We start from the raw sequence: 255344 nt of genomic DNA on the forward strand, positions 1-255344 counted from the left end.
TTGCCTTATAAAACTTTGCCCATACATGTTTTGTTTTTGTCCATTGCTGTTCTTCCATTTCATAACTTTGTGTTATTGGAGTGATAATCCTGATTTGATATCCAAAGGGGATGTTTGGAGTAGAACATGGAGGCCATTTACTGTACTGTACCCATCAAGGCCTCTGTATTTTAGATATACTGTATTTCACTGTATAGATATTATTTTAAAATTGTATGTATAAATGTAAAAAAAAAAAAAAAATCTATTTATCTCTCTCACCTGATAGTTTTCTGGAAAGCTAACAAAGTTGTGAACAGATGGTGGTGAAAGATTATTGTACATAAGATTTTTTTTAAATGTAATGGTAAAGACTAGTGAATTCAAGATCTTAACACTGATCTTGCACGTGTCTATTTTTGATTATCTAATTATGCACATTCCTCATGTTCAAGGAGCATATTAATTGTGAGGAATCATTTTTGAGGAATCCAAGTTCACTAGGGGTTAGCAGAAAGGAACCAGCTAATAGTGCCAGATGTTTTCCCTGGTCAAGTCACATCAAGTTCGAAGGACCTTGAAAACCACGCCACCATGAATAAGGTTGTCAGGGATTTGTACAGTCAGCCATAACTCCTGGGCCCAACCAGAGATTGGTTTGATGTTATGAGCTTGGGGAGAACGATGAAACCATTATAATGACTGTTTTGTGGCATAGTAAAGCAAGCTCTTATTTTTTGTATGAACCACTGATCAATTTGATTAGATGGAGTGTACTTTTCAGTGAGTGTCCAAAGCTGAGTGATTGAAGAATGTGAGCGAGAGACTTTGGCAATGCAACATTTTGCATATGAAAAGGACTTTCAGGGCCCCAATTTGCAAAAGTAGGACTGTCATATTTAATGTAATTATACATTGGCCACTATCATAGTGGTCAGGTTTGAAAATGTAATCATATTCTACTTTAAATCACTGGAACCTGTTTTTATTTTCCCCTGTAAACTTCAATTGCACACCTGAGCCAATCATATTGTTGGAATCAAGAAGGTAGTATTTTATTGAAACCAGAGAACAACATCCACCTGTTTAGGTTTTATTATGTTCCTCTCCTCTCCACACACAATGTTTAGCACTCGGGGAGGGAAGTTTATAATTTACTGTAACCTTTAGAAGTTTTCACGTTATTATTATATTGTATGCTCCTTCCTGTCTGTAAGGTTCTAGTGATCCTCAAAATAACATGTTTTCTCCTTGCAGTGGTGTAGGAGTCCATGATGAACTATTCATTATTATTGTCTAACATGTTTATGCGTAAATAGTTTGTTGTTTTGTTATTTTCAATCCCCCTCCATCTTAAATGTGTGAATGGGGTTTGTCTATATGTAACATTCAGTCATGTTCAACACTACAGCTTAAAGGTTTGCATTCAAGTTTGTTGTAATATATGAATAAGAACATTATGGGAAGGTTCTGGACCGGAGATGTGTGTGAGTTAAATAATTGCCCCCCTTATGCTATTCAATCACAATGTTTAGAGCGATGAGAAGCTTACCATATGATTTAACCCTATCCATTCAGAAAAACTATAACAGTGACAAGTTATAGCGCCATATCCTACATTTTAATTAAAGTTCCAAGTTCACCATGGAATGTATTTCTGCATGACACAGAGACCAAGCACACATCAGCATCAGATTCAAGCACAAAAGGGATAGTTTTTTTTTTTTGGGGGGGCAGGGCATTTCAGGGAACAATAGTTGGCTACTCTGACAACCGAGTGAATAATTCTCCCCATGTTGTGTATGTTTGTCCCAGGACTTGCTTGTCATTACTACTAACTGCAATTAATCTACCACTGGGAGTTCAATAAGGGCTTTCTCTTCTCTCTGCTCTCTCCAAAATACTTTTTGACACTATGCAATCAATGGCCGTGCAGTTTAACCCCAATGTTTACACAGCCAGGGGGAAATTCATGTTGCTTATACATTTTGTAATAAATTTACACAAAGAGGACTTCAATTTGACTTGTGGTATTGTACATATAGCACTGCACATATCTCTTTATCTGAGTTGTTCAATCAATATTTTGTGTATGCACTCTTGGTATGCTGTGTATATAAATTATTTGGTTAATAATCATCTCAATTTAAAGGCGGGGCTGATCTTCCTGATTTAGCCTCGGTTTCAATTCTCATCATTAGGAAATGTGACTGAGAACAAGATTTGGGTTTTGGAGGCTTGCTTTGATGTGGGTGTCTCTTGTGTATGTTCAAACGTGGGAGGCGTTTTTTGCTTTCACTCTGCCAAAACATTACACAGTTAGTCAGTCACTCTCCCTTCTAGATACAGTGCCTTGCGAAAGTATTCGGCCCCCTTGAACTTTGCGACCTTTTGCCACATTTCAGGCTTCAAACATAAAGATATAAAACTGTATTTTTTTGTGAAGAATCAACAACAAGTGGGACACAATCATGAAGTGGAACGACATTTATTGGATATTTCAAACTTTTTTAACAACTCAAAAACTGAAAAATTGGGCGTGCAAAATTATTCAGCCCCCTTAAGTTAATACTTTGTAGCGCCACCTTTTGCTGCGATTACAGCTGTAAGTCGCTTGGGGTATGTCTCTATCAGTTTTGCACATTGAGAGACTGAATTTTTTTTCCCATTCCTCCTTGCAAAACAGCTCGAGCTCAGTGAGGTTGGATGGAGAACATTTGTGAACAGCAGTTTTCAGTTCTTTCCACAGATTCTCGATTGGATTCAGGTCTGGACTTTGACTTGGCCATTCTAACACCTGGATATGTTTATTTTTGAACCATTCCATTGTAGATTTTGCTTTATGTTTTGGATCATTGTCTTGTTGGAAGACAAATCTCTGTCCCAGTCTCAGGTCTTTTGCAGACTCCATCAGGTTTTCTTCCAGAATGGTCCTGTATTTGGCTCCATCCATCTTCCCATCAATTTTAACCATCTTCCCTGTCCCTGCTGAAGAAAAGCAGGCCCAAACCATGATGCTGCCACCACCATGTTTGACAGTGGGGATGGTGTGTTCAGGGTGATGAGCTGTGTTGCTTTTACGCCAAACATAACGTTTTGCATTGTTGCCAAAAAGTTCAATTTTGGTTTCATCTGACCAGAGCACCTTCTTCCACATGTTTGGTGTGTCTCCCAGGTGGCTTGTGGCAAACTTTAAACAACACTTTTTATGGATATCTTTAAGAAATGGCTTTCTTCTTGCCACTCTTCCATAAAGGCCAGATTTGTGCAATATACGACTGATTGTTGTCCTATGGACAGAGTCTCCCACCTCAGCTGTAGATCTCTGCAGTTCATCCAGAGTGATCATGGGCCTCTTGGCTGCATCTCTGATCAGTCTTCTCCTTGTATGAGCTGAAAGTTTAGAGGGACGGCCAGGTCTTGGTAGATTTGCAGTGGTCTGATACTCCTTCCATTTCAATATTATCGCTTGCACAGTGCTCCTTGGGATGTTTAAAGCTTGGGAAATCTTTTTGTATCCAAATCCGGCTTTAAACTTCTTCACAACAGTATCTCGGACCTGCCTGGTGTGTTCCTTGTTCTTCATGATGCGCTCTGCGCTTTTAACGGACCTCTGAGACTATCACAGTGCAGGTGCATTTATACGGAGACTTGATTACACACAGGTGGATTGTATTTATCATCATTAGTCATTTAGGTCAACATTGGATCATTCAGAGATCCTCACCTAACTTCTGGAGAGAGTTTGCTGCACTGAAATTAAAGGGGCTGAATAATTTTGCACGCCCAATTTTTCAGTTTTTGATTTGTTAAAAAAGTTTGAAATATCCAATAAATGTCGTTCCACTTCATGATTGTGTCCCACTTGTTGTTGATTCTACACAAAAAAATACAGTTTTATATCTTTATGTTTGAAGCCTGAAATGTGGCAAAAGGTCGCAAAGTTCAAGGGGGCCGAATACTTTCGCAAGGCACTGTAACTTGACAGTCTAACCAGGTATTGTGTCTGGAAGTAGCATAGACTAGCCAGAAGCTAGCCAACTTCTTTCTCCAATTAGCTTAAATGGGCTGGTGTGCTACCTTGGCAAAGTTGGTTTCACTTAGGATAGCCTATTTGTGGGGCTAGTTATGGACTGTCAATAAATGTCCAAAATGTAAATAGGACAATTTCACGTTGCACACCTTTTAGTTGTCTCATTAAATGCTTCAATATTTATATATTAAAGACATGCTCCGGTACTTTGGCAACCAGTAAGTATTTTTTAAACCTCCAGCTTTGGGCTGGATGTGTCAATGTGTAGTTCATACATGCATAATCTATGAGCAGAAATACTGTTTTACCTCAATTAGCCACACAGTCTCGAATGAGCTTCAGCCCCTTGTCATTTGTGAGTGCGAGAGATTATATAGATATATATATATTAGGTACAGTTATAGTTATGGTACCCTTCATTCTGTGACATACCATTTTTTCCAAATTAGATCGCAAATCTCTGTTTTGGATGAGACTGACTTTATGACCAAAATTATCCTATTTACACTTTATAGTCAATTTTGACAATAGAATAAATGTTCCTAACTCATTTTGATGCCACATATGCCATTTTAAAAAGGAGTAGTTGCTTATTACATTCAGTTGCTCTTTAAAAACAGGTCATATCCATAGTCAGTCATAGTGATTTAATTGTGTTCTGAATTAATTTAGCTCATTAATTTTTTAAAATAAAGACTTGATTATATTATACTACCCTAACCCCATTATTTTCACTCATTTCATTTAGTAAATTGGTTACAATTGCTGTTTTATACTGAAATTGAAAAAATGAATTAAAGACTGATTTTACAGCAAATCATTATTTTCAGTTTTTTTTTTCGAGCTCCTTGAGTTCAAAGACATTACTCATGTGTATGGGTGGGTAACTGGATTTGTTAAAGGTGCTGTCTGTCACATTTTATTGATCTTTTCAACTATTGAAATATACCCCTTTGTTTTTGAAGAATACAACTAAGAAATACTGTACCTAAAATAGCTTAGTGTGTCCACTGAAGGTGGCCATTTACTACAGATGTAATTAAGTGCTATTTACAAAACTGCATGTGGAATTTGTTTACAGATGCAGCGACATTGTATCTATTTTATGTCATCATAGTTTTACTATACACACTTTTTCACCAATCACAGTTCTCAAAGGAAGCAATTACGTCATATGTCCTTCCTGGGGCTGCGCGCATCTCCGCCTCCTTCCTTTAAAAACAAATACACCGTTTTTATTTTTTTATGGTTGTGCGCCGCCCTTTTATTTACCATATTAGCAATTAGCTAGCTAACAACTATTTGTTTTCCCGTGATTTATACGCGCTTTTGTGATAATCAACGCCATCGCTGAGGTCCACGAAGGATTGTAAAGGTAATACCACTTTTCAATGATTTGACCGTCTGCATATTTGTTCCGCTCTGAACTGCACAATGCCATTTTATGGTGTGCTTTGCTAATATAATGGCGCCTGTCGGCTCCCTCTCCTCGTCGAAGGGTAAGTTGCTAATCATGGTTCCCCTTATCGCTGACGTCCGTTGACGCGGGTACTTGCGTGCCAGTGACTGTGTATTACAAAAATTCGCTCATTCATTGAAACAAAAGCACATACTAGCCACGCTAGCTAACGTTAGCTAGCTACAAGGCAAATGTTAAGAATAGCTGGCTTGTCCACCAATGTTTAATTAGCCAGCTAGCTAGTGTTAGCTGGCTTGTCCACCAATGTTTAGTTAGCCAGCTAGCTAGTGTTAGCTGGCTGACGTTATACTGCCTGATTTGACCAATTAACGTTAGTTAGCAATAGATAAATTATTAACGTTTGATAACTATCAAAAGTTACTAGGGGTGTGTTCGTAAATTCAATCTTGAGTGCCAGAGTGCACTCGTAAATTCAGAGCGTTGTTAAGATGGTCCGTTTGTAAATTCAAAAGCGTTTCGCTCTTGGAGCTTTCAGAGTGCACACTGGACGCTCTGGCCGACGAGTAGGGCTGTTCCGAGCGTTCTGACCTCACAACGGTAACCACTCTAACGTTGTTAGTTACTTCCAGACACGCATCTCACTCGCCCAAGCAGAGCTGACTAGGCTGTTTTCATGTTATCCAGAGCGTTGATGACTAATTGTTGATGGCAACAATTTAATTACTTTTTTTTGCGGACGTTTACTGACACACCCGCCATCTTCAAGGGGTGTTGAGCGTTCGTAAATTCATCAGCTATTTTGCGCTCTGGCACACTCAGACGAGTGTTCTGAAATCGCAGTAGATGGCCAGAGTGAAATTACGAACGCACCCGAATTTACCTAGCTAGTTAGCTTGTATTCAAATGAGAGGATCCTATGTTAGCTAAACGCTCACCATGCTTAATAACTAGCTAGAGAACTCCGCTAGCAAACAATGCTTACATATTGTGAACTGGTTTATTGTGCGGGCTAGCTAGCTAACGACATTGGAATTTGCCTGTTGACCACCAGCTAACGCTATGTTGAGCAAGAAAGACAACGCACTTGGCTAACAAACTTATAGCTAGCTACCACAGGTTAGTGCTGTCCGCCTTGCAACTAGCTAGCTACTGGTACCTAATACCTTAATTTTTATTGATTTATTTTACTAGGCAAGTCAGCTAAGAACAAATTCTTATGTTCAATGACTGCCTAGGAACAGAATAACTGCCTTATTCACGGGCAGAACGACATTTTTTTTTACCTTGGCAGTTTAGAGATTCGATTTTGCAACCTTTCGGCTACTAGTCCAACGCTCTAACCACTAGGCTACCTGAGACCATATCCTTGGTGAGACACTCATTAGCTACACATAACCTGGTGGAGGTGCATAGTAATTCTAGCTATGATGAATAACTAGCCAGTCAATCGTTTAAAAAAAAGTTTTTTAGTTGTGAGGGATAGGTGACTGTACTCTTTCCATGTAGATTCTCAGCCTGTCCAGTCCTTGTCCACCATATCCCTCTATTTACAAAATAGACTTGCCAGAGAAGGCTCTGTCCAGTGCCCATACGCACCAGTGTCCCATCGGGAAAGTTTACCAGTGGTCTTTAAATGTTTCTGTATATCTGCCTCCGCAGTGACAATGGAAGAGGTGCAGAACAGCAATGGCGCTGAGACACAGACTGTCACCATCCCCACCACCATCACAGCCTCCCAGATCTCCCAGATAGCCCAACAGGTAACAGACAGGCTGATACCAAGAGGTTAATAATGGAAGTAGAGATTAGGAATGGGAATGATATCACCGACGGCAATGTACTATGCAGGTGAGAACTTTGAGGGCCATGTAGCGTTACTGTCACAGAGAACAAGATGGGTTCATTCTGTGAATAATATCAGCATGGTAATGAAGAGGCATAGTTACCAAGGTGTCTGCGGGTCCTTTAAGTGTTAAATTAATTTATCTGGTCTATATTGAGCCGCTGCTTAAATACTCACTATGCAGAAAACACTGCCATTTCCTGGTAAATATGTAAAAAGTTAAATATTGCAGCTTTAATTGTTTCCACCACTCAACAAAAATATAAACAATTGGGTCATTCTTAGAACTGACATTTTACCAAAAATGTACTGAAAATGAATGGAATTTTTCCTGATTTCCTCATGGATCACTGAGATTAGGATCTGTACTTATCTATTTCATTTTTTTTTTTCAGATAATTTTTCCCACAATTCTTATTAATGCAACAGTTTTCAAAGTAACAAATACATCCTTTGCAAAAAAAAAAAAATGTTTTAACCTTGCTGGAGTTAAACAACACTGAAAATAAAAATATTTCCATCTAAATTATACTATTTTAAATCAGACTTGTTCCAAATTTGAGCTTTTTAGCCGTTTCGGTAATAAGAAGGCCAAGTGGGGTGAAATGGGTTACTTGAGAATAAGAAACTCATTCTGTAGCATATAATTCATTAAATTAACTTTTCTCATCTAAGGACTACTCTAGATGATGGCTCATTTGTGAATAAAAGTTATACTATTTTAAAACTGATAGGTTTGCATTGGGGTTTTGTAACTCAATTTGCTACAGACATGGTTTCACGAGAATCGCATGAGAACTCGAGGCGCACTTTCAAGTTGTTAGAGAGCTATCAACATGTGCGCCTCTGTGTGTGCACATCATGTGCGAGTTGGGCTGTTGCCAGAGGAAAGAAAGGAGAGAGCAAGGTAGCCTATACAATTTGATATACAACAGTATCTAAAGCTGGGACAATAAACTGGCATTGCCATCCTCTTACCAAAGCAATTTTGCTTGCTTAACCCTCCTGCTGTGTTCCAGTTGAATTGGACTGATTTTACAGGTTTTCTCTCTGAAAAATGTAGTTCATTTAATCTGATTGTCATAAGGTTCCATGACTTTGTCCACACAGGGCATCTGAACACACAAAATACATTTCTGAAGATTTTCATAACATTTTGGGTGTCTTATTTAACTAACTTTTGTACACCTGTGGTGTTCCAAGGTTAAAAATGACCGGTCATTAAAAATGAAGGGGCGAGACTACAATTAGTGTATAAAATTGAGTTCAGGCACATGTCCATTCATCAGATGGACACACTTCCTCTCCCAGACCCCCACATGCATGCATGTGTGTTTGAGCATACACACCTCACTCCCCTTCTTGGCTTCCATGGCAACCCCCACAGGAACCTTTCTCCAATAGAATCTTTCCCTCAATGCCAACAGGTGTGGTTCCATTCTCACAAACAATCGCAACATGGTTTCAATACTACATAGAACTTTTTTTGCAGCTCTGGTATATAAACATTTTTTGAGGCCTTGCTCACAATTCATTCTTTGGCAGCACGTATCATATCTTTGATCATGACACCGGTGAGGAGAGAGTCCTTGTTAAACTTTGACACAAAGAGATATGTGATAAATTGCACTGTTTCATCTGAGTATTTGTTATAATCAAAATAATCCATACATTTAGTTTTTTTTTTTACTCAAACGAGTTGTATGAGCTCAGGTCAATGAGGCCTACAGGCCATAAATAGTTGTAATGTTCACAAGAACTTAAGTTGATTAAAAAGATCTAATGCAACATTATTTGATAATTTATGGGTTTATAATCAGTTATAATGGGGTGGTCATTTTGGAACGGGAACACAGAAGAAATGAACACAACAGGAGGGTTACGTGATTCGGATTTTGATTTTGGGGGGTTGGAGAGTTCTAAAACCATTGTTTGGTGAACAGTAATGTGAGAGTCAGGCGGCATTGGCGGAGAGTCAGGTGGAGAATGACGTGTTGAAAAGGGCGAGGAACGAGATGGAGTCACAATCCATGCCAGGCACACCTGTGAGCTCTGGAACTCCACCTCCGGCAGGCAGTCAACATACGTGGTGGGTTCGTCAGGTCGTCGGTTCACCCTGACATTTCCATTCCTCTTCTGACAACAGCACTTGACCAACTGCTCCACAGGCACAGCAAGGGCCGCCCGGACCCATTGTGCTGTTCAGCTATTCCAAGGATGTGTAACCGAAGAGATACCACGAGTGGGCACAGAATAGAAACTGGGATGGCTACCGAGGCAAATGTGGCTTACCAGTGAACCTCCGGGTGTTCATCATTAATACTGTGTCTCAGAAGTTTCTGTTTTTGACTGATGCATCCCGAAAAAGCATTAAAGACTGAGAAAGTCTGGACATGGCCTGCTCTCCCTTATGTAAGGAGTTAGGCACTTTCCCATGTTTACTACAGTATGTACTGTAGGCTATGTTTACTTGTCAGACTGCACAGTAGCCCAAAACAAATGCCGGTGGCTTATCTTCAAAATGCTTTATTATACAAATGTAAAAGCATATACTGTACAGTACTATTTCTTCATCAGCATCTTTATGCTTTTGTTAATAAATACTGTTTCAAAATGCTAATGTTTGATTTAGTTATGGATCCATAACGAATTACTATGAGAATAAATATCACTGAATTAGACATTTTGGAACAAAGTTGTCGAATGAAGGTAAACAAATTGTTGCTTACTGGAAAATACTCTTTCCTACAGTGCCATTATGGCTATTAGCAGGGCTATATTTTGGCCTTTATAAATAGTATTTTGGCCTGTTCAGATTACAATTGCTCACTGTCATTTTTTGGAAAACCAAAATAATCTCAAAAATATATCTTTTTTATATATACAGTGGGACAAAGTATTTAGTCAGCCACCAATTGTGCAAGTTCTCCCACTTAAAGATGAGAGGCCTGTAATTTTCATCATAGGTACACTTCAACTATGACAGACAAAATGAGAAAAAAATCCAGAAAATCACATTGTAGGATTTTTAATTAATTAATTTGCAAATTATGGTGGAAAATAAACTTTTGTTATTGACAATACTTATCTCAATATTTTGTTATATACCCTTTGTTGGCAATGACAGAGGTCAAATGTTTTCTGTAAGTCTTCACAAGGTTTTCACACACTGTTGCTGGTATTTTGGCCCTTTCCTCGATGCAGATCTCCTCTAGAGCAGTGGTGTTTTGGGGCTGTTGCTAGGCAACACGGACTTTCAACTCCCTCCAAAGATTTTCTATGGGGTTGAGATCTGGAGACTGGCTAGGCCACCAGGACCTTAATGCTTCTTACGAAGCCACTCCTTCGTTGCCCGGGCGGTGAGATTGGGATCATTGTCATGCTGAAAGACCCAGCCACGTTTCATCTTCAATGCCCTTGCTGATGGAAGGAGGTTTTCACTCAATCTCACGATACATGGCCCCTTCATTCTTTCCTTTACACAGATCAGTCGTCCTGGTCACTTTGCAGAAAAACAGCCCCAAAGCATGATGTTTCCACCCCCATGCTTCACAGTAGGTATGGTGTTCTTTGGATGCAACTCAGCATTCTTTGTCCTCCAAACACGACGAGTTTAGTTTTTACCAAAAAGTTTTATATTTTGGTTTCATCTGACCATATGACCTTCTCCCAATCCTCTTCTGGATCATCCAAATGCTCTCTAGCAAACTTCGGATGGGCTTGGACATGTACTGGCTTAAGCAGGGGGACACGTCTGGCACTGCAGGATTTGAGTCCCTGGCGGCGTAGTGTGTTACTGATGGTGGGCTTTGTTACTTTGGTCCCAGCTCTCTGCAGGTCATTCACTAGGTTCCCCCGTGTGGTTCTGGGATTTTTGCTCACCGTTCTTGTGATCATTTTGACCCCACAGGGTGAGATATTGCATGGAGCCCCAGATCGAGGGAGATTATCAGTGGTCTTGTATGTCTTCCATTTCCTAATAATTGCTCCCACAGTTGATTTCTTCAAACCAAGCTGCTTACCTATTGCAGATTCAGTCTTCCCAGCCTGGTGCAGGTCTACAATTTTGTTTCTGGTGTCCTTTGACAGCTCTTTGGTCTTGGCCAAATACTTATTTTCCACCATAATTTGCAAATAAATTCATTAAAAATCCTACAATGTGATTTTCTGGATTTTTCTTCTCATTTTGTCTGTCATAGTTGAAGTGTACGCATGATAAATTACAGGCCTCATCTTTTTAAGTGGGAGAACTTGCACAATTGGTGGCTGACTAAATACTTTTTTGCCCCACTGTATGCCTTCCCACTGTGGTTATCTATTTCAGCACCGTTTCGCACTGCTTTGACGCATGACAAGCATGGAGAAATTAAAATGTTCCATTTTTATTCTTAAGATATATGATGACTGAATATAAGCAAGTGATGTCTGCTAAATAATCAAGTTAGGTTTCTCCAGGAATAAGTCATACTAAATAACAAACTGGCTTTATTTACAAATTAATGAGTCTCACCCCATGTTCAAGAATTGCCTTGTTCTCGCTCAATCTAGGTTAAATGAAAACAAAATCTCCCAAAATATTGTTACTTTATAAACAAAGCTATTTATTAGTTAATTTAGAATTATATAAAAGCCCCTTAGGATCTGTGAGAATATCTAACGGAAAATTCCCCATCCTCTAAATGTAATTATTGGCGGAGAGTCACGTCATTGGAAAAAAAAATATTTTTAATATACTGTAGGCCTACCATAGGTGTAATGTGCTATTAAAAGTGGTGTAGGTCTTTATTTATTTAGAGCATATTGAAGTTCGGAGCAATAGGATTTTAAGCAAACGCCTACACCTATTTTGGCACCGCTTCACGCCGCTAGGAGACCAGCATGGGGACTGGTCTTGATAAATCAATGAGCTTTTTATTTTCATCTCTGTTTGGGTATTGGTTAGGCTAGAATTAGAAAATGAGGGTGCAGAAATGTTTTGCTCTTAGTGTAACCTATTTAACTAGGCAAGTCAGTTAAGAACAAATTCTTACTTACAAGGACAGCCTACTCCTTCCTCCCCGTCGGGGAATTGAACCCCCATCTCCCGCGTGCCCTGCCCGCACGACACAGGGATTCTTTAGCTAAATAGCCCAGTACTGTACTGCCGACCATCACGCTGTACAGCGCCATATTTTCCATTTCATCCTAATGGAAACCCAGAGGGTTTTTCTTGGAATAGAAACACGATAATATTAACTAAGCAAGTACTAGTCAAAAGTTTGGACATACCTACTCATTCCAGGATTTTTCTTTATTTTTACTATTTTCTACATTGTAGAATAATAGTGAAAACCACACATGGAATCAGTTAAGAACAAATTCTTATTTACAAGGACAGCCTACTCCTTCCTCCCCATCAGGGAATAGTACAGACATGGCCTGCTTTCCCTTATGTAAGGAATTTGGCACTTTCCCATTTTTATTACAGTGTATATTGTAGGCTGTTTTACTTGTCAGACTGCACAAAAAACACCTGCATTTGCTTTAGGCTATTGTGCAGTCTGACAAGTAAACATTGCCTACAATAATAACTAAATCAACATATGCATTTTTGAAAGAGTATTTTTAGCATTATTTTATTAACGGAAGCATAAAGATGCTGATGAAGAAATACAGTACAGTATAAAAATTATCCAAATTTAAAAGCATATACTGTATTTCTTCATCAGCATCTTTATGCTTTCGTTAATAAAATAATATTTCAAAATGCAGATGATGATTTAGTTATCGATCCATAACGATTTACTATGGGAATAAATATCCCTGATTTACAGACATTGGAACAAGTTGTCTAATGAAGGCAAAAAATTGAGAATCCTCTTATGCTGTAGCCTACTCCTGATCGTCAAGTTGTACAGTGCCATATGTTCCATTCCATCTTAACGGAAACCCTGAGGCTTTTTTTTCTCCCGGAATAGAAACACAATAATATTAATTGAGCCACATTTCTTAATTAATCCCATATACTATGTTATTACAAAAAATGTAATGCCAATATGGAAGACTATCAAATGCTTCTCAAAGTGCTAGTTTGACCACCAGAGGGCATCTATCAGAAAAATGGCTGACAATTATATAACGTGCCACAGAATGCTGCAACAGCCCACAAGGCGTGCTGCAGTATGATGCAACTTTTAGAGGAGGAACCACTGTACAAAACATTGTTGCTCTGTTTCCTGCCTTAACGTGACCTCTGGATACATATAGAATCGCAATACATATTGTATCGGCAGCTAAGTATCGTGAGGACCCTGGCAATTCCCAGACACCGCTCTTTTAGTGTTCGTTGTTGCTGCATCAGACTCTAAAGGTAGTCTCAGCGAAAGCAGAATGGCTTCGCTCTCACATAGTCACACAGGGTATGTGCACTGGTGCGCTTTACGATACTACAACAACAGAGGGGAAGGGGAGCCTCGCACTTCAAAGCTCTTAGTAGTTGTGGAAATTTACCTGCTACTGCTGCTTGCATCTGTCACCTGGCTGAGTAACTTTAATAGGACAGCAAACCGAATCCAAAGGATGGGACAGTACAGGATTGAATATTCACTCCTGTGTCATCGTCTAATCTGACTGTGTTTGCAGATGTCTCTGGGGGGCTCTCCTGTGACTGTGGTCCAGCTACCTGGGGGTCAGTTCCAGGTGCAGGGGGTGATCCAGTCGGCCCAGTCGTCTGTCATCCAGTCCCCACAGTTGCAGACTGTTCAGGTAAGAGGTGCTCCTCAACAACTAGGCCCGAGCCCGTATTCACAAAGCATCTCAGAGTAGGAGTGCTGCTGATTTAGGATCAGTTTTACCATAAAGATCATAATGAATAAGATTACGTACACAAGTATTTTGCTACATCCACAAGATCTGCTAAATATGTGTATTTGACCAATAAAATTTGATTTTAATCCTAGATCAGCAACCCTACTCTGGGATGCTTTATGAATACTGCCTCTGGACTACAGTGCCTCTGGAGGACATGGAGGTGTCCCCTGTTCTTCTAGCATACTTTAATCGTTGTTAGCCTTTAGCTTATGTTATCTTGCCAAATGGTATTACTGGGGTAAATGTGTGATTTGATTGGGCAGATATCTCTATTATGTACACTCTAGAACCACCACATTCTAATTTTAAGTCAGGGTCCTGGACAGTGATTCTGATTCCCATGTAAAATAGCTTTGAGTGACTAAAACATCACCCATAGTATTTTTTTCCTGATAAAAATGCTAAAATTGAGAACTGCGTCTTATGTTAAGACCAAAAAACTACCAGTAAGTCTGAAAAGACCGACAGAGTGGAGAGGGAGATAGTAGGCTGAGTGGCGGGGGACCTCACCTTGACTGACGGTTGGTGTACCTGTGGATGTATTTCAAGGCCTTCCTTCAAACTCAGTGCCTCTGCTTGACATCATGAGAAAATCAAAAGAAATCAGCCAGTACCTCAGAAAACAAGTGTAGACCTCCACAAGTCTGGTTCATCCTTGAGAGCAATTTCCAAACGCCTGAAGGTACCACGTTCATCTGTAACAACAATAATATGCAAGTATAAACACCTTGGGACCAGCTGTCATACCGCTCAGGAAGGAGACTCGTTCGGTCTGCTAGAGATGAATGTACTTTGGTGCGAAAAATGAAAATCAATCCCAGAAGAACAGCAAAGGACAATGTGAAGATGCTGGAGGAAACCGGTACAAAAGTATCTATATCCACAGTAAAACGAGTCCTATATCGACATAACCTGACAGGCCGCTCAGCGAGGAAGAAGCCACTGCTCCAAAACCGCCATAAAAAAGCCAGACTACAGTTTGCAACTGCACATGGGGACAAAACTCATACTTTTTGGAGAAATGTCCTCTGGTCTGATGAAACAAAAATAGAACATTTTGGTCATAATGACCATCGTTATGTTTGGAGGAAAAATGGGGAGGCTTGCAAGCAGAAGAACACCATCCCAACCATGAAGCACGGGGGTGGCAGCATCATGTTGTGGGGGTGCTTTGCTGCAGGAGGGACTGGTACACTTCGCAAAATAGATGGCATCATAACGAAGGGAAATTGTGGATATATTGAAGCAATGTCTTAAGACATCAGTCAGGAAGTTAAAGATTGGTTGCAAATGGGTCTCCCGAATGGACAATATCCCCAAGCATACTTCCAAAGTAGTGGCAAAACGGCTTAAGGACAACAAAGTCAAGGTATTTGAGTGGCCATCACAAAGCCCTGACCTCAATCCTATAGACAATGTTTTGGCACAACTGAAAAGGTGTGTGCCAGTAAGGAGGCCTACAAACCTGAGTCCGTTACACCAGCTCTGTCAGGAGGAATGGGCCAAAATTCACGCAACTTATTGTGGTAATCTTGTGGAAGGCTACCCAAAACATTTGACCCAAGTTAAACAATTTAAAGGCAACGCTAACAAGTACATGTAAACTTCTGATCCACTGGGAATGTGATGAAAGAAAGAAATAAAAGCTGAAATAAATCACTCTACTATTATTCTGACATTTCACATTCTTAAAATAAAGTGGTGACCCTAACTGACCTACAACAGGGAATTTTTACTAAAATGTCAGGAATTGTGTGAAACTGAGCTTATTTTTTTTATATATTTTAAATTTTATTTTAAATTTAACCCCATTTTCGTGGTATCCAATTGTTGTAGTAGCTACTATCTTGTCTCATCGCTACAACTCCCGTACGGGCTCGGGAGAGACGAAGTTTGAAAGTCATGTGTCTTCCGATACACCACCCAACCAGCCGTACTGCTTCTTAACACAGCGCACATCCAACCCGGAAGCCAGCCACACCAATGTGTCGGAGGGTACACCGTGCACCTGGCAACCTTGGTTTGCGTGCACTGCGCCCGGCCCGCCACAGGAGTTGCTGGTGCGCGATGAGACAAGGACATCCCTACCGACCAAGCCCTCCCTAACCCGGACGACGCTAGGCCAATTGTGCGTCGCCCCACGGACCTCCCGGTCGCGGCCGGTTACAGGGACTCTGAACCCAGGGACTCTGATGGCACAGCTGGCGCTGCAGTACAGCGCCCTTATCCACTGCGCCACCCGGGAGGCCCCGAAACTGAGTTTAAATGTGTTTGGCTAAGGTGTATATAAAGTTCAGACTTCAGGTGTGTGTGTGTGTACAGTCGTGGCCAAATATTAATTTTCACAATCTGCTGCCTCAGTTTTTATGATGGCAATTTTCATATACTCCAGAATGTTATGAAGAGTGATCAGATGAATTGCAAAGTCCCTCTTTGCCATGCAAATGAACTGAATCCTAAAAAAAAACATTTCCACTGCATTTCAGCCCTGCCACAAAAGGACCATTTGACATCATGTCAGTGATTCTCTCGTTTAGGTATGAGTGTTGATGGAGACGAGGCCGGAGATAACTCTGTCATGAGTTTGAATAACAGACTGGAAGCTTCAAAAAGGAGGCGTTGTGGAATCATTGTTCTTCCTCTGTCAACTATGGTTACCTGCAAGGAAACGCGTGTTGTTATTTACTCCTGAGGTGCTGACTTGCTGCACCCTCGACAACTACTGTGATTATTCGATTTGACTGGTCATTTATGAACATTTGAACATGTTGTGTTATAATCTCTACCCGGCACAGCCCTCATAGCCTGGTTCCTCTCTAGGTTTCTTCCTAGGTTTTGGCCTTTCTGGGGAGTTTTTCCTAGCCACTGCTTCTACACCTGCATTGCTTGCTGTTTGGGGTTTTAGGCTAGGTTTCTGTACAGCACTTTGAGATATCAGCTGATGTACGAAGGGCTATATACATAAATTTGATTTATTTGTTGCCTAGACTTCACTGCAAATGACACTCAAGTCTTGGGAAAAAACAATACACTAATATTGCAGTTTGCCATGACAGCCTTTATAATAGAATGCTTGTGACCACACACAGCCTATATCTAAGTATTGCACTTGTGAAAAAAAAACATCTTAAAGTAGAAATAGAATGAGACGTGCTTTATATTTTTACTATATTATAGTGGCCACTATAGGAGATGATAAAAGACAGTACTGTGCAGCCGTCTTCATCAACCTGGCCAAGGCTTTCAACTCTGTCAATCACTGTATTCTTATCGCCAGACTCAACAGCCTTGGTTTCTCTGACTGCCTCGCCTGGTTCACTAACTACTTCTCAGAGTTCAGTGTGTCAAATCGGAGGACCTGTTGTCCAGACCTCTGGCAGTCTCTATGGGGGTGCTACAGGGTTCAATTCTCGAGCCGACTCTTTTCTCAGTATATATTGATGTCGCTCTTGCTGCGGGTCATTCTTTGCTCCACCTCTACGCAGACGACACCATTCTGTATACATCTGGCCCTTCTTTGGACACTGTGTTAACAAACCTCCAAACGTGCTTTGATGCCAGACGACACTCCTTCTGTGGCTTCCAACTGCTCTTAAATGCTAGTAAAATGAAATGCATGCTCTTCAACCGATCGCTGCCCGCCCGACTAGCATCATTACTCTGGATGGTTCCGACTTAGAATATGTGGACAACTATAAATCAAATCAAATCAAATTGTATTTGTCACATACACATGGTTAGCAGATGTTAATGCGAGTGTAGCGAAATGCTTGTGCTTCTAGTTCCGACAATGCAGTATTAACGAACAAGTAATCTAACTAACAATTCCAAAAAAACTACTGTCTTATACACTAAGGGGATAAAGAATATGTACATAAGGATATATGAATGAGTGATGGTACAGAGCAGCATAGGCAAGATACAGTAGATGATATCGAGTACAGTGTAAACAAAGTGGCATAGTTAAAGTGGCTAGTGATACATGTATTACATAAGGATGCAGTCGATGATATAGAGTACAGTATATACGTATGCATATGAGATGAATAATGTAGGGTAAGTAACATTATATAAGGTAGCATTGTTTAAAGTGGCTAGTGATATATTTGCATCATTTCCCATGATTAAAGTGGCTGGAGTAGAGTCAGTGTCATTGACAGTGTGTTGGCAGTAGCCACTCAATGTTAGTGGTGGCTGTTTAACAGTCTGATAGCCTTGAGATAGAAGCTGTTTTTCAGTCTCTCGGTCCCAGCTTTGATGCACCTGTACTGACCTCGCCTTCTGGATGACAGCGGGGTGAACAGGCAGTGGCTCGGGTGGTTGATGTCCTTGATGATCTTTATGGCCTTCCTGTAGCATCGGGTGGTGTAGGTGTCCTGGAGGGCAGGTAGTTTGCCCCCGGTGATGCGTTGTGCAGACCTCACTACACTCTGGAGAGCCTTACGGTTGAGGGCGGTGCAGTTGCCATACCAGGCGGTGATACAGCCCGCCAGGATGCTCTCGATTGTGCATCTGTAGAAGTTTGTGAGTGCTTTTGGTGACAAGCCGAATTTCTTCAGCCTCCTGAGGTTGAAGAGGCGCTGCTGCGCCTTCCTCACGATGCTGTCTGTGTGAGTGGACCAGTTCAGTTTGTCTGTGATGTGTATGCCGAGGAACTTAACTTGCTACCCTCTCCACTACTGTTCCATCGATGTGGATGGGGGGGTGTTCCCTCTGCTGTTTCCTGAAGTCCACAATCATCTCCTTAGTTTTGTTGACGTTGAGTGTGAGGTTATTTTTCTGACACCACACTCCGAGGGCCCTCACCTCCTCCCTGTAGGCCGTCTCGTCGTTGTTGGTAATCAAGCCTACCACTGTTGTGTCGTCCGCAAACTTGATGATTGAGTTGGAGGCGTGCATGGCCATGAACAGGGAGTACAGGAGAGGGCTCAGAACGCACCCTTGTGGGGCCCCAGTGTTGAGGATCAGCGGGGAGGAGATGTTGTTGCCTACCCTCACCACCTAGGTGTATGGCTAGACTGTAAACTCTCCTTCCAGACTCACATTAAGCATCTCCAATCCAAAGTTATATCTAGAATCGGCTTCCTATTTCGCAACAAAGACACCTTCACTCATGCTGCCAAACTTACCCTCGTTGTAAAACTGACTATCCTACCAATCCTTGACGTTGGTGATGTAATTTTCAAATTAGCCTCCAATACTCTACTCAGACTGCATCCAATTTGCTATCACAGTGCCATCCGTTTTGTCACCAAAGTCCCATATACTACCCACCACTGCGACCTGTATGCTCTCGTTGGCTGGCCATACCCACTGGCTCCAGGTCACCTATAAGTCTTTGCTTGGTATAGCGCGGCCTTATCTCAGCTCACGGGTCACCATAGCAATACCCGCCCGTAGCATGCAGGTATATTTCACTGGTCATCCCTAAAGCCAACACCTTTGGCTGCCTTTCCTTCCAGTTCTCTGCAGCCAATGACTGGAACGAATTGCAAAAATCACTGAAGTTGGAGACTTATATCTCACTAACTTTAAGCGTCAGCTGTCAGAGCAGCTTACCAATCGCTGCAGCTGTACACAGCCCATCTGTAAATAGCCCATCCAACCAACTACTTACCTCATCCTCGTTTTTCTGCTCACAAGTATTTCTACTTGCACATCCTCATCTGCACATATCACTCCAGTGTAAATTGTAATTACTTTACCACTTGGCCTATTTATTACCTTACCCCCTTCATTTGCACACACTGTATGCAGATTTGTTTTGTGTTATTGACTGTACGTTACGGCTCATGAAGTACGCTTCATCACCTTCTCTGTGGTCAGGCTTCTCGCCTATCTCTTCCAACAGGTCCCAGATGTGCTCAATTGGATTGAGATCTGGGCTCTTCGCTGGCCATGGCAGAACACTGACATTCCTATCTTGCAGGAAAACACGCACAGAACGAGCGGTATGGCTGGTGGCATTGTCATGCTGGAGGGTCATGTCAGGATTAGCCTGCAGGAAGGGTATCACATGAAGGAGGAGGATGTCTTCCCTGTAACGCACAGCATTGAGATTGCCTGCAATGACAACAAGCTCAGTCTGATGCTGTGACACACCGCCCCAGACCATGATGGACCCTCCACCTACAAATCGATCCCGCTCCAGAGTGCAGGCCTCGTGTAACGCTCATTCCTTCGACGATAAACGCAAATCCGACCATCACCCCTGGTGAGACATAACCGCGACTCGTCAGTGAAGAGCTCTTTTTTTTTTCAGTCGTGCCTGGTCCAGCGACGGTGGGTATGTGCCCATAGGCGGCGTTGTTGCCCCTTGACATCTGGTGAGGACCTGCCTCGCAACAGGCCTATAAGCCAATAAGTCCAGCCTCTCTCAGCCTATTGAGGACAGTCTGAGCACTGATGGAGAGATTGCGAGTTCCTGGTGTAAAAGAATGGCAACTTGTTGTTGCAATCATGTACTGATCCTGTGCAGGTGTTACACGTGGTCTGCCACTGTGAGGACGATCAGTTGTCTGTCCTGTCTCCCTGTAGCACTGTCTTAGGCGTCTCTCAGTACAGACATTGGTATTTATTGCCCTGGCCACATCTGAAGTCCTCATGCCTCCTTGCAGCGTGCCAAGGCACGTCCACGCAGATGAGCAGGGACCCTGGGCATCTTTCCTTTGGTGTTTTTCAGAGTCAGTAGAAAGGCCTCTTAGTGTCCTAATTTTCATAATTGTGACCTTAATTGCCTGCCGTCTATAAGCTGTTAGTGTCTTTAATGACCGTTCCGCAGGTGCATGTTCATTAATTGTTGATGGTTCATTGACCAAGCATGAGAAAGTAATCCCTTTACAAGTTATTTAGATGTTTTTTTTTTTTGGGGGTCCTGAAAACGTTTTTTGTTGTTGAGTTTAATTTTTTTTTAAATATTCTATCCTTGTCTGTCGGTCTGTTAAAGTTTGGGGTCACTTAAAAATGTCCTTGTTTTTGCAAGAGAAGACTTTTTTTGCTCATCTTTAAAATAACATCAAATTGATCAAAACACAGTGTAGACATTGTTAATGTTGATAATGATTATTGTAGCCTGAAACGTCAGAATTGTAATGGAATATCTACATATGCGACAGAGGCCCATTATCATCAACCATCAGTCCTATGTTCCAATGTCACGTTGTTAGCTAATCCAAGTTTATCATTTTAAGAGGCTAATTGATCATTAGAAAACCCTTTTGCAATTATGTTAGCACAGTTAAACTGTTCTGATTAAAGAAGCAATAAAACAGGCCTACTTTAGACTAGTTAATTTTATTTGCTGACACATTGCAGTCAAATTTTGGCACCAGTAGATTAGCTTTCTAGTTTGGTAAACCACACCTTCTACGATGTTGGTTACAAGGCGGTACGTATTTAAATTAGGTAAGAGAATAAGATGTTACCATTGGTGTATTTAAATTAGATTTTGATATCACAATCCCCCTAAATAATCCCGCCTTCTGAATTCAAGTGTTTGACATGGGGAAGTTGACCAATAACTTTATGATCAAACTTTATCAATGTACCAGCAACACTCATTTTTCATGATCGGATTTCATCAAAATATCACAAATAATGATTTGACTGTGCAGAACCTTCTAAGTAAACATGGTGTATGAGTAACTCATCATGTACCTGCGTCTCTTCTCCTCCACAGGGCCAGGGCTCAGACAGTGACGATTCCCAGGACTCCTCAGACAGTGGAGCCTCTGCCCAGAAAACCAGAGAGATACTGGCCAGACGGCCTTCCTACAGGTACCTGCCACCGCGCTGTTGTATCAAACACCATCTTAACCTGTCCATGTAGTGGTGGAAAGAAGTGTGTGCAGACTGCAGAGGTCTATGCTGGTGATGGACTGGGATATTGGTGGCACTCAAGTCACCTTTTCACCTAGTTTAACACCTGATTTGTGACCCCACCACCTCTTTTTGGTGTTATGTTCCAACATTTTTAATATTAGGTAAAAGTACAGACTCAGAGCTTCAAAATGGTATATCATACAGTGCATTCAGAAAGAATTCAGACCCTTTTACTTTTCCACATTTTGTTACCTTGCAGCCTTATTCTAAAATAGATTGAATAAATATTTATCATCCTCAATCTACACACAATACGCAATGACAAAGCGAAAAAAGTTTTTTGGAAATTTTAGCAAATTTATTTAAAAAATCTAAACAGTAATCGGTGGAGAAGAGCCTTGGTCAGCTCCAGAGTTCCTATGTGGCGATGGGAGAATAGTGGTGGCAGCATCATGCTGTGGGGATGTTTTTCAGGGGCAGGGACTGGAAGACTATTCCGGATCATAGCAAAGATGAACGGAGAAAAGTACAGAGATCCTTGATGTAAACCTGCTCCAGAGCGCTCAGGACCTCAAACTGGGGAGAAGGTTCACTTTCCAACAGGACAATGACCCTAAGCACACAGCCAAGACAACGCAGGAGTGGCTTCGGGACAAGTCTCTGAATGTCCTTGAGTGGCCCAGCCAGAGCCCGGACTTGAACTTGGTCTAACATCTTTGGAGAGAACCTGAAAATAGCATATTTCTGTCCTGTGCTTTGGAGCAGGACATGTAATGCCCATAGCCTTTTCAGTGCAAAAGTCCTGATTTTCTAAAAAGAATACATGCATGGGGGATGGTTGCACATCTCTGGGAGGAAGGACATCAACGTTGCACAGCAGCTGAAACCTGGTCCCAGCTGAGTGAAAGCGCCTTGGCTGCAACAACACCAGGCTCCAGACAATTGAAGCTGTAATGGAAGAAAGCAGACAAAAATAGACATTGCACGCTAGCAATAACATTCCTTGACCCGAAGTTCAAGCAATAAGCTCAAAGTACAAAGACAAAATACCTGAAATGTTGGTTGTTCACCCTCGTTCATCTCCTTGTACTGGGGGCGGAGAGCAGGTTTATGCTGAAAGACAAATCCAGAAAAACAGGTTAATACACAAATTCATTCATCTCCTATATCTTTACCTGTTGACTGCTATACAGCTGTACTAAAATGCCCTGTACACAACCTGCTTCCAGCCATACAATTGCAATGCAGACACTACACGATAACTAAATGGATTTAGGAAACGTTTTAGATTATTACCAGCTAGTTGAACATGCAAAAAAACAACCGAGTTCTATAATCCAGTGTAGATGGCTAACTATTTAGCCATAATTTCATTGTGACTAGCTAGCCAACTTAGCATGTCCCTATCACTTAACATGGAGTTTGATTAGCATTCGCACCACAGTGGCTAATTTCAGTAGCTAGCTAGGTAAACATGACAAACTGAACAACATGACAAAGATTATCAATATGTCATGCATGGCTTAGCACATCAGCAATCAACATTAAGAGCAGAATGCAACTGGCCAGCTCAGCTAGCTAGCTGGCTGTAACTTTACCTGTATGCAATTGGCTAGCTAGGTAGCCAACAACAAAAACAACTTTTTTGATACAGTTGAGACAACATATGTACAGTGCATTGGAAAAGTATACAGCCCCCTTGACCTTTTTCCATATTTTTTTACGCTACAGCCTTATTCTGAAATTGCTGAGGAATTTTTATTTAATCAATCTACACACAATACTCCATAACGACAAAGTGAAAAAACTATTTGTCATTTTTGTAAATGTATCCCCCCCCTGAAATTATTTACATAAGTATTCAGACCCTTTGTTTTGAGACTTGAAATGCATCCTGTTTCCATTGATCATCCTTGAGATTTTTCTACAACTTGATTGGAGTCCACCTGTGGTAAATCCAATTGATTGGACATGATATGGAAAGGCACACACCTGTCTATACAAGGTCCCATAGTTGACCGTGCATGTCAGAGCAAAAACCAAGCCATGCGGTAGAAGGAGTTGTCTGTCGTCCTCCCAAGACAGACAGGATTTTGTCGAGGCACAAACTGAGCAATCGGGGGAGAAGGACATTGTTCAGGGAGTTGACTGAGAACCCAATGTTCACTCTGTCAGAGTTCCTCTTTGGAGATGGTTGTCCGTCTGGAAGGTTCTCCCATCTCTGCAGCACTCAACCAATCAGGCCTTTTATGGTAGCATGGCCAGGCGGAAGCCACTCCTCAGTAAAATGCTCATGACAGCCCGCCAGATTCTCTGGTCTGATTGAAGTCTTTGGCCTGAATCCCAAGCGTCATGTCTGGAGGAAACCTGGCACCATCCCCTGTGGTGGCAGCATCATACTTTAGGGATATTTGTCAGAGGCAGGGACTGGGAGACTTTTTTTTCTAAAACTGTTTGTTTTCAGCTTTGTCATTATGGGGTGTTGTGTGTAGATGGAGGGGGGGGACTAATCGATTTTAGAATAAAATTGTAATGTAACAATGTGGAAGAGGTCAAGGGGTCTGACTACTGTAGCTATGATGATTCATGGCTGTCTTTCCAAATTTAAAGCTGCTAGCAGCAATGTCGGGGTTAAAGCTGTTGGCCCACTTTGCCACCATCAGGACCAATTTTAAAACATTTCCCTAGGATGAGCTACTGCTGTACTCCTACAATGATATATTTTAATGTTTACTAGTGTTCGGGAGTTATTTACTCTGAAAAATAAGAACCTAACACTAGAGAAGCTTTAACCAAGTTTAATTTAATCAAATGTATTTATATAGCCCTTCTTACATCAGCTGATATATCAAAGTGCTGTACAGAAACCCAGCCTAAAACCCCAAACAACAGGCAATGCAGGTGTAGAAGCACTGGGGCTAGGAAAAACTCCCTAGAGAGGAACCAGGCTATGAGGGGTGGCCCGTCCTCTTCTGGCTGTGCCGGGTGGAGATTATAACAGAACATGGCCAAGATGTTAAAATGTTCATAAATGACCAGCATGGTCAAATAATAGTAATCACAGTGAACAGGTCAGGTTTCCATAGCCGTAGGCAGAACAGTTGAAACTGGAGCAGCAGCACGGCCAGGTGGACTGGGGACAACGAGGGGTCATCATGCCAGGTAGTCCTGAGGCATGGTCCTAGGGCTCAGGTCCTCTGAGAAATAAAGAGAATTAGAGAGCATACTTAAATTCACACAGGACACCGGATAAGACAGGAGAAATACTCCAGATATAACAGACTGACCCTAGCCCCCCGACACAAACTACTGCAGCATAAATACTGGAGGCTGAGACAGGAGGGATCAGGAGACCCTGTGGCCCCATCCGACGATACCCCCGGACAGGGCAAAACAGGCAGGATATAACCCCACCCACTTTGCCAAAGCACAGCCCCCACACCACTAGAGGGATATCTTCAACCACCAATTTACCATCCTGAGGCAAGGCCGAGTATAGCCCACAAAGATCTGCGCCACGGCACAACCCAAGGGGGGGCGCCAACCCGGACAGGAAGACCACGTCAGTGACTCAACCCGCATAAGGACGGCATGGAAGAGCACCAGTAAGCCAGTGACTCAGCCCCTGTAATAGGGTTAGAGGGAGAGAATCCCAGTGGAGAGAGGGGAACCGGCCAGGCAGAGACAGCAAGGGCAGTTCGTTGCTCCAGTGACTTTCCGTTCACCTTCAAACTCCTGGGCCAGACTACACTCAATCATAGGACCCACTGAAGAGATGTCTTCAATAAAGACTTAAAGGTTGAGACCGAGTCTGTGTCTCTCACATGGGTAGGCAGACCATTCCATAAAAATGGAGCTCTATAGGAGAAAGCCCTGTCGCCAGCTGTTTGCTTATAAATTCTAGGGACAATTAGGAGGCCTGCGTCTTGTGACCGTAGCGGGTAGCGTACGTGTAGGTATGTACGGCAGGACGAAATCGGAAGGATAGGTAGGAGCAAGCCCATGTAATGCTTTGTAGGTTAGCAGTAAAACCTTAATCAGCCCTTGCCTTAACAGGAAGCCAGTGTAGGGAGGCTAGCACTGGAGTAATATGATAAAAATTGGTTCTAGTCGGGATTCTAGCAGTCGTATTTAGCACTAACTGAAGTTTATTTAGTGCTTTATCCGGGTCGCCGGAAAGTAGAGCATTGCCGTAGTCTAACCTATAAGTAACAAAAGCATGGATTAATTTTTCTGCATAATTTTTAATCATTCCCAAAGGTTCTGTACAGCTGTAATCAGACAGCAAAACATTTCGTTCTTGACAGTTATATACATCCTACTTAAGACACTCCTCCTCCTTACAGTTTATGGCTCCACAGGAAACTAATAAAGAGGGTAACATGATGACAAATATTTTACTGCCTTAAAATAATCTGTCCTCACCTCCTGACCTCACACATTCCTTCATCTAATCCACAGATGTCCATTGTTTTTCTTCAGAGAACCATTAACTTCTGACAACCCAGTCTCTTTCATTTCCTATCTCAATGATCAAAGTTTAGCCGATTCCAACACTAGTGAGCCACTTCTCCATTAATTTTCCAGTCTCATTACTTTGGTTCTGTAGCATTGTGTTTTAGTGTAAGGATTTCGGTAATGGATTATTGTATGAGTAATCTCCCGCTTCTTCACGGTGGTCTGTAGGAAGATCCTCAATGAGCTGTCTGCTGAGGAGGTGGCGTCACGGAATGAAGGAGAGGATGAAAACCCTGCTTCCTCTGGCATGACCACAGTGACAATGCCCAACACCCAGACAATCTACCAGACTAGTAGTGGCCAATACAGTAAGGGTTGCCCTACTACATAGCACTACAACCACACACCATCCTACCAGTGCATAATAATGTCACCATAAATAGATTATACAGGTAGATAGTTAGAATTGGAGGCACTTGTTGAGTAAGGGATCATCAATAATGGGATTCTACAGTTTTGTGAAAATATATCGTACCGCCGGGGACAGGGAGTGCAAACTGGCTCCTGATGTGTGGTACTGTAAGCATGCACAAATCCCTCAACTTTTCACAGGCTTTCAACTCAGGCAGCCATGGGCATGAACAGAAAAGTGAACCTTCACACAGTTGCAGTTTCTTTTATAAAAATGTAACAGATTTTTTTTTTTCTCTCTCTCATATCGGTGCCCGTCATACCTAGTAGTTACCATTGTCCCTAACTTCCTGTGTGTTTGTCTGTAGTTACCATCGCCCCTAATGGTGCCATCCAGCTGGCCAGCCCTGGGTCAGAGGGTCTCCAGGGGTTACAGACTCTCACCATGACCAACTCAGGCCAACAACAGGGCACCACCATCCTACAGTACGCTCAGACGCCCGATGGACAGCAGATACTTGTGCCCAGCAACCAGGTGGTCGTACAGAGTGAGTATGGCTTCATGACTCACGGTAAGCGTTGAGACAATACCACAAGGAGAAGTACCCAGTAGTGCCTGCTAAACCCCCCAATAATTGTCTTGTCACTAAAGCTTCTCTTAAGGTGTGTAAAATATCCCAGCTTGTGGTCCACATTGTAATGTGTTGAGATTTTGAAGAGGAGATGCTCTCATCTACTGTTTTAATTGGCCTCATCCCCCTCAGATGCAGGAGGAGAGATGCAGACGTACCAGATCCGCACGGCACCCACAGCGCAACAGACCGTGGTCATGACTTCCCCTGTAGGAATATCTGAACAAAAGAGTGGCGACCCCACCATGAAGAGAGAGATACGCCTCGCCAAGAACAGGTGTGTGTGTGTGTATAAGGATGTGTTGCACAGTTGGTCCCTTTGTCTGTTTGTGTGTGAACCAACGTCTCTGGTTGAAAAAGGCCTATGTGGCATCGATATTTGTCAAACATTTATTCCAGAACGAAAATGTACTAGTGTAAGTAGAATCATTTGTCATAAAGTCAGTATATTCCAAAAGTGTTTTGTGAGATTTTTGTAACTGAAGATATCAACTTACATGATGGTTGGGTTTTGATTTCAAACCTCCCCACACAGGACTGCTGCCTGGCACCGTAATCACGGCTGGCAGTAATCAAATCATCTGGATCACAGCTGCCTGGTGTGCTGTATTGCACACTATCCAATCGCTCACCAGACTCAATCTACTACCCTGCCACTTATTTACAGACAGCCAAAGTAACCATTAGCGCACAGCGCCTCAGACTTGATTAGATAGCATTTGAGACAATGTCTTATATTGCTATGTTGAAAGAATGATAGTTCTTTTATAAAAGGCTTTTTTCCCCCAACTAAAACTTCCGATTGGTGTGGTGGTCTAAGACACTTCATCTCAATGCAGGAGGCGTCACTGTAGTACCTGGTTCGAATCCAGGCTGCATCACAGCCGGCCGTGATTGGGAGTCCCGTAGGGCGGTGCAAAATTGGCCCAGCATCGTAAATAAGAATTTGTTCTTAACTGACCTAGTTAAATAAATAAAAAGTTTTTTTTAAATCACATTTGTGAGCTAATGTTAGCCTCAGAAATTCAACTTTTATCAAAAATGGCAACATCTAGAAAGCAGGATACTCGAAGCATGGAATTCCCTGACCAATCACGTACATGTTGCCATGCTGCGTCATGTGGTTGCTAAGCCATGTGGTGTGGTGGCCTGCTTGGAATGGTGACCGACTAGGAACAATCAACATTACTGCAAGGATATGATCTAGTCAACATAAAACACCCACATCGAACCACACCACTAAGACTGAAATCTTGTTTTTCTTTAATGCGCAACAGAAAAACACATGGAGAATCAATGAGTTCAGTCGCTCTTTAAATGTAATCTAAAGCCGTTTTCTGTGTTTCTCCCTGACAGGGAAGCTGCCCGTGAGTGTCGCAGGAAAAAGAAGCAATACGTCAAATGTCTGGAGAATCGTGTGGCGGTGCTGGAGAACCAAAACAAGACTCTCATTGAGGAACTCAAGACGTTAAAGGACCTGTACTGTGTCAAAACAGGATAACCAGGAGGAAGAGAAGCCAGCGAACAGGACATTTAACGGCAGTGAGCGGCTCAGCTCTGCCACATGGACAACGCGGGGTTAACCGGGAACACATTTCATTTCAGACCTGAAATCCTCCTCCTCAGTTTGTGTTTTATACTCTGTTTTAACATGTCGTGAGTGGTGGCCATGGGAACTGTCCCATTTTTAAAAGACAATGAAAGGGTGTGAAAGAGGTTGATTGTTTTTCATTGTCTTTTTATTGCGCTAACAAACGGATTACTAACGCTTAAATTTGTATTTGTGTATATTTTGTAAGCACACGGAAGGCGTGAATTGTGAGCTTTATCATTGACATTCAATTTCCAATTGTGTCCCCCTTTTCCAGAATCGGCTCCTTATTTTCCTTGTGTAGCAGTAGGTTCAATTTGCTGTTTAACATCTATCAATTTGCGGCTGTATTGATTGTATGATGACGACTATGATGTGATTTCATGTACTTTTTTATGTGAACCAGCTATTTCCACCCCCACCCCCATTCTTTCCCCCATGAGGAAATGTTACAAGTACCATTCCTTATCCTTGTCAAGAGGGATGTAAGGGGTATTAGATAAGATAACATTGTGTAAGGCGGACTTTGCTGTTACTAAGACAATCTATCAGGGAGAACACACAATGGCAGGGTAATATTTATTTTCTATTTCTGGAGAGGGGGAATGAGCGAATCAAACAAAAAGAGGGAAAGCAATGTCACTCATTCTGTAAGTAAATTGAAATAAATATTTTTCCAGTCTTTACATACATTGCTTACTGGGGATTTTTCTGTTTATATATTACTCATTTGGGCTGTCCAGTGGTGGAAAAAAATACCCAGTTGTCATACTTCAGTAAAATTAAAGATGCCTTTTTTGATAGAAAATGACTCAAGTAAAATACTACTTAAGTATATGTAAAACCAAATACTTTTGCTAAATTATACTTATGTATAAATCATTTCAAATTCCTTATTAAGCAAATCGGAAGGCACAATTTTTTATGGATAGGCACGGGCACACCCCAACACTCAAATCATTTACAAACCAAGCATTTGTGTTTAGTGAGTCCACCAGATCAGAGGCAGTAGGGATGATAAGGGATGTTCTCTTGATAGGTATGTGAATTGGACCATTTTCCTGTCGTGCTAAGCATTAAAAATGTAAATAGTATTTTTGGGTGTCAGGGAAAATGTATGGAGTAAAATTAAAAAGGACATTTTCTTAAGGAATGTAGTAAAGTACAGATACCCTAAAAAACAACTTAAGTGCTTTACACCACTGGTCCAGTCTTCCCATTTAGTGACAAGTATGAGGTTTTCATTGGTATATGATGACCTCTAATGGTCATTGATGCAGTTTCCCACCTAGCAATGTTTGTAGATCAAGAGCATGGGGGCCATTGTCTAGGCCAGGTTCTGAAAGCAGTTGTCACTACTTTCCAAGGTAAACATTTTTAAAACACCTTTTGGAAATAAGGTGTTTTGTATGGATTGGTATACAATGCATTGAGATGTATTTCAGTTTAGCCCCATATTACACTGCAGTAATTTTATAGTTAGCCTATAGCAATGCTGCTAGCCAATGGACATGGTTATTTTGTACTATGAAGTACAAGGCAGTCTAGCTAGCTAATTTTGTAACATGCTTGTGCTTGGTTTGACATTTCAGATGGCAACAAAATCTAGTGTAGTTTATTTCTAGAGGAGAGACAGTCAATGCATGTATAGGGGGAAATGTAGCCAACTGAACTCAACACCACATTTTACGACAAATAGTACATTTCCAATAGTAAATCGAGGAGTTGCGTTTAGTTGGCTAGGGAACACTTTTTACATAATGCAGGTTTCTCAGATCAAATAGCCTAACCTATATGGTGCCCAAAAACCAAAAATGCACTGTCATGTTAACATATCCTAAAAACAGGACAGGTAAAAGTCAAATGGACAATCACAACTTGTCCAGGAGTTTCACCCCATTGGCATGATCAGTGCTTTGAAGTTTGTATCCCTCAATTTGACAAGCTGATCATAGCGAAAAAGGAAATACTTCTGCATTTCCTGCTTAAATAGCCAAATTGATTAGCCACAGGAATCAGGAAAAGTAAAGCCAATGCAATGCCCTGTTTTACAATGGTTGAGCACTCAAAACATTTACATTTCAGGCCATTTCTTCTCCCTAAAAAAACCCATGGTATCCTTTTGAGATGCATACCTGGGGACTGGGAGGGAGCGCACTCAGCGCAGCCTCGGAAGCGCACATAGTGCCTTCGGGAAAGTATTCAGACCCCCTGACTTTTTTCACATTTTGTTTCAGCCTTATTCTAAAATGATTTCAATTTTTAAAAATCCTCAGCAGTCTTCACACACTACCCCGTAATGACAAAGTGAAAAAACATGTTTTTAGAAGTTTTTGCAAATGTATTAAATAAGTATTCAGACCCTTTGCTATGAGACTTAGGTGCATCCTCTTTCCATTGATCATCCTTCAGTTGTTTCTTTAACTTGATTGGAGTCCACCTGTGGTAAATTCAATTAATTGGACATGATTTGGAAAGGAACTATGTAAGGTCCCACAGTTGACGGTGCATGTCAGAGCAAAAACCAACCCATGATGTCGAAGGAATTATCCGTTGAGCTCCGAGACAGGATTGTGTCGAGGCATAGATCTGGGGAAGGGTACCAAAAAATTACTGCAGCATTTAAGGTCCCCAAGAACACAGTGGCCTCGATCATTCTTAAATTGAAAAAGTTGGGAACCACGACTCTTCCTAGAGCTGGCCGCCCGGCAAAACAGAGCAATCGGGGGAGAAGGGCCTTGGTCAGGGAGGTGACTAAGAACCTGATGGTCCCTCTAACAGAGCTCTAGAGTTCCTCTTAAGATAGGAGAACCATCCAGAAGGACAACCATCTCTGCAGCACTCCACCAATCAGGCCTTTATGGTAGAGTTGCCAGATGGAAGCCACTCCTCAGTAAAAGGCACATGACAGTCTGAGTGTTTAGCAGGCTATGAGAAACAAGATTGAACTCTGGCCTGAATGCCAAGCGTCATGTCTGGAGGAAACCTGGCACCATCCCTACGGTGAAGCATGGCGGTGGCAGCATCATGCTGTGGGGATGTTTTCACCGGCAGGGACTGTGAGACTAATCAGTTTTGAGGGAAAGATGAACGGAGCAAAGTACAGAGAGACCCTTGATGAAAACCTGCTCCAGAGTGCTCAGGACATCTGACTGGGGTAAAGGTTCACCTTCCAACAGGACAACGACCCTAAGCCAAGACAACGCAGGAGTTGCTTCTGGACAAGTCTCTGAATGTCCTTGAGTGGTCCAACCAGAGCCCTGACTTGAACCTCATCAAACATCTCTGGAGAGACCTGAAAGTAGCTCTGCAGCAACACTCCCCATCCAATCTGACAGAGCTTGAGTGGATCTGCAGAGAAGAATGGGAGAAACTCCCCAAATACATGTGCGCCAAGCTTGTAGTGCCATACCCAAGAAGACTCAAGGCTGTTATCGCTGCCAAAGGTGCTTCAAGAAAGTACTGAGTAAAGGGTCTGAATACTTATGTAAATGTAATATTACTTTTTAAATTTTTTATAAATTTGCAAACATTTCTAAAATCTTGTTTTTGCTTGTCGTTATGGGGTATTGTGTGTAGATTGATGAGGATGAAAAAAACGATTTAATCAATTTTAGAATAAGGCTGTAACGTAACAAAATGTGGAAAAAGTCAATGGGCCTGAATACTTAACAAAAGCACTGTACACCCTCCAAGAGATGAACACAGCATTAAAAACCCTGGAACTAACCATCTAATTTACTAGTCGCTTGGACCTGGTCTGACACCTTGTATTCAAGTGTATGGTGTAGATCACCAAATGTTAGATGTACATAATATACAGTATAATTACATAACATCTTGCCTATTGGGGTCAAAGGAATTTAGATCATTGTTTTTTATTTTGAATGAATGTCAAAAAAATAATAATTAAAACCTGTTTTAGTTTTGTCATTATGGGATAGTGTGTAGATTGAGGGGGGAAAAAAATCAATTTTAATCCATTTTAGAATGAGGTTGTATGGTAACAAAATTTGGAAAAAGTCAAGGGGTCTGAATACTTTCCGAATGCACTGTAGTTTGACTATATGAAACAGTGACTGATTACTTTTTTCTGTTCTTTAAAACCTCTTATGGAACCGCCCATTTTTTCAATTTTCGGCTAAAATTACGTACCCAAATGTAACTACCTGTAGTTCAGGACCTCAAGCAAGGATATGCATATTCTTGATACCACTTGAAAGGAAACACTTAAGTTTGTGGAAATGTTAAATTCTTGTAAGAGAATGTAACACATTCGATCTCATAAAAGATAATACCAAGAAAAAAACATTTACTATCATCTTTGAAATGCAAGAGAAAGGCCATAATGTATAAGGCACTGCATCACACACCAGCAGAACCTGTTGGACCAGCACCAGAGACAGACACCAGACAGTTGTGGCATCATTTGTAAGTTCTCTTATTAGCTGCAGAGCATGTGTAAAACTCAAATGGAACTGTTTTGAACAAAGACAACACTGGAAGGCAAAGTCATTGTGGCCAGCCTCAATGGAGGTCTATTACATTTTAGTAATTAGTAAACATTCTTATCCAGAGTGACTTACAGGCACGATTAGGGATAAGTGCCTTGCTCAAGATCAAGTCAACAGATGGTCCTTATGACAGGAAATTTGACTGTGATTCTTTTGTAAACATTGTACCTTTTGATTAATGTTGTATTTCCTGTTTATCCCTCTTCTTTCAGCCCAATATCTGAGACAGACACAACTTACAACTTTATTACTGGAACAGTTCCCTTGCCTCAAGGATTGTGCTTCTAGTTCCGACAATGCAGTAATATCTAACAAGTAACCTAACAAATTCACAACTACCTTATACACACAAATGTAAAGGGATGAATAAGAATATGTACAGGGGGTACCGGTACCGAGTCAATGTGCGGGGGAACAGGTTAGTCGAGGTCATTTAATCATGTAGGTAGGGGTAAAGTGACTATGCATAGATAATAAACAGCAAGTAGTAGAAGTGTAAAAATAAATGGGGGTGGGGTGTCAGTGTAAATAGTCCGGGTGGCTATTTGATTAATTGTTCAGCAGTCTTATGGCTTGGGGGTAGAAGCTGTTAAGGAGCCTTTTGGTCCTAGATTGGTGCTCCGGTACCGCTTGCTGTGCGGTAGCAGAGAGTTGATGACTTTGCTGACTTGAGTATTTGACCACTTTTTGGGCTTTCCTCTGACACTGCCTAGTATATAGGTCCTGGATGGCAGGAAGCTTGGCCCCAGTGATGTACTGGGCCGTACACACTACCCTCTGTAGCGCCTTACGGTCAGATGCCGAGCAGTTGCCATACCAGGGCGTGATGCAACCGGTCAGGATGCTCTCGATGGTGCAGCTGTAAAACCTTTTGAGGATCTGAGGACCCATGCCAAATAATTTAAAAGTTTCCAGAGGGGCAAAAGGTGCCCTCTTCACGACTGTCTTGGTGTGTTTGGACCATGATAGTTAGTTGGTGATGTGGACACCAAGGAACTTGAAACACTTGACCCACTCCACTACAGCCCCGTTGATGTTAATGGGGGCCTGTTTGGCCCGCCTTTTCCTGTAGTCCACGATCAGCTCCTTTTTCTTGCTCACATTGAGGGAGAGGTTGTTGTCCTGGCACTACACTGCCAGGTCTCTGGCCTCCTCCCTATAGGTGGTCTCATCGTTATTGGTAATCAGGCCTACCACTGTTGTGCCGTCAGCAAACTTAATGATGGTGTTGGAGTCGTGATTGAGATTTTGTCATCTGTGGATCTGTTGGGGCAGTATGCGAATTGGAGTGGATCTAGGGTATCCGGGATGATGCTGTTGATGTGAGCCATAACCAGCCTTTCAAAAGCACTTCATGGCTACCGATGTGAGTTTACACAGAAAAAAAAAGAAAAGTTGATCAGATAACGAAATACTAGGTAGCCTACAGTGGTATAGAAGTCCTGGATGGCAGGAAGCTTGGCCCCGGTGATGTACTGGGGCCAAGTCTGGGTAGCAATTTGATTAAATGTTCAGGAGTCTTATGGCTTGGGGGTAGAAGCTGTTTAGAAGCCTCTTGGACCTAGACTTGGAGCTCTGGTACCACTTGCCGTGCGATAGCGAAGAGAAAAGTCTATGACTAGGGTGGCTGGAGTCTGACAATTTTAGGGCCTTCCTCTGATGCCGCCTGGTATAGAGGTCTTGGATGGCAGGAAGCTTGGCCCCGGTGACGTACTGGGCCGTACACACAACCCTCTGTAATGCCTTGCGGTCGGAGGACGAGCAGTTGCCATACCAGGCAGTGATGCAACCCGTCTGGATGCTCTCGATGGTGCAGCTGTAAAACCTTTTGAGTATCTGAGGACCCATGCCAAATCTTTTCAGTCTTCTGAGGGAGAATAGGTTTTGTCGTGCCCTCTTCACGACTGTCTTGTTGTGTTTGGACCATGATAGTTCAATGGTGATGTGGACACCAAGGAACTTGAATCTCTACAACCTGCTCCACTACAGCCCTGTCGATGAGAATGGGGGCGTGCTCGGTCCTCCTTTTCCTATAGTCCACAATCATCTCCTTTGTCTTGATCATGTTGAGGGAATGGTTGCTGTCCTGGCACCACAAGGCCAGGTCTCTCCCTATATGCTGTCTTGTCTTTGTCGGTGATACTACTACTGTTTTGTCATCGGCAAACTTAATGATGATGTTGGAGTTGCAGTCATGAGTGAACAGGGAATACAGGAGGGGACTGAGCACGCACCAGAGGGGCCCCCGTGTTGAGGATCAGCGTGGCGGATGTGTTGTTACCTACCCTTAACACCTGGGGGCGGCCCATCAGGAAGTCCAGGATCCAGTTGCAGAGGGAGGTGTTTAGTCCCAGGGTCCTTAGCTTAGTGATGAGCTTTCAGGGCACTATGGTGTTGAACGCTGAGCTGTAGTCAATGAATAGCATTCTCACATTGGTGTTCCTTTTGTCCTGTTGGGAAAGGGCAGTGTGGAATGCAATAGAGATTGCATCATCTGTTGGGGCGGTATGCAAATTGGAGTGGGTCTAGGGTTTCTGGGATAATGGTGTTTGTTGTGACCTGCTTTTCAAAGCACTTCATGGCTACAGACGTGAGTGCTATGGGTCGGTAGTCATTTTAGGCAGGTTACCTTAGTGTTCTTGGGCACAGGGACTATGGTGGTCTGCTTGAAACTATAGTTTTTTTGTGTCTACTTTTTCCTATTGGAAATAAAAATTAATCTTATTAGATCTTATAGGATTCTCGCAGTCACCTCTATAGGATTGTGAGAATCTTATAGGATTATATTGGAAAAAAACTAAAATCCTATAGGATTTTGACTAGGGACTGACTTTTTACTTTTTAAGTCACTTGTCCAAAAATAAAAGGTCTGTAAACATCAAAAAGGTACTAAAAGTTGTGTTGTATGATGCAAGGAATCATTTCACAAAATAACCATTATTATGGTATTGACAATGTAAGGCCTCTATTCTCTGATCCGTTGTAACCTTGAACAAGGCATTTAACCCCCCACAAAGTAAAATACTGCATTAATAGGCCAATGTATAAAACACATGTGGTCCGTCAACCCTCCATCTGGAGAGCTACTGGGTGTGTAGGCTTTTTATATAAACATGCTCAAACACATCAGATCCAGCTTATCAAGGTCCTGTTGAGCAGCTGATATTTACTACAATGTGCTGTTTGAGCAGGACTGGAGAAAAAAGCCTTCACACTCCTGGACTCTCCAGGGGGAGAGTTGGCCACTCTGCAACATTACAATTACCACCAAATACTTATGTCTTTATAACATAATTCCATCATTGAATGAACCCGGGATCAAATGGCTAAGGTGGGCAAGGTAACTAAGACATTTATCTCTTTGTAAGGTTAAAATATTCTGTGTTTAGGGGAGATCTTGACAGCATACATTTTTTCTCTCTCACTTTGTCAGAATTACATGGCTAGTATTGAATAGAGGAGAATCCTAGCCAATTTTGAGCCCTTGAGAGACAGTTTTTACAACCGTAGTATGCAGCATTGGTTTCATCAACTACGCACCCATATCAACTGTGTGTTGGCCATTTGCAGTTATACAACAGTGCCATTTGAAAGTTATTTTAGGACGTGGGACATGGCAATGACATTAATGCATGCTAATAGCAATGTTTAACTAGCAAGATAATCAGCCAGACTATACAATATATTTTGAACTGGCAATCTAGTTAGTCTGTTGTAGGCTGTACCATTATTTTACCTGCTGCGTAAATGTCTCTCTCTCTTCCCCTCTGGCAATGGCCCACTGGAACACACGCAGGTGATGTATACACCATGACCTTTCCAGGATTTTCTTTGCTGACCCAAAATTTGTAGCAACACTGTACTTGACACCCAGCATCCTAAGTAATAACACAGTTATAACATGCCATACATTGCCATTCTCATCAACGGGGCTGTAGCGGAGCAGGTCGAGAGCTTCAAGTTCCTTTTTGTCCACATCACCAAAACTAACATGGTCCAAGCACACCAAGACAGTCGTGAAGAGGGCACGACAAAACCTATTCCCCCCTCCGGAGACTAAAAGATTTGGCATGGGTCCTCAGATCCTCAAAAGGTTATACAGCTGCAAAATCGAGAGTATCCTGACCGGTTTCATCACTGGCTGGTATGGCAACTGCTCGGCCTCCTACCGCAAGGCACTACAGAGGGTAGTGCGTAAGGCCCAGTACATCACCGGGGCCAAGCTTCCTGCCATCCAGGACCTCTTTACCAGGCGGTGTCAGAGGAAAGCCCTAAAAATTGGCAAAGACTATGGCAAGCGGTACCGGAGCGCCAAGTCTAGGTCCAAGAGGCTCCTAAATAGCTTCTACCCCCAAGCCATAAGACTCCTGAACAGCTAATCAAATGGCTACCCAGACTATTTGTATTGCCCCCCCCAGAACGCTGCTGCTACTTTTGGTTATTATCTATGCATAGTCACTTTAATACCTCTACCTACATATTAACTCAATTACCTCGACACCGGTGCCCCTACACACTGACATTGACACTGTACCGGTACCCCCTTTATATAGCCCCGCAATTGTTATTTACTGCTACTCTTCAATTATTTGTTATTCTTATCTCTTACTTTTTATTATATTTTTTTAGGTATTTTATTAAAACTGCATTGTCGGTTAAGGGCTTGTAAGCAAGCATTTCACTGTAAGGTCTACCTGTTGTATTCGGCGCATGTGACAAATAAAATCTGATTTGATGACAGCTGACATAACAGGTCATAACACTGTCATGACACATATTTACACCTGTTGTGACATATTTTGCATTATTTTGTCACTGGTTATGACCCCTACATAAGAATGTAAAAACCCACAAATCCTACCATTGTAGTTATTTTATGGCTGGTTATGACACGTACAGAAGTGTCAAAACCCACAAAACCTACCACACAAGGCACAACATTCCATTGCACCATAGCCTACGTGTCAACTGTATGTTTATGTTGTATAGGTATTTTTTAAACTGACCATATTCAATTATCACCATTGTAATTGCACACACATTGATGTCAGACATGCACCTACCCCAATGCTCTGTTGCGGATGACTGGGTTGAATGCAGGAGCAGATTTCAGGAGCAGGACAGGACACCCTCTTTTTGACTGATATAATGGCATGTACATGATAGGCCCATCTGGCTTATATGATTATGATGGTCATAATGCTTCTTCACAGTGTCAAAGTGTATTTTCTTAGTCCAAGTAAAGTGACACAGGATGGTCATAATGCTTCATGACAGTGTTATAAAGTTATTTAAAATATGATGGAAAAAAACATGACTGTAAATAATTAATTACAACAAAGGATTTAAGAAACAAACTTTCAAAACGAAAGAAAACTTCTTGGCAAGGATATATATATATTTTTTATAAATGTGGGTTGACACTCTTATTTAGGTGTCATAACCAGCCATAAAATTACTCAATATATATTACAACAGGTGTAAATATATGGGTCATGACAGTGTAATGACAGGTTATGCTAGCTATTATGACATGACAACGTTATGATGTTGTAACATGTTATGACACAGGGTGTCAAGTAAAGTGTTACCAAAATCACCACAAACGATAATTATCAACAAATTTGCAAACGCATCTCACGACTGCATGATTGAAAGACCACTTGTGCCTGTCAATGCAGTCTCCAGAGATTGGGAAGACAGTGAGCAACACATCCGGAGGACACTTTAATCCAATTATGTTCAGGATAGCCTAATTGTTTTATATTGTCCATTCGGATGACTAAAATCTATAGTCTGCTTGTCCTGAGCAAGCAGACAAGCGTTAATGTTGTGGCCCAGCTCAAACATTTTGCCTGTACTTAATTCTATTGTATATATTTCATCTTAAAGAACTCCCTAGTCCTTGTCGATGACAAGGATACCCATAATATGATGCAGCCACCATCATGCTTGAAAATATTAAGTGAAGCTTTGTATTTAGGACAAAGTCATTTTACTTTGCCAAATTTTCTACAGTTTTACTTTAGTGCCTTATTCCAAACAGGATGCATGTTTTGGAATATTTTTATTCTGTATTCAATCTGTTATTTAGGTTAGTATTGTGGAGTAACTACAATGTTGTTGATCCATCCTCAGTCTTCCATCGCAGCCATAAAACTCGTAACTGTTGGCCTCATGGTGAAATCCCTGAGTGGTTTCCTTCCTCTCTGGCAACGGAGTTAGGAAAAAACGCTGTATCTTTGTAGTGACTGGGCGTATTAATACACCATCAGAAGTGTAATTGATGGGCCTCCTGAGTGGCGTGGTGGTCTAAAGCACTACGCTTTAGACCACTACGAGTCCAGGCTCTGTCACAGCCGGCTGCGACCGGGAGACCCATGGGGTGGCGTGCAATCGGCCCAGCGTCGTCCGGGTTCGGGGAGAGTTTGGCTGGTAGGGATGTCCTTGTCCCACTACGCTCTAGTGACTCCTGTGGCATGCTGGGTGCATGCATGCTGACACGGTGTACAGTGTTTTCCTGACACAATGGTGTGGCTAGCTTCCAGGTTAAGTGGGCAGTGCGGCTTGGTTTGGTTGTGTTTCAGCTCTTGACCTTTTCCTATCCCAAGTCCGTAATCGAGATGCAGTGATGAGATACTAATTACCAATTGGGAGAAATGACAAATTAAATTAAACTGTGTTATTCATAACTCCACCACGCTCAAAGGGATATTCAGTGTCTGCTTTTATATTCTACTTATTGACTCAAGACATTTCAGCTTTTCATTTTTAATGAATGTGAACAAATTTCAAAAAACAATTCCACTTTGACATTATGGGGAATTATGTGTAGGCCAGTGGCACAAAATCTCAAGTTAATCCATTTTAAATTCAGACTCTAACACAACAAAATGTGGAAAAAGTCAAGGGGCGTGAATACTTTATGAAAGCACTGTAATGCCAGCAGGAATTGAGGAAATGCCAAACTAAACTATGGGAGAATTGCATACTCCTCACATCCTTTCTCCCTCTCCTCAAAACCTGTTGGAGGAGAAGGTTTGAGTGGCGGGACATCTAGCTTTCTCATCCAATGGATTTTGAGAAGGTAGAGAGGACTTGAGTATCCAATTGAGATTCTCCCTATGGAACATGTCTCAGACCCAGAGTTTATCTGATCAGGTGGTGGCCTATTGGTTAGTTTATATATCCACTAGATGACAGCGGTCCTCTTCTCCTAGCATTCTGAGCCTCCACTCTCCCTAAAGAAAAAACAGCTTGTTGCCCCATTTGGTTACACAGAGGTGATCTCTTCAGATTAATACACACTCCCTGTATATGCCATTTTAAGTACTTTTTTTGAATAACTCTTTTTAAGAAAAGTGCACAAAACCAAAATAACACTTAGTGGTACGCTGCTGGCTTTCCTCTGAAGCTAAGCAGGGTTGGACTGGTCATTCCCTGGATGGGAGACCAGTTGCTGCTGGAAGTGGTGTTGGAGGGCCAGTAGTAGGCACTCTATCCTCTGGTCAATAAAAATTTCCAGGGCAGCGATTACGGACATTGCCCTGTGTAGGGTGTGGTCTTTTGGATGGGACGTTAAACAGGTGTCCTGACTCCCATGGCACTTATTGTAAGAGCAGTGATGTTAACCCCAGTGTCCTGGCTAAATTCCCAATCTGACTGTCATGGCCATCTAATCATACCTAGCTTCCAATTGGCTCATTCATCCCCAATAGCTATTCCCCAAGTTAAATAATAACGTGTTCTGAGTCAACTTACCTGGTAAAATATGGGTTATAAAATTACACTGAATACATAAGTGTCAACAATTATTTTTAAACAGTTGCTGGGATAGGCCTAAGACCAGAGATTTCTATCAAACTTTACTGTAAAGAAAAGAGAAACCCGCACTCTTGCTTATGACGTATTATATTAAAGCCTGCATAGGAACAAGTGATACAAGCAAGAGCACTGTGCGGGTTTATTTTTTCTTTAAACCGTCATCACATTATTCCCCACACACTTGCAACGAGATAACTCAGATGTGCAAGTGCTTTTTTGATTTCTTTTTCGGTCAAACTTTACTTGACAGCATAGCCTATAATATGTGGTTTGATCATGAAGTTGAGTGGTGCCTCGATGTGCCTCAGTTTGAGCTCGGAGAACCCAGCAGTCTCCAGATGTTTCCATGTCGCCCTGACTACTTCACATCCATCCCCAAAGTAGTACCATATCGGCTGGAGGACGTGCTGGAAGAAGTATGTCCAAGAGGATGGGTCTGCCACTACATGCTCTAAAAAGTACAGAGCACCACCCTGTTGGACATTCACAACAACAAACGTTACCAGTAGTTACAAAGCATTTTGTTCCAACCTTCAGTCCATACCACTGTTAGTAGAAAAATGCATTGTCAGTATGTAGATAGTAACTGACTATTTAGTTGAAACTTATAAACATGACGGTCTTCTAAAACTAGCCGCAGCAGGGCATTTATGTTTAGTGATTCAAGTGCCTGCACAGTGGTGTATTCGTTGCCCATTAGCTTGTGTTCCTGATGATTCAATCAAACTAAATTTAATTAGTTAGTGTAGCTATATTGCCTACGTTTGGTGCCTGCTATAGCTTGTTGCAACTTCCTAGCTATAGTCTAATATTCATCATAACGTAAAAACTACCTAGACATACTGGTTGTGTTTCAAAACAACATTTACGATGTTAGATTGCCAGTTGAGTTACAAGTTGCCATTTGATTAATTGTTTTGCAAGTTACCAATTGATTTTCTGAGTAACGCTAATTGCCATCATAATCTGTAGGAAAGTAGTTGTAATCATTTAGACTACAGAATCTACACCGTAAGCCCTAACAATAGTGACCTCAGTTATACACAGAGTACAAAACATTTGGAACACCTTCCTAATGTTAGCAGTTGATGTTATTCTTTAATAACACAGACCCCCAAAGCAAATCATGGGGAGGAAAATAGGTTTATTCAAAGAGAATAAATCATAGATGTTATGCTGAGAGGTAGATGGTCGTTCCTTCCCTGTCCTCAGTGATTCTCTCCCGTGAGTCTCTCCTGAACAAAGGGACAGGATGTAGTTCTATAACCCAGCCCTAGCCTGTGGTTGACCAATTAGAATTCCTTGCAATAAAACTGGGCCAATGGCCAAATAACAAGTATCCTATTTCAGACTCAATACATAGACAAATTCCTCCCATATGTCTCTGCATTAATCCCTATTACTGAAAAAAAAAAACTTTCCCTTGATCGTTAGAACTGTATTAGAACTCTGGTCCTCTGCATTATGTATTATCTTAAAATATTCTTACATTAGCATTGAGTTGCACACCCTTTTCCCCTCAGAACAGCCTCAATTCGTCAGACCATGGACTCTACAACGTGTCCAAAGCATTGCACACAGATGCTGGCCCATGTGGACTCCAATGCTTTCCACAGTTGTGCCAAGTCGGCTGGATATCCTTTGGGTGGTGGACCATTCTTGAGAAACAAGGGAAACTGTTGAGCATGAAAAACCCAGCATCGTTGCAGTTCTTGACACACTCAAACCAGTGCACCTGGCACCTATTACCATACCCCGTTCAAAGGCACAAATCGTTTGTCTGGCCCATTCCCCCTCTTAAAGGCACATATACACAATCCATGTTTTAAATTGTCTCAATGCTTAAAAGTCCTTTGGACCTGTCTCCACCCCTTCATCTACGCTGATCGAAGTGGATTTAACAAATGACATCAATAAGGGATCATAGCTTTCATCTGGATTCACCTGGTCAGTCTGTCATGGAAAGAGCAGGTGTTCCTAATGTTTTGTACACCCAGTGTATAATCTGTTGACAAAATGCCAGCAGCGCGTTACTGACATTTCTCTGAAAAACATAATTTAACTATGCTGAAGGGTTATACCATGGTTAATATTTTCTATTTGAGAGTGGATGCATTGTTTCCTTTCCAAATTGATAAGCGCTCAAATGATTACACTCTAAATATGAAAATCAACTTACAGGCCTCAATATGCGATGCGCCTCCTGCAATGTTCGCGGTATGTTGTTGACAGAACACAGCACCAGCGTACAGACGACAACGTCCACAGAGTCATCTTTCACTGCCCCCATGTCCTCTCCGGAAGCGACCACAAATCTTTCAAATGTTAGGTGATCATTGACAGCCAGACTTTTTTGTAGATACTTCTCGAAGTGAGGATTGGGGTCGGTGCAAACCACCTTGCAACCAGACGGGTAGAATTCAAAGTTAGCCCCGCTTCCGCAACCGATCTCCAAAATGCGAAGCGGGCCATTGCCTTTGGTGAACTCTGAGAGATTGCTGAAAAGATCCTTCTTTTTGTCGTTCATTTTCTTGTTGTAGGTGAAAGATATCTTGTAAATTAGAAATGGAAAGAAACGCTTGTAGAAGCCATATATGCCAACCACTTCCATTAATTGTAGTGGCAACGTTACTACCTTGAAAATAAACGTAAAGAAATTCATAAAACAAGTCATTTTGCGTATGTTGAGCTGCAGAAGTTTATACAGTCGAAAGAATGTTTCGTTTCAAGCTCTTCGTCTTCTTCTGTGTATTTTTTATGACTGCTGGCATCCAACTTTAAAGTGCATTACCGCCACCAACTGGACTGGATTGTGGACCAGAGACATGGAGGCACAGCTATGTAATGTGGAAGGGAATATAGTCATTAAACTGTCATTCTTGTTTTATTTTTTCATGAATGTGTATGTTTGATGTTATGTTTGGCCTATGCCATGCCTCTCACCATATCCCAGTGAATTTTCGTGTACGTAAAGTAAATATCTGTGAAAATCAGACAATAGAAATAACTAATTTAGTGGAGAGCCTCATTCTGGTCCAAGTATGATAATTAGGGTCCTCACGGAATCCAGACATTAAAAAATATTAAAACATGTATTACCTTAGTAAGGAATCAACTAATGTATTGAAAATGTATTAATTTGCCCCAATGTATCATAAGACATGAACAAAATGTATCAGTGATACAACGAGACTTCCCCTGCCTCCTGGTAGATAGATGGAAAGGCTTTCCTAAAAACATACTCAATTACATGTTCACTACAAAGAAGCTTACACTTTCCTGGCAGAATGATTTCATTGTTGCATGTTGCGTTTATATTTTTGTTCAGTATATTTCAGTGCCAGAAATATGGGAGGGAAAGGGAGTGATTGTTATTAGATTTGAGGAGTAATGGGGTTGAAGAGCCAAGATTAACTGAACTGCTGGGGAATTTTTCAGGGAATATAGGTTTTAATGATGTATTATGTTTACTTAGGGAGACGAGAATATTGGGTAGGATTTAGACCTTACACATCTCCTTAATGTTCAAGGTCCTGAATGAGTGAATCTACTGTGTCCCTAATGTCTTCCTTATTTGTTCATAAGGGTCAGTGCATGTGGCACAAATTCATTTTTGTACCTGACCAGTTTGCACAGGGGGAGTCTGTAGCGCTTCCTGGATGGCAGAAGCACAAACTCTGAGTTGAGCACATGGGAGGGGGGCTCTGATATTTTGTTTGCCGTCCTCAGCATGTTTGTGTGGTAGCTGTCCAGAAAGGTTTTTATGGTCAGCTTGACAATATTTTTTTGGGCAGTTTTCAGCAGGCTTGACACCCTGGTTTTTGCCTGTACTGTGTGTTGTACCAAGCAGTGATGCAGTACTACTATACACTCTGGATAGTGGAGCAAAAGAACATGTTCAGTATTTCCAAGGTTGCCCCGAAAGACTTCAGTCTGCAGAGAAAGTGCATGCACTGTTGCACCTTAGCACACACATAGCACATAGTCCTCTTTGACACTCCATCTCAGGGCATGGTCAACATGTACTCCCAGATATATATATGAGAGTAGACCTGCTGGATGTGTTCACTGTGAATGACTACCTGGTTTCGGTCAGCCACTGACCTGGGCTCAAAGATGTGTTTTTGTGACATTCCGGACAAAATAGTTTGTCACATCACTGCACAAGGCTGTTTACACTGTCTAGGTACAGTGGGAGGTCGCTGTTGTCCTCCATTAGGGCCAGCAGGACAGTGTCATCGGAGTACTTAATCATAAAATGCTTGGTGTTTTGACTTGTGCAATTGGTGTACAGAATGAAAAGGACGAGTGAGCTCACACAACCTTGTGGGGCTCCCCAGTTGGTGACCACAGGAGGGGAGAGAGTGTTGTTTACCTTGAGTTCTGTTACTGAGAAATGAGTGTTACCAGTAAATGAGGTGTGGGTTAATGTCCAGTTCTTTCATTTTGGCTAGTAAAAGGTGTGTTTGTATGGTGTTAAAAGCAGAGGAAAAATCTATAAAGAGTGCTTTGGCATATGTTTTTGGTTGGTCTAGGTGTTTCAGAATCAGGTGTGTGAGGGTGGTCATTGCATCCTCTGTACTGCGCCCGTTTCTATATACTAGCTGGTAAGGGTCTAGTTTCCTATCTGCAGAGAGTTTTAGGTTCAGAGCCACTATTCTCTTCAAAGATTTGTAGTAAGATTTTGTGGTAGTCATTGTGCTCCTTGGGGCATGGCTTTTTCGGGATGGGGATGAAGTGAAACGTTTCCAGGCCTGTGGTATTGTGTGTGAGTCGATGGATAACTGGAAGATGGATTGCCAGACTGGGTCAAGCTCCTCAGCAAAGGTCTTGAGGAGGACTAGGCTCACATTATCTGGCCCAGAGGCCTTTTTTGGGTTCAGTTGTTTAAAAACCTTTGTGACCTGCTCTGTGGTAACAATGATTTCCTCTGCGTGAGAGGCAGGGACAGTCTGTAGGACAGCAAAGCAGTCATTTGTGTGATTATGGGTGTCAAATATTTTGTAGAACAGGTTCAGTTTCTTCACAAATGTGGGCTCGTCATCTATGTGGAGGAGTTTACAGGGTGCTGACATGCCGGCCATGCTCTTTATGGTTTGCCAGGCTAGCCCATTGTTCCTGCAGTGATGATTCACCAACTTCATCAAATGTTTTCATAATTTATCTGCAGATAAGCGCTAAAAAGCCTGGGCCTACCAATAGGTAACCAAATGAACGGCTCTCTCACTGATGTGATTCGGTAGGTTACACTGACTGACGAGACGAGAGTCACTCACTGTCTGGCCCCGACATGCTAGGAAAGGAAACCTAGGAAATCCTTTAGGTTACTTGTCCCAATGCGATACCATAGGACATACAGTATAACCAAGTTGCATTATTTATGAATGGCAAAGGGATATAGGAGATCGACTTTATTCAGTCAGTTCAAGTCCGACACCTTTTATAAATGAATGTGTCAGAAAAAAATTATTAAGACATGCCGTGGATTTTGACTCATCGTTACAACTTATTGGACGTGAAAATTCATGTGCATTATGCTCTCTCCCTCTGTGTATTTTTTTTGGACTGCAACTGGAGATCTGTATATAATGACAATATGCTCATGTCTCCGCCCTAAAACGGGAGTCATTGTCCGGGAAGGCAGGCATCAAGCTTAGTTCCAAAATAAGCCCATAGAAATGCATTGGGCTGTGAAACCTCTTGCTTCGCTTCTTCCTCTCTTCTGCATTGTCCTGTCATCGTTCGCTTTGTGACTGACAGGCGCCTATCCTACCAATAGATTGTTAGAAGATGCATATCATTCATTCTAGTGGGAGAAGGCTTGCTGGACTGGCGAACTGAAGCTTTTAAATGAAAAGTAGCCTGGTTAATATGAAGTGGAAAATGTAGCTGGCTGAAAATGAGTCTGTAACCGGTTGATTAGCCAACAGCTGGCGCTTAATGAAAACATTGGTGGTAGCGAGCTGGAGAACATATTAATTGTAGCTTCCCACATTAGCTATAGCAAATACTAATTCAACAAAACTATGGCCTACAACCAGGTGCGGTGCTAGGGTCTCAGCACAGAGGGGGTGGATTGGTCTTGAGGGGCCCTTATGACCAAATCATTTTTTAAAGTATAGCTTATATGGCCAATCATAAATGCAAATTAGGCATTATCACATATAGAGCCATGCAATCCGATTTCCAATAAAACACACAGAGAGATACGGTGTTTCACTTTGCCAGACACAAAAAAAAGAAAACAGGTTGCCAGTCGGCCGCTAATAGCAAAACAATGTTTTAGCACCAATGACGTGTCGCTCTACAAAGCGTAGCGGCCAGGAGAGCTCCACAGGTAGTCGGCACCATGGTCAGCAGCACCCAAGCGAAGATTCATCAAAACCATTAATCAAAATCATTAATCTAAGGCATGAAGCGGTTGTTTAGTAGACAAAAAGGCCTACATTCAAAGATAAAGTAGATACGTAAGTCTACAACTCAAAAACAGATACAGTGTAAGCAACACATGGCAGGCAGTGTCTCTCTCTCTCTCGCGCTCTCTCTCACACACACACACACACACACACACACACTCACACACACACACACACACACACACACACACACACACACACACACACACACACACACACACACACACACACACACACACACACACACACACACACACACACTGCCTATAAGTGCAGAGAGGTGATGAGCAAGAGGGCCTGAAATAACATTTTGACTGCTTTTATCTTAACCAAAGACCAATAAAAAAGGATGTTTCACTCACCAGATTTTTCACTCTTCTCAGCCAATCTTGCCATTTTGTAGATTGATTTAGCCTAGTAGTCAATTTGTTAATTCCATCATCATGCAGTCCTTTAAAACAAAATAATAATCCCAACAAGTGAACGAACTATGTACAAATCAAGGTCCCATTTTAAAACGTCATCTTCCCCTCCTTCATGTTGCCAAACCACTTTGTAAATGTCTATGTCTTGCCATAGCCACAGGACGTGCTGCAGCACCCCCTGAAAAATCAGAATTATTTTGTATATTTTTTATCGCATCACCCCAACCCGCAGACATCTTCTCGTGGCTATTTTTCTTGCTCAAAACAAAGCAAAGTGAGATTGGATAGTCTGGCCTCATTCATGCATGCACACAAATAGCTCTTGATGAGCTTCATGCGACTAGAACTTCGCTCTGACTGCAGATGGGAATGGTCTTGTAGATTCTATGGAGAATGGTCAGATTCGGTGCATGTCATTGGCAATGAGGAATGGTAGGTCTGCGTCAGTGTTGAGATCCATGGTTAACTCGGAATACAGAGCATTCGGAAAGTATTCAGACCCCTTGACTTTTTCAACATTTTGTTACGTATGTTAGAGCCTTATTCTAAAATGGATTAAATTTTTAAAAATCCTCATCAATCTGCAGACAATACCCCATACTGACAAAGCGAAAAGAGAAATACCTTATTTACTTAAGTATCCACCAATGCAGACCCTTCACTATGAGACTCGAAACTGAGCTCAGGTGCATCCTGTTTCCATTGGTCATCCTTGAGATGTTTCTACAACTTGATTGGAGTCCACCTGTGGTAAATTCAATTAATTGGACATGATTTGGAAATGCACACACCTGCCTATATAAGGTCCCACAGTTGACAGTGCATGTCAGAGAAGAGAAAAAACCAAGCCATGAGGTTGAAGGAATTGTCCATAGAGCTCTGAGACAGGATTGTGTTGAGGCACAGATCTGGGGAAGGGTACCAACAAATGTCTGCAGCATTTAAGGTCCCCAGAAACACAGTGGCCTTCATCATTCGTTTGGATCCATCAAGACTCTTCCTAGAGCTGGCCTCCCAGCCAAATTGAGCAATTTCACCTTGTGAAGACTTACAGAAAACGTTTGACCTCTGTCATTGCCAACAAAGGGTATATAACAAAGTATTGAGATAAACTTTTGTTATTGACCAAATACTTATTTTCCACCATAATTTGCAAATTAATTAATTAAAAATCCTACAATGTAATTTTCTGGATTTTTTTTTCTTATTTTGTCTGTCATAGTTGAAGTGTACCTATGATGAAAATTACAGGCCTCTCTCATCTTTTTAAGTGGGAGAACTTGCACAATTGGTGGCTGACTAAATACTTTTTTGCCCCACTGTATCCCAACCAGAAGCCATGGATTGCAGGCAACATCCACATCAAGCTAAAGGCTGGAGCTGTCTCTTTCAAGGTGCGGGACACTAATCCGGACACTTATAAGAAATCCCGATGTAACCTCAGACGAACCATCAAACAAGCAAAGCATCAATGCAGGATTAAGATTGAATTCTACTACACCAGCTCTGACGCTCATCGAATGTGGCAGGGCTTGAAAACTATTACGGACTACAAAGGGAAACCCAGCCTTGAGCTGCCCAGTGACGCGCGCCTACCAGATGAGGTAAATGTCTTTTATGCTCCCTTCGAGGCAAGTAACACTGAAGCATGCATGAGAGCACCAGCTGTTCTGGACGACTGTGTGATAACGCTCTTGGTAGCTGATGTGAGACCTTAAAGCAGGTCAACATTCACAAAGCCGCGGGGCCAAACGGATTACCAGCACGGCTACTCAAAGCATGCACGGACCAACTGGCAAGTGTCTTCACTGACATTTTTCTCCCTGACCGAGTCTGTAATACCTACATGTTTCAAGCAGTCCACCATAGTCCCTGTGCACAAGGAAGTGAAGGTAACCTGCCTAAATGATTACCGCCCAGTAGCACTAACGTAGGTAGCCATGAAGTTCTTTGAAAGGCTGGTCATGGCTCACATCAACAGCATCCTCCCGGATACCCTAGACCCACTCCAATTTGGATACCACCCCAACAGATTCACAGATGACACAATTTCAATCGCACCCCACACTGCCCTTTCCCACCTGGACAAAAGATACACCTATGTGAGAATGCTGTTCATTGACTACAGCTCAGCTCTCAACACCATAGCGCCCACAAAGCTCATCCCTAAGCTAAGGACCCTGGGACTAAACACCTCCCTCATCAACTGCATCCTGTACTTCCTGATGGGCCGCCCCCAGGTGGTAAGTGTAGGCAACAACACATCTGCTGATCCTCAACACTGGGGCCCCTCGGGTGTGTGCTTAGTCCCCTCCTGTATTCCTTGTTCACACACAACTGCGTGACCAAACACGACTCCAACACCATCATTAAGTTTACTGACGATACAACAGTGGTAAGCCTGATCACCAATGATGATGAGACGAGGGAGGAGGTCAGAGACCTGGCCGTGTGGTGCCCGGACAACAACTTCTCCCTCAATGTGAGCAAGACAAAGGAGCTGATAGTGGACCACAGGAAAAGGCAGGCCAAACAGGCCCCCATTAACATTGACAGAGCTGTAGTGGAGCAGGTCGAGAGTTTCAAGCTCCTTGGTGTCCACATCATCAATTAACTATCATGGTCCAAACACACTAAGACAGTCGTGAAGAGGGCACGACAACATATTTTCCCTCTCAGGAGACTGAAAAGATTTGGCATGGGTCCCTAGATCCTCAAAAAGTTCTACAGTTGCACCATCGAGAGCATCCTGACCGGTTGCATTACTGCTTGGTATGGTAACTGCTCATATAACTGTAAGGCGCTACAGAGGTTAGTGAGTACGGCCCAGTACATCAATGGGGCCAAGCTTCCTGCCATCCAGGACCTATATACTAGGCAGTGTCAGAGGAAACTGCTTTTACACTGCTGTTATTCACTGTTTATTATCTATGCATAGTCACTTCACCCCTACCTACATGTACAAATCACCTCAACTAACCTGTACCCCCTGTATGTAGCCTCGATATTGTTATTTTATTGTGTTACTTTTTATAATTTTGACTTTAGTTTATTTGGTAAATATTTTCTTAACTCTTTCTTGAACTAATGCACTGTTGGTTAAGGGCTTGTAAGTAAGCCTTTCAAGGTAATGTTGTATTGGCGTATGTGACAAATAAAGTTTGATTTGATATATCTGATCTCAGCAATGCAGGTGTCAATTAGATCCAGTTAGACAGTTAGTTAGAAAGGATGTACAGTTGAAGTCTGAAGTTAAGATACACTTCGGTTGGAGTCATTAAAACTACTTTTTCAACCACTCCACAAATTTCTTGTTAACAAACTATAGTTTTGGCAAGTCTGTTAGGACATCTACTTTGTGCATGACACAATACATTTTTCCAACAATTGTTTACTGACAGATTATTTCACGTATAACACACTGTTTCACAATTCCGGTGATTCAGAAGTTTACATACACCAAGTTGACTGTGCCATTAAACAGCTTGGAAATTTCCAGAAAATGATGTCATGGCTTTAGAAGCTTCTGATAGGCTAATTGACATCATTTGAGTCAATTGGAGGTCTACCTGTGGATGTATTTCAAGGCCTACCTTCAAACTCAGTACCTCTTTGCTTGACATCATGGGAAAATCAAAATAAATCAGCGAATACCTCCGAAAAAAAATGGTAGACCTCCACAAGTCTGGTTCATCCTTGGGAGAAATTTCTAAACACTTGAAGGTACCACGTTCATCTGTACAAACAATAGTACGCAAGTATAAACACCATGGGACCATGCAGCCGTCATAACGCTCAGGAAGGAGACGCGTTCTGTCTCCTAGAGATTAACATACTTTGGTGCGAAAAGTGCAAATCAATCCTGGAACAACAGCGAAGGACCTTGTGAAGATGCTGGAGGAAACAGGTACAAAAGTATCTATATCCACAGTACAACGAGTCCTATATCGACATAACCTGAAAGACCGCTCAGCAAGGAAGAAGCAACTGCTCCAATACCGCCATAAAAAAGCCAGACTACGGTTTCCAACTGCACATGGGGACAAAGATTGTATTTTTTGGAGAAATGTCCTCTGGTCTGATGAAACAAAAATAGAACCTTTTGGTCATAATGACCATTTTTATGTTTGGAGGAAAAAGGGGGAGGCTTGCAAGCAGAAGAACACCATCCCAACCTAAAAGCATGGGGGTGGCAGCATCATTGCTGCAGGAGGGACTGGTGTACTTCACAAAATAGCTGGCATCATGAGGCAGGAAAATTATGTGGATATATTGAAGCAACATCTCAAGACATCAGTCAGGAAGTTAAAGCTTGGTTGTAAATCGGTCTTCCAAAAGGACAATGACCCCAAACCTACTTCCGAAGTTGTGGCAAAATGGTTTAAGGTCAGCAAAGTCAAGGTATTGGAATGGCCATCACAAAGCCCTGACCTCAATCCTATAGAACATTTGTGGGCAGAACTGAAAAAGCGTGTGCGAGCAAGTAGGCCTACGAACCTGACTCAGTTACACCAACTCTGTCAGGAGGAATGGGCCAAAATTCATCCAACTTGTTGTGGGAAGCTTGTGGAAGGCTACCCAAAACGTTTGACCCAAAGAATTTAAACAATTTAAAGGCAATGCTACCAAATACTAATTGAGTGTATGTAAACTTCTGACCCACTAGGAATGTGATGAAAGAAATAAAAGCTGAATAAATCATTCTCTCTACTATTATTCTGACATTTCACATTCTTAAGATAATGTGGTGATCCTAACTGACCTAAGACAGGGAGTTTTTAATAGGAATAAATGTCATGAATTGTGAAAAACCTAGTTTAAACTTCCGACGTCAACTGTACGTCTTCTTTAGTAAACTGTTTCAAAACACCAACATACATTTAAACCCAAATGTTTTAAAACATTTGGTGCTTTATTCAGCACTGCTGGAAGAGGGGTGAGAGCGGCTCTGCAAGGTGGTTTGCTGCTTGTGTCGCCGTCAGCAGAAACATCCTCGGCTATAACTAGCCTTACTTTGGCTATGCAATTGTCCCCCTCCACCTCCTCCCAGTTGCTGGTGGTCCACCTCCTCCTATTGTGTTTTTCCCCCCCCATGACCACTGTCACGCCTGCTCCCGCTCTCCCTTTCTGGCGCTCGAGGGCATCAGGCTGCCCTTCATTATGCACACCCGTCACCATCATTATGTGCAGCAGCGCTCATTGGACTCACCAGGACTCCTTCCCTTTGTTGATTGCCCCGTCTATAACTGTCTGCTCCCCTGTTTGTTCCCTGTGTCTGCATTAATGTTGTTATGTGTTCGTGTCCAGATGCTGTCCTGTCCTATTCCATATCTGTTACCATTAAATGTTCACTCCCTGTACCTGCTTCTCGTCTCTACCAGCGTCAATCCTTACAACCACTGGTAGGGCTGTGGCAGTCATGGAATTTTGTCAGCCGGTTGTTGTCAAGCAAATAACCGCCGGCTCACAGTAATTGACCGTTAATGAACAAAAACACGGAAATTGCCATGAAACTGAAGATCTCGTACGACACTGTGTACTACTCCCTTCACAGAACAGCGCAAACTGGCTCTAACCAGAATAAAAAGAGGAGTGGGAGGCCCCGGTGCACAACTGAGCAAGAGGACGTACATTAGAGTGTCTAGTTTGAGAAACAGATGCCTCACAAGTTCTCAACTGGCAGCTTCATTAAATAGTACCTGCAAAACACCAGTCTCAACGTCAACAGTGAAGAGGCGACTCCGGGATGCTGGCCTTCTAGAGTTGCAAAGAAAAAGCCATATTTCAGACTGGCCAATAAAAATAAAAGATTAAGATGGGCAAAAGAACACAAACACTGGACAGAGGAACTCTGTCTAGGCAGAGTTACCTCTTCACAGTTGACGTTGAGTGTTTTGCTCGTACTATTTAATGAAGCTGCCAGTTGAGGACTTGTTGAGGGCAATTTAGGAAGGGGGATAAATGGGCGGCTTGGAGAACCTATCCACCACCGTAAGGATGGTGGTGGTGCCATCTGATGGAGGGAGACCCGTGACGAAGTCCAAGGATATATGGGACCAGGAGTGGTTGAAGGAGGCTAGACGGAGCTTGCCATGGAGTCTTATTTTGTGCACACATAGTGCAGGCAATAACGAACACGGAGAAGTCAAGAACCATGGTGGGCCACCAAAAACGTTGTCGGACAAAAGCCAAGGTCCGACGGGAGCCAGGATGACAGGAGAGCATCGAGAAATGTGCCCATTCCAGGACCGGAGTACGGGCAGAATCCTGAACAAACATCCTGGTTAGCCGGATCAGACTCTATTCCCCAGAAGATAGCAGGCTCTAGACAGGAAGTAGGGAGGATGGTCTCGTGGTCCGATGGTGTAGTGGCGGGGCTGTACAGACATGAGAGTGCGTCAGGCTTTACATTCTTGGACCCCGGGCGGTAGGATATAGTGAAATGAAAACCAGTGAATAACAGGGCCCATCACGCCCGCCTGGAGTTGAGGTGCTTGGCAGTGCGAAGATATTCCAGGTTCCTATGGTCTGTCCACATCAAGAATAGGTGTTCCGCCCCTTCTAACCAGTGCCTCCACTACTCCAACGCCATCTTAACTGTGAGTAATTCTCAATTTCCCGTGTCGTAGTTCCTCTCAGCGGGATTAAGGCGATGGGAAGGTGCAGGGAGGCAGCTTCATGTTCTGGGCAGAATGCTGGGAAAGGACTTTCCCCACTCTGATGTCCGAGGCGTTGACCTCCACCACAAACTGACGGTATAGGATGGCAGGCAGGATTGGGGTCAGGACAGGCAGAAAGGTCCGAGCTGGGAAGACTAGAAAAAGCTCAAACTAGAGCACAGGAACATGCTGGTAGGACATGACGGGACAAGACGAACTGGCAAACGACAAACAGAAAACACAGGTGTAAATACACAGGGGATAATGGGGACGAATTGGAAATACCTGTTGGGTGGTGGAGACAAGCACAAGACAGGTGAAACAGATCAGGGTGTGACACTAATGATTAAAAAAGTCTGATAAAAAACATGAGCTCTGCTTTGTTTTTTGTACAGGCTGTACACAGCTGTTCATCAGTCTCTCATTCACCATTTGACAAGCACTTGACAATGCCTCGAATTTCCTGGCAGCAAATATATAATTCACAAGTGATAGGCTAGTATTGTCACTCATAAGAGTATTCTTGATTTAATCGTGTCTTTCTATACACTAAATAACTTATGTGTGAAATTTGTTTTTATTTAGAATGGACCATTATCATGCACCTGTCTCGAAACAGGGGCAGGGGAAAAAATACTCGTCATCTACAGTATGCACTTAAATAGCGAATGGAGGACACTATTGCAGTGGTTCATTTTTATTTCATCCTGTTTTAAAGAGAAGCAATGCACTTAACATTAGGAAAGTTGACAAATAAATATAGTAGGCCTAGCCAATAGAAAGCTGATGGGATCATCCTCTTTTTAATAGAGGCCATCACTCTGTTTTCTTACGCAATTGCTCAGCCCATAGAAATGTTGCTCATCATGAGCTCAGGAAGTGTTTGATTCAATTTTGGATACATTTGTATTGATGTCAGAGTGATTAGAGGGACAATAGAGTGCTGAGTACCAGGCAGTTAGCAAATTTTGTAGGCTATTAATGACCATCAGTAGCATCAGAGGTTGGAGAAGCCTAATTACCGGGACTAAACGGTCATGTGAAATTTGACTGCCATCATGACTCGTGACCACCAGTGTGGTAGTAATATGATCACCGTAACAGCCGTGGTTACGGGCGGGAAGCCATGCTTCCATCAACACCGGCCTCATTAGCCACTGTCAGGCTAAAGCAGTGGTTGCAAGCATGACGGATGCAATTACATTTTTCTTATTCTCTCGCTCTTTGCGTTTTAGCGCACCTGACTTGTACTTTTTATCCATTTGTCGCCTGAATGTAACTTAGCTAGCTAGATATGACCTGATGAAGTTAAACTCATGCAACAGACAGGGTTGTCAATCAAATATGACAGGCCTGGGTAAATTTGTTTTCATAATTTAAGAAGACAATAACTAATGTTGTTTTGGTATTGTATGAAGTAGGTATAAGATACCAAAAGTAGTTTTAAATGAGCAAATGACTAAATAAATAATAATTTGGAAGACCCTGGTCCCCCCCCCCCAACCAGCAGCCAACCAACAGCTGTGCCTTAATAAGTCCCAGGCCAGGGGGCACCTCAATGGGGTATAGCGACAGACACAGCTATATATTGCTTTATAAAATAAGTGTAACGGCAGATCTCCTCTTCGTCTGAAGAGGAGTAAGGATCGGACCAAGATGCAGTGTGGTAAGTGTTCATGACGATATTTTAATAAAGACAAATGAACACTCGAACAAAAGCAATAAACGATAACGTGAAATCTACAAACCGAAACAGTACCGTGTGGCGAACAAACACACACACGGAAACAAACAGTGAAACCCTGGCTACCTAAGTATGATTCTCAATCAGAGACAACTAACGACATCTGCCTCTGATTGAGAACCATACTAGGCCGAAACAGAAAACAAACATAGAAAAACAAACATAGACACGTCCTGACCATACTAAATAAAGACAAAACAAAGGAAATAAAGGTCAGAACATGACAGTATCCCCCCCAAAGGTGCGGACTCCGGCCGCAAAACCTGAACCTATAGGGGAGGGTCTGGGTGGGCGTCTGTCCGCGGTGGCGGTTCTGGCACGGGAAGTGGACCCCACTTCACCACAGTTTTTGTCCGCCTCATTGTCTGCCTCCGTGGCCTCTTAAACACAGCAACCCTCGCCGCCGACCTCGGACTGGGGACCCTAGAAATGGGTCCCGAATGGACGGGAGATTCCAGGCAGCGCCAGACGGACGGGAGACTCCGGCAGCGCCGGACAGGCGGGATACTCCGGCAGCTCCGGAGTGAAGGGCAATTCTGGCATCGCTTGGCTGACTTATGGCTCCGGCAGCTCCTGGCTGACTGACGGCTCTGGCGGCTCCTGGCTGGCTGGCGGCTCCTGGCTGGCTGGCGGCTCAGGACAGACGGGAGACTCTGGCGGCTCAGGACAGACGGGAGACTCTGGCGGCTCAGGACAGACGGGAGACTCTGGCGGCTCAGGACAGACGGGAGACTCTGGCGGCTCAGGACAGACGGGAGACTCTGGCGGCTCAGGACAGACGGGAGACTGGCGGCTCAGGACAGACGGGAGACTCTGGCGGCTCAGGACAGACGGGAGACTCTAGCAGCGCTGGAGAGGAGGAAGGTTTTGGCAGCGCTGGACAGGAGGGAGCACCTGTAGGCAGAAGACGGAGAGACAGCATGGTGCGGGGGGCTGCCACCGGAAGGCTGGTGCGTGGAGGTGGCACTGGATAGACAGGACCGTGCAGGCGCACTGGAGCTCTTGAGCACCGAGCCGGCCCAACCTTACCTGGTTGAATGCTCCCGGTAGCCGGGCTGTGCTGGCGAACCGGGGACACCATGCGTAAGGCTGGTGCCATGTACGCCGGCCCAAGGAGACGCACTGGAGACCAGATGCGTAGAGCCGGCTACATGGCACCTGGCTCGATGCCCACTCTAGCCTGGCCGATACGAGGAGCTGGAATGTACCGCACCGGGCTATACACACGCACTGGGGAAACTGTGCGCTCCACTGCATAAGACGATGCCTGCCCGGTCCCTCTCTCTCTCCGGTAAGCACGGGAAGTCGGTCTCCTATCTGGCTTCGCCACACTCCCTGTGTGCCACCCCCAAGAAATTTTTGGGGCTGCCTCTCGGGCTTCCAGCCGCTCTGCCCTGCTAGCTCCTCAGAATGCCGCCTCTCTGCTTTCGCTGCCTCCAGCTCTGATTTGGGGCGGCGATATTCCCCTGGCTGTTCCCAGGGTCCTTTACCGTCCAAAATCTCTTCCCAAGTCCATTTCTCCAAGTACCGCTGCCTCTCCTGCTGCTGCTGTTGCTGCCTGTTACCACGCTGCTTGGTCCTTGGTTGGTGGGTGTTTCTGTAACCCCCCCCAAATGACACCTGCCTCTGATTGAGAACCATACTAGGCCGAAACAGAAACCAAACATAGAAAAACAAACATAGACTGCCCACCCCAACTCACGCTCTGACCATACTAAATAAAGACAAAACAAAGGAAATAAAGGTCAGAACGTGACAATAAGCAACACCAGCTCAAGCAAATTCCAGGATTTTATGAAATCATGTAATGTATCATATTATATATACATTTGGCATGTGTTATAGTGTTAAATGATGGTTTGAGCCTTTCAGTGAGATGGACAAAAGTTTCAATGTTACATATTGCATATTGAGTTAAATGTTACAATGTTGCCATTTTTCTCTGTCTCACAATGGTACCAATACTAGCCTCATCTCAGATCTGTTTGTGCTCTTGCAAACTCCATTGCTCATTGTCAAGCCAAATCTGTTTGGCATGATAGCACAAACAGACTGGCACTCAGACTATGTTATCAATAGATAATCTGAGTAACACTGTTGCCATGATTTGTGGGAAAGTAGATTTAATCATCAAGACCACACAGGAAGTCCTAACATTAGTGGGGACTACCATTTATATAATCCTAACTGTTGTCAAAAGGGAATAATTCCTGACAGACCTAGGCTTGTTTTTTTACATTTATCTGATCAACTTATTGTTATTATACTTTTTACTATGTTGACAGCTGATGGATGTTAGCCTATTGCTTTCATTCCCATGCATAAGCTCTCAATTGTATACTGTAAAGAGAATCAATTAGCAGGCCTCACTATGTGATACGCCTCCTGCAATGTTCGCAGTCTGTCATGGACAGAACACAGAACCAGCATGCAGATGACATTGCCCACTGAGTCAACATTTACTTCGCCCATGTCCTCGCCCGACGTGTCCAGAAAGCTTTCGAACGTTAAGTGGTCATTGACAGCCAGGCTCTTTTGCAGATAGCCTACTTCTCGAAGTGAAGATTGGGGTCAGTGCAAATCACCTTGCAACCAGATGGGTAGAACTCAAAGTAGGCCCCGCTTCCGCAGCCAATCTCGTAAATGTTTCATGAACATTTTATCCTTTCCTCCGCTCCTGGCTGCATGTGATGCCATAGAAATAGAATGAATAGAATGGGAGTCCCCATTCAAGTCAATGATGGCATAATGGGTGGACTGGCTCTCATTGCGAGTATACCCATAGGAGCAAAGCAGGAAGCAAAAGCAGGAAGCAAAAACAGGAAGTATACCCATCAATATGTGCTGTGATTTGTTGATTCAACTCAACTGACATTACAAAAAATATGCAATGCATTTGTTACGTTATAGCCTTATTATAAAATTGATTAAATTGTTTTTTCCCCTCATCAATCTACACACAATACCCCATAATGACAAAGCAAAAACAGTTTTCTCAGATTTTTTGCAAATGTATTTCAAATAAAAAACTGAAATCACATTTACATAAGTATTCAGACTCTTTACTCAGTACTTTACTCAGAAGCACCTTTGGCAGCGATTAAAGCCTTGAGTCTTCTTGGAAATTATGCTACAAGCTTGGCACACCTGTATATTGGGAGTTTCTCCCATTCGTCTCTGCAGATCCTCTCAAGCTCTGTTAGGTTGGATGGGGATGGTCGCTGCACAGCTATTTTCAGGTCTCTCCAGAGATGTTTGATTGGGTTCAAATCTGGGCTCTGGCTGAGACCCTCAAGGATATTCAGAGACTTGTCCCGAAGCCACTCCTGCATTGTCTTTGCTGTGTGCTTGCTTTTCATCAAGGATCTCACTGTACTTTGCTCCGTTTATCTTTCCCTCGATTCTGACTAGTCTCCCAGTCCCTGCCGTTGTAAAACATCCCCATAGCATGATGCTGCAACCACCATGCTTCACCGTAGGGATGGTGCCAGGTTTCCTCCAGATGGGATACTTTGCATTCAGGCCAAAGAGTTCTATCTTGGTTTCATCAGACCAGAAGCATCTTGTTGATCTACCTCGATTGCTCAGTTTGGCTGGGTGGTCAGCTCTAGGAAGAGTCTTGGCGGTTCCAAACTTCTTCCACTTAAGAATGATGGAGGCACTATTTTCTTGGGGACCTTCAATGCTGCATACATTTTTTGGTACCCTTCCCCAGATCTGTGCCTCGACACAATCCTGTCTCGGAGCTCTACGGACAATTCTTTCAACCTCATGGGCGTTTTTTTCTCTGACATGCACTGTCAACTGGGGGACCTTAATATAGATAGGTATGTGACTTCCCAAATCACGTCCAATCAATTTAATTCACCACAGATGGACTCCAATCAAGTTGGAGAAACATCTCAAGGAGGATAAATCGAAGCAGAATGCACCTGAGCTCAATTTGAGTCTCATAGCAAAGTGTCTGAATACTTATGTAATCAAGGTATTTCAGTTTTTGTTGTAAAAATGTGTAAAAAGTTCTAAAAACCTGTTTTCACTGTCATTATGGGGTATTTTGTGTAGATTTATGAGGGGAAAATTGGAAAAAAGTAAAGCGGTCTGATTACTTTCCGAATATACTGCGGAAATCCCATGACAGAGTGTCTATAGCCTAATACTTTATAAAGCTCACATAATTGCTGTCACAAACACCACAGAGTTGTCACTGACTAGTTGGATATTCAATTCCCAGTGAGCAAAACATTTCTGTACTTACAGACTTCATAGAAATTCATTTTTATCAGGGTTTTCCTTTGGTGGACCATATTTTTTGTGACTGTTATCAATAAAACTCATGAATGCAACTGTTTATGTCAAATTGTTCTACGTGTAGCCCTGGTTGTCCCGAATAAAAAAATGCTAAAACACATCATTGTGAGGTTAAATGTAAGGGCTGGACATGCAGATATATGAAAGTCAGATAAATAAAAATACGATTTTTGCTGGGATATCAGGACTTATAAGGTTAATTCCCTCTCAAGTTTCCTTCTAATCAAGAGGAAGGGCATGCTTATGACTCACCTAAGGGACTCACTGAAGTATAATTCATGCTTAATGGTGGCTTCTTAGAAACCATGCACATTCAAATCGAGTATATATTTATTCCTGGGAGATGCAGGTAATGTAACAGTTTTGTCATCCACTAAAACAAACCCACAAATCGTCAATTTTAACTTTTGGATAACGAATTATACGATAGTCTTCTTAACTATTAGTTCAATAACTTTGTTTCATTTTGTTTTGCGATCTTACGGTCCCTGGGCCGTTTTCAAACCAAAGGCATTTACCGACACTCCCTAACAATTTGCTGAGAGTCATCAATTATGCAGGGTACCCGCACGCACTGGGAAGGGAGTTAGCAGCGACAATATGGCGACAGCCGCAGTTTCTCCCGAATCTTTTGGACATCTGCAGTTCAGTGCCGGCTGTCTGGATTTCTGTTAATGCGGGAAAAGTAAGTAAATATCCTGTTGTCTTGTCAGGCTGGGTTTTGGTGGAGGATGGACCATGCATGCTACTTCCCTGTCTACAACTGCACCCCAATGCCGCAGAGCGGTCCCTCTCAGCATCTTTTATCCTCGCGTTTGTGTATAGGGCTCCTTGTCAAAGCTTGGGCAAATATGCATGGAAAACCAAAATTACATGTATGGATTACTTTCTTTAGCTGAAAAAGATGCGCTTATACTGCGGAAAGGGGTGGCTAGTGATAAAGCAGGTAAATTGGGGTGTTGGCCTGCCTCTGAACGGAATGAGATTTCAATGTGTCAAAATATACATGGAGCCCTAAAAAGTACCGGTATGCGCTTTGAGTCAATGTATATTCTCGACACCCTAATCCTTTGTAAAATAATTTAACTGTAATTGTGATAGTTTTACCCCTCTTGCACAGCACCCCACCCTCACTCGATTACCCCTCCCCTTGCAGTACTCATTTTCAGGTTCTATTACGTGAGATAGGTAGGCTATGCCTCAGTTTTGGCAGTTGAAGAGGGACCGCGGTACCCCTCCCATCTTTACAGTCCCATCCCCAAATAGAGGTGGAAATAAATGTCCAAGATGGTGTTATAACCCTTACGTGTTCATCTTAGGAACCTTATCGCACCTAGGCAGCCTTCTCGGGTGTGGTACTAAAATACAGCCGTCAATGGTTATGGGGAGCATAACAAAACACCTTATCAAAATAATAGCAATGTATACAATTTACCTCGGGTAGAGATTGTTTTGGAGCAACACAGTTAAATGAATAACAGCCTAGAATTTCTACCATCACTGCATGTTTTCAAGTGGTATTGTGGCTCTGTCATAGAAGCCTACCCAGAAGCATCCTCTTTACTGCAGTATTTTAGTAAAGGCTTTGGCCCACACGCCAGGACAAGGCACGCGCGTGTGTGTAAACAGTGCATGGACTACAATACAAAGTAAGACTGATAGACCATACAGTTGAAACGTTATTACCAGTTTATAACAAATAGGCCAAAAAAGTGCGCATTTTACCTTGCTTAACGGTTTTACATGTAATATGTGGTTTATCAAGTAATAGCTTGTAATGACAACTTTTTGAGGAGGAAATCCACTCATCATTTAATCGATTGTAGTCCTGACATGGGAAACATGAATCGTTTTCTGAATGACTTCCATTGTTGGCTGGAGTTTAGGGTACCCTGTTCATTCATAGATGTGTGCTACAACACTGAAAGCACACCATGACTATATTGTGTTTATATTTGTGTATATAGCCTATTCCAATCCACAGTGCTTTCATTCAGTAGCCTATCCAGTCGATGTTATATTAGGAACTATCAATTAGCTTTTTTATTGAATTATGTGTGCCACTAGCATTTGGTGATGCTACAGAGGCACACTAGGCCCTCACTGGGATATCGCATGCTGCTGCTAACCTCGACCGGCCGTGTAGACTCCTCTATCCAGTTGCGTTTCTCTCCCCAATCGATCTTCACTCCTCTGCTCTTCCTCTTCAGTTCAGTCTCCACGATGTCCAGTGTTTTCAGTTTCATAGTCCTTAACTCCCCTCTCAATAACGGAATGCAACAGTTGCGATAAATAGTTCAGTTACAGGCGTCAAACACTTCAAACGCTTCAAACACACCACCAGAGTCATTGCATTTTGGTACACCAGAATTACATTAATTTCCAATGAAACGCTGCGTTGGCCTTGCAGTATTGCGTTGCAGAGGCAGTTGCAGTGCGTTCGGTGTGGTGCATACGTTGGATATATCGAACAAATGCGCCAAACTGTATGCTTAGACGGCTTGACAGAAATGGTAGCAGAAGGTGAATGTTGAACTTTTGTTGTATACATATCCAGATGATGCTGCGTACTATTTTGCGCAAGAACGCTGTCTGTGTGTTCGAAGCGGGCGTTTGGATGTATTATCTTGGCATAGAGGACACATGCGTAGAGGACTCCAGCGAGCGCTTCGTTTGAGGCTGCATCAGTGGTGCTGAAAGGAACAGCGACAGGCAGTGGGATCGAAGGAGACCGTGCTGCGGCTTCCAGAAGCCACTGGAGTTTCGGTTCGGTTTCATGCGATTAACAATCCTCACAATGGACTAATCATTCGTCTGTCTGTAGAAAATGTGAACGGATGTTACAATTATGCTATTGATAAATACGCATGCTTATTGGGTTTGAATGTCCGGGATGAAATTAGCAACAGCATGCACTCGCAGCGAATGAATGGACACGTGAGTAGCCTTAATTTTTTGAATGAAATATTTTGCATCACAGGGTGATTCTTCTTGAAATGTGGTTGGCTATTACAATGACATGGTTTACCTGCAGCCCGAATGAGAACATAATGAATAGTCTTGATTTACTTGATACATCCCCTGTAGAAAAGCCGGTGGGACAGCTCCTCTATGCCATCATTAGTAGGCCTAAATGAGGTCCCTGTATGTCCTGTGTTGCATTGGTGTTTGTTATTCACCTTGAAAGTAGATCAATTCATGTAGCATTTGTGGAAGGAGACTCGGAGGTTGCGTTGGGTTACTTAAAACGCCGAGTTAATTTCCTAGTGGTACAATCTCTGAGGTCAGTGGTTTAGGTTAGAAAGATTTTCATGGTTTTGACTTGTTTCTTTATGAAAGCGATTAGCTGCCCAAACTCAATTGGAAATGCAAATGGTCAAATGTTAAATCAATATCATGTTAGCAATTTCCTAAATGTTTATAATTTGAATGATTTTTTTTTATTGCTATATCATTTTCATGATTGAGTATGCATGATGCCTGCCAATTTGAAAAATACATCGCAAAGTATGTTTAATATTTCATTTCCATGGTAGGCCTACTATCCAGTACAACACTGACACATTTAAAAACGAAATGTGAAGGCTTAAATTACAAATAATTACTCTTTTTTTAAATTTCATGTCCTTGTGACAGCATGCATTGTGACAAAATAAAATCGTCAACTGCAATTGACAATTATTTTTTATACGCTGTGTATTTTTAGACTGTCAATTATAATGATCAATCAAATTCAATCAATCAATTGCAATGCTTCCTTTTGCTATTTAGTTTCCTCATTGCTCATTTGCATTTTCATTTTTGATGTTAGACCTGTCATTCAAACACTGTGGGCGGGATTTTGGTAAAGTGAGGGGAAAAAGGTTGTCTGAGCTTGCTAGCTATGTCCAGACAGTAATGCCGGTGCTCTTAATTTCGTAAAAGTATTTCTGGATCAGAGAGGAAGAGGCAAAGCAGTGCTATAAACTGAATGACTCAGATTATATTTGTTATGCTGGCTAGGACAGCTGGTGAGCAAGGAGTTCTCGGGAGGGGACACGGGGAGACAGACCGGGCATGGTGCTTGCTGCAAGCTACTAGTAGTTACTAGCAATGATGGCTAGTATATGTAGTTAGCGATGTAGGTTCGATACATTATCTAGCTAGCTGGCTATGGTGAGAGGCAAGTCAACACATTTTAAGAGATGACTAGATGGACTTAACCTACTAAAATCATTCTGGTTCAACAAATAAAATACACATATTTTGACACTGACTATGTGTGAGAGAGCAAGCAGCGAAGGACCCCTTTGGCCATTAGTCTTTAAATGAGTCATTGGTGGGACAGTATTTAGAGAAACTGGTTGTCATGTCATGGCACCATCAGGATATTCCCACAAGAGATCTGAAGCCCACCTGCCTGCTCTGCCCCTTCAGTACTGTGACACCATATTTTCTTGAGCGGTACAGCTGTTCCTTGACTCAATACTGTTAACGCTGTAAACCAAAGTAAGAGATTAGCTTTGCACAAGCCTTTGCTTTTGCAAGCCACAATGGCTCATAGGAGCAGGAGCCTATCTCTTGTTTCTGTAGTGTGAGGCAGCTTGATGTACAAGTACACGCCCTGGATAGGACGCTCATCTATCTCTGGGCCTTACTCCCAATCTATCTTGAGTGCCAAGCAGAGACGCATCGGGTCCCATTTTTACAGTCTGGTATGACTTGACCAGCGATCGAACTGTCCAACCTTCAAATCTCAGGGAGGACGCTAACTGAGTTGGTTATGAGCACTGAGTTGGTTATGCAAGCCATAGGTATAACTATATTGCATATTAAGTTGTTCCATGTCGACTGGAAAATGAGAGGCATGCACAATTATCAATCACAGATTATTTTATTTAGGGTATACCTTACCCTTTGCGGCCTGTGATAGAGACATTGGCCTACAGGTAACAGTTATTCTTGTTCTTAGAATCACTTGTTACTATCTACACAAAGTGTTCAACTACTGTAGGTTTCCTTGATAATGGTTTCCAACATATGATTGGCAGAACCTCATAATAGAGCAATAATATTTCTGTATTGTTAGTATTTTTGCAGAACATCTTATTGAACATGTGACTAATGGTAAGTGGCAATGCAATTTTGACTTCAAGCAGTTTAGCGACAATGTTTGCCCTCCTCTTCCACATCAGCACAGTTGTAAATATTAGTAGTATCTTTGGGGTAGAGGTCGACCGAATAATCGGAATGGCTGATTAATTATGTCCGATTTCAAGTTTTCATAACAATCGGGAATCTGCATTTTTGGATGCTGATTATGGCCGATTACATTGAACTCCACGAGGAGACTGCGTGGCAGGCTGACCTCCTGTTACGAGAGTGTAGCAAGGAGCCAAGGTAAGTTGCTAGCTAGCATTAAACCTATCTTATAAAAAACAATCAATCTTAACATAATCACTAGTTAACTACACATGGCTGATGATATTACTATGTATATTATTATTATTATCTAGCTTGTCCTGCGTTGCATATAATCAATGTGGTGCCTGTTAATTTATCATCGAATCACAGCCTACTTCGCCAAACAGGTGATGATTTAACAAGCGCATTCGCGAAAAAAGCACTGTCGTTGCACCAATGTGTATCTAACCATAAACCGCAATGCCTTTCTTAAAATCAATATAGAACTACATTTAAAAGAAACCTGCATATTTAGTTAATATTGTCTGATAACTAATTTATTTTAACTATGGAAATTGTATCACTTCTCTTGCGTTTCGTGCAAGCAGTCAGGGTATATGCAGCAGTTTGGACCGCCTGGCTCGTTGCGAACTGTGTGAAGACCATTTCTTCCTAACAAAGACCATAATTAATTTGCCAGAATTGTACATAATTATGACATAACATTGAAGGTTGTTCAATGTAAGAGCAATATTTAGACTTAGGGTTGCCGCCCATTCGATAAAATACGGAACGGTTCCGAATTTCACTGAAAGAATAAACGTTCTGTTTTCGAAATGATAGTTTCTGGATTTGACCATATTAAGTTAAAAAATATATATATTTTATTTTTATCTATTATTTTACCAGGTAAATTGACTGAAAACACATTCTCATTTGCAGCAACGACCTGGGGAATAGTTACAGGGGAGAGGAGGGGGATGAATGAGCCAATTGTAAACTGGGGATTATTAGGTGACCGTGATGGTTTGAGGGCCAGATTTGGGAATTTAGCCAGGACACCGGGGTTAATACCCCTACTCTTACGATAAGTGCCATGGGATCTTTAATGACCTCAGAGAGTCAGGACACCCGTTTAACGTCCCATCCGAAAGACGGCACCCTACACAGGGCAGTGTCCCCAATCACTGCCCTGGAGCAGTGGAAAGAGTGCCTCCTACTGCCCCTCCAACACCACTTCCAGCAGCATCTGGTCTCCCATCCAGGAACTGACCAGGACGTATTTGTGTGTCTTTTTTATATTCTAATTAAGTCTATGATTTGATAGAGCAGTCTGACTGAGTGGTGGTAGGCAGCAGCAGGCTCGTAAGCATTCATTCAAACAGCACTTTCCTGCGTTTGCCAGCAGCTCTTCGCTGTGCTTCAAGCAATGTGCTGTTTATGACTTCAAGCCTATCAACTCCCGAGATTAGGCTGGCAATACTAAAGTGCTTATAAGAACATCCAATAGTCAAAGGTATATGAAATACAAATGGTATAGAGAGCCTATAATTCCCATAATAACTGCAACCTAAAACTTCTTAACTGGGAATATTGAAGACCCCTGTTAAAAGGAACCATCAGCTTTCATATGTTCTCATGTTCTGAGCAAGGAACTTATAAACGTTAGCTTTTTTACATGGCACATATTGCACTTTTACTTTCTTCTCCAACACTGTGTTTTTGCATTATTGAAACCAAATTGAACATGTTTCATTATTTATTTGCGACTAAATAGATTTTATTTACGTATTATATTAAGTTAAAATAAAAGTGTTCATTCAGTATTGTTGTAATTGTCTTCATTACAAATATATATTAAAAAATCGGCCGATTAATCGGTAGCACCTTTTTTTTTGGTCCTCCAGTAGTCGGTATCGGCATTGAAAAATCATAATCGGTCGACCTCTACTTTGGGGATGATATTCCTTCTCCGTTTCTATCAGCTATGGAGACAGGTCATCAGTCAGAACCCACTGTGAAAAAGGAGCACAAATTATGCAAAAAGGTTAGAATGGATGGAAAACCTAAAACAGATGATCAATTCACAACTCATGATAGGGGGCGGGGGGTATCTTTCAGCCATTTTGGTTCCTCTCCAGCCGATGCTTTCTATTGGAAAGCATCCTTACCTGTGGGCAGCTTGCTGGAGGGGGCAGCTTGCTGGAGGGGGCATTCATCAAAAATGTCACATACAAGAATTCAGTGGGGGAGGATCATGGGACTACAATATGAATAAAAATATATTTTTATTCTACTGTGGATACCATATTGTAGAGGAGTAGTTCCCAAACTGTGGATGCAGGAATGCCCACATGCAGGAACACCCGAATTGCATCCTTCTTGATGTAACAAATTTGATTGATCATTCAAATCAAATGTTGAATTTTGACTGTCTTAAACCACAGAGTATGGAAATGCATTGTCAATTGAGAATTATTTTTATTTTTGCGCCTCCAATCCTACCAACACTATTTTTTTTGGATGGAGAGGAGGAGTGAGAGGCAACAATGATAATAAAACATCTAGCTGAACGTGAAGCAAAGACAATGACCCAAACGAGTGGGCCTATATTGATTATGGTGAATAACTTCAAACCTATATGTTGGATGCTTCACTTCATTCTTCCACCTAACATACCTGAGCCATATAGGCAAGCTGGAAAATAATTATTGCATGGTTCGAAAGTTCAGGACAAAGCATATTTTTATTGATTGAGTGTGAAAGCACACAATCATCAACTTTTTCCTTTGTGCCAGGATTCATGAATTAGTCATGAAATGGAGCCTAACCACTATAACATGCACTGCAATGTTAATGATGATGATTATTGAAAATGTATCTATATCAGATAAGACAATATAAATGAAACAACAGACTAACAGTTAAATGCTTACTCCCAATACAATAAAAAAAATGAATAATAGTAGAAAAAAACAAGGAATAAATACACAATGAGAAATGATAGCTTGGTTATATACAAGGGATAAAAATAATAACATCATACAGGTGCGCTGTAATATATTGGCACACTTCATTCACTGTTTCTTCTCTAATAAGTTCAAATTTAAAACAAGGTTTGGTGTTCACACGTGTATTTGTTTGAATTACAACCGCACAGGACCGAGAACATTTTTTCTAAAATTGAGACCGAAACAGAAGAAGGTTCTGAAGGTCCCATGTATGGATTAAGATGCCATAGTTCCTACTACTTCGGAGTCAGAATGTGGTTACAAATGGAATATCTTATTAAGATACGTTATGTAAGGTTTTTCAGAGAGAGATAGAGAGAGAGACTCCTAAAGATCAAACATTAGTCAGATAATCCAGACAGACACTGAACAGAGTTCCCTCCATCCAGAAGCAGCACAGGTCACCTGGGACAAGGGAAGAGCCCATGCAGCAGACAGACATACAGACAGACACAAAGGGCTGAAGGGGGCCATTCATTTTTCTCCCTGTAGGGTCATCAACAGGCCAACCAGGCCACATCAGAGCCACCATGAATGAATGAATGAAGTAGATTGGAGACACAGCTCTCTGTTATACCGTCAATGGCAGCCCTGATTTATGTAGCATTTGTTTGTATGAGGAGAGGGAGGAGAGAGAGAAGGAGAGAGAGAGAGAGATGGCTCTGGTTCCAAATGGTTGCACATCCATTAGTCTGGATGCCTTGCTTTGTTGGCTCCATCTCTGACAGAGATATAAAATTCCACCCTGTCTCAGGCTTAGGGAGAAACACAGACAGACAGACAAGACTCAACCCAGCAATGAGTCTTGTTAATAAGCACCATAATAAAATATAAAGTAGACATTTAATTTGTCTCGTTGTTAGTTCTACCATCTCATTTGAACTAAAAGAGACCTGAGTTTTGTTCCATTTGATTCTACCCAAGGTGATATTTTAAATGAGATCATTATTACTTTTTCCATTTTGAAACTTGATAGTAGGACAGGCTGTTTACCCAAATGCTGAACTGCTGTCTTTTTTACTTAAATCATGACCAAAGTTCTTAGTGAAAATGGATGTTCTCAACTTGAATTTCATTAGAGATATGGAGTTGTCAGCATTTATACCTTATATCCTGTCTCTATTTCCCCTCTCTCCCTCTCTCTCTCTCTCTCTCTCTCTCTCTCTCTCTCTCTCTCTTGCTCTTTCTCTCTCTCTCCCGCTCTCTCTCCCTCTCTCTCTCCCCCCCCCCTCTCTCTCTCTCTCTCTCTCTCTCTCTCTCTCTCTCTCTCTCTCTCTCTCTCTCTCTCTCTCTCTCAGAGCCGGATGTCCTGAATGAAATTTAAATAAAGCGGAAATATCTGTAGGATGAAAACATGGCCGCGCCCGGTCTCGCACCCCCAGGACCTGACAGCTTCAAGCAGTTCACCCCCGAGTCGCTCCGTAATATCGAGGAGCGCCAATTCCAGGAGAAGATCAAGAAGAAGCCCAAGCCCAAGTCGGACAGCAGTCACCGCGAGGAAGAAGAGGAAGAACCCATGCCCAACGGTGATCTGGAGGCTGGGAAGTCCCTTCCCTTCATCTATGGGGACATCCCTAATGGGCTGGTGGCGGTACCACTGGAGGACTTGGACCCCTATTATATGAATGAGAAAGTGAGTTCCTCACCATTCAATCCCACACAGGGCTGGGCACTCCCTTCTAGTGAGGAAATGTTAGGGGTTAGAGGGAAATTGGTACTGGTGTGAGATCTGTTTAGAAAAATAATTTGAAGAAGGAACAAATGGATTGTACTATACTCACGTCTTTATAGCTTGCCTTTTAAATGTATTCTGCTTATAACTGTGTTTGTTTTAAGTCCTGATGTGTGGCCCCTATATTATGCTTTTATCCAAGTTTATGAATAAGATTTTATGCTTATGGGGTAAGCACATTTAGAATCAAACTGTTTTTAGGAGACCTGATTCAGAAAGTAAGAAGCCCACTCTTATTAGACAAAAGGGAGGTTTGTGCATTGTTGTACCAGCCATGAAGATAGGGATATGGCACAGAGTGAACAGCAAAGGTGACCTTGTGGTATGGTATTGCTCTTTTAATAGTTTGACCACTGGGAGAGTTGATTAGAACCAGTCAATGCTTATGAAGTGTCACATAGAGCTCATAGGTTCGTTATGAATGCGCTGGCTATCACAGTCACCAGGAAGATGCTGGTACTGTAGATCCTGTAACTCTGCAGTGAAGGTCTGGAGTTCTGGACCGCAGTTCTCTTTGGTAATGCTTCTGTAGTCTTATGGGTTGATTGATGCTCTGTATTGGTGCACTTACTGTGCATATGCTGGTGTATGCTGGCAGCAGAGATGGGACTAGCAGCCCTCTGAAAATGTATTATTAGTGCTCCTGCTAATTGAATTTGTTAGTGACAGTCTGCATGCATGTGTGTCTGGGTTTCTGTTTTCTTGGAATGTGTGTGTGTGTGTTTGTGTGCATTTTTTAGGTTTAGTGTATGTGTTTTCCTCTTCACATTTTCCTACATACAATTAGTGCATCTTTATAGTCTTCTTCCATGTGATCCCTTTTCCCTGCCTCACTGTACCACTTTGAAGGGGTTAGCTGCTGTTTTGGTCCCTTTCTACTTGTTTATCTTTTGCATGACTTCCCTAAGGTGGTTAGAGCGTTGGGCCAGTAACCAAAAGGTTTGAATCCCCGAGCGACAAGGTAAAAATCTGACTTTCTGCCTCTGAGCAAGGCAGTTAACCCACTGTTCCCCGGGCGCCGAAGACGTGGATGTCATTTATGGCAGCCCCCTGCACCTCTCTGATTCAGAGGGGTTGGGTTAAATGCGGAAGACACATTTCAGTTGAATGCATTGTTGTACAACTGACTAGGTATCCCCCTTTCCCTAAGGTCCCTGCTAAATGTGTGAAACCTTTTGGTATTTAAGAGGTGGCAAAATGACCAGGAGTGAAGCATAGCATTTGTGTGTTATGTCCAGCTTTGTTCAGACTGTAAAGGGAGGAGGATGTCATAGACTGACTAACCCATTACAAGAAGGAGCTCTAAAGCTAAACAAGCTATACTTACTGTACTATGTATCTACACTACAGTATCTGTGATGTTGGAGTGATATGCCCAATTGTTCCTGACCAGGCGTTTATCTCATGCATTCGTTCTTTGAGGAGCGTACATGCTCCTTCATGCAACTCCTTCTTAAGGCATATTGTGATAACTTCCACAGTTATATCATACACTATATATTTTTTTTGGAATATATTTTATTTTTTATTTATTTTTTATTTCAACTTTATTCATCCAGGTCGGCCCGTTGAGAACAAGTTCTCATTTACAATTGTGACCTGGCCAAGATATAGCAAAGCAGTGCGACACAAACAACAACACAGAGTTACACATGGAATAAACAAATGTACAGTCAATAACACAATAGAAAGAAAATCTATATACAGTGTGTGCAGATGAGGTAAGATTAGGTAGGTAAGGCAATAAATAGGCCGTAGTGGCGAAGATTACAATATTGCAATTAAACACTGGAGTGATAGATATGCAGAAGATGAATGTGCAAGTAGAGATACTGGGGTGCAAAGGAGCAAAAAAATTATAATAACAATATGGGGGTGAGGTAGTTGGATGGGCTATTAACAGATGGCTATGTACAGGTGCAGTGATCTGTGAACTGCTCTGACAGCTGATGCTTAAAGTTAGAGAGGGAAATATGAGTCTCCAGCTTCAGTGATTTTTGGAATTCGTTCCAGTCATTGGCAGCAGAGAACTGGAAGGAAAGGTGGCCAAAAGAGGAATAGGCTTTAGGGGTGACCAGTGAAATATACCTGCTGGAGCGCGTGTTACGGGTGGGTGCTGCTATGGTGACCAGCGAGCTGAGATAAGGTGAGGCTTTACCTAGCAAAGACTTATAGATGACCGAGAGCCAGTGGGTTTGGTGGCGAATATGAAGCGAGGGCCAGCCAACGAGAGCATACAGGTCGCAGTGGTGGGTAGTATATGAGGCTTTGGTGACAAAACGGATGGCACTATGATAGACTGCATCCAATTTTCTGAGTAGAGTGTTAGAGGCCTTTTTATAAATGACATCGCCGAAGTCAATGATCGGTAGGATAGTCAGTTTATCGAGGGTATGTTTGGCAGCATGAGTGAAGGATGCTTTGTTGCGAAATAGGAAGCCGATTCTAGATTTAATTTTGGATTGGAGATGCTTAATATGAGTCTGGAAGGAGAGTTTACAGTCTAACCAGACACCTAGGTATTTATAATTGTCCACATATTCTAAGTCAGAACCGTCCAGAGTAGTGATGCTGGATGGGCAAGTGTGGGCAGCGACCGGATGAAGAGCATGCATTTAGTTTTACTTGCAATTAAGAGCAGTTGGAGGCCACGGAAGGAGAGTTGTATGGCATTGAAACCCATCTGGAGGTTAGTTAACACAGTGTCCAAAGAAGGGCCAGAGGTATACAGAATGGTGTCGTCTGCGTAGAGGTGGATCAGTGAATCACCAGCAGCAAGAGCGACATCATTGATGTATATAGAGAAAAGAGTCGGCCCGAGAATTAAACCCTGTGGCACACCCATAGAGACTGCCAGAGGTCCGGACAACAGGCCCTCCGATTTGACACACTGAACTCTGTCTGAGAAGTAGTTGGTGAACCAGGCGAGGCAGTCATTTGAGAAACCAACCATATATATACACTACTGTTCAAATGTTGGGGTCACTTGTTTTTGAAAGAAAAGCACATTTTCTGTCCATTTAAAATAACATCAAATTTATCAGAAATACAGTGTAGACACTGTTATTGTTGTAAATGACTATTGTAGCTGGAAACGGCTGATTTGTTATGGAATATCTACATAGGTGTACAGAGGCCCATTGTCAGCAAAGATCACTCCTGTGTTCCAATGGCACGTTGTGTTAGCTAATCCAAGTTTATCATTTTAAAAGGCTAATTGATCATTAGAAAACCCTTTTGCAATTATGTTAGCACAGCTGAAAACGTACTGATTAAAGAAGCAATAATACAGGCCTTTAGACTAATGTGTATCTGGAGCATCAACATATGTGGGTTTGATTACAGGCTCAAAATGGCCAGAAACAAATAACTTTCTTCTGAAACTCGTCAGTCTATTCTTGTTCTAAGAAATTAAGGCTATTCCATGCGAGAAATTGCCAAGAAACTGAAGATCTTGTATAACGCTCCCTTCACAGAACAGTGCAAACGGGCTGTAAATCAGAATAGAAGGAAGAGTGGGAGGCCTCGGTGCTCAACTGAGCAAGATGACAAGTACATTAGCGTGTCTAGTTTGAGAAACAGACACCTCACAAGTCCTCAACTGGCAGCTTTATGAAATAGTACCAGCAAAACACTCAACGTCAACAGTGAAGAGGCGACTCCGGGATGCTGGCCTTCTAGGCAGAGTTCCTCTGTCCAGTGTCTGTGTTCTTTTGCCCATCTTAATCTTTTATTTTTATTGGCCAGTCTGAGATATGGCTTTTTCTTTGCAACTCTGCCTAGAAGGCCAGCTTCCCGGAGTCGCCTCTTCACTGTTGCCGTTGAGACTGGTGTTTTGCGGGTACTATTTAATGAAGCTGCCAGTTGAGGACTGTCTCAAACTAAACACTCTAATGTATTTGTCACCTTGCTCAGTTGTGCACCAGGGCCTCCCACTCCTCTTTCTATTCTGGTTAGGGCCAGTTTGCGCTGTACTGTGAAGGGAGTAGATGCACCAGATACTCAACTAGTCTAAAGGTCAGTTTTATTGCTTCTTTAAATCAGAATAACAGTTTTCTGCTGTGAAAACATAAACTGCCTCACAGTGTATCACGATTTAGGGCAGCCACCACATATGCCCCACTTGGTATGCATACACATCACATATTATCTCCCGTTTAGCATAAGTCAAATGGTTGCATCCCCTACCAGCCCAGGACACCAGTTCAGTTCCCCTTTCAGTTTAGGCTCTGCCCCCTCTCCCCTCAGCTTCCACCCTCAGTGTAGTCCTAGCCTGGGTCTGTCCTTATAGGGCAGGAGAAGAGAGGAGGGGGTGGCTGCACCTCGAGGGGCTGGGTGTTCTAGCCTGTAAGAGAATCTGGGGCCCGCAGGGCTATAGAGACCCATTCAGCACGATCGTCCCAGGGACACAGCCAGTCACACAAGGTGTGTGTGGGTGCTCTGCCTCCTTCCGAGTGTGTACCCATTTTGTTTTAGTATGTGTGCCTCCTGTGATCTAAAAATCCATGGACTTCTACAGTGGCAGCCATAGGAGGGGTGATGGTGTGGTACAATAACCCCTCCTCCTTCCTCCCCTCCTCCTTACCCCTTTGCCCTGGCCTATCGGTTATGCTTAGTGCTCTCCTTCTCCTGCCTCTGCTCCCTTCCGCCATTGATCTCCTCTCCTCCCTGTCCTTGAGGAGGGACAGAGGTAGACTCGTACAACGGGTGGTGGTCAGGGCTCCCTCATGCACATCTCTCTCATGTCTGGAGTTGCGTCTCTGTCCTCCCTCCCTAGATCCCTGTGTGTGTGTGCTTGTGTAAGAGTGAATGAGTGTGTGTGTGTATGCATGTATGCTGTGACACCTCTCCCTCACTCTGCCCTGCCAAGGTCAGTTACCTTTATCTCGCATACCGTAGGTCGTGCTGTGTGTGTGTGGTTTTTTTCACACTATGAAAAATTCACACACTATGCTATTTTCAAATTAAACACAATACCTTACTCTTCTTAAAGCTACACACACAGGACAATGGGCACCCCCCCTCCTCAGCCATCCAGAGCATTTTACTACCTACCTTCCTCCCCTTTCTCATCCACACCTATGCCTTTTATGACACCTATGGGAGCCCTGGCATACATATTCATGTGTCGCCTCAATACCTCCTCCTCAATCTCTCTACCTCTCCTCTCTAGGTTTTTCATCCTCTGCTCTACTTGACCGCCAATTCCCCCCTCCCCTCCTTCTCTTCCCACTTCAAGCTTACGTGTGACCATGTGGTGTGTGTGTCAGTGTGTGTCTGTGTGTGTGTGTTGCTGTCAACTGCAGTGAAATCTAATCACAGCACTTAAGCACCAAGTTAAGGGGGAGGGGGAGGGGAAGAGAGAGAGGGGAGGGTGGACTGGTGAGGGGAAGTGCAGTTGCTGCTGTTCCTGTTCTCCCCTAACTGTGATGGGGGAGAGGATAGGAATGGAGAGGAAAGGAAGAGGATAGTGAGAAAGAGGAGTGGAGGAGAAAAGTGGAGGAAAGAGGAGAGGACTGAATAGGCATCTGAAATGTCTGGAGTGATTAGGAAGGCTAAAAGCTTCAGGAGTTACACAGGTTGTGTATATGTGTGTAAGTGTGTGTAAGTGTGTGTAAGTGTGTGCTTGCGTGCAAGCGTTTGTGCGCGCGTGTGAGAGAGTGTGACATTGTGTGTGTGTGAGTGTGTGTGTGTGTTGGAGATGGGGTTCAATTTAAGTTGTACAAGTGCTTGTGTATGGGAGGAGCCTCAGTGAACTCTGTGTGTATGTGTCAGACAAACATCCAGGGCCTGAGGGTATACTACAAAGCAGAAGCAAGGAGTTAGCCAGCTAACTTGCCTAAATAACCTGAAATAACTTTACATTTATTCGAAATATATTCTTTAAACTTGCCATGGTCTAATTCACTCAACAACCAGCAGCACATATCGAAGTTTAGCTTTCCTACTGAATCAGAAAATGAATAGTTATTGTTGTTTATCAAAGTTAACTGGCTAACTCATTGATCTTGCTTTGTAGTATACTCCTCTAGAGGCTACACTCTTAGAAAAAAGGTGCTATCTGGAACCTAAAAAGGTTCTTTGGCTGTCCCCATAGGAGAATACTTTGAAGAACCCTTTTTGGTTCCAGGTAAAAACCACAGAGTGTTCTACATGGAACCCAAAAGGGTTCTTCTACCTGGAACCAAAAATGGTTATCCAATGGGGACAGCCAAGAACCCCTTTTTCTAAGAGTGTACATAGAAATGTTAAACTAGGCAATACTGCATTATTGGATGTTCCATACAGCAAACATAGCCTATTTAGCATCTGCGGTAAATTTAGCCTGGTTGTCAGATCTGTTTGTGCTTCAGACAACTATGCCTCTCCTCTGTTGGTTGTTATTTGACGTCATTACGAAGACAAGCTCACTAAGCTGAAACAGGTCTGGTGTAGCGTTGACCCTTGCTAACCATTCTATCTCTATGGTGTAACCAGTGTCTCTCCTGCTAGTCATTCTATCTCTATGGTGTGTATAGCATTGAACCTTGCTTATCATTCAATCTCTATGGTGTTACCAGCATCTCTCCCAAAAAGACTCTGGCTGAGTAGCAGACTGACTGATCATTTCCACTGGCTGCTGCTGATCACACAGAGACAGGGAATAGCCAGAATATGGCCTTTATACACTAGTATCATTAACCATAGCTAGATCCCATGTTGGTGACTTCACCCGCTTCCTATCACGCCATGACTTGTATTTTAAAGAGGCACATTTGGGAGTGGGAAGTTATTACATTATGATCCCCTCTTTCTCTCTCTCTCTCTCTCTCTCGTACTCTCTCTGGGGTGTAGTAAATTAGAGCGAGGGCTAGGCTTTAGTGCTCTGTCTGAGTCCTTAGTGTCTGATGACACAGCATTCTTCTGTACTGGTCTGAGGAGGAGAGGGGGAGGGAGTGAGGCAGGAAGGGAGGGAGGGGGGAGCACATCACACTGCACGGGAATGTTGCTCAATGGAGTTGGACTGGCTATGTAGTTACATATGTGTACCGGGTAGGGAGGGAGTGTGTGAGGGAGGGGAAGGGGTGTGGTTGGATAATGATGTGTTAGCATAAATGCTGGTTGTATAAATACCAGCCGGTAGGTTAAGTATAGGGTACACTTTACAGACAGTAATCTGTGACCGTCAACTCTGTATGTGTTAATGCACACGTCTATTAGCCAGGGTTTGCGATGGCTTGTCTCACTGAATGTTTCTGTTTTTGAAGGTCATTGAAGTCTTGGACTATGATTTCATTGCTGAGTTCAGGTGTTTAAAGAACAGTCTATGTTAACCCCTCCAGCTGTGGTACTATGTTGTAGCCTATAGAGATGCTCCCCCCTCCCTCGGTGATCTACTTTTTATTGTTTCCTCTGCATAACCCTGTCATCTCTTTCTCTCTTTCTCTGCTGCATGCCCTCAGTGCCTGCCTCCCTCCCCATCCCCATACATCTCTCCCTCCTCCCTCCCTCTACCCCCCCCCTCTTTCTCTTTCTCTTTCTCTTTCTCTCTTTCTCTCTTTCTCTCTTTCTCTTTCTCTCTCTCTCTTTCTCTTTCTCTTTCTCTTTCTCTCTCTCTCTCTTTCTCTTTCTCTCTCTCTCTCTCTCTCTCTCTCTCTCTCTCTCTCTCATGCTCCACATCTCTGCTTTGGCTCTCTCCCCTATGCAGCCCTCAGTGTTTTCTTCTGCATTCCTCCCTCTGCTCCTCCACCCCTCCTTCCCCCTCTCTTTCTCTTCTCTCTCTTCTCTCTTTCTCTGCTTTCTCTTTCTCTTTCTTTCTCTCTCTCTTTCTCTCTCTCTCTCTCTCTCTCTCTCTCTCTCTCTCTCTCTCTCTCTCTCTCTCTCTCTGCTCCACTGCATGCTTCTCCCCCTCCCTCCTTCCTCTTTCTCTCTTTGGTTGTCTCTGCAGCTGCATTCTGCCTCCTATTCCTGCATATGTGCCTTTCTCCTCAAAAGTTCTATTGTGGATGATGAAGCTTGCAGTAGCTTTGTTGCAAGTCAGTCATGAAATGTTCCGTTTACATTGTGTGTGTGTGTATACATGTATGTTTGTGTGTGTATTTGTACATGTATGTTTGTGTATGTGTGTACAAGTATATAAATCTTTGTGTTTACTGTGTATAGGACCCGTGCCACTCTGTGTGATTGTATGTGTTTATGCATGTGAAGCGGGCTTTAGATTGTCCCACAGACCATGCCTTTGAGAGTCCAGCACACTCATGCACTATACGGTCGATAAGTACAGGACTATTTCAATATGTCAAAGAATCGGAGGCTAGCTAGCAATATATGTAAATTGATTGCAGTATGTACGCCATAGTGGTTGACCTTATTTGAAACACAGGCCTAGCCTATCGGGATTAAACCATTGTATGGTGTATGCATGTCTAATGTGTGCATGTATGTGTGTGTGTGTGTGTGTGTGTGTGTGTTTTGTTTGTGTGTACGTGGAGAACAGATATCACTTTGATAACTGTTTGGGCGCAGCCACCCTCAGAGCTGGGTGGACAACAACCGGATGCATCTGGTTTTCAGGGGAAATGGAAAGAGAGCCTGTGACGCGACCTCTGCTTTTGGACGTTAACACCCCCTCTTAACTCCTCCTCCACATTTACTGGATTGATTGAACAATGCAGAAGAAAACCTCCCTGTACCAGGACTTCATGGATGATGTGGAGCCAGAAAAGTTAGTGTAGGCACGTAACACGAGTTACGGTGCGGATGATTATATGCTGGTCACGCTTCTGCTGTGACATCTCTTCTCACTCCCCGTGCGCACACACACACACACACACACACACACACACAACAAAATGATGAATGGAATGTTTGGTCAGTGTATAAAACTTTGTATTCTTATTTTAAATGTATGTAGTTCTGTCCTTGAGTTGATACCTAAGTATGTACTGCTATGTGTGTTTGTGTGTGACTGGTGGAATGTGGTGTAGAATGAAGGTGGAAATATAAGACAAGTTGCTGAGTTGGAAATCATTAAGTTGAAATGTTAGAGGGAGGAAACTCCACATGATTCAAGGTTTCTAAGTTGAAGTCTGTTAAAAGGATAGTTCACCCAAATGACAAAATGACACGTTGGTTTCCTTACCCTGTAGCAGTCTATGGACAAGGTATGACAGCAATCCATGCTTTAGTTTTAGTTTTCCTGACACTGTTTCCACATGCTAACGTTTTAGCCATAGGAAACAGTCAGCATTTTTCACGCAATTGTTCGAAATCACCTTGCTTACAGGGTAAGGAAACCAATATGTATTTTGTAATTTGTGTGAACTACTCCTTTAACTCTGATCACTGTGGCTGAGGTGAAAATGATTTATGCATATTCATGAATGTTGCATTTTACCTAATGAAACCGATAGTGGGTGGTAACGGTAAAAAGTATATACTTTATCTCAGGATACCCATTACGGGTGGTAACTATAGAAACAAGGTAGCTTTGTTCACATGAGGGGAATTTAGTGAAACAAGGTTGCTTTATTCACATCAGGGGAATTTAGTGAAACAAGGTTGCTTTATTCACATCAGGGGAATTTAGTGAAACAAGGTTGCTTTATTCACATCAGGGGAATTTAGTGAAACAAGGTTGCTTTATTCACATCAGGGGAATTTAGTGAAACAAGGTTGCTTTATTCACATCAGGGGAATTTAGTGAAACAACGTTGCTTTATTCACATCAGGGGAATTTTGCGAAAAATGTCAGCCTATTTGTAATGTTATTGCATTTCTGTTTCCATGTGTTGCACTTTCATTCAGTAGCGTCTATGAATGACATGATTATGAAGGCATAAATGTATAGAAGCCTGTAATTCTTATTTTAAACGTAGTTCTGTCCTTGTGATGTACTTGTCTATTAATGTTATGAATTATGTCAAGTTTTGTGTGGACCCCAGAAAGAGTAGCTTCTGTTTTGGCAGTAGCTAATGGGGATGTTAATAAAATATGAAATAAAAAAACACACACGTGCACACACACACACACAGACACAGACACAGACACAGACACACACACACACACACACAGACACACACACACACACACACACACACACACACACACACACACACACACACACACACACACACACACACACACACACACACACACAGTCCTGTACAGCTAACCTTGTGGGGACACACAATTCAGTCTCATTCAAAATCAGATTTTCCCTAAACCCTAACCTTAACCCTAAAACATAACCCTAACCTTAAAACTAACCATAGCTCCTAACCCTAAAACTAACCCTGGCTCCTAACCGTAACCCTTAACCTAATTCTAACACTAATTCTAACCTTAACCCTAAATCCCCTAGAAATAGCATTTGACTTTGTGGGGACTAACAAAATGTCCCCAGTTTCTCTCAGAGTTAACCCCACCACAATCACCCCAGCCCCACTTGGCCGGGGCTTGTTTATGGGTTGGGAGTGGTTGTTGAGAGGCTGGAGTCAGCAGATCCGGGCCTGATCGATGGCAGCATTTGCAGTTCTCTTCCAGTAAGAGCTTTAAGCTGGGAGAGGAAGACAGACATTTGGCCACAGACTGGAGAGAGGGAAGAGCTTTTCCTCCTGTCGTCCACCAGCTAGCCAGGCAGCCTTTCTATAGAGGTTACTGTACAGGTGAAACCTAGCCAGGAAAGAAGGAACACACACAGACACTGGGATCTCTTACCATCACTGCCAGTCAGGGGCTCTCAGTTACTCTAACTGGAAGTGGTACAGTAGTTGGGCCAGATGGTGCAAAGAGGTTGGGTACTTATTTAACTGGACAACAAGTGTTGAAACATAACATTTTCTGGATAAAGGGTTGTTATAAGGCTATTTAGACCTGGGCATTGAATCCCGTTATATATTTTTCACGCGTTCTGTAATACTTGTGAAATATGTCTTTACATGAGTTAAAGAGGCTTGTGTATGTGCTAGGTGTCACGGGCGTCATAAAGGACGAAACAAGGCGCAGCGGGAGTTGAGTTCCACATCTTTTATTTAAGTGAAACTTCAAAAAACCAATGACCACGAAAGCCGTGGTGCTGAATACACTTACACAAAACAATATCCCACAAAGCAGGTGGGAGAAAGGGCTTCCTATATATGATCCCCAATTAGAGGCAACGATTACCAGCTGCCTCTAATTGGGAACCATACAAATCACCAACATAGAAAACCATTGACTAGAACACCCCCCTAGTCATGCTCTGACCTAAACACCATAGAGAACCAAGGGCTCTCTATGGTCAGGGGTGACACTAGGCCTTTAGTTGAAGATACTATTAAGATCATGGTTGACTTAAGGTTAGAAGTCTCTGTCTTACTGTTCTATAATGAGAGAAGATGTTGTGGTTCTCTTTGCTGTTCACCCTGTGCCCTAATGTGTCCATAAAGCACAAGGTTAGACTCAGGACATCTTAGGATAGACCCTGTTTATACCTCAGTATCATATTACACACTGAGTGTTAAAACAGTTAAGGACACCTGCTCTTTCCATGACATAGACTGACCAGGTGAATCCAGGTGAAAGCTATGATCCCTTATGGATGTCACTTGTAAAATCCACTTCAATCAGTGTAGATGAAGGGGGGGGGGGCAGGTTAAAGAAGGATTTTAAAATCTTGAGACATGTATTGTGTATGTGTGCTACTCAGAGGGTGAATGGACAAGACAAAAGATTGAAGCGCCTTTGAACGTGGAATGGTAGGCGCACCGGTTTGTGTCAAGAACTGAAACCCAGTTCTTGAAATGAGGCTGTTCTGAGGGCAAAAGGGGGGAGGGCACAAGTCAATATTAGAAAGGTGGTCTTACTGTTTGGTATACTCAGTGTATATTCTCTGTTTATATCTCATATCTCGATATCAGGTGTACCCTCTTGTTGATTGCTTTTGGGAGGAAATGCACAGAGCAGTCCTAATGGTGCCAGGTTAAAGTGGGTGTAAACTTTTAAAGTCGTAATACAAAATAATTATTCTTGCAGTGAAAGGACATGGCAAACTGAAGTAGCAAGTTCCATAAAATAGGTGGAGCCACTCTGTGTGCCCTAAGATTCAGAGAGGAGCTCAGGAATCAGATCAGCCAATGAACAGTCAGCTTGGTATACCATAGTCATGACTTTCCATTTCTGTTGTCTCAGCATGGGGCCCACAGTGACAGTCTTTTATACATGTCCTGTATGTGTCATGACTTGTATTGCTCTTGTTAATGCAACTCTCTCTCTCTCTCTCCACAGACGTTTATAGTCCTAAACAAAGGGAAAACAATCTTCCGCTTCCACGCCACGGACTCCTTGTACGTCATCAGCCCTTTTAGTCTCTTTAGGCGAATAGCAATTAAGATTTTGATACACTCATATCCTTTCAAGTGGTGCATTGTCTTGCTTTGAGATTATGAGTTTGTTGTTTATCATGCATAAATTACAAAGCACATATACTTATTCTATGTATTGTGCACAATCTTAAGGTTGAAGGAGCTTGTGATTGTGATGTTTTCTTTTGATTGTTTGAAGAAACAGAAAAGAAGTGATACAGGTCAAATCATCCTTGTGCGTTGATCTAGATCTTGTGTCCCACATCATTCTGGAACATCTTCCTTCCTTTGTCCTTTCATCGATGGAATATATGTCATTGTAATGTCTCACAGTATATTCAGCCATGTTGCTACAGTATGTTGATGGGTGGTGGGTTGTATATGGTCAATCTTTTCTTAACTCTCTTCCCTCTCACGGTATTCAGTATGATCATCATGAGCACCATTTTGACCAACTGTGTTTTCATGACGTTTAGTGATCCTCCAGAATGGAACAAGATAGTAGAGTAAGTATGGATTTTATAACTCCCTATGTACATTCATAAACTGTTTGTAAAACATTTATAAGCTAGTATGCATTTATTCACATATCTCGCCCTTTCACTGTCTCTCGCCTTATTATGCTCTAGGTATACCTTCACAGGTATCTACACCTTCGAATCGCTTACCAAGATTGTGGCGCGAGGCTTTTGTATAGACGGGTTCACTTTTCTACGAGATCCATGGAACTGGCTGGACTTCATGGTGATCTCTATGGCGTAAGTAGTCCACTTCTTCCCCGTATCCCTCTCTCTACACCTCCACCTCTCTCTAAAGTTCCATCTCTCTCTGCACCTTCGTCTCTCTCTACACCTCCATCTCTCTCGATACCTCCAACTCTACCAGAGTGACAAGGTTGGGCCAGGCAGGACATTCCATATCAGGGAATATTTCAAAACATGCAAAATAATCCAAGATGTAGAAGCGTCTCCAAGTACTAATTCAACATAATATAATTCATTCAACTGAGTCAATCAATCAATTGAACATACAGTATATGTAAGTACAGGTATATTTGTAATGTTGCGTTTTATGTGAGTGGCACATAAACATACGTTTGGGTTTGTTCAAAGAGAAGCCACTTAAACGTTGTGGCTCACTAATTCAATTCTAGAGAGTGACATAGCTCATTGAAATGATGTAGAGCTTATACAGATGTGTAAAATGTATGATGTATGATTACTCCATCGTTTCTCTCTTTATAAACAACATGTTGCATAAAGCCACACACAGAACTCAAAGTGAGAATAGAAAATGTTGGTGGGAAAATATCCTACCGAAGAACATGATTTCAATGAACAGGGATAGCAGTCTCTGAGAATTTGGTAAAAGGGAGATTTTGATGATTGAAAGTTATGCAAATATTGAAATTGTTAGAGTTTGGCAATGCATGATTGCCCTGCCGCAACAATACATTTTCTCTGATTTACATGTGTAATATTGTGAAACATTTTGGGCCATATTTGATTTAATATTCTCCCATCTCTTATGTCTTCTCCATCTTATTGTGAGTCTCTCCAATATCAGACTTTCCTGCATGTTAACATCTGAGTATTGTGTTGTTACTAGTATTAGTTATTGTAAGGGTCAAATAGGGATATGGAGGTAGAGAGTATTGTATGTATGTATTGCTTTATTTCATTTTACCCCCTATCTTCCTTTCTTTTGCTTTATTTCATTTTACCCCCTATCTTCCTTTCTTTTGCTTTATTTCATTTTACCCCCTATCTTCCTTTCTTTTGCTTTATTTCATTTTACCCCCTATCTTCCTTTCTTTTGCTTTATTTCATTTTTGTATTTTTTTTATTTTAAGGTTGGGGTCAATTCTGTTTCAATTCAGTCAATTCAGGAAGTAAACTGTACTTCCAATTCCATTTTTTCTCAGTTCTTTTCAACAAGAAAAAAAAAATGCAATTGCAATTTCAGTTTACTTATTGAATTGACTGAATTGAAATGGCATTGACCCCAACTCTGCCTTCTGTCTCTCATTCTGTAATGGCTGTTGAGTAACTGTGATCTGAACCACTCTGCAGGTGTATAACACAGTTTGTAAACCTAGGCAATTTGTCAGCTCTGCGTACGTTCAGGGTTGTGAAAACAATTTCTGTTATCCCAGGTAAGACTATGCATGTGTGTGTGTGCGGGCAGGGGAGTCACGATGGGTCAGTGTTATAGTGCCTTCAGAAATGATTCACACCCCTTGACTTTTTGTACATTTTGTTGTATTACAGCCTAAATATAAAATGGATTAAATTGAGATTTGTGTCACTGGCCTACACACAATACCCCATAATGTCAAAGTGCAATTATGTTTTTAGAATTTTTTTACAAATGAATTACAAATGAAAGCTGAAATGTCATGAGTCAATAATATTCAACCACTTTGTTGTGGCAAGCCTAAATAAGTTCAGGAGTAAGAATTTGCTCAACAAGTCACATAATAATTTGCATGGAATCACTCTGTGTGCAATAATAGTGTTAAACATGATTTTTGAATGACTACCTCATCTCTGCACATACAATTATCTGTAAGGTCCCTCAGTCGAACAGTACATTTCAAACACAGATTCAACCATAAAGACCAGGCAGGTTTTCCAATGCCTCACAAAGAAGAAGACCTATTGGTAGATGGGTAAAAAAAAAAGTAGACATTGAATATTCCTTTGAGTATGGTGAAGTTATTAATTACACTTATGGATGGTGTATCAATACACACAGTCACTACAAAGATACAGGTGTCCTTCCTAACTCAATTGCCGGAGAGGAAGGAAACTGCTCAGGGATTTCACCATGAGGCCAATGCTGACTTTAAAACAGTTACAGAGTAGCTGTGATAGGATAAACTGAGGATGGATCAATAACATTGTAGTTACTCCACAGTACAACCCCTGTTTGCAATAAGGCACTAAAGTAAAACGGCAAAAAAAATTATGAACCTAAAAGAAAATCCAACACATCACTGAGTACCACTCTTCATATTTTCAAGAATGGTGGTGGCTGCATCATGTTATGTGTATGCTTGTCATTGACAAGGATTAGGGATTTTTTAGTGGGGATAAAAATAAACAGAATAGAGCTAAGCACACACACAATCCTAGAGGGAAACCTTGTTCAGTGTGCTTTCCAACAGACACGGGACGACAAATTCACCTTTCAGCAGGACAATAACCTAAGGCACAAGGCTAAATATGCACTGGGGTAGCTTAAAAAGACAACATTGAATGTTCCTGAGTGGCCTAGTTACAGTTTTGACTTAAATTGGCTTGAAAATGTATGGCAAGACTCGGAAATGGCTGTCTGGCAATGATCAATAACAACTTGACAGAGCTTGAAGAATTTTAAAAAGAATAATGTGGAAATATTTTACAATCCAGGTGTGCAAAGCTCATAGGCCCATATTCTGACCTGAGTTAAGTGCCGCAAATTGAATGTAATTCCCTTTTTATGCGCTTTTCTCTCTATGCATATTCTGACCTTGAATTTAAGCACGAGAATAGTATGCTATTCACCCATTATTAGTTTTAGGTGGAGCTTGAATAAATGAAGGTGTGGCGGAGGTGTGTTTAAAGGGGTTCACCTAGGGGTCATGATAGGGGCTGTACCAAATGTTTGATGTATTATAATAATTGATTATGCTTATGTTGTATTAATAGAAGGGGAGGGGTTATAAGTCCCCTCCCTCCTTACATTTATAGGGTCCTTGACTACAGATTAACAATATATATACATTATGAGGTTTAATATTGTTCTACAGTACTTTTCTAGGCTCTCTGCCTCTTACGAAGAAACTGTCTGAGAAATGTGTGACAGAACTCTGCAGGGGAGTGTAAGAGATAAGAGATTAGTCAGACATTCCACTATAAATCAACTTGGACATTTACTGCTAAGCTTTTAGATAGCTATATAAACAAGAGTTTTAGTGTTGAGTAAGCATGGTTTTGGTCTCAGGAGGAGAAGATCATGACTTAGGCAGTGACATCACTAGGGCTGGACTTCGGGTTTAATAAAATAAATTGAGACCTTTTATATTTTGCAGAACTTACTCGGAAACATGCGTTATGTTCCTGTTGTCAACTTCTGTCTGCAATTGCATTTAATAAAGGATTTTTAATGATTTAATTAAAGATATTGTCATAATGCTAATTTCACCAATGGGCCAATGATTGACAAGGAACAAGGAAACGAACCCCAACAGTGTCTACAGATAAACTGTATTCTGACTTTGAATTACTTCCCTAATAATTCCAACACCTTTACGTGTGAGAACCATGAACAAGGTCTAGCGAACCTACCATTTGTTGTTGATATCAATACCACCATTCTCCATGCATAATAATTGACAACTTGATAGGATTTATTGATAAGAGCTAGGTAAATTAGTGTTCAGTTTGGAGAAGGGGATTATAAATACACATAGCAATTGTTTCAGATGATTTTTCTTTATGATCCGTGAAGATGAGTGTGAAACCAACCATATGAAAATCACATCAACATGACATGTATTGAGGCCCCTTTTTCATAGTGATGGATTGATTATCACAACTTTCAGGATGAATAAAACCACTATATGTTTTAGTTATCAACATAAAACTGTGGTCCATAAAGGATCTCCCCCCAAAAAAACGATATAAAAGTATTTTTATATCTACCAGTTGGTGCTGAAACGGAGACAAATATGTATAGATGGATTTCATTCATTGGTCCCTATATTCTGAACCCGTTCTCACTATGTATTCTATGTAGTCTGTCGACCAAATTTGAATTAAAGGTGAACCGTATTTAAAGGGATGGCTTAAGATAAAAGTACTGAAAACCCCATTGAATGAAAACTCCAAAGAAAATCTGTTGGCCAGCAAGTGGGAGGGTTTTCAATGGTTGAATGAAATGTATTCAGAGCTCGGAAGGTAGCCACACCTGCAGAGCGCATTATGCTATTGAATAAGGCAAGTCTAAATACCAAATACTGATAAGTGCGTAGGAAAGGCGTGCGTAGGAAAGGCATAAATTGTTTGGTCGGGATCGGCCCTTTAGAGACTTACCCAGAAAGACTCACAGTTGTAAACACTGCCAAAGAGGATTCTATAACATGTATTGACTCAGGGGTGTGAATACTTATGTAAATTATATTTTTGCATCTCATTTTCAATAAATTTGCTAGAGATGCCTAAAAACATGTTTTCACTGTCATTATGGGGTATAAAAACAATATTCAGTCCATTTGTTATTCAGGCTGTAACACAACAAAATGTGAAATAAGTTAAGGGGTATGAATACTTTCTGAAGGCACTGTAGGTGTGGTTTTGTTTCCGTTTCCTTTCGTTTCCTCTTCCACATTCGCTCCTCTCTCCTGGAGGGATAGGTTCTTCTCTCTCGCGCGCTGTGGTGTCCACTCCTCCTGCCGGTCATCTTCTGGTGGGGTGCTGGTGTCAGGCACTTGCGCGTCCGCGCTTTTGATCTGTGGGTTTGTGTGTGTGTTACCGTTTGTTTTTTGTGTCATGGTGTTTTGTTCTGTGTGTGATCCTACCCCGTTACAGATATGTAACAGAATTTGTGGACCTGGGGAATGTCTCGGCGCTGAGAACGTTCAGGGTTCTCCGAGCATTGAAAACTATTTCAGTCATTCCAGGTGAGACTCCCATTTACATACTAAGGCTGAGCTTATTTTGATTTCTCATGAATTGGATTCGCATCATTTCTTATTACTTTAGACTCTTAAAGAGGATGCATCAGAAATGATACCTGTTTTGTTTACTTTTTATTTTTCAAACAATCAAAAATGGTAGCAATACATTTTTGATAGGCTTAGCAGTCTACTTGCGGTCTTGTGGTGTTAAGTGGAAAAGGTGGCCCTGATATAACATACTGAAAGACAAACAGCCTAAAATAAGTGGGTGGGATACACATCAAATTTCGTATAATTATTTTAATAGTAGTCTCCCTCAAAGTGACATTAACAGCCTCATACAGTATATTGACACCAGATAGTATGGGTAGGAGCCCGACTTTCCCCCCAGGTAAAACTTCAGGGCCTAGTTGATAACCCTCCCTTGGTTAGGGAAAACTCAGAGTCTTAGTATGAGGTACAGTAGAAATTATATTGTTCACATTTAAAAAAAACTAAAGAATAGTTATTATTATTGCCATCTTAACCTCAAAGTCAAAGTGATAGACAAGGGTTTCACACTCACACATTGTATTTGTAAGCATTTCTTATTTAGACCATGCATGAGTATCTCTTCAGACTTCAGAGAGGTTCGATTCACTGTCCAACAGAGAGTGATAATGTGTTCATAGCCACCAACTGAATGAATATACAGAATCATTCAAAAGTTTGGAGACACCTACTCATTCAAGGGTTTTTCTTTATTTGTACTATTTTCTACATTGTATAATAATAGTGAAGACATCAAAACTATGAAATAAGACATATGAAAACATGTAGTAACCAAAAAAGATGATTGTGTTTCTTCAAGAGTGTGCAAGCTGTCATCAAATTAAAGGGTGGCTACTTTGAAGAATTTCAAATCTAAAATATATTTGAAACACTTTTTAGGTTACTACATGATTCCATATGTGTCAATTCATAGTTTTGATGTCTTCACTATTATTCTACAATGTAGAAGATAGTAAAAATAAAGAAAAACCCTTGAATGAGTAGGTGTGTCCAAACTTTTGAATGATACTGTATATTCATTCATTTGGTGGCTATGAACACATTATCACTCTCTGTTGGACAGGTACTGTCCACAGGGAACTTTTGACTGGTACTTTTAACTGGTACTGCAGGTGAATACATACTTTTAGGACATTTGATTAGTTTGGGTTCAAATTTCTACCTTAGTTGTTGTCACAATCTTAAACACTGATGTATCTATGCCACAGACTTAAAACACATCACGTTTCTGCATGAAAACAATTGTCCCCTGACAATAACGGAGCACTCTGAAGAACATTTCCTTTCTTAAGACTGCCAAGCCTAGTTTGACAACACATTATACGCTGCATGAAGCTTTTCAAGATACCTGCTTTTTTTATCTTACAACTGGCTTTTAAAGGAGCTTCTTTACTTTGAATTCCATTCAGATATGACTATAGCAGTGAATCCTGAATGTGGACTTCTCGTTTCTGTTTATCCTGAGAAAATAAGGCATAAACACAACAGAGAAATGAATTAAAGGACATAAACACAGTGATATGCAAATACATTGGAGATCCAACTGAAGGCGCTTTCTCTGGGGGAGTTGAGATATTGGCCCAGGGGCAGTTTATACATTGCACCATTGGAAGTGTTGGATTGTAAATCAGTTCGGTTTTATGTAACACATACCACACTGACTCATTATTTGTTCCCAGTATCTGTTAGCCTTTTGAGATTTTGTAGTAACTTCAACTGCAGAACACTCTAATGGTGCAAAAGTGTTGTTGAACAAGTGTCTGGGGCAGGAAGTGAATGTGAATTTGTGCATAAAATACATCTAGTCCAGTAAGTAGTGTTGGCTCAGTCTCCAGTGTAGGCCTCTGATCTAAAGGGGCCCCAGCCTAAAAGGCTCACCCAGTGGAGATCACACCACACAGCACCAGTGGGACATGATGGGGGTGCCTAGGATGGGAACCATTCTAACCATGGGAACCAAGCTAAGTCACCATTCCGGTTGCCAGACAGACAGGTGATGATGACATGGAGTCAATTCCTTTAGCCTTGGCGTTTAAATGACCTGCATGCAACCTGTCATTTCTTCTTGTCCCCCCTAACCCTTGTCCCCCTAACCCTTGCCTCCCTCACCTGTCCTCTCTTCTCTTCTCACTTCTTCCTCCTCTGACTGAGCCCAGTCCTACGCTCTCTCTTCGTTGTGCTGTGCTGCTGTGTTTGGTCAATCTGGTGGATATTTTGTAGTTGTTTCCATATATTTTATATGAGAGTGGCCCTACTGTTTCCAAGGATGTTCTACACTGCCTGTGAAACCCGGACTTGAACAGAAAAATAACATAAGGGCATCTAAATGACATAAAACATTTATTCACATAATGTTATAAATTACCATAAACAATTCATAAATTGGTATCCCTCCACAACTACATCACCCATTAGGTTTTAGAATCATTTTGATGTAGCCTGCCTCAGTGTAATTTTGTTGATTTAGAACATTTGAGGAGTATTCTGATCGTCACTGAAGTGTGTCAGTCTTATGGAAATCTCATGTAGGGGCAGTCTCAATGTTGTTGTGTTTCTATGTTGTGGTGTTTAAGGTGCCTGAATATCTGACCATCTTCTGGCTGTTTTGTATGTGTCTTTAATTATTGTGCTATTGTTTGACGTAGTTATCAAGGATCCTATTCTCGCTATAATTTAGTTAAATACGACTTAACAGTAACTAACAATATGGAACACAATCACCATTGAGGTATCAAAGTATTTGACTTGAATACATCTTTCTTCATGGGAAATAGAGGAAAATATATCAACCATAAGCATTATTATTATTATTATTACACATACGCCTGCAGTTTAGAATACTTCTGTTATACCTGTCCAAATTTAGATGTTGGTAATTCAAAACACAGGAATAGTTTTGGTTTGATGTTAACTTGAACAAATGCACTTTTATGAGATGGACTACTGTACTACCACTGTATTACTACTATATAAACTCTATACAAATCATTCATAGCTAAGCTTGTACTTTCCAGCAATGCCCATTTCTCTTTGTTTGTGTGTATGTATGTGTGCTTGTGTGTTTTATATGTATGTGTGTACACAAACACATACATACGTGTGTGTGTGTGTGTGCACGTATGTGTGTGTGTATGAATGCATATGTCCGGTTCCTCCCTCCAGGACTCAAGACCATCGTCGGTGCTCTAGTTCAATCGGTGAAGAAATTGTCAGACGTTATGATCCTCACGGTCTTCTGTCTCAGTGTCTTCGCCTTGATTGGACTACAGCTCTTCATGGGCAACCTGCGGCAGAAATGTGTCATCTGGCCAATCAACTCCACTGAGAACTTCCTGGCCAATGGCAGTAAGGGCTTCGACTGGAACGAATACATCATGAGCGAGAGTGAGTCCGACACATGGCCAAAAGATGTGTGACACTGAGACAGAAGACCGTTTCGACTTATAACATTTGAGCTGAGTTTGAGTTAGGGGTACCAGGTAGGCCGCGCCTACCAGAGAATCTGATCAAATGTCTCTTTTAGTTAATTGGTCGATCGCATCTGTTTGTCTGTCATAGTCTAAAATAAACACTGTAATGGAAAACTTAAGGTTACTTTCGTAACCCCGGTTCTCTGATAATAGAGTGAGGTATCTCACAATGAAAGATGTCTCCTAAGGTGGATCACTATGGAGGCTCAGATCACACAACATCTGTTGGACCTGCCTTCTGGTCATTTTCAAGTATATATTTCGCCCTCACACACTTGCAAACAGGGAAGCGCGGTGAGATGCCTCACTCTACTATCAGACAACCCGGGGTTACAACAGTAACCTCAAAGGGAGACTTTGGGATTTTGTCAATGAAGCCCTTTATCTACTTCCCCAGTCAGATGAACAAGATGATACCATTTTTATGTCTCTGCATGTAGTTTGAAGGAAGTTTCTAACTAGCGTTAGCACAATTGCTAATTAGTGTTAGTCTATGACTTCCAGTCATTGCGTTAACACTAGTTTGCATTGGCTTACGAAAATACCTCTATCTTCCTTCATACTGGACACAGAGACATAAAAAAGATATACGCAAGATTATCTGACGCTGGGGTAGTAGATCAAGGGTTTCATTGCCAAAATCTTGAAGTATCCCTTTACGTTCTCTTTGAAATATTAGTTTTGGTAGCTCACAATGGGATATAGCCCACTACCGTATCACAGATATGCTCTCCGAAGCCAAAACAGTCCCGACAGTATCACCCCTCAGAGGCTCCGACACTGAGGAACGTAAGTGCCAGGAAGGCGCAGTGACCTCCAGTCAGTAAAACCTCATAAAGGTATTCACCTATTCAATATTGTTTGAAACATTAGTTTTGGACTGATGCCCAACTGAGCATTCTACTCAATGCATCGTCAACGAGCGCTGATGAAGATTTCAGCAAAAGTGCATTCAAAGGGAGGCAAAAAATTAGTAGGAAAACCTTTTATCTTGCTAACATTAGCATTGCTAGCTATTTATGATTAACTTTGCTAGCTAATGACAACATTGCCATCTGTCTAAAGTACATTTGATGACATGATAATGCTGGCAAAGTTGTTTCCTACTAAATATTTGACTACTTTAGTAATGTCATCGTATTTCCAGGCCCTATAGTGTAATTTAGACTAAACAGTCATTAGCCTCCGGTCCAGAATGACCGGGCTCATCATAACTTTAGGGCACCACTATTGCACTGCCGGTAGAGCGCAGTTTGAGAACGGTTTGAGAACGTCCATGGGCCCTTAGGCTAATATGACAGCCTCCATTATCCAATGGAATAGCCGTTGACGAGAGAGGGGCTACCCGTGTGGAGAGGTGCCCAGGAGACAAAGAGCTGGTTGCTCCTCCGTAAAGCCCTCATCATGTCAATGTACAGTAGGTGCGTACATCGCGTAATGGACATAAACAATTGAGACGCTCTTCTTCTGTGGAAGAAAAATAAAAAAGCTCCAAAGTGAGGCTATTACACGCATTGCTGACTTTAGGCACAAAGGTGGGGTTAGGCTGTAAGGTAACCTTGGATAACCCTGTGGCAAATTGCAGGCACGAGTGGTGGACTGACAGTGCTAACAGCTCACTCACTCACTTTGTGGACATAAAGGCTATGGTAAAGTGGTTTGAAAGAGAGAGCTCAATGCATTCCAGTAGCTCAAATGGCTGCTCTGAAGTAGCCTCAAGCACATGACCCAAAATGGGACTAAAGGATTTGGCACTGGGCGTAAGCGTCGTGTACCCTTCATAAAACGACATATCACATGCCACTTCATTATACAGTGAGCGTGTGGAAAGGGCCCTGGCACTCTGTATGGTCTAAAAATGTGCTCTTAGTGGCAGGCCTTGCATGGGCCAACATGTCCAGATGGGGATGGAAAATCTCTCTGTTCTCTTGGGTCAGTAGACCTCTGCTTAACGGGAGCTGCTAGGGCTGGTCGTAAAAGAGTAGCATTAACTCCGCTAACCAGCACTTCCTTGGCTATCGCTTCTGGTGAGCCAGTTGATAGACGCCAGTGCAGTCATTCCATCCGTCCTGAAAAGGATGTGACAACGCTGCAGAAAAGGCAGAGAATGTTTCCTAATGATATGAGAAACATCGCACATGGAGTCCGAGGTATTCATATGAGCATGCCGGAACCCTGGAGGTCAATCCGGTACCGTTCAGTTCTCCTGGACTTCCCCCCACCCTATGGGTGGTGAATATCTCCCCATTACTCTCCCTATATGCACCGGCGTAGTGTCTGGGGCGAGAGGTGACGGGTCTACTCCAATGACGGAGAGCCCTTTGACTCAGATTAAAGGGACGATGGGACATAATCATGGGCTATTTTGTCTCATACTGAAAAGTCCCTCATCCTTAGTGACCCAACTGGAATGCTGAGAGAGTGGGGGCCATCCACCCTACACTGTAATGGAAAACTGTAATTTATATGTTAATTTGGGGTATTATCAACATTAAAAGAATGTGAAACGTTTTACTGCAGCATACTGTAAATTTTGGTGCATTGTGGGAAAATGTTGTGGGTGGTGGGAAAGAATTGCTGTATTTCAAATGGTACTGTGATTCCACCCCACAGAATACAGTAATGCACTGAATTTTTGGACCGCTAGTGGGTGCATGGTATTGTTGTATCTGTCTCATTAACATATTTTGAGGAGTGCCTTGTAAGAGGCTATATTGCGTGGTTAGAATGCTCCATGTATAGGGGACAGATTGAAGTGGCAACAAGTCTTAAACCTGTACAGGTTGAGCATTTTGCTATGTTCTTTTGGTCTGTTTTGCTCTGTAGTTGCTGCCAGTTTGGAAGCCTTTGTTCAGGCCTCTATAAGTGCAAGTGATATAAAACACCAAATATTCATTGATAGGGGAGAGCGGTGTAAGTTGAGCAAAAGTTTTAGTTGTGCCACCCCTTGTTTCTAGGAAACCATACACAGAATGAATCATTTGGACAAATATTTAGGAAGAGTCTGTGGAGGAAGAAACCACATAGAAAAAGTGGTAAGCAAGTTAGGTCCAAAAAACGTATTTGAACAAAGTTAAAATAATTGATTGTGTTATAGGTTTCATGATGCTTGAATCTAAAGCAAAGTAGATTGTTTTAGATTGTTTCATACATCAGTTGGGTTCTCTTTAAGCTACAATATAAGGTCCTAAACCTAGTATGAAAGTGCATCCTTGTAGCTGTGTAGGCTAATGTAGTCAAAATGTTTGCCTTGGGGCCAGTTGAGCCAATGGCCACTATACCATACAAATTATGATTATATTTGGTCTGTTTTATGCATACTATGCATAGTATTTTTGCAATATGGCATGCATATGAACTCAACATTTGTATTGTTACAGAGCAGACATCGTCATGCCCTGTGTATATAGAAATGTAAAATAAGCAGGGGTCTAGCCCCCTTTGAGGTTCTTCAGAGAGCAGCCAACGACGTGAGAGAAGGGATAAAGTCCATTTGAGCAGCACTAAGGGATGAATAAATAGACTGGATGACACTGAAGAGGTACATTGAAAAAAAAGAACATGTATCTGTGTGAAAGAGAGGCTATGAGAGAGTAGCAGAGGAACACGAGGTCTTATCTGATGACATGGAGTCTGAGCTTCCTAAATATATCAAGAATTTCGCAGACCAGTTTCATGGGCTTAGTAGCCTCAAATGCAGAGAACGTTTCTACGAATTGGCACATCGAAACAACGTCCATGTCCCAGACAACTGGTCAAGAAATGGAAGGGTAAGTGATATTGAACTGAGAGATCTATATCTGAATGTAGGCATACATTTAAGATAAACAATATACCAAAACCCATTCCACAAATCAAACTTTGACCTACCAGCACTATGACCCACTGTCACAGGACTCCATCACCCACGTACCCCAAGGCGGCTCAACTTACCCTGTCCTTTTACGCGACTTACCCCATATCCGGGGTAAGTTGTGCCAAGAGACCACTTTTTTGTACAAGCTATGTTTTCAAAACTGTTATGTTTACATGAATTCTGATTATTTCCAGGGATACACAACATCCTGAAATATATGTAGATATCTTTGTTAGAAAGAAAATATATTTCCCTTGACATAGTGACTCTGAATGTAAGAAATGGCTCAGCTTACCCCACTCTCCCCTATGCTGTAATATGTAAACGCATTATCTAGCAGCCAACCTGCTTGCACCAATTCCGTGTAATTACAGTAAAATACTGTGAAATACAAACCCCTCCCCTCAATGAATTTCATTCATACACTCATTATGATTATGGTAGCATTGACTTTTTCACAGTATTATACAGTCAATTCTACGGTATTGTACTGTGTGTCATTACATAGTGCTTGCTTACATACTGTATTTCGATTACAGTAGCTGTACTGCAATATGAAATACAGAAATGTACTTGCCACTGAGCTGCCTGTAAGTTACTGTCAAATTCACTCCCTCACCTTTACAGTGTAGTAAGCCCCCTGTGGAAGAGCAAGGCACTGGCGAAATGATGTCACTCATCTGTCTCAAAAGGACAAAGGATAAATCTGACCACCCAGATATTCTATTCAGGAGCATTTGAACAGCTACAGTGCCTTTAAAAAATATTCATACCCCTTAACATATTCTACATTTTGTTGTATTACAGCCAGAATTCAAATGGATTCAAAGTGAAAACATGTTTGAAGACATTTTTGCAAATTTATTGAAAATGAAATACAGAAATATCTCATTTATATAAGTACTCACACCCTTGAGTCAATACATGTTAGAAACAACTTTGGCAGTGATTACAGCTGTGAGTCTTTCTGGGTAAGTCTCTAAGAGCTTTGCACACCTGGATTGTACAATATTAGCCCATTATTATTTTAAAAACTCTTCAAGCTCTGTCAAATTGGTTGTTGATCATTGCCGGACAACCATTTTCAAGTCTTGCCATAGAATTTCAAGCAGATTTAAGTCAAAACTGTAATTCGGCGATGCAGGAACATTCACTGTATTCTTGGTAAGCAACTCCAGTGTAGATTTGGCCTTGGGTTTTAGGTTATTGTCCTGCTGAAAGGCGAATTCCTCTCCCAGTGTCTGGGCAAAAGAAGACTGAACTGGGTTTTCCTCTAGGATTTTGCCTATGCTTAACTCCATTCCATTTATTTTTTATCCTAAAAAATTCCCCAGTGCTTAACGATTACAATCATACCATAACATGATGCAGCCACCAATATGTTTTAAATTTGGAGCGTGGTACTCAGTAATGTGTTATATTGGATTTTCCCCAAACATAACACTTTGTACTCAGGGCAAAAAGTGAATTGGTTGCCACATTTTTTGTGTCTTGTTGCAAACAGGATGCATGTTATTCTGTACAGGATTCCTTCTTTTCACTCTGTCAATTAGGTTAGTATTGTGAAGTAAATACAGTGTTGTTGATCCATCCTCAGTTTTCTGCTATCATAGCCATTAAGCTCTGTAACTGTTTTAAAGTCACCATTGACCTGGCTTCCTTCCCTTCCGGCAACTTAGGAAGAACGCTTGTATCTTTGTATTGACTCGGTGTATTGATACACAATCCAAAGTGTGTATCCAAAGTGAAATTAATAACGTCACCATGCTCAAAGGGCTATTCAATGTCAGCTTTATTTTTTATTTTTACCGATCTACTACTAGGTGTCCTTCTTTGTGAGGCATTGGATAACCTCCCTGGTCTTTTTGGTTAAATCTGTGTTTCAAATTCACTGCTCGACTGAGGGACCTTACAGATTATTGTATGTGTGGGGTACAGAGATGAGGTAGTCATTCAAAATGCAGCTCATTATGTGACTAGTTAAGCACATTTTTACTCCTGAACTTATTTAGGCTTGCCATAACAAAAGGGCTGAACACTTATTGACTCAAGATATTTCAGCTTTTAATTTTTGATTAATTTATAAACATTTCTAAAAACATATTCCCACTTTGACATTATGAGGTATTTTGTGTAGGCCAGTGCCAAAACATCTCAACTGTATATATCTGGTCTGTCCGCTATCCAAGGAAAAGGGGTTGGTTGCTAGAGCTGCTGTGTTCCACAACACTTGTTCCTGCAATGGGAGGCAGAACAGGTTACTGTCCAAGTACTTGAGCCAAATCCAAGGTTAAATAGAGACTTCCCTACCCCATTGTAGTGAACCATTACAAAGGACTCATTAAAAAGTCAGTGATGGAATGAAAACTTCTCATAAACTCCTTAAATGCACATTGATTTGAAATAACCTCAAACAACTTAGATCTTTGGGTTTTCTTGTATTCACCTAAATTAAATCAGGAAAAAATATAATTTCACGACACAAATTGCATCACCTGAAACACTTTTTTTATCCACTCAAATTATAATATTGGTTCATTTATTAAAGTCGAGTACCTTGGGCATAAAAAATACTCTGGCCAGGTAAGTAATTCAAGTAAACCTACACTGCTGAAAATGGCAAGCCCCTTCCGGTTATACCGGGTGTTCCAGTTCAAACTGGAAATGCTATTTAATAGCAATCAATATATACAGTGCCTTGCGAAAGTATTCGGCCCCCTTGAACTTTGCGACCTTTTGCCACATTTCAGGCTTCAAACATAAAGATATAAAACTGTATTTTTTTGTGAAGAATCAACAACAAGTGGGAAACAATCATGAAGTGGAACAACATTTATTGGATATTTCAAATCAAAAACTGAAAAATTGGGCGTGCAAAATTATTCAGCCCCCTTAAGTTAATACTTTGTAGCACCACCTTTTTCTGCGATTACAGCTGTAAGTCGCTTGGGGTATGTCTATCAGTTTTGCACATTGAGAGACTGAAATTTTTTCCCATTCCTCCTTGCAAAACAGCTCGAGCTCAGTGAGGTTGGATGGAGAGCATTTGTGAACAGCAGTTTTCAGTTCTTTCCACAGATTCTCGATTGGATTCAGGTCTGGACTTTGACTTGGCCATTTTAACACCTGGATATGTTTCTTTTTGAACCATTCCATTGTAGATTTTGCTTTATGTTTTGGATCATTGTCTTGTTGGAAGACAAATCTCCGTCCCAGTCTCAGGTCTTTTGCAGACTCCATCAGGTTTTCTTCCAGAATGGTCCTGTATTTGGCTCCATCCATCTTCCCATCAATTTTAACCATCTTCCCTGTCCCTGCTGAAGAAAAGCAGGCCCAAACCATGATGCTGCCACCACCATGTTTGACAGTGGGGATGGTGTGGTCAGGGTGATGAGCTGTGTTGCTTTTACGCCAAACATAACGTTATGCATTGTTGCCAAAAAGTTCAATTTTGGTTTCATCTGACCAGAGCACCTTCTTCCACATGTTTGGTGTGTCTCCCAGGTGGCTTGTGGCAAACTTTAAACAACACTTTTTATGGATATCTTTAAGAAATGGCTTTCTTCTTGCCACTCTTCCATAAAGGCCAGATTTGTGCAATATACGACTGATTGTTGTCCTATGGACAGAGTCTCCCACCTCAGCTGTAGATCTCTGCAGTTCATCCAGAGTGATCATGGGTCTCTTGGCTGCATCTCTGATCAGTCTTCTCCTTGTATGAGCTGAAAGTTTAGAGGGACGGCCAGGTCTTGGTAGATTTGCAGTGGTCTGATACTCCTTCCATTTCAATATTATCGCTTGCACAGTGCTCCTTGGGATGTTTAAAGCTTGGGAAATCTTTTTGTATCCAAATCCGGCTTTAAACTTCTTCACAACAGTATCTCGGACCTGCCTGGTGTGTTCCTTGTTCTTCATGATGCTCTCTGCGCTTTTAACGGACCTCTGAGACTATCACAGTGCAGGTGCATTTATACGGAGACTTGATTACACACAGGTGGATTGTATTTATCATCATTAGTCATTTAGGTCAACATTGGATCATTCAGAGATCCTCACTGAACTTCTGGAGAGAGTTTGCTGCACTGAAAGTAAAGGGGCTGAATAATTTTGCACGCCCAATTTTTCAGTTTTTGATTTGTTAAAAAAGTTTGAAATATCAAATAAATGTCGTTCCACTTCATGATTGTGTCCCACTTGTTGTTGATTCTTCACAAAAAAATACAGTTTTATATCTTTATGTTTGAAGCCTGAAATGTGGCAAAAGGTCGCAAAGTTCAAGGGGGCCGAATACTTTCGCAAGGCACTGTATATTGTTTTACACGCTTTCAGACTACTACTGTAAATTAGTAAATATACACAGGAATCGAACAGTTATGAAGTAAAAACAGCCACAACCATTTCAAATTCCCCAGAATTTGGAAAAGATGGTGCCGGAGTGTAGAGCTGCCGTCTTATCGGCTCTTATCCAACCATTTATTTGGATTTATTTTGTTGTTGCTTTGTTCGTAACTTGTTTTGTACATAATGTTGCTGCTACCATCTCTTATGGCCGAAAAGAGCTTCTGGACGTCAGACCTGGGATTACTCACCTCAAATTGGACGAGGAGTTCTTCTTCAATGAGTCGGACGCAAGGGATAAACTACGTACACCCGACCAGGCCCAGATCCCTGTGATTTGCTGGAAAAGGAAACGTAGGTTTCGCGGAAACAGATCAGGATGCCTTGTGAGGATCAGGTGACGAGTGGCTAATCTGCCCTTGCCTTCCGTCCTGCTAGCTAACATTCAATCGCTGGAAAATAAATGGGACGAACTAAAAGCAGGTATATACTACCAACGGGACATTAAAAACTGTAATATCTTATGTTTCACCGAGTTGTGGCTGAACGACGACATTAAGAACATACAGCTGGCGGGTTATACACTCTATCGGCAGGACATAACAGCAACCTCTGATAAGACACAGGACGGGGGTCTATACATTTTTGTAAACAATAGCTGGTGCACGATATCTAAGGAAGTCTCTGGGTTTTGCTAGCCTGAGGTAGAGTATCTCATGATAAGCCGTTGACCACACAACTACCGAGAGAGTTTTCATCTGTGTTTTTTCTGGCACTAAAACTGTACTCAATGAGCTGTATTCCGGCATAAGCAAACAGGAAAACGCTCATCCAGTTGCGGCGCTCCTAGTGGCCGGGGACCTTAATGCAGGGAAACTTAAATCAGTTTTACCTAATTTCTATCAGCATGTTAAATATGCAACCAGAGGAAGAAAACAATTCTAGACCACCTTTACTCCACACACAGAGACACGTACAAAGCTCTCCCTCACCCTCCATTTGTAAAATCTGACCATAACTCTATCCTCCTGATTCCTGCCTACAGGCAAAAATTAAAGCAGGAAGCACCAGGTTGAAATGAATTATGCCTACTTTAATTTGCCTACTTTCAGTACCATGAGTTGTCCATTTCTGATTGATTGTGTCGCCAATGCTGCTTCAAGTTTCAGCACCACAATGTAAGTTACTCGAATCTAGCTCATTGTGAGGTCATTAACTCTGATAAATACATCATGAGCAAGGAACAAATTGTTTTTATTCAAATCAATTATAGTAGTAGCAAGCTATTAAAGTTAGCCTCCGGTCCACCTTCTCATCTTCGCGCTCTCCTTCTCAAACTGAACAGAACATAAGCTATTCCGGGCCCAAGACATTGCATTTTTCAGACTAAGCCTAATCAAAAATGATTTTCTGAAGAATTCTTTGACTCTCCTCCTGAACTGCCACTGTAGGCCTACACCGCACCGGGTTGGTAGGGCAGCACAAAAGGTTTTGATCAGCAAGAGCAGAGCAGGCCGGGGCTCAGTTTTAGAATAGCCACTGCAGTGTGTAATGCAGCCTAGTTTTATTCACACCATCCCAGCACCTATCTTAGAAATATAACTTTGCTCAGTGCTTCTCCGAGCATGCACTTCATAGCCTATAGGCTATGGATCATTTGATAAAGACCACACTAAATATCCTATAAGCACACTTGATATTGCGCGCCCAGTAGAGAATCAAAGATGAGGGCTGGCATCGGGCACATATCAATATACAGGTATAGCCTAATAAGCAACTAATATTAAAACACTGAGAAATATTGAAATTTCATAAATTCCAAATTCCACGACCCTTCCCTGGAATAGATATAAAAAAATATATACTAAACCCTCCCCTTGACTGAAATGGAAAAAGAATGACCCTTCCCCATTTCCCTCCAGGTACCCATTCTGTAAATGTCGATTCATCCCTAACTTCATAATATTTTCGGCCAAGTCAGCCAACAATGCTTCATAGGCCTACATTTAAACTAGGCTACATCAACTACATATTGTGGCGACTTTCAGAGAACTTTAAGTTGATTTAATTGCAGCAAATGCAACAAGAAATGTATTTCTTCGTTTTTTTTGCTCGTAGTCTTTTATATGCTTTTAAATAGCATTTACGGTCGGGGAACAGGAATACTCGAGGGGTTGCAATTTTCTTTGAAAGGAACATTTGAGATTTTCTGGAAAATATTCAACCCGAATGTTTTGGCTACTTAATGGGAAATTAAAGGGGCAAGGCAGCATAGGGAGGAGACGGACTGCGATGTTCAAAATTAATTTGGGATCGTCATACCATGACTAGACCAAAAGACATGTACAGTTCCTTCATAAAATATTCACACCCCTTGACATTTTTTCTTCACATTTTCTTGTGTTACATCCTGAATTTATAATGGATTAAATTGAGATTATGTTTTTAGAATTTTTTTGAAATGAATTACAAATTAAAAGCTGAAATTTCTTGAGTCAATAAGTATTCAATCCATTTGTTATGTAAATATGTTCAGGAGTAAAGATGTGCTTAACAAGTCACATAATAAGTTGCATGGACTCACTCTGTGTTCAATAATAGTGTTTAACATGATTTTTGAATGACTACCTGTCAGGGGTGTGTATGGGAGGCGAAGTCAGGTGCAGGAGAGCGGAGTGTAATAAACAGGCGCACTTTAATTCCGGTCCAAAAATGACAGCAAATAAGAACAATAATGTATCAAAAAACACGGAACATAGCAAAAGTAAAGTGCCTGACAAAATCCACATAACAATAAACAATTACACACAAAGACATGGTGGGGAACAGAGGACTAAATACATGCAGTAATTATAGAATGAAAACCAGGTGTGTAATGGAACAAGACAAAACAAATGGATATATGAGAAATGGAGCGGCGATGGCTAGAAAGCCGGTGACGTCGATCGCCGAACGCCGCCCGAACAAGGAGAGGAGCCGACTTCGGCGGAAGTCGTGACAATATCTCATCTCTGTACCCCACACATACAATTATCTGTAAGGTCCCTCAGTCGAGCAGTGCATTTCAAACACAGATTCAACCACAAAGAATAGGGAGGTTTTCCAATGCCTCACAAAGAAGGGCATCGAGTGGTTAATGGGTAAAAAAGCAGACATTGAATATCCCTTTGACCATGGTGTATCAATACACACAGTCACTACAAAAATACAGGTGTCCTTCCTAACTCAGTTGCCAGAGAGGATGAAAACCACTCAGGAATTTCACAATGAGGTCAATGGTGTCTTTAAAATGGTTAATGGCTGTGATAGGAGAAAACTGAGGATGGCTCAACAATATTGTAGTTACTCCACAATACTAACCTAAATGAAAGAGTGAAAAGAAGGAAGACTGTACAGACTAAAAATATTCCAAAACATGCATCCTGTTCGCAATAAGGAACTAAAGTAAAACTGCTAAAAATGTGGCAAAGAAATACATTTTTTTTTGTCTTGAATACAAAGTGTTATGTTAGGGGCAAATCCAACACAACACATATGTTAGGGGCTGCATCATGTTATGGGTATGCTTGTCATTGGCAAGGACTAGGGAGTTTTTTTTAGGATAAAAATAAATGAAAATGAGCTAAGCACAGGCAAAATCCTAGAGGAAGACCTGGTTCAGTCTGCTTTCTAGCAGACACTGGGAGACTAATTCACCTTTCGGCAGAAGAATAACCCAAAACAAGGCCAAATATACACTGGAGTTGCTTGAAAGACAACATTGAATGTTCCTGAGTGGCCTAGTTACAGTTTTGGAATAAATCAGTTTGAAAATCTAAATCAAGTCTAATAAAATGTTATTTGTCACATGCGCTGAATACAACAGGATGAATACACCTTACTGTGAAATGCTTCCTTACAAGACTTTAACCAATAATGCAGTTTTAAGAAAATATTTACAAAATAAACTAAAGTAAAATAAATATACTTATGTAAATGAGATATTTCTGTATTTTATTTTCAATAAATTTGCTAACATTTCTTAAAACATGTTTTCACTTTGTCATTATGGGGTATTTTGTGTAGATTGGTGACAAAAAAACATTATTTCATCAATTTTGAATTCAGGCTGTAACAACAAAATGTTGAATAAGACAAGGGATATGAATACTTTCTGAAGGCCCTATGTGTCTACGACTAGACAGAAAGACATTTGTTTGTACAGTGGGGCAAAAATGTATTTAGTCAGCCACCAATTGTGCAAGTTCTCCCACTTAAAAAGATGAGAGGCCTGTAATTTTCATCATAGGTACACTTCAACTATGACAGACAAAATGAGAAGAAAAAAATCCAGAAAATCACATTGTAGGATTTTTAATGAATTTATTTGCAAATTATGGTGGAAAATAAGTATTTGGTCAATAACACAAGTTTATCTCAATACTTTGTTATATACACTTTGTTGGCAATGACAGAGGTCAAAACTTTTCTGTAAGTCTTCACAAGGTTTTCACACAATGTTGCTGGTATTTTGGCCCATTCCTCCATGCAGTGATGTTTTGGGGCTGTTGCTGGGCAACACAGACGTTCAACTCCCTCCAAAGATTTTCTATGGGGTTGAGATCTAGAGACTGGCTAGGCCACTCCAGGACCTTGAAATGCTTCTTACGAAGCCACTCCTTCGTTGCCCGGGCGGTGTGTTTGGGATCATTGTCATGCTGAAAGACCCAGCCACGTTTCATCTTCAATGCCCTTGCTGATGGAAGGAGGTTTTCACTCAAAATCTCACGATACATGGCCCCATTCATTCTTTCCTTTACACGGATCAGTCGTCCTGGTCCCTTTGCAGAAAAACAGCCCCAAAGCATGATGTTTCCACCCCCATGCTTCACAGTAGGTATGGTGTTCTTTGGATGCAACTCAGCATTCTTTGTCCTCCAAACACGATGAGTTGAGTTTTTACCAAAAAGTTATATTTTGGTTTAATCTGACCATATGACATTCTCCCAATCTTCTTCTGGATCATCCAAATGCTCTCTAGCAAACTTCAGACGGGCCTGAACATGTACTGGCTTAAGCAGGGGGACACGTCTGGCACTGCAGTATTTGAGTCCCTGGCGGCGTAGTGTGTTACTGATGGTAGGCTTTGTTACTTTGGTCCCAGCTCTCTGCAGGTCATTCACTAGGTCCCCCCGTGTGGTTCTGGGATTTTTGCTCACCGTTCTTGTGATCATTTTGACCCCACGGGGTGAGATCTTGCGTGGAGCCCCAGATCGAGGGAGATTATCAGTGGTCTTGTATGTCTTCCATTTCCTAATAATTGCTCCCACAGTTGATTTCTTCAAACCAAGCTGCTTACCTATTGCAGATTCAGTCTTCCCAGCCTGGTGCAGGTCTACAATTTTGTTTCTGGTGTCCTTTGACAGCTCTTTGGTCTTGGCCATAGTGGAATTTGGAGTGTGACTGTTTGAGGTTGTGGACAGGTGTCTTTTATACTGATAACAAGTTCAAACAGGTGCCATTAATACAGATAACGAGTGGAGGAGGAGCCTCTTAAAGAAGTTACAGGTTTGTGAGAGCCAGAAATCTTGCTTGTTTGTAGGTGACCAAATACTTATTTTCCACCATAATTTGCAAATAAATTCATTAAAAATCCTACAATGTGATTTTCTGGATTTGTTTTCTGTCATAGTTGAAGTGTACCTATTACAGGCCTTTCTCATATTTTTAAGTGGGAGTACTTGCACAATTGGTGGCTGACTAAATACTTTTTTTGCCCCACTGTACATGTCTGGGTTAGATAAAAGAACATGCAGAATGCAGTATAAATGAATGATGGTGAGTCCACTGCACATCGTAAATAAACACAGTCCCACATTCCACATCACCATAAGAGCCTGAAACAGTCTAAATGTATGAGTCAGATGAAGATAAAGATGTCCTTAACTTTTTCAGGGAATTTCTATTTCATTCCTGGGCAGCTGGATGCTCTACTGTGTGGAAACAGCTCGGACTCAGGGTGAGTCTCATGATCTATTACTGCAAAATAAAACTTCCAGTAGATTGGAATAGCCACCATAAAAGGGAACAACAGAAAATAATCCTAACATAACTAAGACTTTCACGCAAATCATGCGTCGATGTCAATGGGAGATTTACTTCATGACTCCATGAAAATCATGACTCCCCTTCTCCCTCCCTTCCTCCCAGGCGGTGCCCCGAGGGCTACACGTGTATGAAGGCCGGGAGAAACCCAAACTACGGGTACACCAGCTTTGACAGCTTCGGCTGGGCCTTCCTCACTCTCTTCCGCCTCATGACCCAAGACTTCTGGGAGAACCTCTACATGCTGGTAAGGCCAAGGTCGTCATAGACAGGGAAAATTAATACTGTAATAATTCCTGCTTGTAATGGCGGAAGCAGTGTAATTCAATGTGGGCGGCTTATATGAGCAGCCGGAGAGCATTGAAACCAAAGCGATAGATTGAGACGGCTCTATGTTGTTGTTTTGAACTGAGAATTGACTGTCAGTTCTGCAGCACTGTTGTTTAACCTTTTACTGCAGTGGGCTAAATCATGGTCACACAGAGTGTTACTTGGTAGTCTTAAACAAATACACTTTGAAACAAATGTATACACCTCACACACACATGGTTATGGGCTTAAACAAATCTGTACCATGTTAGAGATAGAGTTGAAATGTATTCAATTATGAGTTTTGCATCCCAATAGTAAAATAACCTGTTTAATATAAACACCAGATTTTAGTTAGTAAAAAAAAAAAAAAAAAATATTCCACCCACTAGGTCATTTGACTGCAGAAAAGGGCTACTGGCTAATTGGTTCATTAAGGCTGGCATTTCTGCCCTGTCTACAACATGCAAAGAAACTAAATCATCATGCTTGACAGTGGATCAGCAAATAGCCTCTTGGCATTTTCTCTCTCTTGGTTTATTTGCCATCAAACTGTGAGTCACTGACTGCTTCTTGTCAAGGACTGGTCTGTCTGTTGATGAGAGGCTGCATGGATTCTACAGTATCTGAGTTTAACCTGATTTCTGGTCTTTGGTCATAATCTATGTCCCAGCTGCAGATGAGAAAGATTCTGTTTTAAGTTTGACTGGAAGAGTTTGAGAGAACTCAACATGTTGTTGAGTATTGCCTAACGTAAGTGTGTGTTAAAATAAAGAGGGCTCTATTTTCGGCTGGCATTAAGTCAGAGCAATTGTTAAATGCACGCTCGTTGGCAATTTCAACATGTTAAGCTGGCGCTGTGCTATTTACCAACCCTTGCACCAAGATTGGTAATTTACCTGTCTTATATAAGCACGCTTGTGCTGAGGTGGGAGGGGTGGCAATATCTGAGGTGTGTCCTTAAAAACGTGCGCCAAAGTGCCAATTTCAGGCAGAACTGGTGGAGATATATAAGTCCAATTAAATGCTGGTCTTAGCAATGGATTGTGACAGTTTAAGTGCATATATAAACCTTGTATTTAGGGACATAATAGACAGATGTTTTTTCCCATTTCCTTTTATTAAAAACCAGGCATAGCCTCCACTCCTCTCAATGAAGATTTTTTTTTTTTTGTCCTGCCCAAAGCATTCTCCGAGTAGTAAAGACTATCGATAAAGGGTTTGACTTCTGAGACCGCCTTCTCAATCACCAAAGCTTTATTAAAATATTAAGTTTGGGAGCATTAAAACAGTGAGCAGACAAAGGCACACCTGGAAGCACCTGTCAAGACTCCTGCATTATTTTCCTACTCTAGCAAACTGGCTCAAATTAAGATCCTACATCTTTCTGTATAACCCTCTTTATACTTCAATTGGTACATTTTTAAGCTAGGACCCCGGTCCACAGGCGGGATGCAGGGGCACTCCAGTACAGGAGGTGGATGCCATCCGCCGATATACCCCACAGAAGAAGAAGAGGCGGTGGCAACAACTGTAGCTAGCTAACTAGGACACTGGTAGACAGTGTCCTAAGCCCCCGCCTATCGGGCACTGCTTTCCCGCAGTTCTGTTAATGGCGTCGAAGGAAGGTGTTCAGAAGACAGGAGCGAAGGACACTGGGTACTAGCTAGCACTCTCTTACACATCAGGCGGGGGCAACACTGGTAGCTAGCTAGCTGTTTTTCATCCCGAAAAACTCAAAATACTTTTATTTCCCTATATTTGAATCACATAGACAATCAGGGGAAATCCAAAATATCAGAAGTGTCACACAAGCAGGAAGATGGCGTGCTCAAGGGGGGGGATGTTCATGCAGGAACCAATGGGTTACTCGAGGGGTTGCCTGTAGATGCAGGAATACACACAGGCAGGAACTCCATAAATTGTGGGCCACGATCACACACTGCTGCATGCTTCGAGGGGGTGCGTTATCAATTGGGACAACTTGTGTGCTATCAGGCCAAAGGAAAAGACAAGGAATTATGGTTGGTTGGGATTACAGAAAGGTTGCCCCTCGTAAATGGATGTATAGCCTACATTTCACGAGTGCAAACAAAGTTGTATTGTGGCGCAGGGGCCAGGTTATGGGTGGACTCTCATAATCTTTTCTACAAATGTACTCCAAAATTCAGCCATAAATACATAATTGAATACATCAGCCTACTCCATTTAGGAAATAAAAGTTGTGACCAATGTTTCAAATCGGGTTGACAATTATCTTCTAACTTTAGATTTGTGTCCCTCCATTTAGTATGATATGTTACGTTGTGTTTTGTATGATATATATTCATTTGTGAATGTCTATCATCCATTTTTTATGATGTTACTTCCTTCGATTCGCATGATATGTTATGAATTTCAATATGTACAGTATGTTACGAAATAGTTAGTACACGTTCACTATGAAGGGAATGAGCGTGCAACTCACATGTACTATACATTTTAGGTGTTGAATGTAAAGATTGCGTGGCTTCGCTTACTCCGCCAGGAGAAGATTACAGATGGTGTATTATGCATGTATGAGCCATTCCCAGAGAAACCTATTGGTGTGGATGTCAAAGCACCAACAGAGCTAAGAGTGCCAAAGATAGTACAGATACCATGTATTGACAGAGAAACACAGGGAAGTACCTCAGCTCTGGAAGAAAAATACTGCCACTTCAAACAATTAATGGGTAATGTTTATTCATTATGACCATTGTTATACAGTATATGTTGCTTCTCTTTGTTTTCCCTCTTTCTTTTCCCCTTTCCTTCCTCCCCCCTCTCCCTCCCTCCCAGACACTGCGAGCGGCAGGGAAAACCTACATGATTTTCTTTGTGTTGGTGATCTTCGTTGGATCCTTCTACCTGGTTAATCTGATTCTGGCTGTGGTGGCCATGGCCTATGAGGAGCAAAACCAGGCGACTATAGAGGAGGCCGAGCAGAAAGAGGCAGAGTTCAAAGCCATGCTGGAGCAGATCAAGAACCAGCAAGAGGATGCACAGGTTTGTCCCTCCCTGGTGTTAGACTGGGTGAGGAGCCATCTGTCTGTCTGTCTCTCTGTCTGTCTGATTGCTGGGTCTATCTGTCTGTACACAATACTCCCTTCACTTCTCCCCTCTCCTACCTGTTCTGTCTTGCCATCCTTCAGGATGCCCAGGTTAGTCCCAGACTGGGTGTGGGTGTTGTCTGTCTGTCTGTCTGTCTGTCAGTGTCTGTCTGTCTTCTGGGATTCTTATCAGATTCGTAATTTAGTTTAATCCACAAAATTATAGCTAAGGTTACTAACGCCAGCTAGCGCTAGTCAGCTGTACTTGCACCAAAATCAGGTATTTCTCTTCCAAAAAGCGTGTCCATCTGATAATGTATTGGTGAGCCAACCTGTTTTTAGGACTTTAATAACCATGACTTATCAAAACTAGTTTTCTCACGGCTTTGTCTTGTCCTGCAGTAGACATAGGCTATAGCCTAGTGAGTAGCTCATTCTCCATGCTCCATGCTAAAACATTTATTTAGCAAATATTCAAATCAGAAAAAGTGATTTGAACCACAGTAAACAAATCAGCCCTAGTCAGTCTGTCCGTCCGTCTGTCCGTCCGTCCGTCCGTCTGTCCGTCTGTCCGTCCGTCCGTCCGTCCGTCCGTCCGTCCGTCCGTCCGTCTGTCTGTCTGTCTGTCTGTCTGTCTGTCTGTCTGTCTGTCTGTCTGTCTCCCTTCACTTTTCCTCTCTCTTACCTGTCCCCCACCTCCCCACCCTTCAGGCTGCTGCCATGGCGACCTCGGCGGGCATGGTGTCGGAGGCCGACGGGGTGGAGGGGGGCGATGCAACGGAGGGTGGAGGTCACCTATCCCGTAGCTCCTCTGATGCATCCAAGCTCAGCTCCAAGAGCGCCAAGGATCGACGCAATCGCAAGAAGAAGTCTCGTCAGAAAGAGGAGGAGAAGAAAGAGAAGGGGGAGAAAGGCGAGAAGGTCGACCACGAGAAGCACGTTAAGTCCGAGTCGGACGATGGCAGCAGGAGGAGCATCTTCCGTTTCCCAGGCAACCGGCTGGGACGCAAGTCGTCCATCATGAACCAGGTAAAAACTAGCACCAGACAATAAAGATAAACTATTTTCTTAAGTTAAGTCATTTTCAGAGACTTTCATGAGTAATGAGACATACAGTGCCTATCATAAGTTTTCACTACCCTTGGATTTCTTCACATTTTACTGTGTTCCAAATTGGGATTAAAATTGATTTAATTGTCCTTTTTGTGTCAACGATCTACACAAAATCACAATAATGTGAAAGTGGAAAAACATTTCTATATATTTTTATTTTTATTTATGTAAAATAAAACACTTTTATATCTTAATAAGATAAATATTCACCCCTTGAGTCAATATTAGAAGCTATTTTGACAGCGATTACAGCTGTGAGTCTTGTTATTTTAACATTTCTTCAAACTCTGTAAAGTTAATTGTTGCTAGACAGCCATTTTCAAGTCTTGCCATAGATTTTCAAGCAGATTTAAGTCAAAACTGTAACTACACCACTCAGGAACATTCACTATCCTCTTGGTAAGCAACTCAGAAGGACTTTTTTGAGAGAAACATTCCACATATGGCACAGAGGTAGATTTATGGAGCATGAAAAGATTTAGATATGGAAACACCACAGATTTGGCCCCCGGGGGCTGTGACAGACATCTCACAAAATGGCCATTGTCAGTAATACAACGTTATCGTTATGAATTTTTTCTTACATTTTTTATAAACACACCAAATGTTGCACGAAGGTAGATTTAGGTGCCCTAAAAATATTTTTATATGGAGCAACCACAGATTTGGCCCTTGGGGGCCGTGGCAGCCATCTTACTATATAGCCGCAGACTACCACTATTTTACAAACCTTTAATCTACAAAATGTCGTGGCATATACTTCTTTGACTTTTAAAGTCACGGCTTATATTTCTTAGCCTGGTTCTCCTGAAAACCAAAAAGTTTAACAGTTACACACAGTATAATACAATGAGTACAGAGAGAAACACTGCAGCCATGTAGGCCACATTTGTAGGAAAAAGTAAACACTTCTGGGACTGCTTCTAGTGGAGGTGAGTTAGAATGCTCTATTGATGAGGTAGCTCTACCTGCGACATAAAACCAGCCTCGGCCCAAGACGGAATATTATTTTGGTCTAATCGGTTGGGTTCCATGAGCATTTAAACAAATGGTTACTGAAGCTACTTCCCAATGCCCATATCAGGATGAAATACAAACTACAGCTGTACCTGTGAAAAATATCCCAGCCATTGAGTTTGAGTAGTTCACAATTGCTGTGGACAATTCTCTCAAGCTGTGCTTCAGTGAGACAAGAACTGTACATGACACAGAGAATCTTTTACTTTCACCACATTTTGGTGGTCACTGTTGATTTGAGGAAGCATCAGGTAAAGGTGTACTTACTTCCGCTAAGGGACCTCCAAAATCATAATTAAAGATAATTTTTATTAGGTCAGTGGATGCAATCATCGAAACAGACCAAATATTTTATACTTACTATTTGCTACTAAGCAAAGGGATCTCATAGCTTTGGACCTGACTTGACACCCTGTATTCAAGTATAGCAACCAATGGTGTATATCAACCAACAGCTGTGTGTTACAAAAATGTGTTACAAAAACTATAATGCAGTATAACATAAAGCCTATTTGGGGTGAAAGGTCTGTGTTGGCTCCATATCTTAGTCTTTGTAGGGTCCATAAATCTATCTCTGGGCCAAACTTGGAGCCTTTCTCGTAAAATAGTTCTAAGTTGTAAAATATTGGTACTGCTAGGCAGTCATTTTCAAAGATGGCTGCCACAGCCCCCTGGGGCCAAATCTGTGGTGGCTCCATATCTAAATATTTTTTGTGATATATAAATCTAACTCTGCCAAATCTGATACGTTTATCTAAAAAAAGGACTTCAGAACTGTAACATTGTAATACAGACAATGGCCATTTTGTAAGATGTCTGTGGTGGCTCCAATTCTAAATCTACCTTTAATCTACAGTGCCTTTGTGTCAAATGTGCTTTGTATATCTGGAAATAGTTCTTCTGACCTTCAAAATAGTGTTACAGTCGGCAGCCATGGGTCCATAAATCTAGCTCTGTGACAAATGTGGTGCCTTTACCACAAAGCATTCCTTTTGAATTGTAAAATAGCATTAATGTTGGTGGCCATTTTCACAAATGGCTGCCAATCGCCCCAGGGGCCAAATCTGTGGTCGCGCCATATCTAAATCTTTTCAAGGAAGGTACAGCGCATTCGGAAAGTATTCAGACCCTGTGACTTTTTCCACATTTTGTTACATTACAGCCTTATTCTAAAATGTATTAAATTAATTGTTTTCCTCATCAATCTACACACTATACCCCATGATGATAAAGCAAAAAAGTTTTTATTTTTATTTTTTTCAAATGTATAAAACAACAAACGGAAATACCTTATTTACATAAGTATTCAGACTATTTGCTATGAGACTCGAAATTGAGCTGGTTGGAAACAGGTGCATCCTGTTTCCAGAAGTGGCTTCGGGACAAGTCTCTGAATGTCCTTGAGTGGCCCTGCCAGAGCCCGGACTTGAACCCGATCGAACATCTCTGGAGTGACCTGAAAATAGCTGTGCAGCAACGCTCCCCATCCAACCTGACAGAGCTTGAGACGATCTGCAGAGAAGAATGGGAGAAACAAGCCCGGCACTCTGCTACAAACCTGGCACTACAAATACAGTAGTGTCAGGCTTGTAGCATCATACCCAAGAAGACTCAAGGCTGTAATCGCTGTAAAGGTGCTTCAACAAAGTACTGAGTAGTGGGTCTGCATACTATGGGGTATTGTGTGTAGATTGATAAGAAAAAAATGTGTAATCCATTTTAGAATAAGGCTGTGACGTAACAAAATGTGGAAAAAGTCAAGGGGTCTGAATACTTTCCGAATGCACTGTACATACGTCTGTATCAAATTTGATGCTTTTATCACAAAGTGAATGATTAAGTCAAATTTCTCAGCTTAGCCACCCGACTACAATGATGTCATACCAATGCAAGGTTTCGTGTTAATGTAACAGACAGAATTACTTAAGGCCTCACACCTCTCCCTCGCTGCCATTTTTTATTTTCTCCTTTCTTCTTTCTCTCCTTCCTGGTGATAGTCAGTGACGTCGCATTGTGCTGACACATCTTCTGTTCAACACTAGTGCAAAGGAGAGCAGTTTTAGTGTAGCAGCAGTGACTGTACATTACACTAGTCTTGGTCTGTTTGGTGTGAGGGAAGGGAAGGCCAGAGAGAGGCTTGCTTTCACAGGACCCCTCTACATTATTTATAATGCCTTTTCATTGATCATTCACGGCCCTGCTGATAGCAGTAATCTAGCTGTGTTTTTTCATTACTCTGAGAAGCCCAGTCAGAACTGTTTACTAAGCAAAATGGACCTTTGCATAATATTTGTGTGCCTGATTTCTAAAGTGACCATCTTCTAGTCTTTAGTTGCTGTGTCTTTCCATATTTGAATTAACCATTATCTCTTTTCTGTCTCTGTAGCTAGGTTTCCATCCAATTGGCGACAGATTTGCGAATATTCTAAAATCTGCATAAAGACAGATACACTTCTTCCCACCAGTGGTGTGTTTCCACTACACAAAATGTCCTTCTTCGCTTAAGTTTTCATGTACCGAATAAAAATCTAAGGTTCGATATGTTTCCATCGCATTTTCAACTCTACCGACAGTTTTGTAACAAAAACAAATGTTAAATAACATATGTGCCTACTCTGTTCTTGGCATGTGCGCTCTAGCCAACAGCTCACAGATACAGTCAAATCAAATCAAACTTTATTTGTGACATGCGCGAATACAAGTGTAGACCTTACCGTGAAATGCATACTTACACACAGCGCAGTTCAGAAAAATGATAAAAATAACACAATAAAATAACAATAATGAGGCTCTGTACAGGGGTACAGGGGGTACCGCTACCGAGTCAGCGTGCGGGGTACAGTCGAGGTAATTTGTACATGCACATCATAAATGATTTTCATCTGTAGCCTAATAAACTGCAAGGTTTCCCGAGTCGTAGTGAGAGGACTACACACCATGTCATCGCGTAAATCCAAGTTTACTTCGATATGATGGTTGTTATATCAATATTTGTGCATAAAGGGGTTTCCATCGTAATTGCGCGCATAATACATTTTACAGACACAAAAAGATCCCGCCATGTCGAACAAATAAATGATCTGTTGGCATTTATGAAATTGTACCCCCTGTATATAACCTTGTTATTTTTCATTATTTAACTAGGCACTTAAGAACAAATTCTTACTTACAATGACAACCTACCCCAGCCAAACAACACTGGCCCAATTGTGTACCGCCCTATGGTAATCCCAATCATGGCTGGTTGTGATACAGACTGGAATTGAACCTGGGTCTGTAGTGAAGCTTCCAGCTTTGAGATGCAGTGCTTTAGACCACTGCGCCAGTCAGGAGCCACATTTAATCTTCATTTTACTTTCTTTTTTTCATTCTTTCTCTCGCTCCCTCTCTTACCATCTCACACCAACCCCCCGCTCTCTCTTTCGTGCTTTGTTTCGCTATCTGTCTCTTCTTCTTTCTCATCCCCTCACCTCTCTCTCCCTTTACTTCTCACTCTGTCTCACCCATTCTTGTTCGCCCCCACCTATCTATCTATATTTCCCTCTGTTTCTCTTCTCTCTCTCCATCCCCATTCTCCCTCTCCCTCCTCCAGTCTCTCCTCTCCATCCCGGGCTCGCCCTTCATGTCGCGCCACAACAGCCGCAGCAGCATCTTCAGCTTCAACAAGGGCCGCCCACCCAAGGACGTGGGCTCGGAGAACGAGTTTGCCGACGACGAGCACAGCACGGTGGAGGAGAGTGAGGACCGCCGGGGCTCCCTGTTCATCCCCTACCGCCGCAGCAGCTACAGCGGCTACAGCCAGGGCTCGTCGCGCCTCATCAACCCACTAGCGCCCCACATTGGAGGGAAGAGGAACAGCACGGTGGACTGCAATGGCGTAGTGTCACTCATCGCTCACCAGCCCGGCGGGAGCCTTCTGCCTGAGGTGAAAATAGATAAGGCAGCCACTGACGACAGTGTAAGGAAGTCCATAAACACTTTATAGGCATGATGGAGGTTGCTCCTGCCCTGGTCTCTCCAGCTTCTTTCTCCTCTTTTACCTTTTCCTCGCCTTTCATTTCGGTCCGGTTTCCTCTCTCTCTCTCTCTCTCTCTCTCTCTCTCTCTCTCTCTCTCTCTCTCTCTTCCACTCTCTTTCTCTCTCTCTCTCTCTCTCTCTCTCTCTCCACTCTCTTTCTTTCTCTCTCTCTCTCTTTCTTCCTCTGCCCTCCTCTCTCTGTCTCTCTCTGTCTGTCTCTCTCTCTCTCTTTCTTCCTCTGCCCTCCTCTCTCTCTCTGTCTCTCTCTGTCTGTCTCTCTCTCTCTCTTCCTCTCCCCTCCTCTCTCTCTCTGTCTCACTCTCTCTTTCCCTTCTCTGTCCTCCCTTCTCATGAATTGCTCAGCACTCACATCCTTATTACACCACTCCAATGTTTAGTCTTTATTTCTCCCTGCCCCCCTCGCTTCAGCTGCTCTGAGTGGCTTCCACCAATGAAAAACAACAGATTCCTGGCCGCCATTATACCATAGTAATCTGTCTATTAGCATATAAATCTGTTTAAAATCATCCTGAATAGAAGTCTCTCTAAGAACCTATCCGACAAACAGATAGCTCTCCCTAGGATGTCGTGCCCCATCCACAACAAGCATTGCTAGAAACTCTCCCTCTTAATCTGGCCTCTTCCCAAGGATTTGCAAATTCAAGACCAGTTTATTCTGTCCGTCTTTCAGCACAATTTATCCACCTCTCTTTTGTCCACCGCCCCAAGCTACTGGAGGTGCATTAAAACATAACCTTTTTCCAATAACAGCATTCTTCCTCATCCTAGTTCCACTAAAACAAAGGTGCTAGTTAGTACCAAAAAAGGGTTCTTTATTTTGTCCCTGTTTATAAAAATGTGTATGGTTCTTCATTACCCTGATAGAACTAGAAGGTTCTTCATTACACTGTTAAATATTTCCCGTCTACTGGTTGCAGTGAAAATAAGGTAACTGTACAAACAGTTAATGTATTTGTAGAGCTGGATTAAGGTATTATTGCTGTAAGGGACAGTATGCTTTTGTTTTCAGATTACTTTGGAGTAAACCTGACTTGGACTTTGAACTCACAAGCTCTTAGTTGCCAGCAACCTGACTTTCCTGCTATGCCACTGTGTCTGCAGGTACTATAGAGATTGTTAAAAGATTAGAACCAATAGATATTCTGTCATTTGTCCCTATGGGGGAAATGGGACAATGCGCTCTCCCAGAAGCTTGGCTGGTGCATAAAACCCACAGATTCAGACACACAGAAGGTGTGATGGTCCACACTCAAAAAAAGATGTAGCGTTTTCATAGCATACGCAGACATTTCGGCCTTGCAGCCTTCTAGATGGGGACGTTCAAGCGGCACACAGTCGACTACAAGGAGCAGAACGTCTACACCTGTCTGTCCTAGAATTTTGAAAATAATTCCAGAATTTGTAGGGAACAACCAATTATAATTTTTAATAACCTTTATTTAACTAGGCAAGTCAGTTAAGAACAAATTCTTATTTTCAATGATGGCCTAGGAACAGTGGGTTAACTGCCTGTTCAGGGGCAGAACGACAGATTTTTACCTTGTCAGCTCAGGGATTTGAACTTGCAACCTTCTGGTTACTAGTCCAACGCTCTAACCACTAGGCTACCCTACCTAGTGAGCAGCAGTTGCTGAGCAGTTGCTTCTAATCTGGGTTGCCATTCATCTGATGTGGCTTCTCTGGTCTGCCAGAATTATAGGGTATGGGAGTGGGCACAAAGGGCAATTGAGGGCATCAGGTGTGAACCATTCATGAATCAAATCAAATCAAATGTGATTTGTCACATACACATGGTTAGCAGATGTTAATGCGAGTGTAGCGAAATGCTTGTGCTTCTAGCTCCGACAATGCAGTAATAACCAACCAGTAATCTAACCTAACAATTCCACAACTACTACCTTATACACACACGTGTAAAGGGATAAAGATTATGTACATAAAGATATATGAATGAGTGATGGTACAGAACAGCATAGGCAAGATGCAGGAGATGGTATCGAGTACAGTATATACATATGAGATGAGTAATGTAGGATATGTAATCAAAGTGGCATAGTTTAAAGTGGCTAGTGATACATTTTTTACATCAATTTCCATCAATTTCCATTATTAAAGTGGCTGGAGTTGAGTCAGTATGTTGGCAGCAGCCACTCAATGTTAGTGGTGGCTGTTTAACAGTCTGATGGCCTTGAGATAGAAGCTGTTTTTCAGTCTCTCGGTCCCTGCTTTGATGCACCTGTACTGACCTCGCCTTCTGGATGATAGCGGGGTGAACAGGCAGTGGCTCGGGTGGTTGTTGTCCTTGATGATCTTTATGGCCTTCCTGTGACATCGGGTGGTGTAGGTGTCCTGGAGGGCAGGTAGTTTGACCCAGTGAAGCGTTGTGCAGACCTCACTACTCTCTGGAGAGCCTTACGGTTGTGGGCGGAGCAGTTGCCATACCAGGCGGTGAAACAGCCCGACAAGATGCTCTGAGTGCTTTTGGTGACAAGCCGAATTTCTTCAGCCTCCTGAGGTTGAAGAGGCACTGCTGCGCCTTCTTCACGACGCTGTCTGTGTGGGTGGACCAATTCAGTTTGTCCGTGATGTGTATGCCGAGGAACTTAAAACTTACTACCCTCTCCACTACTGTCCCGTCGATGTGGATAGGGGGGTGCTCCCTCTGCTGTTTCCTGAAGTCCACAATCATCTCCTTTGTTTTGTTGACGTTGAGTGTGAGGTTATTTTCCTGACACCACACTCCGAGGGCCCTCGCTTCCTCCCTGTATGCCGTCTCGTTGTTGTTGGTAATCAAGCCTACCACTGTGGTGTTGTCCGCAAACTTGATGATTGAGTTGGAGGCGTGCATGGCCACGCAGTCGTGGGCAAACAGGGAGCACAGGAGAGGGCTCAGAACGCACCCTTGTGGGGCCCCAGTGTTGAGGATCAGCGGGGTGGAGATGTTGTTACCTACCCTCACCACCTGGGGGCGGCCCGTCAGGAAGTCCAGTACCCAGTTGCACAGGGCGGGGTCGAGACCCAGGGTCTCGAACTTGATGACGAGTTTGGAGGGTACTATGGTGTTAAATGCTGAGCTGTAGTCGATGAACAGCATTCTCACATAGGTATTCCTCTTGTCCAGATGGGTTAGGGCAGTGTGCAGAGTGGTTGCGATTGCGTCGTCTGTGGACTTATTGGGGCGGTAAGCAAATTGGAGTGGGTCTAGGGTGTCAGGTAGGGTGGAGGTGATATGGTCCTTGACTAGTCTCTCAAAGCACTTCATGATGACGGAAGTGAGTGCTACGGGGCGGTAGTCGTTTAGCTCAGTTACCTTAGCTTTCTTGGGAACAGGAACAATCAAATCAAATCAAATTTTATTTGTCACATACACATGGTTAGCAGATGTTAATGCGAGTGTAGCGAAATGCTTGTGCGAAACAATGGTGGCCCTCTTGAAGCATGTGGGAACAGCAGACTGGGATAAGGATTGATTGAGTATGTCCGTAAACACACCAGCCAGCTGGTCTGCGCATGCTCTGAGGACGTGGCTGGGGATGCCGTCTGGGCCTGCAGCCTTGCGAGGGTTAACACGTTTAAATGTTTTACTCATGTCGGCTGCAGTGAAGGAGAGTCCGCACGTTTTGGTAGCGGGCCTTGTCAGTGGCACTGTATTGTCCTCAAAGCGAGCAAAAAGTTATTTAGTCTGTCTGGGAGCAAGACATCCTGGTCCGTGACGGGGCTGGTTTTCTTTATGTAATCCGTGATTGACTGTAGACCCTGCCACATACCTCTTGTGTCTGAGCCGTTGAATTGCGACTCTACTTTGTCTCTATACTGACGCTTAGCTTGTTTGATTGCCTTGCGGAGGGAATAGCTACACTGTTTGTCAATTGCCTTAGGTGTCTGCTCACTTGGATGAATCATATCAATTCATGAGATAGCTTACCACAAAGGACATCAGGCACAGCCGTTCATAAATATGTGGGGCTAACTTATAAACGATATGCAAAATCTGATATGGGCGGTGTTCTTGTATAACAGTCTATATTTGGCATATAGCAATCTAGTTATTCTTTTAAACTATGTGGAGATCACAGGAGATTGGTGATACCTTAATTGGGGAGGACTGGCTCGTGGTAATGGATGGAGCTGAATGAATGGAATCAAACATGGTTTCCATGTACTTGATGTCATTCCATTTGTTCCATTCCAGCCATTACTATGAGCTTTTCTCCCTTCAGCAGCCTCCAGTGGTAGATGTACAGAATTTAATTTAAATATCCACATGTCTTCCCATTGGAGGAATTTGTTGTCATAATCACCTCTGCATGGTGGATACACTCTTTTGATCCCGACACAACGCAATTCATTAATCAAATGACTTTGTGTCTGACAACTGGCAAGGTGATATCTTGACGTCTGATAGTGGATTTATGTGCCACAAGGCGTACTTTCCAAGCATGGGAAGTTTTTCGAATATCAATCTTATTGCAAGAACACTGTAACATACAAATAACTTATTTAGTAGGGCAAGTTATTCATTACTTTATCTCATCATTCCTAGAAGTCTTATGGCATACCAAGTTAGAACCTTTCCTTATGGTGCTACATGAGATACATGATCCTTTTATGAATGCCTCTTTTCTCTCTCTGACCACATCTGATTTGACCAATATCATTGATAGATTTCTTGATTGTTTATAGGTGAATAAAGGTGGATTCTGGAGGGCAGAATTTAAAGAGGAGTCTGATGATAGTAAATGCCAGTGTTTATTTTACAGAAAAGTGTTTCTTCTGTTTTTATTTGAATGTATTAAGTAACTGGATTCTGTTTAAGCTTTTAACTCATTTTTTTTGTTGCTTTATCAAGCCAGGTGTCGGGTATCCTCTCAAGCGGAAACGCTCAATGAGAGAATTGGATTGTCTACCATATTTTTCCTCTGTTTCACAGATGAGAGGCAGTTTAGGAAGTTGACTGACTGGTAAACCTCTTTTTAGGGGGATAACTATCCGTTGTCTGTATAGTATTTTAATCTGTAGGTTTTCTGTAAACTGTAATACTTAGCGATTGGCCCTTCTTTGTATCAAGTACATCCAAGAAATATATAGAGTTAATGTTCTTTTCCATAGTGAAGGAAATTGATTGTACTCTGGAGTTAATGACCGGTGAGTTAATGTTCTTTTCCATAGTGAAGGAAATTGATTGTACTCTGGAGTTAATGACCGGTGAGTTAATGTTCTTTTCCATAGTGAAGGAAATTGATTGTACTCTAGAGTTAATGTTCTTTTCCATAGTGAAGGAAATTGATTGTACTCTAGAGTTAATGTTCTTTTCCATAGTGAAGGAAATTGATTGTACTCTAGAGTTAATGTTCTTTTCCATAGTGAAGGAAATTGATTGTACTCTAGAGTTAATGTTCTTTTCCATAGTGAAGGAAATTGATTGTACTCTCTTTTCCATAGTGAAGGAAATGGATTCTACTCTAGAGTTAATGTTCTTTTCCATAGTGAAGGAAATTGATTGTACTCTAGAGTTAATGTTCTTTTCCATAGTGAAGGAAATTGATTGTACTCTAGAGTTAATGTTCTTTTCCATAGTGAAGGAAATTGATTGTACTCTAGAGTTAATGTTCTTTTCCATAGTGAAGGAAATTGATTGTACTCTAGAGTTAATGTTCTTTTCCATAGTGAAGGAAATTGATTGTACTCTAGAGTTAATGACCGGTGAGTTAATGTAGTTAAGACATTTATTTAATTATAAAGCAATCGTCTATATAGCGGGTCCAATATTTAACATGATCTTTGTAAGGAATATTTTCATAAATAAAAATAACATTTGAATTTCCCCATGAAGAGATTTGCTAATGGTTTTTCCATTGCTGTTCCAAAGGTCTTTAGGTAGTAATACATGTCAAGTAGAAAATAGTTTTTAGTAAGCACTAGTTGTGCAAGCCCAATGATATAATTTGTAGGCACATCACTTAAGCGGTTGGAGAGGAAGAATTTGACGGCCTCCATACCTCCATCATTCGGAATATATATGTGTATAGCGATGAGACAACAAGAGTGACTAGTCAATTTCCTTCACTAATAACTGGTATACTGGTCATTTCATTAGAAAGTCAGTGGTGTCTTTTAAATGGGATTACAAATGTTTGACTAGTGGATAAATGTGGAAGCCCACATAACGAGACACCATTTCAGTTAGGGAGCCAATACTTGAAACGATAGGTCTTATTCGAGGAGCTGTGGTTGATTTGTGAACCTTAAATAAGCCATAAAGGATCAATACTGTAGGTTTTGGGACAGAAAGATTTCAATTTAAATTCCTGTTCTGTCAACAATTTATTTTGTAGTCCTTTATCAAGGAAATCAATTTCTTGTAAAAAAATTGTACCATCCAACAAGCTTTTCATGTTTTCTATATACATACATGTTGGTATTAGAAATCACAATTCCACTTCCCTTATCTGATCTCTGTATATTAATCAAGTTATCATTAATTAAGTAATCTAGAGCATTTTTTTGACTCCTGGAATGGTTGTCTTTATGTTGTAAATATCGACATTCACTTTGTTTCTTTAGTTGGATGTCAATGTAATTTTCTACCAATCTACAAAATGTGCTAACTGATGGGTTATTTAGAAATGTAATGAAAGTACTTTTAGGTCTGAAGCTGGAGTAATTAGGGAGAGCTTCAGTTCTAGGGCTAAAGAAACCTTTCAATTTGATATGGCATTAAAACTTAAATAGTTCAATTGTAACATGAATAGGATTTGTGACTGTATACAGTACAATCCTTTGTTTAAAACATCAAATTTGTTCACTAGAAAACTGTAGTTAAAAACTACATTCTCTCATGGAGCATTGTTGCTTTGGGCATCTTCGTTTGCCTCATTCCAATGTCCTCTCGTACCTCTCCTTGTGCAACTTTGTCTTTGGCATGTGTGCGTTTGGAACATTGCAGGGGCAAGGGGACCAAAAAGGTATTTCTGGATCTGGAGGATGAAGAAGACATCGCTGAGGTAGAGGATTCACCGGATTCTGATGCGCTGGCCTGTTGGGACGGGTGGGACGATGTCTGCGAGTGCTTGGGTTTCTCGGACAGCCAGGTGTAGACGTTCTGCTCCTTGTGGTTGACTATGTGGCGCCAGTTGGGTCACAAACAACCCAGAGCAGAAGACTAGAAGCATGGCTTAGTAGGGCCGTGGTGTTCAGATAGCTATTTTTGGACACCCGTGAGAGTAAATGTAATTCTGGGGAATCTTTGTAAATGTAATTCTGGGGAATCTTTTCAACAGAACAGATGAACCGGAATTAAATTTGCTCTCACGGGTGAGTTGGACCGCAGAGAAAAGCAGCCAACAAGTGCTCAGTATATTTGGGAACTCATTCAAGACTGTTGGAAAAGCATTTCAGGTGAAGCTTTTTGAGAGAATGCCAAGAGTTTGCAAAGCTGTCATCAAAGCAAAGGGTGGCTACTTTGAAGAATCTAAAATATATTTTGATTTGTTTAACACTTTTTTGTTTACTACATGATTCCATATGTGTTATTTCATAGTTTTAATGTCTTCCCTATTATTTTACAATATAGAACAGTAAAAATAAAGAAAAACAGATGAGTAGGTGTGTCCAAGCTTTTGTCTGGAACTGTAGATACAGCATAAATTACTGCTGAATATGAAACCATTCTGCCAAAACAGTAAATAGACCAGTAGCTTATGTAAAATATTTGACAGTATGGGTAGGCTACAGTATTGCTGAGCGATAGGAGCACGACATCATTGCCTATTTCATCCCAGAGCCTATACCAAGGCAGGACATAGAAACCTAATAATATATTGATTAAATAAATATTGAACAACAATTCATCTTTTGCATGCTGTGGCCTAATGCAAATTGGCCTAGTTCCCGCAAATAAAGTGTGTTATTGTCACCATAAAAGGTGAATGGAGGGTGTTTTCCATGCTGAGTTTTTATGCTAATTTTACATCAGATCTCATTTATAATGGCAAATGTGCATATGTACGGAATGCACCAAGTTTATAAATCTCTATTTTTGCTCAGACTTTACAGAAATGGCACACACAGAAATGTTATGTGAAATGTATGCAACGGTTATAAATGAGGCCCCAAGAAGTTATTGTTTATTTTTCAACAATTTTCTGTCAGCTTGCTGCAAGTAATTATTGTAAAATTCAGGGTAACTTACTGTGGCTGATCTCTGTCATGTTCACTGACTAGATATGGTGATACGATATGGTAGGAAGGTCAGTGCTGCCAACCAAGGATCCCAAGGGTGCTCGCTACAAATAATGCTTTAGTAATTATCAACTAATGTTAAGCTATATTGTAATCAACAAAGTTCAGTGAAAGTACATTAAGTTACTGGCAGCTAGTTGCAAGTAAGTTACTTGCAGTTACTGCACTGTAAAACAATCCTGTTTTTTACGGTAACTTACTGGCAGCCAGATACCTTAAAGTTACTGTGAAAAAAGTTTACAATAATGTACATTTAAACCAAAGTTTCTTTGGATTTAAAAAAAATACAGTAACATACAGTTAACTGGCTGCCTTTCTAACAACATGTTTTTAGCGTGTGGCTATTGGCCACTTTCAGGCATCTAACTGCCATTAACTTACTCTGAAATGCACAGTAACCTCTTATCAGTGCATCTCTTTATGGTCACATGCTCTTACAACAATTGCAGAACTGACAGTGTTAACGAGGTGCTCAACCTTTGACGACTTAACCATCAACCACTTAAACTGGCACAACACTTCCACTGAAGGTTGGCACAAATACCTCAAATTCAGTAATTTGTTGTTTACCATGAATTCACTACAACAAGTACCTGTACTTTACCATCAAATTACAGGAACTTTTTAACAGTGTACCAATTCATGGCATAAAGGAAATCATGGTGGAGGGGGAAATAACAGGATAGTTCTTCACAGCCTTCACAGCAGTTAAGAACACTTCCTGAGCAGTAAAAACCCTAGATGAAAAATGCTTACACATATCACCCTCACCCCTTGACAAAGAATCTCTAAATATTTTTTTTCTGTGTAGCATGGTAGTTTGAAATCCCCTTACTTCTCTCCAAGCCAAGCGTTTTACCTACTCTCCAAACGTAGCATGGTACAGTGGCTGTCTTGACTTCTCTTTTCTTATTAGCTATATGCCTGCTCTTGCATGGAGGTTTGGGAAGGGGATACAACTGTTATACGTTTTGGGTGGGACAGAACGGTTTGCTTAGAGTGGGATACTGTTGTAAGGAATGGGGCTTAGTGGTATTTTTAGTGTCTGGTGTATGGCATAGGGTTTTCGTGTCTGGTGTGTGGGATAGGATTGGGTGTTGGTCTCTATCTCTCTCTCTGGTTTAAGCATACCGTGTGTCAGACACAAAGGCTAGGGTTAGTGATTAGAATGGTTTCAAGATGTAGTGTTTGTGTAAGGCTTCTGATGGGTGTTTGTGTGTGTGTCCTCTCCCTGAGCGCAGACCACAGAGGTGGAGGGGAAGAAGAAACACTCAGGCTCCCTGATGGTCTCTGTGGACCAGCTCAGCCGCAACAAGGACCGGACCAACAGTGTGATGAGCGTGGCGACACATACACACTCACATACTCTGCTGGAGGGTACGGAACTCATACACACTCACACACACTGGTGGAGGGTACAGTTACCTCTACACACACTCTCACACACACACCCACTGGTGGAGGTTACAGAACTCACACTCACTCACACACACTGGTGGATGGTACGGCTGCCTCTGTCCTCACATCCAACCTCTCACCTTTCAACCCCTTCCCATTTAGCCCTGCCTTTTTGCAATATACTGACCTGACCACCAGACAACCAGCCTTATAGCAACGGGTCTATTTTTGTGACTCTTTTCCTCCCTCTCCCTCCCTCCCTCCCTCCCTCCCCTCCCTCCCTCCCTCTCCCTCCCTCCCTCCCTCCCTCCCTCCCTCCACTCTCTCCCTCTCTCCCTCCCTCTCTCTCTCTCTCCCTCCCTTCCCTCCCTCCCTCCCTCTCTCTCTTTCACTCTCTCACTCTCACTCTCCCTCTTTTTTCCTGTCTCCCACTCCCACTCCTACTCTCTCTTTTCCTCTTATTCACACTACCATTTTCGCTCTCTTTCCCTTTGTCTCCCTCTCATTCTCTTGGTTTACCCCTTTCTCCCTTGCCCCCTCTGTTCCCCCCCTCCCTTTCCCCATACAGAGCTAGAAGATTCTCAAAGGGCATGTCCATCATGGTGGTATAAGTTTGCCAACCTCTTCTGTGTGTGGGACTGCTTTCCCTTCTGGCTGAAGATCAAGTATGTGCTCAACCTGATCGTCATGGACCCTTTTGTAGATCTGGCCGTCACCATCTGTATCGTCCTCAACACCCTCTTCATGGCCATGGAGCACTACCCCATGACTCCTCGCTTTGATGAGACGCTGTCAGTGGGCAATCTGGTGAGAAACAGTCAAGTGTAGGGTACCACAGGACTGTGTCAACGTGATTGTCATGTTTCTCACATCCAATTATTTATCTCATACTTGGCTCTCTACCTCTGCTTCACATCTCTCTCTCTCTCTCTCCTCTCTCTCTCTCTCTCTCTCTCTCTCTCTCTCTCTCTCTGTCTCTTTCTTACTCTCACTGTCTCTACCTGCTCTGTCCATGCTGTGAGGAAGGAAGTGTGGTACAGATCCCTTAGAGCACTTCTTTGCTGGTTTAATCAGGCCCTTTCTTACACACACGCACGCATTCATACACGCATTACACTCTGCCCTTTTGAAGGGAATTCATAAAAAACTCTGCTCTATTTTAAAGCAACCTTTTCTCACCACAGCAGCTATCTCAGTTTCTCTCCCCCAAATTGGGCTCTCTCTTTCTTGCCCCATTTTCTTCTCTGTCTCTCTCTTCCTACTGATTTAGCAGTTTTAACATGGCAGGACAGGAGTATGTCCAGGGGGTGGCAGGATTGGTTGGTTAGGGGATACATTAAAGTTTAATGTAACATGATTGATCGCTACCTTGTTAAGTGGAGCATACTGCTTGGTAAGGTATGAGGCTGGTGTGTGAGTGTGAGGAGAGGTTAGAGGGTATATGTCGTGTCCACTTGCTCTCATATATCTCAGTTCAGTAGCAGAGTCCCTGGCCTGTCCGTGTGAGGTCAGAGGAATTGGCGTGGTGTAAGGGGTGAGATAGGAAATGAGGTCACAGAGATTGGCGTGGTGTCAGCAGCTATATGGGAAATTAGGTTACAGATGTTGGCATGGTTTCAGTGGTGGTGCAGGATGAATCATTGAGTGCTCTCTGCAGTGATGATTGGGCACATTATCAAGTATTGGGCACATGATCCGGTATTGGGCATAGGCCCACCAACATGCCATCATACAAACCTCCCTGTGTGTGTGCATGTGTGCGTGTGTGTGGCACTGCTCTATGACCTTGTCCTGCCAGGACAACCTTCACCAGCACTGAGACTCCAATCTATTTTTAATCAGCACTACATCAAACAAAATGCCATGCAAGCAAGATCCATTTCACATTTCACTCTCAAATTTCTGTATTTAAGAAGAATTTCTACAAATCATAAGTACTCCGTGATTTTAACTTCCATGTTCTGCATCACAGCATAGAACACACAGATCAGAACTCTCAGGTACAAATCTTGAGCAGACATTTTCTGGTTTCTATCAGAGATCAGAATGATATGTTATAATATACTACACACTTGATTCTATATTCAGATGTAGTATCTTAATTTGATCACTCTGTTGTCGCAGAGACTTTTCCTGCGCTGCAGGAATTTCAAATAAGTCTTGAGATTTACATAAATTCACTGAAAACATGCAGTTCTCTTCCTTTCACTAGATCTCACACCTAAACTATAGCCTACTGTAGCCTATCAAAACGAATTTCCCATTAGAAATGATCAAAACTGGTCAAATCAAGATCTGACATCTGTAGTGCCAAACAAGAGTTCTTTGACTTGTAACCATAGCGGAACCATTTTTTTGGTGCTATATAGAACACAATTTTGAAGGTTCTATAAAGAACCATGATCATAAGGTTCTAAATAGAACCTGTATGGTTCTATAAAGACAACACATTACTTTGCAGCAAACCTGCTTCCACCAATCCCACAATGTAAATAAAAAAAGTTGATTCAACATACAATTGTAATGCAACCAGCTGCAATAGGATTGTGAGTTTCCTCAACATTTGGGCATATAGTTGAACCAACATACAAGAAATTATGTGTAATTAGGGGTTCACAGTGAAGCTCTGAAAGCTATTGCTATTTTCTGAATGATTATTTCGTTTTTAATTTGTTGACATGGTCCAAAAAAAAACTCAAGCATAGATTGGTAACTTTTTTCCTAATTTGGCACACAGAAACTAGAGGCCATGAGTAACTTGGTCAAAAAGAATGGCACCGATTGGCCAAAAGGTGGAGCTGTTATAAGCAGTCTCACTTCCATCACCCTGTTTGACCTAGAGACTTGAATGCCTCATGCTTAACAAATTTGCCTCAAGGACCCACAAGGTCCATCAAGATAGATTTATCGCTATCTTGGACAGTTTGGAAAACCTTTGAAAAACGTATTCTCAAGAACCAGAAGTCCAAATAACATGCAATTGGGTATGTAGGCCCATGTTACATCTTTTAACATAGTTTGAGAAAAAGGATTGGTTAAGAGATGGCTTAGGTATTGATAAATCAGGAAATCTGATTTTAAGTATCCATTTAAATCCAATCGGAATCCACTTCACAATGGTCTATCAACTAGAAACAATACCGTAATGAACTATGTTAAATTTGGCATTGATTTCTTAAAGAATAAGGAAAATAATTATAAAAAATCTTCTTCTCTTGAACTAAAAGTCAGATTCACTCCAAATTTGGTCTTTGGATTCATCACAGTAGTCCCTTACTATCCAGTAGATGCATATGAAAACTTATGCTAATATATATGCTCAAATATGCTACAAATACTTACAAAATCTTCTCAACCATAGGACCAAATGATAACAAATGAATGTAGGCCCATGGTACATCTTAACTTCTTAGTTTGAGGGATAGGTCAAAAGCTAAGGGATTGGTCAAAAGATGGGTTATTGACAAATAAAAAAATCAGATTTTACGTGTCAATTTAAAGCACTGTAAATACACTCCACGCCTCTACCCACATTCTATTGGTGAACGTGCAATCACTGGAGAATAAACTGGATGAGCTCCGTTCAAGACTATCCTATCAAGGTTATCTGAAGAACTTTAATATCCAATGTTTCTCCGAGAAGTGGCTGAACAAGGATATGGAAATATAAATCTAGCTGTTTTTTCTATACATCGGCAGGACAGAATGGCAGCATCGGGTAAACTGAAGTGGCGTGGTGTGTGTCTCTTTGTTAACAACTGGTGCGCAATCTCTAATTTTAAGGAAGTCTTGAGGTTCTGCTCACCTGAGTTAGAATACCTCATGATAAGCTGTCGAACATACTATTTACTGCTGCTGGCACTAAGACTGCACTCAACATAGGGCCATAAACAAACAAGAAAATGCTCACCCAGAGGTGGCGCTCCTAGTGGCCCGTGATTTTAATCAAAGAAAAAATGTAATCTGTCGTACCTCATTTTTTACCAGCATGTCACTTGTTCAACTACAGGTGGAAAAAACTTTAGATTACCTTTAATCCACAAACAGAAACACACACAAAACTCTCCCTCGCCCTCCATTTAGCAAATCTGACCATAACGCTATCCTCGTTATTCCTGCATACAAGCAAAAACTCAAACAGGAAGCACCAGTGACGTGCTCAACAGTGATGAGCTCAATACAGAAGTGGTCCGATGAAGCGGATGCTAAGCTACAGGATTGTTTCGCTAGCACAGACCGGAATATGTTCCGGGATTCATCCTATGGCATTGAGGAGTTTACCGGCTTCATTAATAAGTACATTGACAACGTCGTCCCCACAGTTACCGTACATGCATATCCCAACCAGAAGCCATGGATTACAGGCAACATCCACACTGAGCTAAAGGCTAGAGTTGACTTTCAAGGAGCGGGACTCTAATCCGGATGCTTATAAGAAATCCCGCTATGCCCTCCGACAAACCATCAAACAGGCAAAGCGTCAATACAGAAGTAAGATCCAATCTTACTACACCGGTTCTGACGCTGGTCGGATGTGGCAGGGCTTGCAAACTATCTCTATACCAGGCGGTGTCAGAGGAAGGCCCTAAAAATTGTCAAAGACTCCAGCCACCCAAGTCATAGACTGTTCTCTCTGCTCCCGCACGGCAGGCGGTACCAGAGCGCTGAGTTTCAGACGAAAAGGCTCCTGAACAGCTTCTACCCCAAAGCTATTAGACTGCTGAACAGTTAATCAAATGGCTACCCGGACTATTTTCATTGACCCCCTTTCATTTGCACTGACTCTCTAGCACTGGTTCTATGCACACTTACTGGACTGTATCCAACTGATCTTGTGTCCCTTCTGTCATCTAGTGATGTACAGTTCGCAAATGATTCATCTTATTTTTACTAACTCAAGAGTCATGATTCGTTTTTTGGAGTGACTAGTTTGTTTTAGTCGTTTGTTTGACCTGCTGGGCTCAATGCAATGAGTCCTAAAGCAGAATTGATACATGCTCCTCCGACTCAGCGGCTCCAGAGACTTGTATGTTTAAATACATGTTCAGAACTGATAATTGATTACATGGTTTAAGAATGACTGCAATTAATTGATTATTAAATGTTATGATGCACACAGCTTTGTAAAACCAAAACATACACAGCGTCTGCTCAACGAACTCGAGAACAAAATGATTGGGGTGCTGCAGTTCGCAAATGATATTGTGCTTATCACCCTCATGGCAGGCAAGCAATGCATTCCATCAAGAGTCGATCACAATCTAGTCAGCAGCCACAACTAGACCTTGTTTCAAATGTATCAAGAACTAATCTTATTTGTATGCAGAGCAATCAAAAAAATGTAGCCTACGTCGTTCAAAAAGCACACTTTTGCAAGTCTCATTCCCAAATGACAGCTCCAATAAGCCCCCTATGGTGAATGAAATGTGAACAAGTTTTCAGTTCATCGTTCGCCGGTATGGGTCCTACGTGCTCTAGGCATTACTGACTCAAATGAACGAAATTAGTCAAATTATTTGTTCTTTTGACTGAACGAATCGAAAAGATCAGAGTCAGTAAAAAGAGACAAACTTGACATCACGACTGTCATCCAGTGAACCCTGTGCATTGATTCTCACAGCTATATTTCCTATGCTACCCCAAACTGCATGATAACAGTGCCTAAAACTAGTTACCACTGTCATTTTCTGCGGAGTATTTGGCTGCTCTTAACAAGGCAGGAAAGACAACGGGAAAAAAAATGTTTACAAATTCCCACGCAATCATGAAACACAATTGGTGATACCAATGAAATAAGACTCAAGAGCTGTCAGAAAAGCGAATAAACCTTTCTCCCCGTCAAGACCTGAACCCAGACAGCTGTCAGTCAGTACAAGGTCTGCTACGATCATTTCATCACTGGTAAATCAAGGCTGATCGATTTTGAGTTTATTTGAGCTGTTCTGCTAACTAGGTGTAAACAACAACGCTACAGTAAATTAGCCAAAATTAGCTAGCTAGTTGGCTTGTAGTCTAGCTTTTAGTGAGTTTTAAGTTTTGGGAAGCAATTTTTTCACCATAAAAAATGCACCTTTATAACAAAGGATTGCATGCCTCTGTCATTGCATTTGCAGACTAATGTAAACCTACTATTCCTAATGTGATGAGTAGATTGGATAGTGATAATGTAGGCTATTAATAAGCGCATAGTGGCATAGGCTTAACCTTACTTTCCTTTGCATCGGAAAAATGTGGCATTTGATACACATTTCATGCAATTTTACTACACTTTATATGACTGGAGACAGCAGAATATTTTTTTAATAGGATGATAGCCATGGCCTACTCCACTGACACTGACAACAGATCAATAAAAAACGAATTTGCCTTCAACCATATGAATATATAAAATATAATTTGGAGCGTGTAAAAGACTACTGTTTATGATACTGTAAACATACTGTAATGTCATAATAGGCTATATTATTATATGGGTTAAATGAAAAGTATTTTTTCAAATCAAATCAAATTTTATTTGTCACATACTCATGGTTAGCAGATGTTAATGCGAGTGTAGCGAAATGCTGGTGCTTCTAGTTCCGACTTCTAATAACCAACAAGTAATCTAGCTAACAATTCCAAAACTACTACCTTATAGACACAAGTGTAAGGGGATAAAGAATATGTACATAAAGATATATGAATGAGTGATGGTACAGAGCGGCATAGGCAAGATACAGTAGATGGTATTGAGTACAGTTAAAGTGGCTAGTGATACATGTATTACATAAAGATGCAGTAGATGATATAGAGTACAGTATATACGTATACATTTAAGATGAATAATGTAGGGTATGTAAACATTATATTAGGTAGCATTGTTTAAAGTGGCTAGTGATATATTTTACATCATTTCCCATCAATTCCCATTATTAAAGTGGCTGGAGTTGAGTCAGTGTGTTGGCAGCAGCCACTCAATGTTAGTGGTGGCTGTTTAACAGTCTGATGGCCTTGAGATAGAAGCTGTTTTTCAGTCTCTCGGTCCCAGCTTTGATGCACCTGTACTGACCTCGCCTTCTGGATGATAGCGGGGTGAACAGGCAGTGGCTCGGGTGGTTGTTGTCCTTGATGATCTTTATGGCCTTCCTGTGACATCGGGTGGTGTAGGTGTCCTGGAGGGCAGGTAGTTTGCCCCCGGTGATGCGTTGTGCAGACCTCACTACCCTCTGGAGAGCCTTATGGTTGTGGGCGGAGCAGTTGCCGTACCAGGCGGTGATACAGCCCGACAGGATGCTCTCGATTGTGCATCTGTAGAAGTTTGTGAGTGCTTTTGGTGACAAGCCGAATTTCTTCAGCCTCCTGAGGTTGAAGAGGCGCTGCTGCGCCTTCTTCACAATGCTGTCTGTGTGGGTGGACCAATTCAGTTTGTCTGTGATGTGTACGCCGAGGAACTTAAAACTTACTACCCTCTCCACTACTGTTCCATCGATGTGGATAGGGGGTGTTCCCTCTGCTGTTTCCTGAAGTCCACAATCATCTCCTTAGTTTTGTTGACGTTGAGTGTGAGGTTATTTTCCTGACACCACACTCCGAGGGCCCTCACCTCCTCCCTGTAGGCCGTCTCGTCGTTGTTGGTAATCAAGCCTACCACTGTTGTGTCGTCCGCAAACTTGATGATTGAGTTGGAGGCGTGCGTGGCCACGCAGTCGTGGGTGAACAGGGAGTACAGGAGAGGGTTCAGAAAGCACCCTTGTGGGGCCCCAGTGTTGAGGATCAGCGGGGTGGAGATGTTGTTGCCTACCCTCACCACCTGGGGGCGGCCCGTCAGGAAGTCCAGTACCCAGTTGCACAGGGCGGGGTCGAGACCCAGGGTCTCGAGCTTGATGACGAGCTTGGAGGGCACTATGGTGTTAAATGCCGAGCTGTAGGCGATGAACAGCATTCTCACATAGGTATTCCTCTTGTCCAGATGGGTTAGGGCAGTGTGCAGTGTGGTTGAGATTGCATCGTCTGTGGACCTGTTGGGCGGTAAGCAAATTGGAGTGGGTCTAGAGTGTCAGGTAGGGTGGAGGTGATATGGTCCTTGACTAGTCTCTCAAAGCACTTCATGATGACGGAAGTGAGTGCTACGGGGCGGTAGTCGTTTAGCTCAGTTACCTTAGCTTTCTTGGGAACAGGAACAAAGGTGGCCCTCTTGAAGCATGTGGGAACAACAGACTGGGATAGGGATTGATTGAATATGTCCGTAAACACACCAGCCAGCTGGTCTGCGCATGCTCTGAGGACGCGGCTGGGGATGCCGTCTGGGCCTGCAGCCTTGCGAGGGTTGACACGTTTAAATGTTTTCCTCACGTCGGCTGCAGTGAAGGAGAGTCCACATGTTTTGGTTGCGGGCCATATCAGTGGCACTGTATTGTCCTCAAAGCGGGCAAAAAAGTTATTTAGTCTGCCTGGGAGCAAGACATCCTGGTCCGTGACGGGGCTGGTTTTCTTTTTGTAATCCGTGATTGACTGTAGACCCTGCCACATACCTCTTGTGTCTGAGCCGTTGAATTGAGATTCTACTGTGTCTCTATGCTTTGCCTTGCCCCATTTAATAAAAACTATTTCATATAGCCCAACATTTTTCTTTCTTTTACATTTAGCATAGACTATGTAATTGTTGTGGTAGTCTTAGGCAAACCATCTTCATTATCACAGTAGCACCTCTAAGTGCCATTCAGACCTTCTAGGAGAAACGTATCTGGCATTGAACTTGGTGGCAGTAGTTGTATGTTTTAAGCTAAGGATCCCATCATCTCCTGCTTTCATATATTTCACCACCTAGATTATTAGGGTTGGATTTGCACTAAACAATTTAATGTCAGCACCAAGGCATGTACAAAATCCAGTATAATGATTAGCCTCATATACATTGTCTACAGGTATCGTTTTTAAATTGAGAACATAGAGCTGAACAATATGTAAACGATGTGTGAGTTATTCTCTGTTTCAGATGCACAATGTCAAGGGCTGCATTGCAAATGCACATAAGGCTAATGCCATCATACTGTAAGCCAGTGGATCTCAACACCGGTCCCCGAGTACCCCCAACAGTACAGTTTATTATAGCCCTGGACAAACACACCTGATTCAACTTATCAACTAATCAGCAAGCCCTCAGAGTTGACCAGTGAGCTGAGATAAGGCGGAGCTTTACCTAGCATAGACTTATAGATGACCTGGAGCCAGTGGGTCTGGCGACGAATATATAGCGAGGGCCAGCCGACTAGAGCATACAGGTCGCAGTGGTGGGTGGTATAAGGTGATTTGGTAACAAAAGGTATGGCACTGTGATAGACTGCATCCAGTTTGCTGAGTAGAGTATTGGAAGCTATTTTGTAGATGACATCGCCGAAGTCGAGAATCGGTAGGATAGTCAGTTTTACTAGGGTAAGTTTGGCGGCGTGAGTGAAGGAGGCTTTGTTGCAAAATAGAAAGCCGATTCTAGATTTGATTTTGGATTGGAGATGTTTAATATGAGTCTGGAAGGAGAGTTTACAGTCTAGCCAGACACCTAGGTATTTATAGTTGTCCACATATTCTAGGACAGAACCGACCAGGGTGGTGATGCTAGTCGGGCGGGCGGGTGCGGGCAGCGAATGGTTGAAAAGCATGTATTTTGTTTTACTAGCGTTTTAGAGCAGTCGAAAGCCACAGAAGCTGTGTTGTATGGCATTGAAGCTCGTTTGGAGGTTAGTTAGCACAGAGTCCAAGGAATGGCCAGAAGTATACAGAATGGTGTCATCTGCATAGAGGTGGATCATTGATATATACAGAGAACAGAGTCGGCCTGAGAATTAACCCTGTGGTACCCCCATAGAGACTGCCAGAGGTCCGGACAACAGATTTGACACACTGAACTCTGTCTGCAAAGTAGTTGGTGAACCAGGCGAGGAAGTCGTTAGAGAAACCAAGGCTATTGAGTCTGCCAATAAGAATACGGTGATTGACAGAGTCGAAAACTTTGGCTGCACAGTACTGTCTTTTATCGATGGCAGTTATGATATCGTTTAGTACCTTGAGCGTGGCTGAGGTGCACCCGTGACCGGCTCGGAAACTGGATTGCACAGCGGAGAAGGTACGGTGGGATTCGAAATGGTTAGTGATCTGTTTATTAACTTGGCTTTCGAAGACTTTAGAGAGGCAGGGCAGGATAGATATAGGTCTATAGCAGTTTGGGTCTAGAGTGTCACCCCCTTTGAACAGGTGGATGACCGCGGCAGCTTTCCAATCTTTAGGGATCTCTGGACAATACAAAAGAGAGGTTGAACAGGCTGGTAATAGGGGTTGCAACAATGGCAGCGGATAGTTTTAGAAAGAGAGGGTCTGGATTGTCTAGCCCAGCTGATTTTTACTGGTCCAGGTTTTGCATTGAGAATGACTGACAGGGTTGGGAAATAAGAATTTTTGAGACTACCTAAATCATATAAACTGGAACAGCCATCTCAATAATGGGTGCATTAAATCCAACTACTGACAGATTAGATCAGTTTAGAAACATGTATGTAGCATAAGATTAATCAACCAATCAATGTACATTAAAAAAACACAGGTATTGAAACAAACAATTCTGAATATCAACCTGCAATAAAGCAGGCTGGCAAAGATGGTAATGATGGGTGTGGTTTTGAGCAAACATACATTTGGAATTTTACTCAACAAGCTTATTCAAATTAGCTCACATAGAGCAGAGTATGTTGAGTAAACACAACACGTTATCTCAAATTCTTGTCCATTTGAAGTCCACTATACTCACATATTTAGCTGATTAAGCCATTGGTTAAATTGGCTTTTTTACAGTGTTACCTTCCAAAGGCAATCATGAATTTGTCAGTTTTGCTCACATCGATCAGAGTTTGTTGAGTAGCTTACATTCTTGTCCTTTTGAAGTCCACTCAACTCACAGACTAATAATTATTTAGGAATTGGTTAAGTTGGCTTTTTTACTGTGCATGTAATTAGAGTAAAATACTGTAAAATCAAAAAAACACATCTCCCTCAATGAATTTATTTAATTAATTAATTAATTACAATTACAGTAACATTTCCTTGTTTATGGTATAATACTGTGGGTATTGTTTCATTGGTTACTATACTTACTTGCCACTAGCTGCCGGTAAGTTACTGTCAAATTCACAGCAACCCCTTTACAGTCTAAATTGCACCCTTGAATTGAAATTAAACGAATCTCCTGAATTTAAGTGCGGTTGACCTCAACCATGTGTCCTACAGTGGTAGCTTGACCCTAGGGTCTGACTGTTAACCTCTTTCTCTCTTTGCACTTACAGGTTTTCACTGGTATCTTTGCTGGTGAGATGTTTGCCAAGCTGGCTGCCATGGATCCATACTACTACTTCCAGGAAGGCTGGAATTGTTTTGACAGCTTCATCGTGACCCTCAGTTTAGTCGAGCTGGTATTGGCTGACATTGAGGGTCTGTCTGTGCTCAGGTCATTCCGATTGGTGAGTAAGAAAAGTGGTGTGAACTGGAATGATGGAGCATAATGATAACCATCTATGACCTTGATGTCCAGACAGTTTACTGAAGGTGGAGTGAAGGGTTCATTCTGCAGCAGAGTTAGCTTGACCTGACTAATGCCCAAATTCTCAAACAGTATGATTAACCACCTCAAATCTGTCTCTCCTACCCTCCCCCCCTCTCTGTTGTCTAGCTGAGAGTGTTTAAGCTGGCCAAGTCGTGGCCCACACTCAACATGCTCATCAAAATCATTCACTCTTCTGTGGGAGCCCTGGGAAACTTGACCTTGGTGCTGGCCCTTATCGTCTTCATCTTCGCCGTGGTTGGCATGCAACTGTTTGGAAAGAACTACAAGGACTGTGTTTGTAAGATCGCAATAAGCTGTAAGCTGCCCCGTTGGCACATGAATGACTTCTTTCACTCATTTCTCATGGTGTTTCGGGTTCTGTGCGGGGAGTGGATCGAGTCTATGTGGGACTGCATGGAGGTGGCCGGCCAGAACATGTGCATGATCGTCTTCTTGATGGTCATGGTCATAGGCAACTTGGTGGTAAGAAAAACAACCATTGAAATATCCATAATCGAGTAGCAGTTTTTTGCATACCCTACCTGTGAAGATCAGGTCTCTCTTCACTTAGTGAATTGGAAGCAAGTAGCATTTCTGCATCCACATCCACATGTAACTATGGTTTGTGCATTATAATTTTGGTCTGGTTAAGCCTGATATCAGTTAGTTTGCGGTTAGTGACACATCTGCTAAGACCTGCTCTATGTGCACCGCCCTCTCCCCAGGTGTTGAACCTGTTCCTTGCCTTGTTGCTGAGCTCGTTCAGCGCAGACAACCTGGCACCCTCAGATGATGACGGAGAACAGAACAACCTGCAAATAGCCGTCGGTCGAATAAAGACGGGGATTGCCTGGGCCAAGGTCTTTGTAGCCGAGGTTATGAAGAAGGTATGCTGTGATGACATGTCCTCTATGTTCTGTTATATATGACATCACTCTGATGTCATTGTTGTGTTGTTTCTGTGTTGTTTTAACAACACCAAGACAAACGCTTTCACAATGTACTTGAACGTCAGTATTTGTTTCTTGACTGATTTTAAATCTGATTCTGATTGCAAATCTGATTCTGATGACAAGGAGGAGGAAGAAGCAGAGGATGAGCAGAAGCATCTTGATGAGTTTGACGAGAAGCTTAACTGCATCGCGAACCAGAAGGGCATAGACATCAACCGAGAGCTGGACTACATCAATGGCACTACCAGTGGTATTGGCAGCAGCGTGGGCAAGTACATGATCGACGAGGACCACATGTCCTTCATCCACAATCCTAACCTGACCGTGTGTGTTCCCATTGCGGTCGGGGAGTCAGATTTCGATAACCTCAACACCGAGGACTTCAGCAGCGAGTCGGATGTGGAGAACAGCAAAGACGTGAGTATGGAGGGATGGGTGTGATATATTCCTTCTATGCTATTTAAATATAGAAATGGTTGGGGCGTGGGGTTATATAAGAGGGGAGGTTGATGGTTGTGGAAGGTGGTTAATCGGAAAATGGGAAGGGGGGTTTTGGGTGCTTGATTAGGTGAAAGGTTTGACGGAGTTCTGTTGGAGGTTTAGGATAAGTTGTGGATTGACTTGTTGAGACCTTATCAAATATAGTGGTTACGTAATTTTCTATGAATTGGAGTGCGTTAGCATCCACTCCTCTAAGATCGCTCATACTTCTGACTTCTTATATGTTTTTTGTAGGTTCTCACATATTCTATGTGGATTAGCTAGCTTTGTGTAGCTGAATATGTCTTCCCTACTTAGCCGCAAAAGTGTGACACATTCATATTTCTCAAAAACAACTTTATTTCAAAGGAGTGCTATACTGCACATGTGCAGTTTGGCACAGCTCGTTAACTTGAGATGATCACGTGTTTCTACATAGCTAGCTTGGTGACCATTACACTGCTAGCTAGCGTGATCAAGGGTTTGTATTGGAATGGCCGTTAGAAATGTCTCTTTCTGAACAGAATTTCTTTGATTTAGCTAAATCTCATCTAACTAAACATGCTAGTTAGCTAACTAGCACAACTAACACAATGTATTTTGCAAACCTAGATAGCTAGGTACTGAAACAAATGCAAAGGATCTCTAACTCAAATCAGAAATCACAACAGGATTAGCTTAAACTAATCAAAAGATACAGTTATTTTAGTAATCGCATCGTCTTTCACAAGTTGAACCGTGGCTAATGTGTTTGCCTTTATCCGTCACTGGCTCTCCTGATGAGTAGAAGGAGGTAATGTATACACTTTTGTTAGCAAATGCAAGCTACAATACGCCAATGATGAGACTGTGAACATAGAAATATAACTCCTAGAAGTGGAATAGCCCCTCAGACCATGGCAATTTGACAGCCCCTTATGGGTACACTCAATATGGCTGACATTGTATGCTTAATTGCCACGTTAACATGGAATGTTCATTAAAATGATGCTGTGGCTTTATAATGTCAATTGTGTTGACTGTTAATAAAGCACAAATTGAATGCTGTACTTCCAGCTTTATTATCTGATCATGGGTACTCTAAAAATGGCCGCCAGTCTACCCATCAATGACCCATTGACTTGGATGTCCGTTCTAGGAATTATATTTCTATGACTGACTTGGAAGGTAATGTATAGCTACATTTATGTTAGCTAATACAAGCTACAATACGGTAATGATGAGAAAGAATGACTTTGTGACTAAATAGGATTTAGCAACGTGTGTCAACAAAGTGCTTACTTTCACTTGCGCATCTTCTAATGGTTAACTAGAAATAGTTAACACACTCCAGAAAACAAATCAATCAGAGGAAATATTGATTCCTTATAGCAAAACATTATGCCTCAAGCTTATTATTGCGTTTGCACCCACTACTAACCAGGGGTTGGAACCATTATGGTTTCGTTCTGAACAGAACCATTATTTTTTCCTACCGTTCCACTGTTCCGAACAACAAAATAAAGTTTTGAACCGGTTCGAACCAAAACAAAGTACCGGTTTGTATTCTTCCTTTCTATTCTTTTTTAAAACTCTGAAACCCTCATTTATTTATATTTAGCTCGACATTAAATTACTTAATCAATTAGTGCGGATAAAGCAGCTTGCTATGGAGCAGGTAAGCAATTTAATCTCTACAGGAAAGTCTTTAAGAGCAAATTGTATTTTGCCGTAAAAGCATGGTAAAATCATAATGAAAGACAAACACACACACACACACATTGTGGTGCCAGTCACAGTGTAGGGAGCGAGATGCAACTGACATTTTGCAGATGAGGAGAGCACGAGAGAGGAAAGAGGAAGCTTGCCTTGAAGTGCTGGGCACATAGCCCAGCTGGGCACATAGCAGCACCACCTGAAAAAATTGTATTAATAAAAACAAAATCTATATATATATATATATATATATATATATATATATATATCTTTTTTGTAAGTATTTTTTCACAAAAGTAGTGCGCTGGGCCTTTACTAGTCCTGAATTAGCGTGGGGAAATGTTTTTTTCCGCACCATGCTTATAATGTTGGCAGTAGGCTACAGTGACCTATGCTTCAGAGGGGAGGGGCAGATAGCCCACACACAAGTATACCCACCGGCAAAGATTTCCAGCCGGTAGGCAGACACTGGAATAAGTTTCTGAGTGGTCAGAATGTAATAGAAAGTTAGAAAGTTATTAACCGCTTCCCATGCTTTTAAAATAACGGTTATGTCCCGGAACAGTATAGATCACTTTAGTTTCAGGTTAGGGTTCTGTTCCTCAAATCATTTCCTTCTTTTCCAGTTTTCGGTTCTGTTCCCTGAACTGGTTCCAACCCTTGCTACTAACCACTATTGTTATCCAGCATATTCATTTTAATTAGTGTGCTTGCTTCAGCAAGATCACTACTGTTAAATAGCTGATTCAATCGCTAAAATTTTCTTCAGGAAATTTACCTTTTCTAGCTATAGATGTAGCATGATGCTTTGCAGAGTAGCCAAATACAGTGCCTTCAGAAAGTGTTTATACCCCGTGACCTATTCCACATTTTGTTGTGTTACTGACTGAATTCCAAATGTTTTAAATGTTTTAATTTGATTTCTTACCCATCTACACTCAATACCCCATAATGACAAAGTAAAAACATGTTAATAGAAAATTTTGCATATTTATTGAAAATGAAATACAGAAATATCTCATTTTTTCACACCCCTGAGTCAATACATGTTAGAATCATCTTTGGCAGCGATTACAGCTGTGAGTCGTTCTGGGTAAGTCTCTAACAGCTCTGCACACCTGGAATGTACAATATCTGCACTTATTTCTTTTCAGTTCTGTCAGGTTGACTGCCATTTTCAAGTCTTGCCCTAGATTTTAAGCCCGATTTTAAGTCCAAACTATAAGTAGGCCACTCAGGAACATTCAATGTAATCTTGGTAAGAAACTCTAGTGTATATTTGGCCTTGTCAGACAGTCAGGGATCTGTCTGGTTGTTTGTGATACTGGAGAAAGAGAGCAAGAGAGAGGGGGAGAGAGAGTGTGTATGAGAGTAAGAGAGAGAAGCACAGTCTTTCTGCTGACAATTCAGGATTCTAAAGTGAAGCGTCATTAATCTGTAAATTGGATTAGCTCTGTGCGTGTGCGCGTATATTTGGCCTTGTGGTTTAGGTTATTGTCCTCCTGAAAGGTGAATTTGTCTCCCAGTGTCTGTTTGGAAAGCAGACTTAACCAGATTTTCCTCTGGGATTTTGCCTGTGCTTAGCTCTATTCCATTTATTTTTATCTTTAAAAGAAATCTTCCAGGTCCTTGCTGATGACAAGCATACCCATAACATGATGCAGCCACCACCATGCTTGAAAATATGAAGAGTGATACTCAGTAACGTGTTGTGTTGGATTTGCCTCAAACATAACACTTTGTATTCAGGACATAAAGTACATTTCTTTGCCACATTTTTGCAGTTTTACTTTAGTACCTTATTGCAAACAGGATGCATATTTTAGAATATTTGTATTCTGTACCTGCTTTCTTCTTTTTGCGCTGTTATTTAGGTTAGTATTGTGGAGTAGCTATAATGTTGTTGAATTCATCCTCAGTTTTCTCCTGTCACAGCCATTAAACTCTGTAACTGTTTTAAAGTCACCATTGGCTTCATGGTGAAATCCCTGAGCGGTGTCCTTCCTCTCTAGTAACTGAGTTAGGAAGGACACCTGTATCTTTGTAGTAACTGGGTGTATTGACACACCATGCTCAAAGGATGTTCAACTTCTCCTTTTAAAAATGTTTACTAATCTATCGATAGGTGGCCTTCTTTGCTAGGAAAACCTGCCTGATCTTTGTGGTTGAATCGGTGTTTGAAATGTAAGGGGCCTTAGTCGAGCAATTAGATAATTGTATGTGTTGGGTACAGAGATGGTAGAAATGATTGTGACTTGTTAAGCAAATTCTTGCTCCTGAACATATTTAGGCTTGCCAAAACAAAGGGGTTGAATACTTATTGACTCAAGACATTTCAGCTTTTCATTTTTTAAAACTTGTAAACATAAAAAAAGTATAATTCCACTTTGACATTATGGGGTATGATCTCAATTGTAGCCTTTTTAAATTCAGGCTGTAACACAACAAAATGTGGAAAAAGTCAAGGGGTGTGAATACGTTCTGAACATGCTGAGGCTCTTGAGATTGCAGTCTTAATGTAGTAGATGATGTAATGGCTTAAAGTGCATTTGTGTGTGTGTGTGTGTGTGTGTGTGTGTGTGTGTGTGTGTGTGTGTGTGTGTATGCCATGTTTTTAATCCACTCATCAACACTGGACTGAGCAGTGAATATAGAGCGGTGAACACAGAGGGGCGAACACAGGAGACCTTCAGATGACCTGACATTTCAGAACTTCTGTTTAGACATGGCAGTACCACTGGCTCTGCAGACTGACAGACAGACAGACAGACGGACACCGCTTTGTGTATGTCAACGTGTGGGAAAGGTCCTCCTCACTCGTACAGTATGTGGATATGTTGGGGAGCTCTGATGCTTGGGTCACCTTGACCTGGTTTGCAGAGGGAAGTCATGCAGCAACTCTAATACCTGTACCAGATTCCAGTCTTCTCCGCTACCTGTCTCCACCAACCACAAGGCAGGCTATCCTGCATCTAAGCCTGTCACAGCCCAGCCCTGCAGCGATTGGATGGACACAGAGCCCCTGTCAGACAGTCAGGGATCTGTCTGGCTGTTTGTGATACTGGAGAAAGAGAGCAAGAGAGAGGGGGAGAGAGAGAGTGTGTATGAGAGTAAGAGAGAGAAGCACAGTCTTTCTGCTGACTATTCAGGATTCTAAAGTGAAGCGTCATTCATCTGTAAATTGGATTAGCTCTGTGCGCGTGCGTGCGCGTGCGTGCGTGCATTTGTCCTGGTTCACCTTGACTTATTGTTCAGCTTTGAGATGATTTATTAGGTTGGCTAGACAAGGCATATGTCTGTTTAAACATCTCTACCTGAACATGCTGTTTGAGATCAGCCTCAATACATTTACATTTTATGCCTTTCATAGAAACTATGTGTTGAATCATCTCTCCATAACCGTTTCAATGTAATCACATCAAATAATACTTTGTTAATGGTCGTCGTTTGTGGCTCGACTGTTGTATTTAAGAATAAGCATTTCTTCTGAGAGTCTGTGAGTATCTTTACCGTGAGACATGAATTAAAAAGCCCCGGCCTATGATCCTTCCTCCACCTCACTTTTATTAACATGTTTACCATATCAATTACCTTCTTGAGTGTCGTATGTGTTTTTTACTCAATCCTGGGCATTGAGTAAAATGTTTAACCACTGGATCTAATGCTCTAGTCTATTTACATAAAGATACCTAGCAACAAATCATGCATCACTGTCAATTCTGCGTATGCATATTTATCATTGACCAGCCCTAATAATGTAATCACTCAGCAGCCAAGGTTAATGACAAACTGGTCAATGTTGCTATTAATAATACTCACTTCAAGGCAAATTCAAGACAAGGTCACCCACACATCCATGATCAGAATGTAAGAGAATGTGTTAAAAAATGCAGACAACATGTAACATCTAACCTCCAGCTGAGACACACAGCTTTTCCTGGTTAGGTTACGTGGCCCTTAAATCATGATGCCTTTGAGGTATCCACAGAAAGGGTGAGTAGGTGACTAGTGGATGCTTTTGTAGGCAGTGGGTACCACTGTGCAGTATCTTTGTACATACTAACTCATAACACCACAGAATGTTCTGTGATGTTAGGAGTCTGACCCTCTCTCCTGTTGTCTGTCTCAGCTGGATGACACTAGCTCTTCGGAGGGCAGCACCATAGACATCAAGCCTGACGTGGAGGAAGTGGTGGTGGTGGAGGTTGTGGAGGAGTTCCTGGACCCAGATGCCTGCTGGACAGATGGTAACTAAGAAGCCACAGAGAGACACAGGCCTCAGTCTGGCCACAATAGCACTTAGCATTTATACTAACTGATTTCATTGTGGGCCATGGCAAGTGTGGGTTGGTGAGTGTCTGTACTCATCTTCAGTTTGTATGGCATAATGAGGCCATTTTATGGACGTGTGCGTGTGTAGTCAATAGTGTGTACATGTCCTAAATGTATTTGACTGTGTCAGTAACAGTGAGTGTGTGTGCCCTCTTATCCAGAATGTGTTGCCAAGTATACGTTTTTGTACTTGCCCATCGACCATGGCTGGGGGAAGCACTGGTGGTTCCTGAGAAAGACAAGCTACCTGATTGTGGAGCATAACTGGTTTGAGACCGTCATCATCTTCATGATCCTTCTCAGTAGCGGGGCGTTGGTAAGAATGCACACACACACATTTGTTTTACTATCCTTGTGGGGACTTAACAATTGATTCCCATTCAAAATCATATTTTTCCTAACCCTAAATATAACCCTAATCCTTAACCTAAACCTAACCCTAACTCCTAAACCTAACCCTAATTCTAACCCTAGCCCTAAACCTAACCCCTAAGCCTAAAATAGCTTTTTTCCTTGGGTGGACTTGGGAAATGTCTCCATTTGTTTTACTATCCTTGTGTGGACTTCTGGTAAAACCCAAAACACACAGACTAACAGTTTAGCTCATACTGCACCATTAAGTACTGTCTTACAGTAAACCGTATCAGTTCCGACAGAATGTACTGAAATGTAATAATTAAATCGATAAATATTTTATTCCCCCATCATGCCTTTTACCTGTCTACGACTGTTTGTGATGTGATTCTTGCTAATGAGCAGCAAAGTTCTGCAATGCACCAACCTTTTAACCAAAGGAATCCAGCTTAGTTTTCAGCTTTCTGGGGGACTGTAGCACAATGGTGATTCAGAATGCTTACAGTGCCTTCAGAAAGTATTCACACCCCTTGATTTTTTACACATTTGTTGTGTTACACGGTGGGATTAAAATTGATTTAGTTGTCATTTTTTTGACAACGATCTAAACAAAATACTACGTAATGTCAAAGTGATTCCCCCCCCCTAACATTAGTAAAAATATTATGAAAAATAAAACAGTAATATATCTTGATTACATTGGTATTCAACCCCCTGAGTCAATGCATGTTGGAATCACCTTCGGCAGTGATTACAGCTGTCTATCTGGGTAAGTCTATCTGAGTTTTGCACACCTGGATTGTACCATATTTGCATTTTTTTTTTCAAGCTTTGTCAACTTTTCAAGCAGATTTATGTCAAAACTGTAACTAGCCCACTCAGGAACATTCAATGTCGTCTTGGTTAGCAACTCCAGTGTACATTTGGCCTTGTGTTGAAGGTTATTGACCTGCTGAAAGGTAAATTGGTCTCCCAGTGTCTGTTGTAAAGCAGACTGAACCAGTTCTTCCTCTAGGATTTTGCCTGTGCTTAGCTCTATTACGTTTATTTTAATTTTTAAAAACTAGTCTAGTTCTAGTTCTGTACCTGCTTTCTTCTTTTTGCGCTGTTATTTAGGTTAGTATTGTGGAGTAGCTATAATGTTGTTGAATTCATCCTCAGTTTTCTCCTGTCACAGCCATTAAACTCTGTAACTGTTTTAAAGTCACCATTGGCCTCATGGTGACATTCCTGAGTGGTTTGCTTCCTCTCTGACAACTGAGTTAGGAAGGACACCTGTATCTTTGTAGTAACTGGGTGTATTGACACACCATTCAAAGGTTAATTAATAACTTAACCATGCTCAAAGGGATATTCAATGTCTGATTTGAATTATTTTTACCCATCTACCAATAGGTGCCCTTATTTGCAAGGCATTGGTAAACCTTCCTGGTCTTTGTGGTTGAATCTGTGTTTGAAATTCACTGCTCAATTGAGGGACCTTGAAGATAATTGTATGTGTGGGGTAGAGAGATTTTGTAGTCATTCAAAAATCATGTTAAACACTATTATTGCACACTGAGTGAGTCCATGCAACTTATTATGTGACGTGTTAAGCACATTTTTACTCCTTCACTTATATAGGTTTGCCATAACAAAGGGGTTGAATACTTATTGAATCAAGACATTTCAGATTTTCATTTTTAGTTCAGTTGTAAACATTTATAAAACCATTATTCCACTTTGACATTATGGTGTATTGTGTGTAGGCCAGTGACACAAAATCTCAATACAACAAAATGTGGAAAAGGGTGTGAATATTTTCTGAATGAAGTTTGAAGTTTTTTTTTTTTTTTAAAGTTTTTTTGAAGTTTTCACTTCCATTGACTTTTTCCACATTTTGTTGTGTTATAGCCTGATTTTAAAATGAAATGTAGATGTTTTTGTCACTGGCCTACGCACAATACCCCATAGTGTCAAAGTGGAATGATGTTTTTCTGAATTTTTATAAATGAATTAAAAATGAAAAGCTGAACTGTCATGTGTCAATAAGTATTCAACTCCTTTGTTATTTACCCCACACATACAATTATGTGTAAGGTCCCTCAGTCGAGCAGTGAATTTCAAACACAGTTTCAACCACAAAGATCAGAGACGTTTTCTAATGCCTCGTAAAAAAGGGCACCTATTGGTAAATGGGTAAAAAAAAATTAAAAGCAGACATTGAATATCCCTTTAAGCATGGTGAAGTTATTAATTAACCTTTGGATAGTGTATCATTATACCCAGTCACTACAAAGATACAGGTGTCCTTCTTAACTCAGTTGCTGGAGAGGAAGGAAACCGCTCAGGGATTTCACCATTAGGCCAATGGTGACTTTAAAACAGTTACAGAGTTTAATGGCTGTGATAGGAGAAAACTGAGGATGGATCAACAACATTGTTATTACTCCACAATACTAACCTAAATAACAGAGCAAAGAGAAGGAAGCCTGTACAGAAAAAAATATTCCAAAACATGCGTCCTATTTAAAACAAGGCACTAAAGTAATACTGCAAAAAATGTGGTAACGCAATCAACTTTGTGTCCTGAACACAGTGTTATATTTGAGGCAAATCCAACACAACATATTACTGAGTACCACTCTCAATTTTTTGGACTTCCTTACCAAGAAGACAGTGAATGTTCCTGAGTGTCCCAAGTTACAGTTTTGTCTTAAACCTGCTTGAAAATCTATGGCAAGACCAGAACATTATTGTCTTGCAATGATCAACAGCTAATTTGACAGAGCTTGAAGAATTCTGAAAAGAATAATGGGTAAATATTGTACAATCCAGGTGTGCAAAGCTCTTAGAGACTTACCCAGAAAGACTCACAGCTGTAATCACTGCCAAAGGTGATTCTAAGATGAATTGACTTAGGGCTGTGAATACTTCAATACATTGTCGTATGAGAGACAACAACTAAATTCACATAGTTTGCCATGAACATAGGGCAGTATTACCGTTAGCACAGTTGAATCCCAAGACTTTAGATGCAATCAGGTTTCTGTAGAGAAAATAATACTGTATATAAAAAAGACAGCATAACACTTTTTGGAGGACTGAGACAGGATGGTCTTTGCCAATTTGACCAATTTAACCTTTAACCTAGCACCTTTAACACTATATACTGTAGTTTTCAGAGAATTCATATTTCAACAGGAAAAGCAAATGTCAAAAATATCTATAACACCTTTAACCATAGAGAGGGTCATGAGTTTTTCACATAAACAGGAAAAACTCTGAGGCCTAAACACAAGACAAGACATCCAGTCACGTCAGTGTTGTTAACCTGCTGCTGTTCTGTTTTCCCCTCCCCCAGGCCTTTGAGGATGTGTACATAAATAAGAGGAAGACCATTAAGATTATCCTGGAGTACGCAGACAGCGTGTTCACCTATATCTTCATCCTGGAGATGGTGCTCAAATGGGTGGCCTATGGCTGGGTCAAATACTTCACCAACGCCTGGTGTTGGCTGGACTTCTTCATTGTGGATGTAAGTAACTTATCCAACTGACTCTATGTTACTTCTTGCCTCCTCTTATGATTTCCTTCCTCCATCTTTCCATCCTTTATTATTTTGTGCTGGTATCTCTTTTTATCTCTCTTGCTTTGTCTTCATGTTCTTCTTCTCTGGCTATGTCTTTTATGTCTCTTGCTTCTCTCTCTGTCAGTCTTCGTTTTATGAGAGTTGATGAGCTTTTCTCTCCTCTTCCCAAGTTGGATACTGTTTCCCTTCAAGCACACTGTAGCTGTAACCAGATGACTCTTTGTTCCTGATCTGAGACAACTTTGATAATAAGGGACTTGAATATCTCAGATGATGATGCTGCAGTGTGAGCATTTAGCACTGATTGCAGATGCTGGGTATGGACATGACATCAAATCATTACCTATTGACATCGAACATTTAGCAGGCATAACAAAACTCTCCCTTCTTCCCATAAATATACTCTGTATAGTACATAACTCAAACATTTGCCAATTCGACTGCTTTGTCAACAACATTTGACCAATCTTTTAAGTGGATTTAATTTAATTTAATGCTATTCTTACCCTCCAGCTGAAATGTTGAAAGGCCTGGCATCATTCATTGATATTATGGCCTTTCGCGTTGTATCTCTCTACCCTGTTTAACTAACTCTATGGGCTAGTGTGTTATCTGTTGCTGTGGAGTTGACCTATCTTGTCATTGCTGTGAGTGAACTGCTGTAATATGGAATATTACAGCCTGAGATGGGAGGTGTGATATTAGCAGTGAGTCAACAATGTGGTTTACAATAGCACTTTATTATGTAAACAACCAAGGGGAACCACCATTTGCACATAGGTGATAGTAGGGGTAGGGGGTGAAAGGCAGGACGATAAGGATGGCGGGGACCGTCAACAATTTTTGACATTTATCCTTAAAGAAAAATCTAAAGAAAAATGTTACACTGTCCACATGGGACACATCACAATGCCATACAAGCTCTCTTCGGTTCTGGTGTTGCAAAGTGGGGGGTTTCATCCATTGTTGCTTTCCCCAGTAACATTTTTCTACTGTTGTGTATCGAAGGCTGTGGTGTCTGTATCTTCCCCTGTCTCTGGAAGAGCAAATGTAAAGTTATATTTTGCACTTGACCTGTCCTGTTGGATGTGTTGGGTTGGGTAATGTGATGGATGGATGGTAAGTCAAGTCATGACTTCTGAGTCTTAAACTCCATTATCAACTAATGTGTTATCATTCCTGATGGTTTAAGTATGTGTTAATGTCTGTGCTCAGTTTTGTGGGAGTGTGTGTGTGTTTGTTTGTGTGTGTGCGCCTGCCTGTGCATTGTGGGTTACTCAGAAGGTGCAGGTCTCTCTCCTCAGTATCTATTTGCACAGCCAGAGGAGGGAGGCATGGCGGCCACTCCGCGCCTTTACTACAGGGGGCGCCAAGCAGACAGAGGCTGAAGGTGACCATCACCCCAAAGAGCAACGCCAGTGTAGTAGCCGAGAGGACAGTGGAAGCTTTAGCGTGCTTTAGCATTAGAAAAGCCAGGGGACAGACATGGACAAAGGCTGTGTGTATATACGATAGAGATCATTTTAATATTAAATCTTCCCCTTTGTGAAAAATAAACCCATGGTTTAGAATAGCGTAGTTTCATCGGTAGTACTCAATACATTATGTATATATATCTATTGTACATTTTCATGAATGAGTGAAACCAAAAGATCAGCTCTTTCTCAAACACAGCCTTTGTCAACAGTTCCCAGAAGAGAAGAAGTCTGTCCCTTCAGAGCTGTGATAAAGTATAGTATTTGTCATTGGTAGACTCTAAGTATGTTTTAGACATATTTGCAAATCCCTTTGAATGAAACTGTCCCCTGTTTCTCAATGCCCATATAACAGTCCAGAGTCCTCTGCCATTTGATGAGGAATAAAGGCAGTATAATATGTTGTCCCTTGACCCAAATCCCCCCCTGCCAGTATCACGTTATCGTGGATGGTCATGGGAGACAGAGGGGAAGGGAGCTCAGGTTTTCTAACAGGCATGGTGTCCTGTGGTCTCTGTGCCTCTTTGACTCCTTGCGCCTCTCTGTCCTGTAACTACTCTACTACTGTGTCAAACCACATCTTTGGTCCCTTGGGTCACCTTATGTAGGCTATGGCTCCATCATCAGTTCAACTTGTGGTCTAGAATAGAATGAAATGTGAGTATAAGATGTCTCAGGGATGTGCACATTCAACCTGTACCTTTTCTCGCAGGTACCTATAACCGTGTCTCTCTTAAAATTAAAAGGGGTGTTGTACTGCAGACGAGAGGGACTTGGCTTGGATGTGTTGAGGGGCCAGGGTAAGATCATTGTGGTTTTGTCTCGGGACTCTCCCTTTCACAGGTTGTCCTCTCTCCTACTCGTCCCCACTACCGTCCTCACCCTCCTGGCTCCCATCTCCATTCTTATACTCAACTGGTACTTTGTGAATTGTGTGACTATTGTACATTTACTGTGTGTCTTGTGAATTTTTGTGAACGCATTTCTCCTCTCAAATTTCCCATTTGTTTAACTCTGCTACCTCTTTTTCTCTCCCCTTATTTTCCTCCTCTTTCTCTGTCTACCAAACGTTGCTAGCCAGGTATACTGTAGAGCTTATTTTCAAGCTTCACCTGCGTTATAAACTAAACCAAAACAACAATCAAAATTGGTCCAGTAGGGTCTATCTCTCTGTTACCCTTTCTAACTGTTTGGACCCTCTCTCTTCCTTCTCTCTTACTCTCTCTCTCTCTCTGTATAGGTGTCTATAATCACTCTTATAGCTAATGCGATGGGCTACTCCGATCTAGGGCCCGTTAAATCACTACGGACATTGAGGGCATTGAGGCCCCTTAGGGCCCTGTCTCGTTTTGAAGGGATGAGGGTAAGATCTAAAACACCAGGCAGCTGGTCCTTCTGCATGTCCATTCAACAGTTACAGCACCAATGCATGCTATAATGAACTAGACAAGATGATCATGGACAGCACTCACCTCAACTTAGCTAACACTTTCCCAGCCTAATTGTAGCCAAACCAATGTCCAAGTGGAGATTCAGGAAAATCAAAAATGAATTCCCACACTTGTCTCTTTGGCGCTGTCCCAAACAAAACGGTGCTGAAATTACCATCTAGTTGACCACACGTGGGTAGGTAATTGCTTCAAATGTATTACAAGGATTGGGTAACTTTGGGAGTTTCAGTAAGCAACAATTTGATAGGCCTACATGCCTTCAATTGCATTATCCTACTTTATTCCAATATTTTCATTGTCATTCAGTGATAATTATTCCCACAGTAATTATTTATGGATCCATCTAGTTGTGGTTAGGAAAACAGTGCATGCTTAGTGGTGAGATATGCGAAGAGATGGACAAAGTGGCATGCCTTGCAAAGTTTATAACTGGCATGAGGATGGTTAACACGCACTGGCTAGCAACCATGAAGAGAGCAGTGCATGCCAAAGCTGCCTCAGCATTACGGCCACGTTTCATACTAAGCCTTAGGCAGAACTTTACTGAATCATTGCTAGGTCGTTTGGCGGAAATACAAGTTTTGGCACCAGCAATAGACAATGCCTTTGAGATATAAAGAAAAGGTATGATGAAATTTTAAGAAAAACATCTTAGTTTCAAAGGGAAACAAGTTTATTTCGATTATATCAATATTTGCTCATAAAGGCTTTTCCACTGCCACCATGTCAAACAAATTATCTCTAGGCATTTATAAAATTGTACCAAAACTTCCTGTTTCTATCATAGCCTTCATGATTTTCTTTTATACGGTATGACTTTACTCGCAGAAAAACTGTGGATGGAAACTGTGGATGGAAATTTGCATGAAACGTTATCATTTTAGAAAGTCATGTTTAAAATAAAACAAAGTCACCTTTATTTAACCAGGTAGGCCAGTTGAGAACAAGTTCTCATTTACAACTGCGATCTGGCCAAGATAAAGCATAGCAGTGCGACAAAAACAACACAGAGTTACACTTGGGATAGAGAAACGTACAGTCAATTACACAATAGGAAAATCTGTATACAGTGTGTGGAAATTTAGTAAGGAGGTAAGGCAATAAATAGGCCAATAGTGGCGAAGTAATTACAATTTAGCAATTTACACTGGAGTGATATATGTGCAGATGAGGATGTGCAAGTAGAAATACTGGTGTGCAAAAGAGCAGAAAAACTAAAACAAATATGGGGATGAGGTAGGTAGTTGGTTGGATGGGCTATTTACAGATGGGCTGTGTACAGCTGCAGCGATCGGTAAGCTGCTCTGACAGTTGACGCTTAAACTTCAGTGATTTTTGCAATTCGATAAGGCGGAGCTATACATAGCAAAGACTTATAGATGACCTGGAGCCAGTGGGTTTGGCGACAAATATGTAGCGAGTACCAGCCAACGAGAGCATACAGGTCGCAGTGGTGGGTAGTATATGGGGCTTTGGTGACAAAACGGATGGCACTGTGATAGACTGCATCCAATTTCCTGAGTAGAGTGTTGGAGGCTAATTTGTAAATGACATCGCCGAAGTCAAGGATTGGTAGGATAGTCAGTTTTATAAGGGTAAGTTTGGCAGCATGAGTGAAGGAGGCTTTGTTGCAAAATAGGAAGGTGCAACTGATAAATTAAGAAAGCAATGATTATTTCAAATATGGATTGAAAGGAATTTCAGGTTAATTGTAATGATAAAATGTTGATTGGTAAAATGGAAATATGTTGCAAAGCTGCCTCATCACAATGTCAAAACAGAGTAGAGATGTAGAACTTGTGAAAGAAAACTGGAGAATAAAATCACTCATCCCATATGAATGGTACGTCATTTCTTAACTGAAATTGGCAAGCTATTGTACTTCATTTAGAGCCTTCACTTCTACTATCGAGGGCTTTCAAGCAAGAGATCCTCCCTGTACCCTGTTCCGTCAACTACTGTTTCACGTGTCTCACTCTAACCTTCCGATGTAACACACGACTTACAAGAATCACCCCAGAAAACCTGACCCCATTGGCCCCATGTGGTATTCAGCACGGACTAGCCCACACCAAGCCCACACCAGCCCAACACGGGCTAGCCATCACCAACCCAACAAAGGCTAGCCCACATGAATCCCACACCAGTCCAACATCACAGAGGTTTCAAACCCAGACTCCCAACAGGACGACATTTTGACAGACCAGAGCGGGGTTTGGGATGTCAATGAGAAAAGTGAAAAATGTGACCTTAGTTGTGATTTTGTTTTTTATTCTAAAAAAAGTATTACAGTAGCTGAACATGTTTTAACTTTGATCAAAAACAACTTCATATCGGAGTGTCTTTGATTTCACGGCCTGCACATTCACGGCCTGCACATTCACGGCCTGCACATTCACGGCCTGCACATTCACGGCCTGCACATTCACGGCCTGCACATTCACGGCCTGCACATTCACGGCCTGCACATTCACGGCCTGCACATTCACGGCCTGCACGGTGCGACACGACTGTTAGACCCAATGACTTGTTTCAGCACATGAGCTCAGCTAGCTAACGTCGCCATGACATCACCTACAAGTATGATCAGGGATTTATATTGCAGAAGCAGTTTCTGGGGTTATTCATACTAAACTATCTTTGCTGGCATGTTCTAGCCATCACCAGCCCAACCCAGGCTAGCCCACACCAATCCCACACAGCCAAATACAGGCTATCCTACACCAACCTAACACAGGCTAGCCCACACCAAGTCCACATCAACACAACACAGAACAGCTTACACCAACCTAACATAGGCTTACCCACAACAAACCCACAACAGCCCAGCATGGGCTTTCCCACACCAAGCCCACACCAGCCCTTGTGCACACCATGCCCACAAATATTCTAATGAGCCCCCGCCTCTTTATTATGAAGTAGCTGGTGTGGAATAGCCTGTGTTGGGTTGGTGATGGCTGACCCACAGAAGCCCAACATGGGCCTGCCCACACTAAGTCCAGCATGGGCTAGCCCACACCAGCTTCTTCATAACATATAGGAGAGGAATATTCAAATATTTGTGGGCGTGGCTTGCAAACAGTTCTTTTTGTGCAACCGTAACTGAGTGTTGTTCCAGTTTAAAGGGTGCGTTGTGTGATGCTCAAAATAAGTAATGTGAAGAAGTCTTTAAAAATAATAAGTCATTAAAGAAACAATTATGTAAGTGAATGGGGCATATAAAGAACAAATCAGATTTTCTAGTAAGACATATATGTATGATAGTAACAACTTGGTTGTCAACAATGGAACATGTTTGCTAAATACCTTTAAGGTTGGAAAATTATACAATTTATATCTAAGTAAATAAGTTTGATTTGAATAAATAAATAATACATAATTGGGGCCACCTTCCTTGGGGCCAATCGGCTCAATTTGGGCAGCCTACATGGGACCAATATTTTAGCCGGCATTGGGCCCACATCGTGCCAATGTGGGCATGTTTGCTTGTACCCGTTTCTAGTGAGTACAATTATAGAAAACTGAATGTGTAAGCCGAGCCATTGGGCAGGGCTTATTTGTTGAAGCCTTGGCACGTGAGACACCTACACCAAGTGAGACTCATAGTAACATTTCTCACAGCTTAATATGCCGCAGTTTGTTATTGGTTTTGAACTTCACTTAGTTTCATCAGTCAATTTCCTGTGATGGATTTTACCAGTACTGGTTGTTATTCTTTGAAATGTTGGTCTTGTCTCCTCTACAACTTGTAATTCCTACACAACCTCCCATACTGTATGTACCAACCAGCTCTGTCTACTGATCTCCCCACCTCCCTAGTTATGTCATGTCACCAGAGTTTGGTGAAATACACTACATGACCAAACGTATGTGCACACCTGCTCGTCGAACATCTCATTCCAAAATCATGGGTATTAATATGGAGTTGGTCCCCCCTTTGGTGATATAACAGCCTCCACTCTTCTGGGAAGGCTTTCCACTATATGTTGGAACATTGTTGCGGGGACTTGCTTCCATTCAGCCACGAGCCATTAGTGAGGTCAGGCACTGATGTAGGGTGATTAGGCCTGACTCACAGTCGGCGTTCCAATTCATCCCAAAGGTGTTTGATGGGGTTGAGGTCAGGGCTCTGTGCAGGAGAGTCAAGTTCTTTCACACCGATCTCGACAAACCATTTCTGTATGGACTCGCTTTGTGCACAGGGGCAATGTCATACAGGAAAGGGCCTTCCCCAAACTGTTGCCACAAGGTTGGAGCACAGAATCGTCTAGAATGTCATTGTATTCTGTAGCGTTAAGATTTCCCTTCACTGCAACTAAGGAGCCTGAACCATGAAAAACAGCCCCAGACCATTTTTCCTCCTCCACCAAACTTTACAGTTGGCACTATGCATTGGGGCAGATAACGACTGCCACATGGTGAAATGTGATTCATCACGCCAGAGAACACGTTTCCTCTGCTCAAGAGTCCAATGGCGGCGAGCTTAACACCAATCCAGCTGACGCTTGGAATTGCACATGGTGGTCTTAGGCTTGTGTGCGGCTGCTCGGCCATGGAAACCCATTTCATGAAGCTCCTGACAAACAGTTCTTGTGCTGATGTTACTTCCAGGGGCAGTTTGGAACTGTAGGGAGTGTTGCAACCGAGGAGAGACTATTTCACGTGCTACGTGCTTCAGCACTAGGCGGTCCCGTTCCGTGAGCTTGTGTGGCATACCATTTTGCTGCTGAGCCGCTGTTGCACCTAGACATCTCCACTTCACAATAAAAGCACTTAAAGTTGCCCGGGGCAGCTCTAGCAAGCCTAAATTTGACAAACTGACTTGTTGGAAAGGTAGTATCCTATGACGGTGCCATGTTGAAAGTCACTGAGCTCTTCACTGAGCTCTTCAGCTCTTCAATGTTTGTCTATGGAGATTGCATGGCTGTGTGCTCGATTTTATACACCTGCCAGCAACGGGTGTGGCTGAAATAGCCAAATCCACTCATTCGAAGGGGTGTCCACATACATTTGTATATATCTCAGCGTTAACCATCTGTAAATAACAATGTGAAGCCAAGCCCTAGAAACACAACTCTTATTCATGTCCCTTGATGTCAACTTCTAAGTTTTATAGTCTCTATTCAAACCGTATCCCGGAAGTTCTGCGTTACAGCGTGATTTAAATTTCAAGGCAACATGCGCATTAGCGGAAACTGCATTATTTGTTGATTTGTTGATTTGGATCCCCATTAGCTTTTGCAGAAGCAGCAGCTACTCTTCCAGGGGTCCACAAAAAACACAAAACATTACAAGTAACAAAACACTGATACACTGATAGACAAGGACAGTCAATGATATGCAAACAATACAACAACAAAAATGACAAACCATACGAATAAAAATGTATTTGTGTGTTAGTGTGCGTGTGTGTGTCCCCTCACAGTCTCTGCCGTTCCATTTGCGGTAAACACTGCATATGTCGTGTCAATCGGAAAGGACCTTTTAATTTCTATCCTGCAATCTGTAAATCTTCAGCGATACAGACTGAATAGAGCCCTAAACCTCCATAATACAGGATCATTCTGCTATTATTTGACTGATAATGTCTGAAACATTTACTCCATGTAACATGCATGTAATACACATACACCAGAGAACCATGTTTCCCTTCTTGGCAACAGCAGTCGACAATAATAGAAAAACACAACAACAACCACTGACAATAGCAGTAGTTTATTTTATTTTTTTACACTCACTTATTGATAAGGTACACTTATAACATCTTGAAGGCCTTGTTATGAAGAGGGAACCAGGTCCATCATCACATTATTATGATGCCATTTAGTGAGGTTAACTCCCTAGTCTACTCATCAAGGTAACTAAATAGGTGTAGTTATTGAGGTCATTTGCCATAATCAATACACATTCTGAGGGAAACCTTCAGTCCACTCTGACTGTCTTGTCAAGGTGGGAACATGGCTCTGTAAATGAGCCTGTTTGACTGTGCATGCCAGGCTCAGCTCGCCCCTCTAAGAGCTTCTGGATGTCCTGCATTAAAACATCAAATGTACATCGCCAGAGCATTACACTGTGTGCTACTGCTGATACCACCACCGCTTATCTGTGTACGACGGGGGGAAGATAAGGGCATGGTTTGGGGAGAAGTGGAAGTGTCAGCTGCTTTCCATTGTACTGCTTTTGTGACAGATTGGCCAGACGTTCTATGACAGAGATATGTGGATAGGCCTACTCTCTTAGAATTGGTGGACTCGAGGAACCCTGGAGATCCTCAAAGAACCATGGAATTCCTCAAGAAACCATTGCTAGTCAATGGTTCATATTTACACCTTTGGTTATTTGAGGGGTTCTTGGAAGAACCTTTAATGTTTCAATGTAGCAAAGAGTTCCTAAAGGAACCCTGAACCAGAGGCATGGCTGAGGAGGGGCGTGGCTTTCAGATAGATATTTTTAGACAACCCGTTAGAGTGTATGTAATTCCAATTAATCTGTTCTATTGTCATCACATGTTAAGGTGGAGCATTGACAGTTTTGTAACATCAATTAGGCTTAGAGAGGTCCATTAAGAGCCTATGCAAATCCTGAAGTTGAAGTAGTTACCACTTTAGTGTTAAGAAAAAATGTTGGGACTTGTTTACATTTTCACATTACATCACATATCATAAATAAACTGTCAGCAAATGTCAAAAACTTTCAGGAACTAAATATACATAATTAACCGTTTTGAAAGCAATTAAAGTTAATAAAGATCAGTTGTGAGGGTTGGGATGGGTCCTTAAAAAAAAAAATATATAATCCTGTTGTTCCAAAAGCCTCTCCCCAGGCGCTTTGGCACAACCAGTCTGTTCAAGTCGCCAGGACCGTGTGTGCATGTGCGACATCCCATCCTCGGGTCACTGCAGCCTGTATCGCCAGGATGGACCTTGGCACTGGCACGGCCAAGCAGAACAGACCAAACTGCGCAAGATGTTGGGGCAATGAAACCTTTAACTCACAACCCTGCGCAATATATGATAAATGAGCCATAGACAATCCACATGTGAGAACACACATTCAACAGCCAATACTCTGGTTATCAAAGTACAGTGCTGCCTGAGGGTCTGACCTCCATCTGCTTCTTTGCCTGAAATGGGATACCTAGTCAGTTGCTCAGCTGAAATGTGTCTTCCGCATTTAACCCCTCTGAATCAGAGAGGTGAAGGGGGCTGCCTTAATCAACATCCACATCTTTGGCTCCCGGGGAACAGTGGGTTAACTGCCTTGCTCAGGGGCAGAACTATACATTTTTTACCTTGTCAGCTCAGAGATTCGATCCAGCAACCTTCTGGTTACTGGCCCAATGCTCTAACCACTAAAATACCTGCCACCACGGCATCAAACACAGACTGTGAATCCCAAACCACTCCCTACTTACTTGATCGGAGTACCCTCCGTTTTCATGTGTTGCTGACACAAGAGAGTGGCGATGGGATCAATAAACCCATCAACTTCGGGACACACTCCTGACTTGAATTATGCAATTCATGTTCCATTTTTAAATAATAAAACAAGCATGAAATTCAAATGAACACATTCCCTCTGTTGTTTTACAAGATATAGCCTAAACTTGAGTAACAGTTAAACATTTAATTTGGGAGATATTTCATCAGTTATGTGTCAAGTCTCGAAATCAGACAAACAAATGCACATGACATATAATTAGGCACGCTTCTCCATTCTTTTGTATTACATTGTGCAAACTCCAAACATATTGCAGTGCATGTCAGGATAGCACTTCGCTCTGTTGCCTGCAGCCTTGCTTGCTCAGTCGATGTGGATATCCGATGGTCTAATTAGCCCTTACATCCTCGATAATTTTCCCTCCCTCAGCTTTGGGACACTTGTACAAATGGCTTGAAGCGCTTGAACTCGCAAATGGAGGGCCGAATGGTGAGGGAAAGGGGGTGATTTGTGATTCAGACGGGAAAAATATTGAGAAATCACACATAAATGGCAACAATACATTTTCGAGGGTTAGTGTTGGGTTTGGCTCTGGCTGCCTGTCAGGCGATGCCCATTCAGGCGATGCCCATTCCCATACCCCAACAAAGCTTCACCAGCTTGTTTTTCTGCAATGGCATCAAACACAGAAAAGAGAGAGAAATCACACATAACAAATGGTAACAATACATTACGAATTGCAATCAGAGAAAAGTAGGGGTGAAGCGTCGAAAGACATATCAACCTTTGTCCACCTTCCAGGACCTCAATCAACCTTTTGGGTTAGTTTCCCCTGTCTGCTTGAGGTCGGAGAGATTGGGACTCTTGGTGGACTTGTTCAACATCGCATCACTATCAGTCTTACAATCACAGTCAAAAGCTGAACTTTCCCTGCCATTACTGCTACCACTGCACATTTCTGGGCTGTCTGGCAGGACTGCAATGGGGGAGGGGGAGTCTCCTACCTCCTCTTCCCCTCCTCAGGGTGTGCCCCCAGCCGGAGAGACAATTGGCTCCAGTGGCAGGAAAGTGAAACTGGCAGGAATTTGAAACTTCCATCTCTTCCCCTTTAATCAGCACACTAACTGCTGCACTCCCTGCCTCCGTTTCCTTACCTGCACCTTCACCACATCCTCAACAATGGCCAACCCCTGCTCAGTACTCGCAATACGGGGACTGCTTGGGGGCCATTTCTATAGAGATGGGTCACCTTCACAGAGATCGCACGTTCTGTGATACTGGTACTCCAAAAAGGAGTGGCCCAGTCCCCTGCACACCACCTGCTGGCAAATCTCATCTAGGTGCCCCTGCTCTCCATACTTACTACATAACTTTGGTTGGCCCTGATTAGGAAAAAAAAAGACAAAATACAATTACAAAATACCATTTAAGATCCATGTGTCAAAACAAACTACAAAATACCATTTAAGATCCATGTGTCAAAACAAACTACAAAATACCATTTAAGATCCATGTGTCAAAACAAACTACAAAATACCATTTAAGATCCATGTGTCAAAACAAACTACAAAATACCATTTAAGATCCATGTGTCAAAACAAACTACAAAATACTTGTTCGAAAATTATTTAATTAGAATACTTGTATTTTGAAATACAGAAATACATTTGCAAGTAGCCAGCCTGAACAGCAACAACATTCTCAGTCACAAAAATATTTTACTTGCTATGACATGTTGTTGATCTACCTTGGTTAAAAGTTAATTTGTGGAATTTCTTTCCTTCTTAATGCGTTTGTGCCAATCAGTTGTGTTGTGACAAGGTAGCGGTGGTATACAGAAGATAGCCCTATTTGGTAAAAGACCCATATTATGGCAAGAACAGCTTAAATAAACAAAGAGAAATGACAGTCCATCTTTACTTTAAGACATGAAGGTAAGTTACTCCGGAAAATGTCAACAACTTTGAAAGCTTCTTCAAGTGCAGTTGCAAAAACCATCAAGCGCTATGATGAAACTGGCTCTCATGAGGACCGCCACAGGAAAGGAAGACCCAGAGTTACCTCTGCTACAGAGGATAAGTTCATTAGAGTTACCAGCCTAAGAAATTGCAGCCCAAATAAATGCATCACAAAGTTCAAGTAACAGACACATCTCAACATCTACTGTTTAGAGAAGACTGCGTGAATCAAGCCTTCATGGTCGAATTGCTGCAAAGAAACCACTACTAAAGGACACCAATAATAATAAGAGACTTGCTTGGACCAAGAAACACGAGCAATGGACATTAGACCGGTGTAAATCTGTCCTTTGGTCTGATGAGTCCAAATTTGACTTTTTGGTTCTAACCGCCGTGTCTTTGTGAGACGCAGAGTGGGGAAACGGATGATCTCTGTATGTGTGGTTCCCACCGTGAAGCATGGAGGAGGTGGTGTGATGGTGTGGGGGTAATTTGCTGGTGACACAGTCTGTGATTTATTTAGAATTCAAGGCACTCTTAACCAGCATGGCCACCTGAGCATTCTGCAGTGATACGCCATCTGGTTTGCGACAATCATTTGTTTTTCAACAGGACAATGACCCAGCATACCTCCAGGCTGTGTAAGGGCTATTTCACCAATAAGGAATGTGATGGAGTGCTGCGTCAGTTTATCTGGCCTCCACAATCACCTGACCTCAACCCAATTGAGATGGATTGGAATGAGTTGGACCACCAGAGCAGATGCAGAAGGATTGGGGCCCTATTCAGAATCAGGCAGCGTGCATACAATCCACCACTTACGAGTATATTACTTGCTAACGTTTAGTCTGTGGACAATAAAGTAGACAAGTTTAGGGCGAGGATCCCCTTCCAGAGAAATATCAGGGACTGTAACATACTGTTTTACGGAATCATGGTTTTCTCTGGATATATATTGTCCCCGTCCATTCAGCCAGTGGGCTTCTCCGTCCATTGTGCCGATAGGAAGAAAGAACTCTGGGGAAAAAAAGAAAGGAGGTGGGGAATTGTTTCATGATTTCATGATTAACAACTCCTGGCGTGATGCTACGACCTCCGTAAGGCAATTGAAGATGAAAAACAACAGTACAGGTACAAATTGGATGCCCAATTCTACGGCTCAGACATAGGAAGTGGCAGGGACTCCAGACAATCATGGATTATAAAGGGAAAACCATCGACGCCGTGGACACAGACTCCTCGCTCCCGGACGAGCTAAACACCCTCTTCACCCGCTTTGAGGAAAACAGCTGCCAACGCGTTCCCCAACGCTCACAAGGACTGTGTGCTCTCATTCTCTGTGGCCGACGTGAGTTAGTCATTTAAGCGTGTTAACCCTCACAGGGCTGCCGGCTCAGACGGCATCCCAATCCATGTCCTCAGAGAATGTTCAGACCAGCTGGCTGGAGTGTTTACTGACATTAAATCTCTCCATATCTCAGTCTGTTGTTCCCACTTGCTTCAACATGTCCACCATTGTTCCTGTACCCAAGAAAGTGACAGTAACTTAGCTAAACTAAACTTCTGTCATCATGAAGTGCTTTGAGAGGCTAGCTAAGGACCATATAATATTCACCTTACCCGACACCCTAGACCCACTACAATTCACATATCGCCCCAACAGATCCACGGACAACACAATCATCCTATCTCGCCTGGACAAGCGAGATACATATTTAAGAATGCTGTTCATCGACTACAGCTCAGCCTTCAACACCATAGTGCCCTCCAAGCTTATCACTAAGCTCAGGGCCCTGGGCCTGAAACTTTCCCTGTGCAACTGGGTCCTAGACCCCAAGTGGTGAAGGAAGGCAACAACACCTCTGCCGTACTGATCCTCAACACAGGGGCCCCACAGGGGTCTATGCTCAGCCTCCTCCTGTACTCCCTGTTCACTCATGACTGCATGGCCCCACACATCTCCAAATCAATCATCAAGTTTGCTAATGACACGACAGTGGTAGGCCTGATTACCAACAACTAAGAGACAGCCTACAGGGAGGAGGTGAGAGCCCGGACAGAGGCGTGCCAGGAAAATAACCTCTCCCTCAACATCAACAAAACAAAGGAGCTGATCATGGACTACAGGAGACAGCAGAGAGAGCACGCCCCCATCCACATTGACAGGGCCGCAGTGGAGAGGATCAAAAACTTAAAGTTCCTCTGAAACGGTCCATTCACACAGACAGCGTGGTGAAGGCGCAACAGCACCTCTTCAACCTCAGGAGGCTGCAGAAGTTTGACTTGGCCCCAAAGACCCTCAAACATCTATAGACGCACCATTGAGAGTATCCTGTCAGGCTGTATCACAGCCTGGTACGGCAATTGCACCTTCCACAATTGCATGGCTCTCCAGAGGGTGGTGCGGTCAGCCCAATGCATGACCGGGGGCACGCTACCTGCCCCACAGGACATCTACAGGATCCAGTTTCACAGAAAGGCCAAGAAGATCAAGTTGGACCTCAGACACCCGAGCCACGGCCTGTCCACCCCGCTACCATCTAGAAGGGGAAGCCAGTACAGGTCCATCAAAGCTGGAACTGAGAGATTGAGAAACAGCTTCTATCTCTAAGACATCAGATTGTTAAAACAGTTACCACTAGCCGGCCTCCTCCCAGTAGCCTGCTGTGAACCTTAGTCACTGTTCTAGCCGGCTACCACACTGTACTCTACCCTGCACCTTAGAGACTGCTGCCCGATGTACATAGAGTCATTGAACACTATGTACAATGACATCACTTTAAATATGTTTACATATGGTTTCACCCACTTTCTATTTATATACTTTATTCTAGTCATGGCTCATCCTATACAAAAAAAATCTGGATTATGTGTGTATTGTTTTTTTTATTGCTAGGTACTGTTGGAGATAGAAACACAAGCATTTCACTGCACCTGTGATAACATCTGCATATCTGTGTATGCAACCAATAAACTTTGATTTGAAACCAACACCACCCACAGCTAAGCAAGCTAGCAGGCTAACAAACAACCACAGCTGCCACCAATGATCTACTTAAACAAGGGCTAAAGGGGACAAAAGGAAGAGAAAGGAAAGAACATTTGTAGGCTAACTAGCCAAGTGGGGCAAGTTAGCCAGCTGCTAGCAGGCCCAAACTGAAGGTTAACCAGCTAGCTAGCTAACAGACTTAACAAGCTCAGAGCTAACAAACAATTGCTATATGAGACTACCCAGTAAGTAGAAGCAATCTAGAAACAAAAACTGAGAAAACCAGGAAATAAGGAAAAAGGAGGCTAACACATCCTAACAATGATGCACCTGTGGTTCCCCTGACAGCCACTCCACCTGGTTGCAAAAAACAATGAAAGTTGAAGTACAAACTTAACAAGATCAACAAGTATAACATTTACTCTAATGGGTGACCACAAATAACTACCTGAAAGCCACACCTCCAATAAGCCACGTCTCCAATCTTATAATAGTCTGCCACCTCTTCAATATATATTTTTAAAAGGTTCAAAATTGAACCCTTCTGATCAAAAAAAGGTTCCGGTGTGAACCATTACACAGGGATTTCTCAAATGACCCTTTTCTGAAGGGTTCTTCGAGGAACCTTTTTGACCTGGAAATAAGCCATGTCTCGGCGTGGTAGTTTTTAAAACCCCAAAAGGTCCTTCCAGGCATCTTTACTTCAAAGAGTGTATATTATCTGCATACACATTAAAGGTTTCAAATAGGTACACCTGATTTATGCAAAAATGGGATCTCAATCCCAGTATTCACTGTGCTTTGTCCAAGTTAACCTCATTGGTGACATCAGTTGCATATGATATTGTAGAGTAATAGCATCACATAAGGAAATAGTCAAGATAAAAAGCTATAAGGCGATAGTCAAGATTAACCAAACTAATGTGCAACTCACATTATCTCTGCGAGGGAGTGGGTTTATGTTTGTATGTCTGTATATGTGTGAGTTGTATCTCATGCTGCTCCTGTTTCCCTGGTCCCGTGTGTAGGTGGTGGTGAATGCCTTGGTGGGAGCCATCCCCTCCATCATGAATGTGCTGCTGGTGTGCCTCATCTTCTGGCTCATCTTCAGTATCATGGGGGTCAACTTGTTTGCAGGGAAGTATTACTACTGCTTCAACGAGACCTCAGAGGAGAACTTTAAACCGGACGTCGTCAACAACAAGACAGAGTGCTTTGCACTAATCAACGCAAATTACAGTGAGGTCAGATGGAAGAATGTCAAGATTAACTTTGACAATGTGGCTGCAGGATACCTGGCACTTCTTCAAGTGGTAAGTACAAGGTCTTTCCTACAGTCGTGTCTCTGACTTCCTTAATGTGATGACAAGCTATTTTAGGAAATCGATTACCTAACATTTGATTGATTACGTGATTTAATTAAACCATGCAACAATTAACTCGTTAATAACCTGGGGCACCACAGAAGAGTTTGTTTATATAGAGCGGCTATCTCCCAAATCTTTTATATCAATAGTAGTCAATCAGTCATGTATTATTCTTTACCTTCTATCAGTCTCATCTGAACGCCATAAAAGTCTTGGTTATCTGTACGAACCCGGCCTTTACTATGAATCATCCATACACAAATTGGCTCAATTATTTATTTACTATCTAATTAAACAATTACAGAATATACAATACATAATAACATTATACAGTAAATACCATCCCTAGTGGACTAAACAAAAACAGTTTGGTTATAACATGAGAGATTCAGAGAGGAAAAGGGGGGAAGACAAAGGAACATGGGTCTCTATCTAACATGGGAAGCTATTCTTGCATAAATATGAATACATATGCACTTTAACAATCACTCTTTTGGATAAAGGAATGTAATCAGTATTTACGATTGAGCTAGTGATGTGAGGCTCTGGTTTGCCCAGTCGAGATCGCCATTGTCCTTTGTTGATTCTGCCGGGTCGTCGTGGAGTGAGGTGTTCATCTGCGTCGGTCAATGTTCTTACTAGATTTGCTACCTTTCCAGCTGCAGTCTGTTAGGCTGTAATCTAGGACTCACGTCTTCTTGAGTGATCAATAGTTCAGAGCTCATACCATTTCACGTGTGGAGCAAGCTCTCACGTTTTCTGGCCTGTAGAGTTGAAATTAGACTTAGCCCTTTTTAGTATTTGGAACTGAGGTGACTTTGGGTCACAGGGCTTATATAGAAATGTAGAAAAGGGGTTGGTTCATCATTTCCAACCAATGTCTATTCACTTGGGCGTAGCCACTGGCTAGATACGAGTTACCGTTAAAACACACCATTTTAATTTTAGAGGACTTAATCACAATGTTATCTTTTCAAAAGTATTCTTATACTTTGTTAAACATTTTATCCAACATTAATTTTATCCAGCAAGCCTCATAACTGAGGAACCCATATTAACAGAGTTAGGATAATGTGGCTGTATTGTCTTTCATTAGGTCACAAACATGAAACAAAATGGACAGGGTCGTAGCTGGCTTCTCTACCGACCTTTTACACATTCTCCAAAATAGGAATATGGTTCAACTCTCAAATTCTGGGATGTAGTAGAATTGGGCGGGAGAATCCCTTTATCTTACTGTGAAACTCTCTCTCCATACTGCATGGTCAAGGAGAGGTGTCTCTGCAAGGAATTTATGACTGGGTGTTAAAGTCATAACGCACATCTCTGCTAGAGGGCTAGCTTCATGACACTATTGATGTTCTGACTTTTCACTCCTTTGGCCCCTTGCCCCTCCCACTTTGGAGAAGGTCAATGTTGAACGGTACTTAGACTGCAGAAGTCAATAATCATATTTTTTTCAGTCATTGGCTTCCTACTGTACCTCTATGTCCTTCATCTTGTAATTTTCCTCCTTCCTTTTCAACACCTCATCCTAATTTCCTCTATTTCTGCTTAACCTTAATTCTTCTTCCTCACTTTTCTTTCCCCCTTTTTCTCACAACTCTATATATCCCCTTTCTCACAGGCCACGTTTAAAGGCTGGATGGACATAATGTATGCTGCCATTGATTCTCGGAAGGTAAGCCTGACACTTGAGATTTGTCTTCCTTTTGTTTGGTGGTTGGTATTGTGTGAACAGATGTAACATGTTCCAAAAGAACCTACCAATACTAACTTGTTTGGAAAGGGACTTTTGAACCCACAAAGGGGAATGTAATGAAGGAGAGTTTGGAGCTTGAATGTCTTTTTCCTGCTCTCTGTAGGTGGAGGATCAGCCGATCTATGAAGACAACATCTACATGTATATCTACTTTGTTGCCTTCATCATCTTTGGCTCTTTCTTTACCCTCAATCTCTTCATTGGTGTCATCATTGACAACTTTAACCAGCAAAAGAAAAAGATAAGACCTCTTTTTCTTATTCAAGTTTCAGGTTTTAATGTCACATACACAAGTACAGTGAAATGCCTTTCTTGCAAACTCAAAACCCAACAATGCCATAATCAATAACAATGTATTACTAGAAAAAAAGACATGAAATAAGAACAAGAAATATGAAGGCCTCCCGAGTGGCGCAATGGTCTAAGGCTGTGCCACTAGAGATTCTGGTTCGATCCAGGCTCTGTCGCAGCCGGCCGCGACCGGGAGACCCATGGGGCGGCGCACAATTGGCCCAGCTTCGTCCGGGTTAGGGGAGGGTTTGGCCGGCAGGGATGTCCTTGTTCCATCGCGCTCTAGCGACTCCTGTGGTGGGTTAACATGGTCGCCAGGTGTACAGTGTTTCTTCTGACACATCGGTGTGTCTGGCTTCTGGGTTAAGCAGGCAGTGTGGCTTGGTTGGGTTGTGTTTTGGAGGACACACAGCTGTTGCCTCTCCCTAGTCGGTATGGGAGTTGCAGCGATGAGACAAGACTGTAACTACCAATTGAATACCATGAAATTGGGGAGAAAAAAGGGTATTATGAAATACGTAAGTAAGCATACTATATGCAGGAAATATTTTTCCACAGTCAGTTCCAATACCATATTTATAATGTGCAGGAATGCTGGAGTGATGGCGGTAGATTATGTAAGGGGACTAGGCAATAGGATATAAGATAAACAAATTAGCAGCCGTGCTTTTTCACAAGCATTTCGCTACACTCACATTAACATCTGCTAACCACGTGTATGTGACCAATAACATTTGATTTGGTTTGATTGCATACTGTGTGAGTGGGTGTGCATAAATGTACGTGCATATTATGTGTGAGCAAGAAAATTCCTTGGACCTGTTAATAAGATAAAACTATACTGAACAAAAATATAAACGCAACATGCAACAATTTCAAAGAGAGGAAATCAGTCATTTCAAATAAACTCATTAGGCCCAAATCTATGGATTTCACAGATATGCATCTGTTGGTCACAGATACCTTTCAAAAATTGGGCCTCCCAATGGGCGCAGGATTTCGTCACAGTATCTCTGTGCATTCAAACTGCCATCGATAAAATGCTTCATTGTCTGTAGCTTATGCCTGCCCATACCATATTCCCACCTCTGCCATTGGGCACTCTGTTCACAATGTTGACATCAGCAAAATGCTTTCACACATGTCACCATACACGTGGCCTGGGCTGTGAGGCCGGTTGGACGTACTGCTAAATTCTCTAAAATGAAATTGGAAGCGGCTTATGGTAGAGAAATTAACATTCAATTATCTGGAAACAGCTCTGGTGGACATTCCTGCAGTCACCATGCCAATTGTGCACTCCCTCATAACTTGAAACGTCTGTGGCGTTGTGTGACAAAACTGCACATTTTAGAGTGGCCTTTTATTGTCCTCAGCACAAAATGCATCAGCGTAATGATCATACTGTTTAATCAGCTTTGTGATAGGCCACACCTGTCAGGTAAATGGATTATCTTGGCAAAGGAGAAATGCTCACTAACGGGGATGTAAACAAATTTGTATGCAAAATTTGATAGAAATAAGCTTTTTGTGCGTATGGAACATTTCTGTATTTTCTTTCAGCTCATGAAACATGGGACCAACACTTTACATGTTGCATTTATAGTTTTGTTCAGTGAAGGTTAAGAACAAGTTCCCACATTATTTGGCTCAACAAGGTTGTAACCAGATGTTTTCTTGTGTCCCTTTACTTTGGAGGTCAGGATATATTCATGACAGAGGAGCAGAAGAAATACCACACTGCCATGAAAAAACTTGGCTCAAAAAAACCACAAAAACCTATACCAAGACCATTGGTGAGTCTCTTCCTTTTACCCAAGGGCTACTTTGGGGGAGGTGTAAATTAGGTGTTTTCTCATTATGGTAACATTCAAAAGACATGTTGAAAATGAAACTTTACAAACAAACAGACCTTCCAGAATGTCCCCTTACCAAATGTGCCTCGCTTTAATTTGTTAAACCTACTAACGTTTCTTTATCCATCCTCCATTCTTTTCTCTGTTTTCTCTCAGAATAACTTTCAGGGCCTGGTATTTGACTTCGTAACGCAGCAGGTGTTTGATATATCTATTATGATGTTGATCTGCCTCAACATGGTGACCATGATGGTGGAGACGGACGATCAGTCAGAAGAAACTGACAACATCCTCTACTGGGTCAACTTTGTCTTTATTGTAATTTTTACTACTGAGTTTGTGTTAAAGCTCTTTGCCCTTCGGCACTACTACTTCACCATTGGGTGGAACATCTTTGACGTGGTCGTGGTCATTCTCTCAATTGTTGGTCAGTAGTGATTTCATCCCTTTATTGTCTTATATGCCTGGTATTTGTGTGCTAGAACCTGAAATGCTGTTTTAATTCAAAGTACTAGAAATGGGTTGCTCTATTTTCTATAAAAAATCATGTGTCTAGAAGTATCACATTATTATGAAATTTGTGGCCTGGGAAAGTGAGATCATGTCTTAACATCTCCCCCTAGTGGCCTACCAGTCACAGGACAGTTTGTATTATTATTATTAGAGAAATATATGTATGACAGAATGTTATGGTTTAAAGGAAACATACTAAAAAGATTGCAGAACATATCAACAATCATACATTTCTCCATATCCTCTTCTTTCTCTGTGTGCTTCTCTATCCAGGCATGTTCCTCGCAGATATCATTGAGAAGTACTTTGTCTCTCCAACCCTCTTCAGGGTGATCCGACTGGCCCGAATCGGCAGAATCCTGCGTCTGATCAAAGGGGCCAAGGGCATTCGGACTTTACTGTTTGCTCTGATGATGTCACTTCCTGCCCTGTTCAACATCGGGTTGTTACTCTTCCTGGTTATGTTCATCTTCTCTATCTTTGGAATGTCTAACTTTGGCTATGTCAAGCATGGGGCAGGAATCGACGACATGTACAACTTTGAGACATTTGGCAACAGCATGATCTGCCTGTTTATGATCACCACATCTGCCGGCTGGGACGGTTTGTTGTTACCCATCCTCAACTACCCACCAGACTGTGACCCACAACTGGAGAACCCAGGTGCACCAAATACGGGTGACTGCGGCAACCCCTCGGTTGGGATTTTCTTTTTTGTCATGTATATTATCGTCTCCTTCCTAATCGTGGTCAACATGTACATTGCCATCATCCTTGAGAACTTCGGCGTTGCGACTGAAGAGAGTGCCGACCCGCTCAGCGAAGACGACTTCACGACCTTCTACGAAATATGGGAGAAGTTCGACCCAGACGCCTCGCAGTTCATCACCTATGGCAAGCTTGGAGACTTTGCAGACTACCTCGAGCACCCACTCCGTGTTCCAAAGCCCAACACCATCGAGCTGATCTCCATGGACTTGCCCATGGTGAGCGGGGACCGGATCCACTGCCTCGACATTCTGTTTGCATTCACCAAACGGGTACTAGGCGATACCGGAGAGCTGGACATGCTAAGGGATCAAATGGAACAACGCTTTATTGCGGCGAACCCGTCCAAAGTGTCTTATGAGCCTATTACTACTACTCTGAGGCGCAAGCAGGAGGACGTGTCGGCCAAAATCATACAGCAGGCCTACCGAAACTACCTGGCTAGACGCGGCTTCAAACGCAAGCGCAGACCTGCCAGTAACAATAATGTGAAGAATGGGGGGACGAATCCGGAAAAGGAAAAGAAGGAGGGCACGCCCTCCACTGCCTCTCTCCCCTCCTATGACAGTGTAACCAAACCTGACAAGGAAAAACAGGATGAGAACGAAGGAAAGGGAGGGAAGAAGGAGGCCAGAAACCAAAAAGCCGTCAGGGAATCTAAGTGTTAGAATATCGTAATAATAATAACAGTAATAATTATTATAATAATATAACTTCAAACAAAGCGAGAGGAAACCATCTAATCCACAGATGTACAGATTATTTCATTTGCAAGTAAGAAAAATAATAATATTAATAATTTTGTTTACAGACTTCATACTATTGATGCAGAGGGAAGCAGCTCAGTCTCTTACAGCTTAAGACACTTGGACTTGATTTAATCTAAAAAACAAGACTGTCTGACATTGTTGCATCTAGACCACTGATCTTAACAAAAGGGAATGAAAAACAGACAAAATATGGAAGAAATGTCTTTGTTTGCAAAAGGGCAGATAGTGGACTACACATAAGGAACAGAACTCTTCACTAAGAGGAATGAATGAGAAACGCTGATAAGGGATTTAATGTGTGGGATTCCCGCCAGCAATGGATTCCCATGGAAATACAGCGCTATGCAGGAAAAACATGGAAATACTGCTTGACTTGAAGAATCATCTTCCAAAAGCAGCCAGAAGGGCCTCTGTATCATTTAATTTAGACATTCATGGAGGACATTTATGGACATTATCACTCTGTATGAACAAACAGAAGAACGGCTGAGAAGAGAATAACAAAGACCCAGAGTAGCCTAATGTAAGGTTTTTTTATTTGGTTTGTTAATGCTGAATATACTTGTATCTCCACATAATTTGAGTGGCAAAAAAAAGCAAAAAGGTACAAAACAAAAACAACAAACATTTTCACTTAACTCTTCTTCTCATTCTATCTTTGTTATATCCACATCAAAAGGCTTTTTCTACATGGGCTTTCACATCGATTGGTTAAGGGGCTGTTTATTAAGGAGTCATCTTGGGCCAAGGGCTTACATTTACTCAGTCAGATTTCCAAACAAATACATAAATAATTGTGCTTGTTCAGTGCATAGTAATTACTTGCATGATGGCATGTTTTGATCAGAAATCTTGCATGAATAATCATAGTCCACAAGACACTAATACTCAGAACACAACAGTGGCTCGATTATAGGTTTGAGGTTGTCCACTGTCAAAAATTCAAAGTTAGAAGTAAATCATTAGTATTATGATGAGAAACTTTGTGTCGAATGAATACCAACGTTGTGGATTTTATTAGGAGAAATGCAAACTAATTGTATTGCTGCTATGGGATGCAGAAGAGATGGGATTGGATGTCTGTGTGTATTTGGTGGATTGTTTTAAGAGAAAAAAATTATAATGTAAATCTTAAAAAGCTTATATTTATAATTTGTATGCAGCAATATCACTTACCTAATTGACCATGCCATCTGCCTTTGTTTTTGTGTTGGACGAGGGCATTGTGGGAGTGTCTACGTTGGTAGGGAATTGACAGGTGTAGCAAGCTAGTTTTGATTTCAGATTTTTCTCTAAGGCCAATTTAGACAGTTCTACAAGGTTTGAGTGAGGAAAGAATGTTGTGTTTGTTTCCAATAACTGCTGTGTTTTATTTCTTTACCATGTGCTGATTCATTTGTACATGTTGTGATGGTTTACTAGTTTATATCATTTTAACATGTATTTTCCGACATCACTACGAGGGAGTTAATATTGGGCTAGGAAATGAGAGAGAAATATAAATTGGTGTATAGGGTTAATTATAGGAGGAGAAGCCAAAGAGACCTGCCTTGTTACTCATGGTCACCCTTTGTCCTTGGAATGGGAGTGGGTGAACAGTGCCCCCCTGCTGCCTCTTCTGTTCTTTGCTGTCATTGTTAGACGGAGAGACCCTAGAAATATACGCAATGCTTGAAGAGTTCACCCCTTAATCTCAGGAGATATTACAGATGTATTATAATGAGCTCTGCAACTAATTGCAAGTGAAAGTGATGATGAGAGTACTTATGAAAACGCATTTTCCTGTGATTTGGTGTGATATTATGCCACGCTGTTGGACAATGGTCTCGGCTGGCAATAGCTCGGGCAGTCAGTCTGTCGGAGGCCATTCGAGCTTCCTTAAAAAAACATTTCGAAATATAGGGCAAGAAGCATCTCTTGAAACGGCAACATTTTGCTCGCTTGTAAGGGCAATGTTTGAAAAGGTAGTGGATTATATTTGTGGTTTTGTAGCTTTGGACTTAGGTCAGGTCTAAATAAAATATAACAATAATACTGCTCAACCCAATAGCAATCAGAGGTACTTAGGAAACACTGTGAGGAGATGTCATGAGAGGTAATATGGATTTGTTTGAGCAGCACACTAAATTCTGTCAGAGGCAAACAGTATGTGAGCAATGGAGAGTAGGCCCCATAATACAATATTTGTGAAAAATGTGCTCCAAAACCCCTCATCAGCCATTCACTCCACTTACGTAGAAAGCATACCATGTAACAAATACCAAATAATGAACAGAGCAGACCCCAGGAAGAGTCACTGCTGCCTTGGCAACAGCTAATGTGGATCCTAATAAAAATACTAAAGGTACTACACCCAAGCTTTTGCACGTTCTGGTGTGCAGTGATGTCACTTCCTATTAATTAATAAATCCCCTTCTCAAGTTTTATAGTCCAGTTGCTGCATGAGAGCTACAAAATCATTGTGGGTGTTAACTTGAACCAAATAAAACTCTGAATGACAAGCATAAAAGCTACTGCCTTCCATTTTTTCTCCATGCCCATCAAGGATATACATGTATAGATGTGTAAACAGAACAAATAAAAAATATTACATACATCCATTTGGAAAAAAATCTATAAAAAAATAAATCTACAGTTCAGGCTATGTTGTAAATGGCACAAATTGCTGAAAAGTAACGAATGAACTTTTTAATAGACTATAAATAATGTAATATATCATTTTATGCGTGCATGCACATGCGCCTTTTTTTGTAAATAAAGAAATACTTACAAAATGACTGCTATTAATCTAATAAGAAATATGATACCCATAAATAGAATGGCTTCCAGCTGACACACTTTGTCACACTCGTTAGACTGTGACACATTTGTTAGATGGAGTAGATTTTTGGAGTCACTTTTCACATTAAAGAAGGAAGTAACTAAACAAATCAATATTAAATAGCAAAAACTATATGAAAATCTATATATAAATGAATACATATATAGAGCTATACTACATATACATATAGTTCTAATATATATATATATATTAGAACTATGTGCTCAATTCTCTCTTCCACTCCTTGTATTAAGGACAATGCAGTACCACAGACTGTAATAGCTCACGTTTAATTTTTGCGTGCAATATGTTCAGTGAATGACCAAAACTCTGGCCTGCCCAGGATCTCAATGTACTGGGGACCAGCATACAATGCATGGTATTGTATTGGCTGCTTGCTGAGGATTGTGTAGCCTGCGTTGGTGAGAGGATTGCACTACCAGCACACCCTTTTGTACATGTGTGAAGATGTCTTGCCCACAACTTCATCTATCTCTTCCCACTGAATATAAACACACATACACATACGTACTGTACTGTACACACACACTTTCTATCCTGAGACAAGCTGGTGCTGGCCGGTCAGTATGCCCCAGTATCCTGAGCCTCAGGTCGCCTAGTGTGACAGCATTTTGATCGTTTCAGCACTGACCTTCCTCCATGTTCACCCTAAACACACACCAGTGCAGTTTGGATTTAACATTTCATTTGGTTGTTATTTTTTGAACGATGTATCCGATCATTTCAAGTTTTATTGTCTTTCTTGTCTGTGTTTGTTTCTTGGTGCAATATCTCTTAATGGCATGTGCCTTTTAGCAGCCTATTTAGACTTGAATGATTTATTTGAAAGAGGATATCTCCAAACCCATGGGTTTAGCGAATCAAAATGAAGCACGACAAAAACCATGGATTGCCAAAAAATTTCAAAAATAACCAATAAACTCGGAAACAACGTCACCTAGACTAGATCAACTGAATTAACATCACATAGAGTCATCTAGTACAAATGCTCTTTGTATTCTGTTCGATAATCATTTACCTGGTAAGAGAGCTTGCCTTCTGTTTTAGACTTGGGTTCAATTCTGTTGTGGATTTATGAATTGATTTATGTAGCCTTTATTTTGTTAGCATGACTGAGATCTGTTATTTAGTATTTTTTGCCGATTTGTTGTTGTTTTTTTTAAAGCTTTTTGACTGTCGTTATCTCTTGCCACTAATACAGTCAGAGAAAGGACCGTGTGTTGCACAATCACTTGGGACTTTAAGTGAGAATCAGTGAAAGATTGTCTTCATTTGAGCACGAATCTATTCCCAAACAATAAAGCAGCCTTCCAGTTATGCTTCATAGTGGTGTCTTTTTTTCTAGAATATAATGAAATATAATTTATTTTACAAAAGGGGGGAAACTTTTCATCAAAGACTTTAAAGGTCCAATGCAGCCGTTTTTATCTCAATATCAAATCATCTCTGGGGGAAAATTAAAGTACCTTGTTGTGGTTGTTTTCACTTAAAATTGAAAAAAATGAAATCACAGTATTATTCCAAACTCATAGTGTGTCATGATTTTGACTGCACTGGGCCTTATAATAATATCACTGTATTGAACGTTGAGCTGCAAAGTAAGAGCTGGGTATGAAGTAAAGAAGATCACTAGCACAATACACAGTATAGAAATGATAAAATAGCATTTAGGCAACACCAGAACATTATAATCAAATCAAATGTTACTTGTCACATGCTTCGTAGACAACAGGTGTAAAGCCTAGTCATTTGAATCTGATGTCACAGCAAGGTCAGTGGTGGATCTTGTCTGCAAGAATCTAACCACTAGCTGGCCATACCTTTATTAAAAGGAAAGTACCTCAAGTAGCACAGCATGTGTGGTGTGCTGTGTGGTGCAGTAGTGTGAACTGAGATGAGGGTGCGTGTGTGTGTGTTTTAAAGTAGCCCACTGAATGAGTGAGGAGAGGGAAGTAAAGAGGACGGGGGAAAACGGCACTGCAGTGCAGATAGACGAATGCAGTGGCCTGGGCTGAGTCAGCAGCAGCCTGCTCTCAATAGACTTCTGTATACCTCCCTCGCTCTCACTCCCACAGCCTACTGCACACAGGGGGAGGGGGTAGGAAGTAAGAGAGAAAAAGTACATGAGAAGTCGGAAGACAGAGAGAGGGGAGATGTTGGAATTTATTTATGTGACAAATGTAGGCTATGCATTTCAATGTCAAAAATGCCTGCGAATATCTAAACTACAGTAGTAGTAAACCATACTCACAAACAGATACATTTTGTAATAGATATAATATATAGAATGCTAGTTTAACATGCCAGATATATAATAGTGGTATTTATTCACCTCTGTGACCGTTTCCTCCTCCCTATCTTTATCCCCTTCCCATCCATCTCTTCTTGTCTTCCATTCTTTTATTAAATAGAAAACCTAACCAGCAGCTGGGGTGGATCGGGGAGGGGTCGGGAGTTAACAGATCGAGGGCCCATAAATCACAAAATTAGACAATATTCTGTAGGGGAGCAGAAGGATGAGTGCATGCACATGAGTGTGTTGATGGCTCCTAAATGGTACCCAATCCTCTATATAGTGCCCTACTTTTGACCAGAGCCATATTTGGGACCTGGTCAAAAGAAGTCATTGGGTCACTTAGTTGGGTTGTTTTCTTTAAAACTGCTGGGTTATTTTTGTTAGTTTTGGTGTTCGGGAACGTTAGGCAGTTTTTTTTCCGGCTGTTCGAGCAGACAATTTTTTTTTCTTGAGGCTAGTCGAAATTCAGTAGCTGAAGACTACGCCCCTTCGTCAGTGATAAGTCAGTAGTAGGGATTCTTTGTTTGTTGTCATTCAAAGTCAGGTGACTTGTTTTCTTGCACATTTCTTCACTTGAGAAATACTGCACCAAACATCTTAACGGAAATTTAACATTTCCACCAAAACGCCTCCAAAAAAGATCAGAATGAATTATCTTAGATTAATTCAGACTATTTTGAGGAAGAGTACTTTTGCTACGGTGTCAAACATTCAGAAAGACCCAGCTGATGGTTAAATTGACCTATGTTTGGGTAATCCCAACAACCCACACAACCCAAAATAACTCAGCATGTGGTCTGTCCAATATTTACCTATTGCTGGTTTATCAAAAAAAAATGGGTTGTTTTAAACCCAGCAATTTTTTGGAGTGTAGGGAATAGGGTGCAGTGTGAGATGCCACCTTTGTTTTGGAGATGCAAAGATTAATGAAGGCAGTCAGTGACATGTCTCCTCCCTCCATTGGATGGTGAGCACTTTCTATGCCACATACAATTCAGCATACTAGGCAGGGTGGGTTCTCCCTCTGAGGACACAGTGTGGGCTTTAATGAGGCAGAATATTAGCTCAATCCCTTTAAATGGGTGGAGGCTAGCACAGCTGAGCCTTTACACAACCCACATCTCTCAACTCCCTTACTGGTTCCCAGAAAGCAAAAGCAGTTGAAGGGAAGGTAGAAGGGATGGGGGGAGAGAGTAAAGAGGAGGCAGGGGGGAGCCTTTGATTTTCATATCTAAAGGAAGCCCATCATGAAAAAGTTACACATACTGTAACTAAGAGAGAGAATTCCTGGTATTGGTTCATAAATAGGTTATAATTATCTAAACAGATTGATGTGTGTATATAGGAATCAGCCAGAGGGTAGAGGTGCACTGTAACAGAATATGGCTTTCCTGAAGAAAAAAGATCCCATTGCTCCAAAATCAGTTTGCAGCACCCTCAAGCAGTGAACTTGAAAACTGCTAAATAATGTTCACAACACAAACACAATGAATGACAGTCGATTTGCCTCCAGCCAAGAGTCAACAAACTGTTGAATTGAAAGTAGCTAACTACCTCTATTTGAACTTGTCTTGCATACAAGTTGTTCTCACACTCATCAACCGCTAGTAACTAGGGGCTCTCTTCAATCTGTATCGCTGAAGCATTACAAACAGCGAGCTAGAAATGTAAAGCTAATTTCCTATTCTGCAGGGTTCCCTCTGAATTCAATCACGCTGTAACGCTGAATTTCCGCGATATGATTTGTATAGAGCCCTAGATAGACTGAGTTTAAACAAAGTTTGGGGCAGCAAAGGCAGCAACTAATTTCAGTTTATGTGACTAAACAAGTAAGTATGGTATAGAGAATCATTGTAGAGAATCATTGTACCATCTTAACCGCTGTGAAATATATTTTCCATAACCCAAAATATTGTACTTTCAGCTGTTTGAAGCTGGTGTACAAAACTGAAAGTAAAAGATGCCAAAATGAAACTTGAGAACAGGAAGCATAGAAATAGTGCCCATTGAACAGATCTACCACTTCTTAGACTTGCTTTCATTGAGAATGACAGATCTATAACACACATTTCTATGTTAATTTGGTCAGGATGCCCAAAAAGGTACATATTGCAACTTTAACTAACAAGTTAGCTAGCTAGCTAACCTTGTGCGTGTACATTTACAATAAGCCTACCAGACGTCCCGGGAGCAGCAAGAAATAGGTTGTTTGCCAGAGTTCATCTTATTTAGCTAGTTAGTTAGCTATGGACTCAAGGCTTTTAATATGATGGGTTTTATTGTGACATGACTGCTCACCTTATCAAAACCTCAACCGGGAATTCGTAATATGAATTTTTTATTTTCTTTCGAGTACCCGACATCACAGAAACCAGCACGGGTCTGGAGTGGATTGAAATAGGCTTAACGACCTTCACAGCAAATTGGCCAGTGTTACCTTACTCATATACTTCTAGTAAGTTGAACTCAAAATCAATGAAAGTCATTATTACTTCAAATGTTTATGTGGTACCGACTAAAAACTAAACAAAAAGTCACATCAACTCTATTTTTTTGATGGTCATGAAAAGTCCAAATCATGTTTTTCATGAAATTGTATGATATTTGAAAGAAACCAGATGAAAGTATGATGATCAAACTAAGAAACTAAGCTTTTGCTACATTGATAAAGTTTGATCATAAAGTTACTGGTCCCCTCCCCCATGTGCAGAACCATACAACATTTTCCCTAAGTAAATGTTGGAATTTTCATTGGGAAGGAAGATAAAGTGTTTTCGAAAGCGATTTCATCTGTGTCTGATGTTAGCTAGTTACTGGCTAGCTAGGCTAAGTATTCACCCATGAATACTAAGCATTCAATACTATTGAATTGCTTCTAGTTTTTCTGTCCATCACTCTCCCACTCTATGTTGTTTCCATAGCCCCATAAGGTTCTCCACTGCACTGAAATGCACAAATTGTGTTTTAGAGAGCAGATTTGCTGTGCATTAAAAAAATGTTTTTGTAAGTTAGATTTTTGGGGGATTTGCTTTGATGTGCTCACGAGATGTGTTGATGTCACTGAGAACTCTGTATCAGGTGTGCTTGCCATGCCATGTCAGAAACATGACGATTTCTCTGGGGCACATGTTTGTCAAATAGAGGCGTTGACATCGTAAATAAATATTATGACATCACGGGGATACAGGGAGGAGTTGGTATCACACAGAAATACCGGGCAGAAGGTAACCTAGTGGTTAGAGTAATCTAAAGGTCTCTGGATCGAATCCCCGAGCTGACAAGGTAAAAATTTGTTGTTCTGCCTCTGAACAAGGCAGTTAACCCACTGTTCCCTGGTAGGCTGTCATTGTAAATAAGAATTTGTTCTTAACTGACTTGCCTAGTTAAGTAAATAAATAAAAAGAAACATGCTAATGTCACAGAGGTGGCAGGTAGCCTAGCGGATAATAGCTTTGGGCCAGTAACCGAAAAGTCGCTGGTACGAATCCTGAGCCAACTAGGTGATAAATCTGCTATTTTTTTAAAGGTCATAAAAAGTCCAAATCATGTTTGCTTTACCCTATCACCAAATTAGCTTTAGATGATTTTACTGCAACACTACATCCAAGTTGCTTGACATAGGCGTTTCAAAGAGCTGTCAGTCACTGCAAGCTCATGAATATAAGCTCCCGACCCACTCAGCCTGTCTTTTCAAATTTCCCTGGTATTTAGCCATGAGAGGAAAATTACTTTTCAGAATGACTGTTCAGGACCTTTAAGTCAGTGTTTCCCAACAGGAGGTACGCATACCTCTAGGGGTAAGTGGGCAGTCCCTAGGGTGTACATGGGAAGATTTTAAAAAGTAAAAGAATATTGGGAAAAATATTACAAAAAAATATATGTTCACGTTATTTAAATCTTAATAGGTAGGAAAACATTTACTGAGGTCACTGGTGTGAAACATCTGGTCATTTTAAATGTATAGACCTATATTTTTACTTAATTTCAGTGCATGTGCATTGAACTGCATTGAAATGCACATTATCCTTTTCTGGTATCCTCAGAAACTATGATTGACAAGACAGCAGCTGATGAACTGAAGACTGTACCATTGTCAAATGACACAGTGTGCCGTAGGATGGATGACACGGGTGTTGATATTGTTGATCAAGTGGTGAAAAAATTATAATTCCGGTCTATTTTCTCTGCAGTTGGAGAATCAACTGATGTGTTTGTGCGATACAGTAACATCTACGAATTTAATGAGCACATTCTGTTCTGCAAGAAGCTAACGGGGAAAACTACATGTGAGGATATGTTTCACATTATTCAAAGCTTCTTCTCAGATCACAATCTGCATTGGAAATCCTGTGTTTGTGTGTGCATGCATCGTGCTGCATCAATACCTGGTAGAGTGAAATTATTAATTGCCCACAGAAAGAAGGTAATCCCACTGTATCATTCACAGAGAGGCATTGGCCAGCAAGAGAATGAGTCCTGAATTACATGATGTTTTGAATGACGCATTGAAAATGATTAACTTGATCCAGTCCAGGCCCCTGAATTATCGACTGTTTGAAAGGCTGTGTGATGACAGTAGAACTGAGCAACAGCAACTACGACTTCACACTGGTGTTGGTTGGCTATCCAGAGGGAAAATGCTAGAGGCTTTTTGAGCTGCACTCAGAAGTGATTTTCTGTCTGAGCACTCACACCCCCTTGTGGTTGTGTTAGAGGACAGACTGGGGAACCCGCCTTGCCTGTCTTGCTGATGTGTTCAGGAAACTGAATAATCTGATTCTAACTATGCAAGGTAAAGCCACACACATTCTAAACATGTATGATAAAGTGTGTGGATTCATGAATAATATTACACTCTAGGAGAAGAAATGTCAAAATTGGGATATAAGTTGTTCCCAGCAGTTTGACACCTACCTTTTGAATCAGCTTGAAGGTTCTGGGAAATTTACCAGAATTTTGCAATCCTACCTGCAAGACACATTATGCTGGTTTACAAAGCGATGTGTAATTTCTATTGGAGTCCAGCCAGACTAGGTTATCCATTAGCTGACATGTACTGTATTCACCTACAATCATCATGACTGCCCGGACTGCCCAATGTTTCAGTTTTTGATTTGTTAAAAAAGTTTGAAATATCCAATGAATGTCGTTCCACTTCATGATTGTGTCCCACTTGTTGTTGATTCTTCACAAAAAAATACAGTTTTATATCTTTATGTTTGAAGCCTGAAATGTGGCAAAAGGTTGCAAAGTTCAAGGGGGCCGAATACCTTCGCAAGGCACTGTATTTGTGATCATTGTTGAGTGGTCCCTGCAGTGTACGATCACAAATATGTGATTGGAACAGTAGCAGCAGAATGTATGATGTAACAAATGTGTTAAAACAATATTTTGTACTGATGGGAAATAAAAGTCTTCACAAATGTATTCTTGAATTTCACCTTTTATTGTAAAAGATAAATGCAAACTTTATCATCCTAACATCAAACGGAACACATCCACAGCTAAACTTATTCCATAACCAAGTCTAAATAACAGGTTGAGCTGACAAACAACAAAACACAAGTTAGCGACCTAACAGCTAGACTTGTTTACAATGTACCACATGTCCGGTGAGCACTAGGGAGAAATGTAATATTGTTTAGCTGTCAGCTAAGCTAACAGCAGCTAAATTCTTTGGCAGCCATATTTGTTTATGTTTAACTTGGCGAAAACTCCCTAAACCCAGAATGCCATTCACTATAAGACGCAAATAACATCAAAGTCAATGATGGCTGCGCCCATTGCCTGAAAAATATTAACTTAGTTTAGCCACTTTTCAGCATATTACAAAACTTCAATGCACTTGTTTCAGTGTATACAATAACCAGAGCACATGCCTTGACAAGTCGTTTACTGTTTTTGACAAAGCAAAAAAAGGTTATCGCCTTACAGATCACCTCAAATACAAGCCTACTACCTAGCCTAACCATAGTGCGAAACCTAAACAGGGATGAAACCATTTTTTTTGCAGGGTTTATTTCATTTGTGGGAGGTTTTCAAGTAAATGGGGGGTAGAAATGGGGAAGGTATCATGGGGGAATATGATGCAGGAAATATTACTATGATGGGGGATTTATCAATAAATGGGGGGCACACACAAGAGAAGTTTATACGCCAAATAAAAATAAAACCCCTGGTAAGGGGGGTCTGAGCTGGCAACCCTGAGGTACCAAAGCTACATCTGTGCGTAGAGGACAACTGGGAACCCGGAAAAAAGCTAGCTCCGACTGGGAAAAATAGTTCTGAACGGTTATCCAACTGCCAACTCGGAACAGTTTCTAGAGGCTCAGTTTTCTGACCTGTAGATCACTGACGTCATGATTTGAACTAGTGTTTTTCAGAGTTCCCAGTTGTATTGAAAGCACCATAAGTTAGTTCAGTGAACTATCCCTTAATATAACATCTTTGGTCTGACAGACGTTTGCATGACAATCAGAATGCATTGTATGATGTCAACAAACACAGTGCCACACATAGCTGGCAAATAGCTTAGCATTAGCTCATCATAATCAGTACAACCTTCAAAAAAGTATTTTATAGAATTGAAATGCATGATCTGTCACCAGCACTACAAAACATGAATAAAACAGTAAATACATTATGATCCATACATACATACAGTAGAAACGATATACAGAAAATAAGCCACTCACTTTGATAGGAACGCACACATGTCCAAAGCCCAATTTTGTAAGGAAAACAACAATGAAGGCAATGCGGGCGCTAGCCAGAAAATGTGCCAGTGGAAAAAGTTTGTGCAAGGCCAGTTCTGACTAGAGATGCGCAATGTCTTCATACTTAATCTGGGGAAACGCTTGGGCTCTCATTGAAGAGAGAAGTTTACAGGCTCAGTAAAGCCTCAAACACAGTTGTCCGCAATAGTTAAATTAGCTATTTCGTATGTAAATACATGAGGAGGCGGAACACACCTCAATTCAAACTGTTGTTAGAAAAAAGACTTGTTAGAAAATAATTTGAAATTGATAAGTTGAGACATGGCCTATAGATAATTAGCAGGCACCGTGCCTTAGTTTGAGGGCAGCGCGGGTTATCTGTCCTGTTGCATATCAATCACATTTTGGAACAGTGAGTGCATTCTGACATCACATGCATTAAAAAACTCACGCTGGGCCCATTAGAGATATTTGGAACTTGCACGTGAAAAGGTTAAAGGGAGATTTGACTCCTCGATAGAGTGGTGGGAAATGTTCAAGGCCAGAACTAAGGGCTACTCAGTAGAATATGACGGAGAAAAACTAGGCAAAATAGGTTCAGTTTTGAACATCACAACAAGACCCTCGAACATCTCAGCCTCCTCCAGCTAGAATGGTGGGACATGGCCCGAGAGCTGGACGACATGAAATAATACCTTTCCACCCTCTATCGGGAAGAACAGAAGAAGATCCAGCACAAGTCAAAACTCCAGGGTCTTGGAGGAGGAGAAATGCACCCGCAGGGCATGGGCATGGTCAAAGCAAAAACCAATCCTGTCCCTGTACAACAACCAAGGGGACTCTGGAACCAACAGTGATGACATCCTGGGGGTGGCCAAGAAGTTCTATGATAAGTTTGTACGACATCAAGCATGATGACGAGGCTTGATGTCATACAGCCTATTGTAGAACTCCCTGGCCACCCCCAGGATGTCACCACTGTTGGTCACAGAGTCCCCTTGGTCTAGACCAGAGGTGGGCAAGTCCTCGAGGGCCTGATTGGTGTCACAATTTTGCCCCAGCTAACACACCTGACTCCAATCACCTAATCATGATCTTCAGTTTAGAATGAAATTTGATTAATCAGCTGTGTTTGCTAGCGATGGAGAAAAAGTGTGACACCAATCAGGCCCTCGAGGACTGGAGATGCCCACCCCTGGTCTAGACAGAGTCACAGAGGGTGGCGAGAGCAAGAACCCCGACCTAAGCGCAGAGGAGCTCACCCAGGCTGTGCGCTCCCTGAACAAACGCAAAGCACAAGGACCGGAAAGTATCCCAGGACGGTTCTGTCAGACCTCCTCAAGGACGACGTGGGATGGTCTTGAGAGCAGTATACAGAGAAAAGAGGCAGGGTGGGTCCATGCAACAGAGTACCGTCTCTCTTATCCCAAAGAAAGGGGACTTCAAGGAACTCCGGAACTGGTTCCCCATCAACCTCCTGTCCATCAACAACAATGACCATGACCAAGGCCCTCACCTACCCTCATCTACTCTCGGCATCTGCAGCATACCCGGTAGGTTCATTAATGGCAATATGCTCCTGGTGAGAGATCTCATCCTGCACTCTCAGGAGTGGAGGTCCCCTTTGGGCCTTTTCAGCCTAGACCAAGAGAAGGCTTTTGACAGGGTTAGCCATGGCTTCCTGCAGAGGGTGCTAACCAAGATTAACTTCCCCCAACACCTCATCCACTGGACTGAACTCTGCTACCAGAACATCACAAGCAGAGTTCTGGTAAACAATACCCTCACAGACCCTTTCCCCCATCAGATCCGACGTACACCAAGGTAGCCCCTCTGCTATGTCATCTGCCTAGAGCCTTTCCTCCAGAAGATCAGGTCAACACCAGAAATCTCTGGCTAACAGAGGCCAGGGCCCCAGGGGGAGAGGCTCAAAGGGGCAGTGGCGGCATACATGGACTACATCACCATCGGCGGCACAGATATTTGCTCCATCGCCAACGAAGGTGTTGGACGACTACTGTGCAGCCACTGAGGTAAGAGTGAACTATTCCTGACACAGGACTGGCATGAGACTCACCACATCTTTCCCAGTTAAACAAAGACCATTAAACTGTTGGGGGTCGCCTTCCAGAGGGATGGAGGTGGCTCCTTCAGCTGGGAGGAGACCATCCACCACCTTCATCAGAAGATGAGAATGGAGTGTATGGTCCCTCACAATGACGGATAAGATCCTGGTCCTGAAGGCAATCGTTCTCCCCATTCTCTTGTACCTAGTGTCATGACGTTGGCCTTGCAAAACCCTTGGTTAACATAAGGATTCTGGGAACATCAGAAGGTTGGGGGAAATGAACTATATTCTGGTAATCCGAACAATTGAACATATGCGGTGGTACTTAATGAATATGATGTCAGTTCGGGTTGTCATCTGAGACATTCTCATCAATGATAAGATGACAAACTCAACAGTGGAAAGTCTACACATCAGAGTTATCGGATTCACATGGAATTGTTGTTCAATTTAAATGTTTGAATATGAAATTATTCATGATGGGATGAAATGTGATTTTAGCTTCTAAAAATGTGATATTTGGGTTTTCATAAGATAGGGCTCTGCTCAATCAGTGACCCGCCCCTGTGAAGGGACAGGGGCTATAAAACTTTTCAAACACACCCTCCTCTCCCTTCCTATATAAGCCCTTGACGAAAATATAACCCCCTGTTCCGAGGACGTGAGGAGGACTGTTACGATCGTCGTATGGAGTAGACCAAAGTGCAGCGTGGTTAGAATACATTCTTCTTTATTTAATGAAGAACACTTAAACAAAAAAACTAACGTGACGCTATGATAACGAGTGCAGACAGGCAACTACACATAGACAATAACCCATGAAATACCCAAAGAAGATGGCTGCCTAAATATGGTTCCCAATCAGAGACAACGATAAACCACTGCCTCTAATTGAGAACCAATCTAGGCAACCATAGACCTACATAAACACCTAGATGGAAACAACCCCATAAATCTACAAAACTCCTAAACAGTACAAACACCCTAGATGAGACAAAAACACACATACCACCCTCGTCACACCCTGACCTGACCAAAAAATATAAAGAAAACAAAGAATACTCAGGTCAGGGCGTGACAACGACGGTCCTATGTCAGAATGGTTCAGATAATCACTACAGAACGAAGCCAACATCAGCATGAGCTTGGTTGCGAATGGTATGAACTTTGAACTCTTATTCACTACAGAAGTGATACCTCCTAGCCGTTAAGTTAGCAACAGCCGCTGCAAACGAGGGTTAGAAAGGAACAGACAGAGTATCCCGTCTATCACACAACGACGTTACTACAACGGTCTTTAAGAGTTTATTCAGAAGATAACAACTCTATAAATACTATTTTGTGGTGCCCGACTCTCTAGTTAATTACATTTACATGATTAGCTCAATCAGGTCATATTAATTACGACGAAATTATTTTATAGAATGGCATGTCATATCACTTAATCCGGCATAGCCAGAGACACGACACTAGGCAGGGTGTGTCCCCCAGACAGAGCGACTATAAAGAAAATCGAACTCATGATGTTCACTTTTGTCTGGGGTAGCCAGATGGAGTGACTCAAGTGCAGAACCATGTACAAAGCATGTGAATAATGGGGGGAAGGGGGTCCCATACATCATTTACCTCATTAGGGCACAGGGACTATCCAACTTGGTAACCAACATAGAATAGAATAAAACTTTATTGTTCATCCAGGATGAACATTTTTCTTTAGCATCAACTCCCATTAAAAGGATCACATTCAGTACATTCAGATAGTATTCAGACCCCTTCACTTTTTCCAAATTTGGATACATTACAGCCTTAATCTAAAGTGTATTAAATAGTTTTTCCCCCTCATCAATGTACAAACAATACCCCATAATGACAAAGCAAAAACAAGTTTTTAGAAATGTTTGCAAATGTATTCAAAATAAAAAAAGTGAAAATTCACTTTTACATAAGTATTCAGACCCTTTACTCAGTACTTTGTTGAAGCACCTTTGGCAGCGATTACAGCCTCGAGTCTTCTTGGGTATGACGCTACAAGCTTGGCACACCTGTATTTTGAAAGTTTCTCCCATTCTTCTCTGCAGATCCTCTCAAGCTCTGTCAGGTTAGTTGGGGTGCGTTGCTGCGCAGCTATTTTCAGATCTCTCCAGAGATGATCGATTGGGTTCAAGTCTGGGCTCTGGCTGGGTCACTCAAGGACATTCAGAGACTTGTCCCAAAGCCACTCCTGCGTTGTCTTGGCTGGGTGCTTAGGGTCATTTTTCTGATGGAAGGTGAACCATCGCCAAAGCAAGTTTTCATCAAGGATCTCTCTGTACTTTGCTTCGTTCATCTTTCCCTTGTTCCTGACTAGTCTCCCAGTCACTACTACATGAAAAACATCCCCACATCATGATCCTGCCACCACCGTGCTTCACCGTAGGAATGGTGCCAGGTTTCTTCCAGACATGACGCCTGGCATTCAGGCCAAAGAGTTCAATATTGGTTTCATCAGACCAGAGAATCTTGTTTCTCATGGTCGGAGAGTCCTTTAGGTGCCCTTTGGAAAACTCCAAGTGGGCTGTCATGTACCTGTTACTGAGTAGTGGCTTCCATCTGGCCACTCTACCACAAAGGCCTGATTGGTGGCATGCTGCAGAGATGGTTGTCCTTCTGGAAGGTTCTCCCATCTCCATAAAGAAACTCTGAAGCTCTGTCAGAGTGACCATCGGGTTCTTGGTCACCTCCTTGACCAAGGCCCTTCTCCCCTGATTGCTCAATTTGGCCAGGCGGAAAGCTTTAGGAAGAGTCTTGGTGGTTCCAAAATTCTTCCATTTAAGAATGGATGGGGGCCACTGTGTTCTTGGGGACCTTCAATGCTGCAAACATTTTTTAGTACCCTTCTCCAGATCTGCACCTCAACACAATCCTGTCTTGGCGTCTACAAACAATTCCTTCAACCTCATGGCTTGGTTTTTGCTCTCACATGCACTGTCAACTGTGGGACCTTATATAGACAGCTGTGTACCAAAACATTGAAAAAGAGAAGGTGTCGGAATACTTTTCAAATGCACTGTACATTCTCACATCATACACATTCAAACCAGTCAGTCCATCATATTGCATACACTAAAAACATAGAGGACATTGGCACAGTCACTCACAACCGACCGATGTCCCAACTTCACTGGATAGATAAGCACATATACAGCTACAATTGACCCTGCATTTAGTAGTCCTACAGCACAAAGAACAAATTAATGTTTGAACATGTTCTTCTTGGCCATGGGCATTCTGAAGCACTGGCCAGATGGAAGCATCTCGAACTGACGGTGTGGAGGGTGGGAGGGGTTGCCAACAAGAGCCATTGACTTCTTTTTGGTTGACTTCTTGAACAGACTGCTCAAATGTGCCTGTGGTCGACCAATTACTTTGCTGGTTGTGCTTATTATTCCGGTAAGTTTGGTTTTGCTCCTCACGCTCAGATTACTATACCAGACTGTCAAATTGAACATGAGGATGCTCTCCACCAAGTTGCTGTATACCCTCTCCAGAACATCTTGGCTGACCAAAAATCCTTCAATTTCCTGATTAAAAACAGGTGGGCCATGATGTCCTTGCTTTAAAGATATAAACAGTCTGCATTCTCTGTAAAACTCCGCTTGTTATCAATTTGTGTCTCGAGGTATTTGTAACACTCAACCACCTACACTGGTTGGTCGTTCAGAGAGAGTCATTGGGACATTGGCACATTGTTGCCATTGATGATCAGCTTCTTTGTCTTTTCCACATTGATGTGGAGGGCACTTGACCGGTGTTCAGGGTCAGTTCATCAGAGAGGGCTCCATTCATGAGGACCCTCTGTGGGCAGTCAGTTAAAACGTTTTTGATCCAACCTGCGAGGCCTCAGTTGACATTCAGGTCCAGTAGTCATTTCAGCAGTGGGTGTATTTGCATGATCTTGAAAGCTGAAATAAAATCAATAAATAAAATGAATGCATATGACTTTGCATGTTGAAGGTGACTAGCCACCATGTTCACCAAGGTCAGGGCAGCATCCTCAGTCCCCCTCTGTGCCTTATAGCCAAACTGTAAAAGGTCCAGTTGCTTTGCTATGGACAGGGTAAGGTGCTTACTAACAACCCTTTCCATGCATTTGGCCAGAACGGTGGTGAGGGCCACAGGTCAAAAGTCATTTGGTGATTTGGCCCCTGACTTCTTGGGCACCGGTACAATGGTCGACACCTTCTAGGAGTTTGGCACTGTACAGGCGCTCAGTAGGCGTTGAAATGGTCATGTGAAGACCAGCTTGAGCTGGTTGGCGCAAACCTTCAGACCATCCACAAGACGGTCAGGAAAGCCAAGTACTTTGAACGTTACTTTGCTACCCCCATCCTCAGAACCCTCAGACTCAGCACCATAGACCGTACTGTGCCCTACTGCTGGGACCTACCACCAGTGTAAGTGTGGATAGATTTTGCCTTGCATTCCCAGCATCAGCACCAACACAACTCCCTGATTACAATACCCGCACCAGAGAACCAGAGGAGGCGTGGAGGAGGGACCAAAGATCAGACCTTCACCCAGAGTGAGCAGGCCACAGGAAAGTACCACCTGTTCTGGGGCTCTTTTTGTTCCTCAGGTTGTCCTTCCTCCCCTCTGCAGATCCAACACCAGTCTCAGTTCCAGCACCAGACCCAGCACCAGAACACCAGACAAGGTGCGGAGGATGGACTAAACATCTAACCCTCACCCAGAGAAGGCGGACCACAGGCGAGTGCCACCTTTGACCTCTGGGTCTACAGTAGGGCTCCCTTGTGTGTCTGCTTGCTCCTCAGGTTGTCCTTCCTCCCCACTACAGATCCCGACCCAGCACCTGCAGCAGACCTGTTCCTGGTTCCGAGACCCTAGTCCCAACACTAGACTCAGCACCAACCGATGTTTTCCAGTTCCCGTCCAGAACTCAAACTGATCAGAGATACTATCAAATGAACACTACTGTCAAAAAAAGTTAAAGAAAAAGAAAATTAACTGTTAAATGACACTAAAACGTTTTTTTTTGTATATATAATCTGATGCTTACTGATTCTGTATGTTTTTCTTTACCTAATGCTTGCATTTGTTGCCATTTTTCTTGCATATTTTGTATTCAATGACGAGTGATTGATTGATTGCTTACGATTTATTGACTTGACATATATCGAATTGATTGAATAACCTGCTTTAAGCTTTCTTAACTTGAATGCAATTTGAATTATATATGACATGCATAACCAAATAAAATTACCTTAATCCTTAAATGTTTGAGCATTTTCACCATGTCCTTTTTTAAAATATGTTTTGCCCTGCAGTTTATGCCAGTTTGGAAGCCTTTGTTAAGGCCTCTAGCAGTGCATGTGATATAAAACATCTAATATTCATGAATATGCTGTCTATGTGTAACACAGCCAACCTGCTTGCACCAATCCCTTGTAATGACAGTAAAATACAGTTAAATACAAACCCCTCCTCTCCTCAATTAATTTAATTTATTAATTAATTCTGAATACAGTAGCATTTACTTTTTTTTACAGTATAATGGAGTCAATTTTACGGTGTTGTGCCATGTCATTACACCTACATTACCTACCTACATTGATACCATATTTATATTACAGTAGGTGTACTGTAATATGAAATACAGAATTCATGGCAAACTCTTTAGAGCCCTCAAACTCAATTCTGGACCTCGAAGTCAGTTCCATTGCATTTTGTCATTGTTCCCCTCTAATCAGGGACTGAATTAGACCTGGGACACCAGGTGTGTGCAATTAATTATCATGTAGAACAAAAAAGGCTCCAGACCTAATAGGGTAATAGTTGAGTACCTCTGCTTTAGAGTGTGGGCTCAAGGTTGTGGCAACGGTGAGTTGTGAGGCTCTTGGTGACTGTGGACAGACTTAACGTTACAGATTTTGCTGTTTCACCTACCCCAGTGCAGAGCTGGGGGATTCCCCATAATGTGGAGGAGGATCCATGGATGGTGAATCCTACACACAACCATCCCCCCCTAGGTAAGGAACCCTAGGATCTCTTGAACCCCCGGGTATACCCCTCTGGATCAGTAGCCACCTCCTGGTGCACTGGTAGACATGTGGTCCTTCTTTCCACACACATACGTTTGCGTTGTGTCTATGCATGTTTTTTACTTTATCATCTTGATCATATGATCAGCAAGGACAGCTCAATTTACAGAACCTGATGGTTTCTGTCCCTCCGAAACAGGGAGAACTATCCATGTAGTCAGAGAGAGGAGGGTTTATCCAACAGCTCAGCCTGTGAGGAGTAGATTTGAAGAGGACCTGTCTAGTGAAGAAGGGATATCAGTGGAGAAAGGGGAGCAGAAAGGGAAAAGACAGGAGACCCAGCCTGGGAGATCTGTTTGAGTGACACACTGGCTGATTTTAAACTGCCACTGAGTTTTTAATGATGATTATTATTATTAATTATTTCCACTGAAATACAGGTGTACTCTGATTTTGAGATTCTAATTTAGAATATAGGACAACTTTAGATGGTATTTTATTGAAGTAATTTACAATTTGTCACAGATTATCTAGTTTGGTCCCCTTGTATTTGTCATATTTTGCCATCAGTTTAGCAATATGTCAATGTTTTAATAAAATATCATAAAAAAAGTCGAAAAATAATATAAACAAATCCCAGAGTGGAATAGTAGTCCAACCACTCGATGTCACTGTTGTATTTTTTCCTCTTTAGCATCCTCATACTGCTGTGTGAGCATTCATTTCTTGTGTGCGAGCGTGCGTGCGTGCGTGAGAGAGAGTGAGAGGTTATCCTGTGATCTTGTCCTTCACTTGGAAAATTAAACATAGTAGGTCATCTTTGACTGGTGTGGGGCTGATGGTGACCCCCTACGTCTTCTGACCCTCCATCCGCCCATGACATAGAAATGTTGTAAAAAAAACAATAATATTTAACTAGGCAAGTCAGTTAAGAACAAATTCTTATTTACAATGACGGCCTACCGGGGAACAGTGGGTTAACTGCCTTGTTCAGGGGCAGAATGACAGATGTTTACCTTGTCAGCTCGGGAATTCAATCCAGCAACCTTTTGGTTACTGGCCCACCGCTCCAACCACTGGGCAACGTGCCGCCCCAAAGATCTGAATAGACAAAAACTGAAGTTTTCATCTGATGTGGATGTGAAGTTAAAAAGATTGGAAAAGTCTGTGGAGAAGGATGATGACAATATGTCAGACTAGCCATGCCCAAATGTGTCCCTATCTGGGGCCATTAGCTTTTCCCCAGAATGACAAATTGTCCAGAGTACTCTAAGATCTTATGAGCCCACTAAACAACAGCCTTACATTGATTTGTATATTCAGTATGCTGTGGAACGTAATGAGAGTATGTTTCTACGTACAGTGGAATAATACCTGATAAGAAGAATGGATTTGGGAACCCTTTCAAGGGTATGCAGGTCCTCCTAAGCCTTTGTGTTTAGAAAGAAGTGGAAATTGTCATATTATTGAATTCAATGAGACTTCTCTACCCGTGACCTACTCATCCTCAGCGCCTATGTATAAAGGGTCCACCGTCCCACACATATTTAACAAATATTGGAAACTAGCCACACACACATACCTACAATATGGATGTGGGGGCAGATTACCATCATCAGGAGTCTTATCTGGCAGTAGTAGTGCATGGGTAAAATCCCCGGGGAAGCCAAGCCCCCCACCCCCAAAAATGTGTTGTGATAATTGCGTTGTTTGCTCATAACCTGTTAGTTCATATGCCTTGAAACCGTTGTATACACAAACCTCTTGAAGCTAGGGGGCATTATTTTTATTTTTGGAAAAATAACGTTCCCAAAGTAAATGGCCTATTTCTCAGGACCAGATGCTAGAATATGCATATAATTGACAGCTTAGGATAGAAAACATTCTAAGGTTTCCAAAACTGTAAAAATATTGTCTGTGAGTATAACAGAACTGATATTGCAGGCGAAAGCCTGAGGAAAATCCAATCAGGAAGTGACTCTTATTTTGAATGCTCTGTTTTCCTATGCATCCCTATTGACCATTGAAAGGGAAATCAACCAGATTCCTTTTTCTACGTCTTCCCTAAGGGTGTCTTCAGCCTTTAGACGTAGTTGCACGCCTTTATGTTGAAGAATGAGCGTAAACGAGCACATTGCGTAAGTGGCCAGCTGATGGCTCTCAGAGTGATTCTTGCGTAAAAGAGAGAGGTAGCCATTTTCCCCCCCGGTCCTACTGAAAAGCCAACTGTCCCGGTTTATGTATTATCGAATAGATATTTGAAAAACACCTTGAGGATTGATCATTAAAAAAAACGTTTGCCATGTTTCTGTCGATATTATGGCGTTGTCGTGACCACTATTTCCGGTGGATTTCTGAACATAAAGTGACAAACAAACGGAGGTATTTTGGGTATAAAAATAATCTTTATGGAACAAAAGGAACATTTGCTGTCTAACCGGGAGTCTCGTCAGTGAAAACATCCGAAGATCATCAAAGGTAAATGGCTAATTTGATTGCTTTTCTGATTTTCGTAACCAAGCTTCCTGCTGCTAGCTGGACATAATGCTATGCTAGGCTATCGATAAACTTACACAAACGCTTATCTTGCTCTCGCTGTCAAGCATAATTTCAAAATCTGAGACGACAGGGTGATTAACAAAAGGCTAAACTGTGTTTCACTATATTTCACTTGTGATTTCATGAATATGAATATTTGCTAGTAAGATTATTTGACCGTTGCGCTCTGCTAATTAGTGTAGTTGCTGACAATTCTCCCGGATCTGGGATGGGTAGTTCCAAGATTAAATGCTTGTAAGTAAGAATTTCATGGTACGGTTGTATTCGGTGCATGTGAAAAATACAATTTGATTTGATTTGATATACTGTAGGCCTAAGGTCGAGACAATAAGAAGACACAGTGGCAGAATAAATTCAACCACACAAAAACTTCATCTGTTCAGTGAAGTCCACAAAACATATTGGATGTAACAAAGACTTACATGACCTACAGCAAGGTCAGGCAAGGTAATGTTTCCGACATTGTCGGACTACTAAGCAGCTATTGATTTAGAACCACTGAGAGTTACCGCAAGTCACAAAGAAAACAGGAGCTACCTCCACTATTCCAGCATAATTTCAAGTTCAACATTTTAAACATAATCTAATCACCTACAGTATGTTTACTCTAATACAGTGACAACTAAAAGATACCAAAAACAATTTAGTCGATCAACATAAGCTAAATACAGTATAACGTGGCTGCTCATGGTACTGGTTCGTGTGTGTATGTATGTGTGTGTGTGTGTGTGTGTGTGTGCATACGTGCAAGTAGAAAAAACATGTTGACTCACCTGCTTGTAGAGAAACGCCAATGCCATCCTCCTCATTCATGTTGCCTAAATGGTCTATAACTGTCATACAGTACACACTTTAAGTTCTGGTTGTCCTAGGCTACCTGGCTAAAATGCTTGCTTGCTAGCCTAACGTCCTTTCTTGGGCCATGATGAGCCAGGCCAGCTAGTTAACATTAGCCTACTAACATTAGCTACATGTTGAACTATCATCCTCTCAGGCCAGGGACACAATGTATGAATGTATGGTTACATTAGAATTGCCGTTATAATCATTGGTCAGTACGGAAAATTAAGTAAACCGCAAGTCCAAATCCCTATCTCCAATTTAGTAAAGGGATGTTTTCAGCTAGCTAGCTAGTTAGCCACCGGAGGACAATGACCCAACGAGATGCAACAATTACGTTTTTTTTCTGTCAATGACGTTTGGCTTCTGATGTGATTGTTCTGAAGTCAAATCCAAACGGGCTTCCCTTGACACATTTTTTTTGGTTCACCAGGACAATTCACAGCTGAGCACATTCAGTTTAGCTCAACGCTGATTGGCTATTTTTATTTTTTATCAAGAAAGGCCAAATGCTTGCAGGCTTATCTTGCATTCAATGTTATGTGCAGCAACAATGTCATACTCTTTTTGACCAGACAGCATCAGATAGATATACGCTACACATACTGAGACAGAGGAGCGCTGTTTTGTTTACTCGGATGCTTTCTCCAGTGAGATACATTCAGCGTCTTGCGAATTGAAGGACATTTATGAAACACAGAAAGACAAAAGATAAATTATTAAGTATGTTTTTAGATTTTTTTTCTTGGTACATTTTTGGGGAAGCCTGGCTTGCTTTGGCATAAATTAATATGCACCACTGATATCTGGAGTTAAATTGGGATCAGTCTCAGTATTTGTCAAAAATTGCCACTATATATTCAGTTTTGCTACTCTCCCCACCCACCCCATGCACACTCACACACACACACACACACACTTTAACCACCCCAGACCACCTCACATCCCCACCACCAAACCCATTAGCCATGGGATTGATGTTGGGGGTGGGAAGGAGGGAGAGTTACCTAATCCCTGTTAGGGTGGCGGCACACAGAGCATGTTAGTGCAGGGGCCAAACGCTTACATTGCTCTGTCTCACTCTGATGACATGTTTGATCAGCCTTTTGTTGTCACTCCAATCAATACCTGAATAGTATAAGAGCTAGGGTTAGGGTGAGAGTATGGTTGGGGCTGGGACCAGGGTTAGGGTGAGAAGATGGTTGGGGCTGGGACCAGGGTTAGGGTGAGAGTATGGTTGGGGCTGGGACCAGGGTTAGGGTGAGAGGATGGTTGGGGCTGGGACCAGGGTTAGGGTGAGAGGATGGTTGGGGCTGGGACCAGGGTTAGGGTGAGAGGATGGTTGGGGCTGGGACCAGGGTTAGGTTGAGAGGATGGTTGGGGCTGGGACCAGGGTTAGGGTGAGAGGATGGTTGGGGCTGGGACCAGGGTTAGGGTGAGAGGATGGTTGGGGCTGGGACCAGGGTTAGGTTGAGAGGATGGTTGGGGCTGGGACCAGGGTTAGGTTGAGAGGATGGTTGGGGCTGGGACCAGGGTTAGGTTGAGAGGATGGTTGGGGCTGGGACCAGGGTTAGGGTGAGAGGATGGTTGGGGCTGGGACCAGGGTTAGGGTGAGAGGATGGTTGGGGCTGGGACCAGGGTTAGGGTGAGAGGATGGTTGGGGCTGGGACCAGGGTTAGGTTGAGAGGATGGTTGGGGCTGGGACCAGGGTTAGGGTGAGAGGATGGTTGGGGCTGGGACCAGGGTTAGGGTGAGAGGATGGTTGGGGCTGGGACCAGGGTTAGGTTGAGAGGATGGTTGGGGCTGGGACCAGGGTTAGGTTAAAAGGATGGTTAGAGCCGGGATCAAGGTTAGGGTGAGGGTGATTGGAGTGCTACAGACCAGGGTTAGGGTGAGAGGGTGGATGATGCTGTATAGACCAGTGTTAGGGTAAGATATTTGGTTGGGGTGTCTGCTGTGGAATGCATAAAGAGTGGCAGGAGGGAAAGCAGACCTTGATGGAGGGACAAAGAGCTGGACATCTGTCACACGCTACCGTACGCCCCTCACCACCAACACAATAGAACCAGGGACAGGGGGGCCAAGGGAGAACAGGCTAGTTGTCGCTTTGACTCTACTTTCTTTCTGCTTCAGCTCCACTCATCAGCCCCTCTTGAGCCTTTTGGGGGGTTCTCGACATGACACAATTGGCCCTTTGTTTCTCTTGACAATATTTACCCCTCCACCCATTTTACTCTCTGAAAAACATGTATATCTTCCTTATTGAAAAATACAAGTTGCATATGTCCTCCATACTGTGTGTGTCCTTGTGTGGGTGTGGAACTAGACTGATTTAGGCCTTTCACTGGCTATGATGATGGGCCTGAAGTAGGTGACAGGGAATTCAGAATAATTAATTCATGTTCTCACCATGATAGAGGTATTACTTAAGGTGACACAATCACAGGGGAGCTATGAAGAATGTCACCTCAGAGGTTGGACAACAACCAAGTATGCTGTGGAATATTAAGATCGCAGCAGAATTTCCATAGGCACACCATTTTAGTGTACCTCTACCTTTGAAAAATGCATCATCTCAAGTCAGTGCACTACAGTACATATTCATTTAAATACAGAAAGAAATCATTAGACCCAAAAAGCAAGGCAGGGGATATTTGAAAAGAGGGTTGGGTAGTGACAGGTGGGATGCTATGGGGTGGTAACGAAAGGGATACATAAATCACCTGTTATCTCTTTAAAAAAAAGATACTGCAATCAAGCATTTTGAGAGACTACTATATGAAGACCATGTGGTCATGGTTGTTGAAGGTCCATTGAGTGTTTGATGATTGAGTGTGTCCTTCATGGTAAGCCTTCTATTTCAATATGATATAATGGGGTTTTAATGGAATATGTTATAGTAGCTTTACCACCAGCTTGAGAGATGACAAATGACGCAGATTGAGAGGCTGTAAATCAGGATGAATCAAGTTGCTCTGGATCTGCACTCGCTTCCATTGTTGTTTGGCATTCCTTTCTGAACTCTGTAGATCTACGGTTTGATGCATTACCTTCAGAAGAGGACAAAGAGTAGCCGTCAAATAGCCTCACAAATTACATTTGCAAAAATAATGTTTTGTGTGAGCAGTGGCGTAACGCAGTATTGCAGCGCCCCCCGCAAGGTCTGAGCAAGGGGATGTTTTTTTTGCCATGGGGCAGAGAAAAGGGTTCTGTTTTCGAGCTAATCTTATGCTATTTTGCCATGGCACCGTGAGGTCGGCTAGGCAGAGAGCTCCTGTACATTTTGGTAATATTTAATATTTTGTATTTGTTTATTGACAATTTCAGCCACACCTGTTGCTGGCAGGTGTATAAAATAGAGCACACAGCCATGCAATCTCCATAGACAAACAGTGGCAGGAGAATGGCCTTGCTGAAGAGCTCAGTGACTTTCAACGTGGCACCGTCATAGTACCCCAAGTCAGTTCATCAAATTTCTTCCCTGCTAAAGCTTCCCTGGTCAACTGTAAGTGCTGATATTGTGAAGTGGAACAGTCTAGGAGCCACAATGGCTCAGCCGCAAAGTGGTAGGCCACAAAAGCTCACAGAACGGGACCGAGAGTGCTGAAGCCCGTAGCGCGTAAAAATAGTCTGTATTTGGTTGCAACATTCACTCCCAAGTTCCAAACTGCCTCTGGAAGCAACATCAGCACACTAACTGTTCGTCGGGAGCTTCATGAAATGGGTTTCCATGGTCGATTAGCCACAAGCAAGCCTAAGATCAATGCCAAGCGTCGACTGAAGTTTTGTAAAGCTTGCCACTATTGGACTCTGGAGCAGTGGAAACGCATTCACTGGAGTGATGAATCACGCTTCACCATCTGCAAGGAAAACGCTACCTCCCCAATACATAGTGCCAACTGTAAAGTTTGGTGGAGAAGGAATAACAGTCTGGGGCTGTTTTTCATGATTCTGGCTAAACCCCTTAGTTCCAGTGAAGGGAAATCTTAATGCTACAGCATACAAATTCATTCTAGGTGGTTCAGTGTTTCCAACTTTGTGGCAACAGTTTAGGGAAGGCCCGTTCCTGTTTCAGCGTGACAATGCCCCTGTGCACAAAGCGAGGTCCATACAGAAATGTTTGTTGAGTGTGAAAGAAATTGACCTGCACAGAGCCATGACCTCAACCCCATCGAGCACCTTTGGGATGAATTGGAACGCCGTCTGCGAGCCAGGCAAAATCGCCCAACATCCATGTCCGACCTCACTAATGCTCTTGTGGCTGAATGGAAGCAAGTCCCCACAGCAATGTTCCAACATCTAGTGGAAAGCCATATTAATGCCCATGATTTTGGAATGAGGTGTTCAACAAGAAATACTTTTCCCCATGTAGTGTGTATATACAGTGGATTCGGGAAGTATTCAGATCCCTTCCCTTTATCCACATTTTGTTACGTTACAGCCTTATTCTAAAATGGATTAAATAATCCCCCCCTCATGAATCTACACAAAATACCCCATAATGACAAAGCATAATGACAAAACATATTTTTAGAATTTTTGCAAAGGTATTATAAATAAGAAAACAGAACTTTTTAACCTAAGAATCCAGACCCTTTGCTATGAGACTTGAAATTGCACTTAGGGGCATCCTGTTTCCAATGATTATCCTTCAGATGTTTCTACAACTTGATTGGAGCCCACCTGTGGTAAATTCAATTGATTGGACATGATTTGGAAAGGTACACACCTGTCTTTATAAGGTCCCACGGTTGACATGGCATGCATAAGCAAAATCCAAGCCATGAGGTCAAAGGAATTGTCCGTAGAGCTCTGAGACAGGATTGTGTCGGGCACAGATCTGGGGAAGGGTACCCAAAACATTCTGCAGCATTGAAGGTCCCCAAGAATACAGCGGCCTCTATCAATCTTAAATGGAAGAAGTTTGGAACCACAAAGACTCTCCTAGAGCTGGCCGCCTGGCCAAACTGAGCAATCGGGGGAGAACGGTCTTGGCCAGGGAGGTGACCAAGAACCCAGATGGTAATTTTGACAGAGCTCTAGAGTTCCTCTGTGGCAATGGTTGTCCACCGGGAAGGTTCTCCCATCTCTGCAGCACTCCACCAATCAGGCCTTTATGATAGTGACAGACGGAAGCCACTCCTCAGTAAAATGCACATGACAGCCCAGTTGGAGTTTGCCAGAAGGCACCTTAGGGACTCTCAGACCATGAGAAACAAGATTCTCTGGTCTGATGAAACCAAGATTGAACTCGTTGCCCTGAATGCCAAGCGTCACGTCTGGAGGAAACCTGGCACCATCCCTACGGTGAAGCATGGTGGTGGCAGCAGCATGCTGTGGGGATGTTTTTCACTGGCAGGGACTGGGAGACTAGTCAGGATCGAGACAAAGATGAATGGAGCAAAGTACAGAGAGATCCTTGATGAAAACCTGCTCCAGAGAGCTCAGGACCTTGGACTGAGGCGACGATTCACCTTCCAACAGGACAACCCTAAGCACATAGCAAAGATGACACAAAAATGCATGGTTTATATATCATCTTGCATTTGTAGATTGTGCTTATGTCACGCTCGTTGAATGGAGTAGACCAAGGCGCAGCGTGAGTAGAGTTCCACATATTTTAATCAACTGAAATTCACCAAAACAAAACAATGAAGCACAAACGAAACATGATGCTACTGGTGTGCACTCAGGCAACTAAATGTAGACAAGATCCCACAAACACAAATGAGGAATGGCTAAATATGATCCTCCTTAAATATGATCCCCAATCAGAGACAACGATAAACAGCTGCCTCTGCTTGGGACCACATCAGGCCACCATAGAAATACAATATCACCTAGATGACCCACCCAAGTCACTATCACACCCCAACCAACACAGAGAAAAAACAGCTTACTATGGTCAGGGCGTGATAGCTTAGGAAGTTAATGAAAATAAGTGCTTTGTCTAACCTTTCACAGACTGATGTTTCTCAACCTGGAGCTGTTGATTTTACACCTGTACAGAGCATCATCCTTCTTAGTGAGGGTGGCGAGCTGGAGAGACGGGTTCCCGGGCTGCTCCTCTTTGTTAAACCCCTGCACTCTGCCTCTGTACTCATTACTCAGACTAGACTTCCTGATTCCTAGGATCCCTGTGATTGGCTCAGCTTTAGGTCCATTGAACATATACAGACTTGGCATCGGGTTCAGAAGAGGAGCAGGGCAGGAAGACAGGCTGGCCAGAGTAGGCAGTGATCTGTGTCACTTCAGAGCCTGACACAGTATAGTCTTTAGAAACAGACAGCACAGAGACAGACCAGTCTGGGTGAGGTGGTGATGTCGGTGTCAGAATTTTTACTACCAATGTAATTTCCCAGGGTGTCTTGAGTACATTTTACAAGTACCTGTACCACCCATGACTGTGTTCGCTGCTGACAGAGACATTATTGTTACATTCAATGACTTTCATTCCTATAGCCTTCACCAGTGAGTACCGAAGTGAATATTATATCATAAAATGTAAATGATATATGAAAACACATTACTTTTCTGAACAATACCATACTTTTGCAGCCTAGGTTTGCTATAACACAGTGGTCTGAAACTCTTGGTTTGCAGGCCGTATCGATCGGCAAGTCATATTTTGCTGGCTTGCAAAGTGTTATATATCCAACAATTGGCACTTCTAATAACCTGCGATCTGTAGTTCGAATGACTTCCAAGGTAGGGAAGATTGATTAATGAGACTTAACCATGACACCGCACTCCAAAAAGCAAGTCCTCCAGGCTCTAGTTTTGTCGTATCTTGATTATTGTCCGGTCGAGTGCTGCAAGAGCTGCAGCTGGCCCAGGACAGAGCAGCACGTCTTGCTCTTCATTGTAATCAGAGTGCATTCTGGTTTCAGAGCTGGTCATGGGTGCACCTCAGCCACGCTCAAGGTTCTAAACGATATCTTAACCGCCATTGATAAGAAACAATACTGTGCAGCCGTACAAGTTAACCTGGCCAAGGCTTTCGACTCTGTCAATCACCATATCCTCATCGCCAGACTCAACAGCCTTGGTTTCTCAAATGATTGCCTCGCCTGGTTCACCAACTACTTCTCCGACAGAGTTCAGTGTGTCAAATCTGAGGGCCTGTTGTCCGGGCCTCTGGCAGTCTCTATGGGGGTGCCACAGGGTTCAATTCTTGGGCCAACTCTCTTCTCTGTATACATCAATGATGTTGCTCTTGCTGCTGGTGAGTCTCTGATCCACCTCTACGCAGATGACACCATTCTGTATACTTCTGGCCCTTCTTTGGACACTGTGTTAAAAACACTCCAGATGAGCTTCAATGCCATACAACTCTCCTTCCGTGGCCTCCAACTGCTCTTAAATACAAGTAAAACTAAATGCATCTCTTCAACCGATCGCTGCCTGCACCTGCCCGCCCGTCCAGCATCACTACTCTGGACGGTTCTGACTTCGAATATGTGGACAACTACAAATACCTAGGTGTCTGGTTAGGCTGTAAACTCTCCTTCCAGACTCACATAAAACTTCTCCAATCCAAAGTTACATTTAGAATTTGCTTCCTATTTCGCAACAAAGCCTCCTTCACTCATGCTGCCAAACACCCTAGTAAAACTGACCATCTTACCGATCCTCGACTTTGGCGATGTCATTTACAAAATAGCCTCCAGCACTCTACTCAACAAATAGGATGCAGTCTATCACAGTGCCATCCGTTTTGTCACCAAAGCCCCATAAGCTGTATGCTCTCGTTGGCTGGCCCTCGCTTCATACTCGTCGCCAAACCCACTGGCTCAAGGTCATCTAAATCAAATCAAATCAAATTTTATTTGTCACATACACATGGTTAGCAGATGTTAATGCGAGTGTAGCGAAATGCTTGTGCTTCTAGTTCTGACAATGCAGTAATAACCAACAAGTAATCTAACTAACAATTCCAAAACTACTGTCTTATACACACAAGTGTAAGGGGATAAAGAATATGTACATAAAGAAATATGAATGAGTGATGGTACAGAGCGGCATAGGCAAGATACAGTAGATGGTATCGAGTACAGTATATACATATGAGATGAGTATGTAAACAAAGTGGCATAGTTAGTGGCTAGTGATACATGTATTACATAAAGACGCAGTAGATGATATAGAGTACAGTATATACGTATACATATGAGATTAATAATGTAGGGTATGTAAACATTATATTAGGTAGCATTGTTTAAAGTGGCTAGTGATATATTTTACATCAATTCCCATTATTAAAGTGGCTGGAGTTGAGTCAGTGTGTTGGCAGCAGCCACTCAATGTTAGTGGTGGCTGTTTAACAGTCTGATGGCCTTGAGATAGAAGCTGTTTTTCAGTCTCTCGGTCCCAGCTTTGATGCACCTGTACGACCTCGCCTTCTGGATGATAGCGGGGTGAACAGGCAGTGGCTCGGGTGGTTGTTGTCCTTGATGATCTTTATGGCCTTCCTGTAACATCGGGTGGTGTAGGTGTCCTGGAGGGCAGGTAGTTTGCCCCCGGTGATGCGTTGTGCAGACCTCACTACCCTCTGGAGAGCCTTACGGTTGTGGGCGGAGCAGTTGCCGTACCAGGCGGTGATACAGCCCGCCAGGATGCTCTCGATTGTGCATCTGTAGAAGTTTGTAAGTGCTTTTGGTGACAAGCCGAATTTCTTCAGCCTCCTTAGGTTGAAGAGGCGCTGCTGCGCCTTCTTCACAATGCTGTCTGTGTGGGTGGACCAATTCAGTTTGTCTGTGATGTGTATGCCGAGGAACTTAAAACTTGCTACCCTCTCCACTACTGTTCCATCGATGTGGATAGGGGGGTGTTCCCTCTGCTGTTTCCTGAAGTCCACAATCATCTCCTTAGTTTTGTTGACGTTGAGTGTGAGGTTATTTTCCTGACACCACACTCCGAGGGCCCTCACCTCCTCCCTGTAGGCCGTCTCGTCGTTGTTGGTAATCAAGCCTACCACTACAAGTCTTATTGCTCGCTGGTCACCATAGCTGCGCCCACCCCCAGCACGCGTTCCAGCAGGTATATCTCACTTGTCACCCCCAAAGACAATACCTCCTTTGGCCGCCTCTTCTTCCAGTTCTCTGCTGCCAATGACTGGAACGAACTACAAAATCTCTGAAACTGGAAACACTAGCTTTAAGCACCAGCTGTCAGAGCAGCTCACAGATCACTGCACCTGTAAATAGCCCACCTATAATTTAGCCCAAACAACTACCTCTTCCCCTACTGTATTTATTTATTTAGTATTTATTTATTTAGTATTTCTACTTTGCACACTCATCTACTGTCAAATCATGACATCTGTGATCTTCAAGTTGAAAAGTTGGAACTCTAGAAAGAGGCCTGAGTTCCCAACTTGGAATTTCGAGTTGGATGACAGTTCAAAACCATTTTTTACCAGTCAGAGCTAGTTAAAAAATATATACAGTGGGGCAAAAAAGTATTTAGTCAGCCACCAATTGTGCAAGTTCTCCCACTTAAAAAGACGAGAGAGGCCTGTAATTTTCATCATAGGTACACTTCAACTATGACAGACAAAATGAGAGAAAAAAAAATCCAGAAAATCACATTGTAGGATTTTTAATGAATTTATTTGCAAATGATGGTGGAAAATAAGTATTTGATCAATAACAAAAGTTTATCTCAATACTTTGTTATATACCCTTTGTTGGCAATGACAGAGGTCAAACGTTTTCTGTAAGTCTTCACAAGGTTTTCACACACTGTTGCTGGTATTTTGGCCCATTCCTCCATGCAGATCTCCTCTAGAGCAGTGATGTTTTGGGGCTGTTGCTGGGCAACACGGACTTTCAACTCCCTCCAAAGATTTTCTATGGGTTTGAGATCTGGAGACTGGCTAGGCCACTCCAGGACCTTGAAATGCTTCTTACGAAGCCACTCCTTCGTTGCCCGGGCGGTGTGTTTGGGATCAGTGTCATGCTGAAAGACCCAGCCACGTTTCATCTTCAATTCCCTTGCTGATGGAAGGAGAGGTTTTCACTAAAAATCTCACGATACATGGCCCCATTCATTCTTTCCTTTACACTGATCAATCATCCTGGTCCCTTTGCATATAAACAGCCCCAAAGCATGATGTTTCCACCCCCATGCTTCACAGTAGGTATGTTGTTCTTTGGATGCAACTCAGCATTCTTTGTCCTCCAAACACGATGAGTTGAGTTTTTACCAAAAAGTTATATGTTGGTTTCATCTGACCATATGACATTCTCCCAATCTTCTTCTGGATCATCCAAATGCTCTCTAGCAAACTTCAGACGGGCCTGGACATGTACTGGCTTAAGCAGGGGGACACGTCTGGCACTGCAGGATTTGAGTCCCTGGTGGCGTAGTGTGTTACTGATGGTAGGCTTTGTTACTTTGGTCCTAGCTTTCTGCAGGTCATTCACTTGGTCCCTCCGTGTGGTTCTGGGATTTTTGTGATCATTTTGACCCGACAGGGTGAGATCTTGCGTGGAGCCCCAGATCGAGGGAGATTATCAGTGGTCTTGTATGTCTTCCATTTCCTAATAATTGCTCCTACAGTTGATTTCTTCAAACCAAGCTGCTTACCTATTGCAGATTCAGTCTTCCCAGCCTGGTGCAGGTCTACAATTTTGTTTCTGGTGTCCTTTGACAGCTCTTCTGTCTTGGCCATAGTGGAGTTTGGAGTGTGACTGTTTGAGGTTGTGGACAGGTGTCTTTTATACTGATAACAAGTTCAAACAGGTGTCATTAATACAGGTAACGAGAGGAGGACAGATGAGCCTCTTAAAGAAGAAGTTACAGGTCTGTGAGAGCCAGAAATCTTGCTTGTTTGTAGGTGACCAAATACATTTGCAAATAAATTCATTAAAAATAGCACAATGTGATTTTCTGGATTTTTTTTCTCATTTTGTTTGTCTTAGTTGAAGTGTACCTATGATGAAAATTACAGGCCTCATCTTTTTAAGTGGGAGAACTTGCACAATTGGTGGCTGACTAAATACTTTTTTGCCCCACTGTATATTCAAGTTCCACTTTTGAGATCACTAAAGTCAGATTTCCTAGTTCCCAGTTGTTTAGAATGTGTCATAACTCAACTGCGGAGTTTGGGAAACTCGTGTTGACCTGAATTGTGATAACTGCGGTGGCCAAAACAAGAACAAGTTTGTGCTCTGGTATTGTGCCTGGCAGACCATGCACAAGTTCCTCCACAGTCTGGACCTTCACTTCCTGATCACAGGCCACACCAAGTTTTCCCCTGACTGGTGCTTCGGCCTCATCAAGCAGCACTTTAGAAAGACCAGAGTGAACACTTTGTCTGAGATTTCTGGTGTTGTGAAGGACAACACTGTGACAGGGATCAACATCCCACAGCTGGTTGGACTCAAGGATGGTAAGGTGCTGGTGGAAAGCTATGGCTGGCAACAACACCTGACTCCATACTTCAGGTGAATATAATTTTCGTTGCATTGTATGAAGTTATTCTTCTTATCTAAACTTGGGAGGTGAATTGATGTTGTGCAAGGTTGTAATGTCTATATATTTTTTTGTTATTTCCTGTTTTACAGCTTTGATGCTTTGGAGCCTGGTGTTGTTGCCACCGAGCATTCGGACTCAGTCGGGGTCACGTTTCAGCTGCTGCACAACGCTGACATCCTTCCTCCCAATAGACTTTCTGTACAAGCTTCACCTGGACTGGACACAGCTAAACAAACGTATGTTTTTGAGAAGATCAGGGAGTTTTGTGACAAAGAGGCTATGGACATCAGATGCCCTTCAGCAAAGTCAAGGGCAGGACAGAAACAAGCTCTCCGAATATAGATTCCCTTGTTCATGCTTGGTTCGGACGGACCAGTCATCAGCACTATCTGCAGTGCCTCTATTCAAATGACTCTCTCCCAAACCACACTCCATACGTTGCTGCTACAATTTTTTTTAAATCCTGCTCTTCGCCACTTTACCCCTGATTATATGCATATAACTACCTCGTCTATCACTAATATTGATTTTGTTCTTGTACATACTGTATATTATTTTATTTATATTTACATGATCTATTTCTGATATTGCTACTATGCAAGTAACAATTTGGCTGTACCGTTTACATCTTCTGTAGAGACCCATCCACTTGGCAATATGTGGCTGGGGGTTATAGCATTTCTTTCACATGACCCATCAATTTATAGTGATGTGTCTGGGTAAGTGTCATCTAATATTTATTAAATATTTTTATCTGGACACTTTCTCTTTACTTTGAATTTTTCCTTTATTGTAGGCTACTGCTTTTACCACTTTTAGTCATAATCTTTACTACACTACTCACTGTTTAGCACATGACCTCACATGTGAATCCTTAAAGAGATGGGTGGGGCTGCCTCAAGAGGGCGTGAACAATGCTGAATGGGTGTAGACAAAGGAGAGCTCTCCAGTAGGTACCAAATCATTCAAAGGCCATTTTTTCAAAAGTCAGTTTACAAGTTTATCAACTTTCAAAGCAGAATTATGATCACATTGTTCCTCAAATGCAGTGTATGATATACCATTTTGTAGCTCTGAGTCTCTACTTTTATCCAATGTAAAAAACACAATTTTAAATTTTGCTACATAAGACTGATTTGAGCTAGTCGGTCACATATACCACCATGATATATAGGCTTAATGGTTTCCACATGCTAAGCGCAGCTAAGCGAACCGAACGAGGGTGCTTGCATACCTTTGAAAAAAAGCAGCAATGGTACTGTTTGTCCATCCTGAGATGCCGTAGCCAGTACACTTCCTCCTAATAGTCAGAATTAATCTAAGATAACTCAACAAATCTGTCAGTAATGTTGATGGTTTTGCAGAGGAGGTCTTTGTTGCCCAATTTTAAATTTAACTAAGATGTTTTCTCAAGTATTTCTCACAAACTATTCATCTGTCATTGAATGACAACAAACACTTCATTGAAGAATCTTTACTGTTGACCATTCCCTGATAAAGGGGCATAGAGTTCAGCTACCGAACTTCGGCTTGCCTCAAGAAAAACTTTGTGCACTGGAACAGCCAAAGACAACTAACAGAAACTCACAAAATGTTATCATAATATTATTCAATATTATATTTGCAAACTGTTTAGACTTGGATGCATACATTAAGCTTAACTGTGGTCAGTTCATGTAAATCTGCAATAGAGTAATCGGTCTCCATCCAGTGTTGTCTACATAAAGAGTCATCCATCCACCATCTAAAGAACCCACAAACTATACAGGATTTCCATGGCAAGATCAGTACTGCAGTTAAACAGGTACCCATGTTATATGCACATTCACCATGACCTGCAAATTACAAGATTTTTAGGATAAGAAAACAAACTGGAGACAGAGTTTGGTATAGTCTCTTAATTCCCATGAAACACTTTATTTTTAAATACAGCCTTTTGTAAGGGAGACTATAACAGTTCAAGCATCATCATCATTATTCCAAAACAGACATGTGAAACAACAGGAAATAAATATTTCCATGTACAACGTCTTCAAAATGAGGTAGAAATGGTTACAGAGAATGTACAAGATAAAATAAAGTTACTACTGTATTTAAAAATATTAAATCCCACTTTAGTTGGACAAACTTATCTCCACATACACCTTCACATTGGTGACGCTGAATAACATCAACTTGGGACAACAAAGAAAATGGTTCTAATCCTATTAGTAATTGTGTCTTAAAGCTTAATGCACATAGCATTATGAGTGTCAATTTACTGTTGCGCTTTTCCAATGTCCTTCGATTTTCTGGACTGTGAAACTATTTGCTCAGCCTTTCACACAGTCAGCACTCAGTACTGATACAATTCTATAATTCTAACACAAAGTTAAATTTATAATGCTAACAAAACGTTTGTTAGATTATTATTCATTGGCACAGATGCAATCCACTGGGTCATATGTTGCTATTGTGGATGTTTTTTTCTGGTGCAGATGATTGAAGAGCTGCTGAAATAGAACTGAAATGTGTATGGAGGTGTGTGTGAAAACCTTGTGCACACATCTAGATGTGAAACTGTCATATGTCATACTTTCAGCCACTGACCACATCCTACTGTGTCAGTGGACTCTTACTACCACAACCGAGCTGCAAAATACTGTTAATGTTCTCTGGATATCCCTGTGGCCAATAACACCAAGGTAACATGACAAAATGAATTTCGCCCAGTAGCACTCACATCTGTAGCCATGAAATGCTTTGAAAGACTGGTCATTGCTCACATCAACACCATCATTCCAGACACCCTGGACCCACACCAATTTGCATACCTCCCAAACAGATCCACAGATAACGCAATCTCTATTGCACTCCACACTGCCATTTCTCACTTGGACAAAAGGAACACCTGTGTGAGAATGCTATTTATTGAATACAGCTCAGCGTTCAACACCATAGTTCCCTCCAAGGCTCATCACTAAGCTAAGGACCCTAGGACTGAACACCTCCCTCTGCAACCGGATCCTCGACTTTCTGACGGGATGCCCCCAGGTGGTGAGGGTAGGCAACAACACATCTGTCATGCTGACCCTCAACACGGGGCCCCTCAGGGGTGAGTGCTTAGTCCCCTTCTGTATTCCCTATTCACCCACAGCTGCATGACTCCAACACCATCATTGTTTGCCTACGACACAACGGTGGTAGGCCTGATCACCGGAGATGATGAGACAGCCTATAAGGAGGGGGTCAGAGACCTGGCAGTGTGGTGCCAGAACAACAACCTCTCCCTCAACATCAGCAAGATAAAGGAGCTGATCGTGGACTGCAGGAAACGGAGGGCCGAGCATCGACAGGGCTGTAGTGGAGCGGGATGAGAGCTTCAAGTTCTTCGGTGTCCACATTACTAAGGATCTATCATGTTCTAAACACACCAACACAGTTTTGAAGATTGCACGACAATGCCTTTCCACCGCAGGAGGCTGAAAAGATTTGGCATGGGCCCCCAGACACTCAAAGTTCTACAACTTCACCATTGAGAGCATCTTGATTGGCTGCATCACTGCTTGGTATGGTAACTGCTTGGCATTCGACCGCAAAGCGCTACAGAGTGTAGTGTGTATGGCCCAGTACATCACTGGGGTCGGCCTCTCTGTCATCCAGGACCTCTATACCAGGCGGTGTCAGAGGACAGCCCTAAAGTCATAAACTGTTTTCTCTGCTACCGCACGGCAAGCGCTACCGTTGTACTGGAACCATGGAACCAACCGGACCATGAACAGCTTCTACCCCCAAGCCATAAGACTGCTAAATAATTAGTCCGAGTAGCTATTTGGTTAATTATTTAGTTATTTACATTCAACCTTTTTTTAAATATATGTGACTTTTCACATACGCTGCTGCTACTGTTTACTATCTGACACTATATTCCTAGTTATGTACATATATACCTCAATTACCTCGTACCCCTACATATCAATTCGGTATTGACACCCCTTGTATACAGCCAAGTTATCGTTACTCATTGTGTATCTATTTTTTTAACTTTAATTACCTGTTTTACTTTTCTATTGTTTCTATATTTTCTTTCTCTCTTCATTGTTGGGAAGGGCCCGTAAGTAAGCGTTTCACTGTTAGTCCACATCTGTTGTTTATGAAGCATGTAACGAATAAGATTTGATTTGTTGGATTTTTGTATTAAATTTTAACTTAACTTCTTATGGCTGGGGGCAGTATTGAGTAGTTTGGATTAATAAGGTGCCCAGAGTAAACTACCTGCTACACAGTCCCAGAAGCTAAGATATGCATATTATCAGTATATTTGGATAGAAAACACTCTGAAGTTTCTAAAACTGTTTGAATGATGTCTGTGAGTATAACAGAACTCATATGGCAGGCAAGAATCTGAGAAAAAATCCAACCAGGAAGTGGGAAATCTGAGGTTTGTAGGTTTTCAACTCTTTGCCTATCAAATACACAGTGGGATATTGGTCATATTGCACTTTCTAAGGCTTCCACTAGATGTCAACAGTCTTTAGAACCTTGTTTGATGCTTCTACTGTGAAGTGGGGGCGAATGAGAGGGGAATGAGTCAGGGCTCTGGCAGAGTGCCATGAGCTGACCTCGCTCGTTCACGTGAGAGCGAGCTCTGTTCCATTGCATTTCTACAGACAAATGAATTCTCCGGTTGGAACATTATTGAAGATTTATGTTAAAAACATCCTAAAGATTGATTCTATACATTGTTTGACATGTTTCTACGGATTGTAACGGATCTTTTTGACTTTTCGTCTGCTCCTAATGAACGTGCATCATGAATTTGGATTTGTGAACTGAACGCGCTAACAAAAGGAAATATTTGGACATAAATTATGGACATTATCGAACTAAACAAACATTTATTGTGGAACTGGGATTCCTGGGAGTGCATTCTGATGAAGATCATCAAATGTAGGTGAATATTTATAATGCTATTTCTGACTTCTGTTGACTCCAACATGGCGGATATCTGTTTGGGTTGTTTTGGTCTCTGAGCGCCGTACTCAGATTATTGCATGGTGTGCTTTTTCCGTAAAGTTTTTTTGAAATCTGACGCAGCGGTTGCATTAAGGAGAAGTGTATCTATAATTCCATGCATGATAGTTGTATCTTTTATCAATGTTTATTATGAGTATTTCTGTAAATTGACTTGATGTGGCTCTCTGCAAAATCACTGGATGCTTTGGAACTACTGAATGTAACGCGTCAATGTAAACTGAGATTTTTTAAATATAAATATGAACTTTATCGAACAAAACATACATGTATTATGTAACATGAAGTCCTATGAGTGTCATCTGATGAAGATCATCAAAGGTTAGTGATTAATTTTATCTATATTTGTGCTTTTTGTGACTCCTCTCTTTGGCTGGAAAAATGGCTGTTTTTCTATGACTTGGCTCTGACCTAACATAATCGTTTGGTTTCCTTTCGCTGTAAAGCCTTTTTGAAATCAGACACTGTGGTGGGATTAACAACAAGTGTATCTTTACAATGGTGTAAAATACTTCTATGTTTGAGGAATTTTAATTATGGGATTTCGGTTGTTTTGAATTTGGCTCCCTGCACTTTCACTGGCTGTTGTCATATCGATCCCGTTAGCGGGATCTCAGCCCAATTAATATTGAAGGCAGGTTAGAGAGATTCCTGAGCCCCAACAGCTTGCAAATGTTTAAGGAGGAATATCATATATGGCACACTTAGGATGATATGGTGGCCTTGGACAATTACAGTATATCTGTCTGGTTGGAACAAAGCAGGTACAGTAATGGTCGTTAGCTACTAAATAAACATATTTTGCTAATATATTCAGTATTTATGTTTCATTATCCAACGCCCTAGTTACCCTATAGCTACAACATAAATCATTTGAAAGAGAGGTAACAAAGCAAAGATATGACCATTTTTGTTTTGTTTTCTATAATGAAAATTGCATATTTGGAATAGAGGGGGTTGAGGAAGCATTGATTATTTCTACAGCTGTGCTATTTTTGGTGGTTCTTGAGGCTCTGATGTGTTCACCATTCTGTTCTGAGAAAATAGATCAATACCCACTGGCTACAGGTCATTTATAAGTCTTTGCTAGGTAAAGCCCCGTCTTATCTCAGCTCAGCTCACTGGTCACCATAGTAGCACCCACCCGTAGCACGCTCTCCCTCACTGGTCACCCCCAAAGCCAATTCCTCATTTGGCCACCTTTCCTTACAGTTGTCTGCTGCCAATGACTGGAACTAACTGCAAAAATCACTGAAGCTGGAGATTCATATCTCCCTCACTAACTTTAATGATGAAGTTAATAATTTGCATATACTGTATATAGACTTTTCTATTGTATTATTGACTGTATGTTTGTTAATTCCATGTGCAACTCTGTGTTGTTGTTTGTGACGCACTGCTTTGCTTTAGCTTGGCCAAGTCGCAGTTGTAAATGAGAACTCAACTAGCCTACCTGGTTAAATAAAGGTGAAATTTAAAAAAATAAAAAATAGGCACAGTGAGGTCAAAGGTAACAAGGATGGATTCTCTGTGTCTATGGAGGCCCAGCAGCTGTATACTATATGATGGTCTGTATAATACTCAATGTGAGGGTTACTGGACATTGATAAGATGGCTACTATAGAAAACACAAAGTAAAGAAGGGGGATGGGAGGTAGGAACTGTTACTGGGCTGTATAGTCACGCAGAATTTAAGACATTTCAAAAACATACATAATGTAAGTTATAGATTACATTGATAGAAAGGTGTTTGATGGATGTAGACATTCACTTCCTATATCTCTAAAACTATTTTTGGTTTGAGCACTACCGGCTAAAAGTTGTCGTTTCCATTTTGTCATAGGTTGTCAAAGTTTGTCCACCAAAAGTGTTTTTCCCGCTTTGCTAAATACATACTCCTTCATGAAGATAATCACTCCACCAAAATCTACATGAGAAATAAATCTAAACACAAAGAAAATGTTTTATATATCTAAAAACATTATTGATGTACGTTATGGTATCTATTGTCCTTAGAAAAAAATATCTGAATTACATTCAACATTTCAGGCCTTGATAGCAACCTCAAGTTTCAAATCACCAAGTTCAAAGACTGTGGCAGTGTACTTTGGGTGTTAACTTTTGAATGTACACAGCTGTGTGTGTGTGTGTGTGTGTGTGTGTGTGTGTGTGTGTGTGTGTGTGTGTGTGTAGGTGCAGATGTTTGTGTGCAAGGATGTGGGTGTGGGCACACAAATGTTAACATTGGTGGCCCTAAAAGCTCTGAGTCCGCTGAAGTTTACAGTATATGTGTATTACTACAAAGCCATGACTCCATTATAGCGTCCATAAAGCCCCCTACAAACACCTTAAGGTAATACATACATTCTTATGTTTTAATTCTGAGGCAACAATAACATTCCTGAGTATTCAATAACAAGACTACATATATTTCTTTTAAAAAGGTGAAGAAAAAAAATGCTTACATAAAAAAGAATACTGTCAGATTTAGGATTATAAGAGTAGTACAGCATCTGTATGAAAATGGCACATTTGGGAAATGCATTAGTTTGATAGTGCACTGTTTATAAGATGCTGTGTTAAAATGTGCATTCACCCTCCAGCTCACTCTCTCAAGTATGTTTCTACTTAACCAGTTCTCTCTTTCAGCAGGTTTACATATCTGCATGTATTGATAGAACTGCATGTGGCACTCCGTAATGAAATGAGATATATGAGAGCGATTGTATGTGAAATTAACAAAAAGAGAAAGAGTGACTGAAACAAAACAAAAAAAAGCATGGGAGGGAAAACGAGTGAGCTACGGTAGTGATGAAAGGTAGAGGATGGGTAGAAAAAAAGAGAGAACTGAAAAACCGGGAAAAGGGAATGGGTGACAGGGGGGACATTTGTTTCCAAACAAGGTATACGGAGGCAACAAGCCTCAGAAGAGACGTGATTGTGCTGGAGTTGTCAAGTTATTAAAATACACCACAAGGATGTTCTTCTCTACGTTTTGGTTTGAGAGGATATGATTCTTATGGTGCTTGAGGAGGTATTGCAGTCAAAGGCCCTTTTCATACCAAGCGGCCACTCTAATTAAGAGAGCAACTCATCAAAACCACACTTTCTGCCATAGTAGCAGATTGAAAAATAAATAGGATCCTGAGAGAAGCAGTAGGTAATCCATTCAGACTGACAGTGCTAAATCAGGCAATCTAGAACCCTCCCTCCCCTCCCCTCCCCATACCACCCCACCCCACCCCCACCCACATCCAATCCACACCCCTACAGGACAAAGTGCCCATTGACTCTTTGGAGAAAATCAAATAATTAAAATTATAAAGATGTAAGAGGAGGATACAAGTCATTTGACATTTTCTCTCCTGACTGGTTAGATCACATGACCTTTCTTTGCAAAATCCAACGATTGTTTTCCCCCAGTTATTGGCTGAGTAAGTACTCTACTTGGTTTTCAAATGCCAATATAAAGGAGGGACCCCCAGAAAGCTGTCTTCTCAAGTGCCTGACCTAGCGTCCTCCAGTGGGGTCATCAGATCGCGCACGTGACGCAGGCATCTTCATGGCCAGCCTCTGATGGGGGAAGCCGTGTTCCCCTCCTCCCCTGCTCTCCCCACCTAGGCCTGAGGAGGGGCTGTACTCCCTCTGCCCACCATAAGGAGGCAACACCAATGGCTTGCCAGGCTTGTAGGCCTGGCCTTCTGAGCCCGCCATGGCGTAGCCGTTGAAGGGGCTCTTGCTGTGGCCATTTCCATGGACATTGCCGTACTTCCTGTACTGGGAGCCCTCCCCCTCTCCTCCTCCCTCCTCCCCCTCTTCCACCATCTCAACGGCCTTGCGTTTCAGTGGCCCTCCTGTTTCAGAGCTGGCCCCTAGGCTGTGGCTGGGGTATCCATAGCTGCTCCCCACCACAGTGGGCCGGGGGGTCAGGGAGGTAGAGGTGCTCAGCCCTGAGGGGAGGTAGGAGGCACTGGGGTGGCTGTAGCCAGATGCCAGGCTGGTCTGGGGGTGGGGGTAGCAGCCTGGCAGGTAGTTGTAGACTGGATTGTTAAGGTTGTAGCTGGGCACCAAGGTGGGGGTGGTATGCAGAGAGTGTAGAGAGGCTGGGGGAAGTGCTGAGCCAGTCTGGGGGTAGTATCCAGAGGAGAGGTAGCTGCTGTTGTAGGAGGGTGGGTAGTCCTGAGAGGGCGGCCCATTACAGGAGCCACTGCTGCTATATCCGGGATCAGAGGTCAAGTTACTGCTCACTACCGTCACACTGCCTGTGCCAGTGAGGCCCACTGACACTGAGCCCACTTTGGCCCCTGCAGCCAGGGCCTCCAGCCCAGAGTAACACTCCATTCCCTGCCCCAGGGACCAGGGCTCAGCCTCACTCTTCAGGAAAGACCCAGGCTCTGAATATGCCCCTGGGGCAGGTCTCTCATAGGGCAACTCCAGACCTGAGTACTTCTCGGCATAGTGTTTTAACAAGGAGGAGGCAGTGAGGGCCGAGATGTCATCACTGGCCCAGGGGTAGCCGGCTGCAGGGGTGTAACCGCAGCGACCTGCGGTGGCGTAGGGATCGTGTTTGTGGACCGAGGAAGGGGAGGTGGTGGAGGACACATCTAGGTGCTGCTCAGGCCACTGGGACAGGGGGGCCACGTGCTCCGGAGACCAATGCATTTTCAACAGACCTACAGACACAGAGAGAGGACCGAGAGAGAGCATGGTTATTCACCACGCATTACTTTTTAACCTTTCAGTCCAGAGCAGACATAACTGCAGATTTTCAGGTTGTTCAAAGAACCATACCACATTGGTAATACACTAACTACATTCAAATAGATTTAGTTGATAAAATACAACATAGTGCTCTGAGCTCCTCCATGCCGTGTTGTTACGAACAACACAGCCCCTGGCCTTGTCCCCACAGCGATAAGCCGCCCGCTCCCTTCTGCCTCGCTCTCACTGGGACCATTGTTGTCCCCCTGTACGGGGCTCTGTGTGTGTGAGACCCCCACTCCACTCACTCTAACACACACACACACTGGTGCAGTGTGTTTCACTGGGGTAGTGGTCGACCATTCTTTTTGATTGACTTTACAGGCTCTGTCTTTGAGCAGGCATTAGACTGACATTCCAGGCATTGTAGAGTATTATTAAACTGTCCCGACCCTTTGAGCCTAGAACTGAGAGGCTACGACAGAACTGAGAGAGAGGGGGAGAGGGAGAGAGAAATAGGGGAAAGAGAGGGAGAGAAAGGTGGAGACAGAGTGAGGGGGAGAGAGCGAAAGCAAAGAGAAACCTGGGGTTGTTCACATGCTTTCCCCAATCCTAGTCAGTAGCATGGTGGTGTGGGTTCGTTGTCTCAGTGTTGCGTTTGTTTACAATACAACTCTAGAGTGCCTGGTGCCTACATCAGACTGTCTGATCTCTCCATACACACACGCACACACGTGCATACGCACACACACACTAACACACTCCCTCTGTGTGTGTGTGTGTGTGTGTGTGGTTTAGTCACACATTGACCAGGACCACCAGATGGGCCGCTAAACGATCCACATGTTGATCCCAAAATGAAATGATCACTCAGTCCCATAATCTCGCTCATCCAATCCAGAGATCCCAGGTCGCCCTGGCTGAGTCTCCCAGCCCCTCCCCAGCCAAGTCCCAATCCCCCCTGGAAATGTCTCTGTGAAATCCCCCTGATGCTCCAGGGAATTCCAGCCAGTCATGGGACTGTCCCTGTCCCATGCTCAAAAACAAACACACCACTTCTGGCACAGAGTCGATAAACCCTTGGTAAAAAATTGCAAACCTAAGGGAAATAATAAACACAATCTACACAGACACATCTATACTAGTGTACATACAAAAGCTTACAAAAAGGGACTTCAAGAGAAACACATAAACATAAGAGAAACACATAAACAATTAGCAGAAACAGTCTGAGACACACACTGCCCCACACATGAAGGGGTCGTTCCATGAAAAGAGCTCCTTTTGCATCCCTTTGATATTTTAAGGAGATATTGTGCACCAATATTGCATTTTATAAAAAGTACTTAAATAGTACTTTAAAGTACCTTTACTTAAGTAGTTTTGGGGGGTATCTGTACTTTATTTATATTTTGACAACTTTTTAACTCCACTCAATTCCTAAAGACAATAATATACGTTTTACTCCATACATTTTCCCTGACACCCAAAAGTACTCGTTACATTTGGAATGCTTAGCAGCACAGGAAAATAGTCCAATTCACACACTTATCAAGAGAACATCCCTGGTCCTCCCTACTGCCTCTGATCTGGCGGACTCACAAAACATTTGTAAAGATGCTCAAGTGTTGGATTGTGCCCCTGGCTATCCGTAAATTTACAAAACAAGAAAATTGTGCAGTCTGGTTTTCGTAAAGCAGGGTTTCCCAAATTCAGTCCTCGGGACCCAAAGGTGTGCATGTTGAGATTTTTGCCCTAGCACTACACAGCTGATTCAAATAAACAACTAATCATCAAGCTTTGATAATTTGAATCAGTTGTGCTGTGTTAGGGCAAAAAGTAAAACATGTAGCCCTTGGGGTCCTGAGGACTGTGTATGGGAAACACTTACTTAAAGGAATTCTGAAATTATTTATTATTTTACTTTTTAAATTAAGTATATATCTATACTTACTCTAGGTATCCACACTATACTCTAGGTATCTATACTTACTCTAGGTATCTATACTTACTCCAGGTATCTATACTTACTCTAGGTATCTATACTTACTCCAGGTATCCATACTATACTCTAGGTATCTATACTTACTCTAGGTATCCATACTATACTCTAGGTATCTATACTTACGCTAGGTATACATACTTACTCTAGGAATCTATACTTACTCTAGGTATCTATACTTACTCTAGGTATATATACTTACTCTAGGTATCTCTGGTAACTCTGGTGGATTGAGATGCAGATATCTCTATTGACAGATTTCAATGCAGATTTTCTTTGTTATGTAACTTAGACCGACTCATCGGTGTGTCATTTGATTCTAGGGGGTTAAGGTATCTATACTATACTCTAGGTATCTATACTTACTCTAGGTATCTATATTTACTCTAGGTATCTATACTTACTCTAGGTATCTATATTTACTCTAGGTATCTATACTTACTCTAGGTATCTATACTATACTCTAGGTATCTATACTTACTCTAGGTATCTATATTTACTCTAGGTATCTATACTTACTCTAGGTATCTATACTATACTCTAGGTATCTATACTTACTCTAGGTATCTATCTAGGTATCTATACTTACTCTAGGTATCTATACTTACTCTAGGTATCTATACTTACTCTAGGTATCTATATTTACTCTAGGTATCTATACTTACTCTAGGTATCTATACTTACTCTAGGTATCTATACTTACTCTAGGTATCTATACTTACTCTAGGTATCTATACTTACTCTAGGTATCTATACTTACTCTAGGTATCTATACTTACTCTAGGTATCTATACTATACTCTAGGTATCTATACTATACTCTAGGTATGTATACTTACTCTAGGTATCCATACTATACTCTAGGTATCTATACTATACTCTAGGTATCTATACTTACTCTAGGTATCTATACTATACTCTAGGTATCTATACTTACTCTAGGTATCTATACTTACTCTAGGTATCTATACTTACTCTAGGTATCTATACTATACTCTAGGTATCTATACTTACTCTAGGTATCTATACTATACTCTAGGTATCTATACTTACTCTAGGTATGTATACTTACTCTAGGTATCTATACTTACTCTAGGTATCTATACTATACTCTAGGTATCTATACTTACTCTAGGTATCTATACTATACTCTAGGTATCTATACTTACTCTAGGTATCTATACTATACTCTAGGTATCTATACTTACTCTAGGTATCTATACTTACTCTAGGTATCTATACTATACTCTAGGTATCTATACTTACTCTAGGTATCTATACTATACTCTAGGTATCTATACTTACTCTAGGTATCTATACTATACTCTAGGTATCTATACTTACTCTAGGTATCTATACTTACTCTAGGTATCTATACTATACTCTAGTTTGACAATTAGGTTATTTTCCCCCCACTGAATGAAGTGCCCTTTGATATAGAATCCCCCCAAAATGTTGTTAATTAGATTTTTTTTCTATGAATAAAGACTTTCTAATGTGCCACAATTCCATATTTTGACATGTCCCTCTGTGAATTTAAGATTTGAACCAACTTCACCCCAACATTTCTCCAACTTTTCACCATCATTTGTAAATATTTTGTTGCTTTGACGAAGTCATTTCGTAAGATTATTTATTTGATGTGATAAGTGATGCAATGCATGTCCCTCACCAACCCTGTTGGTGAACTGAACTCTCATTTTAATGTGGGGAAACTATTCCTTTTAAATAATATTTTCAAAAGAAACAGTGAACATCTAATAGTCAAATCATAGTGTCAAAGAATGTGAGCTGTTTCTGCACTTTTTGGCCATTTTTCTGGTCTTTTGTGTTGAAAGACTGAGCTGGCCGAGCACAACGCGTCAACACTGTTACCAATAGATAGACAATCTAGAAATGTTTTAACAATTTCAATTTTTTTGTGAAACTTGAATTCAATTGACCCTCCCTGTTGTATACAAGCTTCCATTCCCACTCTAACAAGGGGATATATTGCTGATTTAAGATTGAATCGCCAACCCTGTTGCAGCCAACTGTGGGGTACGGTCAACCCTGTCCCTTTAGTTGGAACTTAATAGGCACTTACTATCGTCGTTTAAAAAAAATGTACCTCTTACAATTAGAAAATGTGTTTTTTACTAAGTTAAACATGTGTTCATGACAGAATGTTACAATTGGTTGAATTTATATGTGTGTGCACGTGCATCTCTATGTTTACAGTAGTATTGATTCATAAAGGAGGGTGAGGAGATTTCAGGCAAGATTAGGGAAAAACAGTGAGTATATAACACAGCCATCTGTATCAGATGATGTATGGGGAGTAGGGCATGGAGAAGAGGGGTGTGTTCAGTCCCCTAACCCTAATCTGGTCCCCCTTCCTCAGGGCTTAGAGGGGCACCTCTCATGGCTAAATCATATCTGCAAGCTTACCAGGAGACTGAGATGATGAGGATGATGAGGTATAAGACGGCCTTACATCCATGCATCTTATAATGGCTTTTTAATTATCATGTATGTGTGTTTTTGTGTATTGTCATCTCTGTTGTTGTCCTCTTGTTGGAGGTATATTCCTGTTTGTGATGTTGTAAGTCCTCAAAATGATTGTGAGGGGAGTTGAAAACTTCACTATGGGTAATAATAGAAAACCAAAACATGGCAGATACATGATGCGTAACTCAATTGTTTGCAATTGTTTATAGCTCAAAATTGTTTCAAGCCACTGGTTCCAAATACTGCAACCCGCGTGTATCGCATGCATCTAACAGTTTACTAAACTCTGGTTCTATAATCACCTATTGTTCTGTACTAAGAGTTCCGACTTTGGACCTAACTCTAACTAGAGGTTTTGACTGTGTGGATGAGTCTAACATGTTGGGCGACTGAGATTGGAGGGAGCATGTTTGTGCATATGTATGCGTGTGGCATTACGTGTCAACACTGTCGTGTGGGTCCCAAAAAGAGACAGCTGTTTTGAGCAGAGGGGCCTTCTTTCGCTGTGTCCAGCCTGTCCCTCAACTCCTATTGTCCCCCCACGTCCCCTAACAAAGCCACGGGACCCCATTGTCTGACAGCAGATCCTATAAGAGCCCAAACATCTCACTAACTCAGACCACCAGCTCCATATATCCACCAGCAGTACTGACAGCTTACAAGGTGTGTGTGTGTGTGTGTGTGGTGCATGACTGCACATGTGTAATGGGTATTCCCAACAGGATAGTGGCTCCTGAAATCTGAGACCTGGAAGAAGTGAGCGAGAGTTGTAACCACCCCTATCCATCCACCACACAAATGCCACACACATATATGCGCACACACACACATGCACCACGCTCCTCCTTCTTCTCTCCAGGGGTCAAGTGCTACCCTAACTCTACACCCCAGCTTTTGTTTTCCTGTCTTCAGGATGAAGGCCCTCACATGGATCCAACATGCCTCATAGGACCAGGAAGCCAGTAAAACAGAATGATTGTGTGCCTGTGTGTGCCTGTGTGTGTGTGTGTGTGTGTGTGTGTGCCTGCATTCGTGTGTGTGCCTGCACATCGAATAGGGAAAATGGGGCTTGTAAACAAGAGCTTGATCAATCCAGTCAGAGGATGGCCAGTATGTGGACCCCCCTCCCCACCTCCTCCTTCAACACCATCCACTCTGTCCAGTTCTGTGAGAGAAAGCAGCTTTGTCTAGCTGGACTGGTCCTAATTACATAGCCAGGTGGAGAGACGATTTAGCTTCTGCGCTGATCTCTCTCTCTCTCTCTCTCTCTCTCTCTCTTTACCTACCGTCAATCACCAACAAGGGCCAGTGTCCAAATGACCATTCCACAGCCAGCATAGACCATATATGTTGGTCAAGTGTTGTGTTCCCTAGATCTCACAATAACGCAAATCAGTAGTACCATTAACACTGGAGAGACCAAACCCACTGGCATGTCTGATCTTACTAATTTTCTTATTTCTTACACACACTCTTATTTAGTTCTGTTCAACAATGAATCATGTGATCAGTCAACATATGGGCCAGAGTTTGTGCATGTATTTGATCTGTGTGACCAGAAGAGCTGCTGGTGTGAATTAAATCTCCTTCTTGGTAGCGGTCCACTGCACGGTCAGTGTGAGCAATTAAGGGTTAATTAGATGAATAACGGAGAGAGGCAGGCAGGGAGGTGGGGAGGGACATGGGCATGGGATTTGGAGTGTTTGCAAGGCATCAGAGGCAGTGTGATAGATTGGACTGGATAATTTTCCCTAAGGGTAGGTAGCCTGACCACTCCAAAATAATCACTATTACTCAGTAACAATACACAAAGACTTCAATGCACACACATAATGTTGCTGAGAAAGTTTAATGGTGTTTATGTGTTGTGTTTGATTGAGATACGCAGATAGGTCTGTGCGAAGACCAGGATGTTTGAGCATGCTGTGCAGACCTGTAGAAGCGGCAAGAGAGAGAATCCTGCAGATGACTTAGGCTATTGGAATGTATGGAATTCAGAGAGAGAGAGCTCTCTATCAGCTGCTCACACAGTATTCGTAAGTATTAATTGAAGCCATATCTGGATCAGTACGGCACGCGTCAGATAACCAATGGGACATTAAACTCTTCCATTCCATTCCATTCCATTCCATTCCATTCTCCCCCTTCCCTCTCCTCCCCTCCTGTTCCCCCTCTCCTCCCCTCCTGTTCCCCCTCTCTCTTTCCCTCCCTCAGACCTGTACTAACATGTGTCCATGCTCGCGTGGTTTAGGACACCCCTCCCCCACACTCTGTCTCTTTCAGCTCACACACTCATGTGGCCGGAGCTGCCTTGCCTCTTTGCTCATTGTCCACACATATATCACTCTGCAGCTGACCAGTCCATTTGCCCTTCTCTCTCTCCCACCTCTGTCTCTAAATCCCCATCCTTGTACTATTTCTCCATAAACATAGTTCTCTTTTTCCCTTCCTCCTTTCTTTGGGTTACTCTCTGCCTGCCCTCGGCTGTTTCTCCATGCATTCCTCTGGGTGGAATGGCTAAATGGTCACTCTGATCTTGCTGTTGGCTACAGACTGAACAAACTCTACATCATTGCAGGCTAGGGCTCTGTAAGCCTTTACCACCTAATGAGGACCTTAAATCAACTGGACTCAAAATTTGCTTAATGAGCTGTCATGAACACTATGGTGGCCTGATGCACACGTTTGTGTGTGTGTGTGTGTGACCGAGAGAGAGATACAGAGAGAGAGAAAGAGTGTCTGTGTGTGCACGTGAATCACTCCACACCACTCTAATTAGAGCTCATTTACACCCCGTCACTAACGACCTGACTCTTCCTCACAGAACTATTTCACCCTGAGCAACTGTTTAGCTACGATCCACAAAATGTATTCACTACCACGTTTTTATCACACACTCCTAATTATGACGTGTGTGTGTGTGTGTGTGTGTGTGTGTGTGTGTGTGTGTGTGTGTGTGTGTGTGTGTGTATTAGAGAGAAGTTTCTCTATGGGGAGAAATCTAACACAGCGGTGTGAGTCTTTCCAAAAGCAGGTATGTTACAGACGTACGCTAAACAATCTTATCGCAGTCAAGACACAAAGCATGTGTGTACCCACAATTCACTTCTTCTTTTCAAAACCCCCCAAAACAAAATTGTAGGCTCCAATATCTCTGCCTATAGTAGCGGTCCTGCTAGCACACAGAGGTAGGTAAGGTGTGTCCCTAATGTATTATTCAAATCATGTTAGTGTGGTAATCCTGTTAAACCTTCTCCTAATCAATAACATCAGTCAATATAAGCATATTCATTAGCTTGTCTTAGAGACCCCTCATGCAAAGCACACATGCATGTGGAAGCATAACAATCTATCTACCCAGCTATCACCACAAATAGACACCTATTTATGGGAATGCATTACTAAAAACAATAACAAGCTAGAAATGTGTCCCAAGAAAATAATTAACATCCAAAACACACAACATAATAATGTACGCAGAGCCAATTGATTCTTGGGTTTAGTTTAACACCAAGAAATAGGAAAGGATATGATGGCAGTGTCCAAGGCTGCTAATTTTACTCTCTCCGTGTGGATAAAGCGCTACATTACATAACGAGGAGGGACTGCTCACTGTGACATAATCAGTCCCCCACTGTACCAGCACACTTCAATTACATGGAGGATAGAGGATAGATAGAATAGTCTCTACCCCAATAGATTGGACAGCAAGATCATTGTTGCACTGACTATACGCACACACACTGGACACACATACTCCCACAAACTTACATTGACATCCTAACATACACACTACATACAGTGCATTTGGGAAAGTATTCAGACCCCTTGACTTTTTCCACATTTTGTTATGTTGCAATTGATTCAGAAATCTACACACAATACCCCCTAATGAAAAAGTGAAAACAGGTTTTTAGAAATGTTGGCAAAAAACAGACACCTTATTTACATAAGTATTCAGACCCTTTGATATGAGACTCGAAATTGAGATCAGGTGCATCCTGTTTCAATTGATCATCCTTCAGATGTTTCTACAACTTTATTGGAGCCCACAATGTGGTAAACACAATTGATTGGACATGATTTGTAAAGACACACACCTGTCTATATAAGATCCCACAGTTGACAGTGCATGTCAGAGCAAAAACCAAGCCATGAGGTCGAAGGAATTTTCTGTAGAGCTCCGAGACAGGATTGTGTCGAGGCACAGAGCTAGAGGTACATTTCCGCAGCATTGAAGGTCCCCAAGAGCACAGTGGCTTCCATCATTCTTAAATGTAAGAAGTTTAGAACCACCAAGACTCTTCCTAGAGCTGGCCACCTTGCCAAATTGAGAAATCGGGGGTGAAGGGCCTTGGTCAGGGAGGTGACCAAGAACCCGATGGTCACTCTGACAGAGATCTAGAGTTCCTCTGTGGAGATAGGAGAACTTTCCAGAAAGACAAAAATCTCTGCAGCCCTCCACCAATCAGTCCGTTGTACTAAAGTGGCCAGAAGGAAGCCACCCCTCAGTAAAAGGCACATGGCAGTCCACTTGGAGTTTGCCAAAAGGCACCTAAAGTCTCTCAGACCATGAGAAACAAGATTCTGTGGTCTGATGAAACCAAGATGGAACTCCCAGACTGGGGTGAAGATTCACCTTCCAACAGGACAATGACACTAAACACACAGCACAGCACTAAACACACAGCACGGGAGTGGCTTCGGGACAAGTCTCTGAATGTTCTTGAGTGGCCCAGTCAGAGCCTGAACTTGAACCCAATCGAACATCTCTGTAGAGACCTGAAAATAGTTGTGCAGCAACGCTCCCCATCCAGCCTGACAGAGCGTGAGAGGATCTGCAGAGAATATTGGGAGAAACTGCCCAAATACAGGTGTGCCAAGCTTGTAGCGTCATACCCAAAAAGACTTCAGGCTGTAATCCCTGCCAAAGGTGCTTCAACAAAGTACTGAGTCTGAATTCTTATGTAAATGTAATATATATATATATATATATATATATATATATATATATTTTTTATATATACATTAGCAAACATTTCTAAAAACGTGTTTTTGCTTTGTCATCATGGAGTATTGTGTGTAGATTGATGGGGGGGGAACACTTGAAATCCATTTTAGAATAAGGTTGTAAAGTAACAAAATGTGGAAAAAGTCACGGGTCTGAATACTTTCCGAAGGCACTGTATATGTACATACCTACCCCAATTACCTCGTACCCCTGACCATTGACTCTATACTGGTACTCCTTGTACATAGCCAAGTGAATTTGACTCATTATTGTTATTCATTATTCACTGTATTTATGCCTCATGCCACTATTCCCATTCTTCTTTTTTACTGTGCATTGTTGGAAAGGGACTTTCACTGTAAATCTAAACCTGTTGTTTACAAAGCATGTGAAAAATACTAATTTATTGGATTTGTTTAAAACTAGCCTTAAACACGCTGGTGGTCGCCATTCAGAAATAGAGAGAGAAAGAGCAAGAGAGCCAGAGAGAAAGAGACAGCAACTCAGCTCTTTCTTTAAAATTCCTCAATGTAAAGCACAGAGAAGAGAGACTCAGCTGTTAAAGTTATTATCCCCTCTCCAATATCTCGTTTCCCAGTTCCCTCCCTCACGCCTTCACCTCCCCCTTTTCCACTGGCCACAGGAGAAATGTCCAAGACTGAGTGTCAAGAATGAGAAAGACAACCAAATTAGCGCATGCACATGCGCGTGCACACAGTGTAACCCCCATCCGCTCCATACACACACTTACTGTGGAGGGTGACAGGACTGAGCATTCTGCCGCCCTGCTCCCTGGTAAAGAGGAGAGGACTGAGTCCACTCAGTGTTGGTGGAAGCGGGGACACACGTTACACTTTCTGCTGCTGGCTGGTCCCACGCTGCTGGCCATCTGAGTGGGTCTGTTAGTGTTTGTTGTCATACACCACTCCATTGCTAGCCTCAGTACCCTCCACTACACACTAACGACTGGAATGGAGAGAGAGCAGTGTGTTAGACAGCGCTGGAAAAAATATATGTACATAATCACATAAAACTCGAACATCAAAAAGTGAAGTGACCCAAATGCAGAGACTTATTTTCCTCCTCAAGCACGTTCATGCTCACTCACTAGCACTTGCTCACTCTAGCCCCCTAGGTCACTAGCTCACTTGGTTAGCCACTTGTTCACTCATATGCAAAAGTATTTACAGACCAGAAAAACAATTGTCAGAAGCACTTATTACTAATGCTAATACATAATTACCATGACTGAAAGGAAGAATGTAATTGAGAGTAAGATCATCTAAAACGTGTAAAACCTTAATATTTCTGTACACATTAGGTCTGTTGTTGGAAAAATATTTGTTTTTGATAAGCTAACGGGAATGGGAGAACTCTTCAGGAAAGGCATGTGCACAATCAAAACCAAACAATATATAGTGTTGCTCACAGTCTGAGTGTTTGTGTAACAGTGGTGCTAATCGCTCTGACAGAAAGGGAACAGCTTCTGCCCTCTGACCATAAAACCACAATATCACCATCAGAAAAAAAATGACTAAAGAGTATCCAATCCTCTGGACCCATCCACTGGTCCACACACTCACACAGTTATACACCAAAAAGAACCAGCAGATCTTTGCACTTTATCAAGTGTTGAAGAATGCAGCTGTGTTTATTACCATCTAAAGCAAAAATGCAGGAAACAGGTTGAAAATATGAAGATAACTGAGGAATTTGAGTATCAGAGAGGATCAACATTTAAATAATAGACACATGGTAGAGAAGAAAAAACGTAAATAAGGGTTGAGAGTGTGGAATGGAGGAAGATTTTTTATATATTTCTAAGAGGACAAAAATATCTAAATTCAACAGCAGGTTTAGAGAGAAATAAATAAAGGGATATCACAAAACCAGATATGGGAGAAAAAGAGGAGAGAAAAGCAGAAAAGAATAGGAATGTGGAGAGCAGAGTGAGAGAAGAAATACAGAAGAAAGATCGAAAAAAGCAGGAAAATGAAAACAGAAGGAAGATAAAACTCTAAAACAAAATCCAGTCCTACCTGCTCATGCTTTATTTCCTTGATATGATGCGTGCTATGTGGAAGCCAATAGAATAACCCACACGGTAAGGCAGTGTAGAGCAGTGGTGTGTATGGCCATCCCTCTTTTTCACTTCTGGGACCCTACCCTTCTCTCTCTGCTCTCCCCTCTCTCCCTCCCTTAGTGACAACAGAGCAGCACATGCATCCCCTCCCCCATCCACTCCTTCCCTCCCCCTCTCCCTCCCTCTCTTTTGTTAAAACTATTTAAGCAGGAAGGGAGAGGGGAAAAAGTGACCAATCATGCCATGTCAGAGAGGTGTGTGTGTGTGTGTGTGTGTGTGTGTGTGTGTGTGTGTGTGTGTGTGTGTGTGTGTGTGTGTGTGTGTGTGTGTGTGTGTGTGTGTGTGTGTGTGTGTGTGTGTGTGTGTGTGCGTGTGTGTGTGTAAAAAAAAAGAGAGGATTGGTGTTTTTCTGATTGTGACTGGTGCACTGTTGAACACACATTCATTATACATACTGTAGATACATGCACGCACACAGGCACATGAATACAGTCGGCTGAAAGATACTGAATTTTCGCCTTCAACGCTCACATAGGAAGTTGAGAATATGACTTTTATTGATTATAACATTGATCTAAGCATTGATGGAATGGTGGGGGTGAAACAACTCACCATGTCAATGACTAATACCTAACACTCCCCCTGCACATACAGTAAGTGTACAACACATTAGGAACACCTTCCTAATATTGAGTTGTACCTCCCACCCCTTTTGCCCTCAGAACACCCTCAATTTGTCGGGGCATAGAAGAAATCGCCTGTCTCTCCTCCCCCATCTGATAGCGAAGTCGAAGGAGCACAGCAAGAGAAGCATGGCAATCAACAATGGTCGCATGTCATGAGCCGTGGAAGCCGAAGACAGCGGCTTCCGGTAAAACAGTCTACATTCCCAACGAGAGGCCTGGAGCGGATACAAACAACAAATAGTTTCACCACCCTGGAGCCTGATCAGATCAAATCAAATGTATTTATAAAGCCCTTCGTACATCGGCTGATATCTCAAAGTGATGTACAGAAACCCAGCCTAAAACCCCAAACAGCAAGCAATGCAGGTGTAGAAGCACGGTGGCTAGGAAAAACTCCCTAGAAAGGCCAAAACCTAGGAAGTAACCTAGAGAGGAACCAGGCTATGAGGGGTGGCCAGTCCTCTTCTGGCTGTGCCGGGTGGAGATTATAACAGAACATGGTCAAGATGTTCAAATGTTCATAAATGACCAGCATGGTCAAATAATAGGTCTGGGACAGGTAGCACGTCCGGTGATCTTCCTGCACCTTCGTTGCCGAGGATACCTGTGTCTGCGGCCACTGTGCCTACCATCTGTCAGAGGCCTACACCATCCTGTGAAGTGTGGGAGTGGGCAGATTTCCTCGTCCTTCTCGCAAGCCGTGATTTTGGGCAGCTCCATGGTAAGAAATGTGACTGTTCCTGGTGCAAAAACAACGTCCCATCTCGGGGCTCGAGTAAATTACATTACTAAGCTGCTCCCGAATGTACTACGCCAGGACATGCACATTAATTCTACTGTAGTCCATGTGGGTTTTAATGACATAATGAATGACAGCTCTAAACAGTCGAAACTGGATTTCAAAGAGCTGATTGACTCTCTGTTAAACACTAATAAAAGACCCATCATATCAGGCCCTGTGCCCTCTCTGAATAGTGGCATTGAATGCTTTAGCAGGATTCTTTCTCTTCACAACTGGCTATGTCATTATTGCAGCTCAATGGGTGTAACAAAACACGTTTCATAAGGAGGATGGGATCCACCCAAATCATTTGGGTTCCTGGATCCTTTCACAGCCATATAAGGCTGCGGTAAGACAATGACTTATCAATGACCCAAGCCCAGCTCAGTTACTCTCTACCATTGTGTCTCTGCGTCATCATAATGCAAATGTACATTATACCAGGGGCACTGTTAGACACAATGTAAGTAACCTAATTTATGTCCCTCTAACTGCCTCTGTTGATCCTACAGCTATTGTATGCAGCTATCACGTGTCTATGAACCAGATTTATGCTGTTAGCACTGAGGCAGTGTGCCCAAGTAGGAAGTCCACTGTGTACAGCTCACCCTGCACCAACATAAATAACGTGAGAATATCTACTTCTGCTAAGCTTCCCAGTAAACCACATTCCTATAAAGCTTAGATGTTCATGTTAAAGATGCTCATGTTAAATTCTGATGAAGTAACATGGCTGGCTACAGGTTCATCTGCCTTCATCATTCTTGTGGGAAGCTGCTATAGACCACCAAGTGCTAACAGTCAGTATCTGGATAACATGTGAAATGCTTGATAATGTATGTGATATTGTGATATTTATTTTACTAGAACTCATTTTTATTTTCAATGGCGGCCTAGGAACAGTGTGTTAACTCCTTGTTCAGGGGTAGAACAACATATATTTTTTTTACCTTGTCAGCTCGGGGATTCGATCTTTCAACATTTCGGTTACTAGTCCAACGCTCTAACCATCAGGCTGCCTGCCACCCCATATAAACAGAGAGGTATATTTTCTGGATGCTGCCCACTCAAGAAAATGCTTCAAACTGTCACCAGTGTCCACAACCTGGTACAGGTGATCACAATATACTGTAGTAGGCATATCAAGGAAAACCGAAGTTTCAAAGGCTGGGCCTAATATAGTGTATAAGAAGTCATAAAACATGTTTTGTAGTGATTCCTATGTTGTTCATGTAAAGAATATTTGTTTTTTCCTGTCATGACTGTACTGTGAGGATCACAATGGGTCAGATCAGTTTGGCAATGGCTGACAATAACCAGACCTTCTCCCACCCACAGAGGGGTGCGGGGGTTTTGACACATAAATTAAGCAGGAGAGGACTCTCTCTTTTCCCTTTAGTATCAACCAAAGGAATGTATTTGTTTCACAGACTGTTTCTGCTGAAAACTCTAACACGGTCAAACTTGGATAATGGAACAATATTTCTAACAATGTGGGGAATGGTCAGTGGGGAGATATGGAAAACAAATATAATATTGCTTTTCATTTTGTGATGTCATTAAAAACTGGATGGATGAAATACTGTAACTTGGAAAGGATACCCCCTTTATCTGTCAAGTTTCCATCCAATACATTTTGCATATAGTATGATTAAAGTATTTCTGTTACGATATGAATGTGATTTTAGGAGTCATAAGAGAACTTCTAATCATATCCTTTGCACATTAAGTAGCCACGCCCCGAGTGGGGTCAGAAGAGTGTGTCAGTGTAATGTAACCGTCCTTTTCAACCAGAGTGTTTAAAAGCACTGGCTAAGAATGAATATATCAGATCAGGAAACATGAAGCAGAGCAACATGTTGTAATGGTTGAAACTTTGAACCTCAACACGAGGTGAAGAAATAAACTCACCTTCCTTTAAGACCAGAGAGACGAAGAGCTGCAGCTCAAGTCCATAGTGGTCTGAATCCTGAACCCTGAATAATCAACACAAGTAGGAAGAGGCAACAAACTCCCCTCTCAGTCCCTGGTACAGCTGATTAGCTGTCCTGAGTCCAATATCTCAAACTCTTCAAACCATCCCATCCTACTAAGAGTCTCAAATCACCGTAGTAGTCTACTCTCATCACCCCACTGGAACCATCGACACGGCTGACTTATCTTCAAATAAGCAGCTTCAGGAGCGAATGGAAGGGTGAACTCTGTAGTTCTGTTCAGGACTACACGATGGACAAGGGCACCCCCACATAAATATGTTCATGATTTCTTATTCCAAACGGGCGGCAGTTCATGTGCAAACTATTTGATTGTGAGAATAGTTATAGAATGTGTCCATGATAAGTGTTCCTTTCTCTCTCTATGTTGATGGGTAAATTGCCATATTGTGTAAGTCTGCTATTGACCTTTGTCTCATGTAGTAAGTGTATGTGCGTGTGTGTATTCTGTGTCATTATTTAGTTAGTTAGTAAATAAAAAATGTAACCAATTTGTGTGGTACTGAATAATGAGCAAGGCTGGGGTTTTTGCAGATGCAAGAAAGTTACGACTGGTCAGGATGTTGATATGATAAGAGGTAATGATTAATAAATATGATTAATGATGATTAATATGGGAGTTGGTAACTCTTCAACCCTCTTTTGTGGTGCCCCAAATCCTAATGAGTTAATTGTTACATGATTAATTTAATCGGGAATATTAAACATAGTTAGTTGATTAAATAAATTACAGTAATCAGATTAATGAAGGTCAAGTGATGACAGTCCTTGGTGTGTAGTGGAGGCACAAGCAAACGTTGCACTTCACATGAAATTACTTATCCCAGTTACTAATAAATATGCACCCATTAATTAAGAAAATTACTCTAAAAACTGTTAAATCCCTGTGGATTGATGAGGAATTTAACAATTGTATGGTTGAGAGGGATGAGACAAAAGGAATGGCAAATAAGTCTGGCTTCCCAACCGATTTGGCAAACATACTGCAAATTGAGAAATCATGTGATTAAATGGAATAAAAAGAAGAACAAACTACACTATGAAACAAAGTTAAATGTCATAAAAATGATAGTAAAAAGCTTTGGAACACCTTCATTTACATAATGGGAAAAAATGCAAACTCATTCACTAAATCATTTGGCTCATTTATTGCAAAACCTACTGACAGTGCCAACTACTATTATTTTTTCATTGGCAGGATTGCCAAATTTAGGTATGACATGCCAGCAACAATCGCTGACACGACACATCCAAGTATATCTGACCAACTTATGAAAGACAAGAATTGTCATTTTCAATTTTGTAAAGTAAGTGTGGAAGAGGTGATAGAAAACAATAATTTATCAACAATAAGCCACTGGGGTCTGACAACTTGGGTGGAAAATTACTGTGGATAATAGTGGACAATATTGCCACTCCCATTTGCCATATCTTCAATTTAAGCCTACTAGTAAGTATGTGCCCTCAGGCCTGGAGGGAAGCAAAAGTAATTCCACTACCTAAGAATAGTAAAGCCCCCTTAAAACCTCTTGAAGCTAGGGGGCACAATTTTTCAGGACCAGATGCTAGAATATGCTTATAACTGACAGTTTAGGATAGAAAACACTCTAAAGTTTCCAAAACCGTAAAAATATTGTCTGTGAGTATAACAGAACTGATATTGCAGGCGAAATCCTGAGAAAAATCCAATCAGGAAGTGACTCTTATTTTGAAACCCCTGTCTTTCTATGCATCCCTATTGCCCATTGAAAGGGATATCAACCAGATACCTTTTTCTGTGGCTTCCCTAAGCTGTCTACAGCCTTTAGACGTAGTTTCAGGCCTTTATTTTGAAGAATGAGCGTAAATGTCCACATTGCGTAAGTCGTCAGTTGTCGGCTCTCAGTGTGATTTTTGCGCTAAACAGAGAGGTAGCCATTTTTCCTCCCGGTCCTAGTGAAAAGCCAACTGTCCCGGTTGATATATTATCGAATAGATATTTGAAAAACACCTTGAGGCTGGATTATAAAAAAGGTTTGCCATGTTTCTGTCGATATTATGGATATATTTTGGAATTTTTGTCTGTGTTATCGTGACCGCTATTTCCGGTGGATTCCTAGGCATAACGCATCAAACTAACGGAGGTATTTGGATATAAAAAATATCTTTATAGAACAAAAGGAACATTTGCTGTCTAACTCGGAGTCTTGTGAGTGAAAACACCCGAAGCTCATCAAAGGTAAACGATTAATTTGATTGCTTTTCTGATTTTCGTGACCAAGTTACCTGCCGCTAGGTGTACATAATGTTTTGCTAGTATATCGATAAACTTACACAAACGCTTGTATTGTTTTCACTTGTAAAGCACAATTTCAAAATCTGTGACGACAGGGTGATTAACAAAATGCTAAGCTGTGTTTCGCTATATTTCACTTGTGACTTCATGAATATGAATATTTTCTAGTAAGATTATTTGACCGTTGCGCTATGCTATTTAGCGTAGTTGATGACAATTATCCCGGATCCGGGGGGGATCCAAGAGGTTCCAAGAGGTTAACAGGCTCAAATAGTCGACCAATCAGCCTGATACCAACCCTGAGTAAAGTTTTGGAAAAAATGGTGTTTGACCAGATACAATGCTATTTTACAGTAAACAAATTGACAACAGACTTTCAGCATGCTTATAGGGAAGGACATTCAACAAGCACAGCACTTACACAAATGACTTGTTGATTGCCCAATAGAAAGTGATGATAAAAAGATTGTGGGGGGCTGTTTTGTTAGAATTCAGTGCGGCTTTTGACATTATCGATCATAGTCTGCTGCTGAAAAAACATATGTGTTATGGCTTTAACCCCCTGTTATATTGTAGATAAAGACTTACCTGTCTGACAGAACACAGAGGGTGTTCTTTTAGCCTTTAGCCGTACTCTTATCCTCCTCCTCCTCTGTTCCTCTGGTGATGTAGAGGTTAACACAGGCCCTGCAGCCCCCAGCATCACTCCCATTCCCCAGGCGCTCTCATTTGTTGACTTCTGTAACCGTAAAAGCATTGATTTCATGTATGTTAACATTAGAAGCCTCCTCCCTAAGTTTGTTTTATTCACAGCTTTAGCACATTCTGCCAACCTGGATGTCCAAGCCGTGTCTAAATCCTGATTTAGGAAGGCCACCAAAAATCCTGAAAGTTCCATCACTAACTATAACATTTTCCGACAAGATAGAACTGCCAAAGGGGGCGGAGTTGCAATCTACCGCAGAGATAGCCTGCAGAGTTCTGTCATAATATCCAGGTCTGTGTCCAAACAATGCAAGCTTCAAAAATACATTCCTCTCCATCTTAAATAAGAATGCCCCATTCAAATTTTTTAAAACTATGAACAGATATAGTCCTTGACCACCACAACCTTGACTGCCCTTGACCAGCATAAAAACATCCTGTGGCGTTCTGCATTTGCATTGAATATCCCCCGCGATATGCAACTTTTCAGGGAAGTCAGGAACCAATTTACTCAGTCAGTTACAAACAGAAATTAGCTTCCTGTAGCACTAATTCCAAACAGTTTTGGAACACTGTAAAGTCCATGGAGAATAAGAGCACCTCCTCCCAGCTGCCCACTGCACTGACGGTAGTACACTGTCGCCACTGATAAATCTTCGATAATCGATTATTTCAATAAGATTTTTTCCACAGTTGGCCATGCTCTCCACCTGGCTACCCCTAACCCGGCCAACATCTCAGCAGCCCCTGCAGCAACTTGCCCCCACTTCTCCTTCACCCAAATTCAGACAGCAGATGTTCTGAAAGAACTACAAAATCTGGATCTCTACAAATCAGCTGGGCTAAACAATCTGGACCCTCTCTTTCTAAAATTATTATCCGAAATTGTTGCAACCCCTACTACTAGCCTATTCAACCTCTCTTTCGTATCGTCTGAGATCCCCAAAGATTGGAAAGCTACCGCTGTCATGCCCCTCTTCAAAGGGGTAGACACTCTAGACCCAAACTGTTGTAGACTTATATCCATCCTGCCCTGCCATTCTAAAGTCTTCGAAAGCTATGTTAATAAACAGATCACCGACCATTTCGAATCCCACCATACCTTCTCTGCTATGCAATCTGGTTTCCGAGCTCGTCATGGGTGCCCTTCAGCCATGCTCAAGGTCCTAAATGATACCATAACCACCATTGGTAAAAGACAGTACTGTGCAGCCGTCTTCATCGACCTGGCCAAAGCTTTCGACTCTGTCAATCACCATATTCTTATCGGCAGACTCAACAGCCTTGGCTTCTCAAATGACTGCCTCGCCTGGTTCACCAACTACTTCTCAGATAGAGTTCAATGTGTCAAATCGGAGGGCCTGTTGTCCAGAACTCTGGCTGTCTAAATGGGGGTGCCACAGGGTTCACTTCTCAGGCCGACTCATTTCTCTGTATATATCAATGATGTCGCTCTTTCTGCTGGTGATACTCTGATCCACCACTATACAGACGACATCATTCTGTATACATCTGGCCCTTCTTTACTAACAAACCTCCAAACGAGCTTCAATGCCATACAACACCCCTTCCGTGGCCTCCAACTGCTTTTAAAAGCAAGTAAAACTAAGTGAATGCTCTTCAATGGATGACTGCCTGCACCCTCCTGCCTGACTAGAATCACTACTCTGGACAGTTCTGACCTAGAATATGTGGACAACTATAAATACCTACAGTTGAAGTCGGAAGTTGACATACACTTAGGTTGGAGACATTAAAACTCATTTTTCAACCACTCCACAAATTTCTTGTTATTAACAAACTATAGTTTTGCCAAGTCGGTTAGGACATCTACTTTGTGCATGCCACAAGTAAATTCTCCCACAATTGTTTACAGACAGATTATTTCACTTATAATTCACTTCATCACAATTCCAGTGGGTCAGAAGTTTACATACACTAAGTTGACTGTGCCTTTAAACAGCTTGGAAAATTCCAGAAAATGGATGTCATGGCTTTAGAAGCTTCTAAAAGGCTAATTCACATAATTTGAGTCAATTGGCGATGTACCTGTGGATGTATTTCAAGGCCTACCTTCAAACTCAGCGCCTTTGTTTGACATCATGGGAAAATGAAAAAGAATCAGCCAAGACCTCAGAAAGAAATTGGAGACCTTCACAAGTCTAGTTCATTCCAAATGCCTGAAGGTACCACATTCACCTGTACAAACAATAGTATGCAAGTCTTAACAACATGGGACCACGCACCCGTCATACCGCTCAGGAAGGAGATGCGTTCTGTCTCCTAGAGATGAACGTACTTTGGTGCGAAAAATGCAAATCAATCCCAGAACAACAGCAAAGGACCTTGTGAAGATGCTAGAGGAAACAGGTATAAAAGTATCTATATCCACTGTAAAACGGGTCCTATATATCGACATAACCTGAAAGGCCACTCAGCAATGAAGAAGCCACTGCTCCAAAACCACCATAAAAAAGCCAGACTACAGTTTGCAACTGCACATTGGGACAACGATCATACTTTTTGAAGAAATATCCTTTGGTCCAATGAAACAAAAATAAAACTGTTTGGCCATAATGACCATCGTTATGTTTGGAGGAAAAAGGCGGAGGCTTCCAAGTCAAAGAACACCATCCCAACCGTGAAGCACGGGGGTGGCAGCATCATGTTGTGGGGGTGCTTTGCTGCAGGAGGGACTGGTGCACTTCACAAAATAGAACAGGTTATCAAATGGCTACCCGTTTATCATATATGCATAGTCGCTTTAACTACACATTCATGTACATACTACCTCAATTGGCCCGACCAACCAGTGCTCCCGCACATTGGCTAACCGGGCTATCTGCATTGTGTCCTGCCAACCACCCCCTGCCAACCCTTCTTTTACGCTACTGCTACTCTCTGTTCATCATATATGCATAGTCACTTTAACCATATTTTCACGTTCTGACCATAGTTCTTTTGTGTTTTCTTTGTTTTAGTGTTGGTCAGGACGTGAGCTGAGTGGGCATTCTATGTTGTGTGTCTAGTTTTCCCATTTCTATGTTTGGCCTGATATGGTTCTCAATCAGAGGCAGGTGTTAGTCATTGTCTCTGATTGGGAACCATATTTAGGTAGCCTGTTTTGTGTTGGGTTTATGTCGGTGGTTGTCTTCTGTCTTCGTGTTTCTGCACCAGACAGAACTGTTTAGGTTGTACCACTTTTGTTATTTTGTAGTGTTCACGTTTATCGTCTATATTAAACATGATGAACACTAAACACGCTGCGCTTTGGTCCTCTCCTTCGTCCACAGAAGAAAGCGGTTACACATATCTACATGTACATACTACCTCAATCAGCCTGACTAACTGGTGAATGTGGTGAAATAAAAATGTATGTAGCCTCGCTACTTTTATAGCCTTGCCACTGTATATAGCCTCACTACTGTTTTTTACTGTTATTTTTATTTCTTTACTTACACATTGTTCACCTAATACCTTTTTTGCACTATTGGTTAGAGCCTGTAAGTAAGCATTTCACTGTAAGGTCTACTACACCTGTTGCATTCGGCGCACGTGACAAATAAACTTGGATTTGATTTGACTTTGGAGATGTAATTTACAAAACAGCCCCCAACACTCTACTCAGCAAACTGGATGTGGTCTGTCACAGTGCCATGCATTTTGTCACCAAAGCCCCATATTACTACCCACCACTGCGACCTGTATGCTCTCGTTGGCTGGCCCTCACTACATATCCGTCGCCAAAACCACTGGCTCCAGGTAATCTATAAGTCTTTGCTAGGTAAAGCCCTGCCTTATCTCAGCTCACTGGTCACCATAGCAGCACCCACCCATAGCACACACTCTAGCAGGTATATTGCACTGGTCATCCCCAAAGCCAACACTTCCTTTGGCCGCTGGTACGTTCCCCAGGTTCTGTGTTTTGTGGTTTGTATGTGTATATGTTTCAGAATCACTTCCTAGATTCCAAGCAGCTGATTGGTCGGCCCCGTTGAAGATTAGAGCTCTGACCCTCTCCCCCTTGTCAGGAGATACAGCTGTCTGCAATTACCGACTCCTTCTGCAGCTTGAAAAGCCAGTGTTCCTTTGTTAGGAGAGAGTTTATTTGTATGACCTGTGTTTCGTTGTTAGTCTGTAGAATTTGTTGTAAAGTATTTTGTAGCCGGTCCTGCAGAGGTATGTTTATGTCAACAGGACTCAGTGTTTTTGACGATTGAAATTGTTCACTTTAAGTTTGAATTATTATTTTTCATTTGTTCCCAGGGGGGAAGGGGAAGGCACCTTGGGAGTACTTAGGCAAGAGGCCTGCGGGCGTACATATACCCGTAGTTTGTATTCTGTCCATGCACACTAGGTAAGACCTGGGCGGACCACCCCCTGTATTTTGGTTAGCACCTGGCGTTAAGGTTAGGTAAGTAGTAGGTAGGTAGGCAGGTAAGGTAGGAGAGAGGACTCTAACTCTTACTTTCCATGCTTTGGCTCCATCGAGCCCCTTTTAGCACATTACCATGTCAAGGAAATAAATTCCCAGTAAATGGGTAATCATACTTACCCGCACCTACAATCACATACCTCTTTCACTCCACGGGGAGTTGAGTGTAGCAGGGGTTTGCTTTCCACCCTCCAAGAGGCATGTGTAACAGCCGCCTTTCCTTCCAGTTCTCTGCTGCCAGTGACTGGAACGGATAGCAAAAATATCTGAAGCTGGAGTCTTATCTCCCTCTCTAACTTTAAGCATCAGCTGTCAGAGCAGCTTACCGATCACTGTACCTGTACACAGCCGATCTGTAAATGGCACACCCAACTACCTCATCCCCATATTATTACTTATCCTCTTGCTCTTTTGCAACCCGGTATCTCTACATGCACATCATCATCTGCACATCTATCACTCCAGTATTAATGCTAAATTGTAATTATTTCGCCTCTATGGCCTATTTATTGCCTACATCCCTACTCTTCTACATATGCACACACTGTACATAGCTTTTTCTATTGTGTTATTGACTGTACTGTTGTTTAACTCTGTTTTTGTCGCACTGCTTTGTTTTATCTTGGCCAGGTCACAGTTGTAAATGAGAACTTGTTCTCAACTGGCCTACCTGGTTAAATAAAGGTAAAGTAAAATAGAAAACACACACGTACACATGGATTTTGTGTTGTAGATATGTGGTAGTGGAATATGGGCCTGGGGGCACACAGTGTGTTGTGAATTCTGTAGTGAATGTATTGTAATGCTTTAAAATTGTAAAACTGCCTTGGCAGCAGCTAATGGGGTCCCAGAAAAAATGCACAATCCATGTCTCAGTTGTAAAAAATCCTCCTTGAACCTGTCTCCTCCCCTTCATTTACACTGATTTAACAAGTGACATCAATAAGGGATCATAGCTGTCACCTGGATTCACCTGGTCAGTCTATGTCATGGAAAGAGCCGTTCTTAATGTTTTGTACACTAGTGTGTGTGTCACATGTGCCTATGGTTCCATTTAGTCCTTATTCCCTTTCCCTCGTGTGCTTCATTTTGAATTGAGTTACTTAAACATGCTTTAATAATTATTAATTCCTAGAGTGTTTTGGTTTACTTACTTGAGTGACTTTCCATTGAATTGGTTAAAACCTCTTTGAGCTAGGGTGCAGTATTTTCACGTCCAGATGAAAAGTGTGCCCAAAGTAAACTGCCTGCTACTCAGGCCCAGAAGCTAGGATATGCATATTATTAGTAGATTTGGATAGAAAACACTCTGAAGTTTCTAAACTGTTTGAATATCTGTGTATAACAGAACTGATTTGGCAGGCGAAACCCCGAGCACAATACATCCAGGGATTGTTTTTTTTTAATCTCAATCTGTTTTCCATTAGTTTTCTATGGCAATCCCTTTTTAACAGATATGCTTGCAGTTCCTATGGCTTCCACTAGATGTCAACAGTCTTTAGAAATTGGTTGATGTTTTTCCTTCGAGAAATTAAGAAGTAGCCCTGTTATTTCCATGTGTCACTCTGTTTTGGTGCGCGCGACCTGGAACGTGCTTCACTTTGTTTTCGTCCGGTATTGAGCACAGCATTTCCCGTCTTAAATATTTATCGATTATTTACGTTTTAGGATAGATAAATTTGGATTAGGAACGTTGTTTGAAATGTTTGGACCAGGTTTACAGGTAACTTATTAGATACTTTGTAGGCATGTTGGGTGAGTTGGAACCGGTGTATTTCTGAATCAAACGCGCCAAATAAATTGACATTTTGGGGATATAATGAAGGAATTTATCGAACAAAAGGACCATTTGTGATGTTTGAGTGCCAACAGAAGAAGATATTCAAAGGTAAGGCATGAATTATATCGTTATTTCTGATTTTTGTGTAGCACCTGCCTGGTTGAAATCTGATTTTCATGTGTTGGTATGCTGGGCGCTGTCCTCAGATAATCGCATGGTCTGCTTTCGCCATAAAGCATTTTTGAAATTGACACTGCGGCTGGATTAACAAGAAGTTACTCTTTAAACCAATGTATGACACTTGTATGTTTTATGAATTCTTATTATGAGTATTTCTGTTTTTGAATTTGGCGCACTGCAATTTCACTGGGTGTTGTCAAATTGGCGCGCAAAGGGATCCATAAGAAGTTAACCCCTTTCGAGCTCTCGTCTCATTGTGTGAATGAGTGTTAATTAAGAACCTGAGCCACGCACCCCCCCATACCTGAGGAGTATCGGATTTAATGTGCTTCCCCTGCACAAAGGCAGCTCTCAGACAACATTCATGAGATTCAAGCAAGCAACTGGAGAGGACAGGTGCTGTAAACTGTGCTCAGCCACACCACTACCGCCGAGTCTGTGGTGAGGGGACTGGATGAGTGTGACCCTGGTTGGGAGGAGCCGATCGGAACGACCCTGCTCGGGATGAAGGGTCAAATGACGTGTGAGTGCGTACCAAAGGTTTTCAATATTAGAATGTTACGGATGAAGCTTTCTCCAGACATGGCCTGCTACGACAGAACTGCAGAGGCCAAGACTCCCACATTGGAACCCTATGATGCCAACACCAAGGCAACGGAACGCGCCATGCCAAACAGCTATGGACTCTAGCGTGTATGTGGTGTGAGTGTGCCCAGGCCTGTCCTTGTTTTGCATTCTGTGTTGCTTTTATCCTGTAACCCCCTTTTAATACTAAGCGAAAATTAAGATATTAAAGAACTTTAAATACTGAATGTCTGCCTCCTTCCTGTGTCTGTTGTATTGTATTTGAAATAATTTCAGTTTTTGACATGCACACCCACGCAGGCATGCAATGACAAACACAGACACCACTGTAGGTCTGTATTTAGAGTTATGGCGTAGGTGGGACAAACTCATGCACTGCTCTTGTTACTCGGATCGTAAACACTCCAGTCCACTGTAGACCATACACAATCCTGCTGCTTACACTACCCTCTGCACACACATCTATCTCTGCCTCTTCACATGCAGGCAGAGACACACACCCACCCCTGTCCACACACACACACAGCATATGTCACGATCTTTGTGGTGACCTAAAATGTATTTCTATTCAAAATCCTATTTTTACAAACCCTAACCCCTTACCCTAAAATAGCCTTGGTGCTCGTGGGGAGCTGGGAAATGTCTCCACGAGGGAGAATTGTCCATGTTTTACCATCCTTAGTCCGCCCTAGTTCTTTTCTTTATCTTCGGCTAGGTTGAGAAGTAATATTGCCACTATGGTGCATCTGTAGGAATGATGGTTTGTGACAAGGTTTCCAGCTCAGGGTATTAACTAAAAGGCACAGCACAAGGACAAAGGGGGTAGGATGGAGATTTGATGGCTTGTTAGGCCGGTAGGTAAGCTTGTGATTTCCGGTACCCAAGAAGATGGTAATACTCACGGCCGGCCAGCTCATTAGGAAGGAATAGGTAGCCGCCTATGGCGGCAGATTAACCAGGACGGCATTTTCTGAGCTAAACTGGCAAAGACGCACCTCCATCAACAACACATAAAACCTCACTTAATTCTGCTCAAAATCAATGACAATTTCCCAGTCAGTATATTTTTTACAGCTTTTTTTGCTCCATATAAATACATTGTACATATACATTTTACATACATGGTACTATTATATATAACAATACATTACCAAACAGACTCTTTAATCCCAACCCTCAGCCACTCTCAGCCCATCCCACCTATCACCATAGACGGCCCTTGTTTGGTTTCCATGTGCCATATATTTCAATTGTGATGTTTTACAAAATGTTTGAATCTTTCTAATCGTATATTATCCACAGATTGTGAGCTAAAGATGAAAACATTTCCTACAAGTATTAATATATTATTGACTGGCTAAGGCTTTCCAGATCACCCAACCCTGCTATTTGTAAGGTTAATTTTAAGGGCATGTTGTGGTTTTTTAACCATTCCTGAACCTGTGACCAGTAACAAGCTACATAGGGGCAACACCAAAATAAGTGATCTATTGATTCTGTCTCCTCACAACAAAATCTACAGAGCTGAGATTGTTGTATACCCCATACATATAGCATTCTGTTGGTGGCAAGAAGTTTACATAATTTAAATTGAAAAACTCAGTTTTGAGTCAAGTGTAGTTTTCTGTACCAGTTCATTAACCATGTGCCATGGAATTGGTACATCGAAAATCTCCTCCCATTTATTTTGCAAACTGTATGGTGCAAACTGTATTTTTGTCCTCAAATGAAACTGGTATGTTTTTCTATTTATGCCAGTTCCTTTCAGCCAATTTGTATCATTAATATACAGTTGAAGTTAGAAGTTTACATACACTTAGGTTGGAGTTATAAAAACTTGTTTTTCAACCACTCCACAAATTTCTTGTTAACAAACTATAGTTTTGGGAAGTTGGTTAGGACATCTACTTTGTGCATGACACAAGTCATTTTTCCAACAATTGTTTACAGAGAGATTATTTCACTTATAATTCACTGTATCATAATTCAGGTGGGTCAGAAGTTTACATACACTACATCGACTGTGTCTTTAAACAACTTGGAAAATTCCAGAAATTATGTCATGACTTTAGAAGCTTCTGATAGGCTAATTCACATCATTTGAGTCAATTGGAGGTGTACCTGTGGATGTATTTCAAGGACTACTTTCAAACTCAGCGCCTTTGCTTGAGATCATGGAAAATGAAAAAGAATCAGCCAAGAACTCATAAAACAAATTGGAGACCTCCACAAGTCTGGTTCATTCCAAACGCCTGAAGGTACCACGTTCATCTGTACAAACAATAGTATGCAAGTATAAACACCATGGGACCACACAGCCGTCATACCGCTCAGGAAGGAGATGCGTTCTGTCTCTTAGAGATGAACGTACTTTGATGTGAAAAGTGCAAATCAATCCCAGAACAACAGCAAAGGACCTTGTGAAGATACTGGAGGAAATGGGTATAAAAGTATCTATATCCACAGTAAAACGAGTCGTGTATATATTGACATAACCTGAAAGGCAGCTCAGCAATGAAGAAGCCACTGCTCCAAAACCGCCATAAAAAAGCCAGACTACAGTTTGCAACTGCACATGGGGACAAAGATCATACTTTTTGGAGAAATGTCCTCTGGTCTGATGACCATCGTTATGTTTGGAGGAGAAAGGGGAGGCTTCCAAGCCAAAGAACACCATTCCAACCATGAAGCACGGGGGTGACAGCATCATATTGTGGGGGTGCTTTTCTGCAGGAGGGACTCGTGCACTTCACAAAATAGATGGCATCATGAGGGAGAAAAATTATGTGGATATATAGAAGCAACATCTCAGGACATCAGTCAGACATCAGTCAGGAAGTTAATTATTTCGAAAGTTGTGTCAAAATAGCTTAAGGACAACAAAGACAAGGTATTGGAGTGGCCATCACAAAGCCTTGACCTCAATCCTATAGAATTTATTTGGGCAGAACTGAAAAAACATGTGCGAGCAAGGAGGCCTAACAACCTGACTCAGTTACACCAGCACTGTCAGGAGGAATGGGCCAAAATTATTGTGGGAAGCTTGTGGAAGGCTACCCAAATCATTTGACCCATGTTTAACAATTTAAAGGCAATGCTACCAAATACTAATTGAGTGTATGTAAACTTCTGACCCACTGGGAATGTGATGAATGAAATAAAAGATGAAATAAATCATTCTCTCTACTATTATTCTGACATTTCACATTCTTAAAATAAAGTGGTGATACTAACGGACCTAAAACAGGGAATGTTTACTTGGACTAAATGTCAGGAATTGTGAAAAACTGAGTTTAAGTTTATTTGGCTAAGGTGTATGTAAACCTACATCTTCAACTGTATGGCAGGCAAACAAGTTCCCTACCTTCTACCTTTTCCACTTGCCTCCTCCATTTTTGTGGTAGTGCTGCAGTCAGTTGGTTGTAAATTTTGATTGAGCAGATTTTCCCATATATTTTCGAAAACTGCATGTGACATAACTCCCCCATTTCTATTCATAATATCGTTATTAAATATAATACAATTACATTTTTATAAATTTTTATACATAAATTTAAAAAATGTATTGATCAATATATTTGAGTTTAACCATAACATTTGTTGTAATATTTGTTCTTTCTTTTCTGGAGGATAAAACTGAAATTGTAACCAGCTTTGTATGGCTTGTTTAAGAAAGGGCAATACTTTAAACAACATTTCATTTTCAATTAATCGGAAATGAGATGTTGTAATTTGTATTAAGGCAAAAAAAAACATTTTTGAACAAAGGATGAGCTGTTCTTAATAATCTACTGGAGAACCATTTTGGGTTTAAGTATAATTTATGTTTCAGTGAAGCTGTTAGTGAGAGGTTTAAAGCTTTAATATTTAATCATTTTAGCCCCACAAACTCATATTCATTATATAAATAGACATGCTTAATTTTGTATGGCTTAGCATTCCAAATAGAATTAAATATTTTTTGCTCATATGATTTTAAAATCGAATCATCTGCAGTAGGCAATGCCATCAGTAAGTACACTGTGATAGTACCAAAGAGTTAATCAATGTAATTTTTCCATAAATAGATTTACCTCTCCATGGTTTCAAAATCTTATCTATTTTTGCAAAATTTCTATTGAAATTAATTGTAAGTTCATTTATATTTTTTGAGATGTGAATACCATGTATGTCTACTTCACATCCGCCCATTTTATTGGTAAACTACAAGGTAGTGTAAACACTGTATGTTTTTAATGATCCAATACATAATATGGTACACTTTTCATAATTAGGTTTTAATCTAGAAAGGCTAGAAAAGTGATCTTCAATGAGACTGTCCAGGGATCCAGATTGCAGACTTAAGAAAAAACTAGTCATCAGCATACTGTCGTGTCTTTACTATCATTAAATTGAAGACTTAGATTTATCAAAGATTCTCTGTAATTAGTATTACTCGATCAAACTGATTAATTATGTAACTGTAATTAACTAGGAAGTCGGGGCACCAAGGAAAATATTCAGATTACAAAGTTATAATTTCCCAATATAACCTTTCAGATATTTTCATATCTGATCAATAGTCTTCTGATTAATGAATTATTTATTTTACCTCACGTTAGTCTCATTCCAAACGTCATAAATTGTTGGTTATCTGCATGAACCCAGTCTTCACTATGAGTCATCCATACATCAATTCTCTGAAATAATTTATTTATTACTAACTAAGTAATTCAAAGAAATGCATAAACAAAACAACGTGGTAAATATGCTTACAATAAATTTTTTATTTAATTTTACCAGGCAAGTCAGTTAAGAACAAATTCTTATTTTCAATGACGGCCTAGGAACAGTGGGTTAACTGCCTGTTCAGGGGCAGAACGACAGATTTGTACCTTGTCAGCTTGGGGATTTGAACTTGCAACCTTCTGGTTACTAGTCCAACACTCTAACCACTAGGCTACCCTGCCGCCCCTAGTGGGCTAAACCGGACTCGCGGCTTGTTAGACAAAGGTGGTCGACCGAGAAGTCACGACAGAGTGAATAATTATAACAATTGGAATGCTAATCCTTGACACATGAACGCTCAGTCATTTGGGAACAATTGCAATCAATATACAGTGGGGCAAAAAACTATTTAGTCAGCCACCAATTGTGCAAGTTCTCCCACTTAAAAAGATAAGAGAGGCCTGTAATTTTCATCATAGGTACACTTCAACTACGACAGACAAATTGAGAGAAAAGAATCCAGAAAATCACATTGTAGGATTTTTAATGAATTTATTTGCAAATTATGGTGGAAAATAAGTATTAGGTCAATAACAAATGTTTATCTCAATACTTTGTTATATACCCTTTGTTGGCAATGCCAGAGGTCAAACGTTTTCTGTAAGTCTTCACAAGGTTTTCACACACTGTTGCTGGTATATTGGCCCATTCCTCCATGCAGATCTCCTCTAGAGCAGTGATGTTTTGGGGCTGTTGCTGGGCAACACGGATCTGGAGATTGGCTAGGCCACTCCAGGACCTTGAAATGCTTCTTACGAAGCCATTCCTTCGTTGCGGTGTGTTTGGGACATTGTCATGCTGAAAGACCCAGGCACGTTTCATCTTCAATGCCCTTGCTGATGGAAGGAGGTTTTCACTCAAAATCTCACGATACATGGCCCCATTCATTCTTTCCTTTACACGGATCAGTCGTCCTGGTCCCTTTGCAGAAAAACAGCCCCAAAGCATGATGTTTCTACCCCCATGCTTCACAGTAGGTATGGTGTTCTTTGGATGCAACTCAGCATTCTTTGTCCTCCAAACACGTTGAGTTGAGTTTTTACCAAAAAGTTATATTTTGGTTTCATCTGACCATATGACAGTCTCCCCATCTTCTTCTGGATCATCCAAATGCTCTAGCAAACTTCAGACGGGCCTGGACATGTACTGGCTTAAGCAGGGGGACACGTCTGGCATTGCAGGATTTGAGTTCCTGGCGGCGTAGTGTGTTACTGATGGTAGGCTTTGTTACTTTGGTCCCAGCTCTCTGCAGGTCATTCACTAGGTCCCCCTGTGTGGTTCTGGGATTTTTGCTCACCGTTCTTGTGATCATTTTGACCCCACGGGGTGAGATCTTGCGTGGAGCCCCAGATTGAGGGAGATTATTAGTGGTCTTGTATGTCTTCCATTTCCTAATTATTGCTCCCACAGTTGATTTCTTCAAACCAAGCTGCTTACCTATTGCAGATTCAGTCTTCCCAGCCTGGTGCAGGTCTACAATTTTGTTTCTGGTGTCCTTTGACAGCTCTTCTGTCTTGGCCATAGTGGAGTTTGGAGTGTGACTGTTTGAGGTTGTGGACAGGTGTATTTTATACTGATAACAAGTTCAAACAGGTGTCATTAATACAGGTAACAAGTGGAGGACAGATGAGCCTCTTAAAGAAGAAGTTACAGGTCTGTGAGAGCCAGAAATCTTGCTTGTTTGTAGGTGACCAAATACTTATTTTCCACCATAATTTGCAAATAAATTCATTAAAAATCCTACAATGTGATTTTCTGGATTTTTTTCCCTCATTTTGTCTGTCATAGTTGAAGTGTACCTATGATGAAAATTACAGACCTCTCTCATCTTTTTAAGTGGGAGAACTTGCACAATTGGTGGCTGACTAAATACTTTTTTGCCCCACTGTATATATTTACACTCAGTGTGTCGTCTTGATCGCTGTTGAAAAGTTTGTTTCTATTGGAGAGTTTTCATCCTCTCTCTCTGGTTAGGATGGATCATTCAGAGTGACATTAATTTGTGTCGTTATAGAATGGATGTTTCGGGCAGTTGTCGTTCTTCACGTTCAATGATACCCAATTCCTAGCTGCAGACTAGTAATTAATATCAAAGACTTGTTCTTATTCTGTCGGTATCGATAGTCTAAGAGTTTAAAAGTGGTTAAAAGATTCAGCGATGGTCTGCAACCTTCGTCCTCCCGTGATTGAGAGAAACATGGTCTATTTGAGGAATTCTCAAGATTGGGTTTTATTCGGAATTGCAGAAAAAGGGGCTGCCCATGACCCTAACTGGGCTCATGGGCGGTCCTCTGATTTAGTTCAACTCAAAAGGGGATTAGAGTTTCCTTCATTAAAAAGTCCAAAATCACATTACACAATTTTACAAACAGTATCATACTCATTCATCTTATACAACAATTAGATGTAAACCTCATATCTGAGGCTATTATATAAACAGCATTATGGTAATGTTGCCACACCGTCTCCGATGAGCTTCCCCAAGTTGAAACAAACGGACCAGTTCGTAGTTCGTGGATTCTTCACCAATCTTTTATACCTTCTCCAGAACATGAAATTTGTTCGGACCTCAAGTTCTGTGAGGTGGAAGAAATTCCTTTGTTCTCTATGAAAATTCACTCTGTCTCTTATACTGTGTGGCCATGAGGCAGGGTCTTCTCCTCAGGAATTTACGACCTCTCTCTGACCACAGCAGTCTGGATGTAGAAGCAGAGAGTGGGGGATTGTGCTCGCTGCACCCAAAGAGGGCAACGTCATGGCAATACATTGACACTTTTTTTTATCCCCTGGATTTTTAAACCTTTGACGTTTTTGTTGGATCTCATTTTAATAGCTAGCATTTCAATGGCTATAATAAATAGATATGGAGACAACGGATAGCCTTGTTTTACTCCTCTTAAAGCCCAATACTTTCTGAGAAATAACTATTTTACATCTGGGGTTGCTGTACGTAATTAACCCATTGTATAAGAGATTCACCAAAAATAAAGTATTCCAGGAATTTATACATGAATTCTAAACATACTTTATCAAACTTCTTTTCAAAATCTGCTATGAAAAAATCTACTACCTGGAATCTCCAATGTTTCATAACGTTCAATTGTTTGCAGTGTGGGGTTTTATCATCCATGTAAAAAACCTGTCTGATCAGGATGAACAATATCTGATATAACCTTTTTTACTCTATATGCTATACATTTCGCCAGGATTTTTGCATCACAACATTGAAGTGTTAGAGGCCTCCAGTTTTTTAAATGGACTGGATCTTCATCCTTACCACCTGGGTCCTGTTTTAGTAGTAATGAAATCAGACCTTCTTGTTGACTACCTGAAAGTATACCATTTGTATAAGAGTAATTAAAACAGACTAATAATGGATCTTTGAGTACATCAAAAAAAGGTCTGATAAACCTCTTCTGGTATACCGTCAAGCCCTGGTGTTTTTCTAGACTAAAAATATTTTATTGCCTCAAAAAGTTCCTCTTCTGTAAGTTGGCCTTCACACCAGTCTTTCTGTAAATTTGTTAATTTTACATTCTTATTATTATTATTATTAGGAAAGAAATCCTTACATCATTCAGTGGAAGTGAAGGAAACTGAAAAGAAAAGATATGCTTAAAATATTTTGCTTCCTCTTTCAAAATATTATTTGGTGTATGATGGAAAACTCCTTCATTTGTAACAAGTTTCTGTAAATTATTTTTTGGTAGCGTTTCTGTGTTGAAGATTCAAGAAAAATGTTGTGCATTTTACCCCATTTTCCATTCAATTCGCTTTATTTTTGTAATTTATAAGTACCTCCATTTCTTTTTGTTTTTCCTCTAACCTATTTTTTGCCTCTATAGTACAGTTTTTATTACCATTTACTTGCGCTGTTACTTCCTCTATGTCCTTTATTAGTCTAATCTCTTTTGATGTAAACTGCTTTTGTTTTAATGATGAGTATTGTATTGAATGGCCTCAAAGTACACTTGAAAGTCTCCCATACAATAAGGGGATCTGCTGTACCTACTATGTACGAAAAAAGTAAATTATGAATAATTTTGTCTTAGTTAAGAACAAATTGTCATCCAATAGGCTTTGATTACATTTCCAATATCCCCGTCCACGTGGAAATTCTGTAAGAGTTACAGTGGGGCAAAAAGTATTTAGTGAGCCACCAATTGTGCAAGTTCTCCCACTTAAAAAGATGAGAGAGGCCTGTAATTTTCATCATAGGTACACTTCAACTATGACAGACAAAATTAGAAAAAAAATCCAGAAAATCACATTGTAGGATTTTTAATGAATTTATTTGCAAATTATGGTGGAAAATAAGTATTTGGTCAATAACAAAAGTTTATCTCAATACTTTGTTATATACCCTTTGTTGGCAATGACAGAGGTCAAACATTTTCTGTAAGTTTTCACAAGGTTTTCACACACTGTTGCTGGTTTTTAATCAGGGCAAGGTGTCTGGTAACATGACTGAATACAAACAGTGCAGCTATTCCCTCCGCAAGGCTATCAAACAAGCTAAGCGCCAGTACAGAGACAAAGTAGAATCTCAATTCAACGGCTCAGACACAAGAGGTATGTGGCAGGGTCTACAGTCAATCACGGACTACAGGAAGAAACCCAGCCCAGTCACGGACCAGGATGTCTTGCTCCCAGGCAGACTAAATAACTTTTTTGCCCGCTTTGAGGACAATACAGTGCCACTGACACGGCCTGCAACGGAAACATGCGGTCTCTCCTTCACTGCAGCCGAAGTGAGTAAGACATTTAAACGTGTTAACCCTCGCAAGGCTGCAGGCCCAGACGGCATCCCCAGCCGCGCCCTCAGAGCATGCGCAGACCAGCTGGCCGGTGTGTTTACGGACATATTCAATCAATCCCTATACCAGTCTGCTGTTCCCACATGCTTCAAGAGGGCCACCATTGTTCCTGTTCCCAAGAAAGCTAAGGTAACTGAGCTAAACGACTACCGCCCCGTAGCACTCACATCCGTCATCATGAAGTGCTTTGAGAGACTAGTCAAGGACCATATCACCTCCACCCTACCTGACACCCTTGACCCACTCCAATTTGCTTACCGCCCAAATAGGTCCACAGACGATGCAATCTCAACCACACTGCACACTGCCCTAACCCATCTGGACAAGAGGAATACCTATGTGAGAATGCTGTTCATCGACTACAGCTCGGCATTCAACACCATAGTACCCTCCAAGCTCGTCATCAAGCTCGAGACCCTGGGTCTCGACCCCGCCCTGTGCAACTGGGTACTGGACTTCCTGACGGGCCGCCCCCAGGTGGTGAGGGTAGGCAACAACATCTCCTCCCCGCTGATCCTCAACACTGGGGCCCCACAAGGGTGCGTTCTGAGCCCTCTCCTGTACTCCCTGTTCACCCACGACTGCGTGGCCATGCACGCCTCCAACTCAATCATCAAGTTTGCGGACGACACAACAGTGGTAGGCTTGATTACCAACAACGACGAGACGGCCTACAGGGAGGAGGTGAGGGCCCTCGGAGTGTGGTGTCAGGAAAATAACCTCACACTCAACGTCAACAAAACTAAGGAGATGATTGTGGACTTCAGGAAACAGCAGAGGGAACACCCCACCATCCACATCGATGGAACAGTAGTGGAGAGGGTAGCAAGTTTTAAGTTCCTCGGCATACACATCACAGACAAACTGAATTGGTCCACTCACACAGACAGCATCGTGAGGAAGGCGCAGCAGCGCCTCTTCAACCTCAGGAGGCTGAAGAAATTCGGCTTGTCACCAAAAGCACTCACAAACTTCTACAGATGCACAATCGAGAGCATCCTGGCGGGCTGTATCACCGCCTGGTATGGCAACTGCACCGCCCTCAACCGTAAGGCTCTCCAGAGGGTAGTGAGGTCTGCACAACGCATCACTGGGGGCAAACTACCTGCCCTCCAGGACACCTACACCACCCGATGCTACAGGAAGGCCATAAAGATCATCAAGGACATCAACCACCCGAGCCACTGCCTGTTCACCCCGCTGCCATCCAGAAGGCGAGGTCAGTACAGGTGCATCAAAGCTGGGACCGAGAGACTGAAAAACAGCTTCTATCTCAAGGCCATCAGACTGTTAAACAGCCACCACTAACATTGAGTGGCTACTGCCAACACACTGTCAATGACACTGACTCTACTCCAGCCACTTTAATCATGGGAATTGATGGGAAATGATGTAAATATATCACTAGCCACTTTAAACAATGCTATCTTATATAATGTTACTTACCCTACATTGTTCATCTCATATGCATACGTTGATACTGTACTCTATATCATCGACTGCATCCTTATGTAATACATGTATCACTAGCCACTTTAACTATGCCACTTGGTTTACATACTTATCTCATATGTATATACTGTACTCGATATCATCTACTGTATCTTGCCTATGCTGCTCTGTACCATCACTCATTCATATATCCTTATGTACATATTCTTTATCCCCTTACACTGTGTATGACAGTAGTTTTTTTTTGGAATTGTTAGTTAGATTACTTGCTCGTTATTACTGCATTGTCGGAACTAGAAGCACAAGCATTTCGCTACACTCGCATTAACATCTGCTAACCATGTGTATGTGACAAATAAAATTTGATTTGATTTGGTATATTGGCCCATTCCTCCATGCAGATCTCCTCTAGAGCAGTGATGTTTTGGGGCTGTTGCTGGGCAACATGGACTTTCAACTCCCTCCAAAGATTTTCTATGGGGTTGAGATCTGGAGATTGGCTAGGCCACTCCAGGACCTTGAAATGCTTCTTACGAAGCCATTCCTTCGTTGCGGTGTGTTTGGGACATTGTCATGCTGAAAGACCCAGCCACGTTTCATCTTCAATGCCCTTGCTGATGGAAGGAGGTTTTCACTCAAAATCTCACGATACATGGCCCCATTCATTCTTTCCTTTACACGGATCAGTCGTCCTGGTCCCTTTGCAGAAAAACAGCCCCAAAGCATGATGTTTCCACCCCCATGCTTCACAGTAGGTATGGTGTTCTTTGGATGCAACTCAGGATTCTTTGTACTCCAAACATGACGAGTTGAGTTTTTACCAAAAAGTTATATTGTGGTTTCATCTGACCATATGACATTCTCCCAGTCTTCTTCTGGATCATCCAAATGCTCTCTAGCAAACTTCAGACGGTCCTGGACATGTACTGGCTTAAGCAGGGGGACACGTCTGGCACTGCAGGATTTGAGTCCCTGGCGGCGTAGTGTGTTACTGATGGTAGGCTTTGTTATTTTGGTCCCAGCTATCTGCAGGTCATTCACTAGGTCCCCCCGTGTGGTTCTGGGATTTTTGCTCACCGTTCTTGTGATCATTTTGACCCCACAGGGTGAGATCTTGCGTGGAGCCCCAGATCGAGGGAGATTATCAGTGGTCTTGTATGTCATCCATTTCCTAATTATTGCTCCCACAGTTGATTTCTTCAAACCCAGCTGCTTACCTATTGCAGATTCAGTCTTCCCAGCCTGGTGCAGGTCTACAATTTTGTTCCTGGTGTCCTTTGGTCTTGGCCATAGTGGAGTTTGGAGTGTGACTGTTTGAGGTTGTGGACAGGTGTCTTTTATACTGATAACAATTTCAAACAGGTGCCATTAATACAGGTAACGAGTGGAGGACAGAGGAGCCTCTTAAAGAAGAAGCTACAGGTCTGTGAGAGCCAGAAATCTTGCTTGTTTGTAGGTGACCACTTATTTTTGCAAATAAATTCATTAAAAATCCTACAATGTAAAATGTTTTCTCATTTTGTCTGTCATAGTTGAAGTGTACATATGATGAAAATTACAGATCTCTCTCATCTTTTTAAGTGAGAGAACTTGCACAATTGGTGGCTGACTAAATACTTTTTTGCCCCACTGTATATCGAGGCCAATTAGATGGTGGTCCGATTGCATTTGGTCTCTTATTAATACTTTTCAAAACTTTTGATGCCAGCAAGAACAAGACTAGAAAGTAATCAAGACGGCTAGCTTGATTAAATCTCCATGTATATCTCACTAGGTCAGGGGTTTTCAACCTCCATATATCCACTAGTTCTAAATTATCCATGATCTTTGTAATCTGCTTAACGTCTTCGGGCTAGTATTTGGAAGTTTGTATGAATGAGGTGCCCAAAGTAAACTGTCTGTTACTCAGGCCCAGAAGCTAGGATATGCATATAATATTGGATAGAAAACACTCAAGTTTCCAAAACGGTTAAAATAATGTCTGTAAGAATAACAGAACTGATTTGGCAGATTAAAAACCAGAAGACAATTCATCCAGAAAAAACATTTCAGCTCACCTCTGATTACAATGGCTGGGAATGAGAATATAAAAGGAAGTCCTCCCAGATTGCAGTTCCTAGGGCTTTGAATAGATGTCAACAGTTTAGAAAGAGGTTAAGGCTTGTTTTTTTAAATGAGGTAGAGTTTTCGTTTTTCTAGTGGCTCCCATTTTGGCTGTAGTGTTTGTAGCGCGTTCCGGTGAGTGCACGTACTTCGTTATTTATCTCCGGTAATGGTCTCCGGTATTCTCCGTCTTAAATTGTATAGTTTATTTACATAATAGGTTACCTGAGGATTGATTAGGAACGTTGTTTGACTTGTTTGGAAGAAGTTTATTGGTAACTTACGGGATTTATTTTATATGTATTTTGAACGAGGGAAACCGGTGGATTACTGAGTCAAGTGCGCCATTGAAACGTACTTTTGTGGGATGTAAAGAAGGACTTTATCGAACAAAAGGACCATTTGCTATGTAGCTGGGACCCTTGGGATTGCAAAAAAATGAAGATCTTCAAAGGTAAGTGATATATTTTATTGCTATTTCTGACTTTCGTGATGCATCTGCTTGGTTGGAAAATGTTTGTGGCAAGCTCTGGTGAGGGTGCGCATTTGGTTATTTATCTCCGGTATTGAATATACTATTCTCTGTCTTAAATTTTATAGTTTATTTACATATTAGGGTACCTGAGGATTGATTATGAATGTTGTTTGACATGTTTGGACCAAGTTTATTGGTAACGTTTGGGATTCATTTTGTATGCATTTTGAATGAGGGGAAACAGGTGGATTATTGAATGAAGAATGCCAAATAAACATACTTTTTTGGGATATAAAGAAGGACTTGGTCGAACAAAATTACCATTTGTTATGTAACTGGGACCCTTGTGATTGCAACCAGATGAAGATCTTCAAAGGTAAGGGATTTATTTTATCGCTATTTCTGACTTTCTGCTTTGTTGGAATGCATCTGCTTTGTTGGAAAATGTTTTTAATGCTGTCCTCAGATAATCCTCAGATAATCGCATGATGTGCTGTCATGAGAATTTTGCTCTCTCAATGGTTGAACTCGACTGTCACTCAAGCTTTGACCAATTCCCAGAGGTTGTAAGGCTCTGGTTAATAAATAATTAGACCAAGTCCCAGTCTGCAATAGATCAGTCCTTTATTCAGAGAGCTCTAAAAATCATACAATGCACATAGCCTTTTATACTTCACATTTGGTTATAACATACACTTTCATTTTGTAGTGGATTAGCATAGCTACGTTCGGACGGGGCCTTCCCTCTGCTCTGCCTCCAAAATGGTGAGCT

The 255344-nt window shown here is 41.9% G+C and overlaps 4 protein-coding genes across 10 annotated transcripts; 2 read left to right on the top strand and 2 right to left on the bottom strand.

Moving 5' to 3' along the window:
• The first annotated feature begins 5231 nt into the window (after positions 1–5231).
• LOC112216914 (cyclic AMP-dependent transcription factor ATF-1) lies at positions 5232–29727 on the top strand. 6 transcript variants are annotated; one of them, XM_024377079.2, is made up of 8 exons: positions 5232–5387; positions 7092–7192; positions 13897–14019; positions 21803–21900; positions 26632–26771; positions 27183–27386; positions 27579–27723; positions 28803–29727. In XM_024377079.2, the coding sequence occupies exons 2-8, from the start codon at positions 7097–7099 to the stop codon at positions 28945–28947; spliced, it is 951 nt and encodes a 316-aa protein (XP_024232847.1). In that variant the 5' UTR covers positions 5232–5387; positions 7092–7096; the 3' UTR covers positions 28948–29727. The 6 variants fall into 6 exon arrangements, with proteins under 6 accessions (XP_024232847.1, XP_024232829.1, XP_024232838.1 ...); XM_024377061.2 differs by lacking the exon at positions 5232–5387 and adding an exon at positions 5428–5511; XM_024377070.2 differs by lacking the exon at positions 5232–5387 and adding an exon at positions 5431–5511 and having other exon boundaries at positions 27183–27362.
• Positions 22578–44142, bottom strand: LOC112216948 (methyltransferase-like protein 7A). 2 transcript variants are annotated; one of them, XM_024377122.2, is made up of 3 exons: positions 43555–44142; positions 22996–23058; positions 22578–22893 (listed from the first exon to the last, which is right to left on the bottom strand). In XM_024377122.2, exons 1-3 carry the CDS (start codon positions 44047–44049, stop codon positions 22756–22758), a joined length of 696 nt encoding a protein of 231 aa, XP_024232890.1. In that variant the 5' UTR covers positions 44050–44142; the 3' UTR covers positions 22578–22755. The 2 variants fall into 2 exon arrangements, with proteins under 2 accessions (XP_024232890.1, XP_024232880.1); XM_024377112.2 differs by lacking the exons at positions 22578–22893; positions 22996–23058 and adding an exon at positions 40999–41848 and having other exon boundaries at positions 43555–44140.
• Positions 44143–61509: 17367 nt separating this feature from the next.
• LOC112216904 (sodium channel protein type 8 subunit alpha-like) lies at positions 61510–175564 on the top strand. Its single transcript, XM_042297419.1, has 28 exons — positions 61510–61615; positions 70403–70737; positions 83083–83201; positions 83576–83665; positions 83789–83917; positions 88733–88824; positions 92035–92256; positions 106471–106534; positions 106726–106867; positions 109750–109956; positions 110712–111029; positions 115723–116055; positions 125651–125786; positions 126376–126614; positions 137117–137290; positions 137500–137856; positions 138099–138260; positions 138450–138743; positions 144631–144748; positions 144995–145149; positions 148531–148704; positions 151474–151596; positions 165100–165384; positions 167066–167119; positions 167304–167441; positions 169183–169287; positions 169504–169774; positions 170134–175564. The coding sequence occupies exons 2-28, from the start codon at positions 70459–70461 to the stop codon at positions 171294–171296; spliced, it is 5943 nt and encodes a 1980-aa protein (XP_042153353.1). The 5' UTR covers positions 61510–61615; positions 70403–70458; the 3' UTR covers positions 171297–175564.
• Positions 175565–214504: 38940 nt separating this feature from the next.
• LOC112262126 (fidgetin-like protein 2) lies at positions 214505–226417 on the bottom strand. The gene is made up of 2 exons (XM_024437847.2): positions 226206–226417; positions 214505–215924 (listed from the first exon to the last, which is right to left on the bottom strand). The coding sequence occupies exons 1-2, from the start codon at positions 226228–226230 to the stop codon at positions 214762–214764; spliced, it is 1188 nt and encodes a 395-aa protein (XP_024293615.1). The 5' UTR covers positions 226231–226417; the 3' UTR covers positions 214505–214761.
• Positions 226418–255344: the final 28927 nt, after the last annotated feature.

This window comes from Oncorhynchus tshawytscha, linkage group LG02 (assembly GCF_018296145.1).
Source record: "Oncorhynchus tshawytscha isolate Ot180627B linkage group LG02, Otsh_v2.0, whole genome shotgun sequence".
Classification (NCBI taxonomy): Eukaryota; Metazoa; Chordata; class Actinopteri; order Salmoniformes; family Salmonidae; genus Oncorhynchus; species Oncorhynchus tshawytscha.

Coding starts and splice junctions, on each gene's coding strand:
- LOC112216914 (XM_024377061.2), top strand. CDS start 5,457: ATGGTGTGCTTTGCTAATATAATGGCGCCTGTCGGCTCCCTCTCCTCG. Junction 7,193..13,896: donor TCTCCCAGATAGCCCAACAG/GTAACAGACAGG, acceptor CTGTGTTTGCAG/ATGTCTCTGGGGGGCTCTCC. Junction 27,724..28,802: donor ATACGCCTCGCCAAGAACAG/GTGTGTGTGTGT, acceptor TCTCCCTGACAG/GGAAGCTGCCCGTGAGTGTC.
- LOC112216948 (XM_024377112.2), bottom strand. CDS start 44,049: ATGACTTGTTTTATGAATTTCTTTACGTTTATTTTCAAGGTAGTAACG. Junction 41,849..43,554: donor CGCATCGCATATTGAGGCCT/GTAAGTTGATTT, acceptor AATGTCCAACAG/GGTGGTGCTCTGTACTTTTT.
- LOC112216904 (XM_042297419.1), top strand. CDS start 70,459: ATGGCCGCGCCCGGTCTCGCACCCCCAGGACCTGACAGCTTCAAGCAG. Junction 109,957..110,711: donor ACCAGCAAGAGGATGCACAG/GTTTGTCCCTCC, acceptor CCCACCCTTCAG/GCTGCTGCCATGGCGACCTC. Junction 151,597..165,099: donor CTCGTTTTGAAGGGATGAGG/GTAAGATCTAAA, acceptor TCCCGTGTGTAG/GTGGTGGTGAATGCCTTGGT.
- LOC112262126 (XM_024437847.2), bottom strand. CDS start 226,230: ATGCTCAGTCCTGTCACCCTCCACA. Junction 215,925..226,205: donor CAGTCCTGTCACCCTCCACA/GTAAGTGTGTGT, acceptor CTGTGTCTGTAG/GTCTGTTGAAAATGCATTGG.